Source organism: Orcinus orca, chromosome 19, assembly GCF_937001465.1.
Source record: "Orcinus orca chromosome 19, mOrcOrc1.1, whole genome shotgun sequence".
Taxonomy (NCBI): Eukaryota; Metazoa; Chordata; class Mammalia; order Artiodactyla; family Delphinidae; genus Orcinus; species Orcinus orca.
The window spans coordinates 44,822,111-45,108,068 of NC_064577.1; the positions used below are offsets into that span (position 1 = coordinate 44,822,111).

Here is a 285,958-nt window from a genome sequence, read left to right on the forward strand (position 1 = left end):
GCAATTCGATACAAAGTTATTACAAAATATTGACTATATGGCCTGTGCTGTACTTTACAACCCTAATACACTGCTGGTGGAAATGTAAATTGGTACAGCTTCCATGGAAAACAGTATGGAAGTTCCTCAAAAAATTAAAAATAGGACTACCATAGATCCAGCAGTTCCACTTCTGGGTATTTATCCGAAGAAAATGAAAAGATATGTGCATTCCTGTGTTAACTGCAGCACTATTTACAATAGCCAAGCTATGAAAGCAACTGAAATGTCCATCAACAGTGACTTCTCTGGTGGACCAGTGGCTAAGACTCTGCACTCCCAATGCAGGGGGCCGGAGTTCGATCCCTGGTCAAGGAACTAGATCCCACATGCCGCAACTAAAGTTCCCGCATGCCCCCAACTAAAAGATCTCACATGCCGCAGCAACTAAGACCTGGCGCAGCCAAATAAATATTAATAAAAAATAAGTGCCCATCAACAGATGAATGGATAAAGAGGTTGTGGTATATATATATATATATATATACACACACAATGGAATATTAACCATGAGAAGGAATATTGGCATTTGCAACAACATGAATGGAGCTGGAGGGTATTATGAACTAAGTCAGACTGAGGAAGAGAAATACTGTATGTTTTCACTTATATGTGGAATCTAAAAAACGAAACAAGTGTAACAGAAACAGCCTTACAGATACAGAGAATAAACTAGAGGTTACCACAGGGGAGAGGGATGGGGGAGGGGTGAAATAGGTGTAGGGGATTAAGAGGTACAGATTAGAAGGGGAAACTCAAATTTGAATTGAGAGTTTTCGGATCTCTGTAGTGCAAGGCAAACCAATGTCCAGCTGCAGCCCGTGGTCTAGCCCCTTCCCTTTCCAACCACTGCCTTTGTCTTTCCGTAAATTTGTATAGACCAAACCTTCACATCTCAAGCGCCATCCACACGCCCTGCAAATAGCTAACGCTTGGCTACTCTGTGAGTCTAGGGATGTATATGTTGATGGTCGTGACACATTCCTAGGGAAGAGGCCTGTGCAGATTCCGGAAGTGGGCAGGGAATTCCAGGGTCCTGGGCACCTAGAGAGTGGCCTGAGTGTGTGTGGGCTCTGGGGTGGTACATCCCCTTGGCCCAGACTCTTCCTCCCATGAGAGTGCCCACAGGAGAAACACAACAGGGCCTCTGAAGTTCATGGCCCGAGTCAGGGTTCCCTTTCGCTTGCGTCTAAAGGGCATATGCCTTAAACCTGTGGCCAGTATATGCCATCTTCTTCCCCTTAGCCTGGAAGCACGGATTGGGGAACCATGGAGTGAAGGATGAAGCAGTCCTCTTACTATTACACATAAAAATTTGCTTGAATAATTTTTCTTCCCATCCCCCATGACCTTGTGTTTGGGGATGTGAAGGTCCTAGTGAACAAGGAGGAATGTTCTCACTGAAATGCACAGTCATGGTTTCACAGAATTAGGAACTGAAACTGTCTCCTGGAGGTTTGGGGAGAGAAGTGAATATACAGGTTGGTTGGCCTCCTTGTTTTCCTTAGCCCCTCGCTTGCTTGTGCTGCCCTGATTTTACTCTGAGGACACCTGGAACAGCTCTGAGTCACCACAGGTGTGGCCAGGCATGAATTGTTCCAAGGTAATGGCATAACTCCAATAGCTCCTCCTTGAGTTTATATAACCACCTTCGGCTAACCTCGAGCCAAAGCTGCTGGCCTATACCTTCCACCCACCCCTCCACCCCTAGGCTTTTCACAGTCTTCCCATTTCATGGTATTTTCCCTCCATAGTTAGTTCAGCTTACTGGTAAAAACCAGAACCACACCATAGTTCACTTCTAAATATTTAGCAATTTCCATTGAGATTTCCTCTTTAAGGCATGCATCATTTTAAAGTATGTGTCTCAGTTTACAAATTAATAAGGGTTCCTGGCGCGCGCGCGCGCGCGCGCGCGTGTGTGTGTGTGTGTGTGTGTGTGTGTGTGTGTGTGTGTGTGTGTGTGTGTGATTCTAACTGCTCTGCACTGTGGTTAGAGAATGTGGTCTATAAGATGCTGACTTTTTGGAGATTTTGGGGGGCACAGTAAACAGTCCATTTCATAAATGTGTGTGTGCTTAAAAAGAATGTATATTCTCTATCTTTGGAGTACATATGTGTGTGTATGTGTATATATGTCAGTGTACATAGCGTGTGCGCGCGCGCACACACACACACACACACTTGATCAAGGTTGTTAACTAGATTTTTCGATTCTAGTAAATCCTCACTAGAATTTTGTCTGCTTGAACTGTTTATATTAAAATCTCCAACTATAATCGGATGCTTGTTAATTTCTCCTTATAATTACATTTTTGAGGTTCTATTATAAGGAGACAGAAGATTTCCTGATTACTATCTATTCTTTTAAGAGTGTTCCTTTTATCTTTACAAAATATTGCTCCTTGTCTCTGTTAGTATTCATTGCCTAAGATTTTCCTGTCTGATTTTAATATTGTTCTACCAGCTTTCTTTCAGTTAGCTATTTGCCGAGTAAATATTTTCCATCATTTTATGTTTAACCTTCCTGCGCCCCTTTTGTTTTGTTTTATTTTGGTTTGGGATGTGCCTTACGAGGATCATATAGCTCATTTTAATAATCCAAGTTGATAGGCTGTCTTTTTTTTTTTTTTTTTTTTTTGGCCACACCTTGCAGCTTGCAGGATTTTAGTTCCCTGACCAGGGATCGAACCCCCGGCCCCTGGACAGTGAGAGCGCCGAGTTCTAATCACTGGACTGCCAGGGAATTCCCAATAGGTTGTCTTTTATATATAAGTTTAGTCCTCATATCTATCTTGGTTTCTAATATAGCTGTACATATTTCTAACATCTTATTTGCAGGTGATTCAAAGACAAGAGGTATAGCTAATATAGCAGATGACAGACCCAGCTCACCACCCCTGTTTGGTGCTTCTGCTTCTCCCGAGCCAGGGTCTGCCACCAGGTGCCCAACTAAACCCTGTGGTATTACAGGTAACCTGAGGCTTATGCAGTGCCATCCGGCTGAATGAAGCACCTGTGTAAAGTGTTCATAAAAAACTGCCAACAAGCTGTACCCACTCGTTCACCGGCCGTTTGGGTCGCCATGGGGCTTCTGAATTAACTAAAGGGCCATGCAAATAGACAGTTTTCCCAGGGGTGTCAGATTACGGGTGGACAATGCCATTAGGTGTCCTTTGGAGTGGGAGGTCATTCGAATATCCCTCTTTCCACCTCTTGCCCCTCAGCCTAAGGTGGTAACAGCTTCTTGCTGCTGCTAATCACCCAAAGGTTTCACTATCTCATTTTGGTTTCTTTAACCCTACCCACATCTCTGTAAATAATTCTTATTCTAACTGCCTTCAGCCAAACCCTTTGGAGTGAGCCAACTGTGAACTTGGCATTGACCGATGCATACGATTATTAAAGGAACTTTAAATATTAATCAAAGTTTTCCTTAAAACTTAGGATTAAAATGTACTGGACTTGTTGATAGAAATATGTCTTAGTTGACTTTTGTCAAAATAGTGCTGTGTAAAAACCATCCCAGGGCTTCCCTGGTGGCGCAGTGGTTGGGAGCCCGCCTGCCGATGCGGGGGACGCGGATTCGTGCCCCGGTCCGGGAAGATCCCACATGCCACCGAGCGGCTGGGCCCCTGAGCCATGGCCACTGAGCCTGCGTGTCCGGAGCCTGTGCTCCGCAACGGGAGAGGCCACAACAGTGAGAGGCCCACGTACCACACACACAAAAAAAACAAAAAAACCCATCCCAGAAATGCGTACAAGCATTCGTTCTCAAGTTTGTGGCGTCCAAAGATCAACTACATTTCAGCAGACCTAGGCTGTGCTCAGCTAGGTGACTCTGCTATAGACTGCTCGTCAGTTGGTCTTGGCTCCTGGCCATGGGTTCGGTTTGAATCCCCTTCCTGGCTTTTCTTCTAGAGTCAAAAGCTGAAGGGACAACAGCTACCTGGGGCGTGTTCTTCTAAGGGCAGGTCACTGGAACTCAGGAGAAGAAGCCGACCCACACAAACAGGTTTCAGCCTCTGCTAACATCCACTTGGCTCAAGCAAGTGTTGTGACTGAACCCAGGGTTGCTGGGCTTGGCCCACGCTGAGGCCATGGCAAGCATGTGATGTAGAACTCTACAGGGGAGTGAAGTATTGGAACCCATAATTCATTCCACCACAAATAATAAGATTTGTTCATTGAATATGGAGCTTGTAGTTGTGATTTCATTACATTCAGTATTAATTTGTGAGTCAGAAAGAGAAAGACAAATACCATATGATATCATTTATATGTGGAATCTAAAATGTGACACAAATGAACCTATCTATGAAACAGAAAGAGAATCAGGGACATAGAGAATAGAATGGTGGTTGCCAAGGGGGAGGGGTTGGGAGAGGGAAGGACTGGGAGTTTGGGATTAGCAGATGCAAACTGGTAGATATAGAATGGATAAACAACAAGGTCCTACTGTATAGCACAGGGAACTATATTCAATATCCTGTGATAAACCATAATGGAAAAGAATATGAAAAAGAATATATATATATGTATAACTGAGTCACTTTGCTGTACAGCAGTAATTAACACAACATTGTAAATCAACTAGACTTCAATAAAAAATAAAATTTAAAAAATATTAACTTAAACCCTAGTAGTTACAGAGACTTCAAAGCACAAAAGCTGCCCTTCAGGCAGAAATCGAAACACAGATGTAGAGAACAAACGTATGGACACCAAGGGGGAAAAGCGGTGGTGGTGGTGGTGGTGGTGCTGTGATGAATTGGGCGATTGGGACTGACATGTATACAAGGATGTGTATAAAACTGATGACTAATAAGGACCTGCTGTATAAAAAAAAAAAAAATTAAAAAAAAAAAGCTGCCCTTCTGCAAGAGGGAAGAGAGATGGGAACATATGTATAACTGATTGACTTTGTTATAAAGCAGAAACTAACACACCATTGTAAAGCAATTATACCCCAATAAAGATGTAAAAAAAAAAAAGCTGCCCTTCAAATAATAATTGCCAACACTTACTATGAGAGTACCACTTGCAGGCACTGTCTGAAGCAGTTTACATGTATTAACTCACTTAATTCTTAAAACAATCTCATGAGGTAAGTGATATTATCATCCACATTTTCACAGCTGAGGGTACTGAAGCACAGAGATGTTGAATAACTTGTCCAAGGCCACACAGCAGGTAGGGGGCAGGAGCAGAGCCAGGCTCTGGAGTTCACCTTTTAACCAGTACACTCTGCCTCTTGAAGGCATCCAGAGAATTCAGAAGACAATTGAGAAGAAATCCGTAGCCTTTCAAGTCTGCATTCTTTTCCCCTCGGTCCTCATCAGTGAGGCACTTTTTTTTTTTCTTTTTTGGCCACCATGCAGCTTGTGGGATTTTAGTTCCCTAACCAGGGGTTGAACCTGAGCCCTCAGCAGTGAGAACATGGCGCCCTAACCCCTGGACCACCAGGGAATTCCCAGTGACGCACTTCTTGACTGTCAAGTTAAGGCTAAAGACAGCGAGGCAGTATCCTCCACTTCAGTCCTCGCTTCACTGTTCCAGACTTGGCCCTATCCTTCCTGACTTTCTGTCTCTTCCTGTCTCTTCTGCCTCTTTGTGTTTCTCCCATAATCACTAACCTGGACCCTCCCTTCTGCACAGGCAGCAGGGGAGGTATAGGGCTTTAGATCCAGCAGACCCGGCTCCAGTCCCTCTGCCTCCCCTCACAAGTCTCTGAGCTCACTTTCCTCATGTGAAAATGAGACAAACACAACACTGAAGGCCCGAGATTGTTCTGAGCATCAAATGGTAAAGCAAAACGCGTTCATTCCTTTCTCCATGAGATAGTTTTGAACATTAACTATGAGCCAGCTCCTACGCTAGGGATAAACTGGAGAGCAAAACAGAAGTGGTGACGTTCCTTGTTTTCAGGGAATGTTGGAAACAGGCAGCAAACACACACACACACACACACACACACACACACACACACACGAGCACACACACACACACACACACACACACACACACACACACACGAGCACATTAATATAACTTACAAACTCTGCCCGGGACGGCGACCAGGAAGTACTGGGTGCTACAAGGACACTGAAAGAAGAATTTGACCTGGTCCCTGTGTTACCGAGTCCAAGCTCGCTCTGCTCACCGCACGACTGGCCAGTGAATCGGAGGTGTTGAGGCAAGGAATATGACTTTATTCGGAAAGCCGGCAGACCAAGAAGGTGGCAGACTAGAGTCTCTGAAAAACCATCTTATCTGGGTCTGGCTGCCAGTTTCTCTTACAGTATCAGACAGGGAGAGGCAGTAAGGAAGTAAAGTAAAAGGGCCATCAGTCTTGCAAAACATCTGCTGGAATGGCCAGCTTCAGGGAGGGGATGTGTTAGTTTCTTTTTTCTTGCAGCCATTCACAGGTGGGCAGGGTTTCCTGAGGCAGGTATGATTATAATAACAAAAGCAACGAAAAGCAAAGGTTAAAGTCAAAGAAACAGGTCGAACAAGGAGTCCGATTTAGCTACACCTGCTCTGGAAAAGGCCACTTTGAGGAAGTGACATTTAACCAGAGACTGAAAATAAAAGCCAGACAAAAGAAGCATGGAGGATTGGAGGAGTCTTTCGGGGAGAAGGAATAGCATGTGAGACCTTGAACAACCTTTGAGCCCACCAAGATCATAGCCTAATTTATTTAGGACCTTCCCTCCTTGAGGGCCCAACCCTGTACATCTAGAGCTTAATTCTTATTCTCGGGCAAAGGGCACCACTTGCCTTTTGAGATTATGGCAAGCCAGGTGTTGGAGGAGGTAATCAAGAGGACATGGCCTCTGGTTGACCCTCGAGGTGGATGTAGGCAGCTCCTCGCCCCCTCCCCTGTCCTTGGAAGGTACACTCTGTACATTGTTCCCTCAGCGAGAGCCATTCCAAGGACACAACCTTGAGAGAGCAAGGTGGTGTTGGGACCATCAACAACGGTATACGATTGAACCCTGTTAAGGCCTCTATATAAACTTAAGATTCTGGCAGATGGATGCTGAGATCTACTTGTCTTGCTGCTGCTCAAGACAAGCCTTGTAAGTTCCCTTGCTTAGTAAAATTGCCAGCTACCAGTCTGGAGTGATCTGCTGCTTTCTTCAGTCGCTTCTCGCCCTCCGTGTACACGGGCCAGTTTGCAAACCAACACCAGGGTATTTTGTCCCTGCTCCTTCAGTCCTTTGAACTGCTGACCCCCACCTTCTTTTTTTTTTTTTTTTTTTTTAATTTCAACATAGGACTTCCCTGGTGGCTCAGTGATTAAGAATCCACCTGCCAATGCAGGGGACACGGGTTCAAGCCCTGGGCCGGAAAGATCCCATATGCCACGGAGCAACTAAGCCCGAGAGCCACAACTACTGAACCCCGTGCGCCTAGAGCCTGAAGCCCGCGCACTGCAGCGAAGAGTATAGTTGCGGCCCCTGCTCGCCGCAACTAGAGAAAGCCGGAGCACAGCAATGAAGACCCAACGCAACCAAAACTAACTAACTAAATAAATTTATATAAAAATAATTTCAGCATATATTTATTGAGCATCAGCAAGGACTAGATTTGGGGAGGAGGAAGGGCTAGTGACTATGTGGATAAGAAAGCAATTCCACCACTCAAGGTAATCATCCACTCAGTCAATGAACAGTGCCTAGTTTGTGCAATTTGCTGTACAGCAGTAATTAACACAACACTGTAAATCAACTATACATCAATTAAAAAAAAAAAAAGTTTGGCCTTTGACCCAGTGACACCAGTAATGGAGGTGGGTGTAATGGACACTGGGAGTGGCTAGAATAACCAAGCACAGAGGAGGTTCAAATGACTTAAGAACTTGCCAATTTATCAAGTGACAGCCAGAAATGCGCCCACACATAGGGAGAAGTGGAGGTCTTGTTATGGTGGTAAAATACATAGTAACCAGCCACCATGAAAAAGCCTGAAGTCATCCTGGGAGAGGCTACCCTCAGGCTGGCCCAGACAGCACCTGGTGTAAGATGTGCACAGACCTGGCCACATGTTAGGGCTCCAGGTAGACGGGAGGGGCCCTTTCTTCCCTATGTCTCAGGGCAGCAGCGAACACTGCTTGGCTCTGGGTCTAGACACCCAGGGACCACAGCCAGGCTTTTGCCATGGGGAACTAGTGTTTAAAGCCCTGGCTAATCGAGCTGAAAACCAGCAAACATCCTCACGTAGCTAACTTTCCCTTCCTGCCCATCACAAAGAATGCACCCTGGAACCAAAATCACAGGTCACAGTGTTACCGAAGAAAAGTTCTGTGTCCAGTGCACGATGAGGCCAAGCTGAGGCTTCGGGGTTCGGAGCAGAGAAAGGTTTATTTCAGAGCCAAGCAAGGAGAATGGGTGGCTCGTGCTCAAAAACCCCTAACTCCCCAATGGTTTTTGGGGAGAAGATTTTCTAGGCAAAATTTGGGGTGAGGGCTGCAGTGTGTGTGACTTTATTCCGATTGGCTGGTAGTGAGGTAATGGTTGGTGTTCCAGCAATTGAGACAGGCTGGGATTTGGGACCTGGGACACTTTGCTGCAGTGCTTGCACCTGGACAAAAGTCTCCTCAAGCAACAAAATACAAAGAAACTATAAGAGACTAAAAACAACTGCGTCTATGCGCAATTGGGGCAAATTATGGACAAGATACAAAAAGACGAAAAAAAAACCCCAGCTGCCATCTCTGAAGAGTGGGAGCAAATACCAGGGTGTCGGGAGCAAAAGCAGGGTACTGTGCATGCCCCCTGCACTCAACACAGCCAAAAGGGTGGGTAAACCTCCTAAGCCACCCCTTTGGCTAGACCCCTGGACACACCCCCTACCCTCACCCCCTGTAAGGGACCAGCTCATCCCCCCTCGTCTCTCCTCTGGAGCCAGAAAAGGAACCTGTTACTTGTTTTCGCTCCCCCTCCCTGCTGCAGCAGGGGCCCCAATAAAGCCTTGCCTGAATTTCTTGTTTGGCCTCTTAATTTCTATTGATGGGGGAAGACCAAGAACCCTGGTTGGCAACAGAATCTTGTGTTCAGCCTGAAGTTACCACCTCCGCTTGGGTGGGGGCCTTACTTCCTGTAGAAGAACTCAAAGGTATTGTTATGTATATTCCCTGAGGAGGAACCAGGATCTTGCCCCATCGCTGCACTATAGTTTCTTGATAGTTCCTCCTTTGTTTCTGCATTCCCTATTTCCTTATTTGAATCTGCTCTTTGGTACTCAGGGAAGGTCTAGAAGGCTGAAGCCTTTATCCTGCAAATATGAAATGGGGGACCTGATCAACTATACTTCAATAAAATTAAAAAATAATAAAAAATTTCAAAAAAAGAAAAGAAATAGGGGACACCCAAAAGGCTTTTGTGCCCAGGAGGACCCCACAGGGTCCTTCTCGGTTCAACAATACTTCTGTGAGGCAAGAGTTAATCTGGCTGAATTAATCCAGTCCCACTTCCAAGTCACAAGAAGAGCTCCCCATTTAGATAGAGCTGGGGGGGGGGGCGCCGTAGAGTGGAGTCAGCACTGGCCTTAGAGACACAACTCCTGGGTGCAAGTCCTAGCTCGAGGCTGGCCACAAAAGTTTGAACAAGTCATGAAATCTCTCACAGGCTGGGTGTTCACATCTGCGAAGCGGTTCACAGCTTTATTATCCGTTGAATTAAGAAGGACAATGCATGTGAAAGCCCTTGGTAAACGGTGAGGTGTTTTTATTACATGTACGTGGCAAATAGTAAAACGTACAACGCTTTGCTGATTAGTCTTGCCCGGGAAAGCATAGTATCCCTTTCACAGCTATTCCTAGAAAATAGTTACCTATAATAGCTACTTCAGAACTCTCTCCAGCAGGGTTTCTCTTTTCTGCTGGCTGCTGAGAAGCTCTGAGCCGAATTTGGGACTCACCTGCAGCAAGGTCGTAGATCCCTCTGGTAGCAGATCTCTTTCCAGACTTATTTGGTTTGATTGATTGACTGTCATTTTTCTCTTTTATTTGCACGACATTCTATTTTATGTCTCTGTCTTAAATTCCTTTTTGGGACACGGCAGGGTATAAGTAAGGACGTACTATATACACATAGAAACACCGGTCATTTTGCAAGCATTTTAAATGCCTTTGTTTTATTTTTTTTAAATAAATTTATTTATTTTATTTACATAGTTTTGTCTGTGTTGGGTCTTTGTTGCTGCGCTGGGGCTTTCTCTAGTTGTGGCGATCTGGGGCTACTCTTCGTTGGGGTACTCGGGCTTCTCACAGTGGTGACTTCTCTTGTTGCGGAAAATGGGCTCTAGGCGCGCGGGCTTCAGTAGTTGTGGCGCATGGGCTCAGTAGTTGTGGCTCGCAGACTCTAGAGCGCAGGCTCAGTAGCTGTGGTGCAGGGGCTCAGTTGCTCTGTGGCATGTGAGATCTTCCCGGACAAAGGCTCGAACCCGTGTTCCCTGCATTGCAGGCAGATTCTTAACCACGGTGCCACCTGGGAAGCCCAGTGCCATTGTTTTGTCTAGTTTAAAGCAAGGTTATGTTTGTGACTTAAGCTGGGTCACAGTAAAATACAGTACAATTGCACTTGAGATGAAGCACAGGAAGCCGTCCAGCACCGCACCTGGCTTATGAAAAGGTTCCAGCAAATGCTAATTTCATGTGAAATTCACCAGACTCATCCAGACACAGAGGCATTAAGTGGCTGTAAGGGGCTGTTAGAGGGTTTCAACCCACTCCAGTTTTCCTCCCCGCCTCTTTTGCCGGAACTGTTCCGGTGGGGTGTGGAGTGCGGAGCGAGGTGGAGGCGGGGCAAAGACGGAACTCTAGCTTGAGCTGCGCGGGAGGCAGTGAGGCTGGCGGACAGGTGGATACGGTTTCAATGGGAAGGCAAGCGAGAGGCCACGATGGTAGGGAGGCTAGAGGTGGGCGCAGGGATTTTGTTGCTCCTTAAGGTGGAGCGGGAACTCCGTTTACCCACCGAGCGGGAGAAGTGGTCCCAGACCGAGTCTGGGAAGTTGGGAGAGAAGCGCGGGAGCGGGACTGCAGCCCTTGGGTAGGGTGCGCTACGCGTTCGAAGAGCGCTGCGAGGACGGGCTCCGACAGCCCAGGGCTGGTGACCCGGCCGGGAGAAGGCAAGCGCGGGTGCCGCGGGGTAAAACGCAGGGTCCACGCGGTTCTCCGCAGAAAGGCCCCTTCTTTCACCTCGGACCACCGACAAGGTGGCGTCTGGCCGGTGTGGGGGTTCCGCGTACAAGGGGCGGAAACTGCTCCACTCGCCCGGGGCCTCCGAGTCACCCAGACTCACTTCGAATTCCAGCTCTTCCACCTACTAGCTGATCACCCCACTTCTCCTCAGCTTCCCCATCCTAAAAGTGGGGCTAATAACAGCACTCGTCTCTTGGGGCTGTTGCGACGAATAAATGGTACAACGTAAATAAAGCGTTTAGCCCCCAAGCCCTTGCCTAGTATCTATCACAAGCAGGGGCTGTGGTCATTACTGTCACCTTTTCGGCAATTCCCTGGCGGTCCAGTGGTTAGGACTCGGGGCTTCCACTGCAGGGGGCACTGGGTTCGATCTCTGGTCCGGGAACTAAGATCCTGTAAGGTGCGGTCGTCCCCAAAAGACCACAAAGATGCTGGGACGGACTGGCGCCAAGCTGGGCGGAAGGCAAGACCCAGGAGGAGGGCGGGGGTTGGTGGTGACGTGGACAGGTCCGACCCAAGCTCTCGCGGCTTCCTCTACCCCGGGTCGGTGCCAAGGGCTGGACAATCGGCGGGGTGGCTGCCCGGCTCCACCACCTCGGAACGTGCGAGGCGGCGGGTTTCGGGATGACTTCGTGCGGGTGAGTGTCCCCGAAGCAGAGAAAAGTGGGAGGTCAGACTTGGCCAGCCTGACGCGCCGTCGGGAAGCGGCCAGGTGCGGGGGCCGCGGAAGCCAGGGCCGAGGGAGGGGGCAGCCGGTCTCTAAATTAAGTCCAACCGGTCCCCTGCGTAGGTGGGGCAGCGAGGAGACAGTACCTGGGGACGGTATTGAGAGCCCCTGCTCGTTTTCCAGCGCTGCGCTCCAGGGAACACTGGTTTTCGAGGTGGAAAATTCGACGTGGAGGCTGCCTCTCGTGCTTGGAGTGCGTAGCGCTGTGGTGCCGAGCGTGGGGGGCGGCCTGGAACCCGGACGCTCTGACCAGGGCTGGACATGTGGGTCCCTGGTGATGTGGGTCCCCGGCGAGGGGACCGCGGGCTCCGGGCAGTCGGGAAACCTAGGTTGCTCCTTCTTACGCAGCTTCAGAAAACAGCCCGGGGTTTTGGGGTCAGGGGTTTCGAAAAGTAGGTTTTCAGGTTCAGGCGACAGCCTCGAGGCAGAGTGAGCGTCTGTTTTGGGGCTCCGGGCGCTAACGCCTCTAAGGAATAGCATATTAATTAACGGGGGAAAAGTAGACTTGGAGGGTTCTTTTAGTTTTTATAAACCAGGAAGAAGGATCAGAAATACATTTTGTGCCTTTTATCCCCAAAGTTTACTTTTTCTTTTTCTTTTTCAAAACTAGAACGATCATTTAACGCTAACAAGGAAGGTGTCTCCCGACAATGCAAAAACGTGCTGGTCAGATGATGTTTTATGAGCACTAAAATGAAGCACACGTTGTACAGAGGCTGTGGTAGAGCGAGGGGAAGGAGGCAGCCCTCGTGTCGCCGAAAGTCCCTGGCTAAGGCTTTCATTCCAGCACCTTCCTCATTCCCTCACCCCACATTCCTGGTGCCAACGAATTTAACGCTGGCAAGTGCTCGGCAAACTTGACTTTCCTTTCACATATGGGCAGCTGGAACCGTGAACAAAAGGTCTGGGTTTTAAATGATGTTGTTGCTGTTTAATTTACATCTCTATGATCTTAAGGCGGCTGGCCTTTGTGGCCTTGGGGAAGTAACGTTTCTTCCTCCGAAGAAACTATTTCTTTTCTTTGCCTTTTTAGTTTTCTTTTTTATTAAAAAGTATCTGGCTTTGGGGCTTCCCTGGTGGCGCAGTGGTTGGGAGTCTGCCTGCCGATGCAGGGGACACGGGTTCGTGCCCCGGTCCGGGAGGATCCCACATGCCGCGGAGCGGCTGGGCCCGTGAGCCATGGCCGCTGAGCCTGCGCTTCCGGAGCCGGTGCTCCGCAACGGGAGAGGCCACAACAGTGAGAGGCCCGCGTACCGCAAAAAAAAAAAAAAAAAGTATCTGGCTTTGAAATAGGTATTTCTGATTTTTGTCCCTCTGAGATAGGCTAGTTGACTCCAACACACCCTACCAACCCAGGAAATGATCACTACAGTAGCACGCAGTAAACTCAGTAAATGTTAGGTTTTTTTTGCATATTAGTAAGTTTTATTTAAAACTAAAATGTCAGTGACTTAGACTAGCTGGCAGAAATAATCTAGATTTTCATATTTTTTATTCTTCGGTAATACCACAGGACCTTCATCGGCAAATGCAGCACGTGGCATATGAGTCAGGGGAAACGAAGCAGCGTTATGTTGAGCAGGGTGTCTCCAAAAACAGTTTTCAGACTGATGGGAAATACAGACAAGAGGGCTGTTAGTTGGTAAATTCATTTCCTTTCATTCAGTGTGGTGCACTTATTTGTTACGTATAGGCCCTGTTCTAGACTGTGCCACTAGTGTTCACTGAAGCACTCTTTGAAGAATTATGTCCATGCCATAGTTGTGGAAATGGAGAATGAAATGAGGTTTGCCCAAGGACTACAATGGAAGGAGCAGGTTGGAATCCAACTCCTTTTGGGGATAAAGCCAGTATTTTTTTGATTGTGTGGGACATTTTATTCATAATATTTCATTCCACAAAAGTTTGATAATCCTACCACGTGCGAGGCATCATACTAGGTACTGGGAATACGACTGACACGACCTCTTGGAGAAGTTATGACTCTAGCGTATTTGACATCATCAGCTGATCATTTTTTAATACTCCCCTTCTCTATAGGACAGAATTATTTTCAGTAATAATATGTAATACCAATGATAATTACTGTTGTCTTGCTTTCTTTTCATTTGAAGACAATTTTAAAAAACTACAATTTTTAAAGATATGCAAACTGGGTAAAATATTTTATGTATGAATTAATCCATACGTGGTAAATTCACACTTACCAGACAAAATATACTTGGCAGTCTGCACTGTTTTAAATTTTAAACACTAATGAAAAACTCAAAGTGCTCACACGAATGGCCGAATTGAAGTAACTGATGCTTGGTTTCATCTTTAAAATTGCTGTGCTATTAGTGTTTATTTCACATCTATTGCATAGATGGAGGAATGAGTAGTACCCCTGAGGTTAGGGACACAAACTTCTCCCTAAGACAGCTTGAACAATTCTGAATGTTATATATTTACTCTGATTGCAAGTTGACTCTTGAAAGGAGCCTGTGTTGCTGAGCCAGGTAGTATGTTAAAATCTCACACCATGACTATGGATATGTCTATTTCTCCTTTGAATTCTTTCAGGATTTTGCTTTATGTATTTTGAGGCTATGTTATTAGAATAAAGAATTGTCATCTCTTCCTGTGAACTGAATATGTTATAACTTGAGGTATCTGTGGTTTTGGCTTTTTGTCTTAAAAGTCTACTTCATTTGATATTAATATAGAGATATCAACTTTATCTTCGTTACACTTGGTATGTTTATCTTCCTTTTTACTCTCAGTGTTTCTGTATCACTGTTTTAGATGTGTCTCCTGCAAACCGTGTATAATTGGGCTTCTTTTTTCCATCCGTTCTGATTGCCTTATGTTTTAATTGGAGCATTTAATCAGTTTACATTTATGTAATTATTGATACAATTGGTTTAAATCTAACATCTCAATGAGTGCTTTCTGTTTGTTCTACCTGGTCTATGTTCTTCTCTTTTCTTGTGCTATTTTGTATTATTTTATTATCCCATTTTCCTATTGAATATTATTTCTTATTTGTACTACTTCTATAGTAGTTACTCTATAGATTATAACATATTCTTGACCTATCATAGTCTAAAATTACTTGGTATTTTTAATCTTCTTCCTAGACAATGCGAAGACCTTGGAACGATTTTAGTCTGTTTGCTGCCTTTCCTGATTTACATGTCATTACTTTACCCTTTTTTGGTTATAGTGTGCTTTATGATTTTTTTTACTGTTTTGTTTAGGAACAAAACACTATTAATTTACACAGTCAGTAGTCATCTAGACTTACCCACTTATTTGTCATTTTTATTTCTCTTCCTTCTTTCCTTATGATCTTCCTTCTGGAGTAATTTGCCTTTAGTAGTTACTTTAGTGCAGGTATACTGGTGACAGATTCCCTCAAATGTTGCTTGTCTGAAAATGCCTTTATGGGCACCTTCATTTTTGAATAGTTCTGATGGTATAGAAGATATTTCAGTGTCTCTGGCTTCCCGTATAATCTGCTGGAAAGTTAACTAACAATCTCTTTTATTTTATTTATTTATTATTATTATTTTTTGCGGTACGCGGACCTCTCACTGTTGTGGCCTCTCCCGTTGCGGAGCAGAGGCTCCGGACGCGCAGGCTCAGCGGCCATGGCTCACGGGCCCAGCCGCTCTGCGGCATGTGGGATCTTCCCGGACTGGGGAACGAACCCGTGTCCCCTGCATCGGCAGGCGGACTCTCAACCACTGCGCCACCAGGGAAGCCCCCCCCCCCTTAATATTTATTAGCTCCTTCTTTGGTGCATAGGCAACAGCCTCCACAGTATGGAATCCAGCTTCTTCCAATTTCTTCACATCATTGGCATGTATGCCACATTGCTCTAATCGAGAAATAGGTTGTGGGTCAAAGCTCTCTTCTTCCACTGAAGTATCTGCATTTGCTTCAAGCTGTATCTGCATAGCCACTACTTAGTGTTCAATACTCCGCCTGCAGCGTAACTCGCCCGGGCGGGCTGCGGGCTCTGACTACAGTACGCCGGACCCGCGCGCGCGCACGACCCCGGACGGTCTTGCAGACCCGCTCGCCTGTGCGCCACTTCTCTACACCGTTGCTCCGGCCTTCTGCATGAAACCCAGGCGAGTTTCAGATCCTAACTGCGCTCCTGGGGCGCGTCTCAGCTCTCTTCAGGCCTCGGTCTCAGGCGGCAGCGCCCACTCCGTCTGCCGCTCTTATTTTATTTTTTTATTGAAGTATAGTTGATTTACAATGTTTCAGGTGTACAGCAAAGCGATTCAGTTATACATATATATATCTATTCTTTTTCAGTTTCTTTTCCATTATAGGTTATTACAAGACACTGAATATAGTTCCTTGTGCTATACAGTAGGTCCTTGTTGTGTATCTGCTTTATATATATCAGTGTATATCTGTTAATCTCAAATTCCTCATTTATTCCTCCCGCCCCTCTGCCTGCCTTGGCAGTTATAGTCTGATTTATCTTCCAGTCTTGTCTAATTGTCTGTTAAATTCATCCACTTAACTTTTCAATAGTGTTATTTTATTTTGTATTTCTAAAATTTCTGTCTGTTTCCTTTTGTATTCTCCAATTTTGTGTTAAAATTCTCCATAATTAATTTACAGTTCTTTAATACTAAGTCTATTTACTTTACAATATATGTCTGATAACTCCAGTATCTGAAGCCCTGTGTTTTTATTGCTTTATTTTCCTCTTTTTAAAAATGCTATCGCCACATGTGCCAAACAATGTCTTTACAAAATAGTTCGTGAAAATAATCTGAGACCTAGGATAACTTCTGCCAGAGATGATTTATGTTTTGTTCTGCTAGGTGCTGGGTTCACTAGCAATGTGGGATTGCCTCAATCCAACTTCAAGAGATGACGGGAAGCCTTATGGCCATGCCTGGGAAGTCCAATCTGATTCTGGTTCACTCCTCCGAGGTGTAAGCCATTGGAGTTCCAATGGGGATTCACCAGGAACGCCCCCCCCCCCCCCCCCCCGCCCATCTCCACTCACGGTGGATCTTGGACTCTAACGTTTATTCCCTTAACCCCAAGGGGCTGAGATAAACATGCTCAGCCTGTGAGCCGCCCACTTAGGAATCAGCAAACACATCCAGAGGAAAAAGTAGCCTCCATCCTTAGCCTCCGTTATCTCTTGAATCCAGTCCCAGTAATTCTTCACCGTCTTGGTAGCCATCTGATCCTTTCAGGCAGATTTGTTGTTGTAGTTGTTCAGCTTTTCTAGTTGTCATCAGTGAGAACGTTGGTCTGAATTGCCCAGTCAATTGTTATTGGAGGCAGAAGTCTCTTTTGCCTCTAAGGCTCTTAGACTAGCCAGTAGAGGAGGCAGGAGCTCCATCAGAATGTTTTTCTGACTTTCTACCAATCACAGTAGAGGATGGGGTATAGCCAATTCTAATTTAGTTCAAGGAAAAAAGGCTAATGTTATCTGTGTTCTTAACATAGTGAAGCAATTCATAGGTATTATATAATTACATAATAACTCATAGTTGTTATGTAAATAATTTGACTAAGTTTCTGTTACTTGCAACCAAAAATTCCTGACTAAAATATTTAAAAGTAGTGTGTATATATCACCTTTGCCCACAATTTCACCAAACCTTTTTGGTTATTTATTTATAATTAATTAATTAATATATTTATTTTATTTATTTGGCTGTGTTGGGTCTTCGTTGCTGCACGTGGGCTTTCTCTATAGTTGCAGCGAGCGGGGGCTACTCTTCGTTGTGGTGTGCGGGCTTCTCATTGCGGTGGCTTCTCTTGTTGCGGAGCACGGGCTCTAGGCGCACAGGCTTCTTAGTCGTGGCACGTGGGCTCAGTAGTTGTGGCTCACGGGCTCTAGAGTGCAGGCTCAATAGTTGTGGCGCTAGGGCTTAGTTGCTCTGCGGCATGTGGGCTCTTCCCTGAGCAGGGCACGAACCAGTGTCCCTTGCATTGGCAGGCGGATTCTTAACCACTGTGCCACCAGGGAAGTCCCACCCTTTTTGGTTATTAACTTAATAGGCATAAAATGCTACTTCAGGGCTTCCCTGGTGGTGCAGTGGTTGAGAGTCCGCCTGCCGATGCAGGGGACACGGGTTCGTGCCCGAGTCCGGGAAGATCCCACGTGCCGCGGAGCGGCTAGGCCCGTGAGCCATGGCCGCTGAGCCTGCGCGTCCGGAGCCTGTGCTCCGCAGCAGCGAGAGGCCCGCGTACCGCAAAAAAAAAAAAAAAAAAAAAAAGCTACTTCAGTGTTATTTTCAATATCAATCTTTTTAACTTATAGGTGAGAACAAATATTTTCCTGTGTGTTCACCTGCTAAATGTATTTCTTCTTCGGTCAGTCATTTCTTCATATTCTGTGCCCATTTATTACTTGGTGTCTTGGTGCTTTTCTCATTGGTAAATTAAGATTAAACCTTTGCTCTCATATTTGTTAGGAACCATTTTAGTAGTCTAATACTACCCTTTTGATTTCAGTTTTTTTTTTCACTGTGCAGACATTTTTAAAAGTTCTGATGCATCTTTAAATATTTAAATCTTTCTCTTTGTAGATGTTTCTATGCTGTCAAAGTGTCATGGTTCACAAAGGGATTATTGTAATAAAGCACACAGAATCATGAGACTACATTTTTAGGCAAAAGGAAAATCTTGACTAATTGGTTTCCACTGTCTGCAGAGACAGCTTAACATCAGACCCTCCTTGCTCGGGTACAAGAGTGCTTTGGGGCAATGAGCATCACCACCTTTGACTGAGGACTCAGGCTGCCTCTCTAGTTTCTGCCTGGTCCCAAAGCCCTCTGTACTTGGACTAGGAGAACCACTTGGCAGGGTTAACAGCTTCACCTGGCTTGAAGGGACAAGTTGCCATCAGCTGATACACATGACAAGCTCATTTCCTTATTTCTCATTGACTTTATAAATTGGATTTTGGCCCTTTTTCGAATGTTTCTCAAATATGGTCCAACCAGAATAGCAGACCCATACAATTATAATTTTAATATCCCCACATAAGCACATAAACAGTGTGATTTTAACAGTGTAGAACATTTGTAGTCGTCTGTTAAAAATTCGGCTGTTGAACATTTTATTAGGAATCTCCTACCGAACAATTCCTATGAATGACTGCATCACAAAATGCTGTCCCTAGCTGGAACCAGCTTTGATAAATCAAAACTCCAAGCTGAGAGGGGTCTGATCAGATGGTTGAAACTTGACTAAGGAAGTAAAGGCCTTTTTTCTGCGGGCATGTCTATAACTTGAATAGTTTAAATATATCTATCTTGTTCTGAATGCCATTTTAGAAAATTCAGATGTTACAGAAATATATAACAAAATAGTGAAAATTCCACATAAAATTACACTCAAGTATTTCTGGACTTTGTTTGTTTGTTTTTAATATTTATTTGGCTGCATCAGGTCTTAGCCACGGCACACGATATCTTTTGTTGTGGCACGTGGGCTTCTCTCTAGTTGTGGTGCTTGGGCTCTAGAGTGCTCGGGCTCAGTAGATGTGGCACGGCGAGCTCTCTAGTTGCTGCGCAGAGGCTTAGTTGCGGTGTGTGGGCTTAGTTGCCCCTTGGCATGTGAGATCTTAGTTCCCCAACCAGGGATCAAACCTGCGTCCCCTGCATTGGAAAGTGGATTCTTAACCACTGGACCACCAGGGAAGTCCCAAGTATTTCTGGACTTTGGTTTATTCCATTTACCTATATGCTTATTCTTGAATCAATAACATGCTTTTAGTTAACTCTAGCTTTACAATAATTTTATTCTCTAGTAGTATGGCTCTCCTTATGTATAATATTTTCCTTGCTATTCTCATGTGTTACTTCATTTTGAGTCATTTTGACAAATGAAAAAAATTTTTGTTGTGGGTTCATTTATGTAGTTATTGTATTGAATTTATACATTAATATAGGGTGAAGTTCCATTTTCACAGTGTGGAATTATTCTAGTCAAGAATAAGAAATTTATCTCCATTTATTTGTACTTCCCTAATATACTGGTTTTTCTTAATTCTTTTATTTATCTATCTATCTATCTGTCTATTTATTTATTTATTAATGGCTGCGTTGGGTCTTCGTTGCTGCACGTGGGCTTTCTCTAGTTGCACAGAGCGGGGGCTACTCTTCATTGTGGTGTGTGGGCTTGTCATTGCGGTGGCTTCTATTGTTGCGGAGCATGGGCTCTAGGCGTGGGCTTCAGTAGTGCAGCACACAGGCTCGGTAGTTGCAGCGTGTGGGCTCAGTAGTTGTGGCTTACGGGCTTAGTTGCTCCCCGGCATGTGGGATCTTCCTGGACCAGGGATAGAACCCGTGTCCCCTGCATTGGCAGGCGTATTCTAACCACTGCGCCACCAGGGAAATCCCTTTCATTACGTTTTGACTCATGGTTGTTGGCTTATAGAAAACTGGGTAATGTAGTGTTTAAAAGTGTGGTCTGAAAAAAAAAAAAGTGTGGTCTGGTTTTGAATCCTGCATCTAACACCAACCAACTGTGCAAGTTGCTTTCGCCCTCAGCTAATTCATCTGTTAATTGGGTGGAGTAATGGAACGTCTTTATTATGTTGTGAGAATTAAATACACACAAAGCTCTTGGCAGAGGGGTAAAACATAGTAGGTGGTCACTAGATTATAACTATAATTATTATGATTTTAAAAATATTTATTTTGTAACTAGCTACCTTACTAAAACCTCAGTTTCTGATAGTTTCCCGTTTAAAACATTTTAGTTTTTCCAAATATGCAATTATTATGTATTGTAAATAATTATATTTTTAATTACCCTTTTAGTTATATATCTTTTTTAGTCCATAAGCTAATTTTATTGCATTTATTAATACTTTCATGATAATATTAAATAATAGCAGTGGGCATTCTTATCTTGTTCCTGGATATAATGGAGTTTTGCATAATGCTGGCTTTGGCTTGAAAGGTAAATCTTTTGCCATGTTAAGAAAGCATCCACCTATTCTTATTTTACCTGAGGAATTTTTACTTAATTGTTTATAAATCCCAAAGTTTTATTTTTAAAATTGTCAAACTAAAGACAGCTTGAAACAATGTTACTGAATACACTCATACACCCTGCACCTAGATCCACCTAGGTTAATATTTTACCACATTTGCTTTATCTCTCACCCCTACTTTCAAATGGCTGAACCATTGAAAAGAATTTTCAGACATCTTAACACTTCACCCGTAAATACTTGAGCATACTTCTAAGAATAACAGCATTCTCCTATATAATCATAATATAATGATCTCACCTAAAAAAAATGAATTCCCTAACATGATCGAACATTCAGCCCATGCTCAAATGTTCACAATTGTCCCCTAAATGGCTTTTTACATTTATTTTATTGAAGTATAGTTGATTTACAATGATGTGTTAATTTCTATTGTATAGCAAAATGATTTAGTTATGCACATATGTACATTCTTTTTCATATTCTTTCCCATTATGGTTTATCACAGGATATTGAATATAGTTCCCTGTGCTATACAGTAGGACCTTGTTGCTTATCCATTCTATATATAATAGTTTGCACCTTCTAATCCTGAACTCCCAATCCTTCCCTCCTCCACCCCCCTCCCCCTTGGCAACCACAAGTCTGTTCTCTATGTCTGTGAGTGTTTTTTTCTTTTGGTTGCTCTGCGCGGCCTTGTGGGATCTCAGTTCCATGACTAGGGATTGAACTGAGGCCATGGCAGTGAAAGCACAGAATCCTAACCACTAGGCCACCAGGGAACTCCCCTGTGAGTCTGTTTCTGTTTTGTAGATAAGTTCATTTGTGTCATATTTTAGATTCTACATATAAGTGATTATCATATGATATTTTTCTCTGTCTGACTTACTTCACTTAGTGTGATAATCTCTAGGTCCAATCAACATGCTGCAAATGGCATTATTTCATTCTTTTTTATGGCCAAGTAGTATTCCATTTTGTGTGTGTGTGTGTGTGTGTGTGTGTGTGTGTTATATACATATATACCACATCTTCTTTTATCCATTTATCTATCAATAGACATTTAGATTGCATCCATGTCTTGGCTATTGTAAATAGCACTATTGTAAATAGTGCTGCAGTGAACATTGTGGTGCACGTGTCTTCTCGAATTATAGCTTTCTCCGAATATTTGCCCAGGAGTGGGATTGCAGGATCATATCGCAACTCTATTTTTAGTTTGAGGAACCTCCATACTGTTTTCCGTAGCGGCTGCACCAATTTACATCTCAACCAACAGTGTAGGAGGGTTCTGTTTTCTTCACATCCTCTGCAGCATTTGTTATTCGTAGATTTTTAAGTTATGGCCATTCTGACTAATGTGAGATGGTACCTCACTGTAGTTTTGATTTGCATTTCTCTAATAATTAGTGCTAAATGTCTTTCAAAACTGTTTTTTGAAACAATGATCCAGTCAAAGTTCACACATTGCATTTTGTTGTTTGATCTTTTTAGTCTCCTTAGACTATCAAAAGCTATCCCATCCCTCCACTTTTTTCTTTTTTCTCTTTTCATAGCATTGTCTTTTTGAAGAGTCCAGGCCAGTTGTCTTACAGAACGTTCCACATCCTGATGTGTCTGATAGTTGTTGATGGTGTTATTCAGTTTGCTTTTTTATCTGCTGTTATTTCCTATAAACTGGTAGTGAGGTCTCTGAGTCTTGATTACATTTTGATTCAACATTTTTGGCATTAATACTCCATAAGTGATTTGTGTGCTTCATATCACATCATATCAGGGGGACATTTTGTTAGGCTGTCTCACTATTAGTGATGCTCATTTGGATCACGTGGTTAAGGTAGTGACTACCTGATCATTCCATTGTAAAGGTGAGTTTTTTTCTCTTTGTAAATAGTAAGCAATCTGGACGTTGGCACCATTCAATATCCTGCTCCCCAACAGCCTTCCACCCGCTGGTTTTAACATGCATTGGTGGTCCTGGCCAGAATCATTGATTGCATTGGTGGTAGCAAAGTGGTGATTTATTTCTCTAATTCTATCATTTCTCCTACATACATTAATTTTCATTTTTTTGTAAAGAGGAGCTTTTTTTCTTCAATGGAAGATTAAGATTTCAATTACAGAAAAATTGATAAAATATATTTGCATGCAAAAATACAAGCAAAGAAAAAAGGGAAAAGTTCTGGAGGTCCATTGTACAACAATGTGAACAATATACTTAACGTTACTGAGCTGTACACTTAGAAATGGTTAAGGTGGTAAACCTTATGTTTATTCCCACAATTAAACATTTTTTTTTAAAGAAAGAAGACAAGTGACAAATTGGGAAAGACAACCTTAGCTATTTACACCACAGACAAAACGTGAATATCTCTATACATCAAGAGCTTCTAAAATTAGGGAAGGAAAAGCCTGTAGAAGAATGCGCTAGAGCAGGGCTTCTCCAATTGTGGGCCGTAGAATCCCGAGGGTCCCAGTGACCCTCAGGGAGTCTGCGAGGTGAAAACTATTTCATGATAATAGTAAGATGCTACTTGCTTTTCTCACTGTGCTGACATTTGCACTGATGATGCAAAGGCAATGATGGGCAAAACTGCTGCTGCTACCTTAGCTTGAACTGGTGGGAGTTGTACTTTCCCACCACACTCAGGGAAAAAAGCCAGTTTACTTCAGAATATCCTTGATGAAACAGTAAAATCGATTGATTTTTTTTTTAAAAAGTGTCAATTTTAAGTAGATTTTTTGATGATAGGTACACGTAAAACATTCCTGACAGAGACTGAAGTACAGTGATTGTTGTCTCAAGAAAAAGTGCTTGTGCAATTTGAGTAGCGAGCTGAAGTAGCTGCTTTGCTTTTTTTTTTTTTTAACTTATTTATTTTTGGCTGTATTGGGTCTTCATTGCTGCAGGAGGGCTTTCTTTAGTTGTGGCGAGCAGGGGGCTACTCTTCATGGTGGTGTGTGAGCTTCTCATTGTGGTGGCTTCTCTTGTTACGGAGCACAGGCTCTAGGCGCGTAGGCTTCAGTAGTTGTGGCACGTGAGCTCAGTAGTTCTGGTTCACGGGCTCTAGAGCACAGGCTCAGTAGTTGTGACACACAGGCTTGGCTGCTCCGTGGCATGTGGGATCTTCCTGGATCAGGGCTCTAACCCGTGTCCCACGCACTGGCAGGTGGATCCTTAACCACTGCACCACCAGGGAAGACCCTGAAGTAGCTGCTTTTTAATGGAAATCTCTTTTTTTCTTTTTCTGTTTTTGGCTGCGTTGGGTCTTTGTTGCTGTGCCCAGTCCTTCTCTAGTTGCAGTGAGCTGGGACTACTCTTTGTTGCAGTGCACGGGCTTCTTATTGCCGTGGCTTCTATTGTTGCCCAGCACTGGCTGTAGAGCGCGGGCTTCAGTAGTTGTGGCTCGCGGGCTCTAGAGCACAGGCTCAGTAGATGTGGTGCACGGGCTTAGCTGCTCCGTGACATGTGGGATCTTCCCGGACCAGGGCTCGAACCCATGTGCCCCGCACTGGCAGGCGGATTCCTAACCACTGCGCAACCAGGGCAGCCCCTGAAGTAGATGCTTTTTAAAGGAAATGTTTTTTGCTTGAAAGAATAAGAATGAATAAGAATAAGCTGGTTATTCAGACTTCTGTACTGGGTAGATGTCTTCTCAAAAAAATGGACCATGTGATGCACCAGTTGCCAGTATTAGTTGCCAATCATAAAGTTCAAGCTTTCCATAAATTAGAACTTTGTAAAACTTATTTCCACCGCAATGAGTTTGACAGTCTTAATATTTAAAGACTTTTCTGATGAGATTGGTGTTGATATTAATGAATGTGAATTCTCGATATTGCATTAAAAATACATCAGCAGGGCTTCCCTGGTGGCGCAGTGGTTAAGAATCCGCCTGCCAATATAGGGGATACGGGTTCGAGCCCTGGTCCAGGAAGATCCCACATGCCGCGGAGCAACTAAGCCCGTGCGCCACAACTACTGAGCTCACGTGCTGCAACTACTGAGGCCCTCACGCCTAGAGCCTGTGCTCCGCAACAAGAGAAGCTGCGACAATGATAAGCCCGAGCACCACAAGGAAAAGCAGCCCCCGCTCGTCGCAACTAGAGAAAGCCAGTGCGCAGCAACAAAGACCCAACACAGCTAATAAATAAATAAATAAATAAATAAATAAATGCATAAGCATTTGCGGGATCAGCATAACTCAGTTAACCAATATTTTCCATATGACTAATGTATAGTGTAATAAAATCATGAGTAGGTAAAAGATGCATTCAAAGTCCAAGTCATACCAGTGGATTTTAATGTAACAGTGTACAAAAAATTCATTGACTTAGGGCTGGAAAACGAGAGTCACACACACATACACACCAAAATTTCCATTACTAAGAGTCAGATTTTGGCTTCAAAACCAGCCCCCAAGAAACCTACCCAAAGCCCCCGAGAAATTACAGGAATTCTAATTTTCTTCTTCTGGGCAACCTTCTCTGGGTCAACCCTCTAAACACCCCTCTCCCAGCATCTTCCATTACTCACCACCCCTCCTCCACCCTCAGCATCACCCCAGACCCTGATTTTCTGATGATGCCCATTCTAACTGGTGTGAGGTGATACCTCATTGTAGTTTTTTTTGGTGTGTGTTTGTGTGTGTGTGTGTGTGTTTTTGTGTGTGTGTGTGGTACGCGGGCCTCTCACTGCCGTGGCCTCTCCCGTTACGGAGCACAGGCTCTGGACGCGCAGGCTCAGCGGCCATGGCTCACGGGCCAAGCCGCTCCGCGGCACGTGGGATCCCCCCAGACCGGGTCACGAACCCGTGTCCCCAGCATCGGCAGGCGGACTCTCAACCACTGCGCCACCAGGGAAGGCCTCATTGTAGTTTTGATTTGCATTTCTCTAATGATTAATGATGTTGAGCATTCTTTCACGTGTTTGTTGGCAGTCTGTATATCTTCTTTGGAGAAATGTCTATTTAGGTCTTCTGCCCATTTTTGGATTGGGTTGTTTGTTATTCAGCTGCATGAGCTGCTTGTAAATTTTGGAAATTAATCCTTTGTCAGTTGCTTCATTTGCAAATATTTTCTCCCATTCTGAGGGTTGTCTTTTGGTCTTGTTTGTGGTTTCCTTTGCTGTGCAAAAGTTTTAAGTTTCATTAGGTCCCATTTGTTTATTTTTGTTTTTATTTCCATTTCTCTAGGAGGTGGGTCAAAAAGGATCTTGCTGTGATTTATGTCATAGAGTGTGCTGCCTATGTTTTCCTCTAAGAGTTTGATAGTTTCTGGCCTTACATTTAGGTCTTTAATCCATTTTGAGTTTATTTTTGTGTATGGTGTTAGGGAGTGTTCTAATTTCATACTTTTACATGTACCTGTCCAGTTTTCCCAGCACCACTTATTGAAGAGGCTGTCCTTTCTCCACTGTACATTCCTGCCTCCTTTATCAAAGATAAGGTGACCATATGTGCGTGGGTTTATCTCTGGGCTTTCTATCCTGTTCCATTGATCTATGTTTCTGTTTTTGTGCCAGTACCATACTGTCTTGTTTACTGTAGCGTTGTAGTATAGTTTGAAGTCAGGGAGCTTGATTCCTCCAGCTCCATTTTTCGTTCTCAAGATTGTTTTGGCTATTTGGGGTCTTTTGTGTTTCCATACAAATTGTGACATATTTGTTCTAGCTCTGTGAAAAATGCCAGTGGTAGTTTGATAGGGATTGCATTGAATCTGTAGATTGCTTTGGGTGGTAGAGTCATTTTCACAATGTTGATTCTTCCAATCCAAGAAAATGGTATACTCTCCATCTATTTGTATCATCTTTAATTTCTTTCATCAGTGTCTTATAATTTTCTGCATACAGGTCTTTTGTCTCCTTAGGTAGGTTTATTCCTAGATATTTTATTGTTTTTGTTGCACTGGTAAATGGGAGTGTTTTCTTAATTTCACTTTCAGATTTTTCATCATTAGTGTATAGGAATGCCAGAGATTACTGTGCATTAATTTTGTATCCTGCTACTTTACCAAATTCATTGATTAGCTCTAGTAGTTTTCTGGTAGCATCTTTAGGATTCTCTATGTATAGTATCATGTCATCTGCAAACAGTGACAGCTCTATTTCTTCTTTTCCGATTTGGATTCCTTTTATTTCTTTTCCTTCTCTGATTGCTGTGGCTAGAACTTCCAAAACTCTGTTGAATAATAGTGGTGAGAGTGGGCAACCTTGTCTTGTTCCTGATCTTAGTGGAAATGGTTTCAGTTTTTCACCATTGAGGACGATGTTGGCTGTGGGTTTGTCACATATGGCCTTTATTATGTTGAGGAAAGTTTCCTCTATGCCTACTTTCTGCAGGGTTTTTATCATAAATGGGTGTTGAATTTTGCCGAAAGCTTTCTCTGCATCTAGAGATGATCATATGGTTTTTCTCCTTCAATTTGTTAATATGGTGTAACACGTTGATTGATTTGCGTATATTGAAGAATCCTTGCATTCCTGGAATAAACCCCACTTGATCATGGTGTATGGTCCTTTTTTTTTTTTTTGCGGTACGCAGGCCTCTCACTGTTGTGGCTCTCCTGTTGCGGAGCACAGACTCCGGACGCCCAGGCTCAGCGGCCATGGCACACGGGCCCAGCTGCTCCACGGCATGTGGGATCTTCCTGGACTGGGGCACGAACCTGTGTCCCCTGCATTGGCAGGCGGACTCTCAACCACTGTGCCACCAGGGAAGCCCATGTATGATCCTTTTAATGTGCTGTTGGATTCTGTTTACTAGTATTTTGTTGAGGATTTTTGCATGTATGTTCATCAGTGATATTGGCCTGTAGTTTTCTTTCTTTGTGACATCTTTGTCTGGTTTTGGTATCAGGGTGATGGTGGCCTCACAGAATGAGTTTGGGAGTGTTCCTCCCTCTGCTATATTTTGGAAGAGTTTGAGAAGGATAGGTGTTAGCTCTTCTCTAAATGTTTGATAGAATTCACCTGTGAAGCCATCTGGTCCTGGGTTTTTGTTTGTTGGAAGATTTTTAATCACAGTTCCAATTTCAGTGCTTCTGATTGGTCTGTTCATATTTTCTATTTCTTCCTGGTTCAGTCTCGGCAGGTTTTGCATTTCTAAGAATTTGTCCATTTCTTCCAGTTTGTCCATTTTATTGGCATAGAGTTGCTTGTAGCAGTCTCTTAGGATGCTTTGTATTTCTGCGGTGTCTGTTGTAACTTCTCCTTTTTCATTTCTAATTCTATTGACTTGAGTCTTCTCCCTTTTTTTCTTGATGAGTCTGGCTAATGGTTTATCAATTTTGTTTATCTTCTCAAAGAACCAGCTTTTAGTTTTATTGATCTTTGCTATCGTTTCCTTCATTTCTTTTTCATTTATTTCTGATCTGATCTTTATGATTTCTTTCCTTCTGCTAACTTTAGGTTTTTTTTGTTCTTCTTTCTCTAATTGCTTTAGGTGCAAGGTTAAGTTGTTTATTTGAGATGTTTCCTGTTTCTTAAGGTAGGATTGTGTTGCTATAAAATTCCCTCTTAGAACTGCTTTTGCTGCATCCCATAGGTTTTGTGTCATCGTGTCTCCATTGTCATTTGTTTCTAGGTATTTTTTGATTTCCTCTTTGATTTCTTCAGTGATCACTTGGTTATTAAGTAGTGTATTGTTTAGCCTCCATGTGTTTGTATTTTTTACAGATCTTTTCCTGTAATTGATATCTAGTCTCATAGCGTTGTGGTTGGAAAAGATACTTGATACGATTTCAATTTTCTTAAATTTACCAAGGCTAGACTTGTGACCCAAGATATGATCTATCCTGGAGAATGTTCCATGAGCACTTGAGAAAAATGTGTATTCTGTTGTTTTTGGATGGAATGTCCTATAAATATCAATTAAGTCCATCTTGTTTAATGTATCATTTAAAGCTTGTGTTTCCTTATTTATTTTCATTTTGGATGATCTGTCCATTGGTGAAAATGGGGTGTTAACGTCCCCTACTATGATTGTGTTGCTGTCGATTTCTCCTTTTATGCCTGTTAGCATTTGCCTTATGTATTGAGGTGCTCCTATGTTGGGTGCATAAATATTTACAATTGTTATATCTTCTTCTTGGATCGATCCCTTGATCATTATGTAGTGTCCTTCTTTGTCTCTTGTAATAGTCTTTATTTTAAAGTCTATTTTGTCTGACATGAGAATTGCTACTGCAGCTTTCTTCTGATATCCATATGCATGGCATATCTTTTTCCATCCCCTCACTTTCAGTCTGAATGTGTCCCTACGTCTGAAGTGGGTCTCTTGTAGACAGCATATATATGGGTCTTGTTTTTGTATCCATTCAGCCAGTCTGTGTCCTTTGGTGGGAGCATTTAATCCATTTACATTTAAGGTAATTATCGATATGTATGTTCCTATTACCATTTACTTAATTGTTTTGGGTTTGTTATTGTAGGTCTTTTCCTTCTCTTGTGTTTCTTGCCTAGAGAAGTTCCTTTAGCATTTGTTGTAAAGCTGGTTTGGTGGTGCTGAACTCTCTCAGCTTTTGCTTGTCTGTAAAGGTCTTAATTTCTCCATCAAATCTGAATGAGATCGTTGCTGGATAGAGTAATCTTGGTTGTAGGTTTTTCTCCTTCATCACTTTAAATATGTCCTGCCACTCCCTACTGGCTTGCAGAGTTTCTGCTGAAAGATCAGCTGTTAACCTTATGGGGATTCCCTTGTGTGTTATTTGTTGTTTTTCCCTTGCTGCTTTTAATATGTTTTCTTTGTATTTAATTTTTGATAGTTTGATTAATATGTGTCTTTGCGTGTTTCTCCTTGGATTTGTCCTGTATGGGACTCTCTGTGCTTCCTGGACTTTATTAACTATTTCTTTTCCCATATTAGGGAAGTTTTCAACTATAATCTCTTCAAATATTTTCTCAGTCCCTTTCTTTTTCTCTTCTTCTTCTGGGACCCCCTATAATTCGAATGTTGCTGCGTTTAATATTGTCCCAGAGGTCTCTGAGACTGTCCACAGTTCTTTTCATTCTTTTTTCTTTTTTTTTTTTTCTTTTTTTGTGGTACGCGGGCCTCTCACTGCCGTGGCCTCTCCTGTTGCGGAGCACAGGCTCCGGATGCGCAGGCTCAGCGGCCATGGCTCACGGGCGCAGCCGCTCCGCGGCATGTGGGATCTTCCCGGACCGGGGCATGAACCCGTGTCCCCTGCATTGGCAGGTGGACTCTCAACCACTGCGCCACCAGGGAAGCCCCATTCTTTTTTCTTTATTCTGCTCTGCAGTAGTTATTTCCACTATTTTATCTTCCAGGTCACTTATCCATTCTTCTGCCTCAGTTATTCTGCTATTGATCCCTTCTAGAGTATTTTTAATTTCATTTATTGTGGTTCATCATTGCTTGTTTCCTCTTTAGTTCTTCTAGGTTCTTGTTAAATGTTTCTTGCATTTTCTCTATTCTATTTCCAAGATTTTGGATCATCTTTACTATCATTATTCTGAATTCTTTTTCAGGTAGACTGCCTATTTCCTATTCATTTGTTAGGTCTGGTGGGTTTTTACCATGCTCCTTCATCTGCTGTTTTTCGGTCTTTTCATTTTGCTTATCTTACTGTGTTTGGGGTCTCCTTTTCGCAGGCTGCAGGTTCGTAGTTCCCATTGTTTTTGGTGTCTGTCCCCAGTGGCTAAGGTTGGTTCAGTGGGTTGTGTAGGTTTCCTGGTGGAGGGGACTAGTGCCTGTGTTCTGGTGGATGAGGCTGGATCTTGTCTTTCTGGTGGGCAGGTCCACGTCTGGTGGTGTGTTTTGGGGTGTCTGTAGCCTTATTATGATTTTAGGCAGCCTCTCTGCTAATGGATGGGGCTGTGTTCCTGTCTTGCTAGTTGTGTGGCTTAGGGTGTCCAGCACTGTAGCTTGCTGCTCGTTGAATGAAGCTGGGTCTTGGCGTTGAGATGGAGCTCTCTGGGAGATTTTCGCCGTTTCATATTACGTGGAGCTGGGAGGTCTCTTGTGGACCAGTGTCCTGAACCTGGCTCTCCCACCTCAGTGGCACAGTCCTGACGCCTGGCTGGCACACCAAGAGCCTGTCCTCCACACGGCTCAGAATAAAAGGGAGAAAAAATAGAAAGAAAGAAAGAGGTAAAATAAAGTAAGATAAAATAAAGTTATTAAAATAAAAAATAATTATTAAGAAAAAAGTTTTAAAAAGTAAAAAAAAAAAAAAAGATAAAAAACTGGATGGTCAGAACCCTAGGACAAATGGTGAAAGCAAAGCTATACAGACAAAATCTCACACAGAAGCATACACATACGCACTCACAAAAAGGGGAAAAGGGGAAAAAAATAATATATCTTGCTCCCAAAGTCCACCTCCTCAATTTGGGATGATTCGTTGTCTATTCAGGTATTCCACAGATGCAGGTACATCAAGTTGATTGTGGAGCTTTAATCCGCTGCTTCTGAGGCTGCTGGGAGAGCTTTCCCTTTCTCTTCTTTGTTCTCACAGCTCCCGGGGTTCAGCTTTGAATCTGGCCCCGCCTCTGCGTGTAGGTCGCTGGAGGGCGTCTGTTCTTCGCTCAGACAGGACGGGGTTAAAGGAGCAGCTGCTTCGGGGTCTCTGGCTCACTCAGGCCGGGGAAGGGAGGGGCACGGAGTGCGGGGCGAGCCTGCGGCGGCAGAGGCCAGCATGATGTTGCGCCAGCCTGAGGCGCGCCGTGCGTTCTTCCGGGGTAGTTGTCCCTGGATCCCGGGACCGTGGCAGTGGCGGGCTGCACAGGCTCCCCGGAAGGGGGGTGTGGAGAGTGACCTGTGCTCGTACACAGGCTTCTTGGTGGCGGCAGTAGCAGCCTTAGCGTCTCATGTCTGTCTCTGGGGTCCGCGATTTTAGCCGCGACTCGCGCCCGTCTCTGGAGCTCCTTTAAGCAGCGCTCTTAATACCCTCTCCTCGCGCACCAGGAAACAAAGAGGTAAGAAAAAGTCTCTTGCCTCTTCGGTAGGTCCAGACTTTTCCCCGGACTCCCTCCCGGCTAGCCGTGGCGCACTAACCCCTTCAGGCTATGTTCAAGTCGCCAACCCCAGTCCTCTCCCTGCGCTCCCGACAGGAGCCCGAGCCTCAGCTCCCAGCCCCGCCCGCCCCGGCGGGTGAGCAGACAAGCCTCTCGGGCTGGTGAGTGCCGGTCGGCCCGATCCTCTGTGCGGGAATCTCCCCGCTCTGCCCCCCGCACCCCTGTTGCTGTGCTCTCCTCCGCGGCTCCGAAGCTTTCCCCCTGTGCCACCCGCCATCTCCGCCCGCGAAGGGGCTTCCTAGTGTGTGGAAACCCTTCCTCCTTCACAGCTCCCTCCCACTGGTGCAGGTCCCATCCCTATCCTTTTGTCTCTGTCTATTCTTTTTTCTTTTGCCCTACCCAGGTACGTGGGGGGTTTCTTGCCTTTTGGGAGGTCTGAGGTTTTCTGCCAGCGTTCAGTAGGTGTTCTGTAGGAGTTGTTCCACGTGTACATGTATTTCTGGTGTATCTGTGGGGAGGAAGGTGATCTCCGCCTCTTACTCTTCCGCCATCTTCTCCAAACCCCCCCAGGTACGATGATTCCGGCCCGCTGTCCCCACTACTGTCGCACTTCGGCCGCCGGGGCCTTTCCAGAGCCGGCAGCCTCCGTGAGGCCGCCCTCCCCTCGGGCTCCGGGGCAGTTCCGCGACAGCGGAGGAAGAGACCCCGAGCCGGGAGTTCCAGCTCTGCGGAAACGCGGGCTCCGTTCTGGGCGCAGGGTGTAGGACCGCTCTGCCCCGAGGCCTTCTGGGAGGGAGGGGGCGCCGGGGGAGGGAGCTTCCAGGAGTGCAGGGCCCCGTCGGGGGTCCTGGAGGGCCGCTAATCTTTTAAGAAACTACCACTTCTTGATTTTTGGTGTGGTATCAAAGATGAATATCCACAATTATCTGAAAACGCGATTAAAATGTTTCTCCCTTTTCCAGTTATACATCTGTGTGGGGCCGTATTTTCTTCATATACTTCAACCAAGCAACATATCATAACAGATTGAATGCAGAAACAATGTGAGGATTCATTTTATCTATTAAGCTAAACATTAGATAGGCAAAAATGTTAAACGATGCCACTTTTCTCACTACTTTTTATTTGGAAAAATGTAGTTTTTTTTCATAAAATGTGTTATTTGTGTTAACATGTAATGGGTTTATTATTTTACTTCTAAATTAATAAATACTTCTAAAAACTCCTCAAATTTAATTTCCAAAATGGTAAACATTGACAGATATAAGCCACAAATACAAAAGCTCTTTGGGGGTCCTCCATAATTTTTAAGATTATAAAGAGGTCCTGAGACCAAAAATACTCAGAACCAGTGATTTGGGCAAGCATCAAATGGCTGCTAATATCCCCTGAAAGAGAGATGATGAGCTATTCTGTGCCTTGCCTCCCGGATGGAGGGGCACACACCATCACCTATGAAGTAGTTTTCTCAGAAATCAAACCTGAATTTGACTGAGCCTCTCGATCTAACTACAAATTTATAGAAAATACAGGGGACAAAGGAACATGACCCAGGGGGCTGAAATCAGCACAGTCCAGATGTGGAAAATCCAAATCATGTAGGATAAACAACATGGTTCCTTCAACAAATAAGTTGCAAGAAAAAAATAGAGAGATATAGGGGAATCTCTATATTAAAAGGAACTGATGAGACATATCAACCCGTGTATGGACCTTATTTGGATTCTGCTTTGATCCTTAAAAAAAAAAAAAGACAAAAGGGAAAGTTAAACTCTATGGACATTTGATGGTATTAGAGAATGATTGTTAGATTTTTAGCTGATAATGGTATTGTGTGTCTGTGTAAGAACCCTTATCTGAAGCCTTAAGCAAAGAAGGAAAACTTCTATGAGTATTGCAGAATAAGAAATATTTTTTATAGGAATTAACACAATTGTGGGACAAGCTGGGGAAAAAAAGTTCCAAAAAAAAAAAAAAGAATTAGAGAAAAGTCACCAGCCACCTTGTCACAGGTGAATGAGCTGGAACTTGCAAGAATTCAGAAGCAGGGCTTCCCTGGTGGCGCAGTGGTTAAGAATCTGCCTGCCAGTGCAGGGGGCATGGGCTTGAGCCCTGGTCTGGGAAGATCCCACATGCCGCGGAGAAACTAAACCCGTGTGCCACAATTACTGAAGCCCGCACACCTAGAGCCCATGCTCTGCAACAAGAGAAGCCACTGCAATGAGAAGCCTGCGCACCACAACGAAGAGTAGACCCCGTTCGCCGCAACTAGAGAAAGTTTTTTTTGTGCACAGCCACAAAGGCCCAATGCAGCCAAAAATTTAAGAAATAAATAAATTTTAAAAAGAAAAAAAGAAAGAATTCAGAAGCATCTGTTTTTCTGGAGTACAGCCGCAAACAGAGTTGCTGGAGAAGTATATGAAAGCTTGTCCCTCATGGTTACCACTACTGTGAATTCTCAGAGGAAGTTCTGATAGTGAACCTGGGGTAGCTGGTCAGCAGGACCAGTAGTTGGGAAGGAGTGCTGGACCCAGAGTCGAGGGAAAGAGGATCAAGTGGATGGAACTTGCCAGTACCTGCAGTGCCTCTAAATCTCATGCAAATTTTTCTTGTGGCCATCACTAACCTGGCGTTACACAGGGAAGGGAATTCAAGGAAACGTGGTTCCAGCTCGGTTCATTTGAGTACAAAACTACCACATTACCCTTCAGAGATAGAATATTTGCTGATGAAATGATATGATGTCAAGATTTTCTTCAAAATGATTTGAGAAGTGAGGGAAATAGGTAAAGAAATAGATAAATCCATTTTGTACAGGAGTAGAAGGTGGGTAATGGGTACAGTAAAATTTATTTTATTTTTCTCTTTATTTTTTGTATTTACTTGGATTTTTTTCTATAATTAAAAAGTTTTTTTTTTTTAAGTACCCCACTCACCCCTTGCATTTTTTTCCCTTGGGTATCATTAGCTTCATGGGTTTTATTTATTTATTTATTTATTTATTTGCGGTACGCGGGCCTCTCACTGTTGTGGTCTCTTCCGTTGCGTAGCACAGGCTCTGGACGCGCAGGCTCAGCGGCCATGGCTCACGGGCCCAGCCGTTACGCGGCACGTGGGATCCTCCCGGCCCGGGGCACGAACCCGTGTCCCCTGCATCAGCAGGCGGACTCTCAAAGACTGTGCCACCAGGGAAGCCTCATGGGTTTTATTTTATTTTATTCAATGTGTTATAGTTAATTATAGCCATTGTTCTTGTTGATGTATCAATTGTCCCAAATATGGCTGGTAGAAGACCCTAAACTGGCTTCTTTTTCTTTGGACATAACTGTGGTCTTCTTAGATAGCTTCCTTCCTTTCTGACACCACAGGATATTCCAGACTTGCTTTGAATTTTCCTTGCCCCAAAGCCAGAATCAACCGTTTCTCCAAGGGGCTCTGATTTCCTTTAGAAGGGAATACTGTATGGAAACCAAGATCCAGATGTTAGGTGTGCTTACGATTATTAGTGTGGTGTCATTTCTTTTAGGTCCTTTCTTTTTAAAAATTTTTTATTATAGTTGATTTACAATGTGTTAATTTCTGCTGTACAGCAAAGTGACTCAGTTGTACATATATATATTCTTTTTCATATTTTTTCATTATGGTTTATCACAGGATATTGAATATAGTTCCCTGTGCTATGCAGTAGGACCGTGTTGTTTACCCATTCTCTATATAATAGTTTGCATCTGCGAATCCCAAACTCCCAGTCCTTCACTCCCCCACTCCCACTTCTCCCTTGGCAACCACAAGTCTGTTCTTTATGTCTGTGAGTCTGTTTCAATTTTATAGATATGTTCATTTGTGTCATATTTTAGATTTCACATATAAGTGATATCATATGGTATTTGTCTTTCTCTTTCTGACTTACTTTGCTCAGTAATCTCCAGGTCCATCCATGTTGCTGCAAATGGTATTATTATTTTATTTTTTATGGCTGAGTAATATTCCATTGTGTGTGTGTGTGTGTGTGTGTGTGTGTGTATGTGTATATATATTATATATATTATATATATATAATATATATACACACACACCACATCTTCTTTATCCATTCATCTGACAACGGACATTTAGGCTGTTTCCAGGGGGTCTGGCTATTGTAAATAGTACTGCTATGGACATAGGGGTGCATGTATCTTTTCGAATTATAGTTTTGTCTGGGTATATGCCCAGGAGTGGGATTGCTGGATCATATGGTAGCTCTGATTTAGTTTCTCCATAGTGGCTGCACCAATTTACATTCCTAGCAGCAGTGTAGGAGAGTTCCCTTTCTCCACACCCTCTCCAACATTTATTATTTGTAGACTTTTTAGTGATGGCCATTCTGACTGGTGTGACGTGGTACCTCGTTGTAGTTTTGATTTGCATTTCTCTAATAATTAGCGATGATGAACATCTTTTCATATGCCTCTTGGCCATCTGTATGTCTTCTCTGGAGAAATGTCTATTTAGGTCTTCTCCCATTTTTGATTGAGTTGTTTGTTTTTTTGTTATTGAATTGTATGTTTGTATGTTTTGGAAATTAAGCCCTTGTCAGTCACATTATTTGCAAATATTTTCTCCCAGTCCATAGGTTGTCTTTTTGTTTTGTTTATGGTTTCCTTTGTTGTGCAAAAGCTTGTAAGTTTGATTAGATTCCATTTGTTTATTTTTGCTTTTCTATTGCCTTGGGAGACTGTTTTTGGTCCTTTCTTAAATGAGGGATGTTTAACAAATTAAGAATGGATGTTGGATTTTATTAAATACTTTTTAAATCATCTGTCAAGGGCTTCCCTTGTGGCGCAGTGGTTAAGAATCTGCCTGCTAGTGCAGGGGACACGGGTTCTATCCCTGGTCAGGGAAGATTCCACATGCCACGGAGCAACTAAGTCTGTGCACCACAACTACTAAGCCTGCGCTCTAAATCCCGCGAGCCACAACTACTGAAGCCCGCGTGCCTAGAGCCTGTGCTCTGCAACAAAAGAAGCCACCGCAATGAGAAGCCCGCGTGCAGCAACGAAGACCCAACGCAGCCAAAAATAAATAAATAAATTTATTTTAAAAAAATCATCTGTCAATATAATCATATCGGGTTTTCTCCTGACCTGAATTTTCTCTTGGTGAAATTTATTAATAAATTGTGTGATTGTTGGGAGGCAGAGACATCGAATAATATCCTTCTAACTGAGAATGAACTTTGATACCGGAAAACGAAGCAGGCAACTCCATGAAGTGCAGTTATGAAGTTTATTGTGGGTAACTTACATATGGGCTGGATCTGGCAGAGGATCCAGAGGCATTCAAAGCTGCACTCTGTGCTGCAGAAAAGGGTACAGGGGGATTTAAAGGGCCAAAGCTAAAAATAGAATCTGACTACTAGGGAGAATCATGTCCATATTGATGGGAACCGGGTTATTTTCCCCTCCCCTTGGGGCTCTCATGACCCTTAACCATCTGCGTCAGCAAAAGGCGTCCTTCCAGGACTGAAAAGGCCAGGGAAAAAGTTGATAGGAAACTTACCTTGCTTGGGCACATTCCTCGTGAGTAGGCTCAATGACATGGAAAAGGGAGCAGGTAACAGTTGAAGGAGAAAAAAACTATAGAATACCAGAAAAGCCATTTACCTGGAGAATTTTTTTCTCCCCACTTTCGTTTTTACTCAGTGACATAATTCTTAGTTTTATTTCCTGACGGCAAAAGGAAAAAAACCCAACCCTCAAAAAGGTCAAGACCACGTCCCACTGTTGTCGGTGATTTGTTTCTTTTTGTTAGGTTGAAAATTGTGTAATGAATTTGATGACGCTGTCATTCTTTAAAAAAGGAAAAGAAAAGAAAGGGGAGCGAGTAGGACTGTGGGCCTAAGATAAGCTGACAAAATGGAGTCAGAGTGGTTCAGCCACACTATAGCACTGAGACATCCTTGCACTCCTAGAGAAAACTCCATTTGTTAGTGGTGAATCTTTCATTTAGGATACCACTGTACTGTATTTGCTAATATTTGTTTAGCATGTTTACATCATTATTCATCTATACCTACATTTGCATCGCTGTAAAACATTTTTTTAAATATTTATTTAATTTATTTATTTGGTTGTGCTGGGTCTTAGTTGTGGCTCGCTGGTTCCTTAGTTGTGGCACGTGTGCTCCTTAGTTGCGGCTTGTTGGCTCCTTAGTTGTGGCATGCGAACTCTTGGTTGTGGCATGCACGTGGGATCTAGTTCCCTGACCAGAGATTGAACCCGGGCCCCCTGCATTGGGAGCCTGAGTCCTAACCACTGCGCCAACAGGGAAGTCCCTAAAACTGGTTTTTATAAATCGGCATTGAGTTGTTTACTTATGAAACATGGATTTGGGACTTTGTTGAGTACATAGGCCTTTGACAACTTCCTCAAGTTTTTTTCACTTTTACAGATCTGTTTAGGTTATTTGTGGTTTTCTAGAAAGTCATCTCTTTCATCTAGCTATTCAAGATCTAGGCTTCTTGTGTCGCTCATCTTCTATCTCCTCTCCCTTCTCTCCTCCCCTCTATTCTCAGTTCAGGGGACCAGGTTTAACTGATCAATATCTCTGCTTCCCGATTCCTGGGAATAAGTTCTGGCTGATCAGCCCAGCTCAGAGGTGTCCACCCTTGGTCCAGTCAGCCATGGCCAGGGGAGCATCGTGTGGTACAACTAGACTCATAGGTGTCACCTCTGTGGGTCAGGAGAAGAGTCTTAGAGCAGGGAGGTTATAAAGTAGGCAGATATCTCAAAAATTTTCTCCTCAGTGCTTAGATTTAGCAATTATTTCATTTCAGGTTTCTTTCTAATTTGCCACTTTCCATTTGCATTGTTATTAAGTCCTTGTTTCTGCTTTTCTTAGATTCATTTTGTTATCTATTTTCAAACTTCTTATTTGATTGTTTAATTTATTAATTTTATGTCTTGTGATCAGAAATTTGTATTTAAAGCTTCAAATTTTCCTCTCAGTGTAGTTTTAGTGTGTTCCACAGTTTTGTATGTAGTACCCTCATTAGTTTTATATTTTTGTCCTAATGTTGTCCTTGATTCAAACACTTGCTTGGAAAGCTTTAAAAAAATTTTTCCACATTGTTGGGAGAGGGGGCTTATTATTACAGGTTTCATTTTGATTGTACTTGTCAGAGTGTGGAGTGTATAATCTGAACGATTTCTACTTTATTATGGTTTGCTTTGTGTTCAAATAAGTGGCCCATTTTTGTAAATGTTCTAAAAGCTCTTTAACAGAATATGAGTTCTATAATTTAGTTGCTCTATTGCTTTATATATTTTTGAGACTTGATCCGTTAAGGACTGAGATTTTAGAGTGTTAGATGTGAGAAGGTTAGAATCTATGACTGTCTTCGTATTTGTAATCCTTCTCCTTCCATGTCCTGCCATTCTTTGCTTTGTGTGCTTTAATGCTATTATCTAATGGATAAAGGTCATGACCTCTGCATCTGTTTTCTGGATCATGCTTGTGATCGTGATAAGTGATCCTTTTGGTCCCACTTAATAATTTTTTTGCCTCGAATTCAACTGTGTTGACATTAATATTGCAAACCTTACTCTTTATTTCCCCTTGGGCTCTTTTTGCCTATTTTTTTTTTTTTTTTTTTTTTTTTTGCGGTACGCGGGCCTCTCACTGCTGTGGCCTCTCCCGTTGCGGAGCACAGGTTCCGGACACGCAGGCTCAGCGGCCATGGCTCACGGGCCCAGCCGCTCCGCGGCACGTGGGATCCTCCCGGACCGGGGCACGAACCCGCGTCCCCTGCATCGGCAGGCGGAGACTCTAAACCACTGTGCCACCAGGGAAGCCCCCACCTATTCTTTTATTTCTGATTTTTTATTGAGTCTTTCTGTTGCAAATTGATTCTTTACTCTTCTATTTAACAGAAATCAATCTTGCTAAGTAGTGTAAGATACAGGTTTAACTGACGTTTTTCCTCCAGTTACTGTTCCCGTCTATATTACACAATCAAGTCTCTTTTGTTTACATAATCAAGAAAAATAACTTTAACAGCCTTTGCTCTTTTGTGTCCCAACAGCTGTAGATGTCTGTGGATCCTCAAGATGCCGGTCTTACTCTTGGTCCTGGGCGTTGTGTTATTTATGTTCAGAAGTGTATACCTTTATACACAGTCCAGTAACCACAAACCACGGCTCCCTCACCCTGCTCCGGCTGCCGGGATGCTGAAGCTTCTACCTGAGGAACATGTCAGGAGCCTCTTTGTCTATGATGGAATCTGGTGAGATAACAAGTTATTCCACCTTGGTCTGACCTTTCCTTCCTGTGGCTCACAGTGTCCTGTTGTGCCCACTTTACAGCCAGTTCCCTACCTTCCTGCACCTGTGTTGATTGCGAACGTGATTCCAAACCACGGAACCAGGAAAAGGCTTGGTCTGCAGGGCACGGACTCTGTTCCCAGCGAACGAAGTCCCTTACGATTTTGGAGGGCCTGTTTAACCCAAACCACAGGAAAGATGCTGCCTTTCTGTCCCTCTGGCCTCCTCTTCTGGTCGGGGTTGCTGAGATGCCACTGACATTCCTGCGATTCTCAAGTTTAAAGAAGCTTGGGGAATTCCCTGGCTGTCCAGTGGTTAGGACTCTGAGCTTTCACTGCCGGGCCTGGGCTCGATCCCTGGTCGGGGAACTAAGATAGCACAAGCCGTGCAGTGTGGCAGAAGTTTGGTGCAGGAGATCACTCAAGAGAGGGGGCCTTTTTTTGGATTATAAAATTTATTTTTTATTATTTTATTGGAGTCTAGTTGATTTACAATGTTGTGTTAGTTTCAGGTGTACAGCAAAGTGATTCAGTTATATACAGAATATTGTGTAGAGTTCCCTGTGCTATGCAGTAGGTCCTTGTTGGTCATCTATTTTATCTATAGTAGTGTGTCTATGTTAATCCCAAGCTCCTAATTTATCCCTTCCCCCCACGTTTCCCCTTTGGTAGCCATACGTTGGTTTTGAGAGAAGGGCCTTCTTGCCCTTTCCCCTTCCTTCCCCTCCCTGTGTCTTTGGGAACAGCCACTGCTGGCATTCTAGAGTCTCAACCCAACCCAGATGGTAGCTATGGGAAAGGAGAGTCTGAGGGGAAAAACACACTGGCTTAGGCTTCAGGCCCCGCCTTACCCACCAGCCCACCCACCCAATCCGTGACCTTAGTCCTCATCTTGTTCTAGGCTCTTCCCGAAAAACCAGTGCAAATGTGAAGCCTCGGGACATCAGGGAAGCTATAACTTTGAGGATGCCTATGGCCAGAGTGACCTCCCTGCGGTGAAACTGAGGAGACAGGCTGAATTTGAACACTTTCAGAGGAGGTAATGCAGACTATGAGGGCTCTTGGGCCCTGAGGTGGAACAGAAGCTCTCCCTACTGTCTCCTGAGGGTGTGGGTCCAGGGAGAGAAGGAAGGCACTCCCGCTCTTGCAGGGTCCCAGGAAGGAACTATTAGGAATAAACCAAGTAAAGAGAATTGAGGAAATGGTCCTTCAATAAAGATTTATAAAACTTGGGAATTCGGGCTTCCCTGGTGGCACAGTGGTTGAGAGTCCACCTGCCGATGCAGGGGACACGGGTTCATGCCCTGGTCTGGGAGGATCCCACATACCACGGAGTGGCTGGGCCCGTGAGCCATGGCCGCTGAGCCTGCGCGTCCGGAGCCTGTGCTCCGCGATGGGAGAGGCCACAACAGTGAGAGGCCCGCGTTCCGAAAAAAAAAAAAAAAAAGATCAATCTGATCTAGATAACATCTCTCAATGAGCTTACAGTATAATAGAGGGATACAGACTGTGCCCTCCCACCGGGGTCAAGTGGCCACTCTCCCCACCACATCCTCCCTGCGCCACCATCATCACAGAGCACACGAGCAGTCTCTGGCCCAGGGAGTGTTTTCAGCAAATTGCATGGAACTCAAGAGTTCAATCCCAAGCTCAATGTTATAACAGCAGTCAGAGGGAGGGATGTGGTAGGTTTTAAGAGGGAGAACAGCATCTAGCTCTGAGAATTGAAAAAGGAACTTCAAGAAAAAGGTGACATTCAGAGCTGGCCTGACCTCTGTTACTGAACAGATGACTTTGTATTCTAGCTTTTGGAGTCTGGCTCTGGGTTCTCACCCTTCCAGGAAAGGAACTTTATTGATCTCTTTGTTCTCAGTTTAGCACTGTGCTGGGCAAGTCAAGAAATGAATGAATAAGAGGCATGGGGTGATGTGTGACTCTGGACAGAGCTCTGGGTGTGATTCACTTCCTGAGGGAAGAGAAGCAGTTTGGAGGATGAAGCTTCAGGCATTAAAAAGGAATGAAGTAGATCCAGCTGCACCTTTAGAAGGTGAAGTAGAATAGCACCTTTCCGCATCAAGGTGCAGAAAGTTTGTACAGTGTATTAGTTTGTGTTTTTAGAAGAGGGGTGGACATTTGTGTGTTGCGTGTGTGTGTGGAGGTGTGTTTATGGATGTTGGGGGGAGAAGTATGAACAGTGGTGTAAATGTTTAACAATGGTCTTTTGATAGTGGCTTGTAGTGTCTGCCAATTTCTGTGGTTTAATAATCACACTGTGGCTGATTTCAAGCTACAGACAAGATATCACTGAATTCCAGTTATAAAATATCTCCACCATACAGATACAATAGATGAAAATAACCTCAAGAGCAGAATAATAGGAAAATGTAGTAAAATAATTTGGAAGTGGAGAGTTTTGAGTATTTATTACCTGTGTTCCCATTGTATTTAATTTTAAATGTATATACTTTAATTTTTATTACTGGCTGTGTTTAAAAGCTGGCTTTCAAGTTTCCTGAAAATTCAACAATTGACTCTCCTGTGTCAGTACAACCAGATCTCACCCACCACTATTATACATGAGTATCAATGGCTGTGTGTCCCTTGGCGGCAGGCAAGTGAGTAAGCAAGATATTGCCTTACAAGCCCCTTTCACACGAAGTGTCCAAGCTTTCCAGGGGACAGCGGGCTGGGCCAAGTCATTGAGGCACCTGCTTTCAATGGCTGATACGCTGGCTACCAATTTAGGGGTATCCAAGAGGCCCGGCTCTGGGAAATTTTTCTGCTAGTCAGTCCCCCATGCTCAGGAAAGAAGATCCTGCTTGGGGCTTTCTCCTCACCTCAACCCTTCAAGGGCTCAAGATCCTCACATTTTCCCCTGCGGTCTGAGGGACGCCCCCCACCCCCAGTTGTAATTACACTCTGGATAAACTATACTCAGATGCACAAACTCTTGGGCTTTTTGTCCGTCATCCGAGCGCCGGGAGTCTCCTCAGCTGCCGTTTCACAGAAGAGGTACCAGGTCTGCACCAAATGAGCACTCAAGCAACACCAGGAGCCTCAATGATACATTTTTGAGAGCGTTCGATACATCCAGCTCATTCCTTTTAATTGCTATACAGCTTTGAATATGAATGCAATGAATTTTATTAAGCCATTCCCCTATTGAAAGATATTCAGAGTTTTGCAAATTTTTCATTATTACATTTACATAATTTATAATAATATTACATTATACTTACATTCTTTCTTTCATTTATTAAGATGTGTATAAGGATGTTCACTTCAGACAGTGCTGAAACAAACCTCCTTATGCATGTCCTACTGTTGACAACCACAAGTTTCTCCCCTTACCTAGCATCTGAATTACTCAATCATAGGATATACTTATTTCTTCTTTTAATAAATATGGCCAGATTGCCTTCAAGAGGACCAATATTAATTCACACTTTCATGAAGAGTCGGTAAGTGTAGTACCTTATTTACATACTGTCTACCTGATCAACACTGGCTATCATAAAATTTTAAAGCTTCAAGGAAAAGGTATCATTGTTTTTTGCATTGTTTTTAAAGTTGCATTTCCCTGATTAATATTGCAGCTGAGCGTGTTCCATATATTTATTAGCCATTTATATTTCCTCTTCTGTTAATTGCCTATTTCTGTACCTTTCCATTTAAAAATTTTGTCCTTTTCATGTTCCCGTAAATACTTCAGGAGTCTAATCTTCCTTCCAGGTAATCTAAATGATTTCCATGGTTCAGCGGATCCCTGAAGCCTACCTAACAACCGTATTACCTTTAGTCCCTCAAACAGTCAAAATATCACTGGATTGTGTTATGCGTTTGACTGAAGGTTGTTACAACAACAAAGCCACCTGGAAATGGTCACTGTGGTTGCTCTAAAAATATTGAGACAACATCCACTCCTAGATAAAGTTTTATATATTTTATTTGTTCAGTGACAAGAAAAGTTTTACCACCGTTCAGGAGTTGGTCTGCTTTGCCCTTTGTCCAGCGTATTGGTTGTCAATTACTTTGTACCTTGCCTACCAGGAAGTTCAGATGTGTCTTTGGTGTTTAGCCACTGCTGCTGGGTTGGCCGATATGGTCTGATTATTTTGCTTCTTCTTTTTTGCTGGTTGTGATTTTGACTTTGAATGTGCTTTGTTGTAATCTGCTTCAATTCCTGTGCGGAATTAGAGGCTGGAGGGAGGGGCAGGAATAAAGGAGGAGAGAAAATGGAGGGCAGATCGGGCCAATCTACTTTCAGTTTATCACCATTGGCAGCCCAAAGCTCTGGGTACAAACATCACTTTAAGAACTAACTAGGGACAGGCGTCGAAGCAGCTGCCAATGGTTTTGTTTCTCTGCAGAGAAGGGCTGCCTCGCCCACCGCCCTTGCTGGCTCAGCCCAACCTGCCCTTTGGGTACCCTGTCCACGGGGTGGAAGTGATGCCCCTGCACACGGTTCCCATCCCAGGTAGGTACATCTCCGTTCAGAAAAGACCCGAGCAACTTTCTTATTCCTTCTTAAGCAAAAGGAGGAAGCAGAAGGGAACAGTCATTCATAGGGTACCTGCTGTGTACCCAGCACAATGAAGCTTGACATGGTTTCATTTAATGAAATGAAACCATTTCATTAGTCTCACTCTTTCCACCACTGGGAATCACCCTTAGTAGCTGTGACCTCCCTGGGTATCCGAGATAACATAGAAGAGGACAGAAATCTATGTGCATCGAGGAATCTTGGGACATAATTGGCTTTTTGGTGGCCTCCAGCATCATGGGAGCAGGCAAAGCATGAGCCCATCTCCAGGGAGTGCATATGGCAAAGGATATTTATGCCAGTTAAAACTCCCCTCTACGAGGGAATTTTACACACTCTTTCAGTTCAGCATCACATCCCTGTGAGGTAAATATTATTTTGCCAACTTCACAGAGTTATCTGAGGCCACATAAGAAGAATATGTCTGAATTAGAGCTTGAATTGATCATATTATAAGAACAGAGATAGATTCTAAAATAAAATCATTTGGGATGAATTGCTAGTGTTTTTGAATAGTCATTTAAAAAATGATTTGCCGTTTTGGGTAGTTCCTTTTTTATTGTGGTAAAACGTACATAACATAAAATTTACCATTTTTAAGTCTCTAATTCTGTGGCATTAAGTACATTCACATTGTTCTGCAACCATCACCAGCAACCATCTCTAGAACTTTTTCATCTTTCCAACTGAAACTCTGCACCCATTTAACAGTAACTCCCTTTTCCCCTCAGTCCCTGGCAACCATCATTCTATTTTCTGTCTCTATGAATTTGACTATTCCAGGAAACTGAGCGTGTTCAGGATAATTCATTATTTATCTATTGCTTCCTTCCCTTTAGTAACAGAGATACCTAGAAGGGACTGGATTAATTCACAGCACCCATCCAAAACTGAGGGTGGGCATTGGTGGCTTTAGAACTGCTGGAATTTGAGAAGGACCATGGGACACCATCTAATAGAGCCCTGGTGAGAGGGGAGTGGTCAGCAAACTCTCTGGATAGGTGACACTTAAAGGGCCTCTGGAGGGATGTGTAGGAGTCAGTCAGGAAGGTGAGAGCATCAGGGAGTCCTTGGCATCCTCTCAAATGTTGTTTTTTGTCCTTTTTCCTGTGTTCTCCAGGTCTCCAGTTTGAAGGACCAGATGCTCCCATCTATGAGGCAAGGGTCCCCTTCCCAGCTCCCTTTTGCACTTGGCATCCTGTCCTTTGCTCACTGCCTGTGCCCTCTTCCCCCCATGGTAGCCGGTTTCAGATTTTGACAGAGTCTCTATCCTGATTAAATATTAGACGTGAGTCCATGGTGGGGAGAGGGGGAAGGGTGCCTATAGACGTCAAGAATTTTCCAGCCGTGGGGTAGCTGGAGTTCCAGGGAGGACTTCCAGAGGACTGGGCCACCAAGGGTCCTGCTGCCTTCAGCTACAAGAGGAAGCTGCGGCCACAGCCGGGCTGTATTGCCTCTATTCGGGTCAGCGCCAGCAAGGTGGATGCTCTGTGGCTGGCCCTTCTTTCCCATTTAAGATAGCTCCAAATCAAGGTCTATGGAAGTATGTCTAAGGGGTGGGATGTAAATCACATCCAGACCCTAACTGAAAAGGAGTCTGGGAAATTTAGTTTTCCTCCTTCTGCATGCCACACGGGGCTGTAATAGGTGGTGATTGAGCAAAGCTGCTCTGTCCTCCAGAGGGCGCCTCTGGACACCTCCCCCGCAACTACCCTCACCGCCGCTTCCCCCTACACCTTTGTCACTTTGTCTCTACTCTGTGTTCCCTTCTTCATGGCACTTATCATACCTGAATTACTTTATATGTGTCATGATATGCTTATTGCCACTCTTCCTCACTAGACTATAAGCTTCTTGAAGGCAGGGAGTCTGTCTTATTCACTGCTCTTTTCCCAGTGCCTGTAGTTTGGATCTCAGAAAGCACCTCTCGAATGACTAAAGTGTTTTCAGCAGGAATGACATAATCTAGGCTACTTTTCCTAAAGATAACTGGCTGTTGCAAAAGACAAGAAGGCAAGGGAAGAGAGTAGCAGTGGGGATGGAGAGAAGCAGATGGCTTCTAGCTACATGTTGAAGGTGGACCGGGCAGGACTCACTCATGGATTGGCTGTAGGTGTTGGGGAAAGAGCAGGACAAGAATGACTTCATTTGGGGACTGGAACAGCTGAGTGGGTGGAGATGCCATTCACAAGGCAAGGAGAGCCAGGGACGGGGTGGAAAACAGGTTTATCGAGAAAAAAACATAGTTCAGTTTTGAAGATATCAGTTTGAGCTGCTTGTGAAACTTCCTAGCAGAGCAACCAACGAAGCAGCTGGATTTCAGAAAGATAGGAGCTGAAGATGTACTTAAAAAAAAAAATTATTTGTTTACTTTATTTATTTTTGGCTGCGTTGGGTCTTCATTGCTGCACGCAGGCTTTCTCTAGTTGTGGCGAGCGGGGGCTACTCTTCATTGCGGTGCGCAGGCATCTCATTGTGGTGGCTTCCCTTGTTGCAGAGCACAGGCTCTAGGTGCGCGGGCTTCAGTAGTTATGGCGCGTGGGCTCAGTAGTTGTGGCTCACAGGCTCTAGAGCACAGGCTCAGTAGTTGCGGCGCACGGGCTTAGTTGCTCCACAACATGTGGGATCTTCCAGACCAGGGATCGAATCCTTGTCCCCTGAATTGGCAGGCATATTCTTTTTTTTTTTTTTTTTTTTTTTTTGTGGTACGTGGGCCTCTCACTGTTGTGGCTTCTCCTGTTGCAGAGCACAGGCTCCGGACGCACAGGCTCAAAGGCCATGGCTCACTGGCCTAGCCGCTCCGCGGCATGTGGGATCTTCCCGGACCGGGGCACGAACCTGTGTCCCCTGCATCGGCAGGTGGACTCTCAACCACTGCAGGCAGGTGTATTCTTAACCACTGCACCAGCAGGGAAGTCCCTGAAGATGTACATTTTTAAACCATCAGCATATGAATAGTATTTAAAGCTGCTGCCTCCTCTAGTGAGAAGGTGTAGATTAAGAAGGGAAGAGGATGCAGAACCAAACCCTGAAAAACTCTCTTTGGAGGTCAGATAGACAAGGAGTCGGCAAACGAAATTCAAGGAGCAGCCATGGGGCTTCCCTGGTGGCACAGTGGTTAAGAATCTGCCTGCCAATGCAGAGGGCACAGGTTCAATCCCTGGTCTGGGAAGATCCCACATGCTGTGGAGCAACTAAGCCCGTGCGGCACAACTACTGAGCCCATGTGCCACAACTACTGAAGCCTGCATGCCTAGAGCCCATGCTCAGCAACAAGAGAAGCCACTGAAATGAGAAGCGCCTGCGCGCTGCAATGAAGAGTGGCTCCCCCTTGCCACAACTAGAGAAAGCCCGTGCGCAGCAACGAAGACCCAACGCAGCCATAAATAAATAAATTTTAATAAATAAATAAGAGAGAGAGAGAGAGAGTGAGACAGACAGAGAGAGAGAGAGAGAGGGAGAGAGAGGGAGAGGGAGAGATAGATATATATATGAGCAGCCGGGGTAGGAAAGGGTAGGAAGAAATCTTTAAGAATGGTATCCTGCAAGGCAAGAGTTAAGAATGCTTCAGAAATGGCCCTTGAACACACCAGGTCCTAGAACTTGATTCTTCTTTACTGGGGCTGGGGCAGCAACCGCAGAGCCAGACCCTAGGTTTCAGGGGCACCCGAGATCCTTCTCCTCTCGTGTTTATGCACTCTGCTCCCTACTGGCCATTCTGGGTATGTGCTGTTCTTTGCATTTCATCTTTCTATCTCATCCACCCTAGGTCACCCTGACAGCTTCTCTGGGGACACTGAACACCCTCGCTGACATCCCAGACAGTGTGGTACAGGGCAGAGGCCAGAAGCAGCTGAACATTTCGACCAGTAACCGGAAGCTTTTGAATTTCATACTCCAGCACGTGACATACACAAGCACAGAGTATCAGCGCTGCAGGGTGGATGTAGGTGAGAGGCTGTCCTTGGATGCTTAGGGACCTGTCCAAAATGCTTAGGGACCCAGAAAAACACCATCAGGCCCTCAAAGTCTTCCTCCTCCAGGAAGCCTGCCTCTCTAGCTCCTGTTTCTAACTCTAAACACCTAACTTCCCAATTACTGTACCCAGTGCTATCCCCCACGTTGCCATTGACCACATAGAGTGACTCAAAGGAAAGGACAGGCAAAATGCCTGCTCGACTCTCCATGAAGACAGATCATTCATGCTGTGTCCCTAGAAACCATCCAGTTCTGTTCCTCATTCTCAGTAGCAAGCAAACCTGAAGATGTTGGCTGCAGTAGATGGGGGGCAGTCTATGCATCAGTATTTTGTCCTGGGCACTAACAGGAAAGAGGGATGTGGGGAACTAGAAGCCCCCAGGTCAGTGGCTTTGTCTTCCTCCTCCCATCCCAGTCCCCATTCCCATCCCCAGAATTCCTGGGAGAACAACTCCTGCCACCGGCAGGGCAGCCCCAGTTTCTTTCTGGTTGAATTCAAGGCACCCCTTCCCATTTTGAGCAGCTACACAGGATGCATTCCCAGGACACCAACAGAAAAAATGAAGTGTGGGACAGATTTCCCATGAGCACAAACTAGAGGCAAAGTTCTCTTCACCTTCAGATTTTCAAACGTTTCTTATCACAAAATGACCCTGTGAGGTATAAAATGGGGCAGGTAGTATTATCTTGCTTTTGTAGATGGAGAAGGAGGTGAAGTGATTTATCCAAGGAATTTCAGATAACAAGGCAAAGTCAAATTTAATCCATCCCTCTGATTCCAAGCCCACTTTACCCAACAGATTCTTACGGGGAGGAAACGTGAGTTTTGGAGGTGATCAGCAGGTTGCCCCAGGGATGCACAGCAGGTTATGAGCCACACTGCCATAGACTATGCGGTCCTCAGTCTCATTCCACCAGTCCACTCCCGCATCCCGTCGGCTTCCCGGGCAGCGTGGGGAGTGACCCAGACACAGTGCACCCAACCTGACCTTATTTCTCTCTCCAGTGAGTCTGGAGTCCAAGTCCTCAGTGGCCAAGTTTCCAGTGACCATCCGCCTTCCTGTTATGCCCAAGTTATATGATCCTGGACCAGGTAAGGCCCTTGTCTCTGGGGCTTCATGGTGGGTCCTATAGAATATTGGTGAGATTCAGAAGGGATCCCATCTGAGATGGAGGAGAAGAATAATTATAAACATAGAGTGGTACTAGAGCAGGAATATGTACATCAATGGAATCAAATTAGAAATCTAGAAATAGACATGTTGATAGTTTACCATGTGATAAAGGTAGCTTTTCAAATTAAAGGGAGAAAAGATGGATTATTTAAGAAATCATGCAGGATAACTGTGTAACTATGTGGAAAAGAACAAGTTGAATCTATCTCACAGCTCATACCAAGATAAATTCCAAATAGGCAAATATCTATTTTTTTTGAAGTACTAGAAAAAAACGTGGAGTTTAAAAATAACTTTGGAGGGACTTCCCTGGCAGTCCAGTGGTTAGGACTCTGTGTTTCCACTGCAGGGGCATGAGTTCAATCCCTGGTCCGGGAACTAAGATCCCGCATGCTGTGTGGCACAGCCAAGTAAATTAATTAATTAATAAAAACTTTGGCATATAATGCTTTTCTAAATATGACACAAAACCCACGGGCCATAAGGAAAAGACTAAAAACATAAAATACATAACAATTTTTAATGTTTTTATGACAGAAACTTACCATATGCAAAGTCAAATGACAAAGGATGAATTGGGAAAAAATATCTTCAACACACATTAAAGTCAAAGGTCTAATTTTACTTAAGAGCACTTGTGAATCAATAAGAAAAGAACATGAATAAGAAAAGAACAATAAGAAAAGAATAAGCCAATTCACAAAAAGTTAAATTCAAGAATACTTTTAGCCATTAAAATATATGCTCAATTTCATGCTAAGAAAAGTGCAAATGAAAACTACATTCATATTGTGTTGGAAGAGTGGGGAAATATAAACTGCGAGCCGTATCTTAGTTCCCTGACCAGGGATGGAACCCGTGCCCCCTGCAGTGGAAGTGCAGATTCTTAACCACTGCACCGCCAGGGAAGTCCTATCAGCATTTTAAACGTATATGTGCTTTGGTCCAGCCACTTATCATGTGGCTTCTAGAAATTATCCTAAGATGCTTACATCTGTGTGAAATGACATTTGTTTGAAGGTATTTATTGCAGCATTGTTTGCAATGCCAAAAACCTTAAAAGTGGGAGGCACGGGTTAAATCAAGTGTGGTCCATCGGTATAATGAAATGCCACGCAGTGCCATTCAGAAGGATGGAGGAGGAAAACAGGAGCAGGAAGGTTTTTATTCTGATTCAAAATGCTTTCCAAGATGTACAGAAAAGAGTAAAGAGTAAGCTACCTTTTCTGTAAAAAGAAAGGGGGAAAGAAGACATAACTGCTTGATTACAGAAAAATAAACAAGAAATTAGTAATACTGGTAAACTCCTGGGAAGAAACCAAGTAGTTGGGAACAGGGATGGGAAGAAGTATTTTCATGGTATAACTTTCAATACATTTAGGATTTTGAACAGTTGACATTTTTTTACTGTATTACCTATATATTCAAAATGTAATCTATTCAAATAGATTCTTTTCAAAATATAAATTGTTATTTTAAAGTAATAGTATTAAATATCTGTGGAGAGGGATTTAAAGTATGGGCTTAACATCATAACTATCTCAAAAATAAAAGAAATAAGTACAAGGAGTTCACAAAAAAACCCTTTCTGGCTTCAGATTTGTTTAAAGATAAAGTGTTACCAATAAAATGGAAATCACCACAATCTTCTTCCCCTCCCTTCTTCCAGCAGTCATGATCTTTCTTTTCCCTGTTTTTGTACATTTTAATATGTAGATTTCTATTCTTACACATGTGTATACACACACACACACACACACACAGCATATACAGTGTGGTACAATGCATTTTTGAACTTCTCATAAAAGTTACATTGTATGGCATGAAGTTCTAGTTTCTGACCTTTTGTCAGTCCATGGCTTGTCTTTTGATTTTGCTTCGGGGTCTTTTGTTATTAAAAGCTTTATCCTTTAATAGAATTGATTCGTTGTTTTCTATCTTTTGCTTTTTGTGCCTTATTCAAGAACTTCTTCCCGGGCTTCCCTGGTGGTGCAGTGGTTGAGAGTCCGCCTGCCGATGCAGGGGACACGGGTTCGTGCCCCGGTCCGGGAAGATCCCACGTGCCGCGGAGCGGCTGGGCCCGTGAGCCATGGCCGCTGAGCCTGCGCGTCCGGAGCCTGTGCTCCGCAACAGGAGAGGCCACAACAGTGAGAGGCCCGCGTACCACAAAAAAAAAAAAAAAAAAAGAAATTCTTCCCTACGTTGGAGCCATAAAGATACTCTCCTCTATTTTTTTCAAAAGTTGCACATGTTTGGTTCTTACATTTAGATACTTATGTGTGGCATGTGAAGAGGACCTAATTTTTTGTGTATGGAGAGCCTGTTGTCCCACCACCACAGACCTAGTGGTGCAGCCGCCTACTGCTCGTACAGCCAGCCGTTCACACACCCACTTTCATGCATGCAGGGGTCTGAACCTTTCTTAGGTCACATCGATCTATTTATCCTTGGGCTCATTCCATAATGTTTCCATACACTTTATAACAGGTTTTGTATCTAGTGGGGATAAATTCTATACTTCAGGATGACTGTATTTCATTTAGCAAACTTTTCTCAGCCCTTCTTGGTCTTTTACTTTTTCATTAGCGTTTTGGCATCAGCTCATCAAGATCCTCCAAAATCCCTTGAGATTTTGATGAGAATTTCATAGAATTTGTAGATTAATTAGAGATGAATTGACAGTTTTATGAAGTTGAATATTCCCAACCATGAATCTGGTATACCACTCCATGTTATAATCTCCATGTCGTAGTCTCTTCATAGGTTCTTCAATAATTTATTTTCTAGTTTTATTTGTAAAGGAATTGCACACTTCATTGGATTTAGTCTTAGGTACTTTATATTTCTTATTGCTTTTATAAATTGGATCTTTTTCTTCTACATTTTAATTGGTTGCTGTTGGTATATAGGACATTAGTGATTTTTGAATGCTGAACTTACACAAGCAGCATCGTTCTTGCACTCATATTAGTGATCGTTTTTAACATAGAGTCTCTTGAACAAATAATAATTTTTGTCTCTTCTTTTCCAGTTCTTATCATTTGTTTAGTTTTCTTGTCTTACTGCATTTTGCTAAAATCTGCAGTACAGTGTTGAATGATAGTAGTGGTAGCAGGCACTTTTGCTTGTTCCTGAGTTTAAGAACATTCGAATGCTCTACCATTCATGTTTGCTGGGTAGGAGTGTGGTAGATGTGTCAGGGTAAGAAAGTTTCCTTCTTTCCTTCTATTTCTGATGTGGACCATTTTTTTAAAGTCTTTATTGAATTTGTTACAATATTGCTTCTGTTTTATGTTTTGGTTTTTTGGCTGTGAGGCATGTGGGGTCTTAGCTCCTCGACTAGGGATTGAACCTGCACCCCTTGCATTGGAAGGCAAAGTCTTAACCTCTGGACCACCAGGGAAGTCCCTTTCCTTCTATTACTGCTGCTAAGAATTTTTCTATTTCTACTTTCTATTTCCTTGCAGAGAGTTTTTATATGAATGAGTATTGAACTTTATCAGATAAATTGTCTGTACCCATTGAAATAATTTTTCTCCTTTAATTGGGTTTATGTAGTGACTTACATTATTGATTTCCTGCTGTTGAAATTGTTCCTGTATTTCTGGAATAAACCCATCTTGATTGCAATGTATTAGTTGATTAAATGCTGAATTAAATTTGATGAAATTTTATATAGGATTCTTGCACCTGTATTCAAAACTGAGACTATTTTTTCCTGTAATGTCCTTGCCCAGTTTTGTTGTCAATATTATACAAGTCTCGTAAGACAAGTTGGATAGCTTTCCTTTTTTCACTGTTTGCTGAAGTGAATTGTAATAAAATAAGAATAATACGTCTCTTGGAGTTTTATTACAACTTATCTGATCCTTATGTCTTTTTTTTTTTTTTTTTTTTGGTCCAAGTTTTGGGGAAGGTGGTTAAGGATGGGAATGTGGATGGGAAGGAGTGAGAGAAAGGGAAGAAATTTAAAACTATCAGTTCTGTGTCTTTAATGGTTATTGATCTGTATGTACATTGAGTCAATTTTTTAAATGTTTCTGTAAAGTTGTCTTAAATTTGATGTAAATTGCCTACTTTTTTTTTTTTTGTCATAGAGCTGTTCATAGCATTCTCTTATGTTAGTTAAAAAATTTTAAATATCTGAAGTCAGGTCTCCCGTTTGGTTCTTTACACTTATCTTCAGTAATTTTAAGTTGGTTTCATATCTAAATATTCTCGTTTCATTTATGCCTGTTTTTGTTCCATATTTTCTTTTTCATATAGGTGATTGTGATTTGTCACTTTAAAGATTTTAAACATTCTCATTTTAAATCCTTTTCAGCTTCCTCTATGATTTTGTCTATCTAGAGTGGTAGATACACACTGTGCAGGGTCGATTTGCTGGCTGTAGTTTTCTTTGAGTGTCTTGGAATTTTTGCTGGTGGCTCATCTTGAGTAGGAGGCTTTTGCTTGTTTGTTTCGTTTTCTCCTCTCTCCCTCTTTCTCCCTCTTTCCTCTCTCTCTCTCTCTCTCCTGATTTGTTCCCATCTCACAGCTTTACAATTGCTTCTACTTCCACTAGCCCAAGATTCCTAGTCCATCATTTCATACCGGAGTGTTGGGGTCCTTGTTCCCTAGTGATACTGTCATCACTGAAGAGCCAGTTGCTGGGCCTAAGGGTGGCTTGGCACAGGGCTTGGCTGTGATGTGGTGTCATCTCTGCAACCAGAGTTGTGTACAGGGATGATGGATGTTTGGGGTTCCTTGCCCAGCAGGTAGTATGTGGTGAGAGATGGAGGGAGTGCAGCCTGGCTTCAGTGTGTGGCTTCTAGCAAAAAGCCTGGCTGTGGACCCACATACCTTATGAGACACTTTTATTCCATTAAAACACTCAGACTTGGCCTCCCAGACTCCTCTGCTGTTCTGACCTCAGATTGCTGCACACCCAGCTCCAGCTCTGCTCACAGCTGTTGATATCTGTTCTTGGAAGAAATGTTGTCTATTTTTGAGCACAGCTGTGTCTGCATTTTTCTTTATCATTGCTATGTGTTTGGAACAATATGGAATTTCAAAGCAAAATTCTATACCACCAACTTGGCTGGGAGTCCCCTACCTTGACCACCTCCTATGGTAATTCAGGCCCCTGATTCTCTCTTTACTATAACAAAAGAACCAAACTTATCATGTGGCCTGAGAAGAGAAAAGGTAGGAGAGGATTCATTTGCCATGCTCTTGAACATGATTTACTTGACACTTTCTGTTACTGAGCCCTTTCCAGATTCTTGGGCAGCAGCAATACCATAGAAATGAATATCGCTTCTGCAAGACTCTTAGGCACACAGAGCTTTTTATTAAAAGAGATAGTTTGTGCACAAGAGAGAAGGCAGGAGACAAGCCTCTCAGACAGCCTTATCCACCAGAAGGCAGACAGCAGAAGCAAGAACTACAATCCTGTAGCCTGTGGAATGAAAACCATATTCACAGAAAGATAGACAAAATGAAAAGGCAGAGGACTAAGTACCAGATGAAGGAACAAGATAAAACCCCAGAAAAACAAGTAAATGAAGTGGAGATAGGCAACCTTCCAGAAAAAGAATTCAGAATAATGATAGTGAAGATGATCCAGGGCCTTGGAAAAAGAATGGCGGCAAAGATCGAGAAGATGCAAGAAATGTTTAACAAGCACCTAGAAGAATTAAAGAGCAAACAGAGGTGAACAATACAATAACTGAAATGAAAAATACACTAGAAGGAATCAATAGCAGGATAGCAGAGGCAGAAGAACGGATACATGACCTGGAAGACAGAATGGTGGAATTCACTGCTGCAGAACAGAATAAAGAAAAAAGAATGAAAAGAAATGAAGACAGCCTAAGAGACCTCTGGGACAACACTAAAGGCAACAACATTTGCATTATAGGGGACCCAGAAGGAGAAAAGAGAGAGAAAGGACCCGAGAAAATATTTGAAGAGATTATAGTCGAAAACTTCCCTAACATGGGAAAGGAAATAGCCACCCAAGTCCAGGAAGTGCAGAGAGTCCCATACAGGATAAACCCTGGGAGAAACATGCTGAGACACATAGTAATCAAACTGACAAAAATTAAAGACAAAGAAAAATTATTGAAAGCAGCAAGGGCAAAATGGCAAATAACATACAAGGGAACTCCCATAAGGTTAACATCTGATTCTCAGCAGAAACTCTATAAGCCAGAAGGGAGTGGCATGATACATTTAAAGTGATGAAAGGGAAGAACCTACAGCCAAGATTACTCTACCCGGCAAGGATCTCATTCAGATTCGACAGACATGCAAAAGCTAAGAGAATTCAGCACCACCAAACCAGCTCTACAACAAATGCTAAAGGAACTTCTCTAAGTGGGAAACACAAGAGAAGAAAAGGACCTACAAAAACAAGCCCATAGCAATTAAGAAAATGGTCAAAGGAACATACATATCAATAATTACCTTAAACATGAGTGGCTTAAATGCTCCAAGCAAAAGATACAGGCTCACTGAATGGATATAAAAACAAGACCCATATATATGCTGCCTACAAGAAACCCACTTCAGACCTAGGGACACATACAGACTGAAAGTGAGGAGATGGAAAAAGATATTCCATGCAAATGGAAATCAAAAGAAAGCTGGAGTAGCAATACTCCTATCAGATAAAATAGACTTTAAAATAAAGAATGTGACAAGAGACAAGGAAGGACACTACATAATGATCAAGGGATCAATCCAAGAAGAAGATGTAACAATTATAAATATATATGCACCCAACATAGGTGCACCTCAATACATAAGGCAACTGCTAACAGCTTATAAAAGAGGAAATCGACAGTTACACAATAATAGTGGGGGACTTTAACACCTCACTTAAACCAATGGACAGATCATCCAAACAGAAAATTAATAAGGAAACATAAGTTTTAAATGACACAACAGACCAGATAGATTTAATTGATATTTATAAAACATTCCATCCAGAAACAGCAGATTACACTTTCTTCTAAAGTGCACACGGAACATTCTCCAGGATAGATCACATCTTGGGTCACAAATCAAGCCACAGTAAATTTAAGAAAACTGAAATCATATCAAGCATCTTTTCTGACCACAACGCTATGAGATTAGAAATCAATTACAGGGAAAAAACGTTAAAAAAAAAAACCACACATGGAGGCTAAACAATACGTTACTAAATAACCAAGAGACCACTGAAGAAATCAAAGAGGAAATCAAAAAATACCTAGAGACAAATGACAACAAAAACATGATGATCCAAAACCTATGGGATGCAGCAAAAGCAGTTCTAAGAGGGAAGTTTATAGCAATACAAGCCTACCTCAGGAAACAAGAAAAATCTCAAATAAACAATCTAACCTTACACCTAAAGCAACTAGAGAAAGAAGAACAAACAAAACGCAAGTTATTAGAAGGAAAGAAATTATAAAGATCAGAGCAGAAATAAATGAAATACAAACAAAGAAGACAATAGCAAAGATCAATAAAACTAAAACCTGGTTCTTTGAGAAGATAAACCAAATTGATAAACCATTAGCCAGACTCATCAAGAAAAAGAGGGAGAGGACTCAAATCAATAAAATTAGAAATGAAAAAGGAGAAGTTACAACAGACACTGCAGAAATACAAAGCATCCTCAGAGACCACAACAAGCAACTCTATGCCAATAAAATGGACAACCTGGAAGAAATGGACAAATTCTTAGAAAGGTGTAACCTTCCAAGACCGAACCAGGAAGAAATGGAAAATATAAATAGACCAATCACAAGTAATGAAATTGAAACTGTGATTAAAAATCTTCCAACAAACAAAAGACCAGGACCAGATGGCTTCACAGGTGAATTCTATCAAACATTTAGAGAAGAGCTATTACCCATCCTTCTCAAGCTCTTCCAAAAAATTGCAGAGGAATGAACACTCCCAAACTCATTCTATGAGGCCACCATCACCCTGATACCAAAACCAGACAAAGATACTATAAAAAAAGAAAATTACAGACCAATATCACTGATGAATACAGATGCAAAAATCCTCAACAAAATACTAGCAAACAGAATCCAACAACACATTAAAAGGATCATACACCATGATCAAGTGGGATTTATCCCAGGGATGCAAGGATTCTTCAATATACGCAAATCAATCAATGTGATACACCATATTAACAAATTGAAGAAAAAAACCATATGATCATCTCAATAGATGCAGAAAAAGCTTTTGACAAAATTCAACACCCAGTTGTGATAAAAACTCTCCAGAAAGTGGGCATAGAGGGAACCTACCTCTACATAATAAAAGCCATATATGACAAACCCACAGCAAACATCATTCTCAATGGTGAAAAACTGAAAGCATTTCCTCTAAGATCAGGAACAAGACAAGAATGTCCACTCTCACCGCTATTATTTAACATAATTTTTGAAGTCCTAGCCATGGCAGTCAGAGAAGAAAAAGAAATAAAAGGAATTCAAGTTGGAAAAGAAGAAGTAAAACTGTCACTGTTTGCAGACGACATGATATTATACATAGAGAATCCTAAAGATGCCACCAGAAAACTACTAGAGCTAATCAATGAATTTGGTAAAGTTGCAGGATACAAAGTTAATGCACAGAAATCTCTTGCATTCCTATACACTAATGATGAATAATCTGAAAGAGAAATTAAGGAAACACTCCCATTTACCACTGCAACAAAAAGAATAAAATACCTAGGAATAAACCTACCTATGGAGACAAAAGACCTGTATGCAGAAAACTATAAGATACTGATGAGAGAAATTAAAGATAATACAAACAGATGGAAAGATATACCGTGTTCTTGGATTGGAAGAATCAGTATTGTGAAAATGACTATACTACCCAAATCAATCAACAGATTCAGTGCAATCCCTATCAAATTACCAATGGCATTTTTTACAGAACTAGAACAAAAAATCTTAAAATTTGTATGGAGACATAAAAGGCCCCGAATAGCCAAAGTGGTCTTGAGGGAAAAAAATGGAGCTGGAGGAATCAAGCTCCCTGACTTCAGACTATACTACAAAGCTACAGTAATCAAGATAATATGGTACTGGCACAAAAACAGAAATATAGTTCAATGGAACAGGATAGAAAGCCCAGAGATAAACCCACGCACCTATGGTCAACTAATCTATGACAAAGGAGGCAAGGATATACAATGGAAAAGACAGTCTCTTCAATAAGTGGTGCTGGGAAACCTGGACAGCTACATGTAAAAGAATGAAATTAGAATACTCCCTAACACCATACACAGAAATAAACTCAAAATGCATTAGAGACCTAAATGTAATACCGGGCACTATGAAACTCTTAGAGGCAAACATAGGAAGAACACTCTTTGACATAAATCACAGCAAGATCCTTTTTGACCCACCTCCTAGAGTAATGGAAATAAAAACAAAAATAAACAAATGGGACCTAATGAAACTTAAAAACTTTTGCACAGCAAAGGAAACCATAAACAAGAGGAAAAGACAACCCTCAGAATGGGAGAAAATATTTGCAAAACGAATCAACAGACAAAGGATTAATCTCCAAAATATATAAATAGCTCATGCAGCTCAATATTAAAAAAACAAACAACCCAATCCAAAAATGGGCAGAAGACCTGAATAGACATTTCTCCAAAGAAGACATACAGATGGCCAAGAGGCACATGAAAAGCTGCTCAACATCACTAATTGTTAGAGAAATGCAAATCAAAACTACAATGAGGTGTCACCTCACACCAGTTAGAATGGGCATCATCAAAAAATCTACAAACAACAAATGCTGGAGGGGGTGTGGAGAAAAGGGAACCCTCTTGCACTGTTGGTGGGAATGTAAATTGATACAGCCACTATGGAGAACAGTATGGAGGTTCCTTAAAAAACTAAAAATAGAACTACCATACAACCCAGCAATCCCACTACTGGGCATATACCCTGAGAAAACCATAATTCAAAAATAGTCAAGTACCACAATGTTCATTGCAGCTCTATTTACAATAGCCAGGACATGGAAGCAACCTAAGTGTCCATTGACGGACGAATGGATAAAGAAGATGTGGTACATATATACAATGCAATATTACTCAGCCATAAAAAGGAACGAAATTGGGTCATTTGTAGAGATGTGGATGGATCTAGAGACTGTCATACAGAGTGAAGTAAGTCAGAAAGAGAAAAACAGATATCGTATATTAATGCATATATGTGGAACCTAGAAGAATGGTACAGATGAATCGGTTTGCAGGGCAGAAATAGAGACATAGATGTAGAGAACGAATGTATGGACACCAAGTGGCGGGGGGGTGGTGGTGGTGGGATGAATTGGGAGATTGGGATTGACATGTATACACTAATACGTATAAAATGGATAACTAATAAGAACCTTCTGTATAAAAAATAAAATAAAATTCAAAAATTTTTTAAAAGAGAGAGAGAGAGAAGGCGGGAAAAAAGTGCCAACTCCTCGAGTAGAAGGGAAGAGTTGCTTTTATAACAAAAGGGAGGTTTGTCTCACGATCACGGATAATTTCCAGAAATCATCCAACTTCTTTGCTCAGCAGCGGGTGGCTGCATGGTGGCTGTCAGGAATAGGGAGCCCTTCCGTGAGGGGGAAGAAATGCATGAGAATGCTTTGTAAGAAAGCCCAGGAACAGATTAGGCGAAAATTTACAGTTGAGCTTCTTGTCTTGTGGCAACTAGGTATACTCTTAGTGGCACAGAGATAAAGTTAATCTTTTATTCCTGTGAGTCTGGTTTTTTTCCTCTGGGACTCGGGCCCCCAGGGCCTTTGTTCTTTAGTTTGCAAGTCTTGTTTACCCAAGACCGGTCTTTTTCCAAAATGGCTGTACTCTTGTCTCCCTGTCTCATTTCCACTCACTCCCACAGACCCAGGAGAAGCTGGGTAATGCTGCAGCATGTACTGAAAAGGGTTTATAGAATGATTTCTGATTTCTGTCATTCTGAAAAGTGGCTCTGCCGTCGGGTTCTCTTGCATTCACCCACAAACAATAGGTGAGGGTGTAGCTTTCAGCATGCGTTAACTTCAGCTGACCCCACCGCACCAGACGACCCATGTGCCCCCAGAATGATGCAAGTCAGGACAGTGAGGCTTCCTGAAGACAGAGCTCTGACATCTACCCTTTCTTGCTCAGAGAGGAAGCTCAGAGACCTGGTGACCATTGCCACCAAAACTTTCCTCCGTCCCCACAAGCTCATGACCATGGTCCGGAGCATTCGTGAGTATTACCCAGATTTGACCGTGATCGTGGCTGATGACAGCAAGGAGCCCCTGAAAATTAATGACAGCCACGTGGAGTATTACACCATGCCTTATGGGAAGGTATGTCCCTCCCAGATGGGGAGACACCCGGATCCCGGGACAAGAGGGCCCACAGTCAGGTTCTGCCCTGAATGGGGCTGCTTCAGTGGCCCTCCCAAGGCAGCAGGGGCCTGGCATGGGAGGGGAGTCCCCTTGCTGATTCCAAATTCACAGAGAAATCAGGCCCCTCTCCCTTTTCTGCATTAACAGGGTAGTTAATCTGCCTCTCCTCACACTTGGTGTGGAAACTGATTGAGGGCCTTCTAAGTGACTTGAGGTGTCCGACAGTCTAAGGTTTCCTGACATGCAGGTCCAACAGCAGAGAAACCTCTCATCCCTATAATTCCCCCCTCGCTGGAGCGTCTCTCTCCCCCATGCACCATCTTTCAAGCACACACAGGAGGAAGTGGATAGTGGATATTATACGTACCAGAGTGTCCCCTCCTCCAACAGCTTCCAGGCTGCATGAGGGGAAAGGGTGGGAGAGCCACAGAGACTCTCTGGGGTGAAAGGGGACTTCCATCGGTCATATTAGCCACAGGGCCAAGGAAGGACTTTCTGCCTTTGTCTCAGTCTTTGATCCAGAGAGCCCCTGTCCCTCTCCCAGTGTCTCTGAGACAGGGACTCCCTTTAACCCAGAGGTTCTCAGCCACTGTTTGTGGCGCAGCCTGCTTGTTGGGAACTGAGAAAGCTCCCAGGTGACGCTGATATGTAGCAGGGCAGGCAGCCACCATCTAACCTCACTCTACTCACAGGGTTGGTTCGCTGGTAGGAACCTGGCCATATCTCAGGTCACCACCAAATACGTTCTCTGGGTGGACGATGACTTTCTCTTCAACGACAAGACCAAGATTGAGGTGCTGGTGGATGTCCTAGAGAAGACAGAACTGGACGTGGTAAGGGAGAGTTGCTCGTTCTACCCCATTGCAATCTGACAAGTGAGAGGGGAAGGGGAGGAGAAAGGAAGAGAGGGAAGTATGCGAAAGAAGAGGAGGGAAAGAGAGAAGGGAGGGTGGAAGGGGCGGGGGAGGGCCCAGTGTAGGAGGTGATGCAGCACAGCTCCGGGGATCAGACACACGAGTTCCGCTTCTGCCTCTGTTCTTACTTTTCTTTGAGCAAATTACACCAACACCCACGCCCCAAACTCACCGTTGTTCTGTTTTTAAAATGGTGTGTTTATTACTTCTACCTTCCTCCTCTCTGGAGTGGCCAGAGAAAGCGAGCGGGGCTCTGGCGCTGTCACACACCGTTACAAAAATGAAAATGGCACAAGGCTATAAAAGACTGTGTGGCCTTAAGGACATTAAAAAAATAACAAAAACATCAAAAGTCAAGTCACATATAGAAAAGAGAAGAAAAAGGTGACAGTAATTAATAATGCTGCATTGTATTCTTGAAATTTGCAGAGATTACTAGGTAGAGGTGATAGATTTGTCAATTAGCTTGTGTGGTGATCTTTTCACAACGTATACATACATCAAAACATCAAGCAATTTTAATATGTCAAAGATATCTCAATATAGCTGTTAAAAAGAAAGAAAATGTATAAGAAGTAGCACAGTGACCACAGTTACTTCATACTCCAGGTGGACAGTCCCCAAAGCACCTGACCTAAGATGTCTCTAGAGACCCAATCACAATAGCGTAAATGACATAGAAGGTGCAGTTCCCACCCGTGTAAGAATGCAAGCTGGCACTCGACTCTCCTTCCAGGGTCATCCTGGACCAGCTTCCTTCCCCGTTGTTTGTCCATCTTCGTGGTCCTCAGCTGTATGGTCGGAAGAAATGGGGAGAGGGGAAGTGAAGGACAAGTTCTCTTTTAAGATTGAGATCTTTATAAAAGTTGCAGACATCTGTTCTGAATCACATCCTTTCAGCCAGGACTTAGACACATGGTCAGACCTTGCAAGGGAAGTGGGAAAATTTCATCTTTATTGGGTTAATTGGCTAGACTTTAATTTAGTCCAGTTAAAACTCAAGAGGGTTCATTTACTAAGCGGGGAGGGAAAGAACAGGTGATGGCAGACAATCAGACTGCTGTGCCACCCTGGGTGATTATGATGGTTCAGGAATAGATATAATTGCTTGTCCTGTTTTGCTCGGGCTCCAACAGCTAGATGCATGCATCTCCCACGAGTGCAGGGACGGGCAGCACAGAGAGGTGAGCCGGGAGCAGAGAACGGAACGAAGGCAGCTTGAGACAAACTACTGGCTGCAGGAAGTCCACACAGGGACCCCTGCACGAGCAGGCTGCCTCTTGCACCTAAACACCACTCCTTGTACTGGAAGGGAGTGAGTCACCTTCTGGAAAGAGTGAGCCTGCTGGAGGGTAAACGGAGCAGAGTTGTCTGCCCTTTGGACTTGGTGTAAGTGTAGCATGAAGGGTAGGTAAAGGGTGTGATTCTTGTCATAACTGAGGTTCAGTCCAGGAAGGCTTCTTGACAGCGGCTACATGGATACTGAGTCTATTCTCTAATGTGGATTTCTCTGCCCACCGGCTAGGTAGGCGGCAGTGTGCTTGGAAACGTGTTCCAGTTTAAGCTGTTCCTGGAGCACAGTGAGAATGGGAACTGTCTCCACCGGCGGTCAGGATCTTTCCGGCCCCTGGACGGCTTCCCCAGCTGCGTGGTGACGAGTGGCGTTGTCAACTTCTTCCTGGCCCACACAGAGCGGCTCCAAAGAGTGGGCTTCGACCCCCGCCTGCAGCGAGTGGCTCATTCAGGTGGGGAGGCTGGAAGAGTGAGGAAGGGAGCTGTGCTGTGGACAGATCTCAGAAGCCTGTTTTTTCCCAAGGAGGGAGGGCCGTGTGCCACTGCTCAGGGGAGCTTGTCCTTTCTCCCCAAAATGGGGAGCTCACCCTTTCTCCCTAAAATGGAGAGCTCGTGGTCTCTCTCTTTTTTTTTAGAATATTTATTTATTTACTTGGCTGCACTGGGTCTTCGTTGCGGCACACCGGATCTTCATTGCCATGTGCAGGATCTTTGTTGCAGCATGCAGGGTCTTTAGTTGCGGCATGCGAACCCTTAGTTGCGGCATGTGAGATCTAGTTCCCTGGCCAGGGATTGAACCCAGGCCCCCTGCATTGGGAACTCAGAGTCTTAGCCACTGGACCACCAGGGAAGTCCCTCGTGGTCTCTCTTGCCTCCCACCACCCTCTCTGCCTTCTTGTCTCCCCCAGGCTGTTCTGCTTCTCCACGACGCCCTTCCCCTTCCTTTGCCTCCAGCTCTGGCCCCTCCCTCTTTTCCCACCTGGCTGCTGCTGCTTCTTTTCCAGACATCCTCTCCTATGAAACTGCAGCTGGTGACCTTCCCCTCTCATTCCTCTCAGTCCTGGAGTCCACAGTTCCGTCCAGTTGGAAGCCAATCTGTGTCTCTCTACCCATATCATTGTCTGTCCTCAACTCAGTAGCCTGGGCAGGTGGCTTCACAGGGGCGGAAGCTCCCCAGGGGTATAAACTGTGTCCCCTCCCCCCGACTCCCCTCCCAGACCTGCAGTATGGCTCTGGGTCTCTGGCGGAAGCTCACATTTCCTTCTCGCACTTTCCCTCTCTTGGCAGAGTTCTTTATCGATGGGCTCGGAAGCCTGCTTGTGGGGTCCTGCTCAAATGTGATTGTAGGTCACCAGCCCCGTTCTCCAGTGGCGGACCCAGAGCTGGCAGCCCTGGAGAAGAGCTACAACATATACCGGACCAACACCAAAGCTCAGATCCAGTTCAAGCTGGCTCTCCACTACTTCAAGAACCATCTCCAATGTGCCACGTAAAGGTTGTCCGGGCACTGGAAAAGCGCTGTGCTGAGCGGTTGCAGGTATCTAAAACAGAGGAACTGGTGGATGGGCTATCAAAATTTGAACTCTAGATAAGACAGACAGGGCAGATGGGTCTGGCTCAGGTACTGGAAATCTCAATCAAAAGCTGAGGGTTATTAGAAATGGACCAATCACTGATCAGGGCAACGGAGACTGTATTCATTGTTTGTATGATGTCTTACCATTTATGAAACATTTGTACATATAGTGTCTCACATTATTTCATTTCATCTCACACGAAAGAGTATATGATGGGTTGGTATCCTCAGTCAAAAAGATGGCTGCTGGGTCCTTGAGGGTTATTTGGTGGAAATTATATCACAGATCATCTCCAGCATCATTGCCATCCACAGATTTTTTTTGGTCCTACCTTGTGGACTCAAATAATGTGAATAACCCAGGGTCCTTGCCTGGAGAAGGTGGAAGCCTGGTTCAGTTCAGTCCACTAGTGGAATCGGATCAGATGATGAGAGGCGGACCAGGCAGGCGAGGAGGGAGTCAGCTCACCTGGAGCCCGGCACACGGATGGGACGCAGGCAGTTGGAGGGATGAGATCCCTGGGGTAGTCCACTCACTGCTGGAATAAAGATTTCCCTGGCATCAGACTCCCTATCATAAAGACAGATTCCATACTTCCTGGGATTGAACTCAGACACTGTGCTGAGGAGCCATGATAAACAGCGTAAGTGCAGTGGCCAAGCCACTCAATTCTAGGGCCTTGAGATCAGTTGCTGACCGCTCGAGACCTGTGTCATCTGCAGAGTGGAGCCGTCACGATGAGGCAGGCTCTCTCGGTTACCTTGGGAGTCAGGAGGTTCTCCCAGTGCTGCACTGGCTCTGCCTTTTGGTTTCTACTCTTTCCTACTGAAGATGGCCGAGGGTAGTTCAGGATCTCTGAAAATGTGTCTGTGAGATATTAATAAAACTTCATGAAAAATGTTTTGGTGGTCAAATAATTTTGAAAAATACTGCACGCTCTGTCTCCCTCTTGGACAGTCGCAATTCACATTAGTATATTCAAGGTTCTGAGAAGTCCTGCTGTAAAGAAATTGGCTTAACTTCAATTTAGCGTTTCTCAGATACAAATACAGACTGGCGATCATTGTTTATTCTCCCAAACAGGAGTAAAGTACATACCTCATTCCATTGTGTATGTCATAAACATAGTTATAAAGTTTTTATAACTTTAGCATGCATGATCATTTAGTGCAATAGTATGTATTTTATGTACAACACCATAGCTATATAGGGGGACAATGTTGGATTGCTCCATTCAGTACTGTCCTTAGACCCAGGCAAGACGAGCCCCTACCTGGATCCTGTGCTTTAGAGAACCCTGCATATCACAGACACATGTATTTACTTCAAAAACAAACAAACAGGGCTTCCCTGGTGGTGCAGTGGTTGAGAGTCCGCCTGCCGATGCAAGGGACGTGGGTTGGTGCCCCGGTCCGGGAAGATCCCACATGCCGCAGAGTGGCTGGGCCCGTGAGCCATGGCCGCTGAGCCTGCACGTCCGGAGCCTGTGCTCCGCAACGGGAGAGGCCACAACAGTGAGAGGCCCGCGTACCGCAAAAAAAAAAAAAAAAACAAGAAACAAACAGGGCTGGGATAGGGAGGGTGGGAGGGAGGGAGATGCAAGAGGGAAGAGATATGGGGACACATGTATATGTATAACTGATTCACTTTGTTATAAAGCAGAAACTAACACACCATTGTAAAGCAATTATACTCTAATAAAGATGTTAAAAACAAACAAACAAACAGGAAATTCCTTGTTGGCACAGTGGTTAAGACTCCACGCTCCCAATGCAGGGGGCCCAGGTTCGGTTCCTGGTCAGGGAACTAGATCCCACATGCATGCTGCAACTAAGAGTTCACATGACACAACTAAGGAGCCAGTGAGCCGCAACTAAGGAGCCTGCCTGCCTCAACTAAGACCCAGCACAACCAAATAAATAAAACAAACAAACTCACAGAAGAGATCAGATTTGTGGTTACCAGAGGCAGGGGGTGGGGGAAGGCAAAGTTGGATGAAGGTGGTCAGAAGGTACAAACTTCCAGTTATAAGATAAATAAGTACTAGGGACATAATGTACAACATGATAAATATAACGAACACTGCCGTGTGTAATATATGAAAGTGGTTAAGAGAGTAAATCCTAAGAGTTCTCATCACAGAAAAAAATATTATTTTTCTATTTCTTTAATTTTGTACCTATGTGAGATGATAGATTTTCACTAAACTTATGGTGATAATCATTTCATGATGTATGCTAAGTCAAATCATTATGCTCTACTTAAACTATACAGTGCTGTCGGTCATTTATATCTCAATAAAACTGGAGGAAAAGAACAAACACATGTATTTACTGAGGAACATTTGGGCATCTCTGTCACTCAGGATCTAGTGGTTAGCGCCGGGACAGCATAACCTGTTTCCCTAAATATCCCCTCTTGGGACTAAACACTGTTCAGGCTCTAGAGAAATGTTTCTCTGTTCCTTTTTTTAAGAAAATAAATTTATTTATTTTAATTTATCTTTGGCTGCATTGGCTGTTTGTTGCTGCACGCGGGCTTTCTCTAGTTGCGGCGAGCGGGGGCTACTCCTCATTTCAGTGCATGGGCTTCTAATTGCAGTGGCTTCTCTTGTTGCGGAGCACGGGCTCTAGGCTGTGGGCTCCAGTAGTTGTGGCATGTGGGCTTCAGTAGCTGTGGCACATGGGCTTCAGTAGTTGTGGTGCACGGGCTAGTTGCTCCGCAGCATGTGGGATCTTCCCGGGCCAGGGCTCGAACCCATGTACCCCGAGTTGGCAGGTGGATTCTGAACCACTGCGCCACCAGGGAAGCCCTCTCCGTTCTTTTTGCCCTATGTTCTCAAAACAAAAGGCGACTGCGTGTAAACGCCCTGCAAGTCTGTGGACAGTGCTTTGGAATGCTGGTAATATTTGAGCAGCAAAGTGCTTAGGTAAAAGAAAAAGACACATTTTTAAATTTGTCAAATTCTTCCTCTCAGATAACATAAATAGCAATAGAGTGTTGCCCACTACCTAGTGTCTGTTTTCTTGCCTTTCAATTCATGGTTCCAAAAGTACTAGAAAATTAGTGTGCTGTTCACAACAATTGCACGTGTGGCTTAAGAACATTTAAAAATAGTAAGCAAAGATCTTTGAACAAGATACTATGAGACATTTTGTTTTGGTTTTTTTTTTAATAGATCTTTATTGGAGTAAGATCTTACCTTAATTTTTAATGTAAAAGAGTCCTCAATGCCTCATGCCTAAAATAAACATTCTAAATTGGATAGTTTTACAAAATAAATAAAATAGAAGCAATTTTTATTACTCTAATTTTTATACATGTAGTTCTAGATGTATCATGCTTGAAGTGTGATACTAATTCTTTTTTATTTATTTATTTATTTTTGGCTGCATTGGGTCTTAGTTGCTGCGCGTGGGCTTTCTCTAGTTGCGGTGGGGGTGGGGGGCGGGGGCTGCTCTTCATTGCGGTACGCGCGCTTCTCATTGCGGTGGTTTCTCTTGTGGAGCACAGGCTCTAGGTGCGCAGGGTGAGAGCGCAGGCTCAGTAGTTGTGGCGCACAGGCTTAGTTGCTCCGCAGCATGTGGGATCTTCCTGGACCAGGGCACGAACCCATGTCCCTTGCCTTGGCAGGTGGATTCTTAACCACTGTGCCACCAGGGAAGTCCCAATACCAATTCTTTACGCTGGGAATTAAGTGGTTATTGAATGCAAAAACTGTAATTATTTTTATAAAAACATTTAATGGCTTAAGTTTTTTAAAATTAAAGTAACTACAAAAGGGACTTCCCTGGTGGTCCAGGGGTTAAGACTCCACGCTCCCAGTGAAGGGGGCCCAGGTTCAATCCCTGGCTGAGGCACTAAGATACCACATGCCGCAGGGCACGGCCAAAAAAAAAAATTTTTTTTTAAAGGGGGGATAATAAAATAACTACAAAAATCACAGCTTTACAATATTTTGGATTTTTCCTTTTTAAAGATATATTTGTCAAGGTAAGAGGATAGAACATTTATTTTAACAATTTGCTAGCTTCAGTTTTTATAGCTTTTAAATATTTAAATATATAAACATAGCTAAAATGTAAATTAAATATTTAGACAAATATTTAATTTGTCCCATGCCTGGTTCCAAAAAAGAGAAGTCTGCCTTCCTGGTGAATTTCTTGCATTCTTGAGACAGAGAGATAAAGGTGTGTGTTTTCATGGCAATTGTAGCATCCTAAAACATCCCCCAGCAGGGACTGTTGTGATGTGCTGTGGTTACCATCGGTAGGTTCCAGGAAAATCCTCTTCCCTGTCCCAAGAACTGGAACCTTCTACTCCAGCAGGGAGGAGTTCTTAAAGTGGAGGGTGTTTGCCTAAACTGTGAGCCAGTTCTCCAAGAATTCTTCTCCAGGAATAGATCAACTACCCAGAGAGTGTGTGCCTCCATTCCCTAGTCAAAATATATTGGATTAAGAGAAGCTGTACCAATAGCCAAGCAGATTGTCTTTCTTGGAATTTGAATTGGGCCTGAGAATACCCAGTGGGGCTTTATGGGTGGCTGGATGGCAGGCGTCACACTCCGGAGCAGCGGGGCAGCCCCTTACTGTGCAGACCGGGGAGCTGAGACAGCCAGTGTGCAGTGAGAAAAGAATTCGACATAAGCACAAAAAGGAGCTGAAATGAGAGACTCCTGGCGGCCTTCTGGTTCTTTCCTGAGGTCTGGCTATACTCCTTCCCTGGGGTTTTGTGAAACACTATACCCTTATAATTCTCCTTTTTTGCTTAATCGAATTTGAGTTGGCTCCTGTGACTTATAAGCAAAGTGTCCTAAATAATACAACCATTCTGTGTGTTTTCAAAACAGAAAGGCATAAATAAAAGGTTTTCTCTTTGGGTGGTTTGGAAGTAAAAATCAGATCACAGAAAATAACCGCCGTACAGGCCTCCCTCCAGCCTTCAATTTCAGACACAACTGAGCAGCCTGGACTAAACCAATGACAAAGGTATCCTTCCAGGACAGCGAAGGGCCTCTCTGATACTTGCGGGTCAACTCCTAATTCCTGGACAACTTGGTGCAAATAATCGTGTGGGCCTCCAGGGGGAGCTCAAGTCCACTCTCTCTGTTTCCCCTCTACTAATTCCCACCCTCCTGCTCAGGAAAGGAAAATTCCTAAGACTTTCAGAAAGGAGGGATCCTATTGGCTACTGGGCTAGTGGCCTTTTTTTGCGTGCATGGGCGTGTCCACTTCCTGTGGCTGAAGTGGAAATGGGACTGGGGTGCGCCTCATTCTGGATACTGTCTCTCCCTGACTCAGGAAGGTACCTCCCCAGCTGTTTTTTGATTGTTGATAGACCAACAACATATACAAGCCGCTACCAAGTGTATCTATGAGAATGCATTTGTCTGCAAGTACCAGAAACTTGACCCAAACTGTCTTAAACTATCATATATAGGTTGCAGCCCAGAGGTGGGGCAGAGCACAGGTGTCCTATGACCGACAGGAATATGTATGAGGGATTCCAAGCCCACAGGTCTCTGCACCTGGCCTCTGCCTTAATGCTCTTCAAAACAGTCATCTAAGGTACAGAAAGACCATCTACAATTTGCTCTTTGCCCCCAGGTTTTTCCTCTTAATGGGCAGAAAATGTTTAAAGCATTGCAGTGTAGTAGGCTGGTCTTTTACTCAAATTGGTCTCCTGCGAAGTCTTCTGTCTCTGCCGGTGCTTTCTCTTGGGTTGGAGATTTTAGCTTTTCTAGGCCTACAAGGCTCCAAGTTATAGGACATCCAGTAAACTTGGATTGCAAGATACTCTCAGCAAAACCATACTACACCTGCTTTAAAACAAGCTGCCTTGGGCTTCCCTGGTGGCGCAGTGGTTGAGAGTCCGCCTGCCGATGTAGGGGACACGGGTTCGTGCCCCGCTCCGGGAAGATCCCACATGCCGCGGAGCAGCTGGGCCTGTGAGCCATGGCCGCTGAGCTTGCACGTCCGGAACCTGTGCTCTGCATACGGGAGAAGCCACAACAGAGAGAGGGCCACGTACCTCAAAAATAAAAAACAGGCTGCCTCAGCCTAAAGCTTATCTCTCATAGGACCAACATGAAGACTAACACATGCCAATATCCTGATTCTTTCCTCCCATTTCCCATTCTTGATATTCTACAGTCTTGGTAGGCCCATAGTTTGTGTTTCAGACGCCAGTAACAACATCAGGATCACCAGCTTCCCAGGAAGTCTCTGCTCTCTACCCCATTTCTTCTGCTCAAACCTACATCTAATGACCTTCACAGTATTCATGTCTGTATACAGCTCTTTTTCTTAATCCTTTGCCTGGGTCCTCCAGCTACCTTTCTGCCCTTCAGCCGCCCTGCTCCAGTTTCAGACAACTCTCCCATGTAAAACCTACATCCCATAAGAACCTGCTGTATAAATAAATAAAACTTAAAAATTAAAAAAAAAATAAAACAGAAAAAAAATAAAAATAAATAAAACCTACATCCCTCTTGAAATTTTACCAAGAGATTATCAAAGTTTTCATTGTATAATTGAGTAATCTGTATTAACTGCACAAGCCCCTCTTCTATTCTGTGTGCTTGGAAATATCCCAGATCTCTGCATGCAAGAACATAGAGGCATTAATCATAAAAGGAAAAAAAAAAGATAAATTTGACTTGATTGAAATTAAAACCTGCTAACCAAAAGACACTATTAAGAAAGTGAAGAAACTTCCCTGGTGGTACAGTGGTTAAGACTCTGCACTCCCAATGTAGGGGTCCCAGGTTTGATCCCTGGTCGGGGAACTAGATCCCGCATGTATGCCGCAACGAAGGAGCCCGCCTACCACAACTAAGACCCAGTACAACCAAATAAATAAATATACTTTTTAAAATTAGCAAAATTAAAAAAAAAGAAAGAAAGTGAAAAGACAAGCCACAGACTGGAAGAAAATATCTGCAGTACAAATATTTGATAAAGGATCCATATATATAATTACCATATATATATCCATAATGGATCTATCTATATATATATATATATATAAGTATGTATAAATATATAATTCTTATGAATCAATAAGATAAAGACAGGTTTTTTTTTTCTAAATGGGCAAAATACTTGAAGCACTTAGAAAAGAAGATATTCAAATGGCTAGTGAGCATGTAAAAAAATACGTTCAACATCATTAACCATTAGGGAAGTGCAAATTAAAAGCAAAAGGAAAGATGATTATACACCTCCTAGAATGGCTAAATTTAAGCGACTAATAATACCACTTGTTAGCTAAGATGTGAAGCAACTGGAACTCCCTCATACACTGCTGGTGGGAGTGTAAAATGGTACAAGCACTTTGGAAAGCTGTTTGGCTGTTCCTAATAAACTTAAATGTACACTTACCCTACGACCCAGCAATTCCATTCCTAGTTATATACCCAAGACCGAAAAAGGTTTGTAAAGGAATGGTCATAGTAGCTTTACTTATATTAGGCCCAAATTGGAAACAACCCAAATGTCCATCAACTGAAGAATGGACCAACGAATTGTGGTATATTCATACAGTGGAGTACTTCTCAGCAATGAAAAACATACTGCTGATATATAAAGTGACATGAATGAATCTCGAAAACATGTTTAGCGAAAGAAGCCACACGCGATAGATACTGCAAAACAGTACACGTATACTATAATAATAGGCAAAACTAATTTCTGGTGATAGAAACCAGAGTAGTGATTTCAGTAAAAACTGGAAAAAGGCACCAGGGAACTTTCTGGAGTGATGGAAATGCCCTATATCTTGATCTAGGTGATGATCACACAAGTGTATACATCTGTAAAAAATAATTGATTCCGTTAAGATTTGTGCATTTTCCTTAATGTAAATAATACCTCAAAATAAAATGCCTTTAAAAAAGTGAGGTATATTTCATATGTACTGTTATGGAACAATGCTCAAGATATGGTGCTAAATAAATAAAACCAGGTGCAGAACAATGTTTTGATTTCTTTTTCTAGAAAAGGATTATGCATATGCATGTATATCTGTGTAAGAATGAAATATCTCTAGAAGGACCATATCAGAAGTTGCCTCGGAGAACAAAAAAAAATTATAGTCAGGAAGTCTTATTTATCTGTGTTTTCCTTTTATACCTTTTGAATTTTGTATTATGCTCATGTATTATCCATTTAAATATTTTTTAACATTTTAATTATGTTAAGTGCAAAAGCAGAACATAAAATTATATATACAGTGAGACTGTAAAAATGCATTTTAAAAAAGGAAATGAAATAGCAAATGTAAAAGTGCTTGTTGGAATTGTAGTTATTTAAAAATCTTCCTTTTACTTTACTGTATTTTCTACATTTTCCATAAATATTTTACCTTTGTAATCTGAAAAGATAATTATTATTATTTTTTAATTAATTAATTTATTTTTGGCTGCCTTCCATCTTCATTGCAGTGGCTTCTCTTGTTGCGGAGCACGGGCTCCAGTAGTTGTGGCACGTGAGCTCAGTAGTTGTAGCTCACGGGCTCAGTAGTTGTGGCTTGCGGGCTCAGTAGTTGTGGCTCATGGGCTCTAAAGCACAGGCTCTGTAGTTGTGGCACACTGGCTTGGTTGCTCCGCGGCACATGTGATCTTCCTGGACCAGGGATCAAGCCTGTTTCCCCTGCATTGGCAGGCAGATTCTTAACCACTGTGCCACCAGGGAAGTCCCAAGATAGTTATTTTAAAAAGAGAAAGTAAAAACACGCAAGAAAAGGATAAAAGGTGAATGCTGCTTTTTTCTGTTGTTCAAAAAGAGTAAGTGGCCTGGGAGGGATACATTAGGAGTTTGGGATTAACAGATATACACTACTATGTATAAAATAGATAAACAACAAGGACCTACTGTATAGCACGGGGAACTATATTCAATATCTTGTAATAACCTATAAGGGAAAAGAATCTGAAAAAGAATATATATATGTATATATTATATATAACTGATCACTTTGCTGTACACCTGAAACTAACACAACATTGTAAATCAACTATACTTCAATTAAAAAAAAAACAACAACTAAGCGGTCAGATTTCCCCATCAGAGCCTGGGGAATGCCAGGCCCAGAGCGGGGGCCTGGACCGGAGGAGTTGGGTAGGGGCCAGCTGTCACCCTGCACAAAGTGGTGGCTTGTCTGGCAAAACCAGGGCTCCCAAGGCAAAGTGGGGACTTGCAGCAGATCTCACTTATCCTGAGTGGCGAGGACACAGAGCAAGGCCCATTCTATCCCAGCTGTGAGCAGCCTAGCATGGATACAGGAAAGTGTCTGAACACAGCCTTGAGAGTGAATATGAATACTTTCCATGTTGACTCCTCAAAGCATTATTGTCCCCACTCCATTGTCTCTATATTTACAGGCTCATAAGAAACTTGGGAAAATATCTTTAAAGCCCCTAATCCTGGATTTCAGCCCTCTTTTCTTAACCCTTGGCCTCATTGTACTTTCTGGGGTACACTCTGCCCCAGTTCAGCCCTCAGCTGGGATGCCACAGCTGAAGCCACAATAAACCCACCTCCAGCAGAGCCCTGGGCTCCCCCAGCTTCAGGAGCCGCCTTGTGTGGAAGCTTGAGAGTCTGTTCTCAAAGACGTCATGGGATGCCATCTTTGGGATGTCACGTGCAGTGGATTTATATTAAAAGAACCTAGTCACACTGGGGCAGGGAGATTACATATTGTCTCTGTTTTCTCTGTTATCATTAAATATATATATATAGAATATGATGCTATAAAGGGTCTCTGAACACAAAATTAGAATGTTGTTTCTTCCTCCTAAGTTCTCCTGTGCCCTCTAAGGGGGTTCAGGGGACATGTCTGTTAAGGCACTAGCCACACATAAAGGTGAGCAAGTCCCAAGGAATTCACAGCCCAACCAAGGGGAAGAGAGAGGGAAGATGGGAGAGACTGAGCCGCAGAACACAATTTCTTATAATTCCAGTGAGTCATGACAAAAGCAGTAAGGGAGATGATCCTTTTACGTTCCTTGAGGAATGAGCAAGTGGAGGATTTCATTTGGGCTGGTAAGATTTTTTTCAAGCTGAGAAAGAAAGTGGAGGGAACTGCAAAGAACTAGGGAATGGAGTAGGGAGAGTGGGAATAGGAGGGCAGTCATTCCTTCTCCTCACACCGGATAGAGAAATTGTCATACACTTTCAAAGGATATAAGCTACCTTTAGTAGCTTTCTACAGTAGTTTTTGAAAACTTAATTTCAATACCCTCTAGCCAGTACAGAACCCTTGTAAGAAGGAAATAGATGGGAAAGCTGAGGTCCAGAGCTGCTAAAGTCATTTGATGTTAAGTCAATTTGATATTAAGTCACTCCAGCCTTAAGAGAGGGACACCCTTATCTTATAGGAGCTGAAGGGGAATTTGGTTCATTCTTCAAAATGGAAAATCATTAATGTTTCTTCGGACAATATACAAGAATTATAAATGATTTTTTCAAGCAATACAAAAAAACAGGACTTCATAAGTTTACTCCCAGGAGATAAATGTCATCAACGGATCTTTTTGGATTTGAGCTAAGCAGGTTCTTGACTATATGCAACAGAAAGGGACTCTGGGTACCTTACATAGAAAAGGAACTTATTAGGAGGACGTTATAGAGTTCACAGCACCAGAGGGAAAGCAAACTCAGAAAGATGGGCAAGAATGAAGGGGAACTAGGAAACCAGGAACTCAGCCAAGGTCAGGATCCTGGACAGTCTAGTTAGGATGCCACTTCTGCTGCCAGGGGACATGGCACGGCTGCCATCACTGCCCCTGAGGCTCTGGACGGCACAGCCACCACCGGCAGCCAACTAAGTTCTAAAACGTTCCTGCTTCTGGATTCTAAATCCAATTGGCCAAGTTAAGGACACACATTTTCACTCTGGCTGCCAGAAGCCTGGAGAGTGAGCGTGTCTACCTTGGGGCACACCTCTGCTGTCACCCAGTCCCATGCAATGTTGAGTCTCTCAAGAAACGGAGTCAATCAGATGGCCGAGGGCAAATAAATGGCAAATATTCATTACATGTGTATTCATTCAGCTTTTCTGTTTGTGTATAAGTTGGATTTTATTATACACAGTATTTGGCAAGTAGATTTTTGTTTTTGTTTCTTTAGGACAGTATATCTTTTCATGCCAATACAATAGATTCCCCCCTAAATTCCTGCACAGTATTTATTGTATAGATATTGTCAGTATTTATTTAATCAAGTTTCACTCAACGGACATTTAGTTTTATTCTTTACTATTAAAAACCACACAGCTGAGAACATCCTTGACTAACTGGCACTCGTCCTAGTAGCCCGTTAGGATAAATTTCCAAAAGTGCAATTGTTGAGCAAATGGCATATAAAATTTTATCTGTCGCCAGATTGACCTGAAGAAACATTATCCTTTTACACCTTCACTAAAACTTATGAGAAAGTCCAAAAGGGATTGTCTCTTTCACTGATCTGATTCTAATCTACACGTTAAAAGGAACCATGCTCCCAAGTAGCGTTTAAAGTAGGAGAGGGAGATGGAAGCGGAACTTTCTGTGCAGATTTCTCGGTGGCTCTAGCTACGTGTAACGCCAAGGAATCAGGTGGGGCGCACTTCCTAACGGCGATTCGCGCTTGGGGCACCTGGGCCTTGAACGGCTGTCCCTCGACGTGCCAGTCAGCTTCCCTCCCCGCTCGGCCAAAATAACCTACCCGGGGTAGTCGCTGTGTAAGTAAATAAATAAACAATACGAAGCCCAGGATGCGAGCGCCGAGCCGCCTGCTCGGGGTCTATGGGTCGGAGTCGGCCTTCCCCGGTCCAACATCGCGGGCCTAGCCCCGCTAAGGCCGACCCCGCCAGCCTGCCGCCCCCCCCCACCCCCCGGGCTTCCTCAAACCCGGTGAGGACCCCTGGAGGAGAGCAGGGAGAGAGGCAGCAAGAAATGACACCCTGGGACCGGGATCGTATAGGACGCCGGGGACGCTGAAGCCCTCGTTGCTCCGCTCCTGCCCGCCAGTTCGGCTTGGGGACCAGAGCCCAGGACCCAGAGCCGGTAAACCCGGCATCCACTGCCGTTTTCGAAAGGCAGCCCGGCGCGCCCGCTATATGACTTGAGGAGGCTCCCGGCCGCCAAAAGTAACGAGCGGGTCCCATGGTGTAATGGTTAGCACTCTGGACTTTGAATCCAGCGATCCGAGTTCAAATCTCGGTGGGACCTCTCCAAAATCTTTTGGTTCTACAATTCCTATTTTGGAGGCCCTTGGCGGCAGTGGCCATCTCAGGCTGTGCCGGCGCCCCCCCTTGACCTACCTGACCGCGATTTAGGGTCCCTCCCTCTTTCTCAAGATGCTTTCATTTCAGAGCCTGCTTGAAGGTCGCGGTGCGCATGCGCGAGACTCGGGGCGGAAAAGTAAGTGTCTGTGGGAGCTGGAGCGTGACTTTAGCTTGCCGGGGACGGGCGAAGGTGCCCGAGGGATCCCGAGGATTCCGCTTCGGGCGGGGAACAGTGGCAGCCTTCTGGTCTAGGAAACGCCACCGCCACCGCCACCGCCACCCCCGCCCCGCAAGCTGCCGGGAATGCTTCTCCCCATTGGCTAACATGCAGAAGGGCCAAACACTTCTGCTCTGGAAACAGCGAACGAAATAGCCATAGGGAGCCGAGGGGAGCGGGAGGGAATAGCCGACTGCGGAGGAGGGCGTGTGTTTGGGGGTCCGTCCGCCCGGAAGTCGGCCAGATACTGAAGTGTGTCTGTCTGGGTTGTCCGGTACTCGGGCAGTAGACTGCGAGGTTGTCTTTCAGTTGGAAAAAAAAAAAATCCCTTAGTCAAGGAATCCACTCTTCAATCCGTTTCAGCCGTTCAGGGTATCTCTGGCGACGGTTTCTCGCCGTATCGATGGGCTATTTCTCCCGAGCAGACGATAGGAATCTCTATGGGGTTCACCCGCAGGGCTGAGCGAATCTCTTGGCGAATTTGTCCAGGGTCGCTGATTTGGGTGCTGACCAAGCGCACGTGGTTTGCAGGAAAGGTTCTACCTCTGGGGTAGCGGGGAAGAGACGTACACGGAGTATTGTCTTCTTTGGATTGGTATCTGGGTTTTGAGAGCTGTCTGTCTCTCGGGGACAAGTGACGAGGAAGCCCGCTCACGCATTTGTGATCCCCCTACAGGGAGACTGGCACTGTGGTTATACGGCCCCGCGCCTTGGGAGGATGCCGTGGAAACAGAACCCTCGCTCTGCTCTCCCCAACTCTCTCCTGAGCACCCTTCCTCCCCACTCCACCCCACACACTCCTTAAACATTTGAATGAATTTGTGTGTATGAGCGATCCCAGCTTCAAAAATACCTAAACATTAGACGTGGGAGGACTTGCACTAACAGATATTAAAGCTTATTATCAACTATTAACTATAGGAATTAAGACAGTGTGGTACTGGTGAAAAGAAAGACAAACATACCAATGGAACAGAATAGAGAGCCCAGATAGAGCCGCACACATACTTGGACCAGTGATTTATGACAAATATAGCACAACAGAACAGTGGGGAAAAGGACCTTTTTTCAATAAATTATTCTGGGACAATTGAGTGTCCATATGGAAAAATATGAAATCAAATTCCTCCCAGTTTTCACTAACACAGCAATACATTGCATGTGAATTATAGACCTTTATGTGAAAAAAAGAAAAAAAAGAGCAATAAAGCTTTGGAAGACAACAGAATATCTTCATGACCTCAGGGTAGGGAAAGTCTTCTTAAGCAAGACACAAAAGGTTCTGAAAGTTTGATATATGTCACCATATTAATATGATTTTCTATGTTTTTCTTATCAGAAGACCCCAAAAAGGAAGTGAAAAGTAAGCCATAGAATAGGAAAAGATATTTGTAATGCATAACTGACAACTTGTATCCAGAGTATATTAAAAGCTCCTAAAATTCAGTAAGAAAAAAGACAAAAAACCTAATGGAAAACAACAAAAGACTTGGACTGGTACTTCATAAAAAAAAGGAAATCCAGAATAACCGGTACACATGAAAAGATGCAACACATCAGTCACCAGGAAAATGCAAATTAAAAGCTCAATGAGATGCCATTGAGATACCACTCACCAGAATGACAATGCTGAATGTTATTGAGAATATGGAATAATGTGAATTCTCAAAGGAGCGTAAATTGGTGGAAAGCAGTCTGAGATCTACTAAAGTTGAAGATATCATACCCTATGATCTAGCAATTTCACTCTTGTACATATACCCACAGAAATGTGTGCTTTTGTGCACTTAGAGACATGTGTAAGAGTTTTGGGCAACATAATAGCCAAAAATTGGAACTCAAATGTCCACCTACAGTAGAATGGATAAATAATTTGCAGTAAGGCCACACGACGGAATATTACACAGCAACAAAACAAATGGACAACTACATGCAACGAAATGGGTGAATTTTTTTTTTAAGTATTGAACAGAAGAAGGTAGATACAAAAGGATAAATGATAAATTATTCCATTTGTATAAAGTTTCTTGGGACTTCCCTGGTGGCGCAGTGGTTAAGAATCTGCCTGCCAATGCAGGGGTCACAGTTTTGAGCACTGGTCCAGGAAGATCCCACATCCCACGTGCCGCAGAGAGCCACAACTACTGAGCCTGCGCTCTAGAGCCCGTGAGCCACAACTGCTGAAGCCTGCGCACCTACAGCCCGTTCTCTGCAACAAGAGAAGCCACCACAATGAGAAGCCCGCGCGCTGCAACGAAGAGTAGCCCCCCTTCCACCCCCGCTGCAACTAGAGAAAGCCTGCACTTAGCAATGAAGACCCAAAGCAGCCAAAAATAAAATTAATTAATTAATTAATTAAAAAAAAATAAAGTTTCTAAACAGGCAAAACTAACTACTGTATATTGTCTAGAGCTGCAAACTTAGATGGTAAAATTATCCAGCAAAGCAAAGGAGTAATTCACATGTTACTGAAGATATGGAATACTTTGGGGAAGAGAGAGGACCATGATTGGAAAGGGGCCAGCAACAGTCTTCCAGGGGTACTGGTACTATTGTATTTCTTGTCCTTGGGTGGAGGTTACATTGATTGTTCACTTTACAAAATTTTGTTAAAGTGCGCATTATGTTGTATGCACTATTCTGAATGTCAATTTAAAAGGTCAAAAAGTGATAAACAACAAAGTCCTACTGTATAGCCCAGGGAACTATATTTAATATCCTGTGATAAACCATAATGGAAAAGAATACGAAAAAGAATGTATATATATATGTGTGTGTGTGTGTGTGTGTGTAACTGAATCGCTTTGCTATACAGCAGAAATTAACACAACATTGTAAATCAACTATACTTCAATAAGTTAAAAAACAAAACAGGGGGCTTCCCTGGTGTCTCAGTGGTTGAGAGTCCGCCTGCCGATGCAGGGGACACGGGTTCGTGCCCTGGTCCGGGAAGATCCCACATGCCGCGGAGCGGCTGGGCCCGTGAGCCATGGCCGCTGAGCCTGCGCGTCCGGAGCCTGTGCTCGGCGACGGGAGAGGCCACAGCAGTGAAAGGCCCGCGTACAGCAAAAAAACAAAACAAAAGAAAACAAACAAACAAAAGTCCAAAAGTACCTGCCTAGAGACATGTTTCTGCCATGGTCACAGATGAGAAATCCGAGATCAAAAGTTGTCCACAGAGAGGGAGTCAGGATAAAGATCCTCCATTCTGAGCCAGCCGAACCACATTCAGAGGATCAGGTTCAATTCTAGGGATCACACAAAGACACTGATAAATTTCATCCTGCCACTAACTGGGTGGGTGCATTTGGGTAAGCAATTGAAATGTTCTGAAATTGTAACTATGTGAGGTGATGGATGTGTTAACTAAACTTACTGTGGTAATCATTTGGCAATGTATACGTGTATAGCAAATCATTATGTTGTACACCTAAAACTTATACAATGTTATATGTCAATTACATCTCACTAAAGCTGGAAAAAAAATTCTGCGCCTCATCTGTAAAATGACAATAACGGTGCCTTTTGCATGGCAGTGCTCTAAGACTTAATAAAATAGTAAGCAAAAAGTCCTTTTCTCTGTGTCCCATCCATGATAGGCTCAATAATGTTAACTGCTAGAAAGATAACCAGAATAATAAACACTGTGGAAAGTCAGATTCTTGACAAAAAAACAAATGCTTATATGGGAAGGAAAATAAAACGTATAGAGCACTTGTTAGTTGTCAGTTTATTTGCCTAGTTGTTCCTAGTCTTGGTTGCAACAGAGGCAGAGAATGACGACTCGTGGGTGGAAGTTAGAGGGGCAAATGGGAAGAACTTTCTAACAGTCTGAGCTGTCCATCAGTGGAACAGGCTTGAGAAATTTTGAGCTTCTGGTGCCTGGAAGTCTGGAGTCAGGGAGCTCAAAGGTCTTTGTCACATGGGGTGTAGGAAGATTTCTGCACTGAGATAGAGGTTGTGCTCCACAAAAGTTGCCCTGCCTTCTGCCCTGAGCTTTGATTTTTTTTTTTTGAATTTCTGAATTTTATTTTATATATTTTTTATACAGCAGGACCTTATTAGTCATCAATTTTATATACATCAGTGTATACATGTCAATCCCAATCTCCCAATTCATCACACCACCATCCCCACCCCCCTGCCACTTTCCCCCCTTGGTGTCCATACGTTTGTTCTCTACATCTGTGTCTCAATTTCTGCCCTGCAAACTGGTTCATCTGTACCATTTTTCTAGGTTCCACATATATGCGTTAATAGACGATATTTGTTTTTCTCTTCCTGACTTACTTCACTCTGTATGACAGTCTCTAGATCCATCCACGTCTCTACAAATGACCCAATTTCGTTCATTTTTATGGCTGAGTACTATTCCATTGTATATAGGTACCACATCTTCTTTATCCATTCGTCTGTTGATGGGCATTTAGGTTGCTTCCATGACCTGGCTATTGTAAATAGTGCTGCAATGAACATTGGGGTGCATGTGTCTTTTTGAATTATGGTTTTCTCTGAGCTTTGATTCTGCTGGGAATCCTTACGCCCACTGAGGACTTACTCCCCAGGGCCTTTCTCATCATGTCTCCAGTGGCTTTCACCTTGTTTTGCTTGTTTGTTTGTATAAAGATCCTCAGTAAGATATCGTTTTACATCACAAACCAGTTCACACATACACAAAACTGAAATAAAAGTTTGGGAAACAATAGTCACCTTTATTCTATGTAAATTGCACTCTGATATTTTCTATGTTTTTATTTTTTTAAAGCTGGTCTCGGGACTTTCCTGGTGGTCCAGTGGGTAAGACTCCACGCTCCCAATGCACGGGGCCCAGGTTTGATCCCTGTTCGGGAACTAGATCCTGCGTGCATGCCGCAACTAAGAGTTTGCGCACCGCAACTAAAGATGCTGCCTGCCACAACTAAAGATCCCATGAGCCGCGACGAAGATCCCGTGTGCTGCAACTAAGGCCTGGCACAGCCAAAATAAATATAAATAAATAATAAAGAAAGAAATAAATACTAAAAAAAAAATAAATCTGGTCACAACTACTAAAGTGATTTCACAACTACTCACTAATGGTTCTGAACCCACCACCATCCCCTCTTCCTTCCCCTCCTAGCTCAGCTTCTCTGAGACTTCTGTCTCTGACACCCCCCTCCACCTTTCCTCCCTTTTCCATCCCCAGTAGCTGAGGGGAGAACCTCTCTCTCTTCCTTGCCAGCAGTCTGAGGAGCCCCTACCATGGGTTTATTTCATGGAAGGGCCCCCAGGGACAGCATTGTCGGGAAGGTAGCGTCTGCAGGATGTTGTCCTTGCCTAGAATGACCAGCAGAGGGCAGAACACCAGGACCTCCAGGGAAGCCGGGTCTGTGCCTAGCCTGGCCCCTCCATTATGCTAGATTCCCAAGGCTGTCCACTCATTATCTTTGGTTTATTCATTTGCACATGACATAGTGTATATTCAATACACAATGCCTGGCGCATAGTAAGCCTATAAAGAGGAATCACTCAGTCATTCCACACCCATTTGTTGAGCACCTACTATGTTCTAGGTGCTGGAAATACAAAAATCAAAGATTTGTCCCCCGCCCTCAAGGAGCTTGAAACTTGACTAATAAATGGAAGACTAAAGGAGAGTTTAAAATGAAAGGTTATAGGCTCAGGAGTACATGTAGACACCAAAGGTAAGTGAAGTCCAGCTAGGTAAGGTTAAAAAAAAAGAAATCCAGACCAAAGCTCAGAACAGCATGAAGCGCTGTTGTAAAAAGAAGGAAAATGCGCTTGTGTAAAAATGTAAAAAGGGTAAAAAGCGCTTGTGTAAAAAGAGGGAGAATGTTTATATGTGTTGACTTGTATCTGCATAAAACATCTCTGAGAGCTCATGTGAGAAACAGTTAACGTCGGTTTCTCCAGGGAGGAATATAGGAGAAGAGGAGGGAGGCACTGTTCATGGTATGCCGTTTTACACTTCTTTCTTAAATTCTGAACTACCTAATTTTGAATGACCTATTCATTCAGTCATAAAGGAGAGAATCTGGGAAAGCTTTCCTAGAAGGGATGCTTCAGCCTAGTTGTGACTGTACATGAATTAGCTGGATACAGAAGGTGTCTCAAGCCCAGCACGAGCTGGTGGAGGAATTAAGAAAAGCTCCACTGATGGAGCCCTGGGGGCAGGTGGGGTGAGCAGTGGGGAGAGCTGAGGCCTCAGGGGTAAGCAGGACCCTTACCCATGGTGTGGGAAGGACCTCGGTGCTCAACCCACAAGTCTTGACTTGGTCTTACAGGAGGTAAGCAAGGGAGCCACAGAGAAACACTGCAGCCAAGCGTTGGGGGTGGGAGTAGAGGGGCCAGATGAGGGGAGCTCAGTGGGAGGCTGTTGGAACAAAGGGATAGACTAGATGAATGTGTGAGCAGGGTAGAAGATAGAGTCTTGAGGAATTTGCATCTGATCAGACGGCATGGGGCAGTGGGCAGAGTCCTCGTCTCTTCTTGGCCTTTTTCTCCTTTCCTGGCCCCACTGGTTTGTTTCCTCAGCTCCGATGCTGCAGGTGATGTCACCCCCTTCACCCATTTCCGTGGTCTGGTAGAGAAAAGTCAGAACGGCCAGGGGGACATGGAGACACTACTGCAGATAAGGTAAGGGGTCCCTGGAGAAAGAGAACCAGGCATGACTTTCTTGACGTAAGAGAGGCCATTTTTGGCCTAAGCCATTTGGTGATGTAAGCCTGGCCACAATGCTTGCCCTTGAACAGGTCTCAGTAATTAAAGATTTTAAGGGAACAAAAGAATGCAAAAGCAAACAACTGTTATCAGGCGAGAGAAGTTATTGTACTATATCAGAGATAATATATCAGTTGTAAAGACTCCCAGTTTTGCCTCACTGGTAAAGATTAGCCTGAAGCGCTCAACCACCAGATCAGCTGGACCCTAAGGGATAATGATGTGGACCTTTTCTGACCCTCATGACTTCAGTCAACTCAAGCTTGGACTCCTGTGGACCCTTCATGAATATGCACGTATCCTTAGCTTAAAACTTTCCCAATGTTATTGTTTTGGGAAAGATCCCTGGTGTTCTCCTTACTTGTTGTAAGTAATAAATCCTTCTCCCACTCTTTGGCTTGGTTGTGTCTTTTAGCTTGAAACCCACCAGGAGGCAGACTGGGTTTTTCAGGTAACAAAGGTGAGCAGAAGAAACCACTGCTCTACCTGGAGCCCTGATAAGGGTTCAGAGTCCTGAGGAATGAAGGTGGGAGTCCACCCCTGGACCAAGAGCTCCAACCAAGAAGGAAGCCATAGCCCATGACCTACACCCATGTGACTGTAGCCCCCCATCTGTTTTTCCTTTCTCACTGATGGAGCCGTATGAAATATTAACACTTCCCCATTAAAAAAAAAAAAGTATTATATTTAAATGTTTCCTCTTCTTTTCCTGCTCTTAAGCAGAGTATATTGGGGTGGCTGAATTTATTATTTATTTATTTATTTATTTATTTTTTTGCGGTACGCGGGCCTCTCACTGCTGTGGCCGCTCCCGTTGCGGAGCACAGGCTCCGGACGCGCAGGCTCAGCGGCCATGGCTCACGGGCACAGCCGCTCCGCGGCACGTGGGATCCTCCCGGACCGGGGCACGAACCCGTGTCTCCTGCATCGGCAGGCGGACCCTCAACCACTGCGCCACCAGGGAAGCCCCTGAATTTATTATTGAGGTCACAGAATGGCATAGTGGGGTTACTATGGAATTGGGAAAGGAGTGGACGGTTCCCGGGAGATCCTGGATTCTGACCAGTGGCCCATGACCTTACCTGTAGGAGCAGGACACACCGTAGGGCTGTGGCCCACTGGGGAGGGGCTGAGGGAGTTTGCAGCTCAATGTATTACGTTAGGTTTGTTTTCAGATCAATGTATTATGTTAGGTTTGTTTTCAGATACTTGCTTTCAATTCTCTCTCTCACCCCCCAAGCCAGAAACTCGTCATCATCCTTGACCACCTCCTGTCCCTCGCCTATCTCTCAATGAGATGTCAAGATCTGAAAACTTTATTTCGCAAAGAACTCCCCCTCTAGACTTATAGCCACTGCCCTAACCCACCTCTCCCCTGAGCTCACAATCATCTCCTTAACTCCCTCTCTGCCTCCACTCTTTCTCCTTTCCATCTTGTCAAAAGCTATTCCCTTCTAAATGCAAACATTACCAACCCACTCCCAGCAGAGTCAGTGGTTTAGTATGGCAGACGAGACCCTCTGATGGTCTCCAACCCCACCTCTCTAGCAGCAGATCCTAAAACTCTAGGCCTTTCTCTTGACATTCCAACAACTGATCTGATGAGTGTTTGCATACAAACCCATGTTCTTATTTTCTTCTTCTTTTATCTATTCCTCTGTTCATACTGTCCCTTCAACCAGATTTGCCACCCATCCACCCTTCACAACTTAACCCCTTAGGACTCAGCTCCAAGTATCACCTACTTTTCGAGGTCTTTCCTGTCCTCCCTCCCAGGATGCAACGCAGCCACTCAGCTGGATTTGATAGCCCTTCTATGTGTCTCCCTCATACTTCACGCAGACCTCTCTGACATTGCACTGAACGCACTGCATCATGAACGTCTCTCTGTGGCCCCTTTAGACAGTAATCTTCTTGCTAACAAGGCCTAGGAATTAGTCTCCCCGACCTTAGCAGGATCCAGCCTCCCTTATGCTAATCAAAACCTAGCCTTCTGCGGCTTAAATACCCTCAGCAGCTTCCTATTGCAAGGAGGGTCAAAAAGAAACTTCTTACCTGAGCTCACAGCAAGATCCTTTAGACTTGAGCTCATCTTCCTCTCCAGCCCCATGTTTCACCCCTCCCAGGTCTGTCCTCACCCCCCACGCCCCCACTTGCCTGCAACAGTTCACTTTGACAGTTTACATTGCCCTGACTGTCCACCTGCTGTGTGTTCCTGCACCACCCTTGACTTTCTTTTCCCCACAGCAGCACTTACTGATTAAACTGTATCCCTGTTTCATGCCTTCTATGCTAAATTCCATGAAAATAAGAGCCATTTGAATTTAGCTCACTTTTCTATCCTAGCCCAGCATGGAACAGGCACTCAATAACATTCAATAAATCATGACATCACGACTTTACGAGCTCTTTTTGTCACCAGGCCATCTGGGGTGATCCAAATGACCAGGGGGACTTCCACAGGACCGGCCATGAGGTGGGGGGAAAGGACGCCCCCAACTCCAGTCCTCAACCCGAAAGCTCTGAATGGGAATTCTGGCTCCTAGGCAAACAGTGGAGGGGGGAAATGGGAGGAGTAACTGTTTCCCAAGGACTGTCCCAGGTCTCAGGCAACTGCAGCCTTTTCAGACCCCACGAGTTTAGGTGTCCACTGCTGAGCCAGGGAAGCTTTCCTGGGAGTGTTTCCAAGTGGGGTCAGCAGTGACCAGGCAGGTGGTAATGGGAGAGAAGAGTTCAAAGCAGGACTGGGGAATGGATTCATGATGTACGCAGCCAGGCATCTCTACTCATTCTGTGACTAAGAGAAGGTGAACAACCACTGGTTCCCTGGGCGTCCCAGGGTACTTGATTCTGGATAAGGAGGGGGCTGAGGAGGGGCAGGCATTCAGGGTGAGGGGCTCCAGTGCCATCAGCTTATCGTACAACCGCCTTTTTCCTTGAAGGGATTCTTGTCCTCAGGGATGCCTTTGAGAAGAGGGTCGTTTCCCGCTTCGGCCTCCACGTAGTCCTTGATCTCCTTTCCTGTCTTAGAAATCTGCGGAAAGTAAAGTGTGCTTCTAGCCCCTGTCTGTGGCTCGGGATTCATGATTTGTTCAGTCCCAAGAAAGCAGGCTTCTGGGCAGGGTGGGGATAGAGGCCGGAGAGGAGAAAGATGAGAGGCACAGGCAGGTGTGATTTCCTTGACCAGAACCGCAAAGCCTGACTCTTACCCAGGGACAGGGCCGGACACACTGAGCCCTCGAGGCTCTGAAGTTATCTCTTACACACCTTTGTGGGATCAAACCCTGGCCTCCTTCCACTTCCCATCCCATTCCAGAGGCACCTCCTGCTCTTTCTACTGTCCTGGAGAAGGCCCACCACCAGGCTGTCCATCACTTCCTCCTTCGTGTCCCGGCTCCATGAGGACCAGAAGGGGATGGAGAAGAGGAAGCAGGGAAGGGAATAGGAGGCTCACCGGAGCTCTTGGGTTCTTCACTTCCTTCTTCAGCTGCTCCACCTCCATCTTTAAAAGCTCCTTCTCACTGAGCTCCTGGGCCATCCTGCCCTGGAGAGACCAGGTCCTGGAAAGGATTCCACAGCTGGGATTGCAAATCCCCTGGGCTCCCCCAGCTCCCTCCTCTGTACTCCCCACACCTCAACTTCTACCCTCTTCCCTGCTCACCGTATATTCTCATCACTCACCGTAGATTCACTGCACCCCCACCCCCATCCCATTATGAGTCTAGCCTCCAGAGGAGAGGATGCTCCCAGCCTCATGGGGGAGGCACACCCAATCTTTGCCCTTTAGGTAAGACCTGTCTATGGAGGAAAAGGGAATCAGAGCATGGAGAAGGGAGAGAAGAGTTTCTTTCACTGAGGCAGATTTGGGAAGCAAAGTTATTGTTCCACCTAATGACACAGGTAGAAGTTTTCAGGAAACTCCAGGTCCTGTCAGAAGAGAGAGTACTTTAGTGACTAAGAGAAAGACTCTGGAATCTGCCAAACTCCAACTCTGATCGTGACTCTTCTGCTTCCAAGTTGTGTGGCCTTAGGCAAGTTGCTCATCCTCCTTGAGCCTTAGTTTGCCCATCTGCGAAATGGGTATAATAATGCTACCTACCTTATATGATTATCGTGAGTGCTAAGAAAATAATGCATGTAAAATATTTTAACACACTGCCTGGCACATAATGAACACAAGACATTTATCATCATCATCATCCTCATCATCACTACTACAGGGTTATCAGGAAGGCCTGCCCAGTGCCTAACCCAATAACTCTAAGGCTAGCTCCCAGCCCAGTGCAACCTTAGCCCCTCTTACCTGCCAAGAAAGAACGTGCACTTCAAGTCTTGTCCCCAACCCAGACAAGATGGAGTTGGAGCCTCCTAGCTCCTCAGCAGCTGAAAGTCTTTGGATAAAGCAGATGGTTCGGAAGCCCAAATCTCTGATGCCTAAGCTGATCATAGGCTCAAGGTTCTAAGCCCATCCAGCAGCCTGAGCCTCCAAGACTGCCACCACTGCAGGCACCCTGCCGCCTGCGTCGGCCGCCCTCCTGTAGTGACCCCTCTGGCTTACAGCCCGCTTCCCTGTTCTCACCCTCCGGCCCTGATTGCTCCCCTTCCCCGGCCTTCTCTCCCAAGCCCTCTCCTCCCCACCTCTGAGCCTGCTCTGAGGCTGTTCTTCCCAATGAGGCAATTCCTAGACCAGCTCCTAACTTCCCTCACCCGAGAAGCCTTGTGTCCCCATTTCGAGCCCCACCATTTCACCTTGCAAGGTTCTCCCAGCTCAATCTTCATTCACTGATTCGGTAAAAATGTACTCACTTAGGACGCTGTGCCTGTCAGCACTTGGGCCCATGGCCACACCTCTAACACCTGTGTCCCCACGTTTTTGCCTCCATGCCTCCCCTTGAGCCCCATGTGTGGGTCTCCCTCAGCAGTCCCCGAGCTCAGGGCCCACGTCCTGATCTCTCTCTTGGTCTCCTCCCAGGACCACCCAAGGGCTGTGCCATTTAACAGTCACTGAGCTCCTGCTCAGGCTGACGCCCGTCCAATGACAGGAAACCCTCTCAAGGAGCAGATGTTAAGGGACCGATGTGGTCAGTAAGGGATCCTCTTCTTTCTCCTGACTCTAGAATGAATGACAGACTCCCCAGTGGGAGGGGCCGGGAGGAGGCCCAGAGTCCACTCTAACTTCCCCTGCTCCAGGAGCCAAGTCCCACTCACAGCTCTGAGCACTAAGAAATTGAGATCAGGACAGGACCCCGGAGGTCATCCGGTCTGAGTTTCCTCCTGTGAATGCAGGAACTGGAGCACAGACCTCCTGAGGCGGGCTCAGGGCTCTGGCCACCGCTGCCTCCTAAGACTGACCTGTTAATCTGGAATTTAAACTTAGTGCTTCTCAAAGCCAAGTCCTTCCTCTTGTCCCATCTGAGTCCCTTGTTCTACGCTTAGTCAATTTCATCTTGTCCTGCCGCTATCAGGCACAGAGCATGTATGTACACCAGACCTTCATTGCAGGTAAACCTTCAGAGACTTGATAATGATTCTCAGGGGGCCTCTGGCTGTATCTTCCCGGTGTCCAGCATGGTTTCCCTGGCTGCTGCATCGGTTGTTTTCCACTGTCGCGGCACCACTGCCCTAGGGCCCCCAGCACAACCGGTCTCCATATCCTCTCCACCCTCCAGTCCCCTGTCTCTTGGTGACTCATCCCCGAGCTTCCCAAGGAAGCCCCCACCCTCTGCCCTTTCCTCCCCTTCCATGAGTGGAAAATCCATCTCCACCCCCAGAGCAGGCCAGCCCCCTTCCTCCTGTCTCCCATCCCAGCCCCCGCTGCAGTTTCCTCTCCAGGCCCAGGGAGCAATCACAGCCGCCCCAACCTTGGCTTCCTCTGCTGGGAGGGATTGGGGGGCTGGGCCCCTGCAAGGGGCCCCCAGCTTCCCCCTTCCCCTGGGCAGGGGACAGAGAAGCACAGGCCCAGGGAGCGGGGACTAACTTCCTCTTGTGCCGGAATGAGCATGTCTGCCCTTTGCAAGTGGGTTTGGGTCTCTCAAGCAGAGGAAACCAAAAGCAGTGAGAGGGAGGGAAGGCGGAGCGACCAATCAAGGGCAGGGTGAGGCGCAAAACCAGCGGCTCCCCGGGGAGCCAGGCAGAGGCGGGGGGCCATGGCGGAGCTGCAGCAGCTGCAGGAGTTTGAGATCCCCACGGGCCGGGAGGCCCTGCAGGGCAACTACAGCTCCCTGCTGCGAGTCGCAGACTACTGCGAGGACAACTACGTGCAGGTAAGCAGAGCAGGCGCAGCCCCGGTGGCCCAGCCCCTCCAGGGGCCCGGACCCCGTCCTGACAGGTGCTCGGCCTGGGCCTTGGCTGATCTATCCTCCCACTCCAGGGCGGCTTCATCCCAGTCCCGCAAACTCTAACGCTGACTCATGCTCTCCAAGCCCCCACTGTGCCCCTTCTCTCTCCCAGAGCCTCAGACATGCCCGGCAGGCAGCGCTACCCCGTCCTGCTACAGGCCTCATCCTAGGCTCATCTCCCTCCTAGCCTTTCACTCAGATCCAGAGGCCCAAAGACTTATCCTCACACACCTGTTGATGCCATCATTCCATGTTCAGGCTGGCTCTGGGTGAGACTTCAGAAGAACTTCCCATTGTCGTGAGCTTGAGATGTTCGAGGGAAAGTTCTGCTCCTGAGATCTGAGGGAGAGCCGAGAGATGTCAGACTACGCTAGGTTAAAGAGATGGGGTCTGACTCAGAGGCAGGGAGATGGACAATAAGACTGCCGGGAACAGGCTACCGGCAAAAGATAAGGATGGTGGCATTTTAGAATAGTTTTCTAAATTGTGGGGTTGTCCCAGTACCGCAAGTCTGGAGCACGGGAAACTTAACAACGGTCGAGCACCCTGTTATTTCATTAACCTTTTTTTTTTTGCGGTACGCGGGCCTCTCACTGTTGTGGCCTCTCCTGTTGTGGAGCACAGGCTCCAGACGCGCAGGCCCAGCGGCCATGGCTCACGGGCCCAGCCGCTCCGCGGCATGTGGGATCTTCCTGGACTGGGGCACGAACCCGTGTCCCCTGCATCGGCAGGCGGACTCTCAACCACTGCGCCACCAGGGAAGCCCTCATTAACCTTCTTAACCACCTTGTGAGACAGCATCATTATTCCAATTTCATAGATGAGGAAACAACAGTTCAGGGAGGTGAGGTGACTTGTCCAAGTCATACAGCTTGGCAATGGTAGAGAGGGCATTAGCCCAGGACTCCTGACTTCTGACGATGAGCCCTCTCCTCCCTGCCTTCCCCTCCCTGACATGCTGTATGACTTTAAGACAGTTATTTGCACTGGGACCTCCCGGCTCAGTAGGCGTGTGGGAAAAAATAATAATATAAGGAGCAAGTGCTTATGGGAAAATGGCAGATTAAAGAGAGTCAATGGTAACAAAAGTTAAGCCGCTTTGCTCTGCACCCAAACTGCTCTCATTGCCTCCTTCAGTCCTCACCCCAGTCTGTGAGGTGAGGACCACTCCTACTTCACAACCAGGAGGCTGAGCTTTGGAGAATTTAACTCACTTTCCCAAGGTCTCTAAGCTAGTGGTAGAATCTGGATTCGAACCGGCAACTCTGACTCCAGAGCAGCACCCCCAAACCTCTAGTTGAAAATGTTACCCCGCGTGTAGATATTGAGTGGCTGATTGTAGCTACTGCAGATGAGCCGGAATGTGGCTTGTGAACCAGCTCTATTCTCCAAGCACTGGAAGGCATGCTCCTTCTATGGACTAGGATGGAGGCTGGCCTTCCCATTCCTTCAGTATCTTCTGCGCATCTCAAAGCACTTCCAGATGGGTTCTCGTTTGCACACAGTGTGCACACAGAATTTGAGGTCGCAAAGAGCTGAGTCCAATTTCCAACTCCTGGACCTGAAACAAGTTTCCCCTCTGATTCTTTTTTTTTTTTGCGGTACGCGGGCCTCTCACTGTTGTGGCCTCTCCTGTTGTGGAGCACAGGCTCCGGATGCGCAGGCTCAGCGGCCATGACTCACGGGCCCAGCCGCTCCGCGGCATGTGGGATCTTCCCAGACCAGGGCACGAACCCATGTCCCCTGCATCGGCAGGCGGACTCTCGACCACTGCGCCACCAGGGAAGCCCTCCTCTCTGATTCTTATACACTCCTTCTCGGTGGTCATATGGGTTAAATGTAATAATGTATTAAAGCATTTAGCCCAGCGCCTCCTCCTTAAGAAGGGCAGGATAAATGGCAGCTGTTACCGTTATCACCACCATCATCATCTTTCATCAGAAGGATGGAAGACACATACAGATATTAAAAGTCAATTCTAGTGAGGTGAAGCAACCCTTGCAAAAACACTCAGGGCATCGGAAGCCCTGACCCAGGTCAGAATCTGTAGATTTATGCTTCCTTCATGCAGAACACTAACTACTAGACCACACAACCAGGTACCTTTCCTGACTTCTCTGACGATCTTTGTCTGGGGAGCAAATGCTAAGGAAGGGTTTGGATGACTTCTCAGAACTGGTCTTAAACAAAGCCTGGTTCCCACACCCTCCCTCCCTCACCCCTCCCTCCACCCCAACCAGGTGTCAGGAAACCCATGGGGAATGGGGGAGGGCAGGCTGGGGTGAACGGCAGAGTTCTCCGTCAGGGTCCATTGGATTTGTAGACAGGGTGATTTGCATGATGAATAAGCAATCAGCCATGAAGCTGGATCCCAGACCTTTGTCTCTCCAGACCTCACTTTCGATTAAGACCAAAGCCAGGGGTCAGTAGGCATCCAGGCTCTAGCCTCCCAGAGCTGGGCCCAAGCAGACATTTTTCCTGTTTGGACTGACAGGAATAATCCAGTGATGAATTCCATATGCCAGTCCAGGGAGGGGACAGTACAGGAGAGGCCAGCTGAGACCAGAGAAGTAGTCACTGCTCCATTCTGGGCCTTCGTCCATCTCCTTGCCTACTAAAGGAAGGTCTTGGACTAGAATAAGACCTGCTATGATTTCCGGTTTGATTTCTTTGCCTTTTCAAGGCACTTGGTGACATATGTTGATGAGATGTAAATTAGATGCAAACGAGCAGCTCTTTCCCTCAGTTGGAACAGAAAGGCAGGGAGGAGCACCTGAGGGGAAAAGCATGGAGGGGTGTGTGGGGCGGGGTGTGTGTGTGTGTGTGTGTGTGCTGTCCAGAAGGTTCTAGGCCTGCCCTTTGGCTCAAGCCTGGCTTGGGCTACACTGGAGGCACCCAGGTCTCTCTCAGCTCCCTTCTCGGACAGGTTCTAGGTCTGTTCTCCACTGCAGGCCCAGAGGAGTACCTGAGAGCCCTTAGCAAGGAGACCTCAGCGTGCAGCCTTGCTGGTCACTCTGCTGGCCTCTCCCCAGACTTGCCATGGATTGGCCCGCTACCCTCCATGTCCCTGACCTGAGATGAGGAAGCTGTCTGGGGAAGCAAATGACCGGAGAAGCTTTGTCCCAACCCGCACAGTCCGATCTGGGACGGAAAAAAAACCCTCTTCTGTCTTCAGCCACTCCCTGCCCACCCCACCGCCACTGACTGGAAGTGTGGCCCTGGCCAGCACCTGGCACAGTGCCGGGCACGCAGCAGGAAGATGCCCAGCAAGTGTCTGGGTTTGCATTCAATCCGCTGAGTAACTCACAGACACATATTCATTAAGTACCGTCTGTGTATTGGGCACTATTCCAGGACAGGATACAGAATATGACAGATGCGCTCCCTGCCCTCACAATGCTTACATTTGTGTGTGTGTGTGTGTGTGTGTGTGTGTGTGTGTGTGTGTGTGTGTGTGAGTATAGATAATAAAGTACATAGATAAATAATTTCTGATCGTGCTAAGTGCTATGAAGAAAAGAGAACAGAGTAAATCTGATAGTGAGTCAATACAGAAGTTGCCTGGGGGAGATCTTAGGGTGGTGAGGGAAGGTGTCTCTGAAGCGCTGAGACTTAATAAGGATTCTAGAAAGAAATACAGCCAGTGCAAAGCCCTGAGGTAGAGGAACTTCCCTGGTGGCACAGTGGTTAAGAGCCCGCCTGCCAATGCAGGGAAGATAGGTTCGAGCCCTGATCCGGGAGGATCCCATACGCCACGGAGCAGCTAAGCCCGTGCGCCACAACTACTGAACCTGTGCTCTAGAGCCCACGTGCCATGACTACTGAGGCCGTGTGCCACGACTACTGAGGCCGTGTGCCACAACTACTGACGCCTGCACACCTAGAGCCCGTGCTCCGCAACAAGAGAAGCCACCGCAACTAGAAGTCCGGGCACCGCAATGAAGAGTAGCCCCCGCTCGCTGCAACTAGAGAAAGCCCGCATGCAGCAACAAAGATCCAACGCAGCCAAAAAAAAAAAAGGCCTAAGGTAGAAACGATCTTAGCTTGATCAGGAAGAGAGACCCAATGGCCAGTGTGGCTTGAGGGGCGTGAGTGAGGGAGAGTGGAAGGCAATGAGGGTGAGAAAGAAAGCAGGAGCCAGCCTTGTGAGGCCCTATATAGGCCACGGTTAGAAGTAGCTTTATTCTCAGTGTGTTGGGAAGCTGTTGGAGGGAATGAGTGATTGAAATCACCCTTCCTGGGCCTCAGTTTCTTATCTATAAAATGGATCAGATTATCGCTTCCCAAACACCAGCTTGAAGACTGGAGATAAACCAGGAGCACAAGAGTCACCTGAGGAACTTTTAGAGGTACAGATTCATTGGTCTCGCGCCCAGGGGATTCTGGTTAGAAGGTCTGGGATGGGGGCATGAGGTTGGCTGTTTGGTTTTCAAGTCTGAGAATATCTCTTCCAGCCAGTATTGACTTCCTCTTTCCTTTCTACCATTCACCCTTTAGCTCCCGCCCCCACCCCCCTCAAAAAATATCTTCAGGAGGATGGTGGAGCCAATTCTGTGTGACTATTTGAGCAGGGTGCCTTTTCCTTCCCTTGCACCCAGTCCTCAGGGCTGCAGATTCACTCTCCTGATGTCCCCTGAGTCCTTCTTACCACATCATTCTTACAGAAACCTCCTCAAACAGCTGAGCGTTGCCACTTCCTCCCAACTCAGCCCCCACATTTCCTATACCCCATCCCAGCCCAGCCCACCCAGCCGCGGCCCCAGTGGAATATGCTGGCCTCAGGCCAGGGCTGTGTGTATTTCAGGCCACAGACAAACGGAAGGCGCTGGAGGAGACCATGGCCTTCACCACCCAGGCCCTGGCCAGTGTGGCCTACCAGGTGGGCAACCTGGCTGGACACACTCTGCGTATGTTGGACCTTCAGGCGTCCGCCCTGAGGCAGGTGGAAGCCCGTGTGAGCACGCTGGGCCAGGTAAGGGCTGTGGGAAGGCTGCTCGCCTCAGACCCCAACTCTTCAGCCCCACCTGGACATCTTCTGCAGCAAAATTTCTTTCTTGCCTCCCTCCGTGTCCAAATGCCCACCTGTATCACAGAAGGCTGGCACTCCCCAAACTTTTTGAGCCTTCTAGTCTTTGTGGCTGTGTCTCAGGGGTGAGCCTTGCTGCCCCATCGGACCAGGAACTCCCCGATGGCAGAACTTTATCTTTCTCTGAATTCTATCCTACATGGTAGAAAGCAGGCTCTCCCTATCACGGTGGCTGCATAGGACAGGAAAGAGGAAAATGGACCCTGTTTCCATATAAACACGGGTGGTGATTTTATAAATATCCCAGACTCAGAGTGCTTGCTTGGCAAGGTCATCCTCAGCCCTGGAAGCACTGCCACCACCACACAGCAACCCCAGCCCATCTAGCACACGCACCCTCCTCCTTCCTTCCTGGATCCTTGGCCAAGGAATTGCCCCATAAACCACATGCACAGATCCAGTTACACATTGGTCTGGCCTGTGCATCACTACATGTTCAGTGTGGGTGTGTCTTTTCCTCTCACCCCAGCAGATTGGAGTTCCCACCCTCTCAGTGCTGTAGGTTTCTCCACAGTACATTCCAAGAGGAAGTTAATTCACTTATATTATTGTCCCCCCAAAGGAGGAGCTGATCCAGCCACAATTCTCAGCCACCTCCACTTTATCTCCCTCTGCTCCCAAGCCAGCCCCGTCTCTTCCCAGCATCCCCAGGGATGTTGTGTTTTCTCTTCCTCGGTTCCTGCTCAGCTAATAATAACCCTTGTTCTCTTCCACTAGGAAGTTGCTCCAGAGTGGTTCCATTCTCAACTGGCAACCCTTTCCCCAAATGCTGTCTGCCCTTGGGGACAAAACTCACTCTTTCTCTGGACTTCCCTGCCTCCGATGGTCCCTCCTCCCACCCCAAAGCCTTAAGGGGAAGGGTGCTGTGCAGAGGCTGCCCCACTGTCATCTCCAACCCTGTCTTTGTAGATGGTGAACATGCATATGGAGAAGGTGGCCCGAAGGGAGATCGGCACCTTAGCCACCGTCCAGCGGCTGCCCCCCAGCCAGAAAATTATCGCCCCTGAGAGCCTGCCTCCCCTCACGCCCTACTACAGGAGACCCCTCAACTTCGGTTGCCTGGATGACATCGGTCACGGGGTCAAGGTAGAGAGAGGGGCTCCTCCTCTTTCTCCAGAGCCCACCCTCTTCTCTTTTTTTTTTTGGCTGTGCCACGCAGCATGCGGGATCTTAGTTCCCTGACCAGGGATCGAACCTGTGCCCCTTGCAGTGGAAGTGCGGAGTCTTAACCACTGGACCACCAGGGAAGTCCCCCGACCCTCTTCTGCCTCATGGCTCTCTTCTCTCTAGACCCTCAGTTTTCTTCCACAACCATGTTCTTGTCCCAAGCTGCAGTCCCTTTCCGTCCTCACTCCCTGAAGCCACCACCCTAAGTGGCTACCTTACTCCACAAGGCCTCCTTAGAGGAGTCCCTTCACCCCCTTCCTCCTTAAAAATTCTTCATGACCCCTCTCTTCATAACTGACCTTTACTCTGTATCACATGATCTGCTGCGAGTGACATCTGGGCACCCCACCCCTCCTTGTGGGTGGCGGGTGTGTGTGAAAGGGAAGAGGGGGGAGGGAGAATGTCAGGGTGCGCATGAGAATGGCGGGCCAGCCACATGAGATCGGCAACTTCCTCTGTCTGGAGGTTTGAGGTCACTGCACTGAACAGTCACCCCAGAGCTGCTGTTGGGTGGGAAGGGGCTGGGACACAGCCACTCAAAGGAGGACACGGTGAATGACTCTGGCATTTTCTTGACAACCCATGTCCTTCTGAGAGGTGGGAGAGGACACACACCCCCATCACATTTTGTTGATTACTTGTCCCCACACTCCAACATTCCAGACTAGATTGGACGTTCCCCTGCATCTAAATGGCCCCTTGCTATCCTTAACACGCCATCTCCCCCCAGAAAGAGAAAGCACACTCCCTCCTTCAGTCACCAGGCCTCCTCACCAGTAAGTTCTTCCTTCTGTCCAACTTCAATTCTTTATGCTTGAGCTCGGGTCCCTTTTTGTCTTGTCCCTTGTGAAGGATAGCAGAGGACCTCATCCCCCATGCACCCCCTCTAGGTAGGGGAAACCCTGTCACTAACAGAGGTGCTCTCTTGCATGTGGGTTTGCACCTTGTCACGGGTACACTAAATGTTCTGCTCCTCTCTGCCCCAAACTCCCCAAAGCCAGTTCCCCAGGCCTGCGAAAATGACAGGTGGGACATTTCTAAGTCAACCTCTACGTCCTCAGCCGCGCACTGGCGTTGGGGTTTCTCAGAGTCAGGGACCACCAAGCTGAGCGCTGACATGCTTTTGCGAGCGGGTGGGGCTCAGCCGCTGAGGCTATGCAGAGGAAGTGGCCTTCTGACCGTGCCTGTCTGAGCCTAGGCAGACTTGAGGCCTGGGATCCAGGCAGCGAGCAAGAGTGGGTGGGGCGGGGGTGGGAGAGCGGGGCTGGGAAGTGGAACCGGGAACTTGCTGTGTCCGCGCTCTCCCTCCCAGTTCTCGTCTGCCCCTCCCGCATCCTCTCTGGGATGAGGGGCCTATTGCAGGCCACCCCCCGGTGTCAGCCCCGCCCCCTGTTCCCCCGCAGGATCTGAGCACACAGCTGTCGCGGACCGGGACCCTGTCTCGAAAGAGCATCAAGGCGCCTGCCACACCCGGCTCCACCACCCTGGGGTGAGGCCTCCCCGCAATTCACACCTGCGCCGCCCCATCCAGAAACCCTACTCCTCCATAGCCCCCTTCAAGCCGGGCGCCAAACTTCCTCCTCCGCCAGTTGCCACCTCCTCCCCGCACCGACCGCCTGCTCGCCTGATGCCTTCCCCTTGACGACACCCCTTCTCTCTGCCCACCCCCAGGAGAGCGCCCCGGATCCCCGAGCCAGTGCAGCTCCCCATGGTGCCGGACGGCAAACTCTCCGCCGCCTCCTCTGCCTCCTCCCTGGCCTCGGCCGGGTGAGCCGCACAGGTCCAGGTTGGGGGTGGTCGTGAAGGGCGGGGGCTTAAGAGGACTCAGGGTCACGGGGGCGGAGCTTATGACGGAAGGGGGCGGGGCCAGTTGGTAGCTGAGTTAGGAAGGTGTCCCCCCCCCGCCCCCAATCTAGCCGAGCGCCCGCTTTCTCTGGTCTTCAGCAGCGCCGAAGGTGTCGGTGCGGTCTCCACGACCCAGGAGCAGGCAGTACCCCCACCTCCACCCCCTCCACCTGCTGCCTCCGAAGGTTTCCTGCCGCCCCCTCCGCTGGGGGAACTGTACCTGCCCCCAACGGGTAAGGAGCTCTGCCCTCTCCTCCTAGCTCAACTTTGGGGTCGTTCTCACCTCCCAATACTTCTCCCCACCCTCACCCTTGTTGGGTCCAACTGGGTCTATGTCAGTGACCACTTTGTCCAAGGCAGGAGTACCGGGAAGAAAGGCAGCGGAGGGAATGAACTAACATAATTTAGCCCCCGCTTTCTCATCCATTTTCTCACTTTTACTTAACCTCCTAGGATCGTCACACTCCCATTTAATAGATGAAGCTGAGCCTGAGAGGTTAAACTAAGTGCATTGGCTCTCAGTCAAGTGGCAGAGTCTGACAGCCCTACAACTGTTCAATGTTACCGTATTTACTGAGCACCTGCTACCTGCTAGAGGCATTGTGGGAGGACCAGGATGAACGGGGGGCTGAAAGCAGATTGCAAAAAATGGGTAGATCCTGGGGCCCTGCTCTCCAACACTGAAGTTTCTTGGCCTGGAGGCGGTTGCCTGTGTGACACTTGCAGCCTTTCTGCTTTCCCTCCCAGCCCCAGAGCTGCCCATGCCCCTGGACCTGCCCCCTCCTCCACCCTTGGATGTAGATGATTTGGGGCTACCACCTCCGCCACCACCAGGCTTTGGGCCTGAAGAACCCAGCTGGGTCCCTGATGCATACTTGGAGAAAGGTACTTGACACCTGGGATTGAAAGGCACCAGATCCTGGGGTCAGGATTCCCCGCTCTTCTAGCCTAGAGCCATTCTCCCCTCCAGCTGCAAAGGGGTGAGGCTGTTGTTCCCCACACCCCCATAGAGAAGAGAAGCAGCCGGCCTGATATTGAATATTATCTCAGCTGGGGAGGAGTCCCGGGGCTTTGGAGAAGGCATCTCCTGCTCCACCCCCCACGTTGCTCCCTAGGGTCCAGTATGTGGGCTCCAGCATCCCTGTGGCGGGGCAGGAGGCACATCTCACGGCACCTTCTCCTCCCGCCCTGCAGTGGTGACACTGTACCCGTACACCCGCCAGAAGGACAACGAACTCTCCTTCTCTGAGGGCACCGTTATCTGCATCACCCGCCGCTACTCCGATGGCTGGTGTGAGGGTGTCTGCTCAGAGGGGTCTGGATTCTTCCCCGGGAACTATGTGGAACCCAGCTGCTGACAGTCCGGGCTCTCTGGGATGCTGACCCAAGCACAGCCTTGAGTGAGCCTCTTTTTCTGAGTCCCACACCGAAGCCAGCTCCACAGTCAAGACTGGACCAGGCCTGCACACCTCCTGGGCTGTGAGCTGTGTCTGTTCCTTCTCCAGAGGCCTGCTGGAGACAGGAAAGAACTGGAAACCAAGGAGTTTGGTGACCTTATCCACAGGGGACCCTTACGCCATGCATGACAGGGTCTCCAGCTGCAAGCGCCAACTTTGAATAAAACTCTGATGCCCTGATTGCCCTGCAGGGCTGGGGAACCGAGGGACTGAAAGGCAGCCCACTTGTAAGGCTCCCGCTAATTGAGCGCCCCCGCCTGCCCTGAGCAGCGGTATCCCCCATCTCCTCGGTGCTCACTGAGCCCTCTGCACTCGACCCCTGTGCCCCTCTGCAGAGACGGGCTGCACCCTGCTCTTTTGCCTGTTGCTTGCTTTGTTATGTATTTAGTTTTGGTTCCCCAAGCTGGGCACTCCTCCCAAGAGTGGGGACCAACTCCCTCACTTAAGTGGGGCTCTCTGAGAGCAGAGATCACCTCGCCCTCATCCCTCAGGCTGCGGCGCAAGAGATCTCAGCCACCTTCACCTCCTTTCTCTTTTTCTTTTTTTTTCTGTACGCGGCCCTCTCACTGTTGTGGCCTCTCCCATTGCGGAGCACAGGCTCCGCACGCGCAGGCTCAGCAGCCATGGCTCACGGGCCTAGCCGCTCCGCGGCATGTGGGATCTTCCTGGACCGGGGCACGAACCCACGTTCCCTGCATCGGCAGGCGGACTCTCAACCACTGCACCACCAGGGAAGCCCCTTCACCTCCTTTATAGCTCTGAAACACCAAAAGAGGGAGGAGGGCCTTGGGTTTCCGCTGGCTCTGCTTTAAAACATCATGGCTTTCTGTTCCATACGGGAGAAGGGGGACTCAGAGGGCCCAGTCGGCGGGGCAACTTTGGTTAAGTCCCTGGTTTCTTGCTGCATAGACGAGGCTGGGGTGCGAGGAGATATCTTCGGGGTCTGTGAGGTCCCTGGCTGGCCAGACCCGAGCCCCGGACAGTGTGCTACCTCATTCGACCACAAGGAGGTGTCTGTGCCCTCTGGCTTTTTTTCCTGTGGGGATGCTGACAGGGTTGGGGGGGAAGGGAGGCCAGGAGTACAGTGTAGGGTCACAGTAGGTAAAACAAGATCTAGGCCTGGGACCATCGGCAGAGAGAGCCACCCCTCTCCGCGGGGAGTCCGGTGCGGGGGAGGGGGTGGTGGAGAGTGCAGGGCCTGGGTCCCCTTGACAGAAGACTGGGGGTGGGAGGTCATGCAGCCCAAGGTTTAACTAAACCTTTAGTTAAAGGTTTAGTTGGTTTAACTAAACCAACGCAGCGGGAGATGTTCTACCCCGCCAGGGAACCCCTTCCTCACAGCTGGGAGGACCAGGTTTTTGGAAACGCTGCTGCCTGCTCAGGTATGCGCACCACCCGGGTGGGGCAGACTCCGGAATTTGCTTGCAGTGGAACTGGGGGAGGCAGCAGAGCTGGGTTAACTGCATAGACGGGGACAGCTCCGAACTCCCTCTTTCTGTCCCCAAATGGACGAACCTAGGATTCCGGAAATTCCCGGAGGATCATAACAAAGCGAAAGGGAAAGGGGGTAATAAAGCTAGGTGTGTCTTTCCCGACCCCCACCCCCTCACCCCCTCCCCGCCCGGGTGCCCCCTGCAGGCCACGTCCTCAGCACGTCTTCAGCACCTGTTGCAGATGGAGGCGCACTTCGGTGGCGGTTTCCCAGGGCACCACCCTGGCGCAGAAGGAGCTGGGCTCGGCCTTCTGCGCCTCCTGGATAAGGCGGTGCATGGGGTAGCCCCGGCGCGGGAAGGCCACGTCGCCTCCTGCCAGCACCCCCATGGGGCAGAAGTCGTTGGCGCCGTCGCCCACGTAGAACAGGCGCTCGAAGTGCACGCCGTCGTGGGCCCGCTCGCGCAGGTAGTCGCTGAGCACCTTGTGCTTGCACATGTTGGCGGGGCAGCGAGCGCAGCTGTGCGCGTGGAAGGGCCGCAGCGCCAGCAGCCCCCGAGCGTCGGGCCCCGACGGGTTGCTGAAGATGCGGCGGAACAGGCCGTGGTGGCCGGCGGCGCGCAGCGCACTCTCCACGCCAAAGGTGTTGGCGTCTGAGATAAGAATAACCTCAAAGCAGGCGCCCTGCTTGGCCACAAACTGCAGCAGCTCGCCCATGCCGGGCGACAGGGGGATGGCCTCGTAGATGGCGCGCAGGTCCCGGGGCCGCACGCCCTGCTCGCCCAGGTACTGGAAGACGCGCTGCATGTACTCGTTGTAGAAGCCCTCGCGGTAGGTGGCACGCAGGCTCTCAGGCAGCCGCTGGCCCGGCGCGGCGCGCACGATGGAGTCATCGCTGTTTTCATCCACGATAGTCTCGTCAAAGTCGAAGGTCAGGAGGAAGCGCGGTGCGCCCTGCGCAGCCATCCCGCCGTCCTGGGAGCAGGGGAGAGAGGAGGGAGCAAGCGAGAGGGGGCGCGGCGGGAGCCGGCCAGGGAGAGGCTGGTTAGCGGGCCTCGGCCAGAGGCGCTGGCACATCCAAGACCTGAGGAGGACCCAAGGCTGGTTAAGCAACGCCGTCCTCACCCCCAGCCTTCCCCGCCCACCCCCTTGCACCTCTCGGTTAACTGCGCTGGGGTTTATCCTCAGGGGACCATCCTCCTCGTGAACCCAGAAGGGCTTCTTTGGCACCTGCTTCTTCTACTCTCATCCGGGGCTATGGGGGCTTAACGAGGGTCAGCTTAAAGGAGTGGCAGAGTGGCTTCCAAGGGGGCGCTCCTTTGGGGAGGTTTCTGGACTATTCTGGAGACTTCCAGTGACCCCAGCTGTCCATTGGATACAGGGAGGGTGGGAGGGACTCTCTACTCCCTCTTCCCTAACATAGTTAAGGAAAACCACCCGTTCACCCAAATGCAGCAGCCTCCTCGTTCCCCTTTTTGGCCATGCACAGCCGACGGCTTGTGGGGCTGGTGGACAGGAGGAGCCAGGGAAGACTTGCTAGCACCACCCAAAGCATGTGGGCGATCAGTGCCAGGCCTGGAGAGGTAGGGGCCTGGGCTTCTGCACTGGCCAGAGAATTGGATTTTAGCTCTTGGAAGAGCCAGGTAGGTGGATTGACTATCCCAAATCCAGGCAGGCTCTCTGTGAGCTGCCTCCAGCCAGTGGCACTGGGCAGGGGTCCGAAGATGGGACACAACTTCTCGGGGGAGTTTTAGGGCCCTGTGCTGACAGCTCATCACTAATCACTTGCCAATTCCCTGGGAGGAACTTGTCAGCAGGTGGGGTTTCTGTGAGAGTCCGAAGCAAGCGGGCAGCAGGAGAAGCAGTGGGGCTTGGGGAAGTCGGAGCCTCCCACACCAGGCCACGACATACCTGGGAGACAGGTAAAGGAAAGGAAAGAGAGCAGCAGTGGCTGAAAAGGCAGAGGAGGCAGCAGGTAGTGGGGACATGGGTGGGGGGGGGATGAGGCAGGAGTGGGGAAGAAGAGGGCTAGAGGAGGAAGTCATGCCGGGGCCACGGGGGGGAAGGAACAGGAAGTCAAGACCCTGGGTTAACCATGTTGTGGGGGGCAGGTGGGAAACACAAGGGAGAGGATGGGAGGCAACAGGGCAAGTGTGAGGGCGCGAAGGCAAGCAAATGGAGAGCAGAAGCCCTCTGCAGCCTGGCCCTGCCTCTCTGCCTGCCAGCAGCTTTATGTGACAGAGGGGCAGCGAGCAGATTACGTACAGCTTCAGAATATCCACCATGCTGCCTTTCTGCCTCTCAACCCCCCACCCCAGTTAGTTGAGACAGAGCCACTCCTCTTTCTGGTTTCTTCCTAACTCCCGTTCCAATATTCCTGTGATGTTTATGGCCTGGTACATCCTGTAAACAGAAGGCCAAGCTCCTGATTTCCAAACTGGGATTTGAACCTGCTATCTGCCTCCCTAAGAGAATTGTCCCTTTGACTTCCATCCCTAGAGTCACTCTCTGGTCTCACCAACATCTATCTGTGAGTTTCAGTGGCCCACGATCCCTGGAGTGGAGGATGTAAAGCATCAGGGCCCCACCCCTGGGATGGAAGCTTCCAGGGATTAGTGGAGGCGCAGTAGAGGTGAGGGCAGGCTTAAAAGGGGCTGGATAGGGCTCCTCCCTCCCCATGATGGGAACATGGGAGCTGAGGCCTCATCCTAAGAGACCCCTGGAGGGACCCACTTACCCTAGATAGGCATCGGAGGCCAGCAACTGGAAAACACCCGCTCATGGTCAGTACATCACCCTGGGCACCACCTGTAGGGACTGTTGGCCTCCAGCTGTCGTCCAGAGCTCCTAACAACCACACAAGGTCCGTTTGAGGGTCCCAGTCAGGTGGCTTTGTTTCCTTGTCCTAACCCCTCTCCTGAGCCCCAGGAACCACTCAGTAAAAACAGCCCCTCAGATAGGCCAAGGACCACAAAGCCCTTGCTGGGCACCCTCTTAACAATCCCCTACGATGCTGGAAAGGTTACAGATGATATTATTGGAGACCTAGAAAGTTTAACCAAGTTTAACATCACCCACTGTATGTGGCAGAGATCTCAAAACCAGATCTCAGAGTCTGAGACCAGTGCTTTTTTCTCTGTATGGTCATTGCCCCATTCTTGTGTACGGTGCGTCATAGTCTACAAATCATCTTCACTCACATTCTCTCCCTGCTCATCACAATCCCATGAATTCAGCAGATGAGAAGGGCTCAGAGATTAAATAATTTGCCCAAGGCTATGATGGTTCCATGGCACAGAGCCTGGTTCATGAAAACCTGGCCACAGCCTTGCCTGCCCTCTGCCCTCAAAGGGGAAGGGGCAGATGACCAGGCTTATTGCACCACAGCTGGAAGGCCGGGACCCCTGGGCACCACAGGTGATCTGGGACTGTCTTTCTCCCTGGTGCTTCTAGAGGCTGGCAGTCAGCAGGAGTCGGGTTGAAATTTCTGCTGGACTTTGCTGTGTAACTTTGGGGACAGGGTTTGGCTTCGTGGGGGGCTTCACCAGTGTAGCTACAAACCCACAACTCCAGTGCCTCCCCTCCATCCTGGGGTTAAATGAGAGACTAGATGCAGCTGGGACAGGTCTGGAAAGCTACTGTGAGCCAGGAGACCAGACAGGCTAAGGAGCAAAGGAGCAAAGGTCTGGCTGGCTGCTTCCCTCTGGTGGTGAGAGTGGGTGACACTGGGTACCCCTCTGACTTTGTCAAGTTGACTCTCCCCAGAGCATCCCAGGACAGCATGGAGAAGCTGTAGCCCTCAAGACAGAGACTGGGATATCCCAGGAGGGAGGGGCTCTCTCGCTCTCCATCTTGAGGTACCCCATCCCTCCCCACTCCCTGACCACACATGCGTTAAACCCTTTTGCTAGGGATGGGATGTGGGTTTCAGCCTTTTCCCTAAGAACTTGTAATCTAGGAATTGAAGAGACACAGTTCAAGAAGATGGGAGAGGGCTTCCCTGGTGGCGCAGTGGTTGAGAGTCTGCCTGCTTATGCAGGGGACACGGGTTCGTGCCCCGGTCTGGGAAGATCCCACATGCCGCGGAGCGGCTAGGCCCGTGAGCCATGGCCGCTGAGCCTGTGCGTCCAGAGCCTGTGCTCCGCAACAGGAGAGGCCACAACAGTGAGAGGCCCGTGTACCGCAAAAAAAAAAAAAAAAAAAAGAAAGAAAAAGAAAATGGGAGAGAAGGGGAGGGAGGCATGTGAGGTGAAGGAAGGGCACGTTTAGGGGGTTAGAGGTGGGAGGGCTGTCCCCAGGCCCCATCTAGAGGGAGTTTCAGCCTTCCAGAATCCTGGCTGATATCACATGTTCCCCAGGGGCCAGGCACATCCAAAGAGAAAAGGTCAAGGGATGCCACTCCCCTTGTAAAAGCAAACATGGACAGACATGCGCCGGGCAGACACAAAGATAAAAAAGGGTCTCCAGGAGCCACCCAGAAGCCAACTTTCACTGCCCTTGGTGCTTTTTCTTTTCTTTTCTTTTTTAAATTTGGTGGAATAGTCTACTGGGTTTTAATCATGTTCAAAACTTCTCATAGCAAAAGAAATAGTTACATTTTTTTCATCTAATACTAGTATTTAGGGAAATCAGTTAAACATTTATTTGGTGAGTTGCCCTTGTTTTAGTCCCCACAGCAGAAAGCAAGGCATCCTGGGTTTCTCCCCTCGAAACTGAGAAGGCCATGCTGTGATACCCACCCCTACCCCAGAGTAGTCAGAGGGACCCCAGGCCCCGCTTGGATCTGCCTCCTGTGACATTCAAAAAGGTACTCACCTCTGCTAGCTTTGTCCTGAGTGATCAAAACCTTTTGTGGTCACCAAAAAGGGTCCCTCAGAGGAAAGGGGGACAGGACCTCTGAGCTTCTGCAGGCTAGAGTAGAGAGAGAAGGGTTTCATCAGGCTGGCAGGGAGTCCACGTTCTAGTCCTACCTAAAAGCACTGCTTCTCTCCTCCCCCCTCCCCCCTCCCCCCTCCCCACCCACCCCGTTCACCTTTTTACACAAGTGCTGCTACATTACATCTATGGGAATAGGGTGCGAGGACACCTGGGGATGAGGGAGGGAAACAAGAATAGGCCCTAAGTTTGAAAGGTCCCTCTTAATGGATGGATGGAGTTTTAGCAGCTTTAACGGTTTTCTATGAGAAACGTGCAGGATAAGGATGTGGTGGGGGCAAGGACCCCAGAGATACTATAGTAACGCATCCTCTTAGTATCAACCACTAGAAACCAGATTCCACCACTAGGCTGGAGTTCTCTCCCTCCCCCAGACAGCACTCCCAACTTCGTCATGGTCTATTCCTCGCTCACCACCACCAGCAGTGAATAGGAAAGGCCCAGAGAGGTCAAGCTAACATCCTGGGTCACACAGCATCAGAATCAAGATTAGAACTCAGGGGTCTCTACTGCCTCTTGGGAAAACTGCAGCCAGAACTTTCCCTATTGCCCCCCTGGGTTGTGAGCTTGCAGTCCTGACTAGCTGGGTTGAAGTCCTGGAGCTCTCGTGCCAGTGAGGAAGCTGAGACCCTGAGTCACCTCTGGTCTCGCCCTGCCTGGGTGGACAAGCTCGGAGGGGATCGTCAATGGGCAAGGAGGTGGCAGCTGACGGTGGAGTGGGGGGAGAGATATTTTTAGAGGTGGCTGGAAAGCAGGCACTCTGGCACACCCCCAGCTGGCGGGTGCTTCGCTCCAGTGAGGGGCGGCGGGCGGGCAGCTCGGGAGTCGAGGGGACTCGTGGGTGGCAGGGAGCAAGGGAGCACGGATTCCTAAGCCTTGTCCGAGTCGGGGACGGACCTAAACCCGGACAGCCCGTTCCTGGGGTAGGAGAAGGGGGACTCATTCCTCCGCCCCGGAGACTCCCCCAATGACACGCGCGTGAAAGAGCGCTCTCAGACTCAGCGCAGCCGCCACCCCACACTGGGACCCCAGCACTCCCCACCTCGGGAAACCCAGGACTCACGTGGGGAGCGGTGGCTGCAGACGTCTATCCCGGCTGAGTTTGGAGTGTAAAGAGTGGGGAGAGGGGCTAGCTGAGGTATTTGGGCGCAGGATGGAGCAAGGGCTGCTTACGGGAATTGAAGGGGACGCGGTGTCTTATCCGCCCCCGGATTTCTTGGGCTCCGGCTCTCACGAGTCCCTCCACTCCCGAGGGGCAGTGGATGATGTGCATCTGGACCGCTCTCTCCACTTGCCCCCCATCCCCACCCCGGGCCGCCGCCGCGTCCCCTTTAAATACCCGGGAGCCTGAGCCGGAGCCCAAGCCGCGGTTGGCGCTGCGGCTGCCGCAGCACCCGGGCCCACCGCAGTCCCCGCACGTCACAAGCGGCTGTCCAATCACAGTGGCGCCGGAGAACATAAGGGGGCGGGCCTCCGCAGGCCACGCCTCCCGGCTGCCCCGGAGGCTCCCGGAGCGCAAGAGAAGGTGGGATTGGGAGCTGCAGGGAAGGGTAGGAGAGTGGAGGTGGAACGCGTCCCTTCAGAGGGGCGTGGGTGGGGGGCACCCTCATTAGAGCGGCTGCGGGCCTCTACGTAAGTCCCGAGCACACACCTGGAGGTGCCCGGGCTGTGGACTTTCTCCACCGCCGCCTCCAGAGCTCTGATCCCGGAGATTTGCAGAAATGCACCCCCATCTCCAGCCCTTATTCCGTTCTGCTCTCCTAAGCCCAAGAGCAGGGATCGGTTGACCCCGCCGAGGAAAAGCAATTCCTCTCCCACGTGCGCATAGCTAGGTGCCCTCTGCTCTCCAGGCGGAGTCACTGCGCCCCGCTCCTTGGGACCCTTGCTCCCGTTACAGGTCAGAGGGGGTTGCCGACTTTCCCACTCCCCTACCCTGTAAACACTAAGTTGGGGACCAAACTCTCTGCCCCTTTGCAAGTAGTGTGGTAAATAAAAAACCCACTTTCTCCTCGCTCACTGACTCCTTTCCTAGCCACACCCGCCCCACCCTTATGCCCTCCCACCCTGGTGGTGAGGAGGAGAGAAGATTATGTTTAGAGAGGAAAGAAACTTATTTACTGAGAACATACTATGAACCGGGTATCGTACTAGATCGCAGCACTTATGGTTGAATGTTGACAGCAGGAAAAATTGAGTTCAAACCCAGGCACACCTAACTCATGGGGGTCACAAAGGGGCTGTGTGGGTGGGGAGAAGGTGGGCAGCCCCAGGCCTGGGGCTAGTCTCCCTGGCTCCACTCTCTTCCGGGAGAAAAGAGGGCGCAAATGCAAAGGCCCTGAGTGATCTGGAGGCCAGTGGGACTGGAAACCAGAGGGAGCGAGGGTCAGCCAGGGAGTACCCTAATCTCTGTGCCAGGGGCTAAGGGTACATTGATGAATAGGACAAACGTGTGCCATGTTTCCATATATACAAAGGGGAAGCAAGGCTTTAAATCTGCAAACCTGACCCTTAAAACCCTTGCCAGTAACTCCCAGTGCCCCAGCTCCTTCAACTGGTTTGCTGCTCCACTTCATCTCACAGCCCAGTCTTCACGCCTCACCCTTTCCTCCTGCTCCCCTGCAGGGGGCCCTTTCCTTCTCAGGACCACACCCACCCCATTTGCTGAGCAAGTTCAGCCTGGACATCATCTCTTGCCCTGTTACACATCCTGCACTTCCTTTTATTATACTGATCACGTGTGTGCTAACAGAGCGCGTAGTAGGTGCTGTAAATGTAGGGGGTCCCTGGAGAAAGCGGTCAGGCATGGCTTTCTTGACGTGAGAGAGGCCGTTTTGACCTAAGCCATGTTGTGATCTGATCCAGGCCACGGTGCTTATCGTTAACAGGTCTCAGTAATTCATGAGTTTAAGGAAAGTGAGGGAATGCAGGAAAAAAGGAAAAGCCGTCAAGAACCAATAGCTCAGCTGTAAAACAGAGTCCTGGATCCTCCTCAAGGGATCTGCATGACAATCTGATACATATCTTTGAGTTCTGTAGGAACTAAGGCCCCTGCCCAGGTGGAGGATGGGATGAAGATGTTGACCCTCCTGACTTCAGTCAAGTAAAGCTTGAACTTTGTTGACCTTTGCCCCAGTTCTATGCTGAATCTCCTTTGGGAAAGATGCCTGGTGTTCTCCTTATTGACTTTTTGTTTTGTTTTGTTTTATTTTTGCCGTACCGCCTGGCTTGCAGGATCTTAGTTCCCTGACCAGGGGTTGAACCCGGGCCACAGCAGTGAAAGTGTGCTTTAAATAATAAATTCTTCCTTCTCCTGCTCTTTGGTTTGGTTGTGTCTTTTGGCACCCACCAAGGGGTGAACCTAGTTTTCAGGTAACATAAATATTTTTCCATATGTCAGTTCATGAAATCCTCACCACCCTATGAAGTGGGTGCATGGCTCATTTTACTGTTGGGAAATCAAGGCACAAAGAGTTGAGCTAGACTAGGGTCACTCAGCTGGTGAATGGTAGAGCTGGGCTTCCAACCTGGCTACCTTAATCATCACGCCACACCCTCTCATTCAGTGTCTGCCTCGCTGCTTCTCCAGTAGGCAACGTGAGGGCAGAGACCATGCTTGTCTTATTTATTAGTGTCCCCCTAGTCCCTAGCATATAGACCCTGGCACATAGTAGGCCTTAGATATTTGTTGGATGAAACAAGTCCCCTGCTGTGTTCACCTCAACATTAGTCTCCTCAACGTTAGTGCTCCACTTGTGTTCCCTGTTAAATCTTCACACCAACAGTCACTTCGGATTTATTCCCATTTTACAACAGGGAAATTGAGATCAAATGACTTGTCCAGGGTCACATGCTCTCAGGAGGCACTAGATTCTAATCCCTTTGATGCAATTAGCCCTTTTAACCTTGTTTCCAAATTCACCCCTGGGGCTGAAGGAGGGGTGGGCAGAGAGCTTCCTGTAGCCGCCTGTAGTGAGTTCTTACTGCCTGGTTTCGCCTTCCAGCCACAGGAATACCAAAGTTCAACAGGGGCTTCGTGCAAAGCACCTTTATGGAATAAATGTAGAAACTCCTAGCTCTCCCTGCACTAAAATTTTCAGGACGCAAACCTATTTCTCTCTTTCTTTTTTTGAGGTACACGGGCCTCTCACTGCTGTGGCCTCTCCCGCTGTGTAGCACAGGCTCCGGACGCGCAGGCTCAGCGGCCATGGCTCACGGGCCAAGCCGCTCCGTGGCATGTGGGATCTTCCTGGACCGGGGCACGAACCCGTGTCCCCTGCATCGGCAGGCAGACTCTCAACCACTGCACCACCAGGGAAGCCCTGTATTTCTCTTTAAACTTTCCGCTCTCATTGTGCCAATGAGTAAGCAAGTTGGATGCTCAGCCTGGGAATTCTCACCTGCTACCACACCCCATCCCCACCCCCAGCAGGTTGAGGCCTCTGCCCAGCTCTCTGGCTGCAGAACTTCCTCCCCTCCCATGGGGTTCACCTTAGAACTCAGCTCAGTCCATCTGGCAGAGAGCTTGTGGAGATGGGAGCCATCTGAGGTGACAGGGACAGGAGTCCCTGGTGAGCCCTGACTCAGGTGGCCAGGAATGGAGCTCTCCAGCTGGTCTTCACAAAGAGGATGTAACTCTTGCCCGAGGTTTTGGTTGTAAGGCCTGGGAGGCCGGGAGGCCAGGAATGTGGCCTCTGACTCTCCAATCTGCCCGGTGGTGAGAGGGGCGCTGGCCAGAGGGAGGAGCAGATCGCCGCCGGGACGATTGCATTCAGGCACTGGGCACCAACAGGGTGCCAAGAACGTAATCCCCACATCAACCCTGGCAGATGGTTTTAGTATTTCCATTTTACAAATAAGAAAGCAGAAGCTTGGGGACATTAAGAAAGCACCTTGCCCAAAGACGCTGTGTAGCAAGTGGTGGTCAGTCCCGATGTTCAGGTCAGCACTTCTCTGTCTGCAGAAGGTAGAGGTTCCCTTGGGGATCTGGTAACGGATGCAGGTGGGCTTAGTGGAAGAGGCCACTGGGAGTGACCCCGCTCAGGCAGTTCTGCAAGATCTGTTTTAGGTGCTCTGGGTCTAAGGCATTGTGCTGGGGCTTAGGGACCAGGGCTGGATAAATCCCTTTCCAGGTTTTTCGGGTAACATTTCCCTCCCTGCCTTCTCCAGCCCCGGCCCCTTCTCCATACAACGGGCTCACCCGGACTGAGCTGTCTGCTGTCCTCTCATTTGGCTTCTAAGCACCCTCCTTCTGTGAAACAACTTTCAGAGGCTTGAAATCCGCCACTCTAGTCTCTTCATTTTTGCAAATGTCACATTAGAGAGAACAGGGTGATTTAGTTTCTGCCTGCCTCGTGTCCATGGTTACTTCTTGCATCCCTCTCCTCCTCGTATTGTGTGCTCTAAACATACCAGCCTTATTTCAGACTTTCACGTGTGCTACCACAGGCCCTTTGCACATGCTGTAGCCTCTTCCCACACCATCCATGGCCTCTCACTGAGTTCAGGGCTCAGCTCTGTAAGTCACTTCTAAAAGGAAATTTGTTATGCCCGCAACCCCTCCTCCCACCTTGATGTCGGGACCTCCCATTCCACATCTCCACAGCACCCTGTACTTGTCCTGGGTGATGGATTAATGTCTGCCTCCCATCAGACTGTCACCTTCACGAGGATAGGGCCATAGTGCGTTTGCTCCCAGGATATCCGCAGCAGCTGCACAGGCCTTGATCTAGAGCAGCCAGCTGCACCATAAATACTTGTTGCCTGAAGGATTGCAGGAGTCTACCTCATCTACTGGTATAGGGTGTGGCCTTAGGCCTGGAATGAGACCAAAGCAAGCTGTCTCAGCCTCAGTTGTGTTGCAACCTGGCCGTCTGACTGTGGATCTGCTAACAATAGATGGTGCTGGCAGCTCAGCATGTCTTTACACCTTCCTCTGAGCAAGCTGACCCACCCAGGAATCTCCTATCCCAAGGCAGGCCTGTGCTGATGGGAGCTGGAGGCCTTGAGGGCAGGTTGATAGGAACAATATTTTGGGTTCCTTTTGCCTAGGTCCAGGTGCACCAACAATAAGAGTCCCTCATGTTTTCAGTAGACTTTGGAGCTTACAAAACACTCTGGGGACTTCCCTGGTGCTCACGTTTCCGCGGAAGGGGGCACGGGTTCGATCCCTGGTTGGGGAAATAAGATCCCACAAGCCGCGCTGCATGGCCAAAAAAAAAAAAAAAAAAACTTAAAACAAAAAAACACTCTCTGTAATTCACATTATTTTCCTGATGAGGAAAATGAGGCTGAGAGGGGTTAGGTGACAAGTCCAAGGTCATACAGTCAGTAGAGTGGATAAGGCAAAACTTGAACCCAGGTCTTATGAAACCAGCCAGTTTTCCAGAGGTGATTATACCAGGGGAGGTGATGTGCTGCTAACCAGCAAAGAGTCCAAGATTCTGGCCTTTTTGGCAGTTGACTCTTTTGTTCTTTTTTTATTCATTCATGCATTAATTTGTCCAAGAGACATAAGCTCCTCATTGCCTTCAAGAAGGTCACAGTCCAGTGCTAGCATTTTGAATCTGTGGTCCATCTGGGAATGGCCTGAATTTATTACATACATTTCTGTGTGTTTATGTACCAACGTGCATTTTTTATGTAAACTTTCAAAAAGTTTCGTGACACCACCTGCCCTCCTCTCCCCTTCCTGCAAAAATGTTAAGCACCACTGGGGTAACACATGCTACTTATTGTAAATGGACAGCGGCCCATGTGCTCAACAGTCTGTCCTGCTTGTTTGGGTGACTAAGGCCCCAGCACGTGACTGTCTTTGGCCCACATGACCCATCCTCGGCACTGAGACCCTGGACAGCTCCTCTCAGCCACTTCTCCTGGAGGAGTCAACATATAGAAACACACATGCCACACGCAGCTCTAAAACTGCTCCTGACGCCAGGGAAATACTTTGGTTTTTCCCTCTGGTATTAGTAACACACAGTACGGCCCACGATGGCTACATTTCTTGAGGGCTGTGTGGGTCAGACACTATGATGCTTACACCCTCATCTCTTTTCATCCCCACAACAGGCCCGTGAGTTTAGCAGCTTGCCCGAGGTCACATGGCTGGGAAGAGGTGGAGGTGAATTATAAGACAGCATCTCAGGGACAGAGGTGGGGGGGAGGGGGAGGGAAGCTGAATGTGGTCCAGATCCTTCAGGGATGGGGCAGTGGTCACAGCTATTAGCTCCCCATGAGAACTGATTTCTGCTGAAATCATTCCTATCTTCCTTCTTTCATTCTACAACTGTTTCTTGAGCATCTTCTCTGTGTGGAAGATGTGTTGGAGATTGGTAGCCAGCTTCCAAGATGGCCTCAGTGATGCCTACCTCCCGGTGGCCACACCCAGGGTTAGTCTGAGTGACCTGTGGCATTGGGCAAAAACGAAGGGACATCTCTTCCAATATAGGTTATAAGACTGTGGCTTCCCTCCTGGGGGCTCTCTCACTCTCTTGCTCTTCCTTTTTTTGGATTACTTGCTCTCGTGGCAGCAAGGTACCCTGTCATGGATAGTCCTATAGGGAGGCACACAAGGCAAGGAACTGAAGCCTCCGGCCAGCAGCCAGCGCAGACCTAAGGCCTGTCAGCAACTACACAAGCCAGTGTGGACGCAGACCCTCAGCCTGGGTCAGGCCTTGAGGTGACTGCAACTTCACTTCTGGCTCTCAAAAACTGTGGGAGATAATACATGCTAGTTTTAAGTTGCTAAAAATTTAGGGTCATCTGTTACACAGCCATAGAGAACTAAATGAGTGATACATCTGTACACGTATTTCTTACATCCTGTAGAAAGGAGACAGTGGAAGGAAGGAAAGGATGGAGGGAGGGAGGGAGGAAAGGAGGGAGGGAGGGAGAAAAGGAACCCTATATGTTAGATAAGCAGTAAGTGCTATGGAGAAAAATAAAACAGGGAAATGGGGTGGGAGTGAGGGAAGTTCCATTTAAATAGGGCGACCAGGGAAGGTCTGACTGCGAAGGGGTCAGTTAAACAAAGACCCATGGGTGTGAGGCTTAGAGAAACCTGAGGGGAAGAGCATCAGGCAGAGGGAACAGCAAGTGCAAAGGCCCTGAGGTGGGAGCACGTCTGGATCATGGGACCTACCAGAGCTCGCACTTTGTAATATATTTTGCCTCTAGATTGATCGTCCTAACCAGGCCTGGCTTTGGCCACATCATCAGGCAGCCGCCAGGAGCAGGGAGGTGGTGCGCTGAGCCCCCACTCTTCTACCCCTAAAAGGCCTGGGCCCTAGACCTTGGCTCTGTGGCTGTATTCCTGGGAGTGGGTCTCAGGCTCTTGGGAGGTAGAAGCAGCTGCAGTGCCCATATTTTCCCAGTCTCCCAGGCAGGCGGTCTGGGAGAAACTCAAGTGAAACTTCAGGATGAGAGAAACGATGGAGGAAATGCAATTTGGATGCAGAGATCAAATTTCAGAGATCCTCCAATAATTTAGCGGGATAACAGGTAGAACAATTTAACTCCAGCTTCATTTCTGTAGTTTTAGGCTCTTCTTTGCAATGTCTGTCTTTGGAGCAAGCAGAATACAAAGTGTGTGATACGGATGTATCACGGCAAAAAGTGCCGAAATAAGAACCCGCGTCTGCCTCCTAGTAACAGAATTGTTGCTTGTTAGTGACCCATGGCCTGGGGACTCCCTCTTTCTGTGCCTTCCACCCTCTCAACACAGGGATGTCTGCCTTGTCCTACAGTGAGTCCTCAGAGCCCCTCAGGGCTCCGCAATGGCAGGCCCATGACGATAGCAACTGTATATTCCAGATCAGAACGGACAGACAGTGCAGCAAGCCTGAAGTTATACTTAGAGGACAAAGGGACAGAACACTGAAGATGGGGCTTTCTGGGAAAATGAAGGGCCCAAAGCAGCAAATACCCCTGCGCCTAAGAGACCCACTCATCCTGGAGGGCAGAGGAGCCATCCCTTTATTCATCAATGAGTTCTTTCAACAAGCGTTTTTTTTTTTGGCCATGCTGTGCAGCTTGTGGGATCGTAGTTCCCTGAGCAGGGATTGAACCCGGGCCCCCTGCAGTGGAAGCGCAGAGTTCTAAGCACAGGACCACCAGGAAATTGCCTTTCAACAAACTTTTCTTGAACACCTACTGTATACCGGGACTGGGCTAGGTGTTAGAGACAATCTGAGCAAGACAGATTTCCTGCCCTGGGAGCACCTAAAGCCAGCAAGCGAGAGAGACAAGTGTATAGGCAACGGCCTGGTGCTTCAGGGGAGCCTGGGAGGGACACTCATTCCAGTCTAAGGGAGGACCTGGGAGGAGCGTGATGTGTGGTGATGTCGGGGGAAGGGTCCATGAGAAGTGACTTCTAAGCTAAGACCTGCAGTATGAGTAGGAGCTAGATGAAGAGAAGAACTCTTTGCTTGTGCAAAGGTCCTAAAGTGAGAGAGGCGGTAGAAAGGGCAGAGGGCAGAGGGTGTCATGAGCCTCATCCCTAAGGGCCTGGGGATCCGCTGAAGGTGTGGAGCTAGGGATTGACACAGTCACATCTGCATTTTAGAAACATCACTTTTGCTGCTGTTACTGACTGCCACACGCCCCCCACCCCACCCCTGTGGCTGAGCAGGCTGAGCTGAGGCAGGGGCCTCTGGGGAGACCACAGCCTAAGCTGACCCAGTCCTCAGGGTGTTGGGGGCATAATGACAGGCTCTCCTCTTTTCTGCACCCCACCCGCCCTGGCAGACTGCAGGGTCAGGTTCTGAGGGCTGCTATATTGGGCTCTGGTGGGTGAGGGTTCCATCCTTCCTTTGCCCGCCTTGGGCTGGCTTCCGCTGGGATTGAGGGCTCATTTGTATCTCCAGGTTGGCAGGGCCTCCTCCCCAGAGCCACGGGCGCCTAAGATAACAGGGCAGTCTAGGAGCTGTTTATGAAAAGGCAGCCTAGTGGGGGTGGGCAGGGCCTGAGGGAAGGGTAACTGCTACCACAGATAGCAATTGGGGTGGGGAAGGCCATCTAAATTACAGCTCCCAGAATAGAGGGACCCGGAGGGAGCGCTGGGGCACCCTACCAAGGAAGTACTGGTAGCCTGCCAGGCCCGTCCGGGCTCCGGGCCCTGCAGCAGGCAGAGGTGGGGTGACCACACGCTGGCAGGGGCTGTGGGGATTGCCCTTCATCCTTGGCCAAGGCAGCTGTGAGGTGGGGCCGAGGCCCGGTGGCAGGGTGGCTCCTGGGGGTTGGGAGAGAATCAGCCTGGTGTGACCTTCTGGAAGGGGCGAGAGCAGGAAGGGAGTGAAAGCCTGGGATGAGGGAGGGGCTGACGTCTTGCTCACCCCGGAGGAGACTCCATAACATGTCTCTGTGGATATTTCACATAGAAGTGTGAGAAACTGTAAAAATAACAAGAATGACAGGCATAAAAATAGCAGCTACGTGTCAGTCACTGCTCTAAGCAATAACGTACATCGTTCATCCTCACAGCTTGCGTGACATGGGTATTATTACCCCCATTTTATAGATGAGGAAACCGAGGCCCATAGAGGTCAAGTAAGTGCTAAGTAGAGCTAGTGAGCTGTAAACTTTGTCTGACTCCAAAGCCTGGGCTCGGAGTTGGGAATCTGGTTGGAGCCTTTACCCACTGGGTTTCGGTTTTCTCTTCTGTCATAGGGATCATACTCTCCTGCTCTGTAGAGATGTTGTAGGAATCACATGGGGACAGCATGCTGGGCTGGGAAGATCTTCAAGTCCAAAAACCTGGCTGAACTGTACGACTTACCCACTCTAGGCCTCTGTTTTCTCATCTGTAAAATGGGGATCTCATAGGACCCTCTGATAATCTGATGAGAATATATATGTGGAAAAGTATTTACATCTTTGAAGGCATGTTATAAATCAGAGAGTGCCACATTTCAAATGATTATTATGTGGAAGTGGAATATTCATAAAGGCAACAATTTCCAGTTCACTAGGGGAGCTCACCCATGCCCACTATCCCCAAAGAGAGTCCTTCTTTAAAATATGGACTTGCTCCTTGGTCTATCCTCAGGAGCTATGCAGTTTTCCTATAAGTGGTGGCTTAAAGCAAGGCACACTCATATTCACTTTCTGTGAGGATTTGCTGCCTCCAAACTGTATTTCTTCTTTTTTTTTTTTAACATCTTTATTGGAGTATAATTGCTTTACAATGGTGTGTTAGTTTCTGCTTTATAACAAAGTGAATCAGTTATACATATACATATGTTCCCATATCTCTTGCGTCTCCCTCCCTCCCGCCCTCCCTATCCCACCCCTGTAGGTGGTCACAAAGCGCAGAGCTGATCTCCCTGTGCTATGCGGCTGCTTCCCACTAGCTATCTATTTTACGTTTGGTAGTGTATATATGTCCATGCCACTCTCTCACTTTGTCAAACTGTATTTCTTCAACTACTTGTACCCCAGGTGCTGATTTTCAGCTGAGGCTGGGAACCCCTCCCCACCCCCAAGTTCCCAGCATCAGCTGTTTTTTGTGCTGGGGTCTCTATACGGAGACACAGCCTTGGCCCTGGATGACCCTTGACTCCAGGCTGCTGCTGGCTTCCTGAGCCTCCTGCCCGCCCAGGTGTATTACTTAATGTCGCGCAAGATCCTCTGGCCCCGCGGAAGTGCGGCCACAAACCCCAGAGGCTGGAACTTGCTGATTCATCCAGGGAGCCAAGGTCAGGTTAAGGGCACTGAGTCAGGGGATAGGAGGGGACACCTGGACACAGCCTCAGCCACTCCCATCACACATGACTGGCTCCTCTCTCTCTCTCAGTCCCTGGCTCAGGGTCTGTGGTGACTGAGCATGTGCAGGGAACAGGGAACCGAGCCTTCTACCTGCTCCGCCCAAGCCCTGTGGTGGTCCTTCCCAAGGCCGGGTCTCCCTCCTCTCCCCGGGATCTCATCATTCACTGTGAGGAACTGCTTCACCTTGGCACCTGCACCTTCTGCTGAGATTTACGATCTGCTCTTATGACTGCTCGTGGTGAAATTGCCCCAGGACGTAGCTGGCTTCTACGCTGTCCCCAAACCAGAGCTCCTGCCACCATGAGGAGCCCTCTCCATCCTAGGGAGGATTCGACGGAGAATCCTTAAGGGGGAGTCATTCACGCACTCATCCGTTCAACGAATGCTTATTACCTACCTACTCTGTGTCTGGGGCTATTCCAGGCACCAGGGGCACAGCCCTTTTTGCCCTCATGGAGCTCACATCTAATGGGAGAGGCAACCAATAAGAAATGTATAGAAGGCCGGACAGCTCTATGTGCTACGGAGAACATAAGGCAGGGAAGGGTATTGAGAGTGGGGAGAAGGGCGATATTTATTCAAAGACGGCTGGACGAAGCCCAGCTGGTAAGGTGTGGGACGCAGTGAGGGATCCAGCTGTGCAGATGTTTGGGGAGGAGGCTTCCGGCAGACGGAACAGGCAGCAGGAGGCCAGTGCTTGTGAGAGAGTCGAGTGAGCTGGAAGGGGCCACGGGAAGGATAGAGCTGCTATTTATGGAGAAGCAGGTTTGAAGGATGGACGTTTTGGCTGTGAAGATCTAAACCCAAGTCCCTCAAGCCAGTTAGTTTAATTCAGCTGGAGTTAAGGTTTCAGGTCCCGATCTGCTGCTTCTTCGACTCTGACCGTGTCTGGAGGGACAGTGGCCCAGCTTCTGCCCCGCAGGAAGGGTGTCCTGCTGTTCTTCCTGCCTTTCCACCCAAAGCCTTCTCCAGCTCCCCCAAATCCAGAGAGAAGATGACTTACCTGCCTGCTCGCCCACCTTCACCCCTCACCCAGCACACACCTGCCTCATGTCATCACTTCTATTCATGTCTTCTCTCTCCAGGTACATTGAGGGCAATGGGAGGGCAGGGACTAATTTTAAACTGCTTGGAGTTTATTGCACTGGGCACATGGGAGGTCTCCATAAATGTACTTGAATTGATCGGGATGGAGATGCTCAAAGGAGGCCACCTCTCTTCTTGGGGACGTTGGGGCTTCGAGCAACTTTCTCTGTAAACGGGCTTCATGGGCTTGAGGGATTCGAGAAAGCCTGGTGGAGTTTACCAGGCACCGGGGGTATCTAGGATTCTCCCACCTTGGATTTGACCATCTGAATACCAAGTTCCTGTCACCTCGAGGATGTCAGCTGAGACTGTGGTCTTTCAACCCCTGGGTTCCAAGCAGGTGCCACAGGGGCTGCCATAAGGCAGAGGAGGCTTGCTGAGTGCCCCCTACCCTGCCCCAACCCACTTCAACAGGAGGAGGAGCTCTACTTTTATTTTACATGTGTACAGGTACATTTTCCTTTCGAAAAAAAGATTTGCTACAAATCACACACACACAGAGTCTATAAAACACTGGGGTAGCTGAAAGTGTTGGAAACTCCGGTTCTAGGTCTGGCATGAAGCTGACCAGGTTTGGCCACAGTCTCCTCATCTAGAAATAGGAACATATGGAAATATCTTTCCAACCACAGGATGATAAGCTGTCAAATTCTTCAAATCAAGTGTTCTCCAACTCTAATGACTGCAACTCAGGGAGCAGACACTCTGGTGATTCTGACTCAGGTGGGCTATAGAGCATGTCCTGACAAACATGGCTTAAAAAAAATTGCTAAAAGAGAGGGGAGGGATAAATTAGGAGCTTGGGATTAACATATACACACTACTATATATAAAATTATGTAACCAACAAGGACCTATTGTACAGCACAGGGAACTATACTCAATATTTTGTAATAACCTATAAGGGAAAAGAACCTGAAAAAAAATAGATACATATGTATGTATAACTGAATCACTTTGCTGTACACCTGAAACTAACACAACATTGTAAATCAACTACACTTCAATAAAAATAAAGAAGTTTAAAAAAAAGATCAAGAGGGCTTCCCTGGTGGCGCAGTGGTTGAGAGTCCGCCTGCCGATGCAGGGGACGCGGGTTCGTGCCCCGGTCCGGGAAGATCCCACATGCCGCGGAGTGGCTGGGTCCGTGAGCCATGGCTGCTGAGCCTGTGCCTCCGGAGTGATCCGCAACGGGAGAGGCCACAGCAGTGAGAGGCCCGCGTACAGCCAAAAAAAAAGATCAAGAAAAAGACAAAAACGATTAAATTCATTTTTCACTTTAAAGTTCCTTTAAATTTCATTTCAAAGTGAATGTTTTCACTTTAACAATTAAAATCATCTATCTAAAATGTGCCACAGGACTTCCTTGGGGTCCAGTTAAGACTCCGCACTTCCACTGCAGGGCGCATGGGTTCAATCCTTGGTTGGGGAAGATCCCACATGCTGTGAGGTGCGGCCAAAAAAAAAAAGTACCATAAAATAAAGCAAACAACAATCCTCCTCCCCCCCCAAAAAAATTCCTAAAAGAGAATATTTGATTTCGAGAAGGACATAAAAGAAATGAATAAGAGTGGTTATCTCTGGGGAGGGGAACTCAAGGCTTGAGGGCAGGAGAGTGAGGAAGACTTACATTTTACTATATTCTCTTTTGTACCTTTTCAATTTTTTACCACATGCATGAGTATTTGAACCATATACATGTATGGGTAAATGTAAATTTATTTTAAAAATAAATGTAAAATGTTTAGAGCATTGTTCAGGTACAAGGTAACAAACCAAACATCCCAAATATGACCACCTGCTGTGTTTCCACTGCAGGTTGAAGCTGAACCACAAGGAAAGCCAGCAAACTTGTCCCTGGGGTTTTGGGGGAAAGGTTTTTGGAGACCTCAAGAAAAGATGACAGAGAGTCACCCAACTGACCTCTCCATTAGGTGTGGCACCCAAGCTGGGTGAAGGGTGGCAGGTCCTGAACTGTGCATATTTCCCTTAAGGGAGCTGCTCATGATGGCAGAGATGGTAAAACAACACAAACAAACAGACCAGAATCAACCAACCCAATACACTGGGAGGGGAGGTGCTGCTTACATGCCCCGTGGGGCTGCGTACTTCTTGAAAACCGCCTTGAGGTTCTGTGCTCGTACTTGGCTGTCTTCTACCTCCAGCACTTGTCTTGCTCATCCTCTGAGTCCAGTGCCTATGCCCAGCCCTATTTATGGACAAGATGCAAATGTCTAAGGTAAGAAAGCTTCTCATAGCCCCACGCTAGGTCACAGTGTTACTGCTCCCACCGCAGCATCCAACAACTAGCAGTTTAACAGCTTATAGACAGCCTTCCCTTCTATTCCAGCTGAGCTTCCTTCAATCCTGTAAAACAGGCATTATTATTGTCTTCACTGAACAAATGAGGAAATGATCTTGTATCTGCCATCTTGTATTTTGTGGTATGCTCTTGGCCAAGTCACTTCACTTCTTTGGTTTTGTCACCTGTAAAATGGGAGCCGTTGTTTCTGATAAACCCACAGGCCAGGGAACACCTAAGACTCCAAGGGTTCAAAGAGGCTATGTGCCAGAGGCGGTAAGGGAGGGGCAGAGATCAAATTCAAACCCAGATTCTGAACTGGAATATTTCTGCTGCCCCACCAGCCTCAGGAGGTGGCTGTCAGCATCCCATCATGCAAGGTGATGCAGAGATATTTGGAAAGAGTTGACAAACCCACTTAGTTTTTTCTTTGGTCATCATTAGGAATTTGTTAGGAGAGAGCGGACAGGCAAAGATATACCTTTATACTTACTTAATAGCCTTTTATTGACTGCTACTATGGGCACAGGTGCTGGGGAGGTAAGTATAATTATGATATGGAGAAAAGGAAGAAAAGTTAACTCCTTACAGCAGGCTATTGCCTGCAGAGAAAGTATCTGAATTAGAATCCTGGAATATTAGTGCTGGAAAATTTCTTAGGGGTTAATAGAGTCCTTATATAGATTGAAAAACTGAGGCCCATAATGGGGAAGGAGCTTGCTCAAGTTCCACAAGTTAGAACACTCAAGTGGTCTTTAATCAGATTTATTAATGAGAAAATAGGAGTGGTCCTCAGCCTCCCACCCTGATGGAGTGAAGACAGGAAAGGGGGAGACGGGAGGGGGCAAGTGGAGCCATCCAGTAAAAGGAAGCCAGGGAGCCCAAAACAGGGTCCAGGACCTAGGTCCTGCCTCCCTTCTGGCTTACATCCTTGAAGCCTGCCATTCCCTCACCAGGGGATGCAGGCAGAAAAAGAGGGAGATTGGCCTGTCCAATTCTGAGCCCTGCAACAGAGGGTTTTCCAGAGCTTCACTGTGGGCGCTGACAATGGAGGGATAGGCATTCTCTCGTTTCCGTTAGTTGTATCTCGCGATGCGCTTTTGGCTAAGTGGCTTCGCCCCTCAGTTTTGCCATCTGTAAAAGGGGGTTACTGGCCCCGCCGACTCGCAGGTCCAGATGGCATGAGGATCAAAAGAGAGGCGAGCAGAGGCAAGATTATTTGTGCCCGGCTTTTCCCGAAAAAATTCCGCCCCCCCTCCTCCAGGACCTGTCCCAAAGAGGCGTCTGGAAATTCAACAGAGCCAGCCAGTCTGGGAGTTAAACAATCAGCCGACGAGGGGATCCGCGGAGACAGAACAGCTATTCAGACGGCGGGGGCGGTGAACGGAGGCCACGCAGCGACACTTGGAGAGAGCAGCTTTGCACACACGTCCCCTCCCGGCCCCCACCCGTTGCCATGGCCGCCCCCTCCTGCTCCCAGCTCCTCCCCCATCCTGCCCCGCCCCGCGCCTGCCGGGCGTCCCTTGCGCTTCCTGGCTCGCGGTCGCGGGAGTGCGGAGCGTGTCACGTCCAAGAAGGACGAGTTGACCCGCGGCAGGGCCGGCGGCGGGGCAGGCGGCGGGCTCGGGCGGGCAGCGGCCCCCTGGCCCCCGCCACGCCTCCGTTGGCGCCACGTTCCGGGACGGGTGCGGCCGCCGGGAGCGTCGCTTCTCTGGCCGGGTAGCCGACGCCCTTCCCGGCCACACGTGGCGCTCCCGGGGCGCGGGGCGGCAGCTCGCGGTTGCAGGGCAACGGCAACCTCGCTGGCCCCCTTGGTCACCTCAGGACACTTGCTCAACTTGAGTTGGCAACTTGGGGGCTCAAACAACTTACGCTGGGCCCCCGCCTCCGATGCCCGGAGTCGAGTCACGAGCCAATCGTAGAACTAACTGTAGGATGGCGTCCCATGGTGGAGCGAGCCTAAGGTTTACCCTGTGCGTTTTACTGCTGGGGAAACAACGGCCCAGAGAAGGGGGTTGATTTGTTCAAGGTCCAGGTCCCAAGGTAAGTTACTGCCCAGCCGGGATTGGGGCCTACGTTTTCGTCGCCCAGCCCAGGGTCCTTTCTCCAACACTCTCCTACCTACGTTCAATTAAATCAAACCCACCCTGGGGCTAAGGACAGTCAGACTTTTTGCCAGGAGTGGTTTGGCTAAATTAGTGAAATGCCAGAAAATGGAAGGTTTCTAATAAAAGCCTGCCTCCAGGGGCCCAGAGTGTTATAAGGTCTCACCCACTGGCTCCACAAATGACCTGCACAACCTTGCTGGCCGTTTGCCGCCTGGCAGCAGTGGGCCTTCCAACAGCCCCAGGCCCCCTCTTCCCCCAGCACACACGCACAATGGCATTTTCTTCTCTGGCACCTGGAAGGGGCGGAGATGCCCAGAGACCTGATTTGACCTCTGAATGCCTGTTTTTTCTCTACCTTTACAAAATGCCCAGAACTGGGAGAGTGGGGATGGGAGGTGGATTTGATTATTCTACTGTCTTGTACCTCTTGTTGGGGTTCTTCCATTCTACCCACAGGCGATTCTCAAACTGTGTCCCAGAGTAATATTTAGACATCCCTTCATTCTCAGTCTTTATGGAGGGCTAATTTAGCCATTATCCAAACATACCATAGCATTGTGTCAAACCACATCAAGGAGGACCCTCGGCATATAAGTCCCACTTCAAAAGTAGCTCTTTCTAGGGCTTCCCTGGTGGCGCAGTGGTTGAGAGTCCGCCTGCCGATGCAGGGGACACGGGTTCGTGACCCGGTCCGGGAAGATCCCACGTGCCGCAGAGCAGCTGGGCCAGTGAGCCATGGCCGCTGAGCCTGCGCGTCCGGAGCCTGTGCTCCGCAACGGGAGAGGCCACAGCAGTGAGAGGCCCGCGTACCGCAAAAAAAAAAAAAAAGTAGCTCTTCCTAGATCCCTGCCCTGCCCCCAAACAGTTCAGCGAGGAAATGGCCGCTGCGTTGATTGCAAACCTTAGCCTGGTCAAGACTTTCTTTGGTCAGGAAAACCCAGAGGGGAAACTGAGAATGTCAGCTGAGAATCTGGATCACCCCTCAACATGTGTGTGGTTCAGCAAATCACTCAACCCCTCTAGATATTTCTCTTTCCATCCCCTTCCCACTCCATTTTCTCACCTATTAGAGAAACACCATGTCGTCTCACACTGTGATGACAGACCTCATGCCCACAGATGACTGATATGTGCCCACAGAAATAAGAGAGGCACGTCTAAACTCCAGATCTTCGTCATGCCTGTGTACATGATGTATCCATGTAACTTCTCAGAGACTAGGTTGGAACACTTGGTCTGAGGGTTTAGGAATCCTAGGTCTTTCACCTCTCTGTGCCTCTCAGGCATTAGGTCCCGATCCTGGAAGTCAGATTGGGGTCATCACAGACTCTTTTTTTTTTTTTTTAATATATATTTTATTTACTTATTTATTTTTGGCTGCGTTGGGTCTTTGTTGCTGCGGGCGGGCTTTCTCTAGTTGCGGCAAGCGGGGGCTACTCTTAGTCATGGTGCTCGGACTTCTCATTGCAGTGGCTTCTGTGGTTGTGGATCACGGGCTCTAAGTGCATGGGCTTCAGTAGCTGTGGGTCGTGGCTCTAGAGCGCAGGCTCAATAGTTGTGGCACACAGGCTTAATTGCTCCATGGCATGTGGGATCTTCCCGGACCAGGGCTCGAACCCGTGTGCCCTGCATTGGCAGGCAGATCCTTAATGACTACACCACCAGGGAAGCCCCATCACAGACTCTTAAATAAGGAACCCATCTTCAAGACCACCGTCTCATTCTGGAGAAATTCCGTAATTACTTATTTGTATGTTGAGTATCTTGAAAGATGAGATGATCAAGACAGTTCTCCTCCCTCAGGAGCTCACAGTAGGACGATACACAGAGGAAGTGGTGCTTGAGCTGGGTTTTGAAGGGTGGATGGTTGGCCCGGAAAGGTGGGTTGTGATAGAGGCTGGAGTTAGAACTAGACACGTGTTTTCTAGGCTGGTGCTCTTTGCGTACATGGTCAGTGTTTCTGTCATCTTGAGATGACTTGCTGGGGAAGCTGGAGACCTGAATTCCCAGCTGCCTGAAATGGGGCACCGATGCAGCAGTCTGGAAAAGGCCATCATTATGTTCAGCCTTGACCCAGCATCCATCAGCAAGACCAGAGCTGCCTGGGCCATTGAGGGAGGAAACGAGAGACGGCCTCGAAGACACACAGACCGAGCTGGCAGCAGCAGTAGGGATCTGAACCCTTTAAAATCTTGGCATCGCCTGGACGGAAACCAGGGTCTAGCGTTCCCTTTATCCTAGTCCGGGAGAGGAGAGGTAGTTTCCATTTCTCTCTCCACTCGTAGACACCACAAGGATAGCCTGGTGAATCTGAGCATTTGATTCTCGATGATCTGAGTGTGGCTTATCCACTAGTGAAGAAACTATTTCCCAGTCTCCTTGGTCCCTGCTGTCTGGCATGGGGTGCTCAGAGGATGCAAATGTCTCAGCACAAGACAAAGCCAACTCAGAATGGCAAAGTGCTGCTTTAAACATGCGACTATAGAATGAATATCCAGTAAAAATGAAGCTGGAACCTACAGCTGTTTTTGGGGTTGAATATATTGCTTCCCCTCCTTTAAAATATGAATGAATTAGAACTTTTATATTATTTTGAAAGATTGATATAAGAGAAATACCCACATGCAAGTGTAAGGATGAGAAAGGAGTGCTACACGGAGGTCCTGGGACTGACTTTCCGAAGGATGCAGCCTCAGCTCTGCCATGAGCTTGCAGTGTGGCCTTGATTGGTCACTACTCTCCAGGAGTCAGTTTCCTCACCTGTAAAATGAGGGCTGAGACTCCAAGCACTGTGAAACGTGGAGTTTAGACCTAGGGAACTGAGACTCTTGAAACTGAAGCCCACCAGGCTAACTTTATCCCCTGTCACGTGGATAACAGTGTCTCCTGGTGACTGTCCTGCCCGTCAGTCTCGAACACAGGAGTGAAAGTGGAGGAGGAGAGCCTGCGCCTGGGGCCCAGGCCTGCGTGAGCACGTGGAGGGTGAGATCAGGGCCAGGCGGAGGGGCCATGTGGCGGTGAGAGGGCTGGTCTGGAGGAAGGAAGGTGGAAGAGGCAGAGGGGCTATAGACAGTGCTGCCAGTTGCTGGTCAGGTGGCCTTAATGGATCCTGCTCTCCTGTCAGGCCCACAAGCTGTGATTCAACTGATGGCGCCGCTCTCTGGATCCACTAGAATGGGTCCCCGAGTACAGTGGAGGTTTCAGATGCTCCACCCTTGGTCTCCTGAGCTGAAGTCCCCAGCTCTCTCCTTGACCCTTCCGTACGGTCTGGTAACTTGGATCACAAAGAGGTGGAAAATCTTCTGAAAAGGGCCCTGTTCTTTCACTCAAGACAGCGGGTGTGGGTCTTCACAGACCCAACCCAAACATGTCACATCATCGCCCAGTACATCATTCTAGTCATTCTCCTTGTGGCGCCGACCTGGGCAGAGAGATGTGGCTCGCTGAGGGTGAGGAAGGTAAATAAAAGAGTCTTAATTTGGTAACTAGCTAATGTTTGAAGTTCTAATTTTATAGCTCTCCAGGGTGAGCACTGTTTTGTGGTCTGAGATTGTCTGGGATATTATTTGCTAACCGAAGCCACCGTCATTTACCTCGGCCCGCCTGCATTCCCGTTGTTTAAAAGTTCTGTGGTTCTAGGCCCGCGTTGGGCTGGCATTTCCCCCAATGACTTCCCTGATTTCAATCCTCCGCTGGGCCGGCCTACGGAAATGAATGTCCTCTCACCTGGGCCCAGCCTGAGACGAAGACAAAGCCAGCTGGGAAATCAGTGCACCAGTCACGGCAGCTCAGTGGCTTCCTAAACGGATTTTTACAAAGTCACAACCAGAAAGCAAGAAAAGTAACTTCCAAACGCTGAATGCTGACTGTTCTCATTTTTCAGTTCAATATTCCTGACTCCAGCGGAGCACCTCTCATTCCTCTGACTGGTCAACCTCTCATTCCTCTGCTTGTGACCCCTTTCAGGGCTTGATCCGGTCACTTCACACGTGAGGGACTGCAGGGGGCCGTGCTGCATTCATCCTGCAGAGACCCCGGCTTCACCCCAACATCAGCACCTGCCCATTTCTCAAGGGGGAGACTTTTCGATGAAAGTCTTCTTTGGATGAATCTGTGCCCACCCACTCAGGCTGGCCACACTCCCTGGTTACCATTCCTGTCATCCACTGACAACATTACAAAATGTGATTTGCCACCATCTATGATTATTAGCCTGGAGAGTTGTGATCCTGAATAGTTTTCTTCCTCCCTGGTCGTGTATTTAACATCAAGTCCACATTAATGGCTACCACACAACAGGTGCTTGGGACAGGTGAGCTGTGGCTTTAAGCTGGGTTCCCTTAAGTTGGGAAATTGGTGATTTGGGAGCCGGAGGCTTCCTGTCCACTCCCATGCTTCTGTTTTTCTTAAAGGTAAGCCCTCAGATGGTGATGCTGCCACAGGCCCTATATCAGCCAGGGCTCGACCAGAGAGACAGAAGCAGTAGGAGATATATCTGTATCTATCTATAGCTATAGAGACTTATTGCAAGGAACTGGCTTATACAATTGTGGGGGGCTAGCTAGACATGTCCCAAATTTATTAGGCGGGCCAGCAGGCTGAAACTCTCAGGCAGGGGCTGATACTGCAGTCCACAGTGGAATTTCTTCCTCCTCAGGGAAATCTCACCGTTGAGCTTAAGGCCTTTCAACTGATTAGATGAGGCCCACCCAAATTATCGAGGCTAATATCCTTTACTTAAAGTCAGCAGACTGTAGATGTTAACTGCCTTCACAGCAAAACCTAGATTGAATTGGTGTTTGATTGAATAAGGGTGTTATAGCCTAGTCAAGTTGATAGAGAACTAACCATCACCGTCCCTGTGGCAGGAAAGGCAAACCCATACCCAGCATATGTGTTGATTCCAGTCTTGTCTTGCTTCATCCAGAGTGGAAGGGATCCAATGTGGCCAACTTGTTACCAAGTGGCTAGGTGATTTCTTTGAGGAGTGGTGGTGCCAAATCAGGGCCATGGCATTGGCCTCTTAGTGGCGGGTTGGTTGGCAGTAGCTAGGTGAATCTTGGTGAGTGGGAGTCCATGCTAGTTGGACCAGTTATAACTTTCATTCCCTGCTCTCATGGATCTCCATTCATGCACCCATTGAGTGAGCACTGGGTTGACCAATGATGGAGACTGGCTAATGTCAACTGGCCCAGTTATTTGGTCCACTTGGCACGTGTAGTGTAGACATGGTAGATATTTCAGATGGCCTTCAACGTGTATTGCGAAAATCTTCACACTTCATGCCCATTCCCGTAGGTCATTCTGCATATCTCTTTACCATGCTTCCTTGTCGTGATCTTCCAAACTTTATTTCTCAAGTCCCTGGACAGCTAGTCAGACCATTTGCCCCTGTGCGTGTTTCTGGTATGTTCTTACCTCAGGCTGCTTCTCTTTCCACATGCAGTGGATGTCTGGGTGTGCCGCCGAGGCTCTGCCCACGGGAGGATCCTCCCTCACTGCTGTTCCTCGGGAAGACCCAGAGAGGGTGGCAGTGCAGCACGAGTCTGTTCCCAGTGTGCGTCCAGCAAGCCAACCCGTTTGTGAACCAAGCTCTCCTTTTTCCCCCCTCTTCCTTCAGATGATCATAAAGTGCCCCCCCACTCCCACGTATCCACCAAACATGGATAACTAGTGGAGAGGTACCTGTGTAGCGGGAGACATGGGGGTCTGGGCCACGTGCTTGTGTATCTTCCTTGTACGTCTTACTTGTGCCCTCTGTCTTTGCTCAAGTTCAACTGATGAGTCTGACAGAATCGACCTCGTGATAGGAAGTTCTGGCTGCATGAACACTGATGGCTGTGGTCAGGTGTTCTGTTTATACCAGGGTTCAGTGGCATTCCAGAAGCTGTTCTGCAAAAAGTTTATAATGATCTTATGCAAATAGAATAGACCTGCTCCAGACCCCATGTGTCTACATAATTCTCCTATTTGGGCTTGCTATAAACTCCACATAATTTCTTCACGGCTGCGTCTAATGCCACCGTTGTATGGCCCTTATCTGCGAGGTGGTAGGCCAGCTTGCACCATGGCCTGGACCTGCTGAAGAACTCTTTTCAACTCTGGACTCTGCTCAAAGTTGGCATCCCTTCGTGCCATCCTTTACATGAGTTGAAGCAGCATTGCCAAGTATGGAAAGATGTCTCCAGAACCCATAGAGGCCCACAGGGCATTGTATTTTTTCTTTGAGTTGGGAGGTGCAGGATGAAATCATTTGTCCTTTCTTATTGATGCCCTAGATCACTGGACCCCTAAACATTTCACTGATGTGGCAGGCCCTAGAATCTTCTGAGGGATTATTTTCTACCCTCTAGAGTAAACATGTCTTAGCAAAGCCTCCAAAATACTTGCCACTTCTTGCCCCTCCAGTCTGATTAATATAATGTCATCAATGCAGTGTATCAATGTGATGCTATTCAGGATGTCCAGACAGTCAGGTCTCTTTGGACTATATTATATCAGAGGGCAGGAGAGAGAACACAGGTGGAGGGTAGCGGGAATAAGGCCATAGTATGTACATTTATCCATCTAAAGTGAATGTAAATTTTTTCTGCTTCTCCTTGACAGGGATGGAAAAGAAAGTATTCACTAGATCAGTGGCTGTAAACCATGGACCTGAGGCTGGGTTAATTACCTTTAGCAAAGATACTACATCTGGCGCAGCAGTTTCAATGGGGCTACCATTTGTTGAGTTTGCAGTGGTCCTTTTTTTTTTTCCTTTTCCGCTGTGCCACGCAGCATGTGGGATCTGCCCCAACCAGGGATTGAACCGAGCCCCCTGCACTGGGAGCATGGAGTCTTAACCACTGGACCGCCAGGGAAGTCCGCAGTGGTCCATTTTAATCCCCTAGGTCATGTCTGTTTTTTGCAAAGGCCAGATTGGTGAATTTAGCAAGGATATAATGAAGACTGTCCTTCCTGTCATGTTCTATTAATCACCTCCGTAGCTCTCTGTAGATCAGCTACACCACGCCCCCAAATTCTGACACAGCCACTCATTATACTTGAATCCACCTTGCCTCTGATGTTTAAGTGCTACCATCTGCCTCCGTTATGTACGGATGCTACCATCCTTATTGCTATTAGGGAGTCTAGCTCTGTACCATCAGCTCTGGTATGCAGAGGACAGACACATGGAGCTTCTCAGTGATGATGGTGTCCCTTACCAGAGATTTCTAATCCTTTTGGTAAAAGGGGTGTCCTTCAGGCCCTCCTGTGGAATATAGTCAGCTGTTGAATTTTCTAGCTCTTCATAGTATATCCACTCCAGCACTCTCACTTCTCTGGGCCTTCCATAGCACTTTTAACTTTTCTACTTCTCTTAGTGTAGGCCATGTCTTTTCTCCCAGTTTCCAACAGCCGTCTTAGCAGTGTATTAGCACCATCTCCTGGGATCTTTGCTAGGGTCCATTATCAGAATGCTCCCATATCAATAAACTGTCACCTATCCAACCTTACACCACCCTATATCCCTTGATCTAGTCCCATAATACTGTCCTGGCTTCTGTTAGTACATGCTGGCTAGGTCCTGCAACTTCAGAATATGGAGGCTGAATCAGTCAGAGTCCAAGGAGGAGACAGAAACCACATTGTAATTTGGACACGAAAAGTTCAATATGTAGAATAATGAAGTGTAATAGGGAATTGGAGTAATAAAGGATTGGCTAGTAAGAAACAAAGAGAACTCAAAGGAGTATAGGAGTAGCAGATCTAAGGAACAGCCAGTACCCCTAATGCTGGGATGGAGTCCCCAAGGAAGAGGCCATCCACCCCTGGGCCAAGATCCGGATCTTGTTGAGAGGATATGGTCGTGGCTCGAAGGATGGCAGAAAAGTCACTGTGGTGACGAGCAGGTGCACTTGCTGGAAGTTTGCCCTGCAAACTCACCAAAATCTGCCCTCCAGGATGCCTGGGGAAGCCATGCACGGGGAGCTGTGTCACTGGAGACAGTCCACTATGAAACTTACTGAGGGGAGTGCTGGGAAATGCTGCTGGCCGCCAGGTGCTGCTGACTGTCATGTACCAGAACTGGACAGTTGGGAAGCTGCCCATGCTGCAGAAGCCAGGAGCTGGAGGAGCTGCAGGAGGCTGGCTGCCAGCAGTGATACACTAGAATTAGGAAGGAAAACCCCTTTCTCCTGCAAAGGTCCTCCATGGCCCTCTAGTGATGAAGCTTAGCATTTTGCCAACTGGCAAAGGAGAAATATTTCAAGGGCTCAGATCCATTCTTCCAGAGCAGTCAGTGAAGGGTATATTTGGAGCGAAGAGGCAAAAATTGACAACGGGCACAGTCCTTGTCTTCCTTTGGCAAGGCCAGCACTTCCCTGGCTAGGTTATGTTGTGGCTTGGCCCTAGTTACTGGTTTGGTAGCCAGGAGGAGAGATGGAGTAGACTCAGCAAGGTGTGCGAGGCAGAGGTCTCTGCATCCTCTTTAAGCAAGAGGGGGAAATTAGTCTCTTCCAGGAAGGAGTGAACCACTTCTGCAGTACCAGAGGGTTCAGGGAGACCTGGGACTCCTTGGACTCAGAAGTGTCCCCATTACAGATCTCAGGGTTCCACCCCTTCCCAGCCAGGCCCCTGAACTTGTCATAGTAGACTTGCAGTGGACGAGAATTCAACTGTATCTGGAGCTCTGCTACTCTTATATTTAAGTCCTGGACCTGATCAGCTTTTCTGCTTTCTGACTGCAGGAGATGAGAGTTTCTCCTTATGTGCTGCCAAGGCAGTTCGTTTTCTATTGCTGCATAACAAGGGGCCACAAACAGCTGTTCTAAACTACATCCACTTAGTATCGTGCAGTTATGTAGGTGAGGAGTCTGGGCAGGCTGGACTGGTTTCTGCTCAGGGTGTCAGGTCAGCTGTGGCAGCTCATAACATAATCATAGGAGTAGAGTCCCATCGAATTAACAGGTTCATGGATTAGGGCACAGAATCTTGGAGGGCCAGTTTCAGAATTCTGCCTTCTACAGTCTACCCTGTGGTCCCCGAAGATTCGCATCCCTCCTAAAAACGCAAAATACACTCATCCCCTTCCAATGTTCCCAAGGGACTCGTCCTACTATAGCATCAATTCAAAATCCAAAATCTCATCTAAGTATCATCAGCTCAAAAGTATGAAGTTTCATCATGTAAGTCACGTGCAGATGAATCTGCTGAGTATTAGCCACTAAGTACAGCTCCTGGGCACAGTTCCTCTCCATCTAGGGACCTGTGACGCTAAAGAAATAAGTTATATGCCCCCAGCACACAGCGGTGGGACAGGCTTAGGACAATGGTCGTGTTCTGGTTCAGAAAGCAGGAAATGTCACCAGTCCAAAGCAGCTGTTAAATCTAGTCAAGCAAACTCTATTAGGTTTCAAGGCCTGGGAACAACTCTTCATGGCTCTTGACTCTGCCCTCTGGGCTCCTGGATCCCCCCTCTTTGTTTTTCGTGAAAGACAGGACATGTTTGTAACTGAGACCTTTTTATCAAACTGCTTCCTGTCAGTGAAATTTGGGGGACCCAAAAGCCTTCTTTCATTTTCTACTCTCTTTTCCTGTGGGTATAAATTTCTCAAGAACCTTGTGGGCTTTGCATTCATGGCACAGGGACTCACTCCATTAGACAGAAGTCTCTCCCACATGTCTTTCTGGAATAACCCCTCTTCTATATTTGGCTTCTGCTGAGAAGGCTAAGGGGCAATAACCCCTGAGCTTCCTAGAGGACCCCTGGATTGATTGAGATCTATGTCAAATACCTTGATACAGATTGAATCGTGTCCTCCCAAAATTCGTACCTTGAAATCCTAACCCCCAGTACTTTGGAATGTGATCTTATTTGGAAATAGGGTTGTTGCAGAGGCAATTAAGATGAAGTCACCCTGGAATAGGGTGGACCCTTAATCCGATATGACTGGTGTCCTTATAACAAGGGTACACACACACACACACACACACACACACACACACACACACACACACACACGGAGATGCCGTGAGAAGATGGAGGTAGAGATCAGGTGGTGCTTCTACGAGCCACGGAACTCCAGAGATTGCCAGTAACCCTGCAGAAGCTAGGAGAGAGGCATGGAACAGATGCGCAGCCTTCAGCAGGAACCAACCCTGTTGACACCTTGGTCTTGGTCTTGTAGCCTCGGGAACTGCGAGGCCACACATTTCTGTTGTTTAAGCCACCAAGTTGGTGGTACTCCATGGTGGCAGCCCTGGCAAACCAATACATTCCTTGATCTCTTGTGACTGGCTTTTAGATCTCTCTGAAGCCTCGGCGAAAGGTTGTACAGCCACACACCAGGGCTTTTCTCTACGCCAGGGTGTGGCAGCCATTTCTGCATTTTAGTATCTTTTGCAATCTGGATAGGCTGAGAATTTCTCCAATCATCAAGTCCCAGTTCCTCTGAACGGTTCTTCCCATAATTTATTTCTCTCCTCTTGTATTTTACTCTCAGCAGCAAAAAGAAACCAGAAACCTAGAAAATCTCTGCTAAATATCCACATTCCTCGCTTACAAGTTCTGTTTTCCACGTAACTGCTAGACACAACTCTGCTAAGCTTTCTGCCACTACGGAACGAGGGTTACCTGCCCTTCAGTTCCAATAACATATTCCTCACTTCCTTCTGAGCCCTTACCGTCAGCGTCTTAAGTTCATCTTTCTATTAACGATCTGTTCGTGGAGACGGAGACTTTCTCTAAGGCAATTTAGGATCTCTACATTGTCCTCACGTTCTTTTGACCTGCACTGTCTTTAATGTACATATTTCTACTAAAAGTCAGTTCAAGGCAATCTACCTTTTTAGGTATTTGTTATGGCAGCCTGCTTCCAGGTACCCACACATGTTTTAGTTTTCTATTGCTACATAACAAATATCACAAATGAGGGGGACTTTCAACAACACAAGGCCCTCCGGCTTTCACACTTGCCTTCAGTTGGTGGCTAGACACCCTTGGCCACTCATTATCTTTCCCTAATGCGTCAGTGGTGCTCAGGACAGCCTTCAGATTCCACTGTCTTTAGAATTAGTACCTCCCCCGCCTCTCAAAAGCCTGTGATATCGCCGCCCCCCACCCCCTGCCACCTCGGAAGTGCATTCCCTTTTACAGGGTCACCACTGATGACAGTTTGAACAGTTGTCCCACCTATCACTAGTGATAGTGTCTCCACCAGCTGCCTGCCAAGGGTACAAAATCCCGTTTTTGACTCTGCTTCCCCTAGCCAGTCCTGGTACCAACTGTATTAGGTCAGGTTCCCAAGAATCAAAACTTGGAAAGTCTTCAAAGAAGAAGGATTGGACAGAGGTCAAGTTGGGCCGAGTTGAACTGTGATGAATTCACAATAAAGGATCTCACAGGAGCTCAGGAGAGGGCAGCTCTTCAAAATTTCCCCCTTGAGGCAACAGGTCCGGGTCATTACACCTCTGTGCCAGCTAGTCATTGGATGTGGGCTGCCCTTGGGGAGGAGAGGAGGTGTGACTTTGGGGCAGGTGGCTTTCTTCAGCTGAGAGCCATTCCTGGAGAGAGACTCAGCTGAGAGCTGTCAGCACAAACGCTCTGGAGCAGCTGGGAGAATGAGTGCCTCGACCCTGAAGAGGGGAGAATCTGGGAAGCACACCACAGCATCCGCTGCAATCATTGTTTTCTCCATCTGCTAATAGATAACATTTGTACTTCGTATTAATTTTCTATTGCTGCACAAATTACCCCCAAACTTAGTAGCTTAAAACAACAAACATGTATTATTCCATAGTTTGTTGGTCATGAATCTGACCTCAGCTTAGGTGTCTCTGGCTCAGGGTCACCAAGCTACTGGCTTGGCCTAAGTCACTTCTAGACTCTACTGTGCTGGAGAGCCCACTTCCAAGCTCACTCATGGGGCTGCTGGCAGGCTTCCGTTCCTGGACAAGTCCTCCATAGGCTGCCTTAAGTATTTTCATGACGTGGCAGCTGGTGATTGGAGAGGTAGAGACCATGACCAAGAGTCTTTTTGTAACTAATCTTGGAAGTGACACTGCATCACTTCTGTCATATTCCATTCCTGAGAAGCAAGTTGCGAAACCAGCCCAACCAAAGGCGAGAGGATTGCACAGGGTGTGACTGGAGGTGGGGGCCACCCTGGAGCGGCCTGTCACAAATACTACCCGGCAAACACCAAGCTGAGCATTTTACCTGCACGGCTTTATTCAATCCTCATAGTGACCTTAAGGGAGTTGCTATTAATATCCTCCCTTGCAGATGTGGACACAGGCGCAGAGTGGTTAGATAACTTACGGCCACAGAAGTGACCGTTAGGGGAGAAAAGGTCGAGCCCAAGTTTGTCTGTGAACAAGCCTGTGTGTTTCTAACTCTTATACTGTCTCCCCTGATAACATCTTGGGAAGGTCGATGTCATTGCAAAGATTGAAGCTAAGTAAGGGGCTACCATGCTTTAGGTGCAGGGACTGGGGGTGAGATGTACCAGTCAGAGGGCTCTAAACCCAGGCAGTACCTAACCCAGGAAGTTCTGGGAACACAGAAGAGCAGGCCAGAAATCTGGGTGGAGGGCAATTCTGAAATGGTGGCGTTCTTGATGAAATCAGTGGACATGAGGAAACCCTCCTTCCTCTCCAAGTCCACAGTTGCTGAATAGGGATTGGAAATAGAAGTAGCAGGGTTACACATGAGCTAAAACTGTTACTTCGTCATGCCCCCCAAAGTTCTTGCATAACGGACTGTGCAGAATTATAAGCTCTTAGTAACTGTTAGACCTAAATCTGAGGGCGTTTCCAGGTTATCTCATTGCTGTGTAACAAACCACCCCGAATCTTAGTGGTTTCTAACAAAAGTCATTTATTTCTGGTGATTCTTTGGGTTGGTGGGGGAGTTACTCTGCTGGTGTTACCTGGGCTCTTAAGCGTGCGTTTAGTTGGAGTGTCGGCTGACCTGAAGGGCCTGCTATGGCCTCAACCACGTGCCTGGAACCTTGACAGGGACAGCTGGGACCTCTTCTCTCCACGCAGTTTCTCATCAGTCAGGGGTCTCACCTGAGCTTCCTCAGTCACGTTCCAAGAGAATTAAAGGCAGAAGCTGCACAGGCTCCAGGACTTGCAACATCATTTCCCCACATTCTATTGGTCAAAGAATTCCTAAGACCGGCCCAGATTCAAGGGAGCTGAGAATGGCCACACTTCTTACTGGAAGTTTAATGGAAGGAGGGGCAAGGACAGACTACAGAAGGGTGTGGACACAAAGAGGCGTGACTCATCGAGGATCATTGTACCGGCAGTGGGTTAGAGGCCCCATGAGACAGGACTGCAGTGTGCCCAAGATTTGACCTGTCTCCGCTGCAGGGCACCAGAATGAGAGATGGCTAATCTGTGCAGGGAGCTTCAGAGTTTGGACCCAGGCAGAAATAGAAACACGTGAGACTTAAAATGTTAGAAGATCCAGTTAAAACAACCCGATTCTGTAGGAAATTGAATTCAAGCTGCTGCTGGAATAAAATAATACACATATACACTGCTTTAGGAAAAGATTCTTCAAACTGCAGGTAGGGCTTAGTGGGTCTTAAAATTAATTTAGTAGTTCATGATCAGCATTTAAAAAATAGAATAGAGGGCTTCCCTGGTGGCGCAGTGGTTGAGAGTCCGCCTGCTGAAGCAGGGGACACGGGTTCGTGCCCCGGTCCGGGAGGATCCCACATGCCGCGTAGCGGCTGGGCCTGTGAGTCATGGCTGCTGACCCTGCGCATCCGGAACCTGTGCTCCGCAGCGGAAGAGGCCACAACAGTGAGAGGCCCACGTACCGCAGAAAAAAAAAAAAAAAAAAAAAAAAAAAAAGAATAGAAAATATCAAAGTGCAGCACAGAGATATTTTTCTTGGATTTTTAATTCACTTTTATAAATAAATTCATAGATATGTATATTGGATAGCCAAGTAATGAGAAAATACATTTCTTACTATGGGTCACAGCCAAAGTTTGAAAGCCACTGATTTAGTATACACTGGGATAGGGGGAATATCTACTTTATATTCATGAAAAAAGTGTGTTAACATCAGCATCTAGTCAGAGTTACAAGATGATAAAGAATAAGAATGGTAATTCTATGATTTGGGCAGTTTTGTTCCGTTCTAAGAGGTTTGAAACAAAAGGAACCTTGAACAAGATTTCCTTTCTCTGTGCTTAACTCCCTCACTGGAATCCTTAGACAGAAAGAAACGGTAATCCTGAGCTTGAAAGGCTCGGTAGAAAATAGTTGATCCTCCAGTGGCTACAGTAACAGCTCTGAGGGCAAGCCTCACTGTTGGAGAATTATTTACTTGTTTGTTGTCAGGTTTCCTCCACTGGAACACGGGCTCCATGAGAGCAGGGACTGTGTCTTGTTCACGGCTGAACCCCCGGTGGCCAGGTCAGGGCCCAATACATGTTAGGCACTCCATAAACATTTGTGGAGTAAACAAACGAGTGCACGAATTAATGGGAATAGGGGAAGGAAAAGGAGCCTCATCCAGGCACCACATTTTATAATCCCTGCTTTTCACTGAGTGTACTTTGTAAGCGCTTTCCATCTGTCTTCTTTTTCTTCAGACTGATTCAGAACCCAATCATGATCCTTTTTTTCAAATACTGTTTTCTAGGATATGTTCAGATTATCGTTCAGCTAGACAGAGTAGTGTTACTGAAACCAATCAGCACTGAGCCAGGCGGCACAGAATAAAAGAGAACTAATCACTCTAACTTTGGCCAGCAGCCTTGAAAATATGTTACCCTTCATAAAGAGGTCAGCAGGATTTGTGGGCTGGCCAGCCTATTATGAGGACTGTCACATGAGGATAAGGAAGGAAGAAATGAAGTGAAGAAATACACACAATGGATATGACTACTTTTTTTTTTTTTTTACTGTGAACATTAGCATTAAGTTGGTTACCGTACACATCCAAAGGCCCAGCATCTCAGAAATATCATGAAGTGGCACACCTTGTACCAGAGTCTCATAAGAATAAAATAAACAATGCTACATCAAGTGGTTAAAAATACACAAAAAAGTAGTTTTAACAGTCTATAAATTTTTTATACTTAAAATCATGATTGAGTTGAAATTAAAAAGTGCATTTCAATTGCTAAAAAAATAATATTGGTATAGTTAACACAAGGGGGGGAAATCAGTACATTGAGGGATCTGACAGGATGCTGGAATACAGAGGACTCAGGGAAGCTGGGCAAGTTTGGGGACTCAGGAGGGAAGCTTGGTTCCCCCTCCCTACGGTTCCCTGGGGCCAAGCAGCTCTCCTCTCCCCAGTATCTTTCCCATCTTACGAGATCCTGTCCTATTACCTGTCACCTCCCCAACTGAAAGACTCCTCTAAACTTCTTTGCAGCACGAGAGGTACCTGTCCTACATGAGTCCACCTTCACCTTCAATTGCGTCCTCACAGAGGTAGGAGAGGGACACTGCCCTCTTCTGGACTTGACACAAGTACCCCAGCTACATGGCCTTAATCCTTATGACCTAGCAGGCAGAACAGGGACCAAGCAGCTTCTGTTTTGTCAAACTCCTTTGGACAAATGTTCAACATTCAACAACAAGCTTTGTAAACCTAACGCTGAACAATTCCTGGCAAGCAAACTGGATTTTTTTCTTTAAGAAAAGAGGAAAAGTGCAAGTGATTTCAGTACTGTTGGGGAAAACAAAAATACAGACAGACAAGTTACACCTGGCCCCCTTGTTACCTAAACCAATCACAGCTTCAGTTTTGTTTTTTGCCAAGTGCTGGGGTTACAAGTGGATGCCTCTATCTGTCTGTATTGCTCAGGGTCAGACTTGGCTGGGGAAAAAGGGCCAGGCAGGTATCTGTTCGCAAGGCCATTCCAGGTGCAAATGCCTCCTGGCTCTACGGGCTGAACAGTTAGGGTCTGGTGTCTCCTCTTAGTTGACTACTGACCTGCTTCTTGTGCGGAAGATGCTGCTATGAGCACAAACAAAACTTGTGGTCAGAGAGCTGGTGAGAGTTAGGAGCCCTAAGACAAGTAACTGACACAGAGGGAACACACACTGAATCCTACCCGGGAGGAGCGGCTGCTGCAGGGGACTCCCTACAGGTCAGGACACAGGGCTGACCCCGCTGACTTGGTCCCTGCTGTAACAGACATCTGCTTGGAGCAGAGAAGGTAAGAAGCACTTCCTCATTCATACTCCAGAGCTACCCCTGCCGCTCGTGTCCTTCTCAGAGATGTAATGGCCCTGCGCTGGCGGTGGGACTCGGGAGACAAGAAGTGAGGAGGGTGGCCTTCCTGCTCTGCGTTTAGCACACAACAGATCCCCCATGGGAAGGTTCTGGCTTTCAGTCTCTGGCACCAATATGTAAAAAGGCTAATTCAGATGCCTGACCCACAAGGACCTCTGACCCACATATCAACCTTTGTTTCCATCATGAAGGCTGAGCACTTAGTAATAAGGGAAAATGTCTTAAAAACCAAGATCTATAAATAAATATTGAGCCTAGAGAGAATATTCTATAAGAGACTTAAAAGCGGGATCTTTCTTTAGAAGGCAAGAATAAAGAAGCTAAAGTATTTTGTTGCTCTCTTGTGGACAAAGCCAGTACTGCTGGTGGAGCAGAATCATGCTGCCCATGTCAAGAGGAAGATGCATATTCGAACGTATGGAAGATGGAGAAGAATTCATCTGATTTTCAGAGGCTGCATAGATATGGTTGGGGATACAACTTCAGCAGTAAACACCAAAACTACGCCACACGGTTTCTTTCTTTTTTACTTTTGGAACAAGTCTAATGAGTTGAATAATGAAGCACAGAAAAGATATTTCTAGGATGGGCTGGAGCTTCTAAAAGAACAAAATATTTCCCACCAGCTTCTGAATGCGATTAAACGCAGCCTCAAGTCCTACGCAGAATGTGAGTTGGTCTTTCTGGCCTTGTGATCACACGGTCCCTTTTCACCTGTCAAAGTCAGGTAAGAAGGAAGCTGTGTGTGCTCAGAGGAGCTGGATATTTAGAAACAACTTGATTCTTTGGCACATCCGCTCTAGAGACAGGCTCTTTGGTTGATCAAAACCAACAATGCAAGTTCCAGATTTCCTTCCAAAGTTAAGCAAAATTCAGCTCCTACCCCTTCTTGCCCCATCCCCAAAATCATTTTCAAGTAATTTGTAACATCCCTGATCTCACCAGGGAAGCTCAAATAGTGTGAAACTAGAAGGTGGAGGAGATACTTCTTAGAGGCAAAGGCCCTTTGATACTCGTGCCAAACGTCTCCTACGTACAAAGACATGAAACAAGCCAACAGTCTGTCTCAGGGATGTGGCTCCTCAGGTGTGAGCGCCCCCCTCCCCCACTCCCCGCACGGCTCCCACTGCTGTGCTGCCTGAGAGTCCCAGGAGAAAAGCCACAGATTCAAAGTGGTTACTTTAGGTAGCCAGTTACCACCTAAAAGAGGCAAACTTCTAGGTTTGGGGACTCTCAAGGCATACTAAAGCAAGAAGATTTCAAACAGCAAGAAACTCTTGTCACTTATTTCTGTAGAAATCTACTTTTTGCATCTTGTAAACGAGTATTCCCATTCCAAACAACCAGTGACATCTTCAAATGTCTTGAATTTATTCATTATCAAACATAAGCATTCTCACAATATCACACCATCCCACCATAACATACTGTCGCCAGATAAAAGGAACAAGAATTTATTAACAGCTGCCTTCTTAGACTCCCACTTCACGTGGTTGTTAGTTAGCCTTGAAAACCTGAGTATTAGTATCATCCACTTTAAGGAAAGAGGCATGACGTTTTAAGTCAGAAAGGAAAAATTTCGACTAAGGCCAAAATACTCAACTCAATAGCTTTCATTCACTTAAAAAAAAAGCAATCTAATTTTCTCATTTTAATGAGGTCTATCTGTTTTCAGTTTGGGAGGAGAACTGAAAGGGAGCAAGACACCTGTACGCAGCACGAACTGCAGTTCTGACCGTGAAAGATGAGCCAATCGCTACAATGTTTTATCAATAAGGTGCTCATATCACATGGAGAACACACTGAAACCTCCTTTTTATGACATCCTTCATATACTACGTATCAACGATATTTTAAAAATTAATTAGATGTGAACAAGCAGAAGAGAGTAACCGGAAGTTTTTGAGGGACAGAAGGATGAGAGAGGCAGATCAAACATCAGTAAAGGACTTCTGATAAACCCAGAGAGCAATTTTAAATTGATTTGACTAAAATAACATTATGGGTACAACCTGGCCAAATGTTTCTCGAAGAGAGAGAGCGTATCAGAACAGGGCATAGCAAGAGCAGCAATCTAGATCCCTTAATCAGAAAGGGGAGGCATTTCAGGAAGACTAAGACGAGAAAAAGATGTTCAAAAGAGATACTCAATGACCTTTAATTTGAAAGGAGCATCTACTTTCTGGTGAAAGAAAGGAACATGAGCAGTTAAGATAAGGATAAAGCCTTTCATCACTAGAGATGTAATACGTGAAGAAATAAGATATACATAAAAGTTTAAAATGTAATCTAAAAGTGACATGGGGGAACGAAACAGAAATACATAAAAAATTCACATCCAAGGTTTGTAGAGACAAATCAATTGGAATAAGAGTGAGTTCCAATACTCATGGAGGATGAATAATCAGAGGTAGGATTTAGATCAGGAAAAGAATGTTCCATGATGCTGGCTTTTTGAAGGCACTCAAGAACAGAGTGAGAGAGACTGAAGCTGCAGTGAGATAATACAGGACTAGTGAGAGATGTACACGCACTAATCTGTCATAAGGAAATAAAAACAACTCCAGGAACACTATGACGAGACATATATTATCAAGTTATACACAGAGTCTAACAAGGTAGAAATCCGCTTTGTAAGTAGCTTCTTAAAACAATATAGCTTCTACTTAGGGAACGAGAAAGAGAAGTTTGTTTTCCTGATATGCAATTCTGCAAAATAGCTTAATGAAAAAGTTGATAAGTGGTACATTATCTAGTTCTTTAAACAAATTTACTGAGGCTAAGGCTTCAGAGCTGGGACAACCAAGGAGTTTGATTTTCCTTTGAATCTTGCAAAACCTATCCTCTAAGACAAAAAGATCTGATCACAAAGTCTATAAAAAGTCTAGAGAGTATAAAAGTACAGAACTATGAAAGTAGATATATCGATGGCAACTTTTATGGCTTCCATAGAAAGTGTAGAGAGGATCTCTGGTTTGCTTTATCGAGGTAGCGTCCAGGGTTGGAAGGTCATTGTTATTTGTTATAAACACTACAGATGACAGAAGCAGGTTAGCTAGGGTGTCGCTAGTACATAATAATGCCAGTATCTCTAGTGGCTAATGACCTTTCATTCCTGAAAAAAATGATCTTTTGGGAAATTTCCTATCTTGGTTTAGGTAAATGAAAATTAAAACCCAATATTTACTTGCTCAATTTTATAGTCTGAAGAATTCCAAGTGAGTTGATTTTTGTAATGGGAGATAGTTGATAAAATTCTTAGGTGTAACTTATCCCTTTTTCATCAAATACTTCCCATACAGTCTGCAACAGCATCGAAATGTTCATATGTGGATCAGCGATGTAATAAAAGTTGTCTCTTCTATGCAGTAGCTCAAACAGATGGGTTTCTCTAACTTTAGTTTTCTTCTCTCTCTCTCTCTTTTTAAACATTAAAACCCCACCTACCATTCTGTGTTTCACTAACGGAAATCTTCAAGATGTGGTAAATATAATACACGTCTGCAATGGATTTCTATTTCTGCTTGATTTTCTTAAGATTTAAAACTTCCAGTGAAATAAAAATTAAGCTAAACAAGCATATCCATTCAAAAAACATAAAAAGTGAAAAAAATTTCAAGAAGTAGAAAAAGTGTACAAGTATCTCTTCAGAGTATTTTGCCTCCAGTTAGTATATAAGGGACAGTCAAATTACAGGGAGCATTCTAACCACGATGAAAAGGTACTTTCAACCAACGTAGTTTTACAAAAGATGGTACAACTGTGGTAATATCCACGCTCAGTCATTAATTTAGAACGGTTAATGGAAAAACGGTAGACTGTAAAAGTATACATAACTGATTTGCAAAGGTTACTTTGAACCACTGTAGTAAAGTTTTATGTGGAGACTTCCCTGCTTGCTAAAAATAAGGATCAAATCACAAATATACACGGAAAGGAAGCCACGTGCTTTTAAACCGTTCATCTTATTTTCTTCATTCAGATGTAAAGTCTGACTCAGTATGAGCCCGCCCCACTCAATTTGAGAAAGCAACAAGCAGCCTTTCATTCAGGCTAAGGAAGAGTTTATATTTGAATGATAAATCTATGAGAAAAGAAGAGAAAAGTGCAAAAAAAAATTAAAAAGCAATAGCAACTCAAGCTGGGAATTTTCAAGTCAGTCTTAACTCTAGCAATGATACAAGCCTTTGAAGACAGTAGAATTAAGTCAGGAGAAACAGCCTCAATTTGGTATCTATATAATGCTGAAATGTGGCCTTTGTTGTCTTTAAAATTTAAGTACAGATGAGGGCTGAGAACTCAAACTCCTCCCCAGTTCTTTTTTTCATAAACAGATAACAAGTAGTTAATAAGTCTTGAATAAGTCACAGGGTGCTGTACTATAGGTGGGAGGGAACACACCATATATAAATGCAACTTTTATTTTAGTAAAGGACCCCAATCAAAATTTTAACCCTGAGTTTGAGTCTTAAGCGTGTTAAACCTGATGCACGTATATGTTTAAGGCTTAATTCTTCAGTTCTTCTATTCAGAAGCATTAATGGTATGAATATTCTTAACGCATTTCATTAGGCATATGTAATATGACACTGGTGAGGAGTCATTATATTCTGAGCAGTTTTCCCGAAGACCACAAACCCCAAATCAGGGAGGGTATGCTTATCTAGGGAAAAAAAATTGGAAGTTTCCAGATTGTTCCACAATACATTTCACTAAGAAATGTACTGTTTGACAATGCTGATTTTTAAAAAAAGATAATCCTTTCTTTGCTTCTGTTAAGGGTGGTGGTGATTATTTGCTTAATATTGGTTTCCCTATGTAGTAGCTATTTTCTTATGGCTATATTCACTTGAATGGAAAATCAAATATGACTACCTGAATTTTCCAGTGTGTAATTATAGTACACCTCATAAAATGGTTGATTCAATGGTCTCAAGTCTAGAATTCAGAACTGCTGCCCAATATTGTAAATTTATTTAAAACAAAATAAGGTATAACCAATTAACTAAGCTGAAATTTACATCTTAAACATCATTTTAATATTACAAGCTTGGACATGAAATAATGGTATGTCCACACATATACCACACATGGTATATCCACAAACTTGTCATGGAACGCCAAGGAGACTGTGTGAATAAGGGGAGGCAGCCACTAAAGATATAACAGTCATAAATAAGGAATTAACTTTTCTTATTGGTTTGGGTACTTGAGTGTTCCAAGAATGTATACAAATATTTAAAACCACATTCCTTAGAAGTTACATCCAGAAACAGGAAAAGTATGTCTTGAGATACTTTTCCGCCTCATTCCCAAATTCTCCTATGCTCATTATAGAAGACAAAGGCAGTAATCAGAAGGAAAAAATCTGGAAATATTAAACCAAAAAGCTAACAGAAAATGCGATATTTTAAAAATAGGGACTTAACCTCAATGGAAAGAGTTCCAGTTTTCCTACCACAGAGCTAATCAGCCAGAAAAAGTGCTGTAAGTCTATCTGCACACTTAATATTAAAAATCAAAAAATAAATAAAAGTCAGGGTTCTGATTCAGGCAAAGATTTAAAACCTTGAGGAAAGAAAAATGAAGAAATTTCAAGATTAAAAAAATGAGAGAGAGAGAGAGAGAGAGGGAGGGAGAAAGAAAGACCTCGCTTTGAAACTCAGTTCACTGAGATGAAAAATTACAAAATTTTTATCTACACTGAGTCTGGATAAATGTGATCAGTTAAATATAACCAATCTGTCAGCCCTTCTGTTCAGCCTTTCTTATAATGAGCTCCTGACTGACCATGCTCTTTAGAAGTTACCCAAACTCTTTCAAACCTGCCCCATTTGCGGCTGTCCTTATCACCAAGAAGGCTGCTATCACATCATCGCTTGCAGAGGACAGGGCAGCAAAACGTCGTTTTCTCTCTCTCACCACAATTTAAACTGTGTTAGAATAGCTCGAAGTTGTGACTACATCCATGGATAGAAGAGACATTTTAAAAGTCATAACCAATTTGTGTTCTTATCCAGATTTCTCAGCCGCTATCAGGCAACATCATGTTTGTGATTTTAGTGTACTATTTTATCTTTTTGTGACAATTAGAAAAATAAAGCAACCTTAAAGTGAGCAGTGTATTAGGAGACTTCAGTTGGTCGTCCCACAGAGGCTGAACCTGAACACATTTCTGGGGGAAGCGAGACGTGACTGAGAGGAAACAGCCTCCGCCACCTCCTCCTCTTGATGGCGAGCAGCTTTACTCAGATTTTCAAAACAGGCCAGCTTCAGGTGGCCTCCCTGGAAAAGGCTCAACCCTCTGCAGATCATTCCATTCAACGTACTAACTGAACCGAACGAAACATGGAGGACACAGCATGTCCGTGAGCCTAACAGGCCCCCGAGTGTTAAGCAGAGATTAAAAAACTACCAAGGACTTATGCCAGATTCCGAAAGCAAAACCTCATTTTCGCAGTAACCTGGTCTGGAGACCCTTTCAGATACATCTAGTCTCTGAAGCACCTTTGAGTTGTACGGATGTAAGAATAACTTTGAACTATAGAAGTTATATGCATCTTTAAGAATCACATTTTGATGATTATAAAAATTTTTTCTATTTTACAACATAGGTCCAGCTACACTGAAAAAATTACACTGCTTATTGAAATACATTTCATTTTAGAAACAGACTACTAAAGAAGTCTATACAAAAACTCTAAAATAATTTCTGTAGTAAAATAAAGAGTGCATTAGGAGAGCTACACAAAGAAGAAAATTTCTGTCTTTCTCTATAATGCTTGATATACTGTGAAACATGGCTAGCTCGACTCTGAAGCCAGCACCGAAAGCTGAAAAGAATGTTACGATACACAGTGATACAATTAATGCTCTGGATTAATGTCACAGCCTTCCCGATTAGTACAAAGGAAACCAGGCCTGTCCCCTCTTTGAGGAGAAGTCCAGGATATAAAAGCAAGCATACCTCATCAGCTGATATGAAATTATAAAATTCCACAAGTCTGAGTATTTGAAATTTATAAAAGTCACCAGAAAATGCAAGCAAATTGGGCTTTAGTTCGGTGGTTCCCTGGTTCGACAGTTCCCTCCGTGAGCTCAGGGTCTTCTCGTCCACTCCCTCGGATGTGCTGATTCACCAAGACAATGACAAAGCTCTGGGTGGAGGCTGAGGAGAGTCTGACAGCTACAGAAACGCTCACCAACCCCCACTCTGCAAACTCACACCGGGGCACGGAACTCGCGGAGAACACGTTTAAGGAGATGGATGTTAGTGATGCTGGGCTGAACTGTTCTTCTCTGCCAGGTGCCGCAGAAAGGTGTCCTCACCCTGGCCCCTGTTATTTAAAGGCTCACTCTTAAAGAGAGCTGGAGGTGGGGGGAGGTGAGGGACTGGGGGGATAGGAAGGTGGTGTGGGTGGTGAGGGTGTGCGTGGATGTGAAGGTGCGAGAAGGGGTGGGGCATGGGCCGAGGGGTTAGCGTGCTGACGGGGTTCATGCTGATGGGAGGGGCGGGGGTCGTGGGGGTGCTCCCCACAGAAGGAACTGGGGTGGCCGGGGAGGTTGTGAGTGGGATCTGGACAGCAGGCGGCACGTTCACGGGGCTGGTCACCCGAAAGCACTTCTCCTTGTGGGCCTTAAGCATGTTGGAGAAGCGGAACCGCTGGCCGCACACATCACACGGATAGGGCTTCTCGCCTGTATGAGTTCTGCGGTGCCTCTTCATGTTGGGGCGGCTGGTGAAGCTTTTGCCACAGATTTCACAGATAAAGGGTTTCTCTCCTGAGACGAACACAGACACAAAAACAGGATTAACACACTAGGCGGCAAGTATGTGCCCCAGCTATTCCTCATACTAAAAAAGGAGGTTACCACTCCTCTCCCTTATGGCATATTATATTCTAGTAGTCATAACAGAGTTCCCCAAGGTTGGGACTTCACAAAAAGGAGCAGATACAACGAAAACTTACTTACAAGCTACCATCTGGGCTTGGTTAAAAGAACAAAAAGGGCTTCTACAGTAGTGATCTTCCACATCCTACAGGACGAAGTGTTCAAACGGCTTTCCTGTGTTCCAGGGAACCAAGCCCACAGATGAATCTCTGCCTCTAAGCATAGGCGAGCTGATCTGTGAGCAATTTCTGACATTCCAACCCAGAGTAGGACTTTGCTGAAAATGTCTTGTGGAGGACGTAAGTCTCCGCACGTCTACTCGAACATAATCCTTAGAATGCGGCTTACGCTTTGCTATCTGGGGAAATTCTGGACTGACTCACCCTACAACACAGATTTCGCACCACAGTGTTTCTCTGCAGGCGGCTCTCCATTACGTGGGGCTGTCTGCACACCTGAAGAGCGCTCAGCGGTCCTGGCGCCAGACTACTTATATGCCCCCAAGAAATTCTGACCATCAAGAATGTCCCCACACCATTTCCAAATGCCCACGGGTGTGGGGAGGGTTGAGCGGCAGGCTACCGTTCTTGGTGGAGAACCACTGGGAAAATGAGCCAAAAAGGAAACAAAACTCCCTAGTTCTAAGGGCACTTAGGGAGGAAATTAGGTTTGGGTTCTAAGGGCTTAATTTTTTAACTTTCCTTTGGGCTTACTGCTTAGTTCTATGCTATGTCTGCCTGCCTCTCTCCCCAGGCCATAGGGAGAAACAAAATGATGTTTGGACATACACGTCCATGGTCACTGCATCCAGAATGCTGTGGTGCGGTGCGGAATACCTGTCCACGTGTGCTTCAGCGACCATGTGCTTGTATTTAGCAATTCCTTCACCAATGCTCAGTGAATGTCGCTTGTATCTCTACTGTAGCTCCTGCTGCAAGAGTTTGCTCTCACTTCAGTTGTTACTCTCTTTGTTTCTAACAGGTGTCCTTATTCTACTCTGTATAAATAAGAGCTGTTGTGTATGGAGTCTTAGTGTGTGCTTGGCACTGTTCTAATCCCTTGACACCTTATTAACCTCTGGTGATCCTCACAGCCTTATGAGGTAGGTACGCTATTAAGAAAATTAATTAAGAAACTTGCTGGAGGTTCTACAGTCAGTGGAGAGGCAGGATTTAAAACTCTGCAGTCTGGCGCCAGACACGTAAAACAACGGCGCTTCACACCTCAACGTTCTGTGCATTCCTGAACACACAAAGGAATGTTATTTTCTTACTGTTTTCCTCCACTTTGGGACTCCTTCTAACACTACGAGCAAACTCCCCTTTATCCATATTGTAGTCCTTATTTCTTCTCTCTGCCTTTGAAAACTGACATCTCCTGTTGCTTCCTTCCATGGAAGCCAGACTTTTCCTCACTTCCCATGAGAGACTGAATCGAACCGTCAGGGGGGATCAGTTTTCTCCGTAGTTACCGGTACTATTTGCTGACTATAATGTTTCTTTTATCTTCCTACCTTTCATTATTCAATCACTGCCACTGCTAGGCTCTTCACTGTGATTCACACACATCTTTCTAGATAAATTCTGTCCTGGCTTGTGTTCCTTCCTTTTAATCCATTTCCTCCAATTAAAAACTTCAAATTCTATGTTAAATGGAATTGATGAAATCAGCTGTGGTATGCCCAGCTAATGGAGAGTACCACTAAAAACAATATTATAAAAGTGTAGAAATGTACTTACTGACCTGAAAATCTATAATCTATTATCTATCTATAGTCCATTAAGTAAAACAAGCAAGTTATGAACACGTACGCATGGTATTATCCATTTTTAATGAAAAATACGTGTAGGAACATATGGAAAGAAATACAACAAATGTTACCAGTGATCGTCTCTAGATAATGGGATTATGAGTGACATTTTACTGTATTTTTTAATTTATTTTTATTTATTTATTTTACTCTATTTTTGATGCTTATATGTACTTCCTGTTTTCTAAACTAAACATGATTTACTTGTATAATAAAATGTTTTAAAAGCACACCTGTTTGATAACCTATCAATCCCCTTGACCCCTTCCTCCTTGACTCTCCAGAGTTAACAGTCTTCATTGCTAACAGCCATGCGGAACCAGAGCCTAAGGACCTAATGTTTGAATTATTAGTCTAATACAAGCAAACATTCTCCACTTAATTCACTAATCACTTCCTAGGTTCACTAGACACTTTATTCATTGACAGTTTACTTAATGCATGGACATGTAACTTTCTGTTATGTGCTCAAACCCGGATCCAGTCCTGGATCTCTCTCATCATCCATCTCTCATTTGTAGTCTTCTAGGCTATAATGATTTGCCGCAGAAAGACTAAAAACTATTAGAACTGGCCTACCATAAATCCATGTATTCAAATTTAAATGGGTCCTTTTAACTACTTAGTAATCTTTTATCCATTTCTTGATGTCCTACCAAATTTTCCACATTTGTTACTCCAGACATAAACCCACCCAACTCTAACTCTCATTATTCATGAGGCCCCATCTCCTAACTGTGCTAATGACTGATGATAAGGTTTCCCTGAAACCTCAAAGTAAGATCACAATGAGGCTGAAACAAGGAAAAATCAAAATGTAACATTTGAAATCAACCACCTGCACAACGTCCCACTTTAAGGAAGTGCTAGTAAATGGGTGGCTGGAGGAGGTACTAACAGCTAAGTCCATCAAGGTAACTAGAAAGCACGTATGTCAATACATCTTATGATGTAACCTAACTGTTACATACAGATAAAGCTAACCTAATGATAAGAAACGGTACTGTAATGAGTCTGAAGAACGCACATAACAAATGAAGACAGAATCTGCAGGGAAGATAGAAAGAGCAAGAATTCGGCTACTTAGCTGTCTTTTGAACTTTCAAAGGAAAAAGTGATCTGGCCAATGAACACAAGCACCCCAGTCTGCAGCAGCATCAGAAATCTGTGCATCTATATACCTGGCCTACCATCACGTTACAATCGTTCACCTGGATTACTGCAATATCCACCCGACTGGTTTCACCACCTCTATTCTTGCTCCCCATCCTCCAATCCACTCTCCACACTGTAGCCAGAGCGACCTTTCAGATGTGTCACGTTCTGCTTAAAGCCACTGAAGAACGTCCCACTGTCCTCAGAATGAAGCTCAAACTTTTTTACATGGCTTATTCTGTGATGCGGTACTTGCTTACTGCTCTCCAGTACCGTGTCTTATTATACTCCCTGCCTCCCCTCCTCCCCCCATCCATCAAACTCTAACCAACTTCATTTAGTGGTACTTACTATGCTCTCATCACCAAACCACTGTTATGCCTTGCCTGTCTATCACCCCAACGTGACTATAAGCTCTGTGAATCTAGGGACTATTTCAGTCTTGTTCGCTACAGTAGCCCCGTTTAGTAGATTCTTGATTCATATTTATAAATAAGTATTAGTTAATTCTAAGACATGCATTTTCCCCCAAATATTTACATCTGTGAAACTGACATACACCATAACCATCGGTGACGTGTCATTCTTTAATTTGCAGCATTTTCTTAGTGATAGATAAATGAGGTTTGTCTTAAAACTGATGGCTTCTTGGATTCCATGAAGGATGGTACTCACAATTAAGATCACTCAATTACCTTCCTTTGCTGTAATTTTCTGTCCCTGATGATCTTGTGATTATAATTTAGCTTCTCATATAAATTTATTTTAGGCAAAGAATATTCAGACCAAAGAACATAAGAGTTCGGAAGCACTTGTCACTCAGGCTTTTCACTGTAAATTAGCAACTTTATTTATATATTATTAAGATTGTTTAGCACAGATCAATCCCTCTGGCCCTCATCTGCTTGGGTACACTGACAGATTCTGGAAGCTGAGAACCAGACTCTGGGGTGGTGCTCTTTGCCCTCATGATGTCCTGCGTATCCCTCCATTTTATTACTTGCTTCATTAAATTTGTATCAGAGTAACTAAGTGTGTGTTTCTGGAGTCAGACTGCCTTGGACAAGTTCTTTACTCTCTGAGCCTCATCTGAAAAATGAAGATAATAATAATAGGTTATTGCAATAAGTTAGAAATTCGAAGAAAGTGCTTAGAACAGTATTTGGTACATGGCAGACATTCAGTGCATTTTAGTGCTGCTATTATCATCATCATCATCATCACTACCACTGGACTGTAAGCTCCTTGAGGGCAAAAAACAGGTCTTAATTCATCCTGTATCCCTCGGCACTGAGCACTGTGCCTGGTACAAAGAGAATCAACAATTATTCTATGTTGAACTCACCCCATGTCCACACCATCCCAGGAAACCCTGCCTGAGGGCTGGTCGGCTTCCCTAGATAAGATCTACCTCACTTCTCTTTAACTGCAAAGAAACAGCCCAATCAGTGTCAGTTCCTGCAATGGCCTTAACCCCCACCAAAACATACTCTAAATGTGGTTTCATCCAGCCTTAAAAGACCTATCCCTTTTCTTCTTTAAAAGCTAACCCTTCTCGGATCCTTTCAGGTACTATTGTAATCCTTATTTAGTACCAAGGAACCAGAGGCCTACAGGGGTTGCATAATTCACTTAAGGTCACACTGCTAGTGAGCGGCAGAGCCAGGTGTGTCCAACTCCACCATCCAGCGCTTTCCCAGTGTGAGCATTACAAACAATACTAAAAGGCAGATGCAAACCAGGGAAAAGGATTTTAATATCGGTGTTAGACAAGGTCCCATATATATAAATATATACAAAGAGCTATATATATGAAGAGCTATCATAAACAATAAGAAAAAGCCAAACACTGCAATGGCAAGATGAATACAGAAAAGGCACAAGCAATTCAGAAAAGAAAATATACTGATACCCAACAAGCATATGAAAAAAAATGTTCAATCTTACTTAGCAATTAAGTGCAAATTAACACAGTAAGAAACCATTTTTCACCTATTAATTCAACAATGACTTTACTTAGCATTGGATAGGGTTGGGAAAATGGGTATTTTCACGCGCAGCTGGTAAGAGTGTATGTGGATGGCTATTTTGCAATACATACCACCAAGTCTTAAAACTATACACATCCCTTTGCCCTAATAATCCCATTTCTAGGAATTTATCCTAAGTAAATAACCATGGCTGTGTTGGCCACAAAGTTGTTTGTCACAGTATTATTTATAACAGTAGAAAAATTGGAAATAGAAATCATCTAAATGTCCAAAAGGGAACTGGCTAAATAAAATAGAGATAACATCCTTAACAGGACCACTGTAAAGGTTATACTGATTAAATGAGATAATGTATGTAAAGTATTTAAGATAGTACTCAGCATACATGTGCATAACAAATGATGGCTATTATTACAGCAAATTTATAAGAAGGACTATTATACAACCATTAAAATGATATTACTGTTAATGACATAATACAGTAAAATAAAAAGCAGGTTGTAACAGAGCGTAAAGACCCAACTTTTGTTTTTTTACTATATACATGAACGTATAAACACTTATGCATAGTATCTATATGTATATTAAGAAACTGTAGAATTAAAAAAATATGTGCTAAAATGTTAACAGTAGTGATTGATAAGATTATAGATCGTTTCAATTTTCATATTTTCTAATATACTTTAATAAGTATGTACTACTACTTTTAATGAGAAAAATAAAAACTTAAGTGAATTTAGGTGGCTGTACTCCTTTAGAAGAAACAGGGAATGTTCGGCTTGCCTATTTGGTCAAAGAAGAATACTTAACATAAAGTTTTATTCAACTTATACATTAATCACAAAATGTACACTTCAGTTTCATATTATGGACATTCAAGGGCCTGAAGAAAGAAAGAAGGACAAAGGGGAAAGCAGAAAGAGTAAGAAACGCAGAAGGAGAAGGAGAGAGGGGGGACCCGGGAGGAAGAAGCGCAGGGAGACGGGCAGAAAAGAGAAGGTGAACGCAGAGGCTTAAGTGGTGGAGGTTCCTTCCAATCTTGCGACAAACATTTACTGGGCATCTACTATGTGCCAAGCACCGTGTGTAAATATGACACAGCTTCTGCCTTCAAAAAAACTTATTTTCTGTCTAGTTCCATAGTTTCCTGCTGAATTAACAGAAAACTGCACCCTAAAAGCTACTCAGAACTAAGAGCCTATCCAAAAGCCACCAGATTTTAAGAGGAGAATTTGTTAAAATACTCTGACATATCCTGCTATCCACTTAAGCTTCAAAGTTATCACTACCTTTTGAGATGTAATTTACGTAAACTCCTCTCATGGCTCTTCCTCTAGCTTATTCCTTGAAATCAGAGGTCCTGCTCTGAATGGGAAAGAAGCCCACCAGGCAGGTGTTTTTCTTTGGACTTAACAGAGATGGGAACTACAGAGGCGCAGCTATGGGCAGAACTTCCTCACCACTAGTTAAGCAGGGTAAGGAAGATAATGTCTTGTGGTTCTTTCTGGCTCTGCTACTCTGTAGACTAATAGAACCTAGAATCCTGTGATTAGATTTTATTTAGAAACTTGAAATATGTTTCACACTGTTCAATTTGTGCCAAGACAGCTAATTCCAGAGCGTCAAGATAAGACAGACGTACAATGCCCCAGTGTTTACAGGGGGCTATTATTCTAACTAGCTTCCTGGAGGCTGTGTGATCCAATGCTTTCAAGACTCAAATCGACGCTATGAAGCATATACCTCTGAAAACACAATGTAGTTAAAATACTACTTAAACTCATTTGATGGATGTGTTCGTAAAAAGTAGTGAATTTTGGTAAATAAAATCCAATCAAACTTTAAGAATATTGAGAGGGTATCCTATTAAAAACAATGTCCTCAGGGACTTCCCTGGTGGTGCAGTGGATAAGAATCCATCTGCCAATGCAGGGGACACAGGTTTGAGCCCTGGTCCAGGAAGATCCCACATGCCTCGGGGCAACTCAGCCCGTGCGCCACAACTACTGAGCCTGCGCTCTAGAGCCCACAGGCCACAACTACCGAGCCCGCGTGCCACAACTACTGAAGCCCGTGCGCCTAGAGCCCGTGCTCCGCAACAAGAGAAGCCACTGCAATGAGAAGCCCGCACACCGCAAAAGAGTAGCCCCCGCTCACGGCAACTAGAGAAAGCCCGCACGCAGCAATGAAGACCTTAACGCGGCCAAAAATAAAATAAATAAATAAAACCAAAAAAAAAAGGCCTCCATTTTTTAAAGACCCAGAACCCTTTCCTTAGAAAAATAACACAGACACATATGCAAAACAAGTTTCATACAATTTCAGGAGATCCTGTGTCCCAAATAAAGAGTCCATCATCTTGAAGGAACCCACAGTTAAAAGGCACTAACAATCCTTTTTTAAATAAATAAAATTATGAAAGCCTAACTTTTCGGTATTATAAATTTGTATTTTTATATATCAGGTTTATTTAAGGCGGAATTTGCACTTAGAATGCAGACTGGTGGCTTAGAACTTTAAGTAAACAGACTCACAGGTGATCATTAACAAGTGCTTGAGACATATCTGTACCTTTCCCAAGAAATTCTTACCAGTGTGTGTTTTCATGTGTTCGTCGAAGTACTGCTTCATGTTGAAATCCTTGCCACACCACTGGCACATGAACTGTTTGTGCCCAATGTGGATGCTCATGTGGGAGCGTAGCTGGTACTTGTACTGAAACCTTTCGTCACAGTTCTGCATTGGACACAGTGGAGATTTTTGAATGCCAAGCATAGCAGCTTTACCTGCGCCCACCCTACATAGCCTGAGATTAGGTATATTTTTCATACTCAAAATAGAACCTGCTTGTGTCAACTATTTGGCTCTGCTATATTTCCGTAGCTGAGTTATAACAAAAGGGAAAATTTCCCAAATAATTATCCCTGAAGTATATCTGACTTCTCTGAATTACTGAGACAAGTAAAATGACTCGTCACGTGTTATTCCCAAACTTAACCTAATCTAAGTGAGTTAACTCTGTGTTAAAAATGACCGCTCTCTATCCAGCAGTGAGATAATGCAACGCTCAGAGCACGGGTCTGACGGCTCTGGGGAAACGCAGCCTTGTGCCTTGCACGAGGCACACCTCTCTCCCACGGCTCACCACGTAAACATAAGCCAGCCCCCATGCCTGGGCCTGGTGGGCAGCACATGCCTTACCTCGCATCTGAAGGGCTTCTCTCCAGAGTGCTGCAAGGAGTGCACCTTGAGTGACATACTGCGTTTGAATGACTTTCCACAGGTTTCACAGGTAAATGGCATGTCTTTCGTGTGTGCTGCAACACAGAATGCACTTATACTCAAAAACAGTCCACCAAAGGGCTCAAATGGGAAAAGAGATATGTCCTACTGTAAGGTGGTCCTGCCATCTTAATTGATTGTTCTCTATTCTGTGAGGCTTTACCGGCAAAGTTCTGAAGGAATAAATAACAACGTTGCAAAGAAACCTGGGTGTGGAAGACTCTACCATCCAATTTGGTGATGCTTACCGAAGACATGTTGTATTTAGTTTCAACAAGTCAAAACTGATTCAAATAAGGCAGTTCCTCATATCCTGCCCAATCCAAAGTATAAAACACACCAAAAAACAAGGGAAAATTATAGGTGTACGAGAAAAGCAACAGAAAAGACTTACCAACCATGTGTTTCCGTACGTGAGCCATGGTATAGAATTTCTTCTCACAAATTTCACAGGAAAATTTCTTTTCTGCATATCCATGGACGATCTTGATATGTTCGTGAAGGGACCAGAGTTTCTTGAATGATTTATTACAGGAAACACACTGAGCAGGATAAATAGAAATAATCTTTATTTATAGGAGCTTCCAGAAAGCCACGCCTGCTGACTGGCAGCTGAAATGGGTGTGCCTTATTATTATTATTATTATTATTTGGCCAAGCTGCACAGCTTGCAGGATCTTAGTTCCCCTGACCAGGGATGGATTGAACCTGGGACACGGCAGTGAAAGCGCCGAGTCCTAACTACTGGACCACCAGGGAAGTCCCACGAAACGGGTGTGCTTTAGATTCGTGGCACAGGCCAGAATCCAAAACAAATCCACGGAGTCCAGATTCCAACACCAACGTCCTTATGTTCTATTTTCCAAGATGAATTTTTTTAGAGACACTTTGGGAGTATGAAGACAATGGCAAAACGTAAGGCAAAAAGGAAGTTCCACTAATGTCAAAGAACTGACCGAATTAGCGTTATACCTTTGAAAAGAACCTTCAAGTTTTTTTTTTTTAATATATGGATTACCAAGAGCAGCTGTTTCCTACACGTGGGTTACTATGCAGTTAATACGTGTTTTCCAGAGAATACAAACTAATTTTAAATGAACATAAATAAAAACAAGATAAAGCGTACGTTAATGGTTATATATCTGTAGAAATAGAACAATGCTTTTGTAGCTTAGAGAATGCATTTGGAGCCTTCATTGACACAAATTATTGAGATTTTATTATATTTTCCCAAATCTAATTTTCTCTATTAAACATTCCCCCCCGGCAGAATTTAATATGACCCCTCAGCTGTTGGCCTCATCCTCCCCTTTCCCGGCGAGCCCAGCTCCAGATCGCTCACATAGGCATCTGCAGGAGACACAGGCGGTCCTGCCTGGTTCCCTGTACGATGGATCATCACTAGTCTAGGCTATCATAACATGTATCAAAATAAAATGGTTAAAAGCAATATTAGGAAGTTCTAGGTAACCATCGGACTCTGGGATGCTGAAGGGAGCAAGTTGTTGTTCACTGTAAATAAAGATCTCTGAACACATTATCCCTTCAGGAAACAAGGACTCTGAGAAGAGTCACAGAGATAAGCCTCCGGTGGGATACTGTTCGAGAGAAGGACAGACAACTCCTATAAGCTATTTTGTAGGGCACGGTTTTAATGTTTACTTGTTACCAGGTCATCAGGATTAGAAATGCAAAAGGAGTTCCTTTAGCAGAATCCACAAAACCTAAATACAAGTTTAAATGAAATTATGGTGAGGAATAGTGAAGAAAGTCACACAAAAAAAGGATTTATTAAATGGTTTCTGTACTTAATGAAGCAAATTTGAGTAAAAAAAAAAAAAAAACTATATAACATCAAGATCAAGATATGCCTTTTTCAGCCACGAATCATTACAGAACTAAGTTTGACCCCTAGGGTGCAGCACAGCATTGCACTCCTTTTGGCCTGAACAACAGTTGCAACAGCAACCAATTCAGAACCAGGCCCTGGGCACTAGTAGTTATTGGAGGGTAGGCACCATGATTCAGTCTTCTTTTATTTACCAAGCGTGTCAGAGATCAAGTCACAACTGACGAATCAAAAAGCAGTGAATTTTTAGCAAATATAATTTATATTTAAAAAAAAACCTCTTTAAAGTAAAGCAATGATCTTGGTTGTCGATTAAAAGCAAGAAAGAAACGTGAAAAATAAGGAGCACTCCAAATCAGGAGTATTCCAAGAAACACACTGAAACAAAACAATTTCATCTTCTAAAAGAAGTTTAGCTTAAATATGGTACAAGAAATTTCTATTTTACATATCTTTTGGAGACATTAATAGACTTACCTTTTATGAATATTCATTAATATGCATTCACATGTGCAAACCAACATAGCTCAACATAATATAACTCACTCAACATGATATAATTAGCACACTTCTTAACCTATCACAATATAGTCCTTTCAAGGACTAGCCTGGTTTGAATACCATGTTTTGTTACCTTAACAATACTGCACAGTAGCATTATATAACCCTACTGCCAGGTGGGCAACATTTTCAACCAGCTCAGCCTCGTTTAAAGTCTGCATATTCCCATGGGCTCAGCCTCTTGACAAATTTAGTGTTGTCATCTCTCCACTGGTAAAAGCAAACTCACTCCTGGAGATCTTCCATTTCCACCAGTCTGATTCTTTATGGTTTTTGTCCCCATCAGCTGCACTAGCATCTGGCATCCTTTCAAACCTTAGAAAAGGACCTCTCTCTACTCCTGACCTTTACTTGATATCTCCCACCTTGACAGAGAAGATGCCAGAATGAATTACATTACATGTCTTACAAGAGTAAATCTCAGTGCAAAGTCGGTGTTGACTTTACCTCCTTGTCAATCACCTATAACAGATCCCCCTTCCAATGTACCTGGGTTCCCACTAGTCCAGCGTCAGTTAAATTCAATGCTTTTGAAAGAAAATGTTAAGGCTGCTTTTGAAAAGACCAGAGCAGGGGCTTTTAAAAAGATAAATTGGTGAAAACTGTCCCTTCGGCCTCTATGGTATTTATTCTCTTGGGCAGATACCAGGTGAGTGTGAACAGCCAGGTTCTATCCTGGAAAGTTTGCCCTCTTGGTGATGAAACCTACCTGAATATTTTTTTCACAGTCTGTTTGCTGGTGAAGGGACAGCTCACTTTCCAGGACAAACTTCTTGCCACACTTATCACAAATCTGCATGCGCCTATGAGTAACGTTCATGTGCTTCTCCAGGTACCAGCGAGTATTAAACACCCTGGGGCACTTCTCACAGGTCAGAGTCTCTTTCTCTTCACACTTAGCTTTCTGGACTGGCGCTTTGGGCTCCTTTGCGGCCCGCTTCTTACGCTTAGGTGGCTCTACACTCTTCCTACGACCTCTTGTAGCTCTGGGAGTAGGGGAAGTGGCAGCTGCGGCAACAGAGGCAGCTCTCCTCGTTCTCCTTTGTGTAACGCTGACCTTCTCCACTATCTTCTCCTTTTTCTTCTGCCTTTCGTTTTCTCCATAGTCATTACTGTCATCCGTGGCCTCTTCCTCACTCTCTTCCTCTTCCTCCTCACTGCTTGTCTTAAGAACAGGAGTCTCTTTGGACTGAGAAGAGACACCCTTTTCCCCTTTAGATACATTTAATGTTTGATTATTAAGGTTTACCTCCACTATGATCTGCTCCCTTTTGTAGGAGACTTCCTCCTCCTCCTCCTCTTCTGTGTCATCAGAATTCTCCCGGTCTTCTTTCACGGCATGCACGTCAGACACTGCTCTTGTCTCCCTGAAATACGGCTGCTCCTCTGTTTCATGGAGATGTGGTTTGCTCATCTTGGTGTCCACTAACACAGAATAAGGACTTCCTGATTCCCTTTTGTACACTTTGGTGGACAGGTCAAGCTCCTGGTTGGCACCATGATAAAAGGTAGGTGGCACTTGACCACGACGGCTGTCTTCTTGTGCCATCCCTGCTACATGCACAGCACAGTTTTCAACCAGCTCCTGACAAGAACTGACTGTGTGGCTCATTGGTAAGTGGCCTAATTTATGAAGCAGTTCAGACTATAGAGAAATAGCTTTAAAACAGGGCAATTATTAAGACTCAAATCCTTTTCCATCCACAAAGGATCACTCAGATGAAAAAAAAGGTATTCCTGGAACCTGTGTGCAATTCTTCCAGTGTTGCAGCACCAAAGCATAAGTCAAAAGGTTTGGTATTATGGCAAGAGCAGAGCACTAGTGATTTTTCTTTTGAAGAAAGCTGCAAATGACGTGGAGCATCTTATCTGCAAAGAAAAGCAAAGACAAAAAAGATCAGATATCTCTTATTTCCTTCTTATAGCATGCACTGACATCATACAACAAACATATCTTAAAATGATTAAACTCTTCATATATACAATTCTTTATCCTGCTTAAATGGTTCATTGTGGGCCATCATTTTACTGGGTTACATGAACTCAGCAAACATTCTGTTAGAATGTAAATTCTAAGACAGCAGGAGTTTACCTGTCCAGTTCACTGAGGTATTCTTAGAGCTTAGCACAGTGACTACCAGCACTTAGTAGGTGTTCAGTGTATATTTGATGACTAAGTGAATATCTGTTTTTGCATGGCATTCATTATCCTGGACGTACTGACATGGCAGAATATATGGTCTGTGTCCCCAAGGAGTTTACAGTCCAGTTACACAATATGTGTTGTCCATGAAACATGTAAGGACCTTATGCTGGCTGGTTTTCTTTTCAATATCAGTCACCACCATCCACCACAGTGAGAGCTCATGGAACAAAGGTAGTAGTGGGCTAGGCACTGTGGACCACGAAAATAAAGCAGCTAATTGACAACTACAGAAGAGAGAGAAATGTCACTGGCCTTAAATAATTTATAATCTAGGTATGGATATCATTGTTTTCAGGTTTCTTAGAGTAATTTCAGAGTTGCTAAGTATTTTTAAATTTGTTCTATGCATAGCTCTCTAGATCCACTCAATGACCAGGTGATTTTTAATGTGTCAGCTGCACAGAAGTCTAAATTCTAAGAAACAGTAACCATAAGGTTGACATGGCTCCAAGAAAAATAAAAGCATCCATTAAAAAAAAAGATGAGAAAGGCACACAATTTGCTTTGTGACATACCTCACATTGCTGCTTAGCCAACCACCTAACCTCTGAGTCATATGAATATCACTGCAAGCACATACCCTATTAATTGACAAAAGGAAGGAAACTAGTATTTACTGAATACCTGCTATGTGCACAGAATTGTAAAGGTGCTCATTATTTATTATTTTTAGTTAATATTCACTACAAAACTTTGGGGTTGACTTTTTTTTTTTTTTTTGCAGTAAGCGGGCCTCTCACTGCTGTGGCCTCTCCTGTTGCGGAGCACAGGCTCCGGACGTGCAGGCTCAGGGGTCATGGCTCACGGGCCCAGCTGCTCCGCGGCATGTGGGATCTTCCCGGACCGGGGCATGAACCCGTGTCCCCTGCATCGGCAGGCGGAGTCTCAACCACTGCGCCACCAGGGAAGCCCTGGGGTTGATTTTTAAACTTATTTTAAATTTTTTATCAAAGTAATCACTCAAAAAAATCATACATAGTTTTACAAGTCAAATATACTGCAAGGTTTATAAAAAAGCTGCCATCCTCTGCCTGCTCCATCCCATCTGAGTCCCATACCTGAGACAAAAGTGTTCCTTTTAGCTGTTCCTCTTCCCCTTCCCCTTGTATTCTTCTTCTTTTTTAAAAATTTATTATTTTTTTAAAATTTTTAATTTATTTTTTATACAGCAGGTTGTTATTAGTCATCCATTTTATACACATCAGTGTATACATGTCAATCCCAATCTCCCAGTTCATCACACCACCACCCTCACCCCCCGCCGCTTTCCCCCCTTGGTGTCCATACATTTGTTCTCTACATCTGTGTCTCAATTTCTGCCCTGCAAACCGGTTCATCTGTACCATTTTTCTAGGTTCCACATATATGCATTAATATACAATATTTGTTTTTATCTTTCTGACTTACTTCACTCTGTATGACAGTCTCTAGACCCATCCACATCTCTACAAATGACCCAATTTCGTTCCTTTTTATGGTTGAGTAATATTCCATTGTATATATGTACCACATCTAATTTATCCATTCGTCTGTCGATGGGCATTTAGGTTGCTTCCATGTCCTGGTTATTGTAAATAGAGCTGCAATGAACATTGTGATACATGACTCTTTTTGAATTATGGTTTTCTCAGGGTAGATGCCCAGTAGTGGGATTGCTGGGTTGTATGGTAATTCTATTTTTAGCTTTTTAAGGAACCCCCATACTGTTCTCCATAGTGGCTGTATCAATTTATATTCCCACCAACAGTGCAAGAGGGCTCCCTTTTCTCCACACCCTCTCCAGCATTTATTGTTTGTAGATTTTTTGATGATGCCCATTCTAACTGGTGTGAGGTGACACCTCATTGTAGTTTTGATTTGCATTTCTCTAATTAGTGATGTTGAGCAGCTTTTCATGTGCTTCTTGGCCATCTGTATGTCTTCTTTGGAGAAATGTCTATTTAGGTCTTCAGCCCATTTTTGGATTGGGTTGTTTGTTTTTTTAATATTGAGCTGCATGAGCTGTTTATATATTTTGGAGATTAATCCTTTGTCCGTTGATTTGTTTGCAAATATTTTCTCCCATTCTGAGGGTTGTCTTTTCGTCTTGTTTATGGTTTCCTTTGCTGTGCAAAAGCTTTTAAGTTTCATTATGTCCTATTTGTTTATTTTTGTTTTTATTTCCATTACTCTAGGAGGTGGATCAAAAAAGATCTTGCTGTGATTTATGTCAAAGAGTGTTCTTCCTATGTTTTCCTCTAAGAGTTTTATCGTGTCTGGTCTTACATTTAGGTCTCTAATCCATTTTGAGTTTATTTTTGTGTATGGTGTTAGGGAGTGTTCTAATTTCATTCTTTTACATGTAGCTGTCCACTTTTCCCAGCACCACTTACTGAAGAGACTGTCTTTTCTCCATTGTATATATACCCTTGCCTACTTTGTCATAGATTAGTTGACCGTAGATGCATGGGTTTATCTCTGGGCTTTCTATCTTGTTCCATTGATTTATGTTTCTGCTTTTGTGCCAGGACCCTACTGTCTTGATTACTGTAGCTTTGTAGTATAGTCTGAAGTCAGGGAGTCTGACTCCTCCAGCTCCATCTTTTTCCCTCAAGACTGCTTTGGCTATTCGGGGTCCTTTGTGTCTCCATACAAATTTTAAGATTTTTGTTCTAGTTCTGTAAAAAATGCCATTGGTAATTTGATAGGGATTGCATTGAATCTGCAGATTGCTTTGGGTAGTATAGTCATTTTCACAATATTGATGCTTCCAATCCAAGAACATGGCATATCTCTCCATCTGTTGGTATCATTTTTAATTTCTTCCATCAATGTCTTATAGTTTTCTGCATACAGGTCTTTTGTCTCCCTAGGTAGGTTTATTATTTTCATTTTTTTTCTAAATTTATTTGTTATTTATTTTTATTTTTGGCTGTGTTGGGTCTTTGTTGCTGTGTGCGGGCTTCTCACTGCAGTGGCTTCTCTTGTTGCGGAGCACAGGCTCTAGGTGCGTGGGCTTCAGTAGTTGTGACACGCGGGCTCAGCAGTTGTGGCCCACGAGCTCTAGAGCACAAGCTCAGTAGTTGTGGCACACAGACTTAGTTGCTCCGTGGCATGTGGGATCTTCCTGGGCCAGGGCTTGAACCCGTGCCCCTGCATAGGCAGGCGGATTCTTAACCACTACGCCACCAGGGAAGCCTCGGTAGGTTTATTCTTAGGTATTTTATTCTTTTTGTTGCAATGGTAAATGGGAGTGTTTCCTTAATTTCTCTTTCAGATTTTTCATCATTAGTGTATAGGAATGCAAGAGACTTCTGTGTATTAATTTTGTATCCTGCAACGTTACCAAATTCATTGATTAGCTCTAGTAGTTTTCTGGTGGCATCTTTAGGATTCTCTATGTATAGTATCATGTCATCTGCAAACAGTGACAGTTTTACTTCTTCTTTTCCAATTTGGCTTCCTTTTATTTCTTTTTCTTCTCTGATTGCTGTGGCTAGGACTTCCAAAACTATGTTGAACAATAGTGGTGAGAGTGGACATCCTTGTCTTGCTCTTGATCTTAGAGGAAATGCTTTCAGTTTTTCACCATTGAGAATGATGTTTGCTGTGGGTTTGTCGTATATGGCCTTTATTATGTTCAGGTAGTTTCCCTCTATGCCCACTTTCTGGAGAGTTTTTATCATAAATGGGTGTTGAATTTTGTCAAAAGGTTTTTCTGCATCTACTGAGATGATCATACGGTTTTTATTCTTCAATTTGTTAATATGGTTTATCACATTGATTGATTTGCATATATTGAAGAATCCTTGCATCCCTGGGATAAATCCCACTTGATCATGGTGTATTATCCTTTTAATGTGTTGTTGGATTCTGTTTGCTAGTATTTTGTTGAGGATTTTTGCATCTATATTCATCAGTGGTATTGGTCTGTAATTTTCTTTTTTTGTAGTATCTTTGTCTGGCTTTGGTATCAGGGTGATGGTGGTCTCATAGAATGAGTTTGGGAGTGTTCCATTCCTCTGCAATTTTTTGAAAGAGTTTGAGAAGGATGGGTGTTAGCTCTTCTCTAAATGTTTGATAGAATTCACCTGTGAAGCCATCTGGTCCTGGGTTTTTGTTTGTTGGAAGATTTTTAATCACAGCTTCAATTTCATTGCTTGTGATTGGTCTGTTTCATATTTTCTATTTCTTCCTGGTTCAGTCTTGGAAGGTTATACCTTTCTAAGAATTTGTCCATTTCTTCCAGGTGGTCCATTTTATTGGCATAGAGTTGCTTGTAGCAGTCTCTTAGGATGCTTTGTATTTCTGCGGTGTCTGTTGTAACTTCTCCTTTTTCATTTCTAATTTTATTGATTTGAGTCCTCTCCCTCTTTTTCTTGATGAGTCTGGCTAATGGTGTTATCAATTTTGTTTATCTTCTCAAAGAACCAGCTTTTGGTTTTATTGATCTTTGCTATTGTTTTCTTTGTTTCTATTTCATTTATTTCTGCTCTGACCTTTATGATTTCTTTCTTTCTGCTAATTTTGGGTTTTGTTTGTTCTTCTTTCTCTACTTCCTTTAGGTGTAAGGTTAGATTGTTTATTTGAGATTTTACTTGTTTCTTGAGGTAGGCTTGTATTGCTATAAACTTCCCTCTTAGAACTGCTTTTGCTGCATCCCATAGGTTTTGGATCATCGTGTTTTCATTGTCATTTGTCTCTAGGTATTTTTTGATTTCCTCTTTGATTTCTTCAGTGATCTCTTGGTTATTTAGTAACATATTGTTTAGCCTCCATGTGTTTGTGTGTTTTACGTTTTTTTCCTCTGTAATTCATCTTTTTTTAAATTAATTAATTTTTTTGGCTGCCTTGGGTCTTTGTTGCTGCGCACGGGCTTTCTCTAGTTGCGGCAAGTGGGGGCTACTCTTCGTTGCAGTTCACAGGCTTCTCGTTGGGTGGCTTCTCTGTTGCAGAGCATGGGCTTTAGGCGCATGGCCTTCAGTAGTTGTGGCATTTGGGCTCAGCAGTTTTGGCTCGCGGGCTCTAGAGCACAGGCTCCATCGTTGTGGCACACGGGCTTAGTTGCTCCGTGGCATGTGGGATCTTCCCGGACCAGGGCTCGAACCCGTGTCCCCTGCACTGGCAGGTGGATTCCTAACCACTGTGCCACCAGGGAAGTCCTGTAATTCATTCCTAATCTCATAGCGTTGTGGTCAGAAAAGATGCTTGATATGATTTCAATTTTCTTAAATTTACTGTGGCTTGATTTGTGACCCAAGATGTGATCTATCCTGGAGAATGTTCCATGCCCACTTGAGAAGAAAGTGTAATCTGCTGTTTTTGGATGGAATGTCCTATAAATATCAATTAAATCTATCTGGTCAATTGTGTCATTTAAAGCTTCTGTGTCCTTATTTATTTTCATTTTGGATGATCTGTCCATTGGTGTAAGTGAGGTGTTAAAGTCCCCCACTATTATTGTGTTACTGTCGACTTCCTCTTTTATAGCTGTTAGCAGTTGCCTTATGTATTGATGTGCTCCTATGTTGGGTGCATATATATTTATAATTGTTACATCTTCTTCTTGGATTGATCCCTTGACCATTATGTAGTGTCCTTCCTTGTCTCTTGTAACATCCTTTATTTTAAAGTCTATTTTATCTGATATGAGTATTGCTACTCCAGCTTTCTTTTGATTTCCCTTTGCATGGAATATCTTTTTTCATCCCCTCACTTTCAGTCTGTATGTGTCCCTAGGTCTGAAGTGGGTCTCCTGTAGATAGCATATAGATGGGTCTTGTTTTTGTATCCATTCAGCAAGCCTGTGTTTTTTGGTTGGAGCATTTAATCCATTCACGTTTAAGGTAATTATCAGTATGTATGTTCCTATGACCATTTTCTTAATTGTTTTGCGTTTGTTTTTGTAGGTCCTTTTCTTCTCTTGTGTTTCCCACTTAGAGAAGTTCCTTTAGCATATGTTGTAGAGCTGGTTTGGTGGTGCTGAATTCTCTTAACTTTTGCGTGTCTGTAAAGCTTTTGATTTCTCCATTGAATCTGAATGAGATCCTTGCTGGGTAGAGTAATCTTGGTTGTAGGTTCTTCCCTTTCATCACTTTAAATATGCCATGCCACTTCCTTCTGGCTTGTAGAGTTTCTGCTGAGAAATCAGCTGCTAACCTTATGGGAGTTCCCTTGTATGTTATTTGTCATTTTTCCCTTGCTGCTTTCAATAATTTTTCTTTGTTTTTAATTTTTGCCAGTTTGATTACTATGTGTCTTGGCGTGTTTCTCCCAGGGTTTATCCTGTATGGGACTCTCTGCGCTTCCTGGACTTGGGTGGCTATTTCCTTTCCCATGTTAGGGAAGTTTTCGACTATAATCTCTTCAAATATTTTCTCGGGTCCTTTCTCTCTCTCTTCTCCTTCTGGGACCCCTTTAATGCGAATGTTGTTGCTTTTAATGTTGTCTCAGAGGTCTCTAAGGCTGTCTTCATTTCTTTTTATTCTTTTTTGTTTATTCTGTTCCACAGCAGTGAATTCCACCATTCTGTCTTCCAGGTCACTTATCTGTTCTTCTGCCTCAGTTACTCCGCTATTGATTCCTTCTAGTGTATTTTTCATTTCAGTTATTGTATTGTTCATCTCTGTTTGTTTGTTCTTTAATTCTTCTAGGTCATTGTTTCTTGCATCTTCTCGTTCTTTGCCTCCATTCTTTTTCTGAGGTCCTGGAACATCTTCATTATCATTATTCTGAATTCTTTTTCTGGAAGGTTGCCTATCTCCACTTCATTTAGTTGTTTTTCTGGGGTTTTACCTTGTTCCTTCATCTGGTACATAGCCCTTTGCCTTTTCATCTTGTCTACCTTTCTGTGAATGTGGTTTTTGTTCCTCAGGCTGCAGGATTGTAGTTCTTTTTGCTTCTGCTGTCTGCACTCTCCTCGATGAGGCTATCTAAGAGGCTTGTGCAAGTTTCCTGATGGGAGGGACCGGTGGTGGGTAGAGCTGGCTGTTGCTCTGGTGGGCAGAGCTCAGTAAAACTTTAATCCGCTTGACTGCTGATGGGTGGGGCTGGGTTCCCTCCCTGTTGGTTGTTTGGCCTGAGGCAACCCAACACTGGAGCCTACCTGGGCTCTTTGGTGGGGCTAATGGTGGACTCGGGGAGGGCTCACGCCAAGGAGTACTTCCCAGAAGTTCTGCTGCCAGTGTCCTTGTCCCCACGGTGAGCCACAGCTACCCCCCGCCTCTGCAGGAGACCCTCCAACACTAGCAGGTAGGTCTGGTTCTGTCCCCCCTGGGGTCACTGCTCCTTCCCCTGGGTCCCAATGCGCACACTACTTTGTGTGTGCCCTCCAAGAGTAGAGTCTCTGTTTCCCCCAGTCCTGTTGAAGTCCTGCAATCAAATCCCACTAGCCTTCAAAGTCTGATTCTCTAGGAACTCCTCCTCCCATTGCTGGACCCCCTGGTTGGGAACTCTGACGTGGGGTTCAGAACCTTCACTCCAGTGGGTGGATGTCTGTGGTATAAGTGTTCTCCAGTCTGTGAGTCACCCACCCAGCAATTATGGGATTTGATTTAACTGTGATTGCACCCCTCCTACCATCTCATTGTGGCTTCTCCTTTGTCTTTGGATGTGGGGTATCTTTTTTGGTGAGTTCCAGTGTCTTCCTGTCAATGTTTGTCCAGCAGCTAGTTGTGATTCCGGTGTTCTCGCAAGAGGGAGTGAGAGCACGTCCTTCTATTCCACCATCTTGGTTCCTAAACCCCTTCCCCTTGTATGTACTTTCATATTTCTAAACAATTTGATTATATTTCCTTTTTTTTTGGCCATGCCGCCTGGCATGTGGGATCTTAGTTCTCCAACCAGGGACTGAACCTGGGCCCTCAGCAGTGAAAGCACCGAGTCTTAACCACTGGACCACCGTGGAAGTCCCTGTGATTGTATTTCTATTTCCTGACTTTTTTTTTTCAATTTTAGATAGTACCACTTGTCTCCCACTATAGTTTTCTTACCTTATTGCTCCCAACTCTTCCTTCATCCTCCCCATATAGTTGTATCACTTTTTTGTTAAGTGATTTATTGCTTACACTATTATGACTATAATACGTAATTCACAACTATTTCTATCATTCCTCTGCTATTGTCTCTCTTCCATTTTCTCTCCTTATGGATTTATTCTTTTAAAAAAATTATTTAGGGAATTCCTTGGCAGTCCGATGGTTAGGACTCTGTGCTTTCACTGCCGAGGGCCTAGCTTCAATCTCTGGTTGGGGAACTAAGATCACACAAGCTGCGTGGTGTGGCCAAATCAATCAATTAATTAATTATAAAAAATTATTTTACTTTCATTTTAGTAGAATTTCAGAAAGAAACGGTGATAAGTGCCACCATGTTTTACTTGACATCTGAATAGATATATTTATACTTTTTTGTATTTATAAAAGAGGAAATTATGCCTCTGAGAGGTCAAATTATTTGTCTAAGATCACCTAACTATTAAATGACAGAAGCAATGTTTGACTTCAGGCCTGCCTGACTCCAAAGCTCATGGTCTATTTCTACTATGACAAATGACATTCCAAAATAATTAAAACTCAATTATTCCTGTAACCACATACCTTTTTGCATCAGTTTTGTACCTTGCATTTTAAGTAGGAAAATCATAGTAGCTTTATTTTGTATTGCCCAAACTTCTGACCCGTGGAAATAATGTAAACTACTACAAGTACCAGTAAATAAACTTAACCACATTAATTATCTCAAATTAAGCAAGGGAGGGCAGACAGTAAAATTCAATTAACCAGAAAAAGAGAGGAATAAAACAAAATCATGAAGACAAAGAAAAATAAATGAAAGGATATCCTCTGTGGTAGTGGTCAATTTGTTTTTCTGAAATACCCCTGACCCTCGGCCTTCTGGGCACATGACAGACCTGCACTTTCTGACCCTGCCCCCTCCCCTGTAGTTGGGTGGGGCTGTGTGACTATTTCCAGCCAGTACAGCTGAGTAGAAGTGATACATGGAAGAGCAATATGAGACCCTCCAGACCTCTCTTCCCTCTGAGACAGGGACCAGCGATCCTTAGGGTGATGACTGCTATGACTGCTATCAACCTGGGACACCGAGGAACAAAATGACCCACAGGATATGCATAAGGCTGTGGATCTTTAAATTTTTTGTTTTTTATTTAATTTGAAGGAGAGCATGTTTTCAAAGCCACTGAGATTTTTTTTTTTTTAAAATACATCTTTACTGGAGTATAATTGCTTCACAATGCTGTTAGGTGTTAGTTTCTGCTGTACAACAGAGTGAATCAGCCATATGCATACATATATCCCCGTATCTCCTCCCTCTTGAGCCTCCCTCCCACCCTCCTTATCCCACCCCTCTAGGTGGTCGAAAAGCACTGAGCTGATCTCCCTGTGCTATGCTGCTGCTTCCCACTACAAAGCCACTGAGATCTTGTGTTGTTTACTGCTGCAGCATAACCTGGCCTCTCCGAGCTGATACAGGTGGAATCCAGAAGTGTGGTGCTGCCTCACCAAAAAACCTAAAGTATATGGTGAAGGCTTAGGAGCTGGGTAGAAGGAGGCAAGGAAAAAGTTATCAGAGGCTAAAAGGAGAGCAGCTCATATTGCACAGTGGTGACGAGAGTTAATATGCCATAAAAACTTATAGCTCTAGTGGGAAAATGGACTATTAAAAGAGTGTGTTGGTTACTCTTGGCTGTATTTGACAAATTATTATTTGAAAAGGATGAATTCAGAAAAGAATCAGTCAGTTTCCAATCATAAAAAAAGGAGTCCAGAAGGTCAGTGATTTGTAGGGTTAGAAGCAGCAGGTGCTTAACACACAACTGAGAAGGTCTCTGAGCTACAAATGCTGATCAGAATTCAGTCTTGAGGCAAGGATCAAGTGAAAGTTTTGGCCTTCACAACCACTGATAAAACCTCCCAACTGATTAAGGTAGGGCTGAATAAAGTAGCTTTTCTAAAAAGAGACTAAAGAGAGGTTCTCTCACCAAAGCAGTCTCTTAGTCTGTTTTGCTACAAAGCACGTTTCTTTGATGTGAATTAGTTCAAATGCTATTAGTAAATAGGGAAATGATGTCAATATAACACAGAAGTCATGTTGGGTTATACGAAATTTTCCTGTTGGAAGTGATCAGGAGAAAGCTTTCCCAAATTAAAAAGAAAGCTTTAGCAATATATGAAAACACTAAGAAAAATGCTAAGCATCCCACTTCTGTACCTTCCTTTAATGCAAGTTGTGGCTGGTTCAGCTGCTTCATGAACCACTGCACTTTCCACTTTATATCTGGTGAAGTTGAGGGTATATGTTTTTCCTCCTGTGTTTAAAAAAGAAAGAAAGTTTTTGATTGCTGAAGCATACACCATACCATAGATCAAATTTTTACTGTAATGAAATTAGTCCTATTATACGTAAATGTCTTCAACACCCCAAAATCTCAGAGGAGGAAACAAGCACCCAGGGGACTGAGTCTGTAAAGCTCCCACCAACTGATGCTGAGTGCATATGCCGCTGGAGATTTAATATGCTACTGTTTTTATTTTAATTAATTTTGCTTTTATTAGTGCACTGGTTACAGTGTTCCACAGCTTTGGAGTGGTCTGCCCAATCCTGTTTTTCCCATAAGCCCTGTTTATTTTAGTGTGCAATTTTGCAGAATTCAGGAAAGCATATACGGCATTATGGCAGAAATACCTGTATTCAAAATTAAGTCAAGGAAGAAGTATGAGACCAACAAGGCAGAGTTATGCAGCAAATCTATGAAGTATGGCTAGAAAAGACTGGTGGACGTGGCTAGGGCACATGGAGCTGACTGGAAACAAATAAGTAAAAATACAACTAAGTTTTTGAGAGTTATACTGCCAAAACGACCACCAGCCTGGGCTTGAGAGCCTATGACTATTCAAACCTTCTTAAAATGATCTTTGGGGTCCCAGGCATCTATGGCAGGAAGTGGACTAAGAAAGCTGTTCGTCTCCTTAAAGGGGTATATTCCTCATTGTCCATCTGGGATACAGCCAAGGAACATAATAGGAAAAAAAGGAGGAGGAGGTCCAACAAGATGGAGCTAGGGGAGCAAAGAAAGAACAGACAAGTGAGCTAAGGAGCCAAGTCTGGGTCTCTTCGAGAACATTCCCCATCCCTGGAGGGGCCCTCTCAATGACTGCTCAGAGGAACTGCAGAATTTGCTGCAGTCCACTGACTGCTATATGTCTCCTGTTCTTCCCCCTTTCAAATGGGAGTGTTTCTTTTTATCATCCTGTCGCTAGTCACCACTGTATATTGTATGTGATGGCAGCCAATCATTTGCCAATTTCTTTCACAAATCTATGGATCAGAAAGAGCAACATCTGGGCCTGATGTGGAGACTACTATGTGCATCATCTCCTCACGAACAGACCACCAGCCATCACATCCTTGCATCACTCAGAGACCCTGGACTTCAAGCTTGATGCCATGATTCGATAGGACCTTGGGGTTCCCTACTTGGGGAGGAAGTGAGTGTATTTTGCCTGTGAGAGAGGGTAGATCGACTATCTGGTGACCAAAAGAACAGTGCTGTTTATTATATATTTTCAGCTGTCTCCCTGGTACCGGCAGTGTTGTGCTTCCTGGCCCTGCCTAGTTACATGGGACTACATGACTAGATCTGGCCATCATGTTGCGAAATAAGCAATGTGAATCACTTCTGAGCTAGTGAGAGACCCTCCAGACTTCACTCCCCTCTTAGCATGGTGACCAATAGTGTACAAGAAGGTGGTGGTTCCATCAGCCTGGACCACTGAGTGACACGGGCAGAGCTCCCCTGCTCATCTATCATGGCCACGTAGTGAGAAACAAATCCTTCACCGTTTAAGCCACCTAGATTGGGAGGTGGTTTGTTGCTGCAGCATAACCTAGCTAATGCAGTTCTTTATGAATATGTATTACATATATCGATGGTCTCAGTCTTAAGCTAGACAGCAGAGACAGAATTGCTAGGTGAAAAGTTTAAAAATCAGACAGATGAAGGGATCAATTCACATGGGAATTCTCTACTTAATAAGTTTGAAAATAAGACTTTTCCTATTTAAAAAATGACAATTAAAGTGCTGTATTCTATTTTTTGGGGGGGGAGGGGCGTGCCGCCCTGCGTGGCTTGTGGGATCTTAGTTCCCCGACCAGGGACTGAACCCGGGCCCCGGCAGTGAGAGCGCTGAGTCCTAACCACTGGACCACTTGGAAATCTGCCCTTTTTTGCCTTATATGATTTTAAATGATGTACACATATATAGGATTACCATATGAACCTGCAGTGGAAGAGCTGAGTCTTAAGCACTGGACCACCAGGGAAGTCCCCCCATATGAACCTGAAAGTGACATCTCACCACTATTAAAATCAGGAAGGCTCATCGAAACACCAATAAATCACACTGTCGCAATAGAAGACACAATCTAACTGTTCACTTTGAGACACATATGGGCATTCTGCCCACATTTTACTTTCTTCATTTGGTTTTGGCACCTTTTCCCTTGTCTGAGTTTTGGTGATAATCTTTCTTTAGTCTCTTTCCAGAAAACTTAAAATATCTCCTAAGGGCACGACAGAGTAACCTTTACAATACCAAAACCGCATTAGGGAAATTAGAACCTTCCATGTTCCATTATCCAACTCTTCATGCGCATCCTCAGTTCTAACTTACTTATTACAAATCATCTTAGTTTTTTAGAAGACTCTCTAAGTGAATGTATTGAGCTCTAAGAACCTGAAGGTAGACAGAAGAGGCAAATAAGAAATAACCCTCAGTGATATTTAAAGCTGCTTAAATTCATCTCTCTATGGTATTAAAACAACACAAGTTCATCTGTTCTTAAAGATAATTGTCTGAAGTGTCATAAAATAAATTCCAAAATGAAGTGGGTCATTCCTTAGTGTCTTGCTACAATTAGTGTACACAACTTGGGGGAAAACGTGGTGTGTATGTCAGGGGTTCACCAGCTGAGAAGCAGTCAGTCCTAGTACTGTAAAAGCTGGACCAGCTACTGGGAAGAAAATACAGTTTTTAAAAAAAAGTCAGAACATATGACAGCATATATACAGATAGTAAAGTACAGCTTCCAGAAAGTGCTTTTTTTCAATGCCATTTTTTCCCCACGTGGACCACAAAATAAGTTTATGCAGTCTTCAAGAGTGTTTATTAGTTTTAAAAGGAAAACAATTTTGTTCCCTGAGAAGTTTTAATAGTTACTTTCAACAAATTTAATTTTTTTCTATTAAAATATGTACCTAGGCATCCTCCTTGTATGTTAAAAAGACACTATTTTGGACGAGTCTTTGCAAGTTGAAAAGGCAGCCTGGTAAGGTATATCAGTCTGATACCTCTGCTTATTCCACTCCTTCAGAGCCATGGCCCCTGACCTGTTTCCAAAGCTCAAACCACCCATGTACTGCCAGACCCTGGTCCTGCTGAGTGGAGAGGTTTCTAAAGCATACAACTACCCATGAGGATCAGGCCAAAACTAAAACCACCAAGAAATGGAAAGAATCAAGGAGGGAAAGATAAATGCCTATCAGCAAAGTTCTTTCAAAAAGAAAAACAGATCCACTAGGAAGAACGGACAGGATGACATTTGGGTCTGTGATAGCAATGCACTGGTCTGATACTTTAGTCAAAGCTTTCCTGCTTTTGCTGAAGGCTACTCATTTTTTTCTCATTAGGAAACTATGTCAGTGATACATCTGTCAAATAACAACTAATCTCAAAGTCTTTGGATGGTCAGGTAATTATTTAACAACTACTACTATCTGCTTACTATGAGTAAAAAAAAAACAAAACTAGAAATCTGAAAGTTTGGAAGAGACACTGCATGCAGGTGGGAAAATCAGTAAAAGTTTTGTGAAGGATAGTACATTTCAGGAAAACTTCAAGGGCAGGCAGGTTTTAGACTGGCAGAAATGAAGGCAGAAAAGGTCACTTCTAGTAAAGTGAAATTCGAATGGGGTAATAGTGAGGTATATTCTTAAACAAGAGACCGTGTAAGCTGTTTAGTTTTGCTAGCATATAGGGCTTGAGGAAGGGAGAGGTGGCAAGATAGGTGAGTTATTTATTTTATTTTTAAAATAAATTTATTTATTTATTTATTTTTGGCTGTGTTGGGGATCTTCATTGCTGCGCACGGGCTTTCTCTAGTTGCGGCAAGCGGGGTCTACTCTTTGTTGTGGTGCGCGGGCTTCTCATTGTGGTGGTCTCTCCTATCGCGAAGCATAGGCTCTAGGCGCGCGGGCTTCAGTAGATGCAGCACGCGAGCTCAGTAGCCGTGGCTCCCGGGCTCTAGAGCGAAGGCTCAGCAGTTGTGGCGCACGGGCTTAGTTGCTCCGTGGCATGTGGGATCTTCCCAGACCAGGGCTCGAACCTGTGTCCCCTGCATTGGCAGGTGGACTCCCAACCACTGACCCACCAGGGAAGTCCCAATAGGTGAGTTATTGCCATATCGTGGCCAACCTTGAAGGCTGGACTGAAGAGTTTGTAGTTAATATGGATGACAAGATAGAGCATCAAAGGTTTTTAAGGAAGGAACTAATATAATTAGAGTTGTGTTTTAGGGGTCAAATTACATGACGGCAAACAATTGTAGACCTATATGTAAGTATATCTTTGAAACATATATATGATAAAACACATATACAATTAAGCAAAATAGAATAAACTTAAGTAAAGAAATTGAAGTAGAAAAGGAGTAGGAAAATAATACCAGGAATTAGGATAAAAACAAAATAAAAGCACAAACGATTTTACACTAAATCCTATATTAGTACTGACTAAAATAAAATTTAAAATATCCAGATTGTAATTCTAAAAAGTTCTCTACAAGAATGCATTCCTTCTGAAATAATTAATCTCCCTACCTAGTAATTAAACTGAGTTTAAGACTCATGTCCACACTAAAACCTTAATTTTGTTTTTTTGATAATACAGTAGGTTCTACTTTCAGTAGGCCTAAAATAAATGAAATCTCACCATGTCCTGTCTTTTCCTTAAAAACAATCTGTAAGAGCAGCCACTATGGAAAACAATATGGAGATTCCTCAAATAATTAAAAATAGAACTACCATTCGATCCAGCAATTCCACTCCTGGGTATATATCCAAAGAAAACTCCTATGTTCAATGTAGCATTATTTACAATAGCCAAGAAATGTAAGCAACCTAAGTGCCCATCAACAGTTGAATGGAGGAACTTCCCTGGCGGTCCACTGGTTAAGACTCTGCGCTTCCATGGCAGGGGGGCACAGGTCCAATCCCTTCTCAGGGAACTAAGATCCCGCATGCCATGCGGTGCGGCCAAAAAAAAAAAAAGATGAATAGATAAAGAAGATACGGTGTGTATGCATACATATATATTTACACACACACACACACACGAATATTACTCAGCCGTGAAAAAGAATGAGATCTTGCCATTTGCGACAATATGGAGGGATCTAGAGGGTATTATGCTAAGTAAAATAAGTCAGATACTGTATGATTTCACTTATATGTGGAATCTAAAAAACAAAACAAGTAAGCAAACAACAAACCAGAAACAGAGCCACAGATACAGAGAACAAACAGGTGGTTACCAGAGGGGTGGGGAGCCGGAGGGGGGGGAGGGGGGAGGAGAGAAATAAGTGAGGGAGGTTAAGATCTTGTTATTTTATATGAAAAAGGCCATATTATTATGGTAAAGAATGTGTGACCATACAGGCTTAATGATGGGATCGATAATTAGGGTTCATTTTTTTTTGGCTGTGTTGGGTCTTTGTTGCTGCGCGCGGGCTTTCTCTAGTTGCGGGAGCGGGGGCTACTCTTCTTTGTGGTGCGCGGGCTTCTCATTGTGGTGGCTTCTCTTGTTGCGGAGCATGGGCTCTAGGCGCGCCAGCTTCAGTAGTTGTGGCACGCAGGCCCTAAAGTGCAGGCTTCAGTAGTTGTGGCGCACGGGCTTAGCGGCTCTGAGGCATGTGGGATCTTCCCAGACTAGGGATCGAACCCACGTCCCCTGCATTGGTAGGCGGATCCTTAACCACTGCACCAACGGCAAAGTCCCGGGGTTCATTTTTAACCTAAATTTTGGTACTGTCAACCCTTAAATTTTACCAACCTATGCCTCAGTCTGCCAACCTGAAAAGCGGGAGCCAAGAAAACAAACTGCAAAACTGAAAAACTTGGTAAATTCTACCCTCTGATCTACGAAACACATATGGCAGTGGTGACAGTTATATGCATTTATATGATACTTTAAATTACATAAAGCACATTTATCATACATTTGTTAAACATTTATTAAATGCTTACTTTCTAAAGGTGCTCACAAAATCGACCTGGGATGCACTAGAAAAGCTACCAACACCAACATGTAAAAGTCAACTTTACAATAAACAAAACCTCAAATGACATATATCATTGGACCATATTTTAGATAAACATCATAAAGTGTTCTCAGATGCCTATATTTTATACAGTTGAAAAATATAACTAGTTTTAATGCAATCTCATCTAACAAAATTTAACGTCAAATAATTATTTTTAAGCAGTCCATTTAATCTGTTATCTGTAAGAAATGAAACTGAGAAATGCCTGTCACCTCCAACTTTGGACAAACCTTTTGTAAAAATAAAATTTCACTGCAGTTTTTCACATATGCATTTATTTATTATAAATTTATTTCTTTTTGGCTGTGTTGGGTCTTCGTTGCTGTGCGCGGGCTTCCTCTAGTTGTGGAGAGCGGGTGCTACTCTTCTTCGCGGTGCGCGGGCTTCTCATTGCGGTGGCTTCTCTTGCGGAGCAGAGGCTCTAGGTGCGTGGGATTCAGTAGTTGTGGCACACGGGCTTAGTTGCTCCGTGGCATGTGGGATCTTCCCAGACCAGGGATCAAACCCGTGTCCCCTGCATTGGCGGGGGATTCTTAACCACTGCGCCATCAGGGAAGCCCCACGTATGCATTTAAATGGGACTGTCGTTGCGTTTCCTCAGTAATATGCAAGTGAAGCTAGTAGAAGAGTACAAAGGAGAGGTACTTTTCCTAAGCACTATCGAATTACCTTCAAGCATCAACAGTCTCCACATTTCCTTACAAGATAATAAAAACTAATGTGCATTACTCATCACACAGTGGCTTAAGCAACCTTAACTTTCACCAATAACCCCTAGGGCCAAAGACGAAATCTAATACTAAGTAGGTTACACTGCAGGACCTGGATGATTACAACATATTTTTACAACATCTTTCCATTATTCAATTCAATTCACAAAAGTCATCTACAGACAAGAGAATGTAATTTAAACAAAGGAGTTATTTTTAAAAGAAGAGTAAGAGTTTTGTATTACTTAGAAAGTCTCAGTCTAGCTTTAACCAAAGGTTGTTTTATGGAACGCAATTACCACATTTAATGCACTAGTCCATTTTCAAAATGGCTATCAATGTGAGTACCTTGATCATTAGTAGATGATATCCTGCCTATTAGCTTTATTAAGAAAAATCAGAGACTTAAAAGGCCTTGTGAATCTTACTTTTCTTAAACTCCTTAAAAGTAACACTTTAAGCTAGAACTGAGACCTGTTTAGCAGGTTCAGATGTTCACATTGTGGCTACCTATAATGTAAGCCATTGCGAGAGGCCTATGTATACATCAAGTTGACTAGATCATTGTGAATTTGAATTAAAAACTCATTTAGAAAATGAAAATAACTGAGAAATGCCCTCATTACACTCATACGTTATATTTTACAGTGTGTGAACACCACCAGGAGATGTTGGAATTTAATTTATATATTTGACCTACCGAAAGACAAAGGATTGTTACCATTTTCTCATTAACAAAAAATTTTTGACACTTCAAAAATTAACATTTGGAAAAAAGTTTAACTGAACTAGTCTTAAACCAGGTATAAACAACTAATCTAAAACAAATTATTTGAAACCCTATGGGAAGGTTTAACCCAAACCATGACATACCCAAAACATGTCCAATGGAAAAAGATGAATTGCTAACATACAACTTGCCTTTTCCTTCCTAAGTCTGTATTTTTCTCTCCTTGGCTGTAATTCTTAAACTTTTAAGCATCTTTGGAAAACCACAAATCCTCTCTCCCCACAAAAATGAACACACAAACATTTACATGCAATTTCAAGGAGTCTGCCCATTTTGAGAAACCCATCCATGGATCCCCCTAAGGATCTCCAAACCCCCGTCTAAGAACTCCTGTCGTACAGCAGCTTTTACTTTTCTATATTTGTAGTATACATTTAGATTAGGTTTGTAAGTTAAAATTTCCTCTACCTCCTTTGCTCTTCTTTCCTACATCTTTTTCTCTGAATCTCTCCAGCATATCTATGGTCATAAAAGAATTAACAGTTGAATGAAAGAACTGTGTTGAGTAACATCATTAAATGTAGAATAAAAGATCTTAGTATAAACCCCAATATGCTAATTAACCAGATGTATAACCTCAGACAAGCCAATTAATCTCACTTGATCTCAGTGTGTTCCCCCGTAAAAGAAGAATAATAGTACCCACACCTATTTAATCTGATAACACAGGCAAAGTTCCCAGTACATAGGGGGCTTTCAGTGTTGGCTCCTTTCTCCTTCCTACTTGAGAGGATCATTCCTAAAGAAGTTATAGATTATGGATAGCAGAGCAGAGATTTATGTAATTTTAGAGTTTGTTGCATGCATTTTTCCACAGTGAACATGATGCAGGAGATGAAAGAAAAGAAAAGATGGGGAACGGAAAGTTTAAAAACTGAAGTAGGCCATAAGCAACCAAAGAAAGAATATAAACTGAACTTTATCAAAATAGAAACCTTTGGGGTGTCAAAGGTCACTATCAGAAAAGTAAAGAGATAACCCAGAGAATGGGAAAAAATATTTGCAAATCATAGGTCTGATAAGGGTCTAGTATCCACAATATATAAAGAACTCTTACAACTCAACAATAAAAAGATAACCCAATTTTTAAATGGGCAAAACACTTGAATAGACATTTCTCCAAAGAAGATATACAAATGGTCAATTTGTACAGGGAAAGATGCTTAGTATCTTTAGTCATTAAAAAAATGCAAATCAAAACCACAATAAGATACCACTTCATACCTCCTATGGTGGCTATGATAAAAAACTGGAAAGAAGCAAGGGTTGGCTAGGATGTGGAGAAATTGGAAGCTTCATACATTACTGATGGGAATATAAACTGGTACAGTCACTTTTTAAAACAGTTTGACAGTTCCTCAAAATGTCAAACATAGTTACCACATGACCTGTCATTCCACTCCTAGGTATGTACTCAAGAGAACTGAAAATATACGTTCATACAAAAACTTGTATGTAAATGTTCATAGCAGCATTGTTCATAATAGCCCCAAAGTGGAAACAATCCAATTATACACCAACTGATGATGAATGCATACATAAAACCTATATCCACACAATGGAATACTATCAGTCATAAAAAGGAATGAAGTACTGAGACGTCGTACAGCATGGATGAATCCTGAAAACATTATGCTAAGCAAAGAAGCCAGACACAAAAGACAACACATTGTATGATTGTATTTACATGAAATGGTCAGAATAAGCAAATCCATGAAGACAGAAAGTAAATTAGTGACTGAGAGGAGCTGGGGTTAGGGAGGAGCAGGGAGTGACTGCTATAATGGATTCCAGGTTTCCTTTTGGGGTGCTGAAAATATTTTGGAAATAGATATTCGTGATGGTTGCACAGCTTTCTGAATACACTAAAAATCACTGACTTGTACACTTTAAAATGGTGAATTATATGGTATATAAATTATATCTCAGTATAAATAAATAAATGAAATGAGATGAAATAGGCTATCTGGACACTAGTAGTCCAAAGATGGTCTGAAATAAAAGATTATCTGAAAATTAGGTATTTTATATAAAAATGACATTATTGATTTACTGGATAGGTCATAAGTGATTAACTGGGCTCTAACAGCAGTGATGCAATGAGATTGAGTGGAAAATTCAAAACCACCCACAGTGCTGAGCGTCACAGAATTTGGACTGGCTCTATTTGGGGCTTTTCCATACTGCTCTGGGCAGGTGACTTTACTTTTCGAACCCTCAGTTTTCTCAGCTACACACTTAAGGGATTCCCTCCCACCAGTGACACTTACTGTTTGTCCTGATTGTTTCTTTCCATTTTCTTGCCTAGCTCATCTGGTCACCTACTGCCACACCGTATTCCCAACCTTTTCAACATTAAGGGCTTTAATGTTGAGCCCCTTAATTAAGGGCTCGCCACTCTTCCTACGCCCCTCCCATGTTCCCATGGAGCACTGTTTTTTTTGTTTTTGGTTTTTGGTTTTTTGCGGTACACGGGCCTCTCACTGTTGTGGCCTCTCCCGTTGCGGAGCACAGGCTCCGGACGCGCAGACTCAGCGGCCATGGCTCACGGGCCCAGCCACTCCGCGGCATGTGGGATCTTCCCGGACCGGGGCACGAACCCGTGTCCCCTGCATCGGCAGGCGGACTCTCAACCACTGCGCCACCAGGGAAGCCCTGGAGCACTGTTTTTAAAAGTTATGTCTCAGAGGGACTTCCCTAGTGGTCCAGTGGTTAACACTCCATACTTACAATGCAGGGGGTGCGGGTTTGATCCCTGGTCTGGGAACTAGGATCCCACATGCTGCGTGGCACAGCCAAAAAAAAAAAAAAAAAAAAGTTGCGTCTAAGAAATTGCATTTAGGTCATACTTTTTTATTTTTTGCTGACCAAATATAAAAAAGTAGCCTAACTTTTTGGTTAGACTCTCCAGCTTTTACCATAATTTCCATTTGACTTTCTGAATACTAAAATTAGTTTATTAATCTCAGGATGGGGATGCCTGAGTTAAGGGAATATGCTATCTACAATCTTGAAATAAGTATGACACTAAACGGGACTGGCCCATAGCCTTAACCATGGTATAGGTAACTTTTTCCAAAAACAACACTAGGTCTACCACACTTTCTCAGAGTAGAGAGAGGTATGGCCACGTATAACACCATTCCCTGATGATTCTATTCAATCCTCTGCCTTGATCAGAAGGCGTTTAAGGCAACATGCCAAATGGGATGTAGAAGCAACCTACGAAGCCTCAGATAACGTGCCATATCCACTGCTTCCTTACTGTTAATAGTCCTTTCTTTTTAAAATGTAAGTTGTAGGCTGAGTAAAACAAAGCCAGGTAGCAATGCCACAACTGTGTCAAAATTAAAGGCAAAAGTGCCCAATCACTCTGTAGGTGGTGTAGAGCACAACTCTACCCAACAGAGGTGTTCTATGCTGGATAGTGGCAAACTGAGCCAATGCATCCTCCCTCCCTTTTGGGAAGTACAGCTGAACATAGAGAAGAGGTTGATACTGGGGTCTGGGTTGTAACCCTAACCACACTGAGTTATGGTTAATGAATCCTCACGAGATATCCAGTGTGTCACAGTCTTGGAAGTGATAGGACTCTTTACTAAAATTGCTACTTCTCAAACATAGGGTCTATTTGTGAATGCCCAGGTCTCCTTTTTTCCTCTAAAGAGAGATACAGCTTTTAACTTTTTTTTTTTCTGATTATAAAGGCAAAGTTTATAGGTCAAACGGGTTTATACACTGTGTTTTCTGTCCAATTACCACACTCCACTCTTCATTCACAAGCTTTAACTATCATCTACACGCAAAGTACCAAGAGTCTAATATAAGAAGATATTTATTTATTTATTCCTTCAAATAATTATTGTATTGACCCCAACCTTCACAAGCTTAAATTTGTTTGGGGAGCAAGAACTATACACAAAAAATAAGTCACAACTGGGTCTTCCCTGGTGGCTCAGTGGTTAAGAATCCACCTGCCAATGCAGGGGACAGGGGTTTGAGCCCTGGTCTGGGAATATCCCACATGCCACGGAGCAACTAAGCCTGTGCGCCACAACTACTGAGCCTGCGCTCTAGAGCCCACGCGCCACAACTACCATAGCCCGTGTGCCTACAGCCTGTGCTCCGCAACTAGGGAAGCCACCGCAATGAGAAGCACGCGCACCGCAACGAAGAGTAGCCCCTGCTCACTGCGACTAGAGAAAGCCTGAGCGCAGCAACGAAGACCCAATGCAGCCAAAAAATATATATATATATATAAATAAATTTATTTAAAAAGTCACAACTGCCAAATAAAACAAATGGTATTTTTTAAAAAGGTGCCACATAACTATTTAAAAGGGCAAGAAAGATGTAGAATGGACAGGCTATGGAAAGCCTTGTGAAGAGCATGAGATCTGAGCTAGGTCCTGAATGATGGAGGGATCTGAAGAAGCAGAGAGGAAATGAGAAGACAGGATGAGGAGAGTAAGGCTGTTACCATGAAGAAGCACAGTATACTTAGGCCCAGTCAAAGGGACTTTACCAGGGGTTAGCTGGTGATAAGGTTATAAACGTAGTCAATGTAGGGACAGAAAATGGAAGGGTTTGACTGTAGAGCTGAGAGATGTGGGCATCACGAACAGTGGCAGAGAGAGTAAAAAAAAAAAAGGGGGGAAAATCAACAGAGCTTTCTCATTAGATGTGAAGGATAAAGAAAGATATCAAAGATGATTTAGACAATTTGAATTTCCATACCCATATCTAACAGGAAGATACAGGTGGGAGAGCACACCTTTTTTACTACTGTTAAGACAGTCAGCCTCAATCCAGAGATCTAGTTCTATCTTTTGCAGAGTGACTAGACAAGTTTTTTTGCTAAATAGTCCTAACATTCCTTTGCAATGACAACCACTACCAAAAAAATTAAGTCCAAACCTCCTTCAAGATTAGACCCCACGCGCCACAACTATTGAAGCCTGCGTGCCCTAGAGTTCGTGCTCCACAAGAAGCCACAATGAGAAGCAACGAAGAGTAGCACCGCAACGAAGAGTAGCCCCCACTCGCCACAACCAGAGAAAGCCTGCGTGCAGCAACGAAGACCCAACGCAGCCAAAAAAAAAAGATTAGACCCCTCACTTTACCTTTCTAACCTCATTTCCCTCCACGTCCCTCCACAAACTCTATTAAGGTCTGTCTACTCAACGTTCCCTGAGCATGCCATATGACTTCTCATGCCAGTCATTTGTGTATCCTGCCCCATCAGCCGAGAATGCCCTTATTTCTCTCCCTATCAACTGAATCTCACTAATCTCTCAATATTCAGTTCAAACACCACTAACTCTTTCTAAAAATCCCCAGCCCCTATCACTTTTCCTGTGTGTATTTCTACTCTACTACTCCTGGCTTTATTATACTTATTTCATCCCGTATTGTGTAAAATTTGTTTATATGACCACATTCCCATTGCCAGCGATTGATTTAGAGGCGGGTCCATGATTAAGTTTTGGACAGAGAGATTTAAGGGAAATCAGCTGGAAGGCTTCTGAGAAAGATTTCCAAACTCTTAAAAAAGCGTAAGAAAGCACTAACCACCACCCTCTGCTGGATGTCATCTTGTCTGGATATGATGCCTGGAACTGTGGTACCCATCTTGCATCCATGATGAGAACTGGCTAAAGGACAAAGCAGACAAGTCCAAGATGGCAGAGCAGAAAGGTGGAAAGAATGTGGGTCCTTGATGATGTCACTAAACCACAGATTTAAGCCAATCCTAGACTGAGGCATCTTGTTACTTGTTATGATCAATTTTCCTTATTTTCAAATTATTTTGAATTGGATTTTCTATCATTTGAAGCCCAAGGCATCCTAATTTATAGAGTCATGTTTGAGATGCAAATTAGACATCTATGCAGAGACATCAAGTAGTCAATTGGATAGGAGATCAGGGGAGAAGTCAGGACTGGACCCATATATTTGGGAGACAGCAGCATACAGAAAGAATTTACATTTCAGGGCTGGGAAGACAGGATAGATAGAGACAAGAAAGCTTTAGGGCACCCTATGGGCAGAGGAGAAAAAGCCAACAAGGAAGAGAGAAGAAATTAACACTGAGGTAAAATGAAAACACTAAACTGCAATGCACAGAAGCCAAGAGATTCAGCTTCAAGAAAGAAGAGCTGTTCAGCTGCATCAAGTGCTGCTAAAACACTGAGTAAGAGAAAATGACCACTGAATGTAGTGGCTGAATAATTCCTTAACATAAAGGCCACCTTGTCCTTCCACAGCCTCCTTCTCCCTGGAGAAACAGCCGTCTTGAGTTAATTAGTATAATGGTTAAGGGCTCAGACTTGGGCTGAGTCCTGGAGCTACCACTCCTAGCTGTGGGGCCTGCCCTGTGAGGAGGAGGGAATGGCAGCTGAGGAATGGCAGCCGGAACTGGACTCCAAATACACAAAAAGTTTGCATTCGGTTTTTAAAGATGGGAGAGACTTAAGCGTGTTTAAATGCTGATGGGAAGGAACACCTTTTACCACAAGGAACCCATTACAAGAAAACATTTTGGAATTTATTAGAGTAGGTTAGTTTATTAAGCTTTAAAAAATTATATACAGGGCTTCCCTGGTGGCGCGGTGGTTGAGAGCCCGCCTGCCGATGCAGGGGACACGGGTTCGTGCCCCGGTCCGGGAAGATCCCACATGCCGCGGAGCGGCTGGGCCCGTGAGCCATGGCCGCTGAGCCTGCGCGTCCGGAGCCTGTGCTCTGCAACGGGAGAGGCCACAACAGTGAGAGGCCCGCGTACAGAAGAAAAAAAAAAAAGATGAAAAAGTATAATAAAGCCACAAGCTTAATCTCTACCTCATTTCAGAACCTATCAACCAAAAGAAAAAAGATTATCTATCACAATAAGTAGTAATAGTAAATAGTTAATAAAAAGTGCCTAATCTTCTCTTGGTTATACTAAAGATGATTCCAATATTAAAACAAAGTACTAAATCATAAAAGCTCAGATATTTTAAAAGCTAAGGAAATCTATAACACAGCTACCTAAAACTGTTTGGAATACCCTCCTAAAACACTTTGTCTTTTATATATATATATATTTATACAGCAGGTTCTTATTAGTCATCAGTTTTATACACATCAGTGTATACATGTCAATCCCAGTCTCCCAATTCATCACGTCACCCTCCCCACCACCACTCTCCCCCCTTGGTGTCCATACGTTTGTCCTCTGCATCTGGGTCTCAATTTCTGCCCTGCAAACCAGTTCACCTCTACCATTTTTCTACGTTCCACATATATTCGTTAATATATGATATTTGTTTTTCTCTTTCTGACTTACTTCACTCTGTATGAGTCTCTAGATCCATCCACGTCTCTACAAATGACCCAATTTCATTCCTTTTTATGGCTGAGTAATATCCCATTGTATATATGTACCACATCTTCTTTATCCATTTGTCTGTGGATGGGCATTTAGGTTGCTTCCACGACCTGGATATTGTAAATAGTGCTGCAATGAACACTGGGGTGCATGTGTCTTTTTGAATTATGGTTTTCTCTGGGTATATGCCCAGTAGTGGGATTCCTGGATCATATGTTAATTCTATTTTTAGTTTTTTAAGGAACCTCCATACTGCTCTCCATAGTGGCTGTATCAATTTACATTCCCACCAACAGTGCAAGAGGAAAGGTTCCCTTTTCTCCACACCCTCTCCAGCATTTGTTGTTTGTAGATTTTCTGATGATGCCCATTCTAACTGGTGTGAGGTGATACGTCATTGTAACAGTGTTTAATACATTCTCAAATCTGAAGTATTTTTTCCCTTTGGTCTTATTGAAGAAATACGCTATCCGGAGATAAGACTTCTATAAGCTTGTGTACACAGCCACATAAGAAAATATTAAAACATTTTAATGTTCACTTCAGGAAATTCTAAAATTTAAAACCACTCCAAATTAAAATATGACCACTTCAAAGAAAAGGGGATAATTTCAAAGTTAAGACAAAAACAGCTTTTGATACAAACCACTGCATGTTGCAGAAGCAGTAACCTAGTTTCACTTTGAGTGTAGTGTTTGTTGCCCTCAAGGGATCTGCAACTTTCGAGCAAGATTTTTTCATTAAATGCCATATAACAGGTAAAGCAGGGGAGGAAAAAAAGTCAATACATCTTCATGCTACAACACATCTCAACTGTTCAGTTTAAGGGAAGAAAAGCACAGTACTTACGAACACATACATATACAAACACGCACACATACACACGTATCACATTGATAAGCTTCTGTTAGCTACTGGTGAGATAAAACTAAAATGTTAACTCAAGGCTAACCTATAGAACATGTGGCAATTTAACAGTCTGCTTGTGAGGTGCAAAATCCCCAGCATCACACAAAATTACGCTTGACTATTTGCTCCCTGGTTCAATAATTGGTCAGTAATAACCTGAGCAGAGAAAGCTGGCGGAAGATGTTCAAATAGACAAAAGTTTTTCCACATAGAATTCTTAGTTACTTCTTCCCAAAACATGGTTCTCTATATTGAGCTGTGAATACTATGCATATTTCAGAAAGACAAAAATCCCCAACACCCACATTTCTGAGTGAACAACCTGTTCCAAGACACTATCTCCCTATAAGCCCCAGAGAAGTTACTTGGAGGGTATAAAATAAATTAATTAGTAACAATACACACTTTAGACATTTATATTTTAACTGCACTGGAATGTCTAAAAAATGAGCCTATGAACAGCAAAGGCACTGAGCCCAAGAGGAAGTGAACAGACTCCTGGCTTGCAGACAAATGAGTGGGTGGAGGAAATATTTATGTGGGGAGGATGATTTTTACACGATGCTTTTCTTAATCTAAAGAAAACCACAGCTCTTCGCAATATAGGTGCTATAAATAGATGTAATCAGTCAAAAACCTGAATAAATACTTGTTTGCCTACTTGTTTTGTTTTTAAATAACTTTTGTCACAACCCAAATCCAATGGGTGACCAAGCAGGTTGCCCAGTTAAAGGCCTGGGGACACAGGACCAAGACGAATTCCCCTGCACCTGTTTATGCTGAAGAAAATATTTTAATTAGTAATGTGGGTTTTTCTTGTAATATCTTTAAATATACTTCCCTCACCAAAATCAAAGAGTTTTCACACTGGTTCACATCAATGTAAAATTTCTACCAACTACTTTTGGCAACACCTTTAAGAAATGTGGCTAGGGCAATCAGAGTTTTGATCACAGAACCATTGTTCTAGTAACTGTTCCCTCCTTCCCCAGCTCCTCCCCCCCAAAACCCCACATCTATCTATGATCACAAAGTTCCTGTCAAGTAAGTATTAGTCTCTTTCATAAATAGAGGAAATTAAGGCCTGCTGACTAAAAGGTGAGAGGGGCTCTGAGAGAGTAAGAACTAGTTGAGTATATAACTGCTATGCTCTTTTCTCCCTTAAAATAAAACCCAATCGGAGGACAGATGACTTTTTTTGGAAGTGGAGGTGAGGGTTGCTGGTAAAGAGGTAATGTAATCTAGGTTTTCTAATATTTTTACAATGGACATGTATTCTTTTTTTTTTTTTTTAAATAAATTTACTTATTTATTTATTTATTTTTGGCTGCGTTGAGTCTTCGTTGCTGTGCACCGGCTTTCTCTAGTTGCGGGAAGAGGAGGCTATTCTTTTGTTGTGGTGCGCGGGCTTCTCATTGTGGTGCCTGCTCTTGTTGTGGAGCGTGGGCTCTAGGGGGGCGGGGTTCAGTAGTTGTGGTGCACGGGGTAGTTCACTGCTCCCTGGCATGTGGGATCGTGCCGGATCAGGGCTCGAACCCGTGTCCCCTGAATTGGCAGGCTGATTCTTACCCACTGTGCCACCAGGGAAGTCCCTATTATTTCTATAATAAACCAAACAACTGATCCTAAACTTAAAAACTAAATGAATTCATCAAACCTATTCAGATTCAACATATAAGATCATTTAGATGCAAGTGTTGATGAAAGTGCAAACGTAAGTTAACTAAGCATAAAAAACACTTACATCTACACCAAGCCTCAAAATACCAGCAGACTTTCAGTAACACTCAACAAACATTTACTGAGTACCTACCATGTATGAGGTGCCACAGACATAACTACGAACATGATACATATGACCCCGGTTTCAGAAGCTTACAATATTGCCAATTAGACAGGGTGGCCCTATATCCTATTTTAATGAGCAAAGTCCTGGTTTATACCTGTTTCTCCCAGAAAAGAGGGGACATATGACCAAGACTCCCTTCTCTCCCAGGGAAGCCCAGATTAATCGTTAATAATGCCCCTCTCACATATCTCTCCCAGCCTGGATAATAAATGGTTACCCATTTATGCAAAAAACAAATATACTACTGTTCCTATATGGCAATAGGTTTGTAAAATGTGTATCATTTCCAGATTTTATCTCTTTAAATTCATTTTATTCATTTTTATTACACATTAGATTTTCTTAAATTATACAAAGTAACTTATTTTAGACCTTCGTCTCATTCTGATATATACCTGTCATACAATAAAATCAAAGATTTGCTTTAATCAAATAAGAGAAAATCAAAATCTGATTTTATCACATCAAAATGTATACAGAGGGACTTCCCTGGTGGCGCAGTGGTTAAGAATCTGCCTGCCAATGCAGGGGACACAGGTTCGAGCCCTGGTCCGGGAAGATCCCAAATGCCGCGGAGCAGCTAAGCCCGTGAGCCACAGCTACTGAGCCTGTGCTCTAGAGCCCACGAGCCACAGCTACTGAAGCCTGTGCGCCTAGAGCCTGTGCTCTGCAACAAGAGAAGCCACCGCAATGAGAAGCCCGCGCACTGCAACGAAGAGTAGCCCCCGATCGCCACAACTAGAGAAAGCCTGTATTGTAGCAACGAAGACCCAACTCAGGCAAAAATAAATAAATAAACATAAATCTATAAAAAAAATTAAAAAAAAAAAAACACTCAGGAGGGACTTCTCTGTGGCGCAGTGGTTAAGAATCCGCCTGCCAATGCAGGGGATACGGGATTGAGCCCTGGTCCGGGAAGATCCCACATGCCCCAGAGCAACTAAGCCTGTGCGCCACAACTACTGAGCCCGTGCTCTAGAGCCTGCGAGCCACAATTACTGAGCCCACGTGCCACAACTACTGAAGCCCGCATGCCCTGAGCCTATGCTCCGCAACAAGAGAAGTCACCACAATAAGCCCGCGCACTGCAATGAAGAGTAGTCCCCACTCACCGCAACTAGACAAAGCCTGCACGCAGCAACGAAGACCCAACGCGGCCAAAAATAATAAATAAATAAATAAATAAATTTATATATTTAAAAAAAGACCCAGGAGCCAGCCTGATAAGCTCCTAATGGACAAAAACAGGACAACTGAGTATCAACAAGGATGAATAACAGTAATGCACTGCGACACTTCAAATGTGCTTAAATCCATTGGCCACCTTTAGAGGATGCTAAGAGAACCAACTCATTCTTCTGAAAACTGGTAAGTGAAGGGCAAGAGTCAAGCATTTAGTCTGCCATTCCTATCAGATCTGTACCTCAAGGAAACTAAATATTTGTTGAAGGAAATTTTTTTTTTTTTTTTTTTTTTTTTTTTTTTTTTTGCGGTACGCGGGCCTCTCACTGTTGTGGCCTCTCCCGTTGCGGAGCACAGGCTCTGGACGCGCAGGCTCAGCGGCCATGGCTCACGGTCCCAGCCGCTCCGCGGCATGTGGGATCTTCCCGGACCGGGGCACGAACCCGTGTCCCCTGCATCGGCAGGCGGACTCTCAACCACTGCGCCACCAGGGAAGCCCGAGGGGAAATTTCTTTTTATAGAAGCATTCCAGCTAATAATTGAAGAAGAAGTTATAGTGTTTGGTATTATTTTGCAACCCATAATGAATTAATAGATATAGGCAAAGATCATCAGTGGCTGGTAACAGTACCAAAGAAGAAACAACCAGCACTGTACGTCTCCTGGTAGAATTACACACCACCAGCTATTAGTCTTGCCCCGCACCCACAAGAAAAATTGAACCTTAATCTGATCAAGCCTGTAGATCTAAAAGCCAATTTACAGGAAGGCACCGAGGAACATGTTAAACGATATCACGTAGATACAAGCAGCACAATCCAGACTATGGTAGAGTATACAACAAATGATAGGGATTCTTCAACAAAAACTCCAAGGAAAAAGAAAGAGAAAGAAAGGAAGGAGACCTTATAAAGAGACTTAACAGACATATTAACCAATCACCTCTTTTGAACTTAATTCAACATTCTAGCCTGTGTCTAAATGTTGAAAACACTAACTGAAAAAACAATTATGAGTCATTTGGGAAGTACAGACACTGACTGAACACTTAATGATGGTCAGGAAGTCTTTTAGTATAATCATAGTATTAAGTTGTCTTTTTTTTTTTTTTCACACACACACACTGTATTTTATTTTTACAGGAGATAAACTGACACCAAGCATTGTAAATGGATGACCACAACAAAAGCAACAATGATTGCAATTACCAAACACGAAACACTCTCATACTACGTCATAATATTGACATTCAGTCCAGTAATCCTCCACTGTAACAGCTCCTTTACTTTGCAGTGAAAATTGATTTGTATATTTTTTGCCTCTGAGTCGTTGTGGGATTTTTTTTTTTATTCAAACAGAAAATCACAAAAATTATAATCATCCTCATCAGTTCACTCAGTCCCACGTAATTAATTTTTTTTTCATCTTGATCTTTTGTTAGCACTTTTATGAAATCATCAGTTTTCCATTAGAGTTCTGAAAATGCTTATTCATTCAGTTCAGCAGTATAGTCAGTTACCAGAAACCTGTACTTGTCAGAGCCTTTTCCATGAATTCCTTGAAGATGAAACCCTTTTATAGGAACATTTTTGCAAAAGCATTAGAGTACACCCAGAACTGTCTGTAAATGACAAAAGACTTTAAAAAATACTGAACACTTAATGATGGTCAGGAAGTCTTTTAGTATAATCATGGTATTGTCTTTTTTTTTTTTTTTTTTTTTTTGCGGTACACGGGCCTCTCACTATCGTGGCCTCTCCCGTTACGGAGCACAGGCTCCAGACGCGCAGGCTCAGCGGCCATGGCTCACGGGCCTAGTCGCTCCGCGGCATGTGGGATTTTCCCGGACCGGGGCATGAACCCATTCCCCTGCACCAGCAGGCGGACTCTCAACCACTGCGCCACCAGGGAAGCCCTGTCTTTTTTTTTAAAAAGAATTTTTGTATATAAAAATAATATGATATGACATTTAGAATTGCTTCAAAGTAATTGGAGGGAGGGAATTATAGTGAGGGTGGATATATATGAAACAAGATTAGCCATGTACAATAATTGTTGAAGCTGGGATATGGGTATATTTCGGTTCATTATATTTTCCCTTTTTTTATATTTGAGAATTTCTATAATATAAAAAGGGTTTTGAAAGACCAAAAATAATATCATAATTTAGAAACATACAGGACACTGTTAACCTGACAACAATGGAGAAAATATATTTTATGACAAGTACAATTTACTCTAAATTAATCTTTTGACTAAGGAATTACAGAAGTAAAATATAGTGTGAAAATCCCTCTGTATTATGACTACATTTAATATTCTTTTATACAACTTAAATTTTATATCTCTAAAAACTATAATGTAAGCAATATGGTATATTTCGTTTTTTTTTTTTTTTTTGCGGGAGAAAAAATATTTATTATTAAATAGAAATAAACCCAGCTATACATTATGGTAAGTGTAGAGTACTTTGTGTGTACTTTTTTTTTTAATTTAATTTTATTTACTTTTTTAAACAGCAGGTTCTTATTAGTTATCCATTTTATACATAGTAGTGTATATATGTCAATCCCAATCGCCCAATTCATCCCACCACCACCCTCACTCCACACCAGTTTCCCCCCTTGGTGTCCATACGTTTGTTCTTTACATCTGTGTCTCAATTTCTGCCCTGCAAACTGGTTCATCTGTACCATTGTTCCAGGTTCCACATATATGCATTAATATACGATATTTGTTTTTCTCTTTCTGACTTACTTCACTCTGTATGACAGTCCCTAGATCCATCCACGCCTCTACAAATGACTCAATTTTGTTCCTTTTTATGGCTGAGTAATATTGCATTGTATATATGTACCACATCTTCTTTATCTATTCGTCTGTCAATGGGCATTTAGGTTGCTTCCATGTCCTGGCTATTGTAAATAGTGCTGCAATGAACACTGGGGTACATGTGTCTTTTTTTTTTTTTTTTTGCGGTACGCAGGCCTCTCACTGTTGTGGCCTCTCCCGTTGCGGAGCACAGGCTCCGGATGCGCAGGCTCAGCAGCCATGGCTCATGGGCGCAGCTGCTCCGCGGCATGTGGGATCTTCCCGGACTGGGGCACGAACCTGTGTCCCCTGCATCGGCAGGCAGCCTCTCAACCACTGCGCCACCAGGAAAGCCCCATGTGTCTTTTTGAATTATGGTTTTCTCTGGGTATATGCCCAGTAGTGGGATGGTTGGGTCATATGGTAATTCTATTTTTAGTTTTTTAAGGAACCCCCATACTGTTCTCCATAATGGCTGTATCAATTTACATTCCCACCAACAGTGCAAGAGGGTTCCCTTTTCTCCACACCCTCTCCAGCATTTGTTGTTTGTAGATTTTCTGATGATGCCCATTCTAACTGGTGTGAGGTGATACCTCATTGTAGTTTTGATTTGCATTTCTCTAATAATTAGTGATGTTGAGCAGCTTTTCATGTGCTTCTTGGCCATCTGTATTCTTCTATGGAGAAATGTCTATTTAGGTCTTCTGCCCATTTTTGGATTGGGTTGTTTGTTTTTTTAATATTGAGCCGCATGAGCTGTTTATATATTTTGGAGATTAATCCTTTGTCCGCTGACTCGTTTGCAAATATTTTTTCCCATTCTGAGGATTGTCTTTTCATCTTGTTTGTAGTCTCCTTTGCTTTGCAAAAGCTTTGAAGTTTCATTAGGTCCCATTTGTTCATTTTTGTTTTTATTTCCATTACTCTAGGTGGATCAAAAAAGATCTTGCTGTGATTTATGTCAAAGAGTGTTCTTCCTATGTTTTCCTCTAAGAGTTTTATAGTGTCCGGTGTTACATTTAGGTCTCTAATCCATTTTTTTTTTTTTTAGCCGCTCTGCGGCACGTGGGATCCTCCCGGACTGGGGCGCGAACCTGTGTCCCCCGCATCGGCAGACGGACTCTCAATCACTGCGCCACCAGGGAAGCCCCTCTAATCCATTTTGAGTTTATTTTTGTGTATGGTATTAGGGAGTGTTCTAATTTCATTCTTTTACTTGTAGCTGTCCAGTTTTCCCAGCACCACTTACTGAAGAGACTGTCTTTTCTCTAGTGTATATCCTTGCCTACTTTGTCATAGATTAGTTGACCATAGGTGCGTGGGTTTATCTCTGGGCTTTCTATCCTGTTCCATTGATCTATATTTCTGTTCTTGTGCCAGTACCGTATTGTCTTGATTACTGTAGCTTTGTAGTATAGTCTGAAGTCAGGGAGTCTGATTCGTCCAGCTCTGTTTTTTCCCCTCAAGACCGCTTTGGTTATTCGGGGTCTCTTGTGTCTCTATACAAATTTTAAGATTTTTTGTTCTAGTTCTGTAAAAAATGCCATTGGTAATTTGATAGGGATTGCATTGAATCTGCAGATTGCTTTGGGTAGTATAGTCATTTTCACAATATTGATTCTTCCAATCCAAGAACATGGTGTACCTCTCCATCTGTTTGTACCATCTTTAATTTCTTTCATCAGTGTCTTATACTTTTCTGCATACAGGTCTTATGGTATATTTCTGATTTAATAAAACTTTAATCCCAAATATGCTAACACAGAATGATCAAAAGTATAAAAGAAAAATTAAACATGTTAGAAGTAAAACAATTTGCCTAGTAAGGTCATCACTCAGTCAAGATCAGACTCCAGCCTTTAGAGAGTAGACATTACTGTATCCCAGATACTAAGTTAGCTTTTAATGTTTCAGTGACAGGACAATAAAACTGAACCACAAACTTCTGTCTTCATGTGGAACTTACTATGTAGACCTGGCTACAGGTAAGGTTTTAGATCTATATTGCTTAAGTACATAGCCAATATTTTAGTAAGAACTGCCATTAAAGCTGCTTTATGTGTGTTCTCCAGCTGATATGCTACACAGTACATTCTGCCACCTTCATACTTACAGGTCGAACTAAGAAACCATTATCCAAACAAAATACATGTATGCTTATACAGAGAGACTTGTGGGTGTGCAGAAGACCATTTTAGATGATTTTCTAAATCTGCTGTACTATGAGGTGACCAGGATTCTCTTCTTATTCAGTCAGTGTTGTGGTGTTGCTCTCACCGTAAGTGCAATGGCCGTAAGCATTTCACTGTATAAAAGTCAGATGTAAGCACAGGCCATAGCCACGGTTCTCACCATTCAATGAAAAACTACCTTCTTCCTTCCTTGGTTTTCTCCCTCCATCATGAGCCAGCAAATATCATGTATTCTCAGTTCTAAGCTCCATTTTATTGTTTCTAAAACAAGCATGCTACATACTTTTCCTCAGTTCTAGGATGCTATTGTTTTTGTTTTTTTTTTGCGGTACGCGGGCCTCTCACTGCCGTGGCCTCTCCCGCTGCGGAGCACAGGCTCCGGACGCGCAGGCTCAGGGGCCATGGCTCACGGGCCCAGCCGCTCCACGGCATGTGGGATCTTCCCGGACCGGGACACGAACCCGTGTTCCCTGCATCGGCAGGTGGACTCTCAACCACTGCGCCACCAGGGAAGCCCTTGGATGCTACTGATGTTAAGTTCTTATTTTACGGTCAAGTTTGTGGACGATCCAAATGAAGCAGCTACAGTCTCTGACTGAGGGTCCAAACCTCATATTCATTTGGGGCTTGTTCCTTCTACCTTACCCCAATATCCAAGGAACCAACAAGTCCTATTTTTAAAAACTGCCCTGTCCTCCCTGTTCCAATTGCTAACGTAACCTCTGAGTTCAGGCCCTCATCACCTCAGTCTGTCTGCCTCCCTCTTTCAAACCCCCTTACACAGAGATTTTTTAAACTCCATTTTCCTAAAGAATTTGGATCATGTCACTCCCTAGCTACAAACCTTTACTGGTCTCTAGAGCCTTGGAGTAAAGTTCAGTTCCTTAGCAAAGCATTCAGAAGCCCTCCACCACCTGCGCCCAGCTGACTTTTTCAGTCTTGGCTCCCAAAGTCCTCCCCGCCCACCTAACATCCTCATGCTATTTTTCAAATGAACCTTGACTTTTTCCACTTCTAAACCTTTGACTATGTCATTCTTTCCTTCTACCTAGAACATCCTTCCCCCTGCCATCCACATGACCATAACATCCTAGCCGCCTGTCAAGACCAGCTCAAATGTACCTTCCTCATGAAGCTTTCCTTGACACCATTTTTGTTTCGTAGAATGCTCAGGAGGATTTTTATTTTCTTTTAAAAGGACGTGTAAGCTAATGGAAAGAATATGCAACAGTTCTGTTTAAGCTGGGAGGAAAGTGATTTTTAAAAATCCATATCCATGTGATATTGTCAATTTCTTCCTCCTCTTCCATAAAATAAACTGGTTCAGGGAATGATTTAAATTAATGTAGAGTTTGGATGTCATGGTTTGCCTCAGGAGGGATTTTCTGCATTAGCAAGTGCAGAGTGAAAGATACTCAAGTAGTACCCCAGCTGTAATGGTATTCTGCCTCAAGACCAGCACCTTTTTCTCCTTCAAGAACTGCTTAATACTTATATTCTCTCAGAGCCAGACACTGCAGACAGTGTAACCATCTGGCACAAATTACTTTTCTAGTAAACAAAAGGTGGCTATTTTCCTTGTGCTCCTGGAGACAGGGACCTGTAACTGGACTGAAAAGGGTTATCACTATGCAAGAGCTATACTCATCCATGTTATAAACCATTTTTCTGCATGGACACAAGAAGGGTGGGGAAAAAGACCTTCAAACTTACCCTAAAATAGCCTTGGAGAGAATGACTGTGAACATCAAAAGATAACTTTCAAAGATAATAATGTCAAAGAAAACTTAAATTTGTCTAAACAAATATAGACATCCAGATACATTATATATGGTATATACATAGGTACACTGTATGACTAAAATTAATCTATGAACAGATATTCAAGCTTATTCAAGTATAGAGTTTAAAAGCTTGATTTAGGATGTTTCCCAATAGAAAACTGATGTTAGTTGAAAAACTAGTGAAATCTGAATTAAGTTTGGAGTTACGTTGATAGTAATGTACCAGTGTTGGTTTCTTAGTGTATGTAAGACTGTAAACAATAACAGACCTAGATGAGGGGAACTACACTCAATATTTTGTAATAACTTATAAGGGAAAGAATCTGAAAAAGAAAAAATGTATATATATCTGAATCACTTTGCTGTACACCTAAAACTAAGATGACATTGTAAATCAACTATACTTCAATAAAAAATTAAATTAAATGAAAAATTTTTTTTTTTTTTTTTTTGCGGTACGCAGACCTCTCACTGTTGTGGCCTCTCCCGTTGCGGAGCACAGGCTCCGGACGCGCAGGCTCAGCGGCCATGGCTCACGGGCCCAGCCGCTCCGCGTTATGTGGGATCTTCCCGGACCGGGGCACGAACCCGCGTCCCCTGCATCGGCAGGCGGACTCTCAACCACTGCGCCACCAGGGAAGCCCAATGAAAAAGTTTTTAAAAAGAGTAATATATGTGAAAAATATCTCAAAATCCTATACAAACGTTATACTCATTATTATGCTTTGTGTTTATATGGTTTTCTACTTTATTCATAAGATATAACCATCTGCAAGATTTTCATATTTCTACTTTTATAACTAAACAACAAAATGTCAACAGTGAAGTAATTTTCAAATGTTAATTTTCATAGTTTGCCAAACATACAATAAAAATGTTCCAACTTTAATGTTCCTACCATTTTATTTTACCTGTTCTAACAATTATAACAATGAATTTAGCTAAGAATGATTTCAGATTAACTTCTCTAATATAAAGCACTCAACTTTTATAATATATGTGGAGCAAGTAATAAGCACGGAAATATGTAATTGCTTTTAAAGAAATATTTGTTTTCAATTTAGGTTTCAGAGTAATGTGGAAGACTAAATTATTTTATCTTAAATGGCTGTTAGGTAAAACTCTAAGTATCAGTAATAGGTTAGGAAATGGAAGCATAGTTATAGAAAAAAGGGAAATAGACTTTTAAGAGCACTGGACCTTAAACTCTACCATTATTCCATAAACCACAAAAAGACCACACAGTTATTAAAGATTATCAATCACCATTTATAATATTTCTATATAGTTAGTTGTACTCTGTTATTATAATATTTTTAAGTGTAGATTTTAATCCAAGGTTTTCTTTTTATAACCAAGAAATAAATGCATATGTGTTCATTTTGAGGAAGAAAAAAGAAGAGAACTGGATGAGGTGGTATATAGGTACTCTCTTTGTAACTTTTCTGTAAATCTAAAATTATTCCAAAATTTTAAATTTTTTATTTTAAAACAGAGAACTTGGGGTTCCCTGGTGGCGCAGCGGTTGAGAGTCTGCCTGCTGATGCAGGGGACACGGGTTCGTGCCCCGGTCCGGGAAGATCCCACATGCCGCGGAGCGGCTGGGCCCGTGAGCCATGGCCGCTGAGCCTGCGCGTCCGGAGCCTGTGCTCCGCAACGGGAGAGGCCACAACAGTGAGAGGTCCGCGTACCGCAAAAAAAAAAAAAAAAAAAAAAAAAAAAGATAACTTACTGGGATAACACAAATTGACATAATCACATTAATTAAAAGATTTTCTTTGAATTAAAAAAGCAAGTTGGTTTATTAGTTTTTCTCAAAAGTGAGTTTTTTTTAAACTTTTTTTTGGGGGGTGCGAGCTGTGCCACTAGGCTTGCAGGATTTCAGTTCCCCCACCAAGGACTGAACTGGGGCCTTCAGAGTCTTAACCATTGGACAACCAGGGAATTCTCTAAAAAACTGTTTTTTTAAACTTTGATGTTTTTAAACTTTTTCAGGTTTACTTGGTAAAGACTATCAATTCTGAAACGGGCTGGGGTTTTTCAGCCGGATTCACCTACAAACATGTATAGGTATGTTTTATGGCTTAAATCCCAAACTGGCTAATGCCAAGATAACCTGACTGACTTCTGACATCAGCTGGTATGGCCGACTATAGCTCAGGATGCTATGTGAATATGGAATAACCTTCCTTAGAACAGCTTAGCACTATTTTCCTAAGTGTGAAGTGTGCATATTTTTGGACCCAGCCATCGAGAACTCCTCATTAGTAGATAATACGACAGGTATACAAAGATGTGTACACAAGGGCATTCGTTATAGCACTATTTAATATAACAAAAATTTGAAACATAAATAATGATATACACAGACACTGGCATACTACATAACCGAATTATGACATAGGTTTATATTAACAGACACAGAAATATGTCCACATGAAAAAAAAAAGACTAAAGAACGTGTGGGAATGGAATCATGCAATCTCACTATGTAAAACTATGCATATACAATCATGCATATATATGCTCATACTGAGAGATATCTCAGGACAGGGGTAAAGATGGGGAAGGAGATATTTTATTTCTTTCTTTATATTTTCTGTAATCCTTAAATAATTTTTTTTTTTTTTCGGTACGCGGGCCTCTCACTGCTGTGGCCTCTCCCATTGCAGAGCAACGGCTCCGGACGCGCAGGCCCAGCGGCCATGGCCCACGGGCCCAGCCGCTCCGCGGCATGTGGGATCTTCCCGGACCGGGGCACGAACCCCCGTCCCCTGCATCGGCAGGCGGACTCTCAACCACTGCGCCCCCAGGAAAGCCCCTTAAATAACTTTGGATAAACCTGTACAATTTTTTAGAAAAATAATAAAGCTATTCTTCATAATGCTATAGAAGCAATTTGTGTCACACTCAAATAAGACATTAAGTACCCAAATATGTAATTTTAAAAAAGTGATCCCCTGTTCACAACTGAAAAAGGCAAAATATTTGTTATTAAACTTACTGTAAACTATAAACATAGAAAGCTGAGAATAGTTCTACTATAAAAACATCAGACATTAGCCAAAGACTCTAGATTGTCAATGTTAACTGCAACATTAGCTATATAATAGCTAACAGACATGACACGTCACAGTATTATTATGCTTAGCTAGAGCTACACTATAGTTATAAATATCACGTTATTTCACATAGATTCTATTTATAAATATGTACCTTAGCTGAGATCAGTCAATAGATTTTTTTTTTGCACAAGCAACAGAAATCTGTCCTCTTGCCAAGGGTTTATCTTTCCGTACCAATGAATTGGGGAGCTGCAAGAGAACTTATAACACATTCAGTATTCTCCATTATATGAGAGATGAGGGAAGAGGAGGCTTTAAAATGTTAAATGGTTCCTGTAAGGTCAACAGCTAGTTGATGGCAGAGCTGGGCCTATCACCCAGATTCTGGTCATAAGGCTCAAAATGAATTATTCCTACATACCCATCAGGATGGCTAAAATTAAAAACACTGACAATTTCAAGTGTTGCCAAGATGCAGAACAAATGGGACTTTCATGTGTTACTGGTGGAGATGCAAAAGGGCACACTCTCTCTGGAAAAGAGTTTGGCAGTCTCTTATAAAGTGAAACATACACACACCATAGCATCAAGCAGTCCCACTCCTAGGTATTTACTCTAGAGGAATGAGAACTTACATTCACTCCAAACTAGAAACAATCCAAATGTCCTTCAACCGGTTAATGAATAAACCACCTGTGGTACATCCACACAGTGGAACATTACTTGGTGATAAAAAGGAACACACTGTTGATCCACACAAAAACTTGGATGAATCTCATAGGCATCATGCTGAGTGAAGGAAGCCAGTCTCAAAAGGTTACCTACTGAATGATCCCACTTACATAGCATTCTCCAAAAGACAAAGCTATAGAGATGGACAACAGATCAATGGTTGTCAGAGTGGAGGGTGGGGGAGAGTATGAATGAAAAGGGATTACAGAAGGAGTCTTTGGGTGATGGACTTGTTCTGTATCCTGATTGTGGTGGTGGTTACACGCATCTATACAGGTATTGATACTCAAAGAACTGTACACATGTCAAAATGTCAATTTTACTGTACATTAATTTAAAAATTAAAATAGGGACTTCCTTCCACGCACTGCAACTACTGAAGCCCGTGCACTCTAGGGGTCTGTGTGCTGCAACTACTGAGCCCACATGCTGCAACTACTGAAGCCTGAACGCCTAGAGCCTGTGCTCTGCAACAAGAGAAGCCACTGCAATGAGAAGCCCGTGCACCACAACAAAGAGTAGCCCCCACTCGCTGCAGCTAGAGAAACCCCGCGTGCAGCAACGAAGACCCAATGCAGCCAAAAAAAACCCCAAAACAACAAAAGCCCCAGGGACTTCCCTGGTGGTCCGGTGGTTAGGACTCTGCGCTTCCACTGCAGGGGGCATGGGTTCAATCCCTGGTCGGGGAACTAGGATCCCGTATGCTGTATGGTGTGGCCAAAAAAAAAAAAAAATACATAAAATAAAAAATAAAAAAATTAAAACAAATTACTTACTCAGTCTCTGGCTTCTAAAAGCCAGAAATATTTATGGATTTTTAAATTCAATTTTAAAATTAATTTTTCAATTAGCAAAATAAAATGATTTGATGGGTCTCTTCCTATAAAATCTCAATGCCAAGAAAAGAATACATTCAACTTGGCAAGTTACACAGCCTCATTTTGTCTTAATTTCTCCGTTGGCAAAATGGGGATAATAATACCTACCTCAAAGGGTTATATGAGAATTAAATGGTAGATAAATAAATAAATAAAAAAATATATAGATATATTCACAGTATACATAACTTTGGGTATGGAAATGGAAGACAACTCCAACCAAGTAACTTTTAAGTTTTGTCCTTCCAGAGAACCAGGTTCTGATGATTGCTTTTCTGATAGAGCTGTCTCTGAAATACAGTCCAAGCCCGGCGTCTGATTTTCACATAGAAGTAAAAATTCACTACTGAGTCCTTGATGTATTTTTATTCTGTAACCACTCTACACAAATAAATTGTTGTTTAAACCAGACTCTGTGTTAAAGAAGATTACACTGTATATATTTGTATATATTTGTTTGTATGTATTTCTTAGTCCTCTTAATTCTACCTAACTTAATGAATAAACAGGTAGCCAGTGCTCTCGTGTGTGCGTGTGTGTGTGTGTGTGTGTGTGTGTGTGTGTGTGTATTAAGTAATAGTAGGTTTCCTACCTCTCAGAAGAACACAGTTTAAATGCTAGGCAAAATGAGAATCTAACCTTAACCTTTCCAGAGTTTCAGGTCTTTAAGAATTACCCCTCTATAGGGAGTAAGGTCATAAACATGATGATTTTCTTCATGCCACATTTCTTAGCTTTCTACTTTCAAACTCATACCTTTAAGCCCAGCTTTTTGTTTTATCACTCCCCCACCCCCATTTAATCCAGTAAGCATTTGCTTAGCACCTACTTCAAGAAAACACTTTTTGTTAAGCTCTATTTTGGGCAGTGATTTTCAAACTGTCTGTCCCAACCCAATTTTTACAAATGAAATAGAATAAAATAACAGACTGCCTCACAGATGGTAAGGGTAAATACTGTTTCATGAAGCTTTTGTTTCAGTTGTGGGTGGGGACATGTATGCGAGTGAATAACGTAGGCATGCATATACTGCTCTTACTGTGGATCATGGTCCAAAAGTTCGAGAAACAGTGTTACAGGGATTAAATAAACATCAGCTCTAGATTTAGAACAGTACAACCCTGCAACAGTTGGCTTCTCTGGACATGTTTTTTGGTACTCACTGCACCACCTGACCTTAGAGACACGAGTCATCTTGAAGAAAAAAAATCTAACTTTCCATTTGAGGTGATGAAAAGGTTGAAGAGATACTGAAAGGCAGAACAAACTGTCCTTTGGTTATTGTTACAATCCCCGACAAGTTGGAATGGATGCAGAAGTGTATACTTTCTTTACCGCAACCTGACAGGAGGAAACTAGCCATTTGAAATGAGGTAATTTTTAAATTAAAAAAAAATTATGTAGTATACACTTGCATGGATCAAAAATTTTAAATACAGAAGAGAACACAGTGAATAGAGCATTACTCATGACAGCTATACCAGAAACAATCCAAATGTCCATTAATGGTAGAATGGAGAAATAAATTATAATATACGCATACAATGGAATATTATACGAGAATAAACGAATTATTCTTACATATAATGATATGGGTGCATCTTACAAGCCATACTCAAACGAGTACACACTGTATTACACTTACATATGGCTTAGAGATTTTCCATAGTAATATACAGTTTCTTCATTCGTTTTTGTAGCCATATAAAATTTATTCAATTGCATGAATATATGTTAATTTATTTATCCAATTCTTACTGATGGGCATTTAGGTTTTTTCCAAACTTTTGATGAGTTAATTTAAATGACTTTGCATGCTTGGTATGCTAAAAAGAAAACTGAAGGGCTCAGGATCTTTCAGGCAAGGTAACTTCAAACTCTAGCTCCTAGTATATTAATACAGGAAAAGTCCCTGGGCATCTGGGTCACAGTTTTAAGAGGAACTGGGAAAAAATACATATTTATTTATGCACAAAATTGAGATCATAAACGCTCTCCTTGCCACCCCCTCAAAAAATGAAACACTTCCCATGTATTTCAATGTTTCTAGGCCACTGATACTACTCTAGATCTATTAAAACGATACATTCAGAAGGGTGAAAACAATTCATAAGGACCTAGTTATAGAACTCATTTTATAGCTCACGCAGCGTAATTAAGAAGTTATATTCCATTGAATTCCCCAAACTGAATCAAAATTCCAAAGCTGAAAAGTATAAATGTGTAAAAGACTATGTTCTACACTAGCATTAAAGACAAAAGGAATCACCTACCACTGCATATCCTGGTGAAATCCAGGTAGAATCACAACCCTCTGATGCCACATGCATAGTAAAGACCAAAAAATCAGGCTGAGGAGCCATTCTTGGCATCATTTCCATTCTTATTCTCTTCCAACAAACCCTTCTCACCACACACTGATTCATCTATCAAGAAACTGACAAAAGCAACAAGCTATCTGCTAAGCCATTTGACTCTAGTAAACTAGAAAAAATAATAATTAAAAAAATAGCACCCCTTTCCAAGAAAAATTTTACTTAGCAAAATGTATTATAGTTGAGAAAAAAATATGTAACTCAATCATCTAAATTTCATTTGTTTAGTCAGTCTGGGCTCACACAGCATTAATGATGGTGTTATTAATATTATACATTCTGGCCGAGGTGAAGTTCTTTCAAGTGTTCTGCAAAGTCTAAGGAGAGTCTAAGACCATTATTTGCCAATCCCTCTTTATCAGCAACCCAATACTAGTGACTGATTCCACTGATGGGCAAGCCCCTAGGTGGCTCAATAATAAAAGAAAATAAGGCTTAGCAGATTCCCTTGAGGTAAATTCTAATGCATTACTGATGTGTCTACCTTATCTGAAAAGTCTCTAGCTAACTTTGGTGGGTTCATAGACTTAACACAGTGATATTCTGCAAAAATGACCGGATAATTTAATTCTATAGAACCCAAGAAATCCTATTTTAAAAGCTCTATGCACTGAATAAAACTGTATACATGCTCTTGAAACTACTTTTCAGAGTAACCAGTCTCTTAAACTATATTTAAAAAAGGAAAAAGATAATGTCATATTTTACCATAAAACTGCCTTTCTGACTAAAAACCTCAGAAGAGCAATGGGGATTCTTTAAGAAAAAATGTTCATAAGCGTCTTCAAAAATCAAAGGTAACTGCTATATAAACAAACAGATTAACTAAAGCATCTGATGTCTTCACTGATTCTACCAAGCACTTTATGGCTTGCATTAACCATGAAAATTTACACAAGGCTTTGCACGTGATTCAGCTCTGGACACAGAACTTATTGAGCTACATTAATGTCCTAAAACACCCCTTTCACCGCATAAGCTCTGTAAAGGCTTAAAACAAGCACAGCCTGTGGGTAACACTGTAGAATTTGGAGCCAAGTTTTATTGTCTCCACGAAGTTCAGCCAGCCATAGAGCAACAAATCAAAGTTCCAATAAGCACAGTGCACCTGCAAGTCTTAGGTATGCTCCAAGTCAAATATTTGCAATTTTTTCATCCCAAATCAGCACAGATGAAAGTATGCAGATCGCAGAACCAGCCCTCGAAATCCTGGAAGCCAAAATGATCTGTAGTTTCACTCCCACATCACTTGTGTCCTACCATTTATTGAGTCCTTAATGTGCATATGTGCCAGGAACTGTTCTAGAAGTTTGCATACATTATCTCTAATACATATAACAAATCCTGTTCTGATGAGGAAACTGAGGCTAGAGAGGTCAAGGTGACTTGTCTAATGCCATAAAGCCAGTGGCGCTTTATTCAAACTTCGTTCTCCCTGGCTCCAAAGAGCCACCTCTGTGATCCTCCCTCAGCTACAGTCACTAACTCCAACAGCAGCTCTCCTTTATCAAAGTAAATTCAAGGGCCAACTGTCTGAAATGATGACAAAGATGAGAAAAATATCATACCTAAAACCATGGCACAAGACCCAGGAATTCCCAGCGAGGAAAGTCAGTCACCTCCTTCAGAATAACTAGTTCCAAAGGCTATGATTCAAAATCAACTGACTTTTTGGAACAAGGGAAATGAAACTCAAGAGTGTATTCACATTTTTGGTGAAATTTTCTAAAACTCTTGAGAAAAAGGTGATTTCTTGAAGCAATTCACTTTTACAGTTTACTTCTTTGATAGGCTTCAGACATTCCAAAACAAAATCACATCCGCAGCGTTACTAATCAACTTTTTTCTACAGACTTGAAAAGTATCTTCTTACCACACTACAAGATTACTTCCCATACTTAGAGCAGAAATGGAAACAGCTCTGGGTGTCACGAATCAGATCTTGAGGCCACAGTTGCAGAAAGTAGGTGCTGTTTCCCTTGAGTAGGAGCTGCTGATCTGAAACCTCCCAAGGGAAGGGTGTCTGAAGAAGGGTGTCTGACAAAGAGCATTGAAAAAACTAAAGCAAAAGCTGTTTGTATTAATGAGAGTGAGCTGCTGGCACCACTACTCCGTAAGTGTTTCACTGCTATGCAATTGTTTTCCAGCTTCCAAGCTCTGAATCTGGCAGAGAGAATGCTGTTCTCACAGCCATATGAGTTACATGATCAGCTGCTTTGTGGTGTGTGGGTGTTTAAGTAAGTGACTGGTTAGAAGAGGTTCTGCAATATAAATCAAGGAAGCACACACTGTCCCCTGAGATTTTAATGATTTGTCACTATACTACACTGACAAAGAAAAGCAACAAATTTGCAACTTTGAAATACTTTTGAGTTTAGGATAGGCAAATCATTTCTGACAGTAAAACTTTAGGCATGACATGAAAAAAATATATAACCTGTAATATAAGCCCCTTCAATCACGTTTATTGAAAATCCTTCCATTAAAACATTTAAAAATGGATGATTCTGATGGCAACATCACCCTGAAAAAAGACATGAAATCATATTTAATAAAGTTGAAAAACCTTCACAGAGCAGGTGCTCTATTAGGGGAATGATAAGGCCTTCTTTTAAGAGATGGGATCAACCTCAAAGAACACAAAACAATTCCAGATACGCATCACAAAACAGACCACTGACTGTTGTTGAAATCTACTACATTTAGAAGATAGTGCAAGGAATATACATTATCAACTGGTCAAATTTAGGCAAGTTATTTTGAGTTCAGTTTTAACTGTTTCTTAAACTCTCACATACATCTCTTTACAGGAAGACAGGGAAATGATACCTTACAAATACCTAACTCACTGTAATCAAAGAACAGAACACAAGGATACATATTTAATCTACTTCGTTGCTTATTGCTCAGGATCAAAGTAATGCCAATCCTCAAGAGACAAACAAAACAAAGCAAAACACAAAACTCAAATTCCTTTCACTTTTGCATAATATAGATCTTAACCTGAGGTCCCAGGACCAGGCTCAAGATGACTGTAATTGCATACAAAATTATGTGTGTCTATTTCACCGAGAAGAGGGTCCTAAAGGCTTCCGTGACTCCAAAGAAAGGTTAAGAACCACTGAAGTAGACTTTTCCAGAATCCCTAAAACTCAACAGTGAACATTTTAAACAAAATTATACTAAAGGTAGTATCTATCTGAATACATGTGCACAGTCCTGATACAAACATCCAAGATGCCTGCCAGCCCTATCACTGTATAGCTCACCACTCTCAAATCAGCCCTACATGGGAACATCACCTGCACACACTCTCACATGCCAGCCACAGCAGCTCTTCATTCCCTAAGCATATACATGTGTCAACAAAGCATGTGCTAGTTGCCATTCCCAGAACAATATGGATCTGACCATCTCTGGGAAAAAATACACGTTCTTCCTAAAATATTACCCTATATATTTACTATGCCTTGACCATAGATGTTAAAAATTACAACAAAAATAAATGAAATTTAAAATACAATGAAATTCCCACACACCATATGTATGTAATTAACTGGGAAAAAAGCATCACTCAGGTATTACTGAGGGTCCATGGGAGATGCATATAGGGTAAACACTGTAATAATGATGCTTGAACACGGGACAATCAAAGCCAGACTCACGCAGCACCATCCTGAGAACATGGTTGTGGAAGGCACCCTTCTCCAAAGGCAAAAGCACATTCCTTTGATTGGCACAAGCCATTCCTGACAATGGATCCGCGATGACAGGGACTGTTCCGCAATCAGGAAGTGTGCGTGTGTGTTTTGTGGGGGAGGGATATGCTAGATGTGATCAAAGACTGGCTCTCTTCAAGAAGAGCATATGGGATCTTAAATCGTGAAGACAGTCTTCGAGGGTGAGGCAGGGGCATTTATCATTTCTACAGGAGACATTCCTCGACAATGAACATGTTCTGTGCAGATGTAACGCGGGTGTCACTACCTTTAGTGGCTCCCATCTAAGAATCTCAAGCAGAGCCTGATTGGAGGGGAGGAGGTGGTGGGGGTGGAGAAAGGTCTGCATTACCCTCCGGGTGAGTGTTGGGCGGTTGTACATTAGATACATTTTATCTCAGGCGGCACAATACTCCCGGGGGTTGGGGGTTTGGGCGCAGCCGCAGGGAAGGGGAGGCAGGGGGTGCAAGCCACCAGCTTCAGGGCAGGCGAATCCTCGGAGGAGGACCGGTGCAAACCTCCCCCTCGGCCCACTAACCCGTGCAACACCAGCCTCTCCTCGGGCCGCGGGGCGAGCGGACTCTGCAAAACTGGAGTCCGGCCCGGGTCCGGGAAGAAGGGGGCGAAGGTGCAGAAGCGGGCGCCCCCGGCCCAGGATCGGGGCCAGAAGAGCGCAGCGCCCCGGGCCTCCCCGCCGGATGGGGGCTGCTCCGGCCTACTGGACGCAGCTGCCTTGGCGAAGGGCTCACCCGGCGCCCAGAGCCCCAGTCGGCTCAGCGGGCGGCGGAGAGGAAGGGCTGCTGCCAGGGGCGCAGCCGCGACTGTGGCGTGTGCGTTGGGGGCAGGGGCCCCTACTCACCCGGGCCGGCCGCCTCCGCCTCCGCCGCCCCGACCACCGCCTCGGCGGTCCATCCCTGCGGCGGGGGGCCTGTAGCCGCGGCGCTCGAGTAACAACCGCCGGCCGGGCCGGCCCCTCCCCCCTGCCCAACGTCTGTCCTCAGGGCCGCTCCGCAGTCCCGGCCTCGGCCGCCGCCGCCGCCGCCGCCGCCGCAGCGCTACGTGGCCGCCGCTCCGACGTCTCGCGACTCCCTTCCGAGCGCGCGAGGGCGAGCGGGGCCGGCGGGGCGGGCGGCGCGCGGGGAGGGAGGCAGGGGAGGGGGTGTGCGTGTGTGCTTGTGTGTGCGGAGAGGAGTGCAGGGAGGGAGGGAGGGAGGGCGAGCGCCGGCGAGAGCGCGCGCGCGCCCGCGGCCCCTTCCCTCTCCGGCCCCCCCGCCCTACGGGGAGCCCGACACCTCCCTCCGCCCGCCCCCCTGGCATCCCGGCCGCTGGGCGCGGCGGCGCGCATGCGCAGCCCTCGGGGCCGGCCCCGGCGCACCTTTTCTCCCTCCTGCTCACATTGTGAGCGCTCCGCCGCCCGCAAAACTGCCGATTCCCGCTCCACCCCCGCCTCCCCCACTCCACCCACTCCCGGGCACCCAGGTAAAGGCGTGGAGTGCGCGTGCGCACCGCTCTTCTTGGGTTTGGGGGCGTGGCTGCTGAAAGGAAGCCAAAATGTAGAGTGGGAGGGAGCTTTGGGTTCTGGGGGGTGGGATTCCACGAAGTAGGGGGCGGGTTAAGATTAGGGAAAGGTGAAGTGAAGAAAAGTAGGCCCGAGTGAGATTTAGAAGTAAAAGAACTTCTTTGGTTTATGAAATAAGGTAAGAAAACAAACAACTTGACTCTGGCCTCCTTGTTACTGAAGAGCAGTGTGAGTGACAGAAGACAGAAATAAAAGAGGCAAAATATAAGCAGTAGTGGTCATTCGCTAGAGTAATGGGACAGCTAATAAAAACGAGAAATTTAGAGATCACCCAGGGTGGTCAGAAGAACATATTTAGAGCCGTGCTTGTTCTGTGGCCAGAAATAGGGAAGGGGATATGTGTGTGTGTGCGCGCACGCGCGTGCGCTTGAGACAGGGAGCTGCTGAAAGAAAGGAAGCCTCCATTTAAGTATTATAGCATTATGACTAATTAGCTATTAATCATTAATATAATTAAGGGTACTATTAGCTAACAAGGTAGCATTTATCCAAGTTCATAGCCAAGAGAAGTAGTCCATAATTGAAAGTGCTTGGAGTACAGAGAGGGGAAATGAACCCAGCAAGGTAAAGGCCTTAGATGGAGTAGAACCAAGGCATGACCTTTCCCACCATAAACCAAACTTCCTTGATGATTTCCAAAGTTTAACTTTTTTTTTTTTTTTTATGCGGTACGCGGGCCTCTCACTGTTGTGGCCTCTCCCGTTGCGGAGCACAGGCTCCGGATGCGCAGGCTCAGCGGTCATGGCTCACGGGCCCAGCCGCTCCGCGGCATGTGGGATCTTCCCAGACCGGGGCATGAACCCGTGTCCCCTGCATCGGCAAGCGGACTCTCAACCACTGCGCCACCAGGGAAACCCCTTTTTTTAAAAAAATAAATTTATTTTTTCATTTTTGTCTGTGTTGGGTCTTCGTTGCTGCTCACGGGCTTTTCTCTAGTTGTGGCGAGCAGGGGCTACTCTGTTACGGTGCATGGGCTTATTGCGGGGGCTTCTCATTGCGGTTGCTTCTCTTGCTGCGGAGCTCGGGCTCTAGGCGCACAGGCTTCAGTAGTTGTGGCTTGTGGGCTCTAGAGCGCAGGCTCAGTAGTTGTAGCGCATGGGCTTAGTTGCTCTGTAGCATGTGGGATCTTCCCGGACCAGGTAGCGAACCAGTATCACTGCACTACCAGGGAAGTCCCTCCAAATTTTATCTTACTTGGAATTCCTAACTATCCTTCCGGAGCACAGTCTCTGGACGTGCAGGCTCAGCGGCCATGGCTCACGGGCCCAGCCGCTCCGAGGCATGTGGGATCTTCCCGGACCGGGACACGAACCCGCGTCCCTTGCATCGGCAGGCAGACTCTCAACCACTGTGCCACCAGGGAAGCCCTATCCTTCCATTATTAAAAGCACACTTAACAAATGTTCTTGCACTGAGGCTGAGCTCTCAACATTTTGAAGACACATGCAGGTATTTCTCCCCAAAATAGCAGCCCCCCAAAAATTCCTGTGGAGAGTAAAATGACCTGAGTCTGGGAAAAGGTTAGGGAAGAGACTGAAACTTTATAAAGGGGTTTGAGGGTTAACTCCGTCCTTAGCTACTTCCAAAAACCCATGCTTGGTTTTTATTAAACTTGGACTCCATACTCTAGGGATTGCAATTTAGCAACTTTGGGTCATGTTCTTCAATAGTGAGTGTCTTCAGTAGGTAAACACTAAAAATGATATCATATTTTAGCAAGTAGAGAAAATCTTCAGGCAGAACAGGAGGAAGCAAGCATAAGTAGTAAAAGAAAAGACTTAGATTCAGTGTGAGAAATAACTTGGCATCCGTGGAGGCTGGTGAGCCTAGAATATCTGACTGAGGTGTCCAGCTTTGCCTTCTTGGACATTTGATCCATCCCCCACCCTCTGCCTGTCAGGGCTATCCTGCTTGGAAGAGGGGTATGCATAGTGACGGCTAAAGAACCAAGTCTCTAGGAGTTTCTACCCACAGGCCAAACCTCTGAAGGGCTCCTAGTCATTGGAATAGTAATATTGTCACCGTTCATTTGAAGCATGTTTTATGGTTTTTGCAGAAAGGTTATGTCCATTATCAGATCTTGCAACAACCCCATGAAGCAGGCAGAACAGGTATTATTCCCAGTGAAGGAAATCCAGGCCAAGGTATGTTTACTGGCTCAGCCCATGTCACCCAGCCCAGTCAACAATGGAGGCAAAGCAGGACTCCCAATGTGCTGTCCTGTCGAAGGGTTTAACAGGCCTTCTCGGAAAAACAGCTACATATTCCTCTGGATTTAAAACAGGTAGCCTGGCCATGTGAGGGACGATAATTCTAATATTCAGTTCTACATCTGCATCTCCTTTAGTTCATGGGTTTTTTCATCCTTGCTCTCTCCAGGACCCTGGCACTTGCCCTGTGTATCTGAAGCCTTGGCAACTGTTACTCTGGAAGGCCCTGGGCCTGGCAAGGCGAGCCCAGTCCCTCTGCTCTCCCTTAACTCTTCCCCCTTGAGAAGCTACAGGAAGAAGGGCTGTCATCACTTTGCTAGTCCCAGTGCCTCCCTTCTTCGTCTTAGCAGTCATTATAGGCAACATTTAGCACCCACATCTGGCCTTATTGGAAGACGAGGCTTCTGTCATCCTGGTTTCCTGGCCCTGGATAGTTCTTCACTAACTTTCTCATTAAGGCTGTGGGCAGAAACCAACAGAACCCCCTGCCCCCCCCTTTTTCTTTTGGTCACGCCACGTGGCTTGCGGGATCTCAGTTCCCTGACCAGGGAATGAACCTGGGCCATGGCAGTGAAAGCCTGGAATCCTAACCACTAGGCCCACCATTTTTTTTTTTTGATTTAAAAATTTTAGTGAAAATTCTTTATATTTTGACAGCTCTGGAAACCTTCACAAATTTAATTTAAACAGCAGCAGAGTTATCTTGTTCCTGTAAGGTGAGCTGGACAGGCTGGTACAAGCTCCCTATTCACTGCGTTTCTTTGCTCCCCAAGTTTCCAGGGGTGTACCCCCAGTCAATTATAGTCAATAATAGTTCTTGCCACCTGTACTTATAGAGGGGCAGTGGTTGTGGCTCCCTGCTCACCCATTAACTAATGTAACCCCGTCCTACTGCACCGGACTTGGGGCCAGAGCCCTGGTCGTGGTCTCCTAGGCCCTAATACTTGTAGTGCTGTGACCTTTGTACAATCACTCCACCTCTGAGGCTTTGTAAAACGAGGGGATTATATGGCTCTTAGTGCCTTCCAGAGCTGATACCTAGGATTCTACTTTAGAAAGTTGACTGTGTTCGTTAATACCTTGGAATTCCATTCCTTTCCTAAGAGTTACTATCCAATTCTCATCTTTAAGCCCTTCCTATTGGAAACTGCCCCTTTTATAGAATGGATAAAGCTGTCCTGGACTCCCCTTTTGTATTCACTTCTTTTTTCGCAGATCTCTAAGCAATAATGTTTAAAGACAGCTCAGAAAGCTGGACTTTTGGCTTGTCTGCCATGGGGCTTGTACGTGTGCGTGCACTTGTGGACATGTGTATATGTGGTCCATGGGCACTTTCATTCTGTGCCCCCTCAGCTCCCACCACCCCCACTAAAATTCCAGAGAAAAGTTAAAACAAATGCCAGAATGCACCACAAGGCCAGGTATGTGAGTGGAGCTGTTTTGCTTTGGGGATGGAGATGAGGGAGGCCATTGAGATAGCCAGTGTCACTTCAGTCTCGGCTGGTTTTAGCTGTAGCATGGCCTGGGACCATCATTTGGTTCATAGTTCCCTACAGCTGTGGTCTCTATACATCAGCTTCTCCATTTGAAACATCTCAGAGTTTGGATCATGATTCCTCTGGTGTCCTTATCATCAAAATGCATTTCATAATTTAAAAAAAAACACACATATGGGGACTTTCCTGTTGGCGCAGTGATTAAGAATCCGCCTGCCAATGTGGGGGACACGGGTTCGATCCCTAGTCTGGGAAGATCCCACATGCTGCGGGGCAACTAAGCCCGTGTGCCACAACTACTGAGCCTGCGCTCTAGAGCCCACGAGCCACAACTACTGAGCCCACGTGCCACAACTACTGAGCCCACGTGCCACAACTACGGAAGCCTGCATGCCTAGAGCCCGTGCTCCACAGCAAAGACCAGCCACCGCAATGAGAAGCCCGCGCACCGCAGCCAAGAGTAGCCCCTGCTCACTGCAACTAGAGAAAGCAAGCGCACAGCAACAAAGACCCAACACAGCCAAAAAAACCCCAAACCAAAACCGAACAAAAAACCCAAAAAACAAACAGAAAACACATATGTGACAATTTCTACAAATCTTTCTTTTACAGTATTTCATTTAATCCTCCCCTCAACCCTGGGAGGTAGGAAGGGCAGAAAACATTTCTGCTCTTTATTTTTCACAGCAAATTAAAAACAACGTCCGGATTTTAAGGGTAACATGGCCAGAATGAAATCCTGGGTCTCCAGGGTCCAAGTCCAGGACTTGTCTGTGACACGGTACTGCAGCCCTTTGCTGGACACCATACAAAGCACATGGAACAGATGTGGTCTCTGCTGTCTGGAAGTTTGGACTCAGATGGCCAGCCACGATTCTGGCCAACATAAAAGGACAAAGTGATTCACGGTCGACTCACATACGCCAATAAAGAAATGAGTTAAATAGATAAGGAAAGCCATGTTTACCTGGCCTATTAATGATTTTTTAAATTCCAGTTGGGTAGAAAGGACAGTGTTAATGAGGCTAAGGTTTTAGGCCAATCCCATTCTGCCTACTTGCTTCACACGCGGAAAAACTATTTGTAGCTGCACTGCTGCTCTTTCCCCTTCTTGTCTTCAACATTCTATCAACCTTCCTGAAAGAACTACTAAGTGTCTGTCATGCAAGGTGGGAATCAAGGACCATGAAGAAATCATCTCTACCCTCAAGCAGCCTCTCTAACCATCTTCCTCATTCAAACCACTTGTGAAAGCATTAGTTAACCCTGCGTCTACCATCTCTACGGATGGAAGGACAGATTAACTTAGTCTCTGTCCTGTTGTGTGAGGGTCTGAGATTCATCTTTATCCATGCAAGATGGCCAGTTAGGACAGCAGAGAGGTGGGCTTTGGGATCTGAGGGACGCTGGTACTACCCCAGAGAAAACAGGCTACCACACTACCTGCAAGAGCTTAGCTTCCTGGATATCTAAGCAAAGGCCAAGAGGAATCCTGGGGTTAGGGAGTGTGGGCAGCCCAGGGCAGGGACCCACAGCAGGAGAACATCTCCCATCTCTAAATGGACAGTTGCAGCCCAATTCCTCCCCTGGGGGGGTTCTGCCTCAAGGTCCATCTACAGGGGAGTGATCTAAGGCAGTTAGGCCCGAATTGTGTTGGAGTCTTTAAAGAGGTTCTGGGATTCTTTTAGGCAGCGTGCTTAATTGTTGTCAGTAATTGATGTGACATATGCCCCAGAGGCATGCACTGAGGTCCAATGGAAGACATGGTTTTTAAAAATTGGAATTAATTAATTAAAGAAGGCGGCTGCACGGGGCTGTGAGTTCATGCCAGACTCCGCAACCCTAAACCTGGCAATCCACCCAACCGGCCTCGCTACCTGAGGAACAATCCCCAAATTCTCACAGAGGTGGGATGGGAGACCTGGGATGCAGTGCAGGACATGGGGGCTGCAAGGGGGAAGGACAGGGCTCAGGGAACCCCCTCTTAGCTTTTGTGACCCTCAAAAGGCTCGTCTCAGGAGAACAGTTTGGGAGCCCCAATAATCGTGTTGGGGGGGCCAGAAAACTGCAGAAAAGGGAAGGCATGGCCAAAGGAGGTGTGTGAGATTGTGGGGGAGGGGTGACAAAGGGGATGAGGGTGTCTGAAACTGGGGGCTGGAGTTGTTAGCAGGACTGAAGAATGATGGAGCCCCTCAGGTAGCGCCTGGGAAGACCTGGGGGTGGAGAGGACCCTGAAGGCGGAGCTCAGAGGAGGTGGAGCTCAGAGGAGGTGGAGCCTGGATGTAGGGGGCGGGAACCCAGTGCCTGGGGCCTCTGGCATTCAGAGGTATTCATTAAACCCCTGACCTGAGGGCGTTAACTAAGCTGTGGCAGCTTTTCACAGGAGTTGGGTTAAGAACAACAATAACAACAATAATAACAACAATTAACGATAATGAGACCTTACCTGCAGCAAGTTGTTCCTAGAGCTTTGTAGGCATTAAGTCATTAGTTCCCCTGGCCCCTCAGGGCCACCTTTTTCTTGAAGTGATGGAGGCGCTAGAGGACACAGTTAATCCTGTGGGGCCCAGCCTCCTGCCATTGGCTGGGTGGGTTCATTCACATCCAGGGGGGTAAAATCCAGGCTTCACCTCCCATTGCATAAACTGTTATAATCTTTTGCATTTACTTATAGGGTCTCTGAAATGATACTTAAATGGAGTGCGTATAGAAATGTAGAAATCAGCCATCACAACACGTCTAAACAACTTTGATGTGAAAACTCAAGTCCCACCTGACAGCACCAGGCTGGATAATATGCTGCAGTGGAGAGTGGCCTGCAGATGACCAGGGAGTGACCCGGAACTGACCATCTGCTTGAAGCCCTCACTGGTGGCAAGGCTGAGGCTTGGCCTGCAAACAAGGTAAATTGGAGGATTTCAGGTGTTTACCCCCCACAGACCAAAGACGGAAGTTTAGAGTGAGAGCTAGAGGTGAGTAAAAAAAGGAGGATCATTCTAGATTGCAGAGTCATATGGGATGCAGCCTGGGAGCCAAACCCTGAGCAAACCTAGTGCCAATAGTGACTACCCTTGCAGATTTCAACCGTTCTTTTTATGTGTTTCACGTAACAGTGACTACAAATGACACACACTCAATCCAAAGACAGACTTTCACTTACATGCCATAGATGGTGAGAGTCATCATCGTTAACCTATTCAACATCAAAGACAGCAATATAGACAAAAAAATCTCAGTATGCCTAAACAGAATGGGTATCCGGGTCATCCTTAGGTCACGGAGCAGTGGGAATGATGCTCCCCATTAATGGCGAGGGCAGGTGAGATACAGAGCAGGATCTGAGCTTCTCTGAATCTCAGAGTTGGGCAGAAGAAGAAACTGTCACAGCTGAAGTGCTATCACCATTCATATCAGAGAAATAAGAGGGACCAGTCCTTACTATTCTGACCCTTGCCATCCCTCTAGAAACACAGCCTTCCCTCCCTTCCCTGTATTAGTCCAGAGAAAGCCACCTTCTAGAAGGTACTAGAACTTTCAGGGCTTGAATACCAATCTCCCTTGCAGATTACATCACAGAACATAGAGTAAAGTGTTATATGGTGGACTTAGGGAACGGAGTATTCTGGTTAATCAAATAATCTGGTTTTAAAGTAGTACTAAACACATAGTAACATTTGGGACCTACTAAAATTATTCATTGTTTATCCAAAAGTTCAGATTTAACTGGGTGTCCTGTGTTTTATCCACTTGCAGGTAAACTTCTAGGAGATCCAAAGCCACTCCTTTGGAGTTCCTTAGAGAAAAAAGCTTCAGGTTCATTGGTGACAGAAAAATGGGGACAGAGAAGATAGGGAAGCAAGAGGCCCTAAACCAGGTGCCCATCGACTCAGAAGCACGCTTACCATCACACTGGGTGCATAGGTAAGATGTCACCAGGTCTTTAACTGGCCCTGTGTCAAACCAAACAGTTGTTTCAGAGATCTCAGGGAAGAGCTTAAGAGAAAACATCACCTACTCTCTAATATTATCCAACACAGACAGAGCCTCACCTAAGAATGGGAACAGACAGGGGCAACTTACATCCCTCATTTCATTTTGCCAACAGAGACGAAGAAGGTGCGTGTTCCCCTGAGCAATGTGTTGCCATTCAGAGGAGCTGCATATTTCCTCTGTGCCAAAGAATCCCCTGGTGCTTGGAGACCTCCTTCCTGTCGTGTTGATGGTCCTGTGGAAATGGGCCCCATAGGAAGCTTGGTTCTGCTCTGCGTGGCATTGACTGTGCATGTCTTTTTCCTGACCAGGTTGCTGTTCTTAGCACCTACTAAGCACCTAGATGTCCCCAACTTATTGAGAGCTTTCCACTGTCCTAAATGTTGCACCTCTGTTATCCCATAGAATCCTTCCAACTTCCTTTTGAGGTAGGTATCCGCATTTCACAGATGAGGAAACCAAGGCAGAGGGAAGTAAAGTAGGAAATAACTTAAGGTCACATAAGCCTTAGGTGACAGACTCAGGATTGAACCCAGGGGGTCAGACTCCTTTGAACCACAATGCTGTACTGCCCAACACCCCAATTCAGTCACACCACTCTCCTGCTCAGAATTCTTGAATGGCTCCTGTGATAAGCAGAATAATGGCTCCCTAAACCTGGAACCTGCGAATATGTTACCTTACATTGGTGGAAGGGACTTCGCAAATGGGATTAAAGTTAAGGATCTTGAAATGCAGACCTTAGCCTGGATTATCCAGTGGGTCCAATCTAATCACAAAGGTCCTTAGACGAGAGAGGCAAGAACATGCGAGTCAGAGAAGGAGATGTGACCAGGAAGCGGTGGTCAGAACGGTGTGATTGCTGGCTTTAAGATGGGAGAGGGACAAGCACCAAGGGATGTGGGCAGCTTCTAGAAGTAGGGATAGGCAGAGAGCGGACCCTTCCCTAAAGCCTCCAGAAGGAACACAGCCCGCTGCCGCCCTGATTCTGGCCAAGTGAAGCTTCTGACCTCCAGAACTGTCAGATAATACGTCTGTGTTGTTTCATGCCACTCAGTGTTTGGTGATGTGTTACAGCAGCAGTAGGAAACTAATACAGCTTCCATTGCTTAAAGGGACATCTGACCTGCTTTGCAAGGCGTTCAAGGGCCTCATGTTATCTTCCCCCTGTCTGAGTGCCTGGCTAGCTTATGCATCCCACCCCATGCTTTACATACTGAACTTCTTCAGGATCTTCAACAGCCGTGCCCTTTCTTACGTCAATGCCTTTGCCTGGAACACCCTATCCTCCCTTGTTTGTCTGGCAAACTCCTCATCCTTTATGTCTCAGCTAAAACAATACCTCCTCTGTGAGGCTTTTCCTACTTCCCCCAAAGGAACGTAGGGCTCCTTTCCTGCATTTCATGCCTCTGCTGCAATTCATGTGCACTTCTGTTAAAGCAGATATTAAGAACCGGTCACTTCCCTCCCTGGGTTAAAAGCTATTTGAGGGCACAGGACCTCTCTTCTCACCTTTGGTCTCCTTTAGTACCTAGCATGGTCCCCAGCACATCAAATTAAGGTCCCCAGAGAATAGAGCTCTTATCCTGACCTGTGCACTGGACCAGTGATGCAGCCCCTCTAGCCCCGTTTCTCCGTTGATAACAAGCGTTAGGGGGGAAATCATCCCTTCCCTTCCCTAGTGAGAGATAATGACAAAGAAAGTGAGACATGGGAGTGTTTCAAGTTAAAAAAGAAGAAGTGCTAATCGAAGTTTTGTGATATTCCAGCTGCAACCACGGTAGACAATGCTTCCTCTCCAAGTCTCAATTTTTTCAGCTGGGAAATGGGTCTAGAGACGAGCTGTACGGAGACAGGAGCTGTGGCCACTTCACGGCCTATTGTATCCCCTGCATCTACACTGCTCTTGATTCTCAGGTGAATCCTCTGATGCTGGTTGGTGAAGATCTTGAGGGAGGTTTTTCCACATTCTTCGGATTCATGGTTTCTCTCTAATGTCCACGCCGATGTTGGGTCTCATCTTGAGCGAAGGTTTCCGCACATCACGTTCTATGTAATTAAATTCCTGGACACTGAGTCAGAGGTGCCGTCCAAGCCTCCAGACTCACCCGAGGGCTCTCGCACGGACACATCAGATACAGGTTTCTTTCCAGTAAGACTTCTCTGATGTTGTATAAGACGGTTGGTGACACTACCCAAATGAAGGCTTATTCACATTTATTATGAATTTTTTTTCCTGTGTGAATTATCTGATGTTTAGTGAGAAGTAAAAGGCAAATGAAGGTCTCAGTAAAGGCCTATTACATACCCAGCCCTGGGCTGAGGGACTCCAAAATGTAAGGAATGGCCTCTGCCCTCTAGACATCTACAGCCTGGTTGGGGAGACAAGACTCATGTACATAAAACAGCTGGGGAACACGAGACACTGTGTAGTCATACCAAACCCCGGAGTGTAATAGAATTCAATGGGAATTCAGAGAAAGGAGCGGACCACCAGAGACTGACTAGATGGGAAAGTTGTATGAAAGAGGTTGGCCGTTAGCTTGACCTGAAAGGATGGTAGAATTGAGGCTGGAAGAGAGGAGAAAGGTGTTTCCCTTGAAAAAGAGAGAGAAAAGAAAGGAAGGAAGAAAAAAAGGGAGGGAGGGAGTGAGGAAGGAGGGAAAGAAACTCTTTCTAATGTAGGGATTTGCCCGTTGATTCAGGAAACTCCCACAAACGTAGGGCAGCAGCCTTTGAAAATTTTCTTTCTCTGACGCTTTTCTTGTTTTAGAGCTCAAGCCCCTTTCACTTCTACCAGGCACCCCTCAGAAGGAATGCTCTACTGCTGCCCTGCACATGCCAGCCACGCCTTGCCTGCCACCTCCACAGCATTCTTGGGGCCCATTCCAGTTTCACAACCAGGTGACAGAGGCACCAAACAGGGAGAGACCCCCACCAGGAGAGGGGCCCAGGAAAGCACCCAGGAGGCTTGTATTCAAGAATGTGTCCCCCCCACCTACACCCACCATCACTACCTCTAAAAACATTTCCATATGGGATGCTGACACTTAGAGAGAATGAGGGTCATCAGATCTGAAGCCCTTTAAAATATGTCAGGTGTTGTTTTGTTTTCTTGCGGTACGCGGGCCTCTCACTGTTGTGGCCTCTCCCGTTGTGGAGCACAGGCTCCGGACGCACAGGCTCAGTGGCCATGGCTCACGGGCCCAGCCGCTCTGCGGCATGTGGGATCTTCCCGGACCGGGGCACGAACCCGTGTCCCCTGCATCGGCAGGCGGACTCGCAACCACTGCGCCACCAGGGAAGCCCCGTATGTCAGTTTTACAGAAGTTTTCTGGGAACATCAGGAGTAGGGAATGCTTTATAACTTTTCCTTATTTTCTGCATCCCACAGAGAGCAGCAGATGAGCAAGAGGGTGGAATTTGCAGTGTCTCTTCTTGGTTAGATAGTTGGAGGACTTTTTCTGCCAATTACAGTGGTTAAACACTGACTCAACATCCAACATCTGCGTGAGAGGTTAGAGCCTTCATTCATGGACAAGTTTCCAAATGAAACACAGGGGTACTACCTCTCATGGGCGATGTAGTCAGAGAACAGAGGAGAGTGGATTTCACCCTCAACAAGGTGGCTGCTTTCTGGAGAGGTGGCAGGACCTGGTATTTCCCAGCACGGTGAAATCGGGAAGCGCCTTTTGCAGCCCTTGTCAGTTTCATGGCCCAAATGGTTTGTTTGGACGTGGAATTCTTTTTTTTTTTTTTTTAAACATCTTTATTGGAGTATAATTGCTTTCCAATGGTGTGTTAGTTTCTGCTTTATAACAAAGTGAATCAGCTATATGCATACATATATGGACGTGGAATTCTTAAGCTCTTAATTCTGTCCCTGCTTCCTGTGTCACTTCCCTAGGAGACTGAATTCATGAAGGGCGGGACCTAGGCACCCCCACCCCCATGGAGAGAACAGAATGGGGGCTGATGTCCTTGGGGTCTTACCATGTGGACATCCTGTTGGAACATTCTTCACTCCTCCCCAGCAAGGCACAGTCTGCTCTGTGAAGAATCCAGGCAGGAAGTAAAGGAGATCTCTGCGGCCACAGTGGAAATGCCCAGACTCTCAGGAACCCTGGATGGTCATCCAGTCTGACCACACATACCATTCTGTTTTCATTATTAGTGTCTGTCCTGACTGCTAGTTCATGGGCTCCCCCAGGACAGGAGGCATGTGTGCCCTAGACACCAGTAGAGCCATTTCAGTGTGTATCACAGTGCCTGGTACAGAGCGGCTGTTATTAAATATTTGTTGAATAAATCAACTATAAATGTGGAAGTGATTCCCTTAAAGAGCTCTTCGCTCTTGCTTAGATGTTGAGTTACATTACAAGATGGGTGTGTTGGGGGTGCGTAGGGACACCCTTGGGTAAGAAATGCATGGGAGGGCTCTGGAAAATAGCCCCAAAGTTCCATTTGTATCTGCTGAGTAACAGGGAACCCCTGCAGGTTCTTCGGGTCACCGACAGGAGAAGGCAAGCGGGCGCGGGTTTTACAGGCTGTATTTGATCTGGAAGAGGGTAGGGTTACCCGAAGAACAGTGCGTCTTCTGGGAGCCACCTAATCGCAGTGGCAAGTCCAGAGATGACTTTTGTGGCTGAAGGGTGAATGTTTCAGCCGGGTGAGTGTCAAGAATGCGGTAAGAGCTCTAGGGAGCCTTGCTGCTGTGTGAACTCAGAGCTGACGGTGGAAACAGAAGAGCCAGTGCAGTAATAGCCAAAAATGGCCAAAGAGGAAGACGCCTTGGGACCCAGCCCGGGATCCTGGCGTTGCACTGTGTGGAGTGGGGGTGAAACCAAATAGGAAGATGTGTCTTTCTCCTGAGGGCAGAGGCCGTGTCTTAAGCATCTACACCCACAGCTCCAAGCAGAGTGAGCGCCTTGCACACAGTAGCTGCTTAATAAATGCTAGATAAATGAATGCTGGTTGGCTGGCTCTGGGAGGCACTGAGGATGTGAGAGCTTGTGCGGGCCCCTGAAGCCCTGTTTACTGTCTTCTCTCCTCCCAGCTCCTCAGCCCACTCTTCTGTGTCGTCCCACCTCTGCTTTAAGCCAGAAGATGTTCCCAAAGATCGCGGCTCTCTAGGTGGCCAGCAGAGAGTAGGAAAGGTGACACTAGCACCTGCCACCTGGGTCTCAGCCTCAGCTGGTCAGGTCACTCCCTCCCTTCTCCTTGGGGTTCCCACTGCCGATAGGATCCCACCCAGCCCCCCACCCAGTCATCAGGTGTTGTTCACGTTTCCTCCTAGTCTTTCTCTCTTTGATCTCATCTGGGCAGGCAGGGACATGTCACTGCTGGAAGCCTGGCATAAGCAGATGTGTGCGTGCAGGCACACACGACCCTTTCCCTGTCTCGGAGCCGTCGTCTGGGCCTCTGCCCCTGGCCTGACCCATCTTTATGAGGCCGGGGCTCTTCCTCTCCATGTGCTGAAGGTAGCATCTGATGCGAGAGAGCCAGGCATTCTGCACATCCGTGTCTGCGGCGTTGGCCTCCCTCAGGGGCTTGGGGAAGATCCACCCATAAGGAAGGACCTTCCAGAGAGACAAGAAACCAGAAGCCTGACCTCGTGATGCCCACAGCACCTGGCAAGGAAGGTACCAGTTCTGCTGTCCTGGCCCAGACCCAATTCTCTCTTCCAGCATCCACGCCTTCCCTGGCTCCCCTCCAGGCCGACAAGATCTGCTCCAGTTGGGGAAGGATAAGTATGGTCTAATGAGTAGCGGCAGGAGAGGGAGGCCCCCATGATCTCGGTCACATCATACCCTGGCTCTGTGCCTCAGTTTCCCCCTTGAGAAAGTCTGCCCCTGCTTCCAGGGTTCGGAAGTTCCCTGGTCTCACTGGGGAAGAAACCCACAATGGTGTTGTGTTCCCTTGCAGCCAGGAGCCGCCCGCCCTGCCCTGCCCCACCCCAGGAGGACTTGGTAGTTGGTGAAGCCCGGCCAGCAAGGCAGGGTCCTGCAGGATGAAAGCTCGGAGACGCCAGAGCAGGAATAATAATGATAATCATCGGCTGTGGCGTCTCAACCGTCCAGGAATGCGAGGCCCACGCCCTGCGCTCCCCACACCCCGAGACACTCTGAGGGCTCCTTTCCCTTGATTTTACTGCAGTGGTCCCACACTTAGCCATTCCCAGCCCAATCCATTTGGGTTCCCAAGGACTGCAGTCCAGCTCCTGGCTCATCCAGCCCCCAGGTTCCCCATGGGAAGAGTGAGCTCGACTACAGGGTCGAGGGTAGGACGCCAGGCTCCCTGGAGGCTCGGGCTCCTGGGTTTCCCAGAGAAGCACTCTGGCCATCCCTGGCCTGGAGCGCTTTCCCACAGACCCATTTTTGTCTGGTCAGCTTGAGGTCCAGGAGCTTTGCCTGTGTCAATACAAATCAGAATTCGAGTCCTGGCTGGGCCACACATTAACTCGCGGTAGGACCTTGGGCAAGTTTCGTTTTGTTTTTAACTTCTTTGGGTTCGCTGTCTCACCTGCCCCAAAACTTCCAAGGTTCCCCCTTGTTCACTGAAGATAAACTCTGAATCCCGTAGTCCAGCATATGGCTGTTGAAGATCCGGTTCTTTGTTTTTTTGGCCGTGCCGTGCAGCCTGCAGGATCTTAGTTCCCTGACCAGGGAGCGAACCACGGCCCCCTCCAATGGAAGCGTGGCGTCTTAACCACTGGACCACCAGGGAAGTCCCAAAGATCTGGTTCTAATTCACCTTTCCAACCCCACTCTTCTTCACCCTCCAGATGCCAGCCACAAGTGACTCCCTGCTGTTGGTCATGCATATCCCATGCTTTCCCATTCTGGGGTTGCCATCCTTCTTTGGGAATGTCATTTTCTTCATTTCTACCTGGCCAGACCTTCCTAGCCTTTGAGGTCCAGGCCAGAGATCATTGCTTCCATGACTGCCTGACTCTCTTCCCACCTTGGAATGCTGGTTCTTCTTTGTCTGAACCGCAAGCTCCTGGGTCCAGCCTCTGCCCTGGTTACGTGCATATCTCAGCTTGCCCACTGGGGTCGTCAGTGTGCTGAGGTCTCCATCTCTGTGTCCTCATAGCGCCTAGTACAGCATCCTGCATACACGACACATGCTCAATAAATAAGTGTTGGGCATAAATTGTGGCAAATAATCATCCCCACCCTATTAACTTCCCCACACAAATGTGCTTTGAAAAAGTAAAAGTAATTCTTTTAATATAAAATTGTATGCATGTGTGTTCTCCCCAGTTTCCTCGGGGTAGTGGAACGCAGGTACCCAAGTATCCGGTGAAGGTATTAGCTCCCTAGCATTGGGCCGACATGTGGAAGGCTTTTCTCAACCAGTCGCTGGTCCAGTCTGAACTTAGATTCTGCATAGCAGGCGGCGAGCTCTTCCCTTCCTCAGAGAATGGCAATCCCATCCCTTGGGGGCTTCCGTTTTTCTAAGCCCCATCAGCCTCCATGTGCCGTGGGACTCATATGCCAGCAGGACCCCTGGATTCAAGTGTTGTTAAGAGATGAGAGGTTGGATGTGTTTCGAAGCCTCTCACCTGGATCCTTATGAGAACACCTTGGAGCAGTGTTCCCTGCTGCTGCCTGTTAGTGTTGTTAATAACAGTAAGAATAACTTCGGCAACACCTTGTATTTACTTAATGCTTTTCTCCAGGGAGCTCAACTAATCTTTCCCTCATCCCCAGAAAGAAGAGAAGGACCATGGCAATGAAAGAGAAGTGAGCCATTGCGGCCACACTTTGAGTACAAGCATCCTTTGTTCTAAGAGGTAAATACAATACGTAGCACTTCAGATGTGTGGAACTGATAAAGTAGGAAAGCAGTTCATGCCCTGGGACCCGAAACCTATGACTTAAGAATTTTCCCCCAAATCAAATCCTGAGTGAGATGAGAACTCTCATACTGAGAAGTTACATCTCATCAATTATAAAATTCGAGCATGCGCCCTTCATATAAGTTCAATTACTTACAAAGTGTACACACAGCCTAATATCCTTATATCTCAGGGCACAGTATATACTTGGGTGAGGTTTGTTTTTAACAATGGTGGAAAGTATAATTCACATATCAAATAGTGACCTTGATAATTACAAATTACAAAAAAAAGTTTTGTGGCTGTCATCGTGTCAGACCTGATCGGGTTGTCCCCGTGTTAACCTTCTGATGGGGCTGACAGAGAGCTCGTGTGACAAGCGCCAGTGGTGACACTTTCTTGTGTGCCAGTGCAGTGCTTTGCTGAATTAGTGTGATCTTTAACCTGCAGCTCCTTTGCAGGAATCTTTTTAAACCCCGTGTCCATTTCGTGAAGGTTAATTTAGTTCAATTTAGATGATATAATCCGCAATGTCATTTAACTAGGCAATGGAAACTGTGATACTTTGCAGGTTTCTAGCCATGAGCTAGGGAGTGGGGGAGCCCTGTCAGCCCCTCTGGTACCCTTGCTTCTGTGTTTCCCCCTGCAGACCCCACGTGTCATACATCGCCCATGGCTCCGTGTCCAAGGTTCCCTGATTCACTCTGAAGGGAGTCTTCTGCAACCCCACGTCATTTCCATCGCTGCACCACCAACCATTTCCTCTTTCTCCAAGCCCCTCCTGGCTATATCAGCCACCTCAAGCTCAAGCTTTCTTTTTCTTTTTCTTTTGGCCACGATGCATGGCTTGCGGGCCTCTTGGTTCCCTGACCAGGCCCTTAGCAGTGAAAGCACGGGGTCCTAACCACTGGACCACTGGGGAATTGCCTCAAGCTCACCCTTTCTAAACCTTCTTTGTCAAGCCCACCTTGCTCCTTTTCTTCCCCATCTCCAATAAGGACACCACTAAACACTCAGTTGCCCAGACCAGAAACCACAGGGTCAGTTTCCCCTCCTTTCTGCTTGCCATCCTTCCAAATTAGTCCACTTTCTTTCTTTTGTTTTTTCCCTTGAGTAGTATTTTTATTTTAGTTTTTAATTGAAGTATAGTTGCTGTACAATATGATATGTTATAGGTGTACAATATAGTGATTCACAAATTTTAAAGGTTATAGTCCATTTACAGTTATTATAAAATATTGGCTGTATTCCCTGTGTTGTACTATATATGCTTGTAGCTTATTTTTTTAAATTTAATTATTTTATATTGGAGTATAGTTGATTTACAATGTTGTGTTAGTTTCAGGTGTACAGCAAAGTGATTCAGTTATACATATACATATGTCCATTCTTTTTCAGATTCTTTTCCCATATACGTTATTACAGAATATTGAGTGCTATACAGTAGGTCCTTGTTGATTGTCTGTTTTGGATATAGTAGTGTGTACATGTTGATCCCAAGCTCCTAATCTATCCCTACCCCCCATTAGTCCACTTTCTAAGGGTCCTCTTTTTGGTGTCTCTGGCCCTGACCATTGCTGGGTTACTTAACCAATTGGCCTCCCTGCCACTGTTCTCGTCCCCGCTCATTTCCCCTCCGCATCTCTGCCAGAGAATTCTTTCAAATACAAGAGTCTGATTTGGGCCCCCCCTTCCTAGCCTCTCCACTTGCCTCAGGCCTAGGGGCTAAAGTTCGAACTCTTGACAGAGTACTGCCAGCCCAGGCCCTGCTGACCCTTCCAAACTGCTCACTCCCAGCCACCCTCCCTGCTCTCGACCCCTGGGCAATCGCCCAGGAGCCCCACCTCGAATACCATGTTCCCTTCTCGGCCTGATGACTTATGTTACTAAACCTCTAAGACTAGCATGCCCCACACCTCCCAAACACTGAAGGCAGGGAAAGTTACTCCATCTTCCAAGCGCTCCAGCACTTGGTATGAAACGCTCTTGTATTATGCTGAAATGTGATTGGTTAGCTGTCTGTGTCCTCCGTAAACCACTGGTTCCTGAGAGCTTAGACCACATCTATCTTATTTCTATCCCCTTCTTCCTAGCGTGGTGTGGTGCAGGCTCTCTGTGAAGCGCTGTCCCATGGACAGGAGGTGTTGGGAGCTTCTTCCCACCCATCACCTGCACTGCCCCCTACTCCACCCCCCAAAGGCTAACACTTAAAAAACAATACTAGGTACCAGGTACTGTTCTAGAAGGCTTGGGCATATTTGCTCACTTCATCCTCTCCTCGCCACAACACCATGAGGTCGCCACTCCTGGCATCTCCACTTTACAGATGAGGAAACTGAAGCGCAGAGAAGTTATGCATCAGTTCCAGGTCATGCAGCTAGTAAGTGGCTGAGTCAGGAGTGAAACTCAGCACCCTGGATCCAGAGCCCTGACGGTAACCTCGGTGGCGTGGAGTCGGTCCCATGCCACTTCACTCAGCCCTCTCACTGTTCTCCTTTCCCTCCACAAGAGTGGCTGCTGTTCCAAGGCCAACTGAACACCCTTCCACCCTGCCCAGGCGTGAGCTGAGGGTCCGGTGGCTCAGGTGGCTCTCTCCCCCGAGAGGGAAGGACAGACATGACAGTCTGCCTCTGGTCACCCCTGCCCCACTCTCCTTTGGGGCGGCCCCATGCCCAGCCACTCCATTCCTGGGCCAAGGGCTCTTTGGGGGGGATCTGAATCCTGGTCTCAGTAGGTCCAAATCATTTCTCTGGGACGGTGTGCCTGAACCACGCACATGATCCCCTCCCCTGCCCGCCAGCCCCTCGGGCACCTGGAGGGCTTTCCGCACCTGTTCCCCCTGATCAGCTTCTGGCCATTAATAATATCTCATTCTTCTCTGGGGCTTTTTGTCTATTCTGCCTTGCCTGCCCACGCTTCCTTCCTGTTCTTTCTCTTTACAACAAGATTGGGTATTTTTAAGCTGAGGTTTCCACTCATCTCTTACTGTCCAGTAGTTTGCTAGCCCTGGAGGCTACAGTTTGTGGCCTCATGCTGGGCCCAGCCTTGGCCCTCACCCTTAGCCATCTCTATAAAGCTCCCCCTTCTCTACTTTCGGGGGAAACACCCTAAACTGGCTGTTGGTCGAAGCTTTGGAAACTGCGCAGGACACATAGGGAGCTGACCCCCTCCCGCGATGCTACAAGATTGTATATGGAACCAGGTGAAGGTCACGAGTGCTGGAACCTCACCAGGCCTCCAGGGTCACCTCTCGGTCCACCTGTGTGACCCACATTAGGTGGCGTCAGGGGAGCTGCTGGTCCGTGGTGTGCACCATCTTTGCAGCTTTGGAGATGTGGCTCAGGGAGCTCCAACTCCCTCTCTGCCCTCCTGTAATGTCCAGGGTCCCCACCTCCAGGCAGCCCTTCTTGCTTTGCCTTCCGCTTCAGCCCCAGCCTGGCCCCCCATCGCTCAGTCCTCACGGATGGCCTCCAACCTCCACAGGCTTCTCTGCACCACCGGTGCTTAACAGAGAAACTTTTGTTTGAAGCCCAAACAACTGCAAAGGGAAGATAACTGAGCTTTTAGGGTTTCCTAGTTATTGTTTGTTTTTAAGTTTGGTTTCTGTCCTTGGCTTTCTTAAAAAAAAAGAGAACAGTGGCAACTAAACGAGTTGATAGCCGAGATTTTTATTTTTAAGCAACTGATAGTGACTCACTGCAGGCTGTTGGGCCCACGGCTAATGTTCTCTAAAGTAATTGATAGGCGTAAGGACAGCCCCAAGCACCGAGGTGTCCTACTGCGCCCTCTGAGTCACCATGAAGGATTAAAAGTATAGTCAGCATTGTTTTTATGTTGACTGTGCTTCATAAATATGAATTTGTTAAAAAAAGGGCACCCTCCCCCCCCCCCCCCGCCCAACCCCCAGTGTAGCGTATATAGCAACTAACTGATTATTGATTGGAAACCAGGGAACTGATGTTCCGGGCAGTCTAGTGGGCCTTCAGGACTTGTGGACTATAGTATCTGCAGCCCTCAACCCCGGCCTCGGCCCCAGCCACACCTCTGCTTCACACTCTCTTAACAGTCCCCACCACTCCCGCCGGTCAGACGCCCCGTGGTCCGGTCCTGAGCAGCGAAGCCTTCTGACCCCACCATGAGCTGGGACTATAGCCCTGTTCCATCTCGCTTGTTCCCTGGCACCCCTTTTGGAGTTGGTCAGTCATTCAGTCCGCAAACATTTATTGGGCATCCCGCACGAGCAGAGTGCCGTGCCGCGTGGCTACTGGGAAAGTCAAGAAAACGTTGGTGCTGCCTTCGGGAGAAAACACTCTCCCACCACAAACACCCAGAGAGCTGCTTACTACAAGTTCAAAAGAACTCCGTCTCAGAACCAAAGGGGTAACGGGGAGCCAAACAGGGTGGGCTTTATCAGAAAAGTCTTCTTGAAATGGGGACATTGGAGCCTAACTTTGATTCTCAGTAGGGCTGTCCCAGCTGAACAAATCGGTGCCCAGGGTTGGGAAGCTCATCCTGGCAGTGGGACCCAGAATTCCCCCGCCACCTCTGCCAGGAAGCTGCCTTGTGAATCCTGGGCTGCCCCTTCCCCTCTGGGCCAACTGGGCGATAAGGACGGGGGACCAGCCCCAGCAAGGAGGAAGTGGCCTGGCTTCCTGTTTGTTTGTGAATCTCAGAGCAGCACCGTGCAGCCATGAACCCCAGCTAAGCAGAACAAGCCCAGCCTGAGCCCAGAGTTCCAGGGAGACCCACCAACCAACCCAGCAAGTCCTCAACCATCTGGGACTCCAGAGCAGAGACCCATCCCAGGGCAGCCACACTTGGAGGGCTAGCCTGGTAGCAGCCATGCCAGGTCGGCAGGGTAAAGAGGTGGAGTAATGACTTCCCCAAAGAAGTCAGAGTCACACATTCATAATATGAAGCCTCTGGGCAGCTCCAGGGGCTCAAGCAATGCCATCTCCCCACCCCAAAGATTATTTCCTAGGACCCTGGACACAACCCTTTTGCCTTGTAAGAAAACCTTGTGCAGAGATTGGACCCTTTGAAAAATGGGGCAGCATTCATTGTGGTTTTGTTTGCAACAGCAAAACACACGAAAAACCACCAGCAAGTCATCCAAAAGCCGATTCGTGACAGAAAAACATGATAGATCCATACTGGGGGAAACGCTGTAGCCATTAAAAACAATGGGGTGGATTTGTTTGTGCTGCTGTGGTGAGATGTCCAAGATATTTCAGTAAATGAAAGCAGCAAGATACAGAACAGCGTGGTCCCTTTTCTGCAAATAATGAACAGCAGAGGACATGTTCATATTGGCTTAGAGATGTATGTGCTCCAGAATGCGTGACTTTTTTTTTTTTTTTACTGGAAGGAAATTTAAGTAACCTAACAGCGGTTATTTTGGGGACAGGAACTGTGAAAGAAAAGTGGTGGGAAGGCATTCAGTGTTCATTATGTATCTTCCTGTACCATTTGCATTTTAAAGTGATGTATATATGATATTGAGATAGATATACATATTTTAAAAATATTACCTGTGGGCAATGGGATTATGGTCCATTCTGTTTAATTCTTTGTACTTCTCTGTATCATTTAAAATAAAAAATATCAAAGCTATAAGTATTATTTTTAAGCCAGTTTAAAGAATCGGGCAGTGTGCATTTGCAAGATGAAACAGGGTAGAGCTAGGATCATACATTCTCCAGGACAACTGATGGAGGAGATGGGGAAAGTGCTTTGCTTTAAGATCAGTACACATCAGTAACAGCAGAGCCATTTGACATTCCACTTTGTGGATTCCTTATGGCAAATGTTTGAGCTGTCTCTGGTTTCCTTTAACCACTCCCTTTCCCTGTGTCTTCCCCCATTTCATGGCCTCATCATTTAACTTTCTTTTTTTTTTGCGGTACGCGGGCCTCTCACTGTTGTGGCCTCTCCCGTTGCGGAGCACAGGCTCCGGACACGCAGGCTCAGCGGCCATGGCTCACGGGCCCAGCTGCTCTGTGGCACGTGGGATCTTCCCGGACCGGGGCACGAACCCGCATCCCCTGCATCGGCAGGCGGACTCTCAGCCACTGCGCCACCAGGGAAGCCCTCATCATTTAACTTTTGACCTGAACCAAACAATAAGAAACAGAAATCTGAAGGGAGAAGAACATATACAATAAGACTTCAATACACACGACCTGATCACCTGTCATTTGGACTAACTTGTATTCGCTTCTTTATAAAGGACCTGTATCTGATTCAGCTTCTAATCCCCTGAAGCATCTAGCCCAGGACTGCACACAGTAGGCGCTCAATAGTTGTTGGATGAATAAATGGAACAACTTGTGTACATGACGCTTGTCCTTTTCAGGTCTGTTCATTCATAGAGTATCCGCAAGGTGGAAGGTCAAACCACCCCTAAGCCTATCAGATTTGATTTTGCTCCTCCTCACGAGTGTTTGGGGAAGCTGGAAGGAAACTCTTGGGGCCTCCGAAGGAGAATGTGATGTCTCCTCTGTGTCTCACAAATTCATTAACAACTGTTGAGCTCCCCAAGCTGACCTCAGGCTGCCAAAGCCTCACTACCCAGCACACCTGGAGCCTCCCTGGTTTTAGAAAGAGTTAAGCTGAGCTGGTGGCAATCTCCCACCTGGCGAAGAGAGGGGCAGCACCAGTTTGGCTGGTGGTTGGGGCAGGACACTTGGTATGTTTACAGCCACAGATGCCCAGGGGGTTTTGTATCCGGAAGTCGCCTGCAGACGGTCACCTCGATCTATTTACTTACCCTTAGAGCTGGTGCTAATGTCCTCCTGGTCCCTTCCCTAGGATATTTTTCTGAACATCTTGTGCTTGTCAACACAGCCTGGCACCCGCAGCAGCAGGCAGGTTGCTGCCATCTGATGGAGAAGAGAGGCCACAGCTTTGCCGGGCTGGGCCTGAAACAGACTTGAGAGATGGAAGGAACCTTTGAGAACAGCTTCTATGACAGTGGATTTCAAACTTTTGTAGCTGTGGAGCCCTTCCTTTAAATGACAGCAGTGACTAAGGCCTTCCTGTAAAACTGCTAAACTCAGCGCTGCTCTGGCTGTAGCAGGGGAAACACTGGACCCGTTCCACACTCCCCGAGCTCAGTTGGCAAACAGCTGATAGGGTGTTTACCCCTTCATTGTAAGGATGGGGAAACGGAGACCTGGAGATATAAAGGGACTTGCAGAAATTCTCTGTACAAGGCACACTTTGGAATCTGTGCAGCCAACCTGTACCCTCAACCTCAAATAAAGAAGGCCTGAACACAGCTTCCTGAGTGCTAGATTAAGCCACCTACCCCAAGACATCCGGGCTCCTGGGAGGAGAAGCCTGGAACTCAACTTCTACATCTTCTTGTTTGAATCAAACCAGGGTTAGACCCATGATGGTCCCTATGCCCCCTTCTCAATAGCTATAAGCATGGAATCAGGGGCACGTAGATGCCCATTGCTACCTCAGAATTCCAAAGGAGTTTCCTGATCTCTGACATTAGGGAGAGGCAGGCAGCCCCTTAGAACACAAACAGGGACAGAACAAGACTATTTTGAGCATCTCCTGTGGGCTGAGCCCTGTGCTGAGCATTTTCTCAACTGTCAACTCATTTATTCCTCAGCAGCACTGCAACGTGGATATTCGTATCTTTAGTTTTGATAAGAAAAAAAAGGATGATTGAAGCAGCTAAGTAATTTACCCAAGGTCTCCCAAGCTAGTCATTGGCAGAGTCAGAATCCAAACACAAATCTTTCTAATTCTAGAACCCATGTTCTTTCTACAAACTTAGTTGCCTTCTGGGGTGATAAATCTGGGATGCCCGGGCCAGCTTGGAGTTTCACAGTGTCAGCAAGGATGGCTGCAGTGCCCTGGAGGGAAGGGCCTTATGAAGGAGAAGGTGTTGTCTCTGCCTGCTATGGTCTAGCTGGGGATGGAAGTGTGCCTACGAAGAGAATGAAGACCCCTCATGCACAAGCCCACCTGTGAGTGCAAAGGATTTACAGGACAAGGGGGCCCGGATATAGAATCCTGGAAGCTGAGAGATGGGATGAAAACAGTACTAGACAGAGTGTGGACACCTGGATTCCACCCTTGGCCTTGCAACCTGCATCCTGTGGGACGTTGCGCAAGTCTCCTCCCCCTCCTCTCCCAAATGAAGGGGTTGTTCCTGAGGATCTGAAAACCTGCTACTCAGTTCTGTGCTGTTGTGACTCCAGTGGGGGTGGAGTTAGATAGGAAAGGATCCCCAGAGGAAGTGAGTGAGACGGGAGGGTTAAGGAAATAGCATTTCACACAGGGAGGATGGTGACGGCAAGCAAGGAAAAGAAGTCGTTGCTAGCCAGAGACGGCAAGCTCCTCTGCTCCTGAATGCTTGGTGGAGATTAGGGTTGGCACAGTCTACAATGAGGAGCATCTGTGTGTTCTTTTGGGGTCTCTGACTGTTCAGGATAGACACGGCATTAACCAAGAGACTCCTCCACCCAGAGGCTAACGGTCCCAGAGTCCCCATCTCTGGGGGTCATTGCTGCACTGGGCTCCCTTCCTTGGCGTGGCTTGGGAAGTCCAATCCGGCAGCAAGTCCTACCTGGAGAGCAGAGGAGTGGAAAAGAAGTGGGTTCACCCCAGGCCTGGAGATCCTCAGACCTCTGGGGGACCATTGGGCTCTTCCTTCCTAATTCCCATCTGTTTGCTACTCCCATTCCCACCCTCTGCCTAGCTCAGGACCATCTGCAGCCACGGAGACAGACGGTGTCAGAAGCCTGTGTGCCAGGGCCTCAATGTGACTTTGCTTCCCGGTTTACCGTAGCCTCCGACACAGTCAAGGACTTCGGCAACAATTACACTGTATCTGACTTCAAGCCCTCCGCCCCTCCCTGGTGCCTGAGACTTCCATATTCCAGGGTTCATCCCTTCTCCAAGGCTATCTGATGCCCTTAAGTCAGAGGTCAGCAAACGTTTCCTATAAAGGGACAGATAGTAAATACTTCAGGCTTTGAGGGCCATGTAACCTCCATTGCAAGTATTCACATCTGCTGCTATAGTGCAAACGTGCATAGACATGTTCCAACAAAGCTCTACTTATGAACACCGAAGGTTGAATTTCATATCATTTTCATGTCATGAAATGAAATGGTTTTCCAACCATTTAAAAGTGTGAAAACCACTGTGAGCTCGTGAGCTATACAAAAACAAGCAGTGGGCTGCACGTGGCCTGCATGCCATCGTCTGCCAGTCTCTGACCTGAGTGTTTGCAGCTCGTTCAGCCACATTTAGATGGTCCAGGCCTGTCATTGATGGAAGGCTTTTCTGGCTAATCCTCATGGCTTGTCCTATCTTCCCTGGATGACAGCAGCTTTAAGTTCCTTCAAAGTAACCTTGCCCTTTCAGCTTTACTCTCTTTTCCAAAGTAGCTTGATTGGAGGGAGCTGGAAATACACCCTCCTTCCTCTCCACCCAGTGTCCTGAGCAAAGTCATTTTCTTTCAACTATAAACTGGTTTCCCCAGGCCAGTACCTCTCCATTCCCTCTTCCAGCCATGTGCATCTGGGCCTTGTCAAACATCCCAGCCTCTACTGGCTGGGGCAGGCCTCTTCACTCCTTTTTTTGTTCAATTCTCAACCCCAGTGCTGCCAGAGTTGCCTTAAATGTAAGGCAACTTACATTTATGTAAGGGAGGGCTTAAATGTAAGGAAAGGCGGGAAGAAGTCAGCCACAGGAGAGGAAGGATTTTGAGTTGGGCCTGAGACAGAGAGGGACCGGGATTGAAAGAGGGAGGCGAGAGAGGAGAGGTGTTCCAGGCAGAAGCGGGAGAGGGTGAGCTGTGGGCAGGGGAGAGTCCGCACGTGGAGGCCACAGGAAGCGAGAGGGTGGTGAGGCTGGGAAAGCGATCTGGGTAGGACCTTTGTGGGTGGGTCAGTCTGCTAGACCCTGAGCACCCTGCTTCAGAGCAGCTCGAGGCTACTTAACATAATGGCAGGGGAGGAGAATCAGGGGCCTCGACCCCCAGCGCTCACCTCACTTCTAACTTCAGTCCTGTATGTCTATTCCTTCATCTCTTCATCTGACAAACATTCAGTAACTCCCACCAAGAGCCAGCCATGTTTGACTTGGGGGAAAAGATCAGGGGGTGGTTGGGGGGGAAGAAGAGGAAGAGGAAACGTTTAATCAAATAAGGGTCCTGCCCTCCATAAATGTAGGGCTGGAGGGAGAACACATGTACACACACACACACACACACACACACGCACGCACACACACACACACGCACGCACACACACACACACACCTGCAACCCAAATGAGCACTAAACGCCTCATGGGACTGTGGCTCAGCGGAAGTTTTGTGTTAAAGAAAGAATTGGAGCTAGCTCTCAAAGTATGGGGACATCTGGACCTGTGAAATGTGGGGGAAGGGCTGTCCGGGATGAAGTGACCGTGCGAGCAGAGGGGATGCAGTGAAAGTGGGGCAGGGGGGTATGCAGACAAGAGCAAGGAACTCAGTTCGGTGCGTGTTTTCAATGAGGAGTGTTATTGGCATTACGTTTGGGACAATTTTTTGTTGCATGAGTTTGTCCCACACAAAGCAGGTCTCATAACATCCCCGCCACCTCTGCTTCCCATCACCTAATGCCAGTAGCCGCTGCCCCTTTCCACCTGCATTTTTAGACAACACTCCCCATCCCATGGGAGCCACCAGGTAGGTATGTGAAGGCAAGCAGTAAAGTATAAAGTTGGACTAGAAAGGTAGCGAGCAGAGGGCCTCGAATGCCAGGACAAGGCATTTGCAGTTTAGTAACCAAGGGAGGAGTGGCTGCTGACGATTTTTCAGGAGGAAGGGGATGAGATCTGCTTTAGAAAAATTAAGCTCGGAGCAGCGTGCAGGATGGACAGGAGGCCTAGGAAAGGTGGGGACATCAATTCCAGTCTCCTGCGACTGTCTCACCCAGGTTATTTTCAGTCAAGGTGGGCTACTTTGCCCACAGTCTTGGCAGAGGGCAAAGGTTGAGGGGAGGGCCTAACTGCTCTCGCCCTGCTGATTGCTGGACCACCAGGTGATTAGAATAGCATCTGCTACACGTCAGACTTTGACAATATTCCATTGTCTCTCCCTGTCTTTCAAATCGACCCACGTGGGGATGACACAGCTCCTCCCCCTTCAGTCCACACCGGCAGAACTTGTGTAAAATGCAGCAGTAAGGAAAAATGGCGAGGCTTCGAGGGTCCCACCCCTCCCCCGCCCTCCATCCAGGGCCCATTGCCTTCCTAGTCCGGGACCCTCGGGGCCTGAACAAGGGAACTATTCAGTCTGACCAAAGGAGAGACACTCCCTGCTTGGCCCCCTCCCTGGCCAGGACAGGACACGGCTTTTGATCCAGGGCCCAGAAGATCCGGAGCTGATAAAAGCCAATTGTGGCAGTTTCTAGAGAAACCCAGAGGCCATCGGGGGGACTCCGGGGCTAAGCAGCCAGTTAACAGCCCTTGAACATTTGTGAAAAGAATTACTTGGCGGAAGTCAAGGCAGAATGAGGCCCCTGGTCTGCCACTGGCACTGTCTGTGGCAGGGAGGCTACAGGCAAAACCAGCAGGAACTGGCCGGCCTGACGCCGAGGGGCTGACCTGGAGGCAGAAGGAACCCAGAAGCTGGGGACCTCACACACCTGGGTGGGAAACCCAATCTCCTGCCATATGCAAGAAACAAACTGCTCTTTTAGAAAGGGCCTGGGGAAGAGAGGAGCCTCCTGCCCCGCCCCCCAAGGGTGTCCAGAGCAATAAACAGAGGAAAGGAGGAAGGCCGCTGAGTGGAAGCCGGTCTGGAATCTATTTAGCAGTCATGCTCTTTCTGCTCCGGTCTTTCATGCGTTTTGTGAGTCCAGGCACCTCACCGCTCGCAGGTCTCACTGCTCTTACAGCACAAGACACAAGTGGGAAGAGCTAACCTGAGATAACTGATGCCAGGGAGGTGGTGAGGAGATGGGCTAGATGAGGCTCGCCCATCAGCACACAGAACAGGTGGGAAAGGACGAGATCCCTGGGGAGAGGGCCTGGGAGGGGAGCGCAGTGCCGGGAGAACTCAGTCCCCAGTCCACCCGAAATCTGGGCACCCGTCCCATTTCCCAGCTGACAGCTGGCCCTATCACTCTGGGAGAGGAAATGCAGAATCCAGGTCAGAGACCAGCCTGCAGAGTCCTCTTAAGAGACCATTCTGGGCTTCCCTGGTGGCGCTGTGGTTGAGAGTCCACCTGCCGATGCAGGGGACACGGGTTCGTGCCCCGGTCCGGGAAGATCCCACATGCCGCGGAGCGGCTGGGCCCGTGAGCCATGGCTGCTGAGCCTGCACGTCCGGAGCCTGTGCTCCGCAACGGGAGAGGTCACAGCGGTGAGAGGCCCGCGTACCGCATTTAAAAAAAAAAACAAAAAAAACCATTCTCCTTGGCCAGGTGGTGAGCTGGGGATTAAACTGAGAGCAGAGGTTGAAGCAGTCAGTATGAGTGCTCACTGCACGTCATTTCCATTTTATTCCTAAAGGGATTGAGATGGGTGACTGGCACGACCCATTTCTCAATTGTAGGTCCGCTTTCCCTCCCCACCACTCAAAGTGCATAAACCCGGCCCCCCTTCAAAGGCCAAGGCCTTTCTTCATCAAAGCAAAGCAGAATAAGCACTACAAGCCCGCAACAGGCAGGGCACCCGAAGCCATCTCATGCATGTGGAAGTCTAACCAGAGTGCGCCGAGGGCTTGGCACACATGCATTTTGTCAACCCCTCATTTAGGGGGCGGGCCTACAACTTTCCAGTTGGCCCCAAAAGCCACGGGGGAAGCTAAGGAACCTCCACCACCCCTCACTGCCTAAGAACCCACGTAACAACCAACCTCACTTGACACCGCTGATTCATTTCAGGCTGGGCTGGATCTGGAACACGGCACAAAGTGTTTTCTGAAACCAAAGCATTTTCTGCCCTGCTGGAGGTTCTGTCCTAGCTGGCGATACACACGTGCACACAAAAACTGCTAGAATGCTCTGTTCTGATCCCACGGTTCCCACACACACACACAAAAAAAAAACCCCGTAAGACTGAGCTGGAAGGTCTGGGTGTCATTTATTGATAGCAGTTTACACACATTTGTTTTCTTCCCGTGGTTGTTTCCTTCAAGGCACAGGCACAGAGCCCTCTAGAAAGGGCAGTCTCTGAACAAGGGAAGCCAGGAACTCAGGATGCACACGTCTCTGGCAGGCCCATGTAGTCCCGGCCGGATGCAATCCTTCAAGCTGGAAATCTGCCGGGTATTTGAGACACCAAGGTGGGAGGTGGAGAGGGAGGCCAGAGGACTCACATCTTGGTCCAGGCCTGCTTTCTCATTATCCAAGTCCATTCCAGCTTTAGGAGCCTGGGGTGGGGGTAGGGCAGCAAATCAGCCCACCCACCTTCACAGGGGCAGATTCTTCAATCCGTGCTTCCGCTGGCCCCGCAGCTAAAGAGAATCGGCCTATGGTAAGAGACAGATTGCTTCCTCTCTGACCCTCCCCAGCACCTCTCTTCCGCTGGGTATGTGAAGGAACCGCTGGAAAAAACCGAGGCCGGTGTTCGTTGTTGTTCAGCTGCGCATGCCGTCTTCCTCAAATCGTGAATAAAAGATAGGCTGGAGGCTACCAGTCTACTCAGGCCGCCCACTGACTCCCAGCTCATCACACACGTGGCCCTGCCTGTCTTCTGCCCACTGCCAGTGCCTCGGCTGGAGCGCCAAGCAGGCCCCAAAGACGGGAGCCAAGCCGGTCTGTGTAGGCACTTGGCAACTCTGGGTAGGGAGGCGGATCAAAAAAGGGGATGGAAATGAGAAGAGTGAAAGAGCTTCACCTGATCAAGTAATTAGAGATCCGAAGTGATTTTACTTTTATTTCCTTCACTTTAAGCCAATCATGAAGTTTCACAGTGATTCTGGGGCGGGAGAAGGAAGGTGGTGGTGAGCATCATGGGGGCTGTGGTCCAGATGGCCCAGGAGGTGTGGGTCTCACTGGGGCAGCTGGAGGAGCACCGACTGCCCAGTGGGCAGGTAGGTGATGTTCCGGGAGCGCGACAGCTGGTACGCGATGTCCTCCGCCGCCTCCAGCTTGCGCAGCTCGATCAGGCCGTCGCCCGCAGTGGTGAGCGAGTTGGCAATCAGCTCCGCTGCCTTGGAGTCGCCCTCCGCAGAGATGATGGCTGCCTTCTTCTGCTGCTCAGCCTACGGCGGTGGAAGCAGAAAGACCAAGATCACATCTTGGGGTGCTGGATGGCGGCTACGGCCTCAAAAGGACCACGTTAGGCACCCTCACCGGGTCCCGAAGGAACTCTGGGACTTTACCTCCCCCTCCAGACAGGGTCAACAACACTGTCCACCCAATCCTCCTCTCTCCTGTCTTGCCACTGTAGGGACATATTTCTGTTGGCTATGTAAATAGCTGTCTTATTTTAAAGTCCTCAATAATATTAATAGCAACCCAGTCCAGCCACATACTCCAAGGCAGGAGGACTCCAGGCCAAGGAAAGCAGGAGAGAAAGAAAGATGGAATTAATCCTCATCTTTCCCTCCAGCCCCAAGTCAAAGCGACTTTCATCAAAACCAGTGCAGCTAAGCAGGAGCGGCAGACACGGGACGCTCCCTAAAGTCGCTCTTGGGCTAAACTGGTTCCCGACCAGGAACTCAGGCACGCAGAACGAGGCCTCCTGGCTCCCCCTACCCTTACCAACAGGAGGACGTCTATCTGCAATGCATGACCTTCAGAAGCACGGGAGGAGAACACAGTGTGGAGCCTGTCTGAGATGAACAGACAGCTGTTCAACTGAGGTTCTGGGACTGTCCACTCAACAAATGTTTATTGATACCTAGAATCTATCCCAGGCATGGTTTGGGACATGTTCTAGGTGCTGGAGAGAGGCAAAAAAAGTGGAAAAAGAAAAAATAAGTCTCCATCCACATGGAGTTTATATTCTCTAAAGTTAAATGTCTACCCCTATACCTCTCTTTTGCCTGATTCTAAGGACTAAGGTGTCCTGGATTAGGAATAAAAATCCAAGAGAATTAGTGGTGGGGAGAAGGGAATATATGAAATAAATACGCCTTTGCAAAGACCAAAAGACCAGGCCCTACGCAACTATATTGCGTCCCAGCACACTCTGACACATCTGGATGGATTTAGTGCTTGAAAAAAACCCAGTGATGACAGTGCACCTGGTGCAACGTTTGATCCCTTTTGCTGTCAGCTTTCACTATGTAACCACAGTTAAAAATGACCTCTCAGTGAAGCTGAAAATATTCCAGAAGAAACATTTTTATTTGTGGGAGACTGTTTTTGATCATAGGGACGTGGAAAAAAAATTACCCTTCTGTGATTTAAGAACATAACTTCACATATCCCTGACTAGACCCCGAAGACTCTGGAACCAATTGCAGGAGTACAGTCCCTTCAATCCCCTTCCGATGATCCCGGAAGAGATGACAGATGATGAATTTCCAGGCCACCCAGCAAACAGGGAGGCTGAGCAAAGGAGAAAGGGGAGAGAGGCTCCTGCCATCTGGCTGAGTGCTCACCTTTTCCACCACAAATCTGGCCCTCTCTGCTTCCTGCTGAGCCACCTGTTTGGCTTCCACCGCTTCTGTGAACTCCTTCCCAAAGGTCAGATGCGTCTAAGGGGAGAGAGTGAGCACGAGATGAGGCAGAGTAATGGCTTCGACAGCGCTGCTGCAGGGCCCGCACGGCCGCTGGAGGAAGAGGCCACGAATGGCTCTAGCAGCTGGAGACAATGTGAGGTCAGAACGCCCTTCCACCTCCATATCCGTGCCCAACCTGAGTTCACACCCCAGAATCCTCGGCTGCCCAAAGTGCTCCTGTACCTCATTCTGGCACCCTCAGGTAGAACACAGCCCACGGGCACCAGAAGGTATCTACTCGATTGACCACCTCCCTAGGGGAGGAGACCTGTGGGTTCCAGGACCCCCACCACTGACTAGTACTCTTCCAAGGTCCTTTGATGGCCTGCTTGAAGCCCCCAGGAAGTCAGATGGAAAACTGAGCCCCTGAGTGAGGGATGCAGCTGGTTCTCAGGGATTCAAGAGTGTGATGCTCTCTGCTTATGACTTAACCGGGCCACTGCTTTCTCACAGCATCTCCACCACAAAACAGGAAGAGGACTAGAGAGACGATTTCCAAACCATGATTTTGCAAATCATGGTTTTCCCTATGTGTGAGTGCTTCTGATAAAGGGTTTAAAAGAAAGAGAAGGCAGGTAAAGATATTGATTCGGGAGAAGGTTTAAAATTCTGATTATGCATAGGTCTTCCCTAACAACACGAGTGACCGAGACTTTGCTGAAGTGATGTATCTGTAATGACAGTGCAAACAACGGAAACAGATCTCAGCACTACTAATGCCTAGTCTAATTTATCTATATTTTTTATTAAAAGGGAAGAATAAAGGGGATAACAGCATTGGTTTTGCTACCAAATTCTACTTGTTTCATTTCCTCCACTACTCTCCCAACCTCTGCTTTAAAAAAAGAAAATAAGCGGCTCAAAACTTCTCCTGAAGAGTAAATCCCAGTCCAATGTCTTCCAGAATTTTTAACCCTCCTAACTCTTAAACTGCAGCTGTTCTAGCTCGCCTGCTCCATTTCTGGACTCTTGTTCAAAGTTTGGGAAAGAAAATACAATCCTGAGCAATGAAAAAGAAATGCGTAATTAAGGAATAAAATTTCTTTCTAAAAGGGCCAGCTGAGGGCAGCAAATTCCCCATGAAACCTAATTTTCTTCTCACATCTCTTAGATATGGTTTCTTGTGGTCAACCCCCATTTCCCCAGAATGGAGTATGTGGTCAAAGTCTAGCAAAATGCCAAGCTTCTCCTCAGGCTTTTGCTTAGTGTGTTCTCACGGCCACAGTGTTTAACACTAAGTGGGAGAGCCTGAGGAACCACTCTGGTCCAAGGAGCCAAATGGCTGCAGCCTGGCATCTTGCCAGTAGAGGGAGCCCACGAGCCCTTCCACAGCTGGAAGGCAGTTGTCACAAGTGGAGCAGTGCCCCGGGGTGAGCGCAGGGTATGTAGAATGTTACTGTTTAAACAGCGGCACAGGTGCTGAGGGGGAAGCTGTGCCTTTCCCCAGCGACGCACAGGAGAACGGAATGGGAAACACTCTACCTCGCTACCTGAACAAATCACTCCAAATGATTTTCCCCAGAGAATCAGAAACACGACCCCTTCCCCTCACCCTCCTCGATCTGAAATGCCATCCTGCCTGTACTGCTTTCTGTCTGCATTGCGGCATTCAGTGTCGTATAAATACACAGACCACACAGTCTCAAGAGGATAGCTTATGCCTCAGAGATGCCCCCTGCCTCCCATACCAGGCTTTGGGAAACAGAACCATTCATTTACACTCTATCACCTTTCATGGGGAGGTCCCAGAGCTCACTTGACTGCGCTTTAGACCCTAGGTGTTAGGAAATTCCTCGGGGTCAGGCTGGGAGGTCTGTGCTAGGGAGAAAGACTATCCCAGCTGTTCTCTAGTCTCTACCCGGCAATTTCTGCCTGTGTCCAACAGGGTTAGCAGGACATCACTTCCTGGGGAACTCGGGGGAACAGTCAGTTTGGGGAAGGTGAAAACTCTAGTGGTCAGGGCCGAAAGTGAAAAGAAAAATGTCTGTGGCACAGGGGAGGTAAGAGAACCTTCTTCTGAAAACAAACGCCCACGTGCCACCAAGCCTTCATTGAGGAAAGCGGAAGGGAGGACCTCACAGTGTCTACCCAGATATGGAACCAGGCACCCTCCCCTGCAGGCACCCCAAGACCCTTACCAAGGATACGTCATCCAGGATGAGCCCAAAGGTTGCTGCTCGCTCCGTGAGGTCATCGCTCACCTGTCTGGAGACCAGCTCTCTCTGGGTGATCAGTTCTCCAGCATCAAAGCGAGCCTGGTTCCAAGGGAGGGCAGAGGAGCCGGTCAGGATAATGAGGAAGCAGGGTCCCAACCAGTCACCGCCAAGCTCTTCCTGCCACCTAGCGATCTCCTGGGGGCTGGGCTCAAGGCTCGAGGCTGAGGCCCTGTTCACTCACCACCACGGACTTGAGGATCTCGGTGGTGATGGACGGCAGCACGCGCTCGTCGTAGTCCTCTCCGATGCTGGTGAAGATGCGGGGGAGCTGGCTAGCAACCGGCCGGAAGAGGATGCGCAAGGTGATGTTGACATTCTGTAAATCTTAGGGTAGGGGAGGAGTGCTGGAGTTAAAAGTAAAAACCAAAGTGGCCTTCTATGACCTCTCCTACCCCAAATTTGCTATAATTTATAAGTAAAGTTGCCGATTATCAGATCCTAGAGGGTGAGGCGCACCTGTGCGTGGTCTCCTTGGTAGAGAACCCAGCACAGCATCAGCGTTAAAAACTTCTCCAAGGATTCTGGTGATGACAGCTTTTCAGTGTGTCCTGAATGCCCTCTGATATAAGTAAATGCAGATTGTACGTCTAACAGTTGCCATGGATATGCCTGGAACACTGAATATTTTAAGAAAACAGGCCAATGCCAAGAATTCTAGGGTAAGGCCTCTCCAAGGCCCAGTGAATGGGGCCCAAGGAAGGAGTGTGCCTCAGAGAGGTGACCGTGGGCCCAGCAGACAAGCAGTCTAAGGCCTGGCTGTAGCCTCAACTCTGCTGTTTACTAATTATGCGGGATCACTAAGCCTTAGCCCATCTCAGCTTATTTCCTCACATGTAAGAATGGGGATGATTTCATCTGCCTCCCAGGCATGTTGGGAGAAACCGAAGGAGGAAACAGATATAAAAGCACTCTGTCAAATGCACAACAGATGTAAGGGGTTATCAGACTCATCTAGGGGCCGTTTCTCATTACTTGGCCGAGTCAAAGGACCCAGGGAGGGAATTACAACTTCCCCTGACAATGCAGTCCTACTCGGAGCTAAGGCACTGTCACGGCCTGCTTGCAGTCATCAACCATATGGACCAAACGCCCATGAGATGAGTTCTGAACCAGGCACCAGAGTGGGAAATGGTTATACACCGTCCCTGATCTCTGCAAGTTCCTATCAAGTTTTGAAGATAGGTGTATAATGTATCCTTAGAACAACTGCAAAACAGTAGAGAAAGAAATCCCAAAAAGGAGGAAAGTTCAGAACTAGGCCTTTAAGTTACAATATGATGTTTCTTGATTAACCCCACCCACCGCTGATTTCCTCTGATGTAGCAGGCAGGCCAGACCCTTCACAGGAGGCTCCTCCTCTCTCTGGCCAGGAGCAACAGGACAGATCAGTCAACACCAATGTACCCTTTCCCCGCCTCTGCCCGACGCACTTCTCATCCTAATGTGCCAGTGCAGACGCACATTCCTCACAGGAGCTCTCTTCTCGGCTTCCCCTCCATGCTGTAGTCCCCGCGCCCCACTCTAATGCCTGTCCACATGGCTATCTCCCTAGCTAGGCCAAGCTCCTAAAGGCTCCCGCTCTAGTCAACTTTGAACTACCCCACCCTCTGACCCAGCACAAAGCCTGCCACTATGACAGAAAGCAAACATCTGCTGAGGAACAGCAACACCCATGCAACCCCCTCCTCCTGCTGCACAGAAACGTCACGGCCAAGACAGCACCTGCCGTTCCATCCACTGCCTGTGCACCTCTATGTGTACGACGGGGGGAGAACCATGACAGCAATTCATTTCAGGCTCCAGCTGGGAAGCCAGTGGCGTGTCAGACCAGATTGCTCTCAGGGATGTGGGCCTTGGCCTGTGAGATAACAACGTGAGGGCAGCACTGCTGGAAACAGAGGCCTTGGAAAGCAAGGCAAAGGTAAGTCAGCTGTGAAGGCGAACAGAACGGCTGGAGATCCGTTTACAGTCACCCTGGGAAACAAGACCTGATGGGAAGGGTCAACCAGGAGCAAAGGCACACTCAGATTTCTTTAAAATTGGATTGCTATGTAACTCTTGAAATATATCTTTGTTCATTTCTCTAAATTTGTACAACTGTGTGCGTATTTTAAGTATATAGGCATACCTCACTTTCTTGAGCTTCACAGACACTGCATTTTTTACAAATTGAAGGTCTGGGGCAACCCTGTGTCAAACAAGTCTATTGGCACCATTTTTCCAACAGCACCTGCTCACTTCACGTCTCTGTCACATTTTGGTAATTCTTGCAATATTTCAAACTTTCCCGATATTATTATATTTGTTATGATGATCTGATGATGGTTGGCATTTTTTAGCCGTAAGGTATTGTACATATATTGCTTCTTTAGAGATAAAGCTATTGCACCCATAACAGGCTACAGTATGGGGTGAACTATATGCACTGGGAAACCAAAATATTCGTGTGACTCGCTTCATCACAGTATGTGCTTTGTTGCGGTGGTCTGGGACCGAACTCACAACATCTCTGAGGTACGCCTGTATATTTCTTTCTCTGTAGCCACATAAAACTCTTCACGGAAAATATGCCGGGAATTCGTACTACGAGAAGGTCAACCCGTTCGGGATCCCACAGCAGCCCTTGACACTCTCTACTTTACCTGACCCACAGACAAGACTCACCTTTGCTACCAGTGATTACTGGCACGTTACGTGGTCGAGAGCGGCAGTCAAAGATAATTGGTTTCTGTACCCAAGGGATGAGGAAGTGAGTCCCTTCCCCTACGACAATGTCCTGCACTCCACGGAACCGGTCAAAGATGACAGCTCTGTGCCCAGCATCCACTAGGAATGAAGAATAAGGATGGGTCAGAAAAATCCCCTCACCCTTTAACCAAAAGGATCATGGTTTTGAAAGATCACTGGTGCCTTCCATTCATTTATTAAGTCTCCCCTCTCCTGCTCTTTCTTCCTACACTTCTGGTCTCCAGAGGCCTCTGAACAGCTATAAAACTAAGCAATCATTTCCCATCCCACGTCCTCCCAAGGACTTCAGTAACAGGATCTGTTCCTCAGCATCCTTTCTCCTTGAAACAACTGGCTGCTGATGTTCTGATGAACCACCTCCCAAAACTTCTTTCTAAAACTCACCAGTCTTCACTGTTACCACAGTCCATCCTGGTTCCAATTTAACTCAGTGTTTCCGGAAGCAGCATCCTCCCTATGGCGATCCTAAAATTTGGAAGGCCCCACTTTTTCTTTCCAATAGATTGGTTTCTCTAAGGTTTGAAGGGGTTACAGAGCTGTCTTGATGATTCAGAAAGAAATTAGTAATGGTGACTACTGTTTGGCTATGCAGGGGTGGCCAAAAAGATCAGAGTATAAAGCTGCGCCACAGAAGGAGAGCAGGCTTTTCTTTCTTTCTTTTTTTTTTTAAATAAATTTATTTTATTTTTATTTATTTTATTTTTGGCTGCATTGGGTCTTCGCCATGCACGGGCTTTCTCTAGTTGTGGTGAGCGGGGGCTACTCTTCGTTGTGGTGCACGGGCTTCTCTTGTTGTGGAACACAGGCTCTAGGCACGTGGGCTTCATTAGTTGTGGCACACAGGCTCAGTAATTGTGGTTCACGGGCTCTAGAGCGCAGGCTCAGTAGTTGTGGCACATGGGCTTAGTTGCTCCACAGCATGTGGGATCTTCCTGGGCCAGGGATCGAACCCGTGACTCCTGCATTGGCAGGCAGATTCTTAACCACTGTGCCACCAGGGCAGCCCAAGAGCAGGCTTTTCTGACCAGCTGTTTTCTGTCTCTGCCTTTTTAGACATTACAGTTGGCCCAAACACCTTCACTCTGAAAGTAATCCTCCTCTTGTCAGGGTCACACATGAGGTGGGTCGATCTACTGCTACTTTCCAACAGTGAAAGCTAGAGAGTATCAGAGGTGGAGGGGGTCTTAGACATAAAGCAGTTCGATCCTGTGGCTTGACCAATGAGAAAGCTGAGGCCTGCGGAGGGGAAAGTGACTTGCCTAAGGTCACAAAGAAAAGCGGAAAAGCCAGCTTAAACACCCAGCACACTGTTAAAAGCTGGGCAGTGCATCTCAAAGATATTTTCTCTGGAAAGACTCAACCACACCAGAGCAAGGCTCCTACTCAGGACAAGGTCACCGAAGGGCTAGAACCCTTGCTGAGTTATTCCACACACAGGCAGAAGAGAACCAACGAGCTCTCCATTTCAGCTGGCCAGCGAAATCCTGGCACTCTGCTGCAGCATCACGTTAAATTCACAAGAGCAGGTGGAAACGTCCAACTGGGCTGGGATGCTCTTGGTGAATAAAGGCTTTGAGAGAACCTATGGCTACAAGGACAGAGGCCCTGATGACAATGCAACCATGTGGTGCAGGATGGCAGCAGGTGAGCCCTCTTGGTCACAAACACATTCACGGACAGCGGCTGCCAACAGGAGTATCACACAGGCTATGAAGACCAATAGAAGTCCTCTGGCAAAGGGCAGTGACCCACCACCCCTCAGTGCCTCACCATTATACAAGGCAGAGTTCACCACGCCTCCTGCAACGGCTAAGGCCAGGCCAAACTTGCCAATGGACTCAAACACTTTGGCAGCCATGTCTCCTTCTGCTGGGCCTGCTCACACCTAAGTGGGTAAAAACAAAACAATTCAATCCCCAAATCCTCAGAGTAAAGCCCTCTCTGAGGCATCACATGTACCTGTCGAGTTGGCTATTTCTTCCCCCACTCTTGAGAGCTCTAAATTATCGACTGAAGGACATTTCATAAATAACACTCTGCAGCTTGTATAAGTGTATACTCGATTCCTCTGCGCTTCTTTCTTCTCTACTACTTAAGAGAAAGGGTCTGGGGTCCTTGGTTCAAAATTGGAAGGAGGCATGGCCTTGATACCCATAGCCCCACACCAAACCTCCCATTTCCTGGACAGTCAGGCCCCAGGACAGAGGCAGCGTGGCTGGTTCTGTGCAATCCTGGTTCAGAAAAGCATGTGATTCCAAGAACAAAATAACCATAATAGCTGACCTTTATACTAGGTAGTCTTCTAACAGCAATTTCCATATTTAATCCTCACACCAACCCGTATGAAGTAGATAACTACAGATGAGGAAACTGAGGCACACAGAAGCGTTAAGTGACACCAGGAGCCTAAGATCACGCAGCTATGAGGAGGGCTACCAGGATTAGAACCTAGAGGTCTAATTCTAGAAGGCACATCTTAACTTCTCACCACGCGGCTTCCCAACATCAGGCGTTAAGAATGACGTTCTGGGGTCAACATATCACGAGAACCAATCGGGCCAGAAAGGCCCTAAACAGCTGCACCCCGAGGGAGAGCCCTGGAACGGGTGGGGGTAGGGGGGCTGAGGCGGGGTGGGCGCGAGCACGGCTGACCTCACTAGAATCTACTCCACTTAACTTTGTCTCACTCCGCCCCATTGCCGTCGTCCACTTCAGCCTCCCTACCTCCTCCCCAGACCTCAACGTCTCTACCTTCATCTCTCCCCGTGCACTTAAATCTTTCCTGAGACCAGGATGCCCAGTCCCGACCCCTCAGCTTTTCCATTCCTAAGAGCTTCTAGATTATTCCTCACTCTGGCCCCATACACACCTACCTCACTCTACGCAACCCCTGGCTCCTCCCGTGCTCACCCCCTTTCCCCTCCGACACGAGGCGGACCCACGCATGGACCCCGCCCGCCCAAACCTGGGGTTAATGGGAGTGCAGAGGGGGGCTGCGGAGACGCCCGGACGCGGGCCGCTGCAACTCCTCTGCATTCTCACCTGCTCCCACTCTGACCTCCACATGAATTCCCCAGCCAAACATATTGCGCGTGCGCCGGGCAGCTCCCCTCTTCCCCGCCTTCCTTCCAAGATCCGTGCCTCCGATTGGTGGGGACGAGCGCTGTGCATTCTGGGAAGGGTGGCTTGCAGCCTTACCTTAGTTCCCGGGCTCTTCGCAGATGAACTACAATTTCCAAAAAGCCATGCAGCGGCTGGCCCGCACTGAAAAACCTTTCTCTTTGGTGGTACTGAAGGCACAGAGGTTGCCGCAAAGCCTTTTGGGTGCTGTAGTTTCTTGAGGGATAAATGCACGTGCCTGTCCTGAACAGATTTGGAGCCTGCGAGAAGGTGGGCGTAAAGCCCTCGGAGGGAGGGGCTGGGCCTGCTGGCTGGTGGCAGAGAAGTGCAAGGGCAAGTTTAGGGCTGATGAAAGAGGGCGGGTGAGCACGCTGCAGAAAGTCGCGGTGAAGTAACTGGTGGGCTGAGAGATCGAAGGGCTGGCTTCTTTCCAAAGACCTATCTAGAAGCGACCTGAGTTGTGGGACCTTGATTGCCAGACCAGAGAGAGCCTTAGAGACCACCTGGACTAGAAAATGAGACCCAGAGAGAGGAAGGGAGTCATTCAGGTTCATGCACCAATTAAAAAAGGGGTTGGGCTGAGTCTGGGTCCTGTGGACACCTTTTTTTGGTCTAAAAATGGTGGTTAATTTTCTACTGAATTTTATTCATTTATTTTAAATTAATTTTTATTGGAGTATGGTTGCCTTACAATGGTGTGTTAGCCTCCACTGCACAACAAAATGAATCAGCCATACACATACAGATATCCCGTCCCTTTTGGACTTCCTTCCCATTTAGGTTACCACAGTGCATTAGGTAGAGTTCCCTGTGGTATACAGTATGTTCCCATTAGTTGTCTATTTCATACATAGTATCAACAATGTATCTGTGTCAATCCCAGTCTCCCGATTCCTCCCACCCAACGCCTTTCCCCCTTGGTATCCATACATTTGTTCTCTACTCTGTGTCTCTGCTTTGCAAATAAGATCATCTACACCGTTTTTCTAGATTCCACATATACGCATTGTTATATGATATTTGCTTTTCTCTGAGTTCACTCTGTATGACACTCTCTAGGTCCATCCACATCTCTACAATTTCATTCCTTTTTATGGCTGAGTAATATCCTATTGTATATATGTACCACATATTCTTTATACATTCCTCTGCTGATGGACATTTAGGTTGCTTCCATGTTCTGGCTATTGTAAATAGTGCTGCTATGAACATTGGGGTGCATGTGTTTTTTTGAATTATGGTTTTCTCTGGGTATATGCCCAGTAGTGGGATTGTTGGGTCATATGGTAGTTCTATTTTTAGTTTTTTAAGGAACCTCCATACTGTTTTTCGTAGTGGCTGAATCAATTTACATTCCCGCCAACAGTGTATGAGGGTTCCCTTTTCTCCACACCCGCTCCAGCATTTATTGTTTGTAGATTTTTTGATGATGGTCATTCTGGCTGGTGCAAGGTGACACTTCTTTTTTTTTTTAAGTCGTATTTGGAGAAGTTGCAAGGATAGTACAGGGAACACATGTTTACTCAAATTCATCTATTGCTAACAATTTGCTCCATTTGGTTTTTTGATCTAAAACAATAAAACAGCAGGTTATTTTATCAGCAAATTGGGTTTATTTGGGAACAGCAAAGAATTGCAATTCTGGACATGTAATCTATGGCAACGCACAGGCAAGTCTGCAGAACAAAGGAGAGGACCTTTCTTTTATAGTGGAGAAGGGGGAGTTGGGAGGGGCTGTCATAAACAAAGAGTTGGAGGAAACTGGGAATTTGAAAGTGTAGTGGCTTTTCATTGGCTGAGTTGTGACAGTCTCTTATTGACTGGGCTGCTGCTGGGCAAGGAGAAATTCAGGCAAAGGGAATATTTTCCTTCTCCCTGCTGGATAGTAAAGTATCTTCCTGTTGGAGATGCAAAGCTATCTCTTCCTGTTGGGTTTCTACCTGTTGGTAGGGTGTGAGAGTTACCCCTTCTGGCCTCCTGACTCAATTTAAAATAAGGTTTCTGTTTATTCATTTTCACATCTTACCATTTGTTCCCTTCTTCTCTCCCTCCCTCTCTTCTTCTCTCTCTTTGTATTTTCTAAGAATAAGCATATCCTTTTATGTAACTTGAAAAAGTTTAATCTACCCTCTGCATTCCATTTTTTTCCGTTGACCTAATAATGAACTTCATAGCAGTCTTCTCACCCCCTCCCACCACCCAATACGGGAAGCAGTCTAAGATTAGGTACTATATTTATTTTTCATGTCTCTTTAGTCTCCTTTAATTTGTCCTCAGCCTTCCTTGCCTTTATTATATTAAAATAGAAAAAAAAAGAATGTTTCTCATTTTGAGTTTGTCTGATATTCCCTCATAATTAGATTTGTTGTTTTGCATTCTTAGCTGGGGTAGCTAACTGGTGTACGGACACTTAATTTTAATGAAACCAGGCCCATTTCTGGATTCTAGTATGACTGGATTCCTTCAACTTCTTTTTCCCGCATTCCTTTCCTTTCTGTCCCCCTTCTTTTTTTTTTTTTTTTTGCGGTACGCGGGCCTCCCACCGCCGTGGCCCGCCCCGTTGCGGAGCACAGGCTCCGGACGCACAGACTCAGCGGCCATGGCTCACGGGCCCAGCCGCCCCGCGGCATGTGGGATCCCCCCGGACCGGGGCACGAACCCGCGCCCCCAACATTGGCAGGCGGACTCCTAACCACTGCACCACCAGGGAAGCCCAATTTTTTTTCTTTTTTTTTTTTTTTTGCGGTTGTCCCTCTTTTTTGTCTCCACTTGGCACCAGTGGGATGCCAAATGACCAGAGATATACGTGGCAGCTCTCTTCAGGTGGTATGGGTTTGCCCTAACTGCCCACAGTCTTTTCCTCTGCCTACCAGAATGCAAGCTGTATGAGAGCTGAGTGTTTAGTCCGCTGTCTTCATTGTTCTATTCCTAGAACATACAACAGTGCTTGGCACACAGTGGACACTCAATAAGTATTTGCTGAATGAATGAATAATGAGGGGCGTTGAAGTAGCTGGTTAGGCAGGCTGTGGCCAGGAAACGCAAGGCGGGATGCTCTGGAATCCTGTAAGAATAGCCTTAGTATTGTCTGCTTCTATTCTAACCTCACTAGCAGGAATGCTGGAAATATGAAAAGAAATCAGTTTTTGAATGTTTTATAACTTTCAAGTCTGTGTATCTACAGCATCCCGCTTGAGTATCATTACAGTCTGTTATCCCTCTACAGATAAGGAAGTCGAGGTTCAGAGGTTAAATGACCCTTCCTCAGGGTCACTCACCTAGTCAGAGCCAGACTGGACCGGAACACACGTCTTCTAGGTCTAAGCCCTATATTCTTTCCATTTCCCCACACTGTGTCCTGGGAAGCAAAGGCAACAGGAAAGCTCACGTGACATGAGGGCATCGTGTGGACCTGGGCTAGTTGTAGGTGGAGAGGTGGGGAGGATGAAGTATAAGGATAATGAGGAGGATATCTGGGAAGAATTTAATTGTGCTGAGGCAGAAATTAGGGACAGAGCAGCACTGATGCACCAGCTTTAGGAGTGGATCCAATTTGTTGCTACACAGAGCATTTTCCCCTTCAGCTCTTCTTCCCAGACTGGTGTACAGGTTGAAGATAAGAACAAATACATCTTGAACACCGCCTGTGGACCAATTGCTTCATAAAGACATAATCTTATTTAACCCTATTTTCACATTACCCTTTTGGAAATGAAGAAATGAAGATTCAGAGACGTCAAGTAACTTGCTTACAGTCACACAGCTGGTAAATGGCAGATATGTATGATATCATAGCCAGTGCTTTTCCAAGCTGTGGGAACGTGTGATCTGTAAGTAATATGTAAACAAAGGTTGATTCTACTGCCAGGCTCATTGCTACCATGGGAAGGATGGTAATTAAAGCAAATAATTATAGAAAAGCATCTCTTTTTCTTCATTTAACACATATTTTGGAGGCCTCTTGTGTCTCGCTAGACATTGGGGATAAGTGATGCAGAAGATGGAGAGGGCCCCTGTCCTCATGGAGTTTACATTCTGGGTTAAAGGGAGGCTGGTGTATACAGAGAAAGACAAGTACACGAAGAAATAAATGATATGGAATTTTGACTAGCTTCATGAGGAAACAAACAGATAACAGGAAGACGGTGAACCGGTAAAGAAGGCTTTGATTGCAAGTAATAGAAAAGTGGACTCAACTGACAAACAATAAAGAGATATATCAAATAACAAGTCCCACGGGAGAGCAGGTCTGGGGTTGGTTAATTTAGTGGCTCACCAAGGCCATCAATGCTGCAGAATCTTTCCATCTTTCAGCTTTGCCATCTTCAGATGTTGACTTTCTTTCTCATGCTTGTCCCCGCAAGGTCACAGGATGACTGTAGAAGGTCCAAGCTTAATGTTCTCACACAGCAATAACCAAAGGTCAGAAGGCAGGAAAAGGACATGTCACGTTTTGGGTCCCTTTATAAGAGCTAGGTAAAGTTTCCCAGAAGCACCCAACCAGACATCCACCTCTGAGTTATTAGGCAGAATTGTATCATCTGCCTATTTCTAGACAAGTCATTGGCAAAGGAATGGCATTGCAATGTTGGAATTGGATGAGCCAAGAGTTTACCTCTGGGACTGGGGAGGGCTGGCTTCTCCTAAACCACATGACTGCCTAATACGCTAACAAATCAAAATGGGGGTTCTTGTTAGCAAGGAACTGGATGCAAGGGAGGATGGATGTTGGAATTGCAACCAACCGTGTCCGACACAAAGGGTCTCTTTTGAGTGAGCTGGTCAAGGAGGCCTCCATGAGGAGATGACATTTAGGGCAAGATGTAAAGGAGTTAGACATGAAAGGTTGCGTGCGGGCTTCCCTGGTGGTGCAGTGGTTGGGAGTCCCCCTGCCAATGCAGGGGACGCGGGTTTGCGCTCTGGTCTAGGAGGATCCCACATGCCGCGGAGCAACTAGGCCCGTGTGCCACAACTACTGAGCCCGCGTGCCATAGCTACTGAAGCCCGTGCGCCTAGAACCCGTGCACCGCAACGAAGAGTACGCCTGCTCGACGTAACTGAAGAAAGCCCGCGTGCCGCAACAAAGACCTAATGCAGCCAAAAATAAATAAATAAACAAATAAATTTACTTTTAAAAAAAAGGTTGTGTGGGATGGGAGGTTGCCTTCAGGCAGAGGGAATAGCATGTGCAAATAGATTTGGCTGGTAAAGAGATGAGGAGCCCTTTTTAGATTCAGACAGTTTATTACTTACAGACACCAGAAGGAAGAGTAGCCGAAAGAGCCAGCTCGTCGTGGCCCTTGTGTAGGGTGACGCTGAAACAAATAGGGGTAATGTTAGGACACTCTGTTTCTGAGGAGCCAGTGCCCTGCTGCAGCTAAGCAGGATTAGTGTTTGCTGCTGTATTCTTGGTGCACGGGGGTGGGGTGGTGGTGGTGGTGGTGGTGGTGGTGGTGGTGGTGGTGGTGGTGGTCGCGAGACAGAAAGCCTCAGACCTCACCAGAACCCAGAGGCTATGAGAAACTGTCTCATGACAGCTTTCCCGTGCCTAGGGAAGCAAGTGAGAAATGGCCTTGTAGCAGCTCCTCACAAGCTCCCTTTTGTCCCAGGAGGATCACACGGTGCTCTGTAAGACAAATTCCACTGAAGTTTCAGCGCTGCCGATATGAACTATGTTGAGACCCGTAAGGTTGCCAGGGCGCCACGGTGGAGCCTTTTCCCTACAGTGCAAAGACCTTCAGGCAGGCTGGACCTTGGTCCACTGAAGGAACCAAATGTGGATGAAGCATAACTAGTGAATGGGACTGGGAGTGTTACCCAACATTACAATGGTGAAATAAGCATATGTAAGTATAATGTATACATATTCTTTTTCAGATTCTTTTTCCTTATAGGTTATTGCAAAATATTGAGTATAGTTCCCTGTGCTATACAGTAGGTCCTTGTTGATTATCTATTTTATATATAGTAGTGTGTATATGTTAATCACTATCCTGTACACCTGAAAGTAACACAACATGGTAAATCAACTATACTTCAATTAAAACAAAAAGGTGGGAACTTCCCTGGTGGTGCAGTGGTTAATAATCTGCCTGCCAATGCAGGGGACATGGGTTCGAGCCCTGGTCCGGGAAGATCCCACCTGCTGCCGAGCAACTAAACCCATGCACCACAACAACTGAGCCCGCGTGCCACAGCTACTGAAGCCTGCACGCCTAGAGCCCGTGCTCGGCAACAGAGAGAAGCCACTGCAATGAGAAGCCCACGCACCACAACAGAGAGTAGCCACTGCTTGCCTCAGCTAGAGAAAGCCCGCACGCAGCAATGAAGACCCAACGCAGCAAAAAATAAATAAATAAATAAATTTATATATTAAAAAAAAAAAGATGGATTATATACAGTCAAGTTAAAATGAAAAAAATTTTAAATATTTACTTACTCATTGAAAAATAACAACAGTAAACTCATCGTTTTAACACGTTTTTATAAAAAATAAATATAGTTTCCCAAATAAAAAGATTTAATGAGAAGAGTGGCATTGCTTTTTTTTAATAAATTTATTTATTTATTTATTTATTTATTTATTATCAAGGAAGAAAGGATTTGGGGACTAACCAGCAGTCTGCAGTACCTCACTTTCAAGTATGAACAGACAAGTGACGTAAGTCCATTTGAGAAAAGCCATAACATGAAAAAGAACAACAAAGCAAACAGAAACAACTAAGCAAAACAAAAACAAAACAAAAGCAACACAAACAAAAAACTTGGCAGAATCAGAGACAAGGCAAAGAGCATGGAAAATCTAAACCAGCCACAACCAACCAACGAACCAACCAACCCTATAATTGATATACTCAGATAAAGAGAAAGATTCTACCATGCATGAAACTAGAACAAGATGCTATTAAGAAAAATAAGTAGAGATGAAAGATGTTTTCCCTTAAAATCAAGAACAAGCCAAAGGCTTCCCTGGCGGCACAGTGGTTAATAATCAGCCTGCCAGTGCAGGGGACACGGGTTTGAGCCCTGGTCTGGGAAGATCCCACGTGGCCGTGGAGCCACAACTACTGAGCCCATGCACCACAACTACTGAAGCCCGCGTGCCTAAAGCCTGTGCTCCGCAACAAGAGAAGCCACCGCCATGAGAAGCCCACGCACCACAACTAAAAGAAAGCCAGCGTGCAGCAACAAGGACCCAACACAGCCAAAAATAAATAAATACATTTAAAAAACAAGGCAAAGATACACACTTCTGTCACTTCTATTCAACGTTAGGAGATCTTTGCCAGTATGATAGTTACAACAGGCACAGAAAAATAAATAGGAGGCATACAGATTGGAAAAGATGAAGTAAAACTGCTTTTATTTATTGTGTATGTAGAAAATCCTAAAAATTTTAAAAAGAAACTATTAGAATCAATAAGTGAGTTTAGCAAGGATGAAAGAAGTAAGGTTAATACACAAACTGAACAACAAACTGAAAGATGGAAACTGAAAGTCACAAACACCCTTTACAATAGCACCAAAACCATGAAATACTTAGGGATAAATTCAATACCACCTGTCTGATAAAAACTACAAACATTGCTAAGAAAAAATTTTAAAGGCCTAAAAGAAATGGAGAGATATACCATATTCATTGAAGAGAAAATTCAATGTTATTAAAAGATCAATTCTTCTCACATTAATCTATCGATTCAAAGTGATCCCAAACAAAATTTCAGCAAGTTTCTTTCTTTTTTTTTTGTTAAAATTCACAAGTTAATTCTAAAATTTATATGGAATTGCAAAGAACCTAGAATTGGTGAAACAATTTTGAAAAAGAGAACAAGGTTGGAAGGTTTAGTGTACACAGAGGATATAGTGTCCATTCATCCATAAAGCTACAGTAATCTAGAAGGCGTGGTATTGATTCTCAAAGGAACAGAGAATCCAGAAATAAACGCACACATCTGTGGTCAGTTTTTGGTTTTTTGTTTTGTTTTGTTTTTACAAAGATGACGATGTTATTCAATGGCAAATAGATAGTCTTTTCAAAAATGGCACAGGAGCAAGTGAATATCCAGATGGAAAAATGAAAATACTTGACCCTTATCCTACTCCACACACACAAATTAACCTGAAGTGGATCATGGACCCAAACATAAAAGCTAAAACCAGGGGCTTCCCTGGCGGCACAGTGGTTAAGAATCCGCCTGCCAATGCAGGGGACACGGGTTTGAGCCCTGGTCCTCCGGGAAGATCCCACGTGCCATGGAGCAACTAAGCCCATGTGCCACAACTACTGAGCCTGTACTCTAAAGCCTGAGAGCCACAACTACTGAGCCCGTGTGCTACAACTACTGAAGCCCATGCACCTAGAGCCTGTGCTCTGCAACAAGAGAAGCCACCGCAATGAGAAGACCATGCACCTCAACGAAGAGTAGCCCCCGCTGGCCGCGACTAGAGAAAGCCTGCACACAGCAATGAAGACCCAACACAGCCAAAATAAATAAATAAAGTAATAAATAAATTTAGGGGGAAAAAAAGCTAAAACCATAAAACTTCTAGAAGAAAAGCAGGACAAAATCTTCATGACCATGGTAAGAATTTCTTACATAGGACAAAAAAGGCACAAATCATAGAAGAAAAAAATGGATAAATTAGACTCCATTAAAATTTAAAGCTTCCGTTCTTTGAAACAGACTGTTAAGAAAAAAAATTTAAGCTACAAACTGGGAGAAAAGATCTGCAATGTATTTATATGACCAAGAACTTGTATCCACTACATGGAAAGAACTCTTACAACTCAAGAACAAGAATACAAACCCAATTAAAAAAAAATAAATAGACAAAAGATTTGAATAGACACTTCATCAAAGTTAGTTCATCAAAAAGCTAACAAAAAAATAAAATAAAATAAAAAAAATAAATAAAAAAAAAGCTAACAAACACACGAGAACATGCTCAGTATCATTAGTCATCAAGGAAATGCAAATTAAAACCATAACAAGTTACTACTATATACCCTCTAAAATGATTAAAATGGAAAAGCCTAAAAATATGAACTCCTGGTAAGAATATAGAGTAACTGGAACACTGCTGGTGGAACTGTGAGCACCACCACTTTGGAAAACTATCTGGCATTTTCTTATAAAATTCAACATATATTTACTATACAATTCAGCAATTTCATTCCTAGATATTTATCCCAAAGAAACAAAAACCTGTGTCCATACAAAGACTTGTGCACAAATGTTCATATCCGCTTTCTTCCTAATAACTCCAGACTGGGAGCAACCCCACTGTCTGTCACAAGGTGAATAAATAGAAATCTGTGGTGTGCAGTGGAATACTACCCAGCAACGAGAAGAGATGACTGATACGGCAGCAATATGAAAGTCTCAAAACCATTATTCTTAGTGAGAGAAGCCAGGTGCGAAAGAGTGAAAATCGTAAAATTCCATTTATATGAAACTCAAGAAAGGACAAGTCTAATCTATAGTGTCAAAAAGCAGATTGGTGGGTGCTTGGGACCAGGAAAAGGGGGTGATTGACTGCAGATGGGCTCAAGGGAACTTTCTGGGGTGGTGAGAATTTTCTATATCTTGATTGTGGTGGTGGTTACATGAGTTTTTAAAAAAGATTTATTCATTTGGTTGCATCAGGTCTTAGTTGCGGCTCCTGGGCTCCTTAGTTGTGGCATGCATGTGGGATCTAGTTCCCTGACCAGGGATTGAACCCAGGCCCCCTGCATTGGGAGTACAGTCTTATCCACTGCGCCGCCAGGGAAGTCCCTACATGGGTTACTAATTTGTCGGATTTTATCACACTTAAATAGTTTCCTTTTATTGTGTGTAAAAGACACCTTAATAGGGTTGATTTTTTTACAAAAATAAAAACACTGAGAGGGAGAAATTCTTTTATTTTTTCTTATTAGTCATCCATTTTATACACATTAGTGTATACATGTCAATCCCAATCTCCCAATTCATCACACCACAATCCCCATCCCCTGCCACTTTCCCCCCTTGGTGTCCATACCTTTGTTCTCTACATCTATGTCTCAATTTCTGCCCTGCAAACCGGTTCATCTGTACCATTTTCTAGGTTCCACGTATATGCGTTAATATACGATATTTGTTTTTCTCTTTCTGACTTACTTCACTCTGTATGACAGTCTCTAGATGCATCCACGTCTCTACAAATGACCCAATTTTTTTCCTTTTTATGGTTGAGTAATATTCCATTGTATATATGTACCACATCTTCTTCATCCATTTGTCTGTCGATGGGCATTTAGGTTGCTTCCATGTCCTGGCTACTGTAAATAGTGCTGCAATGAACATTGGGGTGCATGTGTTTTTGTTTTTTTTTTTTTCTTGCAGTATGCGGGCTTCTCACTGTTGCGGCCTCTCCCGTTGCGGAGCACAGGCTCTGGACGCGCAAGCTCAGCGGCCATGGCTCACGGGCCCAGCCGCTCCGCGGCATGTGGGATCTTCCCGGACCGGGGCACGATCCCGTGTCCCCTGCATCGGCAGGCGGTCTCTCAACCACTGCGCCACCAGGGAAGCCCGAGACAAGTTTAATTCCAGAGAAAATAAAGTTATTCAAGATAGGAAACAGTATCGTAGTACACAACATGGCTCAGCTGTGAATAACATTTTCATAGTCATAATAATACAAGTACTTAACGATCTCGTAAAAGGTGAGATAGCATCTGTATTGGGAACACGAGGGAGGGAGATGATGTGTATGTGTATGAGCTAAATCTTCAACTTCCGTAAGTCATACTTACAGCTAAAAATTCAGCAGTTTTGGGATTTTGTTAGAAACATGAAGGGAAATACCAAAAGAAAAAATACAAGGACTTCTGTTTGTCTTTGTAAGGCTTCTGGAATTCTCTGAGTTGTTTAACGATGTACATATATATATGTATCTCTGATTAAAATAAAAATTAAAAGAAGAACGAAAGATGGTATAAAGAAAGATGTGGTAGAGACAACAGACTTTTAGCTAAAGGGAGATTTCTTTTGTATTTTGTATATATATTAATTTTTGGATTATAAAAAATGTAAAATGTGTTCACCGTAGAAAATAAGAAAAAAGCATACAAAAGCAAACAAAAATCACCTCTAACCCCAACCTTCACAAATGATCACTGTTAGAAGTTTGCTCTTTCCTTCATTTTTAATGTATAAATAATTGGAATCAGATTGAATATGCAGATTTCTATCTGACCTATTTTCACTTTACATTCTCGTGTGAGAATTTTCCTGTCATTAACTCTTCTTTGTAAGCATGGGGGAAGAAAAATACAATAGGAAGCAAGGAAGTGGAAACTGAGTGTGTCAACAATTCTTTTGGGAAGAGGAGAAGAGAAATGAGGTAGAAGCTGGAGGATGACATAGGAAAAGCGGAGGGATGGGTCCCCCCACCCACGGGAGAGACTCAATCCTGTCTGCAGACCAATAGGAATTATCGGGTGGTGAGAATGATGATTCGAGAGGGTGGTTCACTGAAGGAGCAGAGTCTTTGGAAAGGCGAGGAGTGGAAGTGGAGGCAGCGCCATCTCTGGCAGAGGAGGAAAAGGGTGGTGCGATGCAGGATGCAGGAGGGTTAGGGTTTGGTGGTGGGAAGTGGCAGAGTCACATCAGATGGTTTCTCAGTACGTGTAAGATCATCTTTTGAGAGGCAGGTGGAAGAGGAGGCACGAGATGTCTTGGGAAGTGGAAGCAAGACTACCAGAGAAATACAGCAGGACTGCTGGGCGGAGTCGAGCCCACGAGAAGTCTTTGAGCACCAGTACCCAGTGACGTACTCAGCCTCGTGATTCTCTCCGGCCAGGGTCAGCTACTCAGGCCAGGCTTGGGGAAGGCGGATGGCTGACTAAATCCAGGGTTAGAGTTTTGTCAGGTGGGTTATGACAACAGAAAGAGGAGAAGGGTGGGGATGGGTAGAGGGATAGCAAGGGGTGGACCTTAGAATCTAGGCTGGACAAGAAGAGGGAAGTCAGGAAGGGCTGATGGCTAGTGAGGAAGTGGTACCCGACAAGGAGGTCTCAATGAGCTTGCAGAAGTGTGGCCACAGGCAGACCCAAGCAAGCAGGGTGGAAGGACACGAGGTGGTGGTCAGGGGTTGGTGTTTGGAGCTAGAGATTTCAGAAGAGGTATAGTTCCTGGTGAGGAACAGGTAGTAACACAGTGTGGCGAAGGTACCTACATGGATCACAGGAGCTTCAAAGGATCTGGGATTTTTTTTTTTTGATTTATTTATTTATGGCTGCGTTGGGTCTCCGTTGCTGCGCGCGGGCTTCCTCTAGTTGTGGTGAGCAGAGGCTGTGCTTCATTGTGGGGCGCAGGCTTCTCATTGCGGTGGCTTCTCTTGTTCCGGAGCACAGCCTCTAGGCCTGTGGGCTTCAGTAGTTGTGGGACGTGGGCTCAGTAGTCGTGGCTCGCAGGTTCTAGAGTGCAGGCTCAGTAGTTGTGGTGCGTGGGCTTAGCTGCTCCGCGGCATGTGGGATCTTCCCGGACCAGGGCTCGAACCCGCGTCCCCTGCATTGGCAGGCAGATTCTTAACCACTGCGCCACCAGGGAAGGCTCAGACCTGGGATTTTTAAAGAAGGGAAGAAGGAGGAAAAAGAAATGGAAAGCAGGGAGGACTCTTATCTCTCCTCCAAGCCCCAAGGTGTTCAGTGTGTGAGAGAAGAAAAGCCTTCAATTGAACAGGCTTCTGGAGAGACTTCCACGTGGGACTGGGTGTTCCTGACAGAGGGGAAGACAGAAGGGAGTTTGCCAGTCACAGGCTGGGAGCAGCAGGGGTCCCTGTGGGAGGACTGGGGGCCAGGGTAGGGGTTTGGGTCAGATTGGAGGGATGCAGAGGGATGAGAGTCAGAGAGACCTGTGGTGACTTCTGGTGGGGATGGGGGTGAAAGGGGAGTGAGGCGGGGGAGACGGGTGTGGGGCTTTTGAGATGGGGATGGGTGGGGGTCTCCTCCCATCTTGATGCTGCCTTCCCTCGGTGGCTTGGCCTTCCTTGGCAACAGCTCCCAGATCCTGTTGATGGGGGCGCCCAGACTCTGTCTCCTGTTCCTTCTCCTGCCCTCACCTGTCTTCTGTGCTGCAGCAGAATCTGGAGGTGTTGTGCCTTCCCCTTGGAAGGGAGCTGACTTAGCCCTAGATTTGCTTATATTTTGGCTTGTTTGTCCCCCTCTCCCTGAAACCTCTGGAGGCCACGTGGATTTCCCTTTGAGCATCCTGTGCTTAGACCATACCGTGCTCGAGGTGGTGCTTCCCAGGCCTGTGTTTGATTAAACTGGATTCATTCAGGAGGGGAGAGGGGAGGGAGGCATGCTTAATGAGCTCCTTCTACATCTAGGCATATGTTAGACCATTTAAAATCATGTTTGTGGTTTCCCTAGCGGGGCCCTGGCACTCAGCAAATGTTAAGGGTTATTATTGAATCCTCCTAACACCGCATTGGATACATATTGTTACCTATCCTACCTATTCCATGTATTCACTTAAGTATTTCTTGAGTGCCTGCTGTGTATCAGATGCTATGTTAGACCCCTGGAATACTAAGTGTATATGAACATGCTGGTGCATCTTAGTTTAACCCCCAACCCCCAGATCCATTCTCTGTCCTGCCCCATAGGTGGGGAGGCCAGTCCTCTGGCCTGCATCAACCCAGCTCACTTGCCCACTACATCTGGGTGGGTTAGGCCAATGGGAGGCACTGGTAGAAGATGGGGAGAGAGAGAAACTGAAGTAGTTCTTCAGGGCTCCTCCCTAGCTTTGGGCTGTGTTTCTGGCAGCGGCATGACTGCCACATAGGTCCAAACCCTCTTTACGGTTCTCTCTCTCAAGGGACTTTGGTAACAACATTCCCCTGCTCTCCTCCCACCCAGCACCCAACTCACCCAGAGCATCCTGCAGCCCTTGTGTCCGAGTCAGTGCGTGAATCCATCCTCTCCAGGTCGCCAAGCCTCAGGTCGTAACCAAACAGGTCTCTGAAAGGTCACAGATTGTGGAAAGGGGGCAACTCTGTTGTAGGGAAAAGACACTGAACTTGAGAATCAGGAGGCTTAGGTCCCAGCTTTGTCACTCTTGCCAATTCTGTGACGCGACACATTTGCCTCAGTTTCCTCCTCTGCTAAATGGACATGGGAGAACACACTTCTCATGTTCAAAAGTCTTACACAGAAGCACCTCAGGGGGCTTCCCTGGTGGCGCAGTGGTTAAGAATCCGCCTGCCAATGCAGGGGACACGGGTTCGAGCCCTGGTCCGGGAAGATCCCACATGCCGCGGAGCAACTAAGCCCGTGCGCCACAACTACTGAGCCTGCGCTCTAGAGCCCGTGAGCCGCAACTACTGAAGCCCATGTGCCACAACTACTGAAGCCCGCGTGCCTAGAGCCTGTGCTCCGCAACAAGAGAAGCCACCACAATGAGAAGCCTGTTCCCTGCAACAAAGAGTAGCCCTCGCTCACTGCAACTAGAGAAAGCCCGCGTGCAGCAGCAAAGACCCAATGCAGCCAAAAATTAAATAAATGAATAAATAAATAAATTTATTAAAAAAAAAAAGCACCTCGGGACTTGTGCAAATATTAGTTGCTGTTATAATCACATCCAACCCCTGTCCCCAGGACAGGATGCCCGCCTCATGCAGGACCTTTTCTTCCTGTTCCCTCAGAAATGCAGTCACAGCCAGGAGTGATGAAAACATTTCACCCTGGTGGATGCCACACACAACTAACTCTTTACATTAAAAAGAGAGTTAAAAAATCATGAAAATTACACCACCTTTCCTGCCCTGGAGTTGTTTTAAAATTTTTCATTCTTTTCTTTTTCCTTTTTTTCTTTTGTTCCAGGATTGTTGAATAAGCAAAAATCTTCAGCTTTTCAAAGGCCATGTGGAGGGCTTCCCTGGTGGTGCAGTGGTTAAGAATCCGCCTGCCAATGCAGGGGACACGGGTTCGAGCCCTGGGCCAGGAAGATCCCATATGCCGCGAAGCAACTAAGCCCGTGCGCCACAACTACTGAGACTGTGCCTTACAGCCTGCAAACTACAGAGCTCGTGAGCCACAGCTACTGAAGCTCGCGCGCCTAGAGCCCATGCTCTGCAACAAGAGAAGCCACCGCAAAAGCGTGCTCGTCGCAACTAGAGAAAGCCCGCTTGCAGCAACGAAGACCCAACGCAGCCAAAAATAAATACATAAAAATTAAAAAAAATAAAAGACCATGTGGAAAAAGAGATGGATGGGGCCTGGGAAGTGCTGACAAAGCCCTGAGGAGGGCTCTGATTCACCTTCAGTCTCTGAGGTAGGATGGAGGGGCAGGGAAAGAGATGGGGAGGCGGTTGGAGCCTGGAGGGCTGGGGGCTAGGTATAGACCTTCACAGACAGCTGGATGTGGTTCTCGGAGGTGTTATTCCATTTCCACTGAAGCCTGGAGGGACCTGGCACGAGTCACACAGAGCAGTCCAGGTTTTTTTTAAAGGGGGAATTTCATGATAAGGTGAAACTGAGGAGAGGTTGCTGGTCCTGGGAGTGTGTGGGAGGGGGAGGGGATCTGAGCAGGGATGGGTGTTCACTGAGCCCCCAGTACGTGTGAGGCCCTGTGTCAGACTCTAAGGAAACAGAGGTGAAGTAAGCATGGTTCTTGCCTCGAGGAGCTTTCAGTCTGGTAGAAACATCTGGATATAACAGGGTGGGTTGTGGATCAAAAGCTGTGGAAACACATCAGTCATGGCCCAGGAGTCTGGCCTGGAAGAGATGGCATCTTGCTGGGGTGAGGCCTCAGCTCCGGTGAGAGTGAATGTCTCCTATAGTTGCGGGCGGAGTGTCTGTTGGGGGGACTAGGAACTGGGACTGGGCCGATTCTGGAGATCGGTCAGAGGGAACTGAGGTCCTATGCTCCACGGACTTGGACTCCAAGCTGACCTGGGACCAAGAGCAATGCTCCTTGTGACCACTAGGAGGAGCCAGTGTCCTCGAGTGGACTGCAGGGTGGCTCTCTCTAGGGAGAGGGAACATTCAGTAGGTGGGAAGGGAGAGCCCCAGAGATCTCCAGATCTCCCAGAAACACCTCTTCTTTGACCTGGGCTCTGGCTATCTCCTCTGCCACCCTCAGGGTGGTGGGGGGAGTAGGGTTCCAGGTTCTGCGTAAATAGGCAGGTTGCACATAAATCAGAAGCAAATCTACAGTCACCTCCCCAACCCAGAGTAGGAGCAACTTAGGGGACAGCTTTGGCCAGGCCACTCTACCCACCCGAGCCTCAGTTTCCCCATCGGTAAGATGTGAGCATTTGGTCAGCCGGATGATTTCCGAGGCCCTCTGCTACGGTTAAAGGAAGGATTCCACAGCCATTCCTGCCACCTGTGGTTCCTGGCACCTCCCTTTCCCCTGGACCCTTGGCCTTCACTGATTTCTGCTGGTGTGCACTGCAGAGCTCTCTGCCGCTGCTTCCCCCTCCCCAGCCCCTAATTCAGGGGCAGTGCTCCGGTGGCGGGGCGGGTAACGTGAGAAGCAGAGTCCCCGGGGGACTGGGGAACCTCCGCTGAGATCCATGCTCTCAGCATCACCTGGGCCACACTCTCGATCTGCATCTTATTTGCAAGGACAACCTGGTTCCCAGCGGACAGCCAGACCCCCAGGCCTGCATCCGAATGCAGCCAGGCTGAACCCGCCACACCCATCCTAGGCTGCCCTTCTTCTTGGGCTTTCCCTCCCACGGGCGGCTCTGCCACCCTCCCAATCACCCTGTCCTGAAGTCTGGGTATCAGTCTCAACCTGTCTCTTCTCACATTCCCTTTCTCATATTCACGTGGCCCAAAGTCCAGACAGTCTTACCTGGAACGTGCCCACCTCTCACTCTCTCGCCACTCCTGTCCTGGTTTCAGGCCTATGTTATTTCTTTCCGGAACCGGTCGGTCTCTCTGACTCCAGTCTGTCCTCTCTCTAATCTATCATCCATCTATGCTGCTGCCAGAGAGCTCTTTCTAAAACACAAATCTGATTATGTACATCTCTGCTTTAAAATCTTGGCTTTAGCCTTGTGGCCTAAAGATAAATCCAAAGTCCTAATAAGCTTCCAAGTCCATTCATGGTCTGACCCTTACTTCCCCAGCCAAGTGCATTTCCCAGCATGCTCCTTGATCCATCCACAGCACACTTCTCCCCACCAAGCAAGCCATGTTCTTTCAGGGTTATTGCCTTGGCAAACATCATCCCCTCAACCGAAAATTCTGACCCTGATTTTTGCTTGGTGAACTTGGACTCCGCCTTGAAGTCTGAGCTCAAGGTTGTGAAGCCTTCCCCAAGTGTCCCAGGCAGGGTTCCCGTCACACTTCTTGTCCATCTCTACTATCTGTCTGCCTCCCCCACTGGACGGTAAGCTCCTATTCAGCTCTGTATCTCCGTAGCTAATCAATGCTTGATGTGTGGCAGTGATTCAATACAGGAGTTTGAATGAATGAATAAGTATAAGAATGGCCTGGGAAATTGCACGCTGGGGTGAAATCTTCCTTTTTTCTCGGCTGGAACCCACTGAGCAAAGAGGAAAGGCAAGTGTGGTAGGAGACGAGGTGGGGATATCGGGGAAGGCCACTCCAGCCGGGGCCTGTGGATCAAAATAATGAGTTTGGATTTTTTGTTTTCTTTACTGGATCTCAGCTCCACAAGTTTAATCAGTTAGCTCACACTCCTTAGAGAATGATGTAGTAGACTCATTCTATCCTTGTCCTTTTCATCTGACGTTCTTTGGTCTCTTCCTCACACACAGTGAGAACCCGCCAACATGTATCTCACGTGACTCTTCCATCCTCCCTACTTCTACTTACAGAAGAATTTCAGTTTCATTCTCAAAGCAGTAAGTCTTGAGAGGTTTCTAAGGAAGGGTGTGATGTGATCTGATTTTCATTTCGTAAAAACTGTTCTGTGGAGGACACATCATAGGGGACGACGTGGAGCTGGGACAACGGATAGAGGCCGCTGAAGTGGCACAGATGTGCGATGGTGTTAGCTGGAGGGTGGCAGTGGAGACAGAGAAAGTGGGCGGGTCGGTGTAGGTTTTGGAGGGAGAGCAGGGCTGGTGTGAGGATCAAGAGAGAAAAAGAGGAGGGAGGGGGAAATTAGGAGTTTGGGATTAACATATACACACTACTAAATATAAAATAGATAATCAACAAGGACCTACCGTATAGCACTCAATATTCTGTAACAACCTATATGGGAAAAGAATCTGCAAAAGAATAGATATATGTATATGTATAACTGAGTCACTTTGCTGTACACCTGAAACTAACACAACAGCGTAAATCAACTCTCCTCCAATATAATATAAAAATTTAAAAAAAGAGAGAGAGAAGAACTCAGTAGTGAAGTTTCCAGAATTTCAATATAGAAGGGTTTTGGGAGCAGTCATGTTGTTGGAAGAGGGGCCAGGGACCATCTGGAAGCTGTGTGCACAGCAAGCCCACTGTTCTTATTTAGACTGTATTTATTTGGGGCAGGTGAAGAAGGATCTTGGGGGATAATGGGGGGGGTGTTGCCCCTCCAAACCACTTCTTAACACCATCACAGGCCACAGGGCCTTTGCATGAAAGGCTCTCACTGGAGCCTTGCTGGAGAAAGGATCTCCGCCCTCCTCCCCCACCATCACTCTCTACCATGCTTTTACTTTCTTTGGAGCTTTTATCAAAGTGTTGGCATAGTTCTCCCGTGCAGCCCCTTTCTAGAGCTTTTGGTGCACTTTCAAGGCTCCTCTCTATCTCCCCTGCTTTGGGGACCTTGGCAGGTTTGATGGAAGCTAAGAACTGAGCAGAGGTCCAGGGCTTTGTGAGGAGCTGGTGCCGGCACTGCACCCAGGGAGGGAGGAAAATGAATGCCTTAGATGTCAAGCTGGAATAAGTCTCAACCCTAGAAGGTGGTAGCTGTCCCCCTACCCCTACTCTCACCCCCTCCCCCAGCTCAGCCAGCTGCTGGAGAGGGAAGCTGGGGAGGAAGGAGGCCTGGTGATTAAGAGCTCCTGTTGTCAGGGCTGGGGCCAGGGGGCACGCCCCCTGGGTGACATTTTCTCGCATTGTGTCCTCAGAACAAAAACGAGTCTTATTTGAGGAGTTGGAGTGGGGGCAGGGGCAGGGGGCTGAATGGAATCGTGGCTCCAGGGAATGGCGATTACTCATCAAAGACCAGGGCAGCCCCCGTCTTTGTGTGCCCTCCACAGCCCGCCCGTGCCTGGCCACAGGCCCTCAGCCCTAGACTACCCCCCCCCGCCACCCCCCCAAAAAGAGCAGGGCTGGGAATCATGTGTGGGCAAAGAGCTGCTACAGGCACGTTGTGGGGAGGGGTGACCAGGGCAGGCTTCCTGGAGGAGGGGAGACGGCTAAGGGGAGAAAACATGGAGTGGGTCTCTGGAGACCAGGGAGTGAGTGCAGGGGGAGGGTGGGGCAGAACCTCTAAGGTGTCAATTCAGCCCCCGGATAGAGAGTCCTGGAGGGGTCCCGGGAGGGGGCTGCTTCCTGCTATGAGGGCTATTTTGGGGCCTGAATCAAATCAAATCCGCCAGCAGCCCCCAGAGCCCCCAGCAGCTGTGCAGAACAGCTGTCCCCGCTGAGGGCGTGGAGGGCTGGAACCTCGCTTCCTGTCCTGCCCCCCACTGATCTCTCCTGCCACCCGGGGCTGTGGGCTGCGAGGGAAGGGGGAAGAGGATGTGAAAGGGCTTTAGGCGCGAGTCAGAGACCTGGGCAAAAGCCTTGTGTCCTTCTTCCTCCCGGGCTGGGCTACCTTGGGGCTGAGACTGGCCACTACATCAGTCTTTGGGGTGCTCCTGGTCATGGCAAGGGAGTCACCCCAGAAGCTCTTTCCTGTACCTCACCCTCCTCTGAGCCCCAACCAGGTATTTCCCCAGCCCCAGACATTCCCTGCCCACATTCCCTGCCCAGCTCCACCCACTGCGAAGCCCTCTAGTCTTCTCTTGGAGATGTTGGTGGGATGGGTCCTGTCCTCATCTGGCCCCTCCCACCCTCAAAGGCCAGTCACCACACTCATCTCCCTGGGTCGTCTTGGTCTCTCTTCTGGGGGGTGTGTGTGCAAACCGCCCCATCAGACTGACCCTTCCTTCAGTGAAGGGTGGGGGCTCTGAGAGAGGGAGGGGACTTAGCAAGGAGAGGGCAGGGGCTAAGTCTCATTGGATTAGAGGCTCCCTGGAGGCTGGGGACACATCTCCTTTCCCCAGGGCAGTGCCCCATAGGGTGGTGTCTCTCCCACCAGATCTAGCTTTGAATCCTTCCTCTAGCTGGGTCTCTCAGCCCTTTGGTGCTGACCCACAGGGACTGGCGTGTTGGCTCTCTGGGACACAGTCAGCTGGAGGGCAGGTGCCTGTTCAGGCTTCTGATTGCAGTGAGGGGAGCCCTGTGCACCCACACCCACCAGGCACACCCACCAGAACCTGAGATGTGGGTGTGTCAGGGAGCCGGGGGTTGGGGGAGCACTGACCCCTCCTCCAGGGAGCCTTCCTGGGACAGGCAGGCAGGACAGCCTCTCTTCCTCTTTGTCCACCCTGGCTCAAGGCCAGTCAGTGTCCACAAGTGTGACCAAGGCTGGGATGTGCCCTGGGGCAGCACTGTCCCTCAGGTCACAAGTCCATGACAGGGTCCCTCGTGCCCATCTTGTGCAGAAAGAGCCCCATTGTCCCATTGGCATAGCTGAGGGGTGAGTTCAGAGCCTAGAGATGTGGACCACTGGGCTGGTCACCGGCTTTCTGAACCACAGCAGGAGGGAGTCAGGGAGAATCGCTGGGCTGCTTGTTGGGGAAAGGGATTGGTACACACAACAGTGCACACGGAGTCATTGCCCAAACAGACACTGCTATCCTCACTCACACACACACACGCACACGCACACACACACACACACACACACGCACACGCACACGCACACACACACACACACACACCTGTCCTCAGGACAGCCTAGTAGCATTGATGACAGCCCCTCCTCTCCTCTTCCTACATTCCTGCCAGCAGATGCTCTATTCTTTCCTTCCAGGAGCTATTGAGCCAGACTCTCCCCATCTTCCAGGGGGCTCCGGACACAGCGACAACAGGGGGAAGCGGGATTGTGGCACCTGTCCCTGGGGGCGGGGGTAGCTCCTGGAGCCCCACCCACACTGGGCGGAGACCCCAGAGGCTTCGCTCTCCTGTCCGAGTGTGCTTATGATTGGTGCTGCCGAGGTTAACAAAGATGTACAAACCAGGTCTTCTGGCCACGTCTGCGTTCTTAGCCCGTTTCCAGATCTGAGCCCTCATCTTCCCCTAGAGCCCCCTCCTGTAATGAAACCCTCTCCCCCTCATTGAATGCCTCCCTTATGGAACCCCCCTCCTCTCACTGAATTCTCTTTCCTCACTGAATTCCTCTCCTCTCCCACCGCCACCTGAGTCCCCCTTTTGGGGAGAGTGGCATCCTTTCCTTCTAATCTCTGTGGGCCCCAGAGGGTCTGGTCTACAACAGAAGCGCCACAGATGGTGGCTGAGACGTCTGCAGCGGTCTGCCCATGCCCAATCTCCCACCCAGTGCGCCCATCACCACCACACAGGCCCAGCCTGTGAAGGGCTCGTGTGGGCCCGTAAGGTGGGCAGGTTTGGCACCAGCCATGTCAGCAGCTGGGGCCTCCTGGCCCAGCAGGGCCCACCAGGCTTTAAGCAGACCAGGGACCCAAGAGAAGGGAATGGCCAAGGGGTAGGTTGAACTTGATTTTGGCTCTGAACCTGTATGATGTGGGGTTCTGTGATCCAGCCTCCCTCACTATTTCTCCCCAAACTTCCTAAAGCGAGGGAGGCCCATTCCCCATTCCCACCCTGGACAGCTCAGCCCGGAGTGGCCTCGTCTTGGCGGCCAAGAAGTCACTGTATCTGCCTGGTCTCAATCCTTCCTGGAGTGGTGGAGGTCCCACCCCAGGTGAAGCAGGACCTGTGGGCTATGGAGCTCAGGGAGGAGGAAGGGTGAGACCCAGGGAACCAGAGACAGAGACAGCGAGCAATGGAGAGATGGGGCTGAGAGGGAGGAGGAAAGAAAAGAAAAGAGAAAATGAGCAGAGGGAAGGGGGGAGGGGGTAGAGGAGACTGAGAGGTAGTGAAGTGCTGAGTCAAGAGATGGGAGGAAGGAAGCTATCGGCCTCCCACCCTCCCTCCCCACTCCTTCCTCCAGCCCGGCCATGCTCCAGACAAAAACGTGGCCCACTGGGCACAGACTCCAAACTGCTGCGAGGTCCTCCTGGGCCAACCTGGCCAAGGGTGTCAAATCACTCATCACTGATCACCCCACACCCATTAGAAACACAGGCTCTGAGCCACACTCTCTTTGATTCTGGGAATTGAAAAGAAGGCAAATCTGCCCAAGCTCCCCTAGGAGGCTCAGCGCCTCCATTGCTGAAAACCTTCTCTTCCCTGAGAACAGGACTGCACTGACCACTAGCAGGCCAGGCCTGCTGCAGCAACAGAGGCACCACCCCCAGCCTTCCACTTTGCCTCGCCAGTGACTATTTGCTGACTGTCTCTTTCATGTCGCTAATCTCCGGGCCCCATCTAATTGGTAATTAGCCTTGAGAGCCCGGCCTGTGCGTGGCTAATTGCTGTTTGTCTCACTCTCATCTCCGGCAGCAGAGCTGTGCCAAGGCCACTGCCTGGGCTCTATCTGGGCTGCTGGCATCCATGCCAAGGCTCCGTGGAGGTTTCTGCAGCCCCACCCTGCTCTATTCAAGGGGGCTGCTGGGTAGAGCATCTCTTCAACGGTGAGCTCTGCCCTGAGAGTGAGAGGTCCCCAACAGTCATTCTGGGTAGCTGCAGAGTGTGGCCCCAGCCTTCAATCATGCTCCACAGCCAGTTATAGAAGGAGATGGCCGTGAGCAAACCATGGTTCCTGCTGGGGAATAGAGTCTGGGAAGGCTCCAGGGAGGATGAGCTGTCTGAGAGGGGCCTTGAAGCATGTCTAGGATTTAACCATCAGAGAAGGGAGAAAGGACATTCCAGGCAGAGGGGAAGTCAGGGCTGCTTGTAAAAGAAGGCTCCAAGGCAGGGCTGCACAAAAGCCATCCAGGGACCTGGAGGTGCTTGGCTCAATGGGACTGCAGGGCCCGGCATGTGGCTGGTGGGAGAGGAGGCTGGAAAGGCAGGCAGGGGCCGGATTGTGGAGGACTGGCTTTGGGCGCTAGGCTAAGGAGCTGGATTTCATTCTCCAGGCAATGGGAGCCACGGAGGGTTTTTGAGCTGGAGAGAGGCTTGATCTCCTCTGCTCTGGGGGCCATGGGGAGGATGAGGTTTGGTGAGGAGAGACCAGGACAGGGAGACCACTTAGGTGGCTGCTGCTTTGGTGTTAGACATAGAGAGAGGGAAGAGTGGGAGAATCATTTTAGAGGAATCTGCGGGATTTATTGACCCATTAGAAGTAGAAGTCATCCACGGGGACCATATGCTAAGGGTGGAACCCACGAGGGGTCACCCTCTCCCTCGATCGCCGTGTTGGGGAGCTGGGCAAGTGGCATCTCACGTGTTTTCCGTGGCTCAGAATAGCCTGGGGATCTGTGTTTGAGAACTAACGCTTCTGGTCTCTCTAGGAGCTTCTTAAGGAGATGTTGCCATTGTCACAAGAACTGACACTGGCTGGGCCCTTACCACAGGCCAGTCATTGAGTGTCTGCTTCTGAGAACTTGTTTCATGCTCAAAGAATCCTAGCTGGGAGCCACTATTATTAACTTCATTTTTCAGAAGACAGGAACCGAAGCTGGAAGAGATTAAGTCACTTGCCCAAGGACACGCAGCTAGTAAATGACTGAGGCTGGAGGTAAACTCAGGTCTAAGTCCTCAGCCAGAACTTGAAATGTGCCTTTAGAGTGCCTTCCACCCTCCTGTGACAATTAGGCTAGGCTAGGGTTTGTTTTATCTATTGATTTATTTTAGTCAAAATAGTACCAACCAGCTTGTCCTCTCTACCTGGAATCCCCTTCTTATTTAACTCTGTCCAAATCCTATTCATTCTTTGAAGCTCAGGACAAAGCCTGCCTCCTCCAGGAAGCCATCCTGGATTTTATAAGCCCTTCTCCACGTGCTGGTGATAATCTCTGAGGTGTATTTGGACCTCATGGTGGCACTTCCTCCACCCTTCCCCTTGTCCTGGAGCCCCCTGTGCAGGGAAGGCCTGCCCTGCAGGAGGCCCCACATGTGTTGTCCACATTGCCCTGGACTGCTTGGGTCTTTTCTTCCCCACTGAACAGCGAGTAACCCGGATCCCTTGGTCATCTTTGGGCCCTCCCACCCCTACCCCAGCCCGGCACTGCGCCTTGGGTCAGTGCCTGCTCGCTGGCCGTGTGCTGTGCGATGCTCACCTGTCCGGTTGGAGGTACTACCTCTCACTCACCACGCTGGACTCAAGGGGCCCCCAAACTCAAGTTCACCCCTCACAGCAGGAAGCTTTGCCTTTGTTCTGAAGAGTCAGAAGCCCGAGCTGCTAGCTCTAAGGCTGGCCCAGAGCAAGAGTTTCCCAAAACCTGAGGGGGTTCCTAGGAAGATGGCTTTGAAAGGGACCACACGTGGTTTGATGAGTGGGGTTTGATGATGTGCTTTTATCAAAACCATCAGTGACATCTTGTGCTTTATTTTCAGGGTCCCTATTTCCTCCAGCAGTGCTGGCCTCGAGCCCAAGGAAAAAATGCACTAGTACTTTCCACCCAGCCTGGAGGGGCCTTTGGTAGAAGGCCTTTGGTAGAAGGGCCTTTGGTGGAGCTGCAGTAAAGGCAGACAGGTGGGCAGATGAGTCCATTGTCCTTTGGCCCCAAGCGGGTCCCAGACTAAACCAATCTAAGAGCTGTGGGTTGGAGACCCTTCTGAGGGCAGGATCCTGGGAGAAGATTTAGAACAGGGTTTTCATCTGTGATCGGGAGAACTGTGGGCTCCTTAGAGGTGCCTCGGGGACTATCTCAGGGTGGACATGGGCATCATCTAACTTAGTCTCCCCTGTAAGTGTTCTTCTGGCCCCGGTTCCCAGAGTCATTGCAGACGTGGGCTCTCCGGGTTCAGCTGGCTCTGCCCTTACTGCCTGTGTAAGCTTTGGGCAGTTGCCTGATATCTCTGAGCCTCGTTCCTCATCTGCAATGTAGGGACGACGAAAATAATCACATCTACTTCAAGGTGGGCTGTGATGGCTGTAAGACCCACAGCAGGACACCTGGTCCTCCGTAGAACTTTATAAAGTTAGCTTGTATTATTTTAACCATCTGCTTGTGTTTTGTTTTCCTAATCCTCTCTAGCCTGTCTGCCAGGCTTAGGGAAGAGCTTGGCACAAGGCAGGCAGGCAGAGGATGCCCCCACCACTGTCTCACTTCTGGGCACCCTTCTTGGCCAGCCAGGGCTCGGGGCAGAGGTGGAGAAGAGCCAGGTGTCCCCATGGCCTGGTCCTTCCGGGAGGCCCCTCGGCCTTCCCACCTCTGAGAACATTGGGCCTTTGAGACATGCCCCCGGCCTGCCCCCCACCCCCCACCCCCCGGCCTGACAATGGGGGCTTCAGAGGGGAAGGGTGGCAGGACACAGCCCCCTCTGTGAACCGGAACCGACCGCCAATCTGGTGAGCCTCCGAGGACACATTCCTCACAGGGCAGGGAAGGACGAGGGGAGGGGGCTGGGCATCGGCCCCTCGGCCTGGCCCTGACCCAAGGAGCCGTTGTCGCTGGGGGCTTGCACAAAGGTCCCCTCTTCCTGCTCTCTGTCCTCTTGGTGCCCACCCAGGAAATGGTGCCAACAGGGCCAAGAAGGAAGGCATGAGGCTGGGATGGGGCAAGGGTCACCTCCAGGTTTGCATACAGCACCCACAGCGCTGTGGGGGGAGGGGGAGGCCGGGCAGGCAGCCACCCAAGGGAGAGAGTCTGCTGGAGCACGTGGTAGCCCCCACGTCCTCAATCCTCAGCCCCCTGGACCATCTCTTGGACAACATCTCCATCATTCTCAAAATCTCCCTCCTCCCCTCAGGTCTTCCTGAATTAATCGGGGAGCAGCGAAGGCCTCACTCAACCCCACTCAGCGTAAGGAAAGGAATTCCAACACTGTGTGTCAACCCTCTCCCGTCATCCAAGTAGCCACCTCCCTTACCTCTGGCAGGATGAAGATAAGTCTGAACCAGGAAGTCTACCTTCCCCTAGCAGCTCCGTTTCCCCTCGGGCCTTAGCTCACCAGCTAACGTGAACTGCGCTGTCCCTACGGGCCAGGCCTTTACAACATCACCTCATTTAGTCCTCTCACAGCCTAGGGCCATTACTGTCCCCAAGAGGTGAAGTAACCTGCCCAAGGTCACACAGGTAGGAAGTAGCACGCCAGGACTTGGACCCAAGCAGTCTGACCCCTGAGAGTCAGTCACTTGAAGCAGAAGCCAGGGAATGACACCCTAATCCCTGCACCAGGCCAGCTGTGCCAGGACCAATGGTTGCTTGACTCCTACAAAGGGTTCTTGCTAACAAGGAGGACAGAAACATGAGATTGGTATCAATGAAGAAGAAGAATCTGTTGACGAAGAGGTTTGATTTCTAGGAAAGTCCTACGTGGGAGTCATGAAGTTGCTCATTCATTTATTCCGTTATCCATCCGAGGAGCTCTGTGGAGTGCAGTGGTAAAGAATGTGAGCCGTGGAGCCTGACAGACTGAGTCCAAACCCAGCTCTGCCATGATTCACTGTGTGACATTGGCAAGTTGCTTCATCTCTCTGAGCCTCAGACTCCACATTAATAAAATGCAGATGATAAAAGTACTTGTTTTGTAGGGTTGTTGTGAATAATACATGATATAATATATAGGAGGTGGTTTGTATGGTGCCTAGTACAGAATGAACACTCAGTAAATGTTAGCTATTACTGCTACTCCTTTCCAGGTGCTGGGCTAAGATGCCAGAGTTACAAAGATGAATGGGACTGCTTCTTCCCTTGAAGATACTAGTGGAAGAGATAGAGGTGGAGAGACAATGTAACAGGTGCTGGGAGAAGGGCCTGTACAAACAGCCACTTACTGTGCCTGGAATATTAAGGAAGGCTTCCCGGGGGAGGTGACCTTATCTGGGACTTGAAGGAAAAATAGGAACCTGTCAGGGAGATAGGCAAAGAAGAGATAAAAGCCAGTCCAGCAAGGGAACAGCAATGCTCTTGTACAAGGGATCACCAAGGGAGCAGCGTGTGTTTTGCAGGCAGAAGGAGCTGGGTCTGGCTCTAGTATTGAGTGTGGGGCAGGTTAGCAGCAGGAAGTGAGGCTCTTACACGGGCAGGACCTTGATGCTCCTCCCAGGACTTGATGTGTTGTCTTACAGACAAGGGTAACCCATGAAGGGTTTTAAGTAAAGGCAAGACACAAATTACATACAAGACAATCTTAGTAAAGTAAAGCAGATCCTGAGAATTTAGGTTGGACGTGAGACAGAATTTCTGATGATTGGGGACCTTGGGGTTTCTTACATGGGAAATATGGGAGCCTCTTGCTGATGTTGAAGGAGAAAGTGGACAGCTCTTTTGTGGAAATGAGAGTCGACACATTTCTGGGGCTCTCTGAGCATGGACTGTGGGTAATGGAGATCCTGCCTGCCTTGAGGGTGTGGGCTGAGATCTGGGGTGTGTGTGTGTGTGTGTGTGTGCGCGCGTACACGCGTGCACGCACATGTATGAGCGTGAGGACACATGGGAGAGTGAAGGAAAGACCTAGACACCATTCTGAATCATGATTTAGACCTGGGAGAGGTGGACCCTCCCAAGAAATCAGAATCCTCTCCTAGGAATAGAGCCGAGACAGGGAGGATGAGCACCGGAAGCTCTGGCTGCTCAGCCTGACTGAAACCCTTGTCTACCCACAACTTAGAAGCACAGATCTGGAGTCTTGCCCACTTACATTGGAAGGTTCTAGAACAGTGACTCTCAAACTTTAGCCTGTTTTAGAATCCCCTGGGGATCTTGTTAAAATGCAGATTCTGGGGCTTCCCTGGTGGCGCAGTGGTTGGGAGTCTGCCTGCCGATGCAGGGGACGCGGGTTCGTGCCCCGGTCCGGGAAGATCCCACATGCCGCGGAGCAGCTGGGCCCGTGAGCCATGGCCACTGAGCCTGCGTGTCCGGAGCCTGTGCTCCACAGCGGGAGAGGCCACAACAGTGAGAGGCCTGCGTACCGCAAAAAAAAAAAAAAAAAGTTGAAAAAAAAATGCAGATTCTGATTCAGCAGGCTGGGGCGGGGCCTAATAATTTACATTTCTAATGAGCCTCCCCTCCCCCTTACCGCTGCTGCCGCTGAGCCACACTAGGCGTGGCCAGGATCTAGAAGGGTGGTTTGCCTTCCAGCTGCACATTTACAGTCATCTGGAGAGGTTTTTAAAAGAAAAAAAGGATGCCAGGGACTCACCCCAGCCCAACTAAATCAGAATTTTTAGGAGTAGGGCCTGGGCATCCACAGTTTTAAAGCTTCCGAAATGATTCCGATGCACAGTGAGGACATGAAAGGAAAACTGCTCCAGAACGTGTCCATTCAGGCTGGAGCAGGGGGTTCAGAACTCCCTTCCCAGGGAGGAAACTAGAAATAGAATGCAAGTCACACGAAGTCCCAGCCCATGGCCCTGTGAACAGCATTCCTGGTAACTCCAGAAGGGCAACGGAGGGGTAGCCATATCAGGAAGGGGCAGGGGCAGGAAGGGCAGCCCCCTCTCAACTCTGTCCCCACTAGCTCCTTGGAAAGTGGCTTTGTCCAGTGTTTGAGGCACAAGGCTAATTATAGCCTGGGCTGGGGGCTGAATTCAGGTTATTGAGGGAACAGGCCTATTGGCTGCTCTAGCCCAGGCCCAGGCCACAGAGAGCTGGAGAAGAAAATGTTGGCAAGGAGGGAGCAAGGGTGGGATCGGGTGTGTGGGCCTCCCAGGAGGTGGGGTGGGCTGGGAGAGAGTTGGAACGGGAAATCCGAACTAGATCGTCTTCAAAAATGGGGGTGCAGAGACTTCCCGGGAGGTCCAAGAGTTAAGACCCTGCACTCTGAGTGCAGGGGGCCCGGGTTCAATCCCTGGTCAGGGAACTAGATCCCACATGCCTGCCGTAACTAAGAGCCCACGTACCGCAAAGAAGATTGTGCACACAGCAATGAAGATCCCACGTGCTGCAACTAAGGCCTGGTGCATGGGACTTCCCTGGAGGCGCAGTGGTTAAGAATCCACCTGCCAATGCAGGGGACACGGGTTCGATCCCTGGTCTGGGAAGATCCCACATACCATGGAGCAACTAAGCCCGCGAGCCACAATGACTGAGCCTGCGTGCCACAACTACTGAGTCCGCGTGCTGCAACTATTGAAGCCCGCACACCTAGGGCCCGAGCTCTGCAACAAGAGAAGCCACCACAGTGAGAAGCCCGCGCACTGCAAGGAAGAGTAGCTCCCTCTTGCCGCGACTAGATAAAGCCCACGCGCAGCAACGAGGACCCAATGCAGCCAAAAAAAAAAAGGCCCAGCACAGCCAAATAAATAAATAAATATATTTTTTTAATGGGGGTGCAATGTGGGGGAAAAAAAGGAGATTCCTCACCTTGAGTTGCAGACTGAATTGTGTCCCACCTGGAAATTTGTATGTTGAAGCCCTAACCCCTAATGTCACCGTATTTGGAGATAATATATATATAACCTGTAAGGAGGTAATTAAGGTTAAATGAGGTCATAAGGGTGGGGCCCTGATCTGATAGGATTAGTGCCCTTATAAAAAGAGACACCAGAGAATTTGTCACTTTTCTGGCCTCCTGCACGCATGCACCAAAGAAAAGCCACCTGCAAGCCAGGAAGAGAGGTCTCACCAGAAACCAAAATGGCTGGACTTCTAGCCTCCAGAACTGTGAGAAAATAAATTTCTGTTCTTTAAGCCCCCCAGTCTATGGTATTTTGTTATGGTGGCTAGAGCTAGGACATCTTGGAAGCATAACCTACCTGTCCAACCCCTTACCATGCTTTCATCCATTTCTCCCAGAGTCAATTTCCCTTCCAGAAATTTATTCAAAGGGGAATCCTTAGCTTCTCTGAAGGATGCTTACTCTAGTCTCCTACCCAGAACACATGAGAAAGTTCATCTTGCAATCTAGCCACAGTCTCTACAGCTGTAACTACACACGTGGGAGGGAAGAATGGTGCTCAAACCTCCAACCTGCAAAAACCCCACACTTCTTTGTTGGAGTGCCTACCAGAGGCTTAAGAGAGACACAGAGGTGGTGGTGGTGGGGGATACACAGCAGAGAATGGGTTGAACCCACTCCTGGCTTCGTGCACACCCACTGCTCTCATACAAAACCACTGTAGCAGACAGGCACCTGCAAAGCACACACAGCATTCCTGGAGCTCAGATTGCTGTGGTACCAAATACCACCTGGAGGAGTGTGGGCTCTGTGGCTCATCCCCATCAGCCTGGAGTGTTTAAGTGGTGAGTTTGCACAGCAGTGAGGCCAGAGGCACATTAAGGATTAACTCCCTGGCTGCAGCCAGCCTGGCTCAGCCTTCCTTTTAGAGGATTCTGTGGGCAGCCTCTGCCCAGACACTCGGATCTGAAAAACCACAGCCCCCTTCCAGGCCTGGGCCCCTACCAACGCACCAAAGCCCCCACTGGCACCCACGCAGGAGCTGTTCCTGTGCCTCTTGCCGAGACCTTCCAGATGTCTTTGAGCAGCTGGCCAGAGACTTGAGGGGTCTCAGGTTGGGGGAAGGTGTGCAGAGCTGTCTTGGTTTTGCTGTCTCAGCTCCTAGCAGTTATACTTAGCAAAGTCCAAAGGTCTAATTGGTCTGACTACCTTATGGAGGGTACACCCCACTGTCTGCAGTTCCCAGTCTGGATTTGGAGGTTTGAGGAGATAGCTCAAGACTTTCATACCTCTCCCTACCCTAGAGAAGAAAGTCTCAGCTTCTCAGAGGGTCCCAGACTGATTGGGGAGACACAGCCCCTTTGCTCAGGGACGAGGGAGTATGGTCACCTCTGGAGATGCGTGAAATGAAGGTGGGAACATCAGGATGGGGGAGACAGGGAGGGGACTGCTGGGCTGGGTTGGGATAGTTGTGGCCAGGGCTGGTGGTGGTGGCAGCTGCCAGGGGAGAAGGTGTGGTGACAGGGCGTAAGTTGGTTTCACTGTGGACCTCTTTCAATAGTCATCAGGAGAGCCCCAACTCAGGAGAGCTGTGCCATCCACCCCACAGAGGGCACTGTGTCATTCTGCATTGTGTCCTGTGTGCTGGGCCAGGGCCATGCCTCCCCTTACTCTCCCAGCTGACAGAGGATCTTCCAAGGTGCCTTAGGGCCCAGACTCGTCCAGACTGGTCCAGCCTGTCTCCAAGCAGCAGCCCCTCTGACTGGGCCCTGGGTGTTGCCTCTGTCAGCTCACTCTGCTCCTCTAGCATCAGCTGCCTCACAGCCCCCAAGTAAGCAAGAAAAGCACCCCGCATCGGGGTGGGGTGGGTAGTCAGTGTGTGGACGGGAGGGGAGCCATTAGGGAGCTGAGTTACTGCAGGACTAGAGGATTCTAATCGATGAGCTCATGTTATATTTATCAGCCACAGTACTTAGGCGCTGCCCTGAGCAGGACTAATGGCCTCCACATTGGAGACGCCATTACAGGAAGTGCAGGGGGAGGGGCCGGGGTGCTGCGGGGAGATGGGGGCCTGGCAAGGTCTACTTCTCCTGGCAACCGCCCTCCATCACACCCATCGCCCCTACCACAGGGGCAGCTGATCTGCAGGCTGTTGTCATGGGGTGTGCTTCCCCACCGACTTGGAGGAATCACCCATAATCCTCAGCTAGAGGTCACCCCAGCCATCCCTCTGCCTCCCTCTCAGCTCAGTCTTTACCTCTACCCTTTCCACTTTCCTTGGCTGAAGCCACACCCTCTCTGAATGACAGCCATGTGGGCCAACCAAGTGGCTCGGACTTTCCTGGGGCGGAGCCAGCAGTGGTTGCCATGGTGATATTTCAGGGTGGTGGGTGGAGGGGGGGGTCTGTGTACTTCCTGTAACAGCCTTAATTGCTCATTTATTTAGGGCAATTAGTCCCTGGTGACCCTCCCTTCCTTGACCACAGCGGTGAGTATTCTCAGCTAGCACAACATTCCACCAAGATGGGGTGGGGCCTGCACGGGAATGATTCGGGTGAGGAGGGGCAGGGAGGCAGGATGCTCCCAAAGTCTGAGAATCCTTCCTTGTCTTGTCACTGACCCCTTGGCCCTCTCTGGCCGTCCATTCAGCCCTGCGGGTGGACTCACCCCTCCACGCTCCCAACGTTGGTGGCCTTTGGACGGCCACACTCTCCACTAGTGGCACCACCGTCTTCCCTGCCAGCATCGTCCTGGCTCGCTCCTGCAGAGCTTTGCCCCTCCCTCCCCGGGCAACTGCTCCCATAGCTGAAGCTCTCGGGGGTGCCTCCCTGCCCTGCCACGTTGCACCATGTCTCATCCAGTGACCCCAAAGGCCCCCTTGGCTTGAGTCCCAGATCTGCACCCCCTGCACCCTGCTTCTTAGTCCAGACTACTAGAACTTTGGCTCTGGAAGGATCTCATGGCACAGATGGGGAAGATTGACCCAGAGAAGAAAACCAGCCCAGAGCTCCTGGGTGAGTTAGAGGCAGAGCCAGGACTAGAACCGAACCCAGCGCCCTTGATTCCCAGCCTAGTGCCCAGTGACACCACGAGGACGCCTCCTCCAAACCCCACTTAGACCATCCCCTCCTCTGGCATGCCCTCTTATCCGCCACACCCCATCCTGACGGCAGAGCCTCGGGAAAGCCCCCCATCTCAGCTCCTCCCATCTCAGTACTTCAGACTCTGGCTCTGTTGCCTTTCCAGGCTGTGGACACTCTCCCCTGTCTTCTGCACCCCCAGTTTTTCCTGTGCTCTGGGCCCCAGACTCCCTCTGCTCCACGCAATGCCTCCCGTGACTGTACCTGTACGACTCCCAGTTCACCCCCTTCACAAAGGCCTCTTGGTCAAAGGTTGAGGCAAGCTACTGGGGCGCCTGGGATCAGACCCCTAGGTTTTCCTTTTGGGTTTGGAACCATCTTTGTAGACCAAGCCACATGAGAGTCTGGAGATCATTGTGAGAAAGGGTCACCCTCTAAGCTGGGGACTTTTCCTCAGCCCCATTCCCTGGGTGTACCCATCTCGAACCTTCCACACCTCTACCAGTGCCTGCTGCACCAGCCTCCCTCCTCGTTAGTGCTCCTTCCTGTGCCCCTGGGGAAGCCCTTCTCCGGGGGGGGGGGCGGTGTACCAAGGGGTTTGGAGACAGGGGACAGGGGAAGGATGCCTGGATTTAGCTTTGGTGTCTCCTTGGCTCTAGGACAAAGAGAGCCATGTTGGGGGTGACCTCACCCTTTGGGCATCCTCCTGTTGGACAAAGGGCCCAATTGTTCCCTGGCCTGGAAGCAGGAGGCAGGAAGACGACACTCTAATCCTTGGACCCTTTTTAAAGACCCTGCACTGTTAGCTGATGCTGCTTCAGTAGTGCAGTGAGGCAGGCCCCACGGAGGGAGGCTGACCCAACTTGGATGTCAAGATAAAGCCTGGAATATCTGTTAAGAAGTCCTTCCTAGGGTCTAACCTCAATCTTGGGACAGTGGAGTCACTGCTCTGAACTTAGAAGCAGACACTCTTGGCTTTCTTTAGTTCCAGCAGTGACCTCTGTTTGGAGGCGGGTGGGAAATCTATTCCCGGGGAGAGAAGTGGTTTTCAATATTTCTTTTCCAACAGTATTGGGAGCCTTCCAGTGAAATCTTCCTAGAAGTCTGATTGGTAAAGAAGATGAAAGTGGAAGCAAAGCCCTCCCTTTGGTTGAAGTGGTGAGATTGGTGGGGTGGGAGGCAGAGATCCCCTCAAGCCCCTTTTCCCATCCACCTTCCCCCTATGGCAGTATCTTGGTGCTGGGGGCATCCACAAAGCATGGCTTGAAAACCACTTTTTAGACTTCTTTGCTCCATGATGTTCCCTGTGCATCCAGGAGCCAGGTCTCTGTAGGTGCTTAAAACCTAGTTGCTAAGTAAATAAATCGATGTCTCCATCCCCTCACTTATGGACTATGAGATTTTGTTCCCGGTTCTCTTAAGGGCCTGGGTTGGGGCCTCTCCCACTTCCCCCTGCTCCAGGCATAATTGGGATGCTGGCATGTCCAGCCCCAGTTCGGGGGCTCCCTCTTGATTATGCCAGAGTTATCCAATGTCCAGGTGGGAAGGGCCCCAGCAAGGGACATCAATGGTATCTGCTGAAGTAGCAAGCAGAGTGGGGGAGAGCACGCAGGGGGGCTGGACACCGGTTATTGCACAGAATCTGCCGACAGCCCAGACACAGATCGAGTCCCCAAGGCAGAGTCTGAAGTGGCCCAGAACAGTGAGGACCATCCTAACCTCATCCTCCTACATAAGCCAGGGACCCTGGATTCTAGCCCCAGTTCTACCACTTACTGCCATGGACCCCTGGAGGGGTCACCTCCCTTCTCTGGGCCTCAGTTTCCTCCCCTGTAAAACTGATGGAACAGGACTAATGAGACACTCCAGGCTGTGGGGTTCTGAGCTGTGCTCCCAGGGTTGGGCAGGGGTGGGGCCAGAGCTAGGTTGTTTTTTTTTTTTTTTTTTTTTGCCAGGGGAGGCTACAGAGAAAGGGAGAGACATCATCCCTGCCCAGGAAAAGGTTCATCTGTAAGCTACGGGAGAGGCATGGTGAGACGGAGCCTGGCAACGTCCCCTCTCATGCCCTTGGCTACACAGTTGGGTCCTTGATTTGGGTTTTCTCCTGGGGGTAGGCCAAGTTTCTTTGCCCCTTGTGCCATCGTCCTTTGCCACTTTGCCCATAGATGTTCCATATTCCTAACTCTCCCTGAAGATAAACCTCCCCTCCTACACACCCATTCTTTTCTCACCCATGTCTCTCTGCACTTTCATAATCCCCCTCCTCCAGGAAGCCCTCCCTGATCTCCACGTCACTGTGCCCTGGTCTGGGTTCATAGCCCCTGAGCTGACTTCTGTCAAGGCCCTCCTCATGTGTTGTCATTGTTCTTTCACTTAGAAGTTCCTTGAGGATAGGGACGCTATCTTTTTTTTGACCTTGCTACATGGCATGTGGGATCTTAGTTCCCTGACCAGGGATTGAACCTGAGCCCCCTGCAGTGGACTCTTAATCACTGGACTGCCAGGGAAGTCCCCGGGACACTATCTTTTCATTCCAGAATGCACATTGCCTGGTTCACAGCAGGGCCTTGTGGAAGGCAAGATGGGAGTGACCCAGAGGGAAGCACTCGTTTGGGGACTTGTGAGGCTGGCCTTGTGTGCACTTGGCCAGGAAAGCACCGCAGACCATCAGACTCACCCCCACGAATCCAGACAGCCAGGTGCAGACACACACACCCGGGAGCCAGCACCTATGTCACACTGTGGCCCCCATGTGGGGTGGGATGGGTTGCGGGGGAGGAGGTGGAGGGGACTGCCCTCTAGATGTTGCTGGAAATCCAACACATCCCCTCCACCCCTCCTTCTCCCACTTCCCATTTCATTTCCCCTAGATATTTACTGAATTTTATTTACATTCTTTGCCCGAGGTGCCCGGCGCCTGTCAGGTCCCATTTGCTGGCCCTTGTTCCCTCCTGCCAGCTCCCCTCCTCTTCCCTCAAATCCGGAGCCAGGAGTTGTGTGTGGTTAGCAGAAACCTCCTCCAGGCTCATGGGGTGTTGGGGGCGGTGAAGCCAGTGGTCTGGCAGCTCTGGGCAGCGCTGGGACGGACAAGGGACGGCTCGCGTACACACTGCCGCCTGTCCCCAGTCTGGGATCGCTTTCTCCTTGTTTCACAGAGGCTTCTGGAAGGGACTGATGGATGCCAGATGCCAGGAGCACAATCACCCAGAGAAGAACCTGAAGGGAGGGAGGAGGGAGAGCCAGGACAGACGTGATGGCGATGGGGACAGTTCTTGTGTTCCTGGCATGCTGGGTGACTACTCTGGAGCTGGCCGCCCAATCTGGGCTTCCTCACCCCTAGCTGACTGAGGAGCCTGGAAAAATGAGTTTCCACTCCATTCTCAGGCTCCCAGCCCCACTTCTACCCTCTTAGTGAGTTACTCAGTCAGTATGTATTGAGCACCTACTATGTGCCAGGTGCTGTCCCAGGTGCTGATGATATAGCAGCAAACCAACAGACAAGTTTTTCTTACCCCATGGAGCTCGCTTTCTGTGAGAGACAATAGGTAAATTGTGGAGCAGTTAGAAGGTGCTATGGAGAGGGGGAGAGAGCCGGGTAAAAAGGGAGTGAGGAGTACCGAGGGCGGGGTTGTGGAAGGGGTGGGATTTTAAATAACACTAGCAGGGCAGGTTACACTGAGAAGATGACACTTGAGCAAAGCCTTGGGGGAGAGGGAGTGAGCCGTGGGGCTGAGGCAATGGTTCTGGGGAGAGGGAGCAGCCTAAGGAGGCTGGCCATGTGTTTGAGGAGCAGGGAGGAGGCCAGTGTGGCTGAGCGGTGGGAGTCGGGGCAGGAGGGGAGTAGGAGGTGAGGGCAGGGAGGCAGGTCTTTGGCTTTTCTCCGAGTGAGATGGGAGCCTCTGGACGGCTTTGAGCAGAGAGTGACATGACCAGACATATTAATGTAACACAGTCATTCTTGCCACCCGTGGATGTTCCCCTCCACTCTGGTCACACCGCCTTTCCTTGCCTGCTGCCTCCTGCTTTTCAGCTACTCTCCCAGGCTGCCTATGGCTTCTGTAAAGCCCCTCTACTCCAGGAAGCCCTCCAGGATTGCTCAGAGGAGCCTGCCTGGCTCTGTCTGGACAGTAGATGGCCTTTTCTCTGTCTCTTCCCTTTTCAGGGAAGCAATGCGAAAGAGGAAGATTGTGATGTTCCCCCTTGGGCAGCCCAAGGACCAGAGAGGGTGAGTCACTTTCCCAAAGTGTCTCCCCAAAGCAGCCAACATCCTGCCTCCCACGAGCCTTTCTCCCATCACCCTGAGTTTTTCATGGATGCTTTGTCTTCCCTTTCCTTCCTCTTCATCCTTCTTCCTCCCACTAGGTCTCCACCCTTTAAGGAAGATACTAAAGCTTCCCACCTCTCTGCTTTGGGATGGGCCTGGGGAGAACTGCTTCAAACATAAAGGTGTAGCAAGCGCTGGGCTCCCAAGGCCAAGAACTAGAGCACTGAGATGGAGCGGCAGTGTGAACTGTGGTGGGATTCATTACTCTAATTGGTACCCTCCTCTGTACCCAGTCTCCGGGGGACTGGTAGTCATGTAGTAAACTCTGTTTTCAAAGAGCAACTAATTGCTGGCCAAGCAGAGAGATGGAGGTGTCCTCTTCCAGTAGGGCATGGCACTATGGCTTCCCCAGTGAGTCCCTGGGAGTTAACCTGAGGGCCCTGAGTTCCTGGTCCTGACTTGGTTAAGGCCTCCCTGGGTGACTTTCCACCGGCTGCATCGTTCCTCTGGGCCTCACTCATTTAAACAGCGACTATGTGTTGAGAGTCTACTCTGTGTCAGGC

General features: G+C 46.2%; 7 protein-coding genes, 2 long non-coding RNA genes and 1 other non-coding gene across 21 annotated transcripts; 4 read left to right on the forward strand and 6 right to left on the reverse strand.

Annotated features, from left to right (window-relative positions):
• Positions 1-10,211: 10,211 nt before the first annotated feature.
• On the forward strand, positions 10,212-66,006 carry B4GALNT2 (beta-1,4-N-acetyl-galactosaminyltransferase 2). 6 transcript variants are annotated; one of them, XM_049702540.1, is made up of 11 exons: positions 10,212-10,962; positions 39,987-40,187; positions 41,125-41,262; positions 44,594-44,700; positions 45,887-45,924; positions 48,536-48,716; positions 49,751-49,837; positions 61,093-61,280; positions 62,015-62,155; positions 63,762-63,981; positions 64,817-66,006. In XM_049702540.1, the coding sequence occupies exons 2-11, from the start codon at positions 40,012-40,014 to the stop codon at positions 65,020-65,022; spliced, it is 1,482 nt and encodes a 493-aa protein (XP_049558497.1). In that variant the 5' UTR covers positions 10,212-10,962; positions 39,987-40,011; the 3' UTR covers positions 65,023-66,006. The 6 variants fall into 6 exon arrangements, 5 of the variants coding, with proteins under 5 accessions (XP_049558497.1, XP_049558496.1, XP_049558498.1 ...); XM_049702539.1 differs by having other exon boundaries at positions 10,212-10,947; XM_049702541.1 differs by having other exon boundaries at positions 10,212-10,904.
• A 151-nt stretch (positions 66,007-66,157) lies between these two features.
• Positions 66,158-77,526, reverse strand: LOC125962197 (uncharacterized). The gene is made up of 2 exons (XR_007473697.1): positions 77,410-77,526; positions 66,158-66,590 (listed from the first exon to the last, which is right to left on the reverse strand). It is a non-coding gene; the product is annotated as an uncharacterized LOC125962197 (long non-coding RNA).
• Positions 77,246-77,317, forward strand: TRNAQ-UUG (transfer RNA glutamine (anticodon UUG)). Its single transcript has one exon. It is a non-coding gene; the product is annotated as a tRNA-Gln (tRNA).
• Positions 77,527-86,705: 9,179 nt separating the features above from the next.
• On the reverse strand, positions 86,706-88,701 carry GNGT2 (G protein subunit gamma transducin 2). Its single transcript, XM_033410848.2, has 3 exons — positions 88,614-88,701; positions 87,765-87,870; positions 86,706-87,344 (listed from the first exon to the last, which is right to left on the reverse strand). The coding sequence occupies exons 2-3, from the start codon at positions 87,846-87,848 to the stop codon at positions 87,219-87,221; spliced, it is 210 nt and encodes a 69-aa protein (XP_033266739.1). The 5' UTR covers positions 87,849-87,870; positions 88,614-88,701; the 3' UTR covers positions 86,706-87,218.
• Positions 88,702-90,217: 1,516 nt separating this feature from the next.
• Positions 90,218-100,422, forward strand: ABI3 (ABI family member 3). Its single transcript, XM_004282649.4, has 8 exons — positions 90,218-90,573; positions 95,453-95,620; positions 96,644-96,820; positions 98,305-98,390; positions 98,573-98,668; positions 98,846-98,979; positions 99,494-99,631; positions 99,941-100,422. Exons 1-8 carry the CDS (start codon positions 90,457-90,459, stop codon positions 100,102-100,104), a joined length of 1,080 nt encoding a protein of 359 aa, XP_004282697.1. The 5' UTR covers positions 90,218-90,456; the 3' UTR covers positions 100,105-100,422.
• Positions 100,423-100,726: 304 nt separating this feature from the next.
• LOC125962196 (uncharacterized) lies at positions 100,727-197,458 on the reverse strand. The gene is made up of 2 exons (XR_007473696.1): positions 197,269-197,458; positions 100,727-100,763 (listed from the first exon to the last, which is right to left on the reverse strand). It is a non-coding gene; the product is annotated as an uncharacterized LOC125962196 (long non-coding RNA).
• PHOSPHO1 (phosphoethanolamine/phosphocholine phosphatase 1) lies at positions 100,939-106,564 on the reverse strand. 4 transcript variants are annotated; one of them, XM_049702544.1, is made up of 4 exons: positions 106,450-106,564; positions 104,372-104,481; positions 103,424-103,545; positions 100,939-102,718 (listed from the first exon to the last, which is right to left on the reverse strand). In XM_049702544.1, exons 2-4 carry the CDS (start codon positions 104,414-104,416, stop codon positions 101,851-101,853), a joined length of 1,035 nt encoding a protein of 344 aa, XP_049558501.1. In that variant the 5' UTR covers positions 104,417-104,481; positions 106,450-106,564; the 3' UTR covers positions 100,939-101,850. The 4 variants fall into 4 exon arrangements, with proteins under 4 accessions (XP_049558501.1, XP_033266746.1, XP_033266745.1 ...); XM_033410855.2 differs by lacking the exon at positions 103,424-103,545 and having other exon boundaries at positions 100,939-102,609; XM_033410854.2 differs by lacking the exons at positions 103,424-103,545; positions 104,372-104,481 and having other exon boundaries at positions 106,450-106,556.
• Positions 141,426-208,572, reverse strand: ZNF652 (zinc finger protein 652). 3 transcript variants are annotated; one of them, XM_033410968.2, is made up of 7 exons: positions 208,432-208,569; positions 171,040-171,136; positions 159,334-160,493; positions 156,609-156,756; positions 156,134-156,249; positions 155,524-155,668; positions 141,426-147,865 (listed from the first exon to the last, which is right to left on the reverse strand). In XM_033410968.2, the coding sequence occupies exons 3-7, from the start codon at positions 160,234-160,236 to the stop codon at positions 147,354-147,356; spliced, it is 1,824 nt and encodes a 607-aa protein (XP_033266859.1). In that variant the 5' UTR covers positions 160,237-160,493; positions 171,040-171,136; positions 208,432-208,569; the 3' UTR covers positions 141,426-147,353. The 3 variants fall into 3 exon arrangements, with proteins under 3 accessions (XP_033266859.1, XP_004282694.1, XP_049558492.1); XM_004282646.3 differs by lacking the exon at positions 171,040-171,136 and having other exon boundaries at positions 208,432-208,572; XM_049702535.1 differs by lacking the exons at positions 171,040-171,136; positions 208,432-208,569 and adding an exon at positions 162,238-162,677.
• LOC117197737 (POLG alternative reading frame-like) lies at positions 207,982-229,855 on the forward strand. The gene is made up of 7 exons (XM_049702546.1): positions 207,982-209,269; positions 215,532-215,760; positions 216,611-216,778; positions 218,765-218,999; positions 220,755-224,462; positions 224,563-224,645; positions 228,757-229,855. The coding sequence occupies exon 1, from the start codon at positions 208,271-208,273 to the stop codon at positions 209,174-209,176; it is 906 nt and encodes a 301-aa protein (XP_049558503.1). The 5' UTR covers positions 207,982-208,270; the 3' UTR covers positions 209,177-209,269; positions 215,532-215,760; positions 216,611-216,778; positions 218,765-218,999; positions 220,755-224,462; positions 224,563-224,645; positions 228,757-229,855.
• Positions 229,856-237,771: 7,916 nt separating this feature from the next.
• PHB1 (prohibitin 1) lies at positions 237,772-248,484 on the reverse strand. Of its 2 annotated transcripts, none has more exons than XM_004282645.2 (7): positions 248,387-248,484; positions 247,115-247,229; positions 245,261-245,422; positions 242,778-242,920; positions 242,519-242,635; positions 240,261-240,356; positions 237,772-238,913 (listed from the first exon to the last, which is right to left on the reverse strand). In XM_004282645.2, the coding sequence occupies exons 2-7, from the start codon at positions 247,200-247,202 to the stop codon at positions 238,701-238,703; spliced, it is 819 nt and encodes a 272-aa protein (XP_004282693.1). In that variant the 5' UTR covers positions 247,203-247,229; positions 248,387-248,484; the 3' UTR covers positions 237,772-238,700. The 2 variants fall into 2 exon arrangements, with proteins under 2 accessions (XP_004282693.1, XP_033266652.1); XM_033410761.2 differs by having other exon boundaries at positions 248,310-248,434.
• Between the last annotated feature and the right edge of the window lie 37,474 nt (positions 248,485-285,958).

Excerpts from the sequence above, each read along its gene's own strand:
- ZNF652 (XM_004282646.3), bottom strand. The coding sequence starts at position 160,236 with ATGAGCCACACAGTCAGTTCTTGTCAGGAGCTGGTTGAAAACTGTGCT. Across the intron at positions 156,757-159,333 it reads ACTGTGAAAAAAATATTCAG|TGTGTTTCCTGTAATAAATC; the intron begins GTAGGTTTCATC and ends TATCCTGCTCAG. Across the intron at positions 156,250-156,608 it reads CGTACGGAAACACATGGTTG|CACACACGAAAGACATGCCA; the intron begins GTAAGTCTTTTC and ends TCTGTGTTGCAG.
- ABI3 (XM_004282649.4), top strand. The coding sequence starts at position 90,457 with ATGGCGGAGCTGCAGCAGCTGCAGGAGTTTGAGATCCCCACGGGCCGG. Across the intron at positions 95,621-96,643 it reads GTGTGAGCACGCTGGGCCAG|ATGGTGAACATGCATATGGA; the intron begins GTAAGGGCTGTG and ends CTGTCTTTGTAG. Across the intron at positions 96,821-98,304 it reads ACATCGGTCACGGGGTCAAG|GATCTGAGCACACAGCTGTC; the intron begins GTAGAGAGAGGG and ends GTTCCCCCGCAG.
- GNGT2 (XM_033410848.2), bottom strand. The coding sequence starts at position 87,848 with ATGGCCCAGGAGCTCAGTGAGAAGGAGCTTTTAAAGATGGAGGTGGAG. Across the intron at positions 87,345-87,764 it reads TGAAGAACCCAAGAGCTCCG|ATTTCTAAGACAGGAAAGGA; the intron begins GTGAGCCTCCTA and ends TACTTTCCGCAG.
- PHOSPHO1 (XM_049702544.1), bottom strand. The coding sequence starts at position 104,416 with ATGAGCGGGTGTTTTCCAGTTGCTGGCCTCCGATGCCTATCTAGG. Across the intron at positions 103,546-104,371 it reads GCCTCCGATGCCTATCTAGG|GTATGTCGTGGCCTGGTGTG; the intron begins GTAAGTGGGTCC and ends CCTGTCTCCCAG. Across the intron at positions 102,719-103,423 it reads AAGTTCCTCCCAGGGAATTG|GTCTTGGATGTGCCAGCGCC; the intron begins GCAAGTGATTAG and ends GGTCCTCCTCAG.
- B4GALNT2 (XM_004282651.4), top strand. Across the intron at positions 49,838-61,092 it reads GTTATATGATCCTGGACCAG|AGAGGAAGCTCAGAGACCTG; the intron begins GTAAGGCCCTTG and ends TTTCTTGCTCAG. Across the intron at positions 62,156-63,761 it reads AGAAGACAGAACTGGACGTG|GTAGGCGGCAGTGTGCTTGG; the intron begins GTAAGGGAGAGT and ends CCCACCGGCTAG.
- PHB1 (XM_004282645.2), bottom strand. The coding sequence starts at position 247,202 with ATGGCTGCCAAAGTGTTTGAGTCCATTGGCAAGTTTGGCCTGGCCTTA. Across the intron at positions 242,921-245,260 it reads AGTAATCACTGGTAGCAAAG|ATTTACAGAATGTCAACATC; the intron begins GTGAGTCTTGTC and ends CCCTACCCTAAG. Across the intron at positions 238,914-240,260 it reads CCAGATTTGTGGTGGAAAAG|GCTGAGCAGCAGAAGAAGGC; the intron begins GTGAGCACTCAG and ends CCACCGCCGTAG.
- LOC117197737 (XM_049702546.1), top strand. The coding sequence starts at position 208,271 with ATGGGGGCTGCTCCGGCCTACTGGACGCAGCTGCCTTGGCGAAGGGCT.